The sequence below is a fragment of the Haemaphysalis longicornis genome, unplaced genomic scaffold, assembly GCF_048455015.1.
Source record: "Haemaphysalis longicornis isolate Haplotype H1 unplaced genomic scaffold, Haemaphysalis longicornis Haplotype H1 scaffold_1, whole genome shotgun sequence".
NCBI lineage: Eukaryota > Metazoa > Arthropoda > Arachnida > Ixodida > Ixodidae > Haemaphysalis > Haemaphysalis longicornis.
Window position 1 is genome coordinate 248,146,171 of NW_027526203.1, and position 288,358 is coordinate 248,434,528.

At 48.2% G+C, this 288,358-nt stretch overlaps 4 protein-coding genes across 4 annotated transcripts; 1 reads left to right on the forward strand and 3 right to left on the reverse strand.

Annotated features, from left to right (window-relative positions):
• Nucleotides 1-6,169: 6,169 nt before the first annotated feature.
• Nucleotides 6,170-17,850, reverse strand: LOC144143663 (uncharacterized). Its single transcript, XM_077675466.1, has 3 exons — nt 16,389-17,850; nt 16,143-16,271; nt 6,170-6,378 (listed from the first exon to the last, which is right to left on the reverse strand). The coding sequence occupies exons 1-2, from the start codon at nt 16,761-16,763 to the stop codon at nt 16,179-16,181; spliced, it is 468 nt and encodes a 155-aa protein (XP_077531592.1). The 5' UTR covers nt 16,764-17,850; the 3' UTR covers nt 6,170-6,378; nt 16,143-16,178.
• Nucleotides 17,851-102,066: 84,216 nt separating this feature from the next.
• On the forward strand, nt 102,067-223,509 carry LOC144143679 (long-chain fatty acid transport protein 4-like). Its single transcript, XM_077675467.1, has 12 exons — nt 102,067-102,353; nt 193,665-193,815; nt 198,210-198,447; nt 201,026-201,187; nt 205,410-205,479; nt 210,508-210,709; nt 212,029-212,221; nt 214,534-214,677; nt 216,868-217,005; nt 217,571-217,735; nt 218,908-219,054; nt 221,768-223,509. The coding sequence occupies exons 1-12, from the start codon at nt 102,193-102,195 to the stop codon at nt 221,923-221,925; spliced, it is 1,929 nt and encodes a 642-aa protein (XP_077531593.1). The 5' UTR covers nt 102,067-102,192; the 3' UTR covers nt 221,926-223,509.
• On the reverse strand, nt 223,503-227,097 carry LOC144143695 (vacuolar-sorting protein SNF8-like). The gene has a single exon (XM_077675468.1). The coding sequence runs from the start codon at nt 226,881-226,883 to the stop codon at nt 226,152-226,154; it is 732 nt and encodes a 243-aa protein (XP_077531594.1). The 5' UTR covers nt 226,884-227,097; the 3' UTR covers nt 223,503-226,151.
• Nucleotides 227,098-243,386: 16,289 nt separating this feature from the next.
• LOC144143711 (methionine aminopeptidase 1-like) lies at nt 243,387-279,897 on the reverse strand. The gene is made up of 14 exons (XM_077675469.1): nt 279,741-279,897; nt 279,224-279,275; nt 279,060-279,142; nt 275,709-275,769; nt 274,873-274,964; nt 269,020-269,103; nt 259,690-259,757; nt 259,538-259,608; nt 258,592-258,723; nt 255,924-256,029; nt 255,634-255,671; nt 255,242-255,307; nt 252,651-252,839; nt 243,387-243,689 (listed from the first exon to the last, which is right to left on the reverse strand). The coding sequence occupies exons 1-13, from the start codon at nt 279,879-279,881 to the stop codon at nt 252,676-252,678; spliced, it is 1,158 nt and encodes a 385-aa protein (XP_077531595.1). The 5' UTR covers nt 279,882-279,897; the 3' UTR covers nt 243,387-243,689; nt 252,651-252,675.
• Between the last annotated feature and the right edge of the window lie 8,461 nt (nt 279,898-288,358).

Here is a 288,358-nt window from a genome sequence, read left to right on the forward strand (position 1 = left end):
TGGGTGATACAGAACGCCCAGGCTGACATATCTTAAGTCACTTAATTGGAAGTAATGTGCTGGTTCCGGCAATTTTACGTGCAATTCAATGGAAGAAATTGCTTGATAATTTGAAGCTAAAACCCATTATATTAGTTAATTGGAAGTTATATTGAATAGAAACATCAAGGTGACTGTCATTTCTCGATATAAAACCATTTTCAAGTGTCGAAACAGCGCCCTAATTGTTCTCTACTGATGTCGGTGCCATCACAACTAAGGTAGTGCACTGCTGATAAAGCAGCAGGCTAGTTCAGACTCGCGCCAATGTTCACATCTCTTGTGAGGCCCTCAACCTTCTTTGTTTCTCACAGCACTGTGTGAGCAGTTAGGTGAACATTTGAGGCTTTGATTTTAGCGATAAGTCTGCACTATCACGACAACCCATGACATATAAGCTCGACTTCACAACAAAAGTCAAGATTCTGAACGAAATGAAAAAGAGAACGAGTTGCGGACTAATGACAATGCTGTTCAGGTGCATTTTGTTCGATTGAATTGTGGTCCCTGTGGACTTCGTATTATTGGGAGTCAACTGTGCCTTCAAGCGTGAAAGCAGTACTGAAGCTGGATGTTTGCTTCTAGGTGTGCTCAGACAATAAAACATACAACATGTGCGTTGTAAAACACCTATATACGCTCTTTGACTAGAGCTTCTTGAGTTCAATTATCAAATCAAAACTTTATTTTATAGGAGTGAAAGTGAGGGAACAGGAATTACGAGAAGGCACATTGACTTCTAATTTTTGTTCATGTCACAAGTATGTGATGCTTTCTTCCTCAAGTTATTGAACATGCATTTTACGTGCATTTCTTTTCTTTCTGAATCTTGAACTGTGAGGAGACTTTGTCCATGACTGCTGTCTACGAGAAGGGTCACGCACCCCTTAAGCCATCAATGAATGGCTTTCTTGCTTGGCTCCCTTTCACCGTATAGGGATGAACAAGTACAGAAATGAAAGGAAATCCAGTTTTGGCCACGTAGACATGAATCTTCCCATCTGTTTTTCACATCCTTTCAAGTCAATACAGCTGATTCTGGAACTTCCCCCGTGAAATCGTTTGCCGGTTAAAAAAACAACGCCTTCTCACACAGCTATCGACAGCTGAAACAGTCGAAGAGGCTGAAACGCCTAGTCTCAATGCAGCATGCACAACTTTAGGCTGTTTTTTTCTTTTCTCTTGTGATGCTGAAGCATTTCTGGGTATCGTACTTATCAAAAGGTTAAATTTATGCCTCTGCATCCGCATGTATCTCTTGGTACCAAATCAGAAGGGGCATCATCCCATTCTTTACATGAGTATTGCACTCCACACCGAATATTTCTGTGCCTCATAAGAGAAGGGTCATGATCTCTCTGCTCATTCTGTTCTTCACGCTACCGATGAGCAATATCAAGAGAATTCCACTCTTCACATAAGTGAGGAACAAGACGAAGCACCATTGTTTACCACAAAAAGCAAGATCCTGCTCCTCAATTCCTTCCTTGATCATACTAGCAAGGAGTTGGGTAAAATGCAAAGTCCATCATGAGGAGCAGTTCAACTCTTCAATGGTCAGCCTCGAATAACAAACAAAAGGCAAGGAAATGAAGGGATGATATGCACCATGCAACACCGTGCACGGCTCTGTTTTTTCTCCTTTTGTCTGAGTCTTCAGGCTGACTGTCGTAGAATTCAACATGTAACAATTAACTGGCTCAGATTCTTCCTATTTGATGCTGAGAAGGGAATCCCACTCATCACACGATAAATCATTGTTAAACACCACTGTTCACCAAATGAGCGTAGCATCATGATCCTGCTCTTCAATTATGATCCCCAAGTTAATGAGTAGTAGTATACCTCACACCAACTAAAGATGTTTCTTAACTTCCTGCCTTTTTTTATCCTTTGTATATTACAATTTCTTAGCTTTACTACCTAGTTCATCATACAATTGTTATGGCCCTAGACATGGTCCTTCACAAGTGGTTGCAGCTGTGGGACCGCATCATTCACAATAAAAAAAAAAAAAACTCTGACGAAAGTGGAGCAAGTTTAACAGTACAATCAAGGTGCGCAAATGCTGTTTAATTGCCTATTGTGTAAGCGCTGCAACGGTGCCTTCTGTTTGAACTCAAACTGGCTGGAACGTAATATCAAATAGTGTTTGGAATTACTTCTAATGAATATGGGAAATAAAAAATCCAAATATGCTAACAATGCTGGTAAAAAAGTTAGGCTGCTTTGTCTGAGCATGACAATTCCTAAAGCTAATATTTGTAAAATTAAGGGGCCAGGTGTTATCCCCCAGCAAAACCTATCTGCTGGGACCATTTAAAACAAAACTAGTTCCAATTTGGACCTACGTCGTTCAGATGCTTGTTTGACCTGGTGCCTGGACTCCCAGACGGAGCCATTTTTAGATGAAAGGAGAGCCAGTGACTCCTAAATAGTTTGGACATCGAATGAACCGAGAACAGGGACAGTTGGTAGCATACAACAACCACCGCTCCCACCGATTTCCAGAAAGTCGGCTTCGCTTCGTGCACGAATGCATCGATCGGAAGCTATCGCTCGCTCATCGCTCGCGACGCTTATAATGTAATAATGACACTGTAACTCACCAACCTAGCCTCCCCCCGTCCTCCCTCGTCTTAGCGGTGTGCAATGCAAGCTTTTTACAAATTCAAAAAGCGTCTGGACAGGATGATCGAGTTTGCTTTGTTCAGTTTAAACTTCCTTGACTCATTTTGAAGCTGATGACCTTCAGTGGTCGCCGTGCATCGTAATTTCGAGAGGTATAAACAGTGTACAGAATACCGCCTTCATTCCTAGCTATTAGGTGAAAAAATAAACTATCGCCTCTGGTACTGGGGGCGCTGAGTAAACACACGTGTTTTAAGCCTAACGCAAAAAAAATGAATAATAACATTTCCGTTTCTGCATACATCCCACCCCAAAGGAGCGTCAAGCGTGCTCTGCACATCGCTTTCCAAGTTTTGGGGTTCCTATGAGCTGACACGACACTTTTCATCAGCATTTCCGACTTTTCGTCAACAAGCACGGAGCGCGCACGTGTTTGCTTTGTATTTTATTCGATTGCCTCAGCAAAATAAGCCCCAGTTCTGCATAATTCTTCTATTTTTGGGGCGAAAGATGAGCCGTACTACCGACCGCTATTAAAACGTGATAAAAGGGCCAGATGGCAAAACGTCAGCATTTCAAAACATACCTCAGTTACCAACGTACATGCATGGTTGCGTATATATTCCTTAAAATCATGATACGAGAGTTTGTCCCATGATGCACATCGTGGGGCTCAAGTGCACCAAATACAAAAGAAAGCTCCAAAATCTTCTACTCAGATAAAAATAGTGTAAATGCTAAACGGTAAGAGCTAGCTTAGCTCTTGCATAGCTTGCATAGCCTGCATTCGGCGTTATGTTTGAACATGAGTGGATTAATTAGGAAGTTTCAACTTAAAAAGTGTGCTATATATGCTTCTCGCTAGCTATTTTATAAGCTAATTCAGTTTAAGGCACAATCTGTGTGCTTTGTGGATGTGTAATTGATTGTTACCTCATCCTGTTTATCCCACTGATGTCAGCAAAATGCGATTTTCTATACATACCAAAAACTATGCAAACAATTTATAGCAAGGAGGACTATATTATAATCCTTGTAAGATAAGTTTGATTAAAAGCACCACGATTCAATTGGCTAATTTACAGACAAGGGCAGCTATGTGCAAATGCTGCTGCTCTATGGAGGAAACCACCTGGGTCTCTCACCACAGCAAATCGATCACTGTCACCTATGGATGTGAGTAAAAAAAGTGTGGAGGGGGGAGGCAAACCGAGGCACCAAACCCCCTGTGTTACCAAAAATAAGACATGTAATAACATAAATTGCTTCCCTCTTCACAGGGAACTGATACAGGTGCTCTGTGCCACGAAAGCTACCAGATTACATTTAAACAATGCTACAGTTATTGCAATATTTTGCTTTTATTTAGAGGTTTACTTATTTAGACACCATTTATTTGAGGTACGTAATACATGAATACATGTTCACGTATGATGACATGCACTATCAGGTAACGCGTATGAAAATGTGACCGCAGTCTTGGGATCAAACTAAGGGAGTTTTATGCGATGAAGCCAGGTACAGGCTATGAGGCATGCCACAGTAAAGTGCTAGAGATATCGCAGTATTGGATGACAACTGTACTGTTGACCATATGAACTGCAGTCATAAAATATGCCTTATATTTTATTTGCATACAGTTCCCAGTATGGCTACTCACAGCATCTGTACATATTCTGAGTAAGCATTTGCTTGATATAGAAGGCATAATTTATAATTTGCCTTGTAAAGTCCCAAAGAAAATGGTACGCTGCAGAGTTTCCTTTAAAAATTCTTACAATCTCTTAGGATGGCCATAACCACCATCATGGGGGTATTCTCAATGACAGTAAGACGTTTCTGCAGGGAAGTGTTATTTCTGAAGAATGCAGCAGCATAGCGAAACTAGGAAAACACTAGTGTGACTTTAGACGATACGAAGCTCATAATATTTGTGCAAGTTTCCCTGAAAGATGGCCCTCAGTCAGCAGTGATGAGCTTCCAATTTTTCTCGACAACCTAAACTCTTCTGTGACGCTGCAGTAAAACTATAATTGTGTGACAATTCAGCTTCCACTCATTCAGGATATTTCAGACTACCGTATTTATCCGATTCTAACGCGCACTTTTTTTGCCGAAAAAATAGTCCGGAAAATCGCATGCGCGTTAGAATCGGACACAAAACCGAAAGTGCCGAAACAGCGGAAATTTTGCCCCACCCATCGCCATCGCCATCTCAAAATGGCGCCAAAGCTTTTACCATGGAGGAAAACTTTTTTTTTCCTCCATGGCTTTTAGCAACGATTTTTCGGACGCAGCAAGCCTAGGCGCCTAGGCTTTTCTATCGGAGTTCACACAAATCGTCAAATCGTTTCACTTGCGCGCTTGATAACAGCAATGGCAGCAGCGGCTCCCACGTGTTCAAAACGAGCGGTCGGCTGAAGCGTGCACCTCTGGAGAAGCTCTCGGGATGGGCGTGTGAGGCGTGGGCCACGATCCCATAGACCATGGTTGAACGTTCGTTCAGAAGTGTGGCATCGCGAACGCCCTTGAAGGCACCGAGGCCGAGATGTTGTGGTCAGCGGAGAGCGACGAGGAGTGAGATGAGTGAGATTACTTAGGGAAATAAATCGCCCGTTTCTCTCGCATTCGTTTGTCTGGGTCACAAAGTCCCGTGCGGGTTACAATCGGAGGTGCAAGTTTTTTCGGGTTTTTTGCCAGGAAAATCGGGTGCGCGTTAGAATTGGGGGCGCGTTAGAATCGGGTAAATACGGTAAAGCCCCTACTTTGAAGTGAAGCAAATTGCACTTTTCTTCTGGTCAGGCATGAAGAGAACAGTATATATACTCACTCATTTCATATGCAAGTATGAACTGCACTGATCTTCCATTGTGTGCAAAAATGTGATTGCCGTCTTCGGATAAAAAAGCCAAGGTAGTTTTACACGCTGAAACTAGAAATGGCTACAGGGAATGCCATAGTGGATGCTGGGAAATTGTACTCTTCGATGAACTCTACTTCTGACCATGTGTTGACGATCTTTCCTAAAATAGGTTCGTATTTTTGCTGCCGAGGTTACTTTCACTTAATCCATTTGTCAATAATGCTATTCAGTGTTCAAAAGCAAAAAATTCTGTTTGAAGTTTCGCATTTGTGGCACACCATTCTTCAGTTGGATACGTCCAAGGACACCGCAGGTTTTTTGCTAACCAATCAGTTGGTTTGTATTTTTTTTTCCACTCAGGCCAACAGGAAATTGTAAATTGAATAAAAGAATTCTATTTGTTCCCAGGACTTCGCTTAAACACATGTATCACCAGCCATTTATAGCATGGTGCAAACTGAAATGATTAACAGGAGTCAGCACGTTTAGAAGTGGTAGTGCACTGAAAATTGCACTTGATGGGAACGGGATGCGTCTTTTAGTCACAGTCATTTTCAGTGTAGTTTCTTTTTTGCTTGCATGCATGGCTACATATTCAGTGGTTGCAGGTTTGCATGAAAAGTAAACAGACACAGCTGTCAAAAGATGTGGACACACTTTATTATTGAGGGTACATGGGTATTGGGTTCAGACCTTGAAATTTATTTATACTCTAACAAAGAATAACTTTAGGCAGTGCCATCCTCTTGCAGTCTTGCAGGCAATAGTTCATTGTACCCTTGTTTGCACAACGCCAGCAATCGCAGCATAGGCGTCTCTGCACTCCTTCCCGTCATGCTGCAAACCTGTAATGTTGAAAGGAAACAAAATACAGGGTACCCACAAGTGTTCTGTAATGACAAGCTTATCATTCATTGACAAGGAAACAGCATGGGTGCTAAGGCATTTTGCTACAAAAGGCACTGAAACGGCAGGTTTCATGCAGTACTATTGTGGACCCATAGAGCACCTTCTGTAAGAAGAGCTCAATAGTCGTGTATACGATGCACACCAACGGCGGGACCCATTTGTGTACTTCTTTCCAGACGTGCCAGGCACAGGCCGAGAGATAATCGAAGCGTGCAACATTTGAAAACTGGGAGGCGATTGTGTTACATCACCAGTACCACGGAGAAAGAAGTATTTCAGGAGGAGAAACTGCTGCGCTGGGACAGCGCGGGCGGGCGGTGCGTTAATGTCACTGTGCGGCGAGGAGCAAATGCAGCTTGCGGAGCAGCGCAACAGATGGCGCGTCAACCGCGTTGCCATATTTTGCACGCTCTTCTATGGACGCGACGAACAAAAATTGTAGTGTCACAGAATATATTGTAAAGATTGCCAGATTTCTTTCTGTAAAATAAATAATTACAAGTGCTGGACATTTTAGCAGCAGTTATTAACAAATACTGCCCTATTTACATGCCGTACCGCGCTCGAAACGAAGTACTAGAAGGAATCCCGGAGCAGACGACGACTGCCGACACCGCCTCCTCGCCACGAGATGTTCACTCTCGCCGCTCTCGCCTCTGGCGGGCGTCTGCCCATTGCGGCAGCCGCCTATGCGCCGACTGACCTTGAACCGGCGAAGCTCTTCGGAAAGCGCGCTGCGCGAATTTTCCCTTTGGCGCCTCGCGACAGAGGGCGCGTCGGTGCCGTGCCTAGCGCAGTGACTTTATCGCGGCGCCGGAGCAAGCCCTGTTGCGCCTCCTGAATAATTCTTGCTCCGTGGCCAGTACTTTGTGACAGAGTTCGTCTTCTTAACCAGTACATGCCGCCAAACACAAGTGCGGCATTGAACTTGATGTTCCTCCTTTATGAAACTCTGTTATCAGCTCGGCAGTGGTCCATAGCTGAAGGATCATGTGTGTCAAGTAAAAGGCTCTACCAGTGTTTGTCATGTGAGGGGGCGGGGGGAGAAGGGCAAGGAAGTACGTTCGAGTGGAATGTGTTCCATCTCTTTTCTTCTGTTGATGCCAAGGTTTATGTTTAGTGCACATTCCACAAAAAACTAGTTGTGAATCATCACTCGACTTGTCTGCTTCGTTCGTCCCAGTCTTTTTCGTGCTGTTGTTAAGATGACACATACCAACTCGCCCAGCTCACCCCTCTGGATATGTTACGGTTGGCTATGCTACAGCTAGTAAAATATGAGCAACCACACGTAAAGCCATACGATAAAAAAGCTTTCAAGGTGGGATTTACTGCAATAACTTCTTGAGCAAGAAGTTGCTCCGGTAAGCACTCAGAATGATAAAAACCAACTTGATGTGGATAAGCCGAGTCCAATCGTAGTGCTGTTGCAAGGGCAAAAGTTTTTGGCAGCATGCACACGAAATGGAGTACATGTACATCTCAGAGCAGCTCACAGGCTTCCGGCAGCACCAGGCTGCGATGAACTCCATTGCCAACGTAATGACAGAGCTAGAGCACACCCAGACTACCAGGCAGGTGGCAGCCCTCGTGCTACTTGATGCAGTGCCGTAGCCAGGGGGGAGGGGGGGCTGACCGGGCTTCAGCCCCCCCCCCCCCCCCCCCCGAAATTTTTCCGGCCATCGCCATGCTGCCTGTATGCCTGGTACGTCGCCTGTGAACAAAGCGGAATATTTTTGAAAGTTCCACTAATGGCACTTTCCACGAAATGCTATGAAAATGCCACGAAAGTGCATGTCAACCCTTCGCATGGAAGGGAGCCGAGTCCGGCCGTGACAAAACGAAGCGCCTGAGGGGTGCGAACCGCTGAGGGATGATTTTGGAGGGGTGCAGCCCCAAAAGCGATGGTGCCTTCGGGTAAGCTCAGCGCACGGGACGCCAAAGGCATGCATTGTATCCCTTTGTGCGAGACATGCGGCAAGACCGAGAATAATTGGCTGGCTGAGTTGTTCTCAGCAAATTAGATTGACTCGTCCGGGGAAGCATGGAGTGGTCTGCACCACGGTCCACACTAACTCGCGGCGGAAAAAAAGAGGGACCGCCGGCCATTGATGGTTGAAGACTGGTACAATGCAGGCCCGAACGGGAACAGACGATCTTTGTATGTTAAGCAGAACAATGTGCAAGCGGCAGTGGCTGATCACGGCCGCTCCCTCTCCTAGAAAGGGGGAGATCAAGTGGCCATGGGCACACATTCAAGACTCGTGCAAGGTAACTGAAGAATGCGATGGGCTACGTAATGGGTGAAACGTGCAGTTTCACCCATTTCACCAGCTGAATGAATGCCGTGCGTGGGCAGAGGGCCTTTGCGATTGAGACACACCGCAAGGTAGGCCCCTCTTCCTCGCGTCAGCCCTTCATTCTTCCTTTTTCACGTTTCTGTCGAGGCCCGGAGGGTTTTGTTGGAGTGGGCTCAGATTGCGCGCACTGAGTGTTGTCCCCTTCCGATGGCGATGTTGCGACAGTCAATTTCACCCCCGCGATTAGGCAGATTTGTTCGGCGGTATTCTCCCCTAACCTAGGAAACTGCAAAACAGCGGGTCGACAAAAAGGGCGTGCTGCGGCTCCCCGAGCCAGTTCCAGACTTTATCCTAAATGTGAAGGCACGACGGTCACCAGCCCTGCCACAGGCAGACGGCGTCGCGATCAGATGGCCATATTCGGCTGCCCAGAGCAGTGTATATTCAGGGGCCGGAGTCACAACGGCGATATCGAATAGTAAGTCATTTTCTTCCAGTCACTAATCTTTACATGATCACTGATGTCTTTTGTTGATGGAGGTTGCATTGTACGTTAAGTTGTGCGGTGCAGATCAATTATGCATTCTTTGATATTTAAATATTCACTTCGTAATATTTACACGATGCCACAGTACCTTGTGTCTTTGAGCTAAAAAATGTCTATCTTGTTTTATTCCGAATGCAGTATTTGCGTTTGAATTGGTAATTGAATGCACCCACGGTGGAGCGGATAGGTGACTTTTAATGAGGGAAAATGTAAATTCAACTCCTGTAAAGGCCCAAATATTTTATTATGCACGAAGTTGGAGAGGATTACTCAGAGTGTATCGGGACAGCGTAGCATCAGTACATGAAGAATGAAATATATATTTGTTCTGGCTGCAATCCACTGCTACACCCAATTTTAAAACCATAGCAGTGTGCGCAGCGCAAGTGAAGGACTTTCGTACTGGTGGCAAAGAAGAGCTCTAGAGAGAGAGAGAAACAACTTTCGCTGAGCCCATTTCAGGTGACGCTCGCAGGCGTCAGACGGGGTGGAACCCCATTCACGAGTCCCAAATGAGTCCAATAGCTCCTGGCCCCTGGACGCGAGCTCTTGCTGCGTCGCAGGTCGGGGCTGGACATCAAGATCTCCCATCGCTGGGTAGGGGGGGGGGGGTGCCTTTCTGGTAGAATTTTCCTTTAATGCTTCCTGGCCTTCTTTGAAGTTCTGTGGGCGCAGGACTATCGTTCTTTCAAGGCTCAATCGGTCGTGCATGACAACAGAATTTCCTAATTAAATAAACGGCCACATACAACAGGCCCTCTCAAGAGCACCAGCACACCTCCGCCAGCCCCCCCCCCCCCCCCCCCCTCGACGCGCACACACACACACACACATACGGGTGCGCGCCAATGTGTTTCTTCCCAGATCCACAACTGATACATTCTAAAATGTCGCATGAAGCACATTTTGAGCAATCGTCAGCATTTCTTAAGTAACCGAAATAACCAAGGAATTATCACGGTAAACAACTTTGCAATTTTTAGCCAATCTATTCTGTCGTAGCCTGAAACCATGCTTTAGTTTGAACATCACGGTCGCTGTCAACCAAGGAAATAGTTTAACTGCGTCATTACTGTCCGCTTCATGCTAAAGCATGGTAGTCTTTGGTCTTTCTGTATGCGGGGCCATGCCAATACGCATGTTTTCTTGGTGCACTCCGGGAAACAAATCTATCCTGTTGTAGCCTGAAACCATGCTTTAGTTTGAACATCACGGTCGCTGTCAACCAAGGAAATAGTTTAACTGCGTCATTACTGTCCGCTTCATGCTAAAGCATGGTAGTCTTTGGTCTTTCTGCATGCGGGGCCATGCCAATACGCATGTTTTCTTGGTGCACTCCGGGAAACAAATCTATCCTGTTGTAGCCTGAAACCATGCTTTAGTTTGAACATAACGGTCGCTGTCAACCAAGGAAATAGTTTAACTGCGTCATTACTGTCCGCTTCATGCTAAAGCATGGTAGTCTTTGGTCTTTCTGTATGCGGGGCCATGCCAATACGCATGTTTTCTTGGTGCACTCCGGGAAACAAATCTATCCTGTTGTAGCCTGAAACCATGCTTTAGTTTGAACATCACGGTCGCTGTCAACCAAGGAAATAGTTTAACTGCGTCATTACTGTCCGCTTCATGCTAAAGCATGGTAGTCTTTGGTCTTTCTGTATGCGGGGCCATGCCAATACGCATGTTTTCTTGGTGCACTCCGGGAAACAAATCTATCCTGTTGTAGCCTGAAACCATGCTTTAGTTTGAACATAACGGTCGCTGTCAACCAAGGAAATAGTTTAACTGCGTCATTACTGTCCGCTTCATGCTAAAGCATGGTAGTCTTTGGTCTTTCTGTATGCGGGGCCATGCCAATACGCATGTTTTCTTGGTGCACTCCGGGAAACAAAATGCTGACTTGTTTCGGGCATCGCACCATGCCCGAAGGTCATGCTGGCTCTGCACAGCTGCCCAATCCTCCGTTTTCTGGTGGACAAAGAAGATTTCAAACATAATTTCCATTTCCCACGTCTGCAACGAAAACTACAAAACTTCTGTGCGCCCTATACATTCCAGAACCGCCCATGCTCATGAACTGCAAATACTTTTTTTATCGTTTAGCTTTAAAACCGGCAGTGTGTACTCGGCTGAAAAATGGCAGCGCACGCGTCAGCTAAAAAAGTATGTCCTTTCATTGAAGTTTGAAACCAAAATGGTAGGACCGCATTATAACTCTTTCATCAGATCTCACGACAAAATTCAGAACGTAGCAATATTTTGCTCAGCTTGCACAGAACATGCCTGCCCGCAAGAGTATGGTCAGACATCGCCGTATTTGCGTTATTTTTTCTTGCTAAATATAAAGTTCGATACAGCATTGAATGGCGAACTTTGCAGTGACTTGCTCTACCTCATCTGGGAGTGGTAACTAAAGGGGGTGGCTGCTCCAGAAAAGGTATAGCTTGATAGTACACGCCTTCAGGCAGATTATAGGGCATTTATGCACGAAGCATTGAAAACGTGACCGCTAGGAATGCAACTACTTGAGAACACCAAGCTCATTACAGCAGACTCTAATTTGGGTTGTGCAGAAATGTCAACCAGATTCATTATGTTACAAAAGCACAAGCTTCTCCGCCCCGATGAGACTCAAAACAGAAGCGCAAATTTAAACTGGCATGACTTAACAAATGCCAATGGCTGAATTATTCCGCTTTGCGTGTGGACTAATATTGCCAGGTTCATGTAATTTTCGCCCTTAACAGTGCTGTTCTTGCGCGTGATAAGAACAAATGATAAGATCAATGAAGGCCCCTCAAAAATCACGCAATCATGTTCCTTGGCGATGACTTAGGTCGTTGGGCACCAATCATCCAACAAGATCCTGTGCTGTCATAGTGAAATCGCCGCCGGAAAGTGGGCGGGGATTCGCCATTGCTTCAAATGTTTAATTTAATATATCGATAATTCCTTCGAAGTTTGCTGTAAGACTGATATCATTGTTATCAAGACAAGGCAGTCTTTTTAATGAACCAAACATGTATTTTTTCTTCATAGCCTTTAACCCTTTGAGGGTTTTTGCCGTACGTGTACTGCGGTGGTTTTCCGTCCCGCAAGGTCTTTGCCGTACGGGTACGATTTCGAGCATCCGTTTGAAATTTCGCGCCATATTAACGATGCATGCTCCCTGGGAGGTGCTGCCACCTCCTGGGACTTACAAGAAGTGTTTGAAATTTGATTGTGCTACCTTCTTGCGGTGAAAAACAGAACTCTCTGGCTTCAGCGCGTTACGGCGTCTGTACGTGTTAACGCGTTTCGTGGTTTCAGTTTCGCCACGTGATCGCATCGGAGGCGCGCGAAACTTGATCGACGCTCGCTATCAGGGGCGGCGGAAGTTGATTTCGATCTATATTGGCGCTGCTCTTATCTTGTTTATTACCCACACTCACTAGGTATTCTTGCCCTCCTTGCTTGGAACTGAAGTAACCTAATTGGAGACTCCATTGTGGGGGCGGCGGAAGTTGATTTCTATCTATATTGGCGCTGCTATTAGCTGGTTTATCACCGGCGTTTTCTCGCTCTCCTCGTTTACTGGGTTGCCTTCGAGTTCTTCAGATGCACGGCAAAGCAGCGATATGGCCCAACGAACTGCCCGCTCTGATGACACCGACCGCGATGACTCTTCTGACTCTGAGTTTACTCCTTTCACCGAATCTGAATCGGAAGACAGCTCATTTTCGGACATGCGCTGTATGTGTGCAGACTTCGATAAGGCACTGTGCATAGACCCGTGTTTCAAGGAATACCACACTCTGAAATACTATTGAACATTTTTCAGTTCTAAGTGATGCTGACCCCAAAATACTGTTCCTGATAATTTTTTACCATTTAAAGGGGTCCTGAAATGCCTTCCGCCGATGCATGGATGTACATGTAACCAAATAAAGCAATGTATTAGCAATCTCCTCCTGCAAGAATTTTGTTAAAGCGATGAGTATTAGCTGAGAAATCGTAAATCAAAAACCGCGCATTATCGTCGCGCCGTATTTCCTCCTCCTTTCAACTGTTTCTTCGCTGTTGGCCTCCCCTCCCATGATGCTCCGCTCCTCAGCGGTGACGAACTTCCGCTATTGCGCTCCCCCAGACTGCCGTCTGCTACGGGCCAGCTCTTTCGGCTTTTTCATCTTTGTTGACCCCATGGACACTCCTCTAAAGGCTGGAAAAGTGAACGAAGGACCTGGCCGCATGTGTGCGGCCTGGCCTTGCCCTTTCGCGGTGTACGTAGCTGCCGTTGGTATCGGCGGCGAATTCGCAACCGCGCGGGGAGAATCGTGCGCTCGTTCCCTTTGGTGCACCGCGCACTGTTTATCCAAAAAGCGCGGTCTCAGATGTGATCCCGCTGGTGCCGGGTGTTATTTTGCGGCGGTTGTAATTCCTACTACCGGCGGCATGTGAAAAAGGACATTTTAAACCGACACAGAACCCGTGCACAAAACGCGCCGGATTGGATCGCTTTATCAGCGGCGATGAACGGGAAGGCGCAGAGCAAACCAACGCCGCACTCGATCACCGAGAACCCGTGTTCTGACAAGCTGCACCCATGTGTTGCATTCAACACTGACGGGAAAGCGTATGTTTGCACTTGTTTGGATAGTCGTAAAATGTCCAAACACTCCGGCACTCCGATAGCAGATGAGCCGGCGAGACATTTCGGAAAACATTTGACAGATGGCGCCGTATGCATTAGTGTGTCGCTACGCAAAACTGATTAGACGCTGTACCGCTCTACTAAAACTCCCCTCGCAGTGTTTACGTAGCGGGATGCAAAAATTTAGCGTTTAGCGTATGCAAAGGCCACAAACGCTGTACTAAAACTCAATTAGCAGCAAAATAGCGTGCGTATGTGAGGCCGCTTGCGTTTACAAAGCTGCACGCCGAGCGCGTACGTTTCAAACCTAGTGACATCGTTTAAATACACTGGCAAGCACAGTGTAACGTAGTCAGATATAAACCGTATGCTCAGGCGATAAGCAAGAGCTTGTTTTATGTGATTGCGCATAAAGGCCCGTTCGCACTTGCGACGAAAGCGAGTGAAAGCGGCAGGAATTCCGTCGCTTTGTCGCGCGACGATCGTTTTTGTCGAATGGTCGGGACAAATTTTCGTCGCGCGACAGAATTTCCGTCGCATTCGCTCGCTTTCGTCGCAAGCGGGATTGGAAAGTTCTGCCGCTGCCGTCTGCGCCGCAGCTCGGAGGTAACCGCGCGATCTGCTCGGGCCGAACGAACGCGCACACTCCCGCACGGCAGCGCCCCAAGCTGCAGCCGGCCGCGTACATCGCTCCCGGCGCTGCCTGGAGCCCGCCCTCGGCACACTAGCCAGACATATATTTCAGGCACTATAATGGAGGACATATTTTTTGCTTCCGATTAACTAGTTCTTTGCCCCTGTGTTTTTAAATACGTGAAGTGGTTAGCACGTCGTCCTCACGCAGCTCTGTATCGTCGTAGCATCGCTGATTGTCCGAACGAAGCTTGCAGCTAAGCCAATGCAGTGACCGAAGCTGTGTGTGTGTGTGCATCGCCTCCTGTGTGTTGTGGACGCGTTCGTTTCGCGATGAAATGCAACATTGTTCCATGATTGTACTTCTGCGGGTGGATAGTGCTTCCCATGGTCTGGATTATCTTTCTCAAACGACGTACGACTCAACCTCGCATGGGGTATGTGTAGTGTGCCTGGCTAAAAGCCTTCTCTCTTGCGCGCCAGAGTTGTGACTTGCTGTTTGTCCACGCAAACCGGGTGTGAGGTGAGTGCCGAATTTACGACGGGCAGGAGGAGGCAACCCATCGTCTGTCAATCGCGGTTCAGACTTGCAACGCATGTTGTGACGTTGCGTTCGTTCGAAACGCATCTCTGGATTGTTTTGAAGTTGAATAAAATGTACGCGTCAAACCCTGGCATTCGGCTCAGGGCGTTCTCTGCGATTGCACCAAATAAGTGTCACGGGGCTTTCTTTAAGGGAAGTACTCATGTAACATAAAATCCATGTCGTGCTATGGCCGTGTTGCATTCAATACAAACGGTTAAGCGTTTGTTTACACTTGTTTCGTTTCTCTTAAAATGTTCAACACTCCGGCACTCCGCTGGCAGATGAGCGGGCGAGCCGATGCTGAGCAGACGACTCATCTCTTTGCCGGAAGTGCGTGAAAAAGCCGCCCAATAGCAGGATGTCTAGCTCATGACGAACATATGGGAATTGATGATGTAGACATGTGAAGATGGCGGCGTCCAAAAACACGAAGGGAAGGGTGAGAAAAAAGCGACAAACTTTGCAACAAAAGTGTGAGCTTTCCGCTGCGCGTAAAAGAGTAATACTTGGCACAGATGATGTTGACGACCCTATCTAACGATTGCGCTAGTTCATTTAGTGTGCTCAAAATGCCTTTCAGGGCCCCTTTAATCATGACTTTAGACATTTTGTACATTCCAAATCCGCAATAAACTAATTTGACCACCAGGGAAAGTTCTTTTTTAAAAAATTCGACCCTCAAAGGGTTAAGGGCGCTTGCAAACTTCCGCGCTTTTTTTTTCTATCAGGGGGGGGGGGGAATAAAGGGTGCCTTCAACAACCTCCAGCACCCTGTCATCTCCCTGGCCATAAAGGAGGCCGGCATTGCGGACAAGCTGCGGGGCTCCGTCGAGGTGTTCGTGACGGGCCTCATGGCACAAAGGCAGGTAGGCAACGCCCTGTCGGTGCTTCAACCAGTGGATGTGGGCACCCTGTAGGGCACAGTCGTCAGCCCCTTACTCTTCAACATGGTCACAGTGGCACTATCAGACGGCCTGCACAGTAGAAGGGCGCACAGGGTGTACCTGTCTGTGTACGCCGCGGCCGCGGCCCTGTAGGCACTAGGCCCCATGGCGGGCTGCCGAGGCGTCGTTCTGCAGCTGCAGGCACCCCCGGATGCAGTGCGGGCCAAGCTCGCCAATGTCAGCCTGCAGCTGTCGGGGACCGAGATGGAGGCGATGCTTGTTCACTGGGACACCCAGGCCTGCTGCAGGGTCACGTGCCTGCAAATCGACAGCGAGCAGCTCGGGTGGAAGACCAGGGTGCGCTACCTGGTGCTCATGCTGGACCACCGAGATGGCTTCTGCCAGGCCGCCAAGCAGCTCCGTGCCAGGACCGGATGGCCACCTCGGCTGTGAGTAAGGTGGCCGCCCAAGACTGTGGCTGCTCCCAACAGACAGCCTTTGGCTGTAGGGCTGCTGATGTGTGCGCTGCCGCTGGTCACCTTGCCGAAACCAAATTGGTGGCAGTTGGAGGGTGACTGCCGCAAAGGCGCCCGTGCCTGCTTTGGAGCTCACAGTGCCACAAGACGCTGGCCAAGGCGGGGGTGTGGACAATCGGGATGGCGGTAGAGCAGCAGGCCCTGGGCCACATCGACTGGCTGCAGCGCGCCAAAGGGGGAGGCCTCCTCTGCAGTAGCTGCGCATCCACCTGCACTCGTTCAGTGCTCCACCACACCACCTCAATTAAGGACTGATGCCACAACCAACGTGCTCCATCGCAAGGAATGAAGGAAACTGGCCACGAGGTACTTTCCATTGGTTGCCACATTTGATGAGCTCATGGCAAAAATGTCCGCATACCGCGCTGCAAACCACGTGCAGCTTTGGAAGAGAGACACTAGAACTATCACAGGAGTGAAAAAGCGTGATGTAAAGATTGATAGCAAGATGCCCAAGACCCTGAAGTATTACCAGATACGTTAGTGCTGCATCCATGGGGGCATGAAGTTCGTGAGCAGCAATAATGGCGGCGTGCACATAAATTATTGCAAGTCCCTCCTTGAAAACGTTTTTGTTACATTTACCCGCGGTTGCTCATTTCTTGCTAGCCATAACATAGCTAATCTCCAGGCTCAAGCCTTACTAGTTTCACTATGCACTTTGTTGTTCGGCTTGCCTGAGAGAGAGAGATCAAACAGCCCATGTCCGGGCTGCCTGAGCACATTATCACAAAATGCGATGTATGCCTGGCTCCATTGAAACATATAGTTTTATCGCTTGTGCATAAAGCAGCGCAGATCTATCTGTCTTGCTGGTGGAAAAAACATCTCTGTAGACAGCAAACGGGAGCCGACTGAAATTTTAAAAAGGAATTTTCACGGATGCCGGAAGAGTGGGTTCAAAAGAAATTTACTGGCAGGTTGTCATGCGGACCCCAGTCGGCTAACGAGAAACAACTGCCGCGAAAAATTTATACAAGGGATTATCACGGATGCAATGAGAATTGCCGCAGCCATATCAGATTTTGTGCTATGCCAGGTAATTAGGCAATTCTTGCGAGTTGCTCTTGCCTTATTTTGTAGGAGCCTCGCACTTACCACCTGGCGGATGTACTGTCAGGCAGGCTCTGTGAGTAAAACAACAACAAAAAACATTCCGGCGAAGCCACAAGTAATCGTCTACTGCAACAGGGTTTTCCGAAGGCGCACAAAAATAGAAGCGTGTCATACATTCGCTGTAAGCCCCCGCCGATTAGGTTCAGCTTTTGGATACAGCTTATTTTATTGGGCATCAAACACAGAGTATTTTATGGGAAATACAGGACAATTACATGACCTACATATGTTTCTTTCCAGTCGCAAGTGGTTCACACTTGCGACTGGAGCGGTAGAAGCGACGAGATTTCTGCCGCTTTCCTTGTTCGTTTGGTCTCGACCAATTTTTGTCGCCGCGGACAGCAATCGCGTCGCTTCTATCGCTCCAGTCGCAAGTGCGAACGGGCCTTCACACTTGCGCTGCGTAGCCACACCACATCGCAATCTAAACCCATTTTTCGTGATTCACGCCGCCGTTAAAGCATGCACTGCCCATGTCAACACAACATTTCAATCTGCTATCAGGAATTTCACGATAGGCAAGCGCTTAAGCTTATTATTTGTGGAATGCTGGAAGCGGTCTCGAAATGTTATTAGAAAGTACGCCTTGCTGCTAAGGTTGAGGCTCTGAACAGGGTGGACAAAGGGGGTAATCGTCATTTCCACAGGGACGGTCGTCATTTCAGTGCACAGGCGCAACAATACCTGCACACGCCACGCAGGAAAAATATGGAATACAATGCGATCGCTCCACGAACAAATCTGTCGTCAAAACTTGTTTTATCTCCCTTTTTTTTCCCCTGAACACACTGAGTTCATGGAATGACGCACGTGGAGCGTGCACCTTCTGCAAAAGAAAAACAACCGGACCCAAAAGTTCACGTAAAAGGAATGTTTAAAGTAAACAAGAAGGCCAAAATAAAAATAACCGAGCACTAATAACAGAGCACATGGATGCCTCACCTTTGTTACTGCGGGCAGTGGCATCTACAGTGTGCTGAAACTCAACACACCACACCATGATGAATAACCAGATTCTTCTTGCGTGAAAGCGACGATTGCATCGGTCGAATTTTAAGGTATATGCATGTCTTTAACACATTTTCCCTTCAGTAGCTAACTTCTGCAATCTCAACACAAAGAAGCCCGCTTGAAAAGCAAGAGCTTTCCGCCATTTTGGCCAAGCGCGGGGACTAGGCAGACTAGGGAGGCATTCTAGCGCTTTACCAAAGACTAGGGAAAAATTTCTGGGGAGAAACAACAACTAAACAAACAAATCTAGCGCCAAAAAAATAATGACGTCATGCATATTTTAATGACGTCACACACATTGACCAATCAGCGTTTCCAGCCATTTCTCCCCCTATACGGATGTGTCCTCGCCCGCCCGCCCGTAGCGTTTGCATACCGGATGTAAAGAAACGTTTCGTTTCCGGCTACGTGAGCCTACTCCGCGGCCATGATTGGCTTACTGGTTTGGCGGGGCCGTCGCGCGACGAGGGAATTCGGACCGAGAGCGATCGGCTCCGCCGTCGCAAAACGCCGAAAAGCGACGGCCGGCTCGTCGCTTTGCGACATCGCTTTTCGTCGCGCGACGAGGCGCATCGCCAGTGGGAATGTGCCTTAATGCTTCGTTAACTCGAACTCACACATCTCGAAAAATCGGCTAAGTCAAAATTTTCAGCGGGGCCGAAGCATTTCCTATACGTCCCATGTATTTGTTGCCCTTTATTTCGAAGTATTTTTGGGACAAACTGGATATCTCGAAATCTTGACTGAGAGTGGAACGAGAATTTTTCCGCCGCGGACCGCGCAAGATACGCGCGATGCTGCCGCGCCTAAGTCCCTCGATCTTTTTCTCGTTTAGCCATGCCTACCACAAAGCCGATTTTTTCCCCGAACGTGAAGTCTGAGCGTAGCGGCATATCAACTTCGTCAAGCAACCCTGTGACGCGTTATGTGACGGTATATAGAGACATGCGCAGAGGTACAGCAGGATGTGCCCGTTACAGGAGAACTTACGGAACCCGAAATCGTTGATATGGCCACAAAGGAGGGGGGGGGGGCGAAGACGGGGGCGACGATTACGAATCCGCTATAGAGATGCCGACATCTGCCGAAACGATTTGCTGCGCTTGCTGCCAAATAAGGTTGAGTGCAGCGGCAGGGGGGCCTGATAAGGTGTCGGCACCCACACGCCAGAAAGTTTCGGGCCTATTTCCCTCCCTCTACCCCCCCCCTCCCCCTTAAAAAAAAACCTCATCGCATTGCATCGCAGCGGCAGGGAAGATCGGCTTGTGCAATGCGTCAAGCAGCTAGAGGACTCTTTAGTCCCGAGTGCGACCGCGGAGCAGACCAGCATTACACAGTTCTTTTCTGCTAAATAAAATTGCAGTGCCACAAAGCCCAACCGGTGAACGTCTCTAGCAGTGGCGCACACCCGGGGGGTGTTTTGGAGGTTGTGACCCCCCCCAGATGTCCGTCGACCCAAACCCCCTCCGCACGCCTCTCCCACCGAACCGAAACCGAAGTTCACCGAGCGCAGTGTGTAGTCGCGGAAGCTTTATTATTGGACATTCGCAGTTAAATCTCGAAGAATATTGGACTCCCTTCGAAAAGAACGGGGTGAAAAAATTCCCGGCGGGCATTTTTTCACCCCTTTTTTTTTTCGACTAAAAAAATTCTTCATGTCTTTCTATGACCCACCACAACCTCCCCTTTGCTTTCCGAGGTTTTCTTGACTGCCAACCCTTATTTTCTGTCGTATTTCACGGAGCCCCTCATTTCCCATTTTCTGATTCGCTATATATATATATATATATATATATATATATATATATATATATATATATATATATATATATATATATATATATATATATACACGGTCGAACAAAAGAAGTTTCCAATGGTCCAGAAAAAATATCAAAAAGTAGAGTCCGACGCAAGTCTCAAAAAACAAAAACAAACATGTTTACTAACGTTTCGACTGGTGGTCCAGTCTTCATCGGAGTAACATCGGGTTACTTCGATGAAGACTGGACCACCAGTGAAGATGATATATGAAGATGAAGACGATGAAGATGATATATATATATATATATATATATATATATATATATATATATATATATATATATATATATATATATATATATATATATATATATATATATATAACTGGAACCGCCAGAACGAACCATTATTTTTTAGCACGCTGAACCCGAACCGGAATTGAACAAAAAAAATGGCAGTTGCCAGCCGGTTCACGACATAACAGTTCGAGCATCAGTTGTTGATATAGCGCGGTCAGTGTCATTCAGGAATTTTTCGGCTTCATGTACCATCAGCGTAATGACCATACACACTATTACCACTGAAATCAATTACAGATTATCAACGCCCTCCCTATTCGGGGTCGCAAGTCCAGGAAATAAATTCGCACCAACATTGAAATTGTATGTTTCTGTTGACCGCGCGCGCGCAGAATACACCATTATTGGCTGCGTGGACGCGATATAAAACATATGTTTGGCGCTTCCAGGTACAGGTCTCACCGCAAATATAGAATCATTGTACACCAACACAAAATCAACGATAAAATAAAAAAAGAACACATTTCTGGTAATTATATTTTGCGGAATATTTAATTTTAAGAGCGGAGCTGTTCGAGCTCTTGGTTGCGCCGTCTATGAGCAGAAACAGGAATGGAAAAGTACCAAGAAAATACCGAGCGAACGTGAGCGTGCGTCTCGTCACGGAGCGCCCGGCGCCGTCCAGGCTTGGGCGCGTGGGCTTGCGCCACGTGAGGGGCTCGCAAAAAGAAAAGAAAAAAAAATACCGAGCGCATGTTGTGGGGTAGCTGGTTTCGCTACGCCTTGTATGCACACGGTAAAGTCCTGACTATAATGTAATTATATACATATGTCTTCTGTTTTATGTCCCATTATTAGTCATTCGGTAAATTGTAGTAGCAGACCATCTACTAAATACACAATATAAAATGTCATGTATTTAACATACCACTAAGTTTGAAAAGAGATGTATAGGACAGTAACACAAATACTGTTTTCTCAGGTAGATTTTACGGCCGGCCAGGCATTGCTTACCTAACTTCCACCGCAATAAGTTAAAAATTCTGTAAGGAACTGTTTAAAAACGGCGCGAATTCCGGTGACAATCATGGGAAAGACGACACAAGAGCTTGCATTACGCCTTCTGGCGTATTGTCCTCGCTGACCATGCTGCGTCTACCGATTGCGGAGTATATCAATCACCCCGAGCATCTGTTGTGATGGGTTCGAGCCAGTGCGCTCATTAACATGTATCAAGTATTGTTCGTTACCCGCCGCGGTGGCTCAGTGGTTAAGCACTGCTGAGCACGAGGTCGCGGGTTCGATTCCCGGTTGCGGCGGTCGCTTTTCTGATGGAGGCGAAAAGCAAAAACGCCCGTGTGTACGAGATTTCGGAGCACGTTAATGATCCCCAGGTGGTCAAAATTAACCCGGAGCCCTACGGCGCGCCTGCGTCGCGTCGGCGCGTTAAACCCTACAATCAATCAACCAGTATTGTTCATTCCACAAGCTGCGTGCAGCGAATTGGATGTGCACCGCCCAATGAACGCGTCTATCTCACTGTGGCGGAGGCTGCAGGTTGAAGGATATTTGAACACCCAACCTCCCCTCCACTGGGCAGGTGGAACCGCAAGGCCCACCGCAAGTAACATCCCAGATAAGAACTCATAATTCGTGAGTTCTACTAAATATTTGTGTGCCTCGCATAGTGCGATTTCTTATCCGTCGTTTAGTTAAAGGACGGTGATGCGTAATGAAAAGCGGTATACACATAATGATTTGCGCACCGGATGACGCAGGCCATGACGTTTATAGTAATTTAAAATAAATTTACTGATACACCTAGCTAAACCTTCTGCACTGGCCTAATACACACCTCTGCCATGTATTGACGATGTTAATCTCTTTTGTGTTGAAAAGATCGTTCCCCTGTTAAAATTTACACTCTAAACTTTTTTTCCACCCATATACTCCCTAGAGGTTCTTTTTCGCCTGTCCTCTAGTGATCCTCCTTGTAGGAGTTTTTTTAGTACATGGAACAGGGAGGTTTTGTTTACCTCCTCAAAACAGGGTGTTTTTAGGTGATAGAAAGGAGGTAGTTAGGGAGTGTTAAGAAATGTTAGGGAGAATTTAAGGAGATCAAAATGGAGTATTCTTTACTTCCTCAAGGCGTTTTTAAGTGATGTTTATGGACTTTTTAGGCGGTTGAATAGGAGCTTATTATGGCTCCCTTGGGAAGTACTTATGTTATTTTAGGGGCGTTTTGAGGAGGTTTAAGGGAAGCATTTACTTCTTTTGCATGGAGTTTTACGTTTTGTAGGCCTCACGAGGGGAGTTTTTAGGAGGTTCAAGGGAAGCATATATTTATTTTGAATGGAGTTTTGCAAAGCTGGGGCGGTTTTGTAGGCCTTCCGAAAGGAGTTTTTTCAAGGCCACAAGGGAGAGTTTCTAGTTCCCTGCGGGAGTACTGATTTCACACGGTTTTGCTCGGTTTTAGGTTTATTTCAAACGAACTTTCGCATACAAGTTTACATGGTACATGCATGGTGTACACAAGGAGGCTCCGAAATAAAAACTTAGGGCGACCTCCTATAAGAAAGCAAAACTGTTAAATTGCTAAAAACACGCCAGTTAGGAATGGAAGACAGCAATAGAATGCTAGTTGAACAAACCGTAGAATTAATATTACTACAAGAACTGGAAATACGCGAAAAACAAAGATAGGCGCAAACACAACCACATGGTAAGTGAAATCATTATATAATAATAGCGGATCAAGAGCGCGTCAGTACTTATCAGAACCTATCAGAACGCATCAGCACTCAGTACACAAAGTGAAAAAAATGGTTGCAGTGGTTTACAACAACAAAAAAATTTCAGTTAGTGGTGAAATGAGCGATCTGTGTGCTAGTTGAACAAACTGTAGAAACAATATTACTACAAGAACTGGAAATACGCGAAAAACATATAGGCACAAACACAACGGCATGGTAAGTGACATCATTATATAATACTAGAGGATTGAGAACGCGTGAGTACTTATCAGTACGCATCAGTACTCAGTACACAAAGTGAAAAAAAATGATTGCAGTGGTTTACAACAACAATTTTTTTTTTCAATTGGTGGTGAAATGTGCGAGAGCTGTGTAACGATTTGATATTGAAAGGTAACGAGCATTTTGTAGATGGTAAAGGCACAAGAGATAAATGATGTAGGAGACAGACAGCAATGAGATGGCTATGGATAAATGAGTAATATAAAGAACGAGAAATATGCTGCGGAAAATACCAGTGCGTTTTGATAAAGACACAAATGCGCCAAGAAAAGTGACCCAGTCTGAGGGGTTAATTGCAAGGATATAGAACAGAATGGGTGGTATCGCGACAGCTTCTTCAGAGTGAGAAGAAAAAGCCATGTAATTCGTGTTTTTCCGATAATTTTGAGTTGACTCATTTGGCACCAGTTGCCAACAATATTTAGATAATTGTTTCTTTCAAGTTATATTAGTTGGTTAATATTATTGCTTCACTAAAAGATAGCTGTATTATCAGCATACAGAAGGGCCCATCAAATATCCCCTGTTCAGTAAAAAAAAAAGAAAACGTCAGAAACATAATACGAAATTCTTTAAACTACTATCCAATGATTACAGGATTGAAAACAAATAAAATATTGGTGACGGATATTGATGCGATAAAAGTAATTAGTTCTAAATCCTTCACACGTGGTTTGGTGCTGGCAAGGTCCAAAAAGGCATGTTCCACAAACGTTAGAGCTCTGTGTGCCTTCTTGGGATATTGAATGTTGAAAACCCAGAACGATGCAAACAGACTACACAGTCCTCCCAGTAAAGATGATGCAGTCAAGACACTCTGGCCATCGATGCGGAGGCTAATTTCCCCGTTCGCGGAATGCAGGCAGGGAGTCAAAGGAACATCTACCTGAAAAAGAAAAAAAGAAAAAAAAATGCCCCACATGTAAAATTCAAAACAGACACTATGGTTAAACGAACTTAATAATTCGGCACAGTAATAAAATAGTTATGCCAGGTTCCCTGCGAATTTCAGTACTTAAATTAGGAATGCAAAGGCTTCATAAAACCAAGTGCCAGTACATTAACCATCGTGGCTTTTGCAGCAATAAAAAAGATATTACTTCCGCACAATATACTCGAGCACAACTTTAAATGACAGTGAAGTTAAAATGCAAGTCTCTCTAGGTTGATAGATTAGCTCACAGGGAACACTATTATACCCCTCTTACACCTGGCATTTTTTTTAAAATAAGGTTGAAACTAGCAAAAACACGTTTTCACCGGAAGGGCTTAAGTGGCCTGACGCGCACAACTTCTTTCTTGGCTGCCGCTGGATGGTGCTACTCGTCCATACTTGGGGTGGCAGTACCGCTTTCCAAGGGAGCATGCGAGCTACGCATGAGAAAATCGTTCGAAGCCAAAACTTGCGAGGCCTCAAAAGGCCAACGTTCTTCTTCAGTGAAGCGTAAATACTGATCACAGGTCCAATGGAGAAACATTTTGCTTAGTGGTCTCGAACGGCAAATGACAGGGGAGTTTGGGGAAGCATGAGCGATTTGACCGGAACTGACCAAACTGCTTGGTACGTGGTAATGTAGTATTCAGTTGCTTGTATACTGTTATTAATCACCGCTGCTTCACTTGCTTCCGGTTTATCCTGATGCAAACAGCGACTGCAGTAGTGTTTGCGTCACGCTTGATGAGCAGTTGAACAGCGATTTCTCAGCACTTAAGGCATCTTGGCACTAAATCAATGCTGAAATGGCTATGCGGAGGTCCGACTTCCGTTTGAAATCAACTTGCTGGTTGTCTTCAATGACCCTTTAACAACAAGTTACCCTTATGCCTCATCACTGCAACCGATTGTTCCTCCGTGTGGTGCAAAGTGTGTTAGGGTGTAACGTGAAACGAACCGTTTCTGTGATTTGTAGGACTGATTCTGCTATTAATTACTGCAGTGACAACAAGCTATGAAAGAAAATCCCGCCATCTCCACGAAGTGAATGATGATGAGGGGGGCGAATCTAAAATGCTTATCAGCAGACAATGTGACGCATTAAGTGCAAGCTGCTTTCATAGTGTGTGCATTGACATTAGGATATGGCCCCCTGGCAGAATGATGCGCTGCGCGAGATTTTGCCGTACCTAAAAGGACAGGCAACTCATTTTTACGGAGTATAGGATCTGTAAAAGGGTTGCGAGTTGGGCGAGTTGGTAATTATGCATTGCGAAATATAAACTGCGCGCAAATTAACGAGGACAAGAACACATGAAGACGGCACAAGCGCACACTCGCAACTAGTTTATTATTGCACAATTCAAAGCTTTATATGCCCAAGCGCCCAATTGCCGCGCCCCCAATGCGTCACAGTTCTCCGCGCACTCAGCCGAAAATACTAAAAAACCGTAACAACAAAACCACAAAACGAACTTTGAGGCGCACGAAAGGCGAAAAATCAGCAAAGATAAGCGCATCATACATGGATTAAGACCCCCCTCCCACCCCCAACACGCATTCCCAGAAGCACCGAAATAGCGCTCAACGTGCGTCTAAATATGCGACTTCTCGATTAAGCAGGGCGATAGAGGGATGACTGACACATTCGGAACCAGCTTTTCTGATGTGGCTGGCTTCTACAATTTCTCGCGTTTGCTGGTTCTTATGTCGCAAAAGGATGGCTGTGCGCTCAAACACAGGGACACAATCAGGTCTGCATGCGCGGCAATGAGAAGATAAGTGGCTCAGGTCACGTTGAAAAATGAAAAAAAATATATATATACGGTACTTTTAGACGTCGTACGCTCGAGTTTGTGACAACGTACCCGTGTGCGGCTCTGTCCTGAAGTTCGGAGAAATGCAGGCGGGTTGTGTTATATTTCTCGTCTTGCATTACGCTTTCTTTTATATATTAGCGCCCTCTTCCCCGACCTCTCTACCTTCCTTACCGTTTCCGTCTGACTGCGCTGATTTTCGCCAGCACGAAGTAACTGTCACGTTGCTTTGAAACGACGCCGCGCGCGACAAACGATTTTACCTCGAATGCCCTGTTACAAACCAGCCTACAAAAGAATGCGAACACATACCCCAAAACCCACAAACAAGTAAAATAATACGAGTGTGCGCTTTTTTCTTTGCCCGTGCGCGTACGAGCGGTGAGCGGCACGGGTACCCGGGTACTTCGCTGTTAACCCTATCCAAACGTTTGACAAACGCATCGACTGATGAAAGACCACTTACCAGCGAGCTGTCCACACCTGTCGCCGTATCCAAATGCTGTTTGCGGCCGTTCCTCGTGTGACAGGGGCACATGAAAATCTTTCCACCAAATGGCACTACTATTCCTTCACAAATAAGAAAAAACGACGGCCCAAGGCGAGGCTTGAAGCTCCGGCAGCGCCGAGCCTCCGGCCGAGCTGCGTTGATAGCACAGAGGCACCACAGAACAGGGAGGATTTTAGAGAAGCAAAGGTCTAGCTTTGCCTGTAGTGCCAGAAAAAGCGTAGTGGCGGCGTCGTGAACTACCCAGTACGCCCGCTTGATGGCGCTGTAAACACGGCTTTGTAAACATGGCGGATGCTTTTTGCACAGGCCGCTTGAGCTCCTTAATAACATGGCTGCCCTCGCACGGCGGCCGCCGGCTCGCTGCTCCACGGCCGGACTCGACTCTCCTCCTCCCGCGCGCGAAAGGGGCGTCGAGTCCGGCCGTGGCTGCTCCTGCTGGCTCCTGGCTGGCACGCTGGTCGCGTGTTTACTTGCGCCGCGCTAGTGAAGTGATGTTACGCCAGGTGACCAGATGGCCTCGACTGGCACAGACCACAGTGAGCAGCAAGTGAGAACAAATCGTTTATTGACATCCGCAAGTTTACAGAGGCCAGGACATCATTTCATTTCGATCGCTGCAATTGTACGTCGCTTTCGTGACAACATTTTTTTTTTTTGCCATAACAACTCGTTCACTTGCGCTAAGATTTCGAACGAAGGGCACAAATGAAGTATTGACGGCGACAACGGTTTCCTTTGCACCGTCTTTCTAGCGGAGTGCATAACACTCACCTTCTGTTGGAAGAATCGAATATTCTGGCCTCGACAGCTGCCTTCCGATGCGGAATTTCCCACATTTGTCATTCCACAAGCACTCAATTCCCGTGTTTTGCCAGTCCTCTCAACAACTGATGGACGCAAAAGCACATAACAGCAATAACAGTCACGAAACCGGTGCTCCGCGCACATTGAAACGGTCGGCCGTTGCAGCGGTTTCAATTTGAATTGGCGGCTTTGTGGTTGCGAATTCAGAAACGAGGTGGTGCACCAGTCGGCTGGTCGTAAAAAGTTGTGTACATTTTTGCTCAACGAATGTTTGATGCGGAACTTGTTAATAGTATTTTTAAATAACACATTGTAAGCGAACTGTGTGGGCTCTTTGAGTCACGGAATGAATGTTTTGTATTCTATACCAAAAGTAACATTTTGCCTGCGCCGTCTGGTGGGCTTGATGGTCGAAAACAGCGCTTTAGGTTGGTCACGTGGGGCGTCGATTTTTACGCCGCCTATAGGGAAGACAGGGAACGTCCAAGCTTGAGGGGCCTGGAGGCACAGAGGTTGTTTACATCCGGGCAGCCAGTCGTGCCGCCAGGGCAAGTTGAGTCGCTGCAGTCGGGTGCGTTGGCGCGCTGGCACGGGAATTTAAATCGTCTATGTATGCGCAAGCAAGCGAAGCAGATGAACGTTGCAATTGTTTGCAACGGCGAGAACTGCCTCTTCGTTAGCAGCAGAGTTTGACAATACCTATCGCCAAAATAAACAGATTGAGACAACACGGCCGGGCTCTCTGCCTGTGATCGCGCTGGTTGAAGCATCTATACGGGTATACGTACGGTATTGGTTTTGTAGCTGCGTGCAGCCGTCGCGTCCTGCTTACTCGTTAGCATTAGGCCACGGTTGAAGTGCTGGTGCACGGAGACAACAGAAGACTAACATGGCGACCGCCCGCTTGAGATGATTACCTCAGATAGGGCGTTTATTGTGGACGTGGTGGTATACAAGGAACCGAACGCCATCTCACAAATGGTGTTAAGTCGTTCTAAATCCTCCCTTTTGCTACCCGGATGGGCAACGGTACTACCGTGGAGGTTCGTCCACTTCTTTAGATCATGCCTAGGGAGTACATTTTTTGCTATAGGTACTTTTCAGGGCACATTACTTGATTAAAACTCCATTTCCGGCTAGTTTGCGTTTACAGTGTACCGATCGTCAACACAATAAGTGTTGTTTCATGGAGCCCTTCCGGTCGCTAATGCAGTTTTCTGTTAACGGGGCTCAAGAAGACTTCACAAAGAACGGAATACTCAATGGAACAAACGCATAAATTTGTAGGCAACAATTTTTACTCCCATCTTCTGAAAGTGCATAGGCGGTAAATGCAACTCGACGAATTTTTCGACTCAAAGCCCACAACGGCAGGCATGAAGACTACTTGGAGTTCTCTGTATAGCGTCCTTCGCAATCTGTAAAAGACCGTAGTGCGCGCGGGGAAAAAAGCAGGCGTGCTCCGCATGCACTGCACTAAAAGCGCAGCAACTTTCCGGCTTGTCACCTCTCTGAAAGCGGTCACCTCCAAGGTAGGCACGTATACACATACAGCCGTTTTTTGCTGAGCATTCGCGATAACGTCGGCTTTGCCGCAAAGCGTTTTCTTTTCTTTTCTTTTTTTTTTTTTTTTTTTGCTCGCGCATTGCAAAAGTGCTCGCAACGTTCGGCCCGCACTGGGGTCATTTCATCCAGTAAGTGAAGTAACGTCAATGAAAGAAATGTTGTCTCGACGCGTTCGGGGTGTGTGCCGTCCTCGCTCCCAAGCCCCGAGCTCCTCTCAGGAGGAAAACGCACATTCTGGGGTTTCCAACATATAAATCCTAGGCCGCTTGAAATTTTACGGGACACGTGCCGAGACGTTCGTTTCCCAACGCCTCCCACTTCAAAGACTACCAGTTCCCTACGCCGATTCACGCATACAACATTTGTGGGAGGTGTACCGCAGCATAGAACGCCGGTGGAGAACCCGCAAACACAGAAAGGCCTCAAAAAACGCCTTGCCCAATTACACAGGGAGATCATAGAACATGCCGCGGAACTAACCCGAGCAGAGTGGCACCAAGTATGCGACGAAATAAGGGGAGGACTGTCCATGAAGCGCACCTGGGCCCTCCTGCGCCAACTCATGGACCTCGCAGCTTCTAAATCACGCACTACGCAGCGCATAACCCAACTACTGCATATGCAGGCCACCACGGGACAACAACTCATGCAGACACTACGAAACATGTACATCCCCTCAGCAGCGAATACCTCCCCACCCGACCCAATATATCGAGGCAATCCAAACCCCACACTAGACACAGAAATCACAACTGCAGAGGTACACAGCGCAATTTTAAAGCTCCGACGCGGAACAGCTCCCGGCTCCGACAAAATCACCAACATACTAAGACACCTAGACGATCAAGCCCTCGACGCAATCACGACACTCTTCAACCACCACTGGACGGCAGGGACCCTTCCAACCACATGGAAACATTCCAACATCTCGCTAATCCCTAAACCTTCAAAACCAATCGAACTAGAAAACCTCCGCCCAATTTCCCTTACGGTTTGCTTAGGAAAACGTCTCCAGCACATAATACATAACAGAATAACGAGACACCTCGAAGAACAAGACCTCCTCCCACCCAGCCTCATAGGGTTTCGCGCAGGGCTATCAACTCAAGACGCACACATTCAAATTTACCACGACGTCATTCAAGCTCCTTCCAAAAAAGACAATGCCGCGAGCCTCGCCTTAGACCTACACAAGGCCTTTGATCACATCTCCCACGCAGCAATACTACAAGCGATCACATCTCTCAACCTAGGGCAACGCACACACAAGTACGTGCTCACTTTTCTCACTGACAGGACTGCCACACTCAGATTAGGCCCCCTCATTTCTCCAACCTTCCCAATGCCAGCGAGAGGCACTCCTCAAGGCGCTGTCCTCTCACCCCTGCTTTTCAATCTGGCAATGATACCCCCTGCACGCAGCCTGGAAAACATACCGGAACTCAGATCTACAATATACACAGACGACATTACACTATGGATACCCCGCGGTAGCGACGCACATATCGAGGAAGTCCTCCAACTGGGAACCACGGCAGTCGCACACACAACACAGCAAGCCGGTCTCACATGCTCGGTGCACAAATCCGAACTCTTAATCCTGCACCCTCCGCGAACAAAATCCCCCGCCAAACACAACATCCATGTATCAATTAATAATCACCCCATTCCGCATGTAACTTACGCATCCTAGGCCTTACGATTCAAGCAAATAGAAGCACAACCCTCACACAACGCGCCCTTCGAAATCACACTCTACAGACCATCGGACTCATAAAACGAATAACAAACAGACACCATGGAATATCCGAAATGGAACTCCTCAGACTTGTGCAAAGCTTCATAATAAGCCGTTTCTGCTACCATCTACCATACGCGAATCTACCGAAAGCCAACAAAAACGTCTTGGACGCACTACTCCGCAAAGCCTACAGAGCCGCGCTGCTACTGCCCCCCCCCCCCCCGCCCAGACTGAAAGACTACTCACCCTGGGTGTCCATAACACCATTGACGAACTTGTCGAGGCCCACAGAACAGCTCAAATAAACAGATTATCTCAATCCCTCCAGGGACGAAGGATCCTCCAGCGGATTAACCTCAAACCACCAGTACTCCTCGACCCACCTCAGGTCATCCCAAACGACCTACGTCAACTTATCAAGATCAGGCCAATTCCTCGAAACATGCACACAACCTTCCATTCGGCCAGACGACAAGCTAGAGCAAGACACCACAACACCCACTACCCACCCTCGGAGCACACGCTGTACGTGGACACAGCACAGTATCACTCCTAGGAAGCCTTCACTGAAGTAGTGCTCACCTCACTCACGGATGCACCAACCAATTGCATAACCACTTTCACTAACTCCCTGGTGACAGCGGAGGAATCGACAGTGGCCCTCGCCCTCACACAAACCCCCACCCCCATGAAAATTCTCACGGATTCCCAATAAGCACTTCGCAACTTTGCCAAAGGCACCATATCTAAAGTAGCACTGCAAATCTTGCGGAAGAAGCCCCCCACCCAACCCGTGTCGCTGCTGGGGACCCCGGCCCACACTGGAATAGGCGGTAATGAGGCGGCCCACCATCAAGCTCGAGCACTGACCACCCGAGCAGGCCTCTCTTTTCCGCCTAACAACGGTGTCCCGGCGGGTTCTCGGTATGCACTTCTAACATATCTTGAAGTCGCCCAGCACTTCTTCAAATTCACAAAATTCGGCTGGAAGAAAAAAATTAAAAGTAGTTGAAGCCAAAAACTTCTAAAAAGAGGGCTCGTGCAGTGCATGTAGATTGAGAAAGTCTAACGTGCATAAGACCTGAGACTCTTCTCTGGACTAAGCACTTCTGAGTCAACACGACGCCACTGAAGCGTCGATGTTGAGCCCGACTATCGCGTCACTAAATTCGGTCCCCGCACGCCGTTAGACGATGATGCACAGCATTGTATAGGTGGACGATGGAATCCTCCGTGAACTATTGAATTCCGGTCGACGACCTTAGGCTTTGCGCGGAGCGTTTCCGCGTCATCGCGGGCGATCGTGTATCGATGACTCGTTCGTCGGTGCGGCCTTTCAGTGAGGCCAATGAGCCTACGGGGCGCGCAACAGGAGCTCGAGGTGAGAAGGATTTGTTTGAAAATTCCTTAACATGCAAGCGGCGTAAACGGGGTCGTCGTTTTTACACTGAGTGCGAGTACAGCCTCTCTCATGCGCCGCGGCCATACCGCGGGGGAAGGGGCATGCAGAGCTCTATAAACGCCGTCCACATGGCCTGCATTTGGCTGCAGTGTAAGAACAGCGGTTGGCCTGAGGCCATATGCGATCCGCGTACATGCGGGCGAGGCGGTCTTGAAAGTTGTCCTTGAGAGTTTCTGAAGCCCACGTCAAGGATAGTGGCTTGCTCCGACAAAAAAAGAAAGAAAAAAAAACAGAGAAAGGTGTGCGAGGTGCCGTATAGTATGCCCCCGCGCCTGCTCCTGCATTCGATCTAACTCTTTCGTTACCGCGGGAAATTGACCAATTTTGAAGGGTCTAACAAAACATTTTTTTGTGCTATACATATTGGTTAGGCACACATTGCAGTGACATACAATGCAGATTATTCCACGCGCTTTCCAACGACACCAGTTTTATTAATGTTTTCCTAAATAATGATTCCGAAAAAAATTATCGAATTCGAAATTTTTGTCCGCGCTTTGAAGAAAAAAGAAAAAAGTAAGTTGTGTATAATAAACCAGGTGTAGTAGAAAAAAATTAGAATATACATTTTGTAGGTAGACATTTCAAAAACCCATCCTAGAAAAAAAAATTGAGTTGCGCAGTACAATTTGTCAGATATAAAAGAAAATGTTAGCCCACGTGGTGCCCATGCCATGTGGTGAAGCCCAACCTCTATTTCAAGTTTTGCTATTTTGGATAGTTCTCTAGAAGAAATCTGGTGGTTTGACATTATTAAAGGGCCAAATTAGCCTCCACGTGATGTAAAAATACCTTGTCAATGATTATGACCGGCGCAATATTGAAGGCAAGTAAGCGATGCGAAAAAATCCGCTTGGAGTTGAGAACCAACCTCTTTGGTGGATGCTTGTTGACGTTCTGATGATCGCTCATCAGTCAGAACTTTCATTTGCGTTTTATTATCATGTTCTGACTCACTATGGTAGCCCTGCTTGCAGGAATAAGGTACGATGCGCTAGAATCGTGCCCAGCAAGCTTTCACCAAGCCGCCGTCGGGCTGTGAAGCAAGTTCAGCACTACGAGCCTACGAGCCGTGCTCCGAGGGGTGCGGCCGCTCGAGGAACTGCTTTGGCCCCCAGGAAATGCCAGGGAGCGGGACAAAGTGCTCGAGGCCCTGGGAGCATACCTGGGGGCCTCGGGGCTCCACAATGCACTAAGCTACAACTCTACGTAACTGCCCGGGTCGCAGTGGAGTGTAGCTGTTAGGGTGGAATTCCTGTGTGTGTGTGTGTGTGTGGGTGTGTGAGTGCGTGTGTGTAAGTGTGCAGGTGTCCTACTCCTTCGTGTCCTGTATTTTGATATTTATTTATTTGTCTAGTGTTTCCTTTTTTTTTTGTCTTTTTTTTTTTTTCTTTCACCCAACGTTGTATATAGGTTATTCCTGCCCATGTTTCATATATTTATGTTAGCCCTCTACCCTATCCCCCTATTCCTATGTACTCTTTCCTCCCTATCCCACCTCCCCCACACCAGCAGGCGTTCCGGTGTCCGCCCCTAGGCGAGACAATTTACTCCTGTTGGTGGACCTTCCTTTCTTGTTTTTTTGTGCAATAAATACATACATACATACTACATTGCAGCGCCACCTAACAATTTCGAAAAGAAACAAATACAAGGCTGTTGGAGACTTTGTCAGAATAAACAGTACTACTAAGAAGCGACACTAGACTTCCGGAAATACCCTCGTATGAAACCGAAACTGGCCGGTGAACAGCTGGCAATATTCAAGGCCAATTGGAAGCGTTCTCCTCGTCTGAACTGATACCCGACGACTTGGTGTTATCGTTTGACTTTCAGCGGAAGCTCTTATCGCAGAAGCAAGGCGTAGATAAAGTGGAAGCGCGAGCGGCATGCTTGTTTTGAGGAGCAGTAGCGGGCAACGGAGGCGCCATGGCAAATGAGCTTGTAGTTGGGTAACTGCGTAGTAGCGCCAAATATGAATTTCGCAATGCGAAAACGAAACCGAAACTGCTGGAAACTGGTTGAAAATGTCAGGCACACTTGCTAGACATGCGGGGGACCATCAGAAATAAGCTTTGGGAGAATAAAGCTGCCCTTTGTCCGAACCAAAGATCATTAGTGAATAGCTGGGGCCATTTTCAAGTAATTATCACCTCTCAACGCTGTCGGATTACAAAGCTGACCCCATTATTTGGTATTTGACTTGCCAGGAGCCTTTTGACAAAAAAAATATTATGGTAATGCAGCCTAACCACGACCTGCATCCTTTTTTCTGAAGTGCTGCAGCCACGCCCACTTCGTCAAAAACACACGCACCTCAGCTCACAAAAAACGCCGCCAAAAATCTCAATGTCGCTTGAGCGGGAAAATTTAAACTGATTCTAAAAGGGCAATGCCTAGACTAATCACTGGCTGCATTAGGTGTACGAGAAACGACTACAACATGTCGAAATAGGCAACATAAATCATCGATCACCGGTGATCGATTTGAATAGGCGTGGTAACGAAAGAGCTAAACCGAAATTAATTGACGCCAGCAAATGGCACCCTAAATCGATATTCTTGATTCACTGGCCAGTCTTGATTCATCATTTTGCTTGACAGTTTGGCAGGGACTCATAACACTGTAATAGACAAATAATGCGTCAGTACTCCTTTCAGCTCTCAGACGTTGTTTTAAACCGCGTCCCGCAGGCCCACTGACCCCTCTAGGCTCTATATCCTTCTCTGCAGCTTGTCTTTTCCGCATCCTCATGGCTTCCATGAGTTACGAACTTATAGAAGCACCATGAGCATCAGAACCGCGCGGGGGGGTGGGTGGGGGGGGGGGGGATATTACCTCTTAATCTCAATTTCAGAAACTTAGCAATGCTACGTTCCGGCGAAAATTACAGATAAATTGTTTTCGGCATTGCGGAACCACAAAAAAAACGGCGCGATGAGTTTTTTGTTTGCTTTTTTTTTTCATTTGCAGTGGGCAGGAAAGGAGTCAACACCAAAGTTGCGCCGATTGCAGCTGTGGACTTAGTCGAGTATACAGACTACAATTACCTCTTTGTGGGACCTCCACTGTAGTGTCTTTTTTTTTTCGCGACATCCGGACTCTCTACGTCAAATGCTGTGAATTTGGACTGTCCTTTCACCATGCGGGAGCTCCTTAATGCCTTAGCATCTGTGAACCGATCGTCAGCACCAGGCTCTGACAAGATTACCTATTCCATGTTAGCCCATCTTGGTGAGAAGGCCCTTCAGCAGTTACTCTCCATCTACAATTCTTCCTGGAGCACAGGGCGCCTCGTTGCCAGCTGGAAGATCGGGTTTCTGAAACCAGTTCTCAAACCGGGCAAGTCACCAGCGGACATGAACTCCTACCGACCAATAACACTTCTGAGCTGCGTTGGCAAGGTTATGGAGAAGATGGTTTTGGAGCGCCTGGTCTGGGACCTTAAAAACAGGGCAGTATATCCACCACAAATGTCGGGTTTCATGCGTGGAAGGAGTAGCTTGGATAATGTTCTTCTGTTATCACGGGACATAACCCAGCAGATGGCGTTAAAGAACATTGTCGTAGCTGTCTTTCTGGACATCAAAGCTGCCTTTGACAGTGTCGCCCATGATGCTATTTGCCGAGAAATGACGGCTGCAGGTATCAGGGGGCAGATGTTTACGTGGCTAAGGGACTACCTTCAAGACAGGACTGTATATATGACCATTACTAGCGCAGATACCACCCGTCACACTATAAGACAAGGTGTTCCGCAAGGCGGTGTCCTTAGCCCCACTCTCTTTAAAATCAGTCTTGTTGGTTTCCCAAAAGTATTACCCTCTGGCGTGAATGTATCATTGTATGCTGACGATATGTGTGTCTGGTGCTCCGGCAGAAACCGCCGAAGCATACGAGCAAAGCTGCAACTGGCGATCCGACGATTGGCGCGATACCTGAAAAACTGTGGACTGGTTCTTTCTCCTTAAAAATGCACTGCGATGGCATTTACAAGACGCGAAATGTCTCGTCATACCCTGATTGTAGCAGGCTGAACCATACCGTATGTTCGATGTCATCGATTCTTAGGCATTGTATTTGACAGGTCAATGTCATGGACTTATCATATTCGATGCCTCAAAGACAAACTACAGTCTTTCGTGCCCATCCTACGGATGCTTGCAGGCACTGCATGGGGTTGCTCGCTTGCTTCGCTGCTACGACTCTACAGGGCACTCTTTATTGGTCTGCTTCGCTAAAGCCTGCCTACCCTCGGTTCACTGTCCAATAGCAACGTCAATCAGCTAGAGGCACTACAGACGCAAGCTCTGCGTATTTGCCTGGGACTCCCTAAGTGCACTTCAACGACGTCCGGGACACTTTGTGAAGCGAGATGCCTCTCAACCAGGGTACTATTAAGACAAGAAAATATCCGTGTCTGCCTCCGCCATGTTAGCGGTTCATTTGCCTATCCTTTGGCAGATAGCTCCAGAAGTCATGTGCAGGAATTCCTGCCGGTTTACTATCAGCGTCCTATTAGACCCAAGTTACCACCTTGGCAATTTTCTACGTGGTCAATAATAACAACAGTGCCTGGAATCGGGAAAAAGTCAGCGATGCCTCCACCAGCCTTGACCTACTATACACTTTAGCATATATCTCGCTGCTATGGCGGGTATACCCGCGTATATGCTGATGGGTCCGTGACTTCTGAATCTTCCGCCATAGGTGTATGGGTGCCATCTTCGGGGGTCTCTGTGAGCCAAAAGCTCAGCCACAAGACATCGGCTACAAAAACCGAGCTGGCAGCAGTAAGAGCTGCGCTGCAGATTGTCAAGGACTGCCCTCCAAAACCTTGGGTAATTTTCCTGGACTCCCGCTCTGCTCTACAAACGCTTCTCAAGCGTGGAAGTAATCAAGGCCAATTGATACGAGAAATCAACGTCATACACACTGAGGTACTCCGCAACGGGCACACTATTTCTTTGCAGTGGCTGCCAGGACACTGCGGCATCACGGGCAATGTGATATCGGATCGGCTCGCACGTGAGGGCCATTCCACGAGCTCACCAGTACATACAACTCCTTTTATCCAAGGAGGACATCAACGGAATAGCCACAACTCTTGGATGGCGCATGCAATTGCAGCACTGGCGGAACCCGGACCTGCAGTACGCCCCCCTTTATGCTATCGACCCGCAATGTACGTTTCGTATACCTCATGGTTTATCGAGGCAGAGTGTGCTATTAATCGCCTGCGCCTCATAGCTGATGGCATCAGCTATGTGTACGCTTTGCGGTGTACGAGAAGACACTGAACACCTGTTCTGCGTTTGTCCACGTTTTAACTCGGCGCGAACGACAGCGCGAAGTTTATTACGGGCGAGAACTGTCAGCATGGAGGACTTTTTCGGCCCCTGGAACAGCGAAGACACGGCGGTGCGGGGTTTTAAAGCTCTTGCGCGTTTCCTCAGAGACTCTGGACTCGACTCCAGCCTGTGACTGCCTGTGACATTTTTTTATGTGTGTTCATGTGTCTGTCTGGTGGAGTTTCTTTCGTTTTTTTCCTTTTTCTTATTTGTATTATTCATGTAAGCATATAACCCTTATCACATGTTCACCAACCATCTGAAGTAGCAAGCCCAGCATTATGCAGGGCTGACCTCTTCGGTCTCATTAAAGAATTTTCTCTGTCTCTCTCTCTTTCTCTCTCTCTTTGTGGGGCCAAAATTAAGGGCCTTTATCGGGATTTATCAGCACCTACGCAACCCATCTACGCCTGTTGTGCGTCGACACTCTTAGCACAGACCGGAGAAAAGAATACCACACTCGCCAGTAAGCTCTCGAACCAGGTCCCGTTGGTATCAAAGCGGGAATCATGCCAACTAATCGGCCACCATTGCTTTTAAAGCGAAGCTTTATTGTTCTCACTTATGCGTCTGTAACGCGAAAACGCCCTGCAGGAAAGCAAACTTTCTCTGGCGATGATGATGAATGATCGTGGGTGAAGTGAAAGAAGAAAAAAAACGCTCGCGCTGATTTGAATCGAACCTGGGTACCTTGTGATGTGAAGCCGGCGTCTATCCGATTGCTCTATTTCTTTTTTTTCTTTATTGTCGGTCTTCGACATTACATAACAGTGGGCTCACAAAAGATATAGAAACAGCCTGACTTATGCTGGCATTGTCGTTTAAAATTCCGTAAGTGCCATCAGAGGGTCTACCCTTGACAGCCATTCAGGAATGTAGTCCTTTGATTTCTGCACTTCCACGAATTGTGAGATACTCTCTATGAAATACTGTCTTGTTGGCATCGCGTCCACGTCACCGTGGAGCCAGGCCATGCGTGAACGCCAAATGCTGTGGAGGCCCAGCAACATGATCGAAACGTATGGAACCCCCTCTTCGTTGTCCACGCTCAAAAACGGATGAAGTGGGGATGTAGCGGAAAGTCCTTGTGGATGGTCCTCTGAAGGACATCCCACAAAAAGACAGCCGCCCAACAATGCAAAAATACGTGCTCTATATTCTCAGGTTGCTTGCAAACAGAGCAATCGACTCCCCAGGGTACAAATAGTCCTCTTTCTTGCATCCAGGTTTTCACTAAGAGTGTTCCCGTATGCAACTTAAAGAAAAATGATTTGACTCCCGGATTAACTTCCATTCGTTTTACGCGTTTCAAAACATTTTGTACTGGGCCTCCACAGTACCGAGCTCTGTACATCGGTATCGGAAGGACAGTATCGCAGACATCTTTATACAGCCTTCTACGTGCGACTGAACTCGAGTATTTCATAGAAAAACGTGCAGTTAGGAACTGAAAAGACATCACAACCTCTTTCAAATAACCGTGAATGCCACCCGACATGCTACCCGTGGACACCACAAATGCAGGTAAAGCACGCGCCAGTCGAACATGAATTACCGTGCGCAGAGAAAGGATCACGAGTATCCCGTAAAAACAGAAAGCGATGGACGAGCTGTCGTACGTACAAGTGTACCAGCCCCAGGCCGCCATCGCGGACCCGCCTGATTTGATTGATTGTGGGGTTTAACGCGCCGACGCAACGCAGGCGATGAGGCGCGCCGTAGTGGAGGGCTCCGGATTAATTTTGACCACCTGGGGATATTTATCGTGCGCCGAAATCTCGTACACACGGGCGTTTTTGCTTTTCGCCTCCATCGGAAAAGTGGCCGCCGCGGACTGGAATCGAACCCGCGACCTCGTGCTCGGCAGCGCAACGCCTTAGCCACTGAGCCACCGCGGCGGGTCGCGGACCCGCCTGAACAAATTGGTGAGGCTGCATCTCTCCCACGTCGATGACCACACAAAAACCGCAAAAACCCTGCGAAATTTCTGCACATTAACCCGTGAGCAATGCAATGCTTGCATAACAAACCAAATTTTCACAACAAAAAATAAATTACAAACAGTTGCCTTCGCGAATACAGACATCGCAGCCCCCTTCCACTTTTCCGCCTTTTCCTTCCTGAGTTCTTTTATCTGCCCGCGCCAATAGGGCTCGCTACCGCGGTAATTTTCGAGGGGCGTACCGAGGTATTTCAAAGGGTTGTTCCCCAATTCACATTTTCAAAAGTGCTTGGTGTCGATGACCAAGCCCCGTGACAAAATCAGACACACTTTCCCCAATTGACCCGACTTCCCGTTACATCCCCGAAGCGCTTGACAGTTTGTATGACCATTGAAATGCTCTCTTTGTCGGTACAAAATACCGCCACATCGTCTGCATATGCCAGGAGCTTTACCTCCGTGGCAAGCAGTTTGTACCCGTTGATAGCTTCATTTCTAATAATGCTCTGACACAAGGCTTCAATATAAATGCCAAACAATAGCGAGCTCAAGGGGCATCCCTGGCGTACTGAGCGCTCCAAACGAATGGGCGCACCCAGGCTTTTATTCACCATTAGTCGTGTAGTGCAGTTTTGGTACGCCAAGGCACCGCCTTGAGTGATGACACGCCCAAAATTACAGTATTCCAACACAAAAAACAGAAGTTCATGAGCCACGCATCAAATGCTTTCTCTAAGTCCAGCTGAAGCATTGCAACTCCACTGTGAGTGGCGTCACAACACTCCAACACACACCTCGTCTTGTGAATGTTTGTGAATATTGTACGGCCCTTTATTCCGCAAGTCTGATATGGTCGTACCAATTCCATCATAACTGTTTGCAACCTTTGCGCGAGAATCTTCATGAATACCTTATAAATATATCGGCCTATAAGATGTCACACTTTTAAGCTTTTCTGAATCTTCGGTTTTCGGGATTAAAACTGTATGGGAGGTAGAACAAGATGGGGGAAGAGTTGTAATATCCAGCGCTTTGTTGAACATAAATGTCAGGACAGGCACAAGAAGATCCTTATTTTCCTTGTAAAAAGCCGCACTTAGCCCATCTGGACCCGGAGATTTTCCTGAATTTAGGTTTTCAATTGCTGTTTTAACTTCATATTCCGAAATAGGCTGCTCTAGGGCTTGTTTCACATCGTCATCTAATCGAGGCAAACCACCGGCAAAGTATTTTTGGAACCCTTCAACATCGGCACTCTGGAAGCTAGGCGAACAGTGTCTGGAAGTGTTCAAAGAAAGCGTTTTCGATTTCGTGCTTCTCAGTTATCGTGCGTCCTTTCCATTTTATCTCGTTGATCTGGTTCCGTCTTGGGTGCGCTTTTTCGATTCCTAGGGCCCGCTTTGTGGGCGTTAATTCCCCAGCAGCCCAATGCTCTGCCCGTGCCCGCACCAGTGCGCCGCGATAACGCTCTTGATCTACGAGCTCAAGTTTCTGTTTAACTTGTCGTATGTCGTCGGTAAACACACCGGGAATTCTTTCTGGCCAATTAGTTTTTTCAGGTTCGCTCTCAACTCATCTTCCTTCATTTTTCCTTCGTATTTTAGAACACAGGACCTTTCAATAGCTTTCATTTTAATGTCTTGTTTCCCATTTCTGCCCAATTAAGTAGTTATCTGCTTCCTCGAATTCTTGAAGCTTTTACGCGTGGTGTAAGATGCAAAAACTTCGTCTTTTAGGAGCTTAGAATTAAGTTTCCAGAGGTCCCAATTGAAGGGTGCTTTGTATTTCTTCCTCCCGATATCGCATTGCACCAAGCAATGGTCCGAAAAGGATACAGGCAGTACCCTATAATTTTCACATTTGTCTATCAGGTCCAGCGAGACGTACACCCGGCGTCAAAATAAGCCGGGGCATGCGAGCGCGTGGCAAAATGCATCGCCGCGACATCTGACGTTGCACATCTGGTGTCGAGACACCGATGTGCGCGTGCGCGTCCAACCATGCTCGCTAGCCTGTCTTTTCATTATCTTCAAACGGCAACGCTTGTCACATTCAGCGCTTGGCGCCAGGGGCCACTTTCTTTGGGCAACCCCTAGCTCTTGCTCGCACACGCTTCAGCGGCCGAGGGCGAGTGTGAAGATGCCTTGCTCGCTCTGCGCTGCTCTGACAAAGGATACGTGGAAGCGGGATTGCTATCTTAGTTTTAAATACTGCATTCTTTTTTACAGGAAAGCTGTGTATGGCTAGGATCCAGCAGATCGTCTCCTGTAATAGAGCAATGTAGACAAGAATGTAGACGAGATGTAGACAAGAACTGCGTCTTATGCCGGGTTCAGAGTGTTGTCGCAATTGTAGTATCTTTAAGTAATGACGCCATTGACGTCTCAGCCAACCTAACGGTGTAAAACGCCGTTTTTTTTTTTTTTTACGTCCATAGCGCGCGATACGACTGTTACGTATGTAGTCTGAACATAGCATTAAGCGAACGCACATCATTGTCGGGTGAACGCTCCCCTCACGTTTTCTCCAAGGGTCGAGCGCCTCGTGCGGGCACAGCATACTGCCCCTTCCCTTCCCCAGCCGCACACTTTCGGAGAGCGCTGGCTCGCGCACCACGGCGAACCTACTCCCCTTCCAATTTCGCGACATTCTCCTCCTTTGCTTTCCTTCACTCGTCGGTCTTCTTATCGTTCGCTCAGTCATGACGACGCCGACGCGGCTGAGCCCAGAGAAGGGCTCCAAAGGGCTGTTTCCTAAAATGTCTTCCCAGCAATTCATTTGTGTTAGGAGGTGAAGCAGACATTAAGGGGATCGTTGTAAGCTTGATCTTCGGAGGGAGTACCACCTCAGAAAGTGGCTCTTACGCTTGTTTCATTGAAACTATACTGAAACAAATTATATGACAATTAGCCGCTAAGACGAATCTAACACAAAGCCGGGTTTTATATTTTTCATAATTGCATGGTTCACAGTGAAATTGTAAATATTGTGTAATTATCGTCCGCTGTCAGTACATATGGGATTCTACGGGAAGGAAACGGACAGCCCCATGTTTGTCCACAGTAAGAAAACTCTAGTTAATCAAACGTTCATTCAGTCATTTAACCAGGAACTATACTGAATCGGAAATTATAAATAAACGTGTTTTGCTTCGTGCCCCCCTTGGACCCAGTCAAACTCACGTTGAGGCTCGGCACCGCAGCTTTGATGGTCATCCTTCTTCACAGAGTGGAAGGGCACTGAATTTTTTGTTAATTTTTTGTCAAACCCGGGACCACGCCGAACTCTTCTCCCGTTTCCCCTTCTTTAATTGTTTCAGAACGTGTGCAAAGTGAAGTCTCATCACACCTTCATAAACTAGATTATTTCTGGCTTCAGTTCGTATTCTGTTTGTGTGCTCATTCTTAGTAAACAACCAATTGCATGTTTTACGAAAAATATATTAAAACTCGTTCCACCGATTGTGATTGAGATCTACTGAAATAGCGGGGAGCCGCAGTTACGACCGTTTTCTCCAATACATGGCAATCTCTCTCCAGAGATTGCGTTATAATGACAACAAACTAATTCTCCAACGTTTACTATTTCACTACCTAATTACGACAAGTAAACGAAACTCGCCACAGCGGTATAATCGACCTATCAGCATAGTTTCATAGAACTTGATTTTGGATACATTTAATAACACATGAGTTAAAGCCGTTTTTTTTTTTAATCATACTCCCTCCGTAGATTTCCATGCTTCGCTGCGCAACAGGCAGTGTAGGAAGGCCAGCTTACAAAGACCAAGCTTCCGCTGATCTTCATAAAGGCGGTTTTACCTGTAAACACAAACGTTTTGCTGGGAACTCCGGAGGGAGCGTAAAACGATACAAGGACAGGCTGTAGTCAAGCCCAGCCCAAGAACAGCGTCGCTGTCAGAAATACCGAAGTGAAAGAGCATATGTGGGACACAATTTTGTCACCGCGAAACGGGCAAGATTAGTTATCTGTCATAGCAGGGCAGGGCGAGCAACGCATTTTCACTCTCACCCTCGGCCGCTGAAGCGTGTACGAGCAAGACTTGTTGAGCAAAAAGGTGACCCCTGGCGCCAAGCTCTGAATGTGATGAGCGCTACCGTTTGAAGCGAAGTAAAAGACAGGCTAGCGAGCGTGGTTGGCCGCGCACGCCCACATCGATGTCTCGACACCAGAAGTGCAACGTCAGATGTCGCGGCAATGCATTTTGCCACGCGCTCGCGAGCCCTGGCTTATTTTGACGCCGGGTGTACAGTGCTCAGCGATTGAAACGCGATACTCGGAGCGCGTGGCTGCCGGCATAGAGTTTCTTAGTAAGTATACTAGAGAGGAAACTGCGCCTCGTAAGCCATGTCGTCGTGGGGGTTCATGGGAGAACATCCTTTTTGGCTTGGGCTTGGCATGACAACTAGATTCTTAAGCGGTTTTTGGGATTTGCTTTCTTCACTATGCCTTCACGCGTTTACGAGCTACAAGGAAGCCGAAATCCTCCCGTTTCTGTGGTAGCCGTGTTCAGTGAAACAGCAGGCAATGCGTGATCGCACCTGACGTTGCTCATGCCGCAGTCGAAGGACGTATGACAAAAGGGAGGATTTTAGAGAAGCAAAGCTCTAGCTTTGCCTGTAGGGCCGGAAAAATCGTAGCGGCGGCGTCGTGAACTACGGAGGGAGCCCGCTTGGTGCCGCTGAAACAAGGCTTTGTAAACATGGCGGATGCTTTTTGCATAGGCCGCTTGAGCTCCTTAATAACATGGCTGCTCTCGCACGGCAGCCGCCGGCTCGCTGCTCCTGCTGGTTGCTGGCTGGCCGCGTGTTTACTTGCGCCGCGCTAGTGAAGTGATGTTACGCCAGGTGACCAGATGGCCTCGACTGGCACAGACCACAGTGAGCAGCAAGTGAGAACAACTCGTTTATTGACATCCGCAAGTTCACAGGGGCCAGGACATCATTTCATTTCGATCGCTGCAATTGTACGTCGCTTTCGTGACATTTTTTTTTTTTGCCATAATAACTCGTTCACTTGCGCTAAGATTTCGAACGAAGGGCACACAACCAGCACTAAGTCGACGATGAAAGGCGGCGGTATAGGCCTCCTTCGCTGCCCAGGGGGCGCTGCGCAAGCGGCTTCCGGGCAGTACTTCCGGGTAGTACAAAGCTGCGCGGGTCCCATAGGATCCCGTGTTGACAGAAGCAAAATGGGCTCGACGCTCCCGATTATTTTGCGACGTGGTCACCAGCTCATTCCCGGCGGGTCCGATATATTTCAGCGATCAACTTGGCATTAGGGGAAAAAGCTTTGCAGCGCTAAACACGTTTACAGTGCCGACGAAAGTGCCGGGATCGTGACGGCGTCTGCTACTCGCAGGTTCACCGATCGATGGCCGTACGAACTGAAATTTTAAGTGAAATTTCTAGTTTAAACTAATACTCTAGGTGACAAAGACTTCTCAGAAACAGCCGATCAAAAAATAAGAGTGACGCAATCGGCGATGATCGCGCTTTAAAAAGCCAGCGAGACCGGCGGACCGCAGGCTCGCCTGCTGCGGTGCGCCGCTCTTTTGCGTACCTGCACACTATGCGTGCACTTTCATTAAACAGTGCTCGTTTGCGTCGCCGTTACGAATACATGGTGCAGCGTTAGCTTGCCGTTTTGTTGCGTGTCTCAGTGACAAAATGCCGCGACCGTCACAAGCGTGAAATCTGTTTTGGGATTCCGAAATTAGTGGCCGTAAAACAAAGTCGTCGGGCGAACTAAGAGGCCGCTCGCTTTCCTTGTTTGCTCTCGCTTTACTTCATTACGCTCTTGCAGCATACATTCCCAGTTCGCACTTAATAGCCTAGAATGAGGGTCAGCAACGGCCGAGTTCCATGCAGCCGACACGGCGGAGGGCTGGACGGCAAATCGGGGGGGGGGGGGGGGGGGGGGGGGGGGGGGGCAGGAGGGGGGCTTTGAAAGCAAAGAGAAATAATTCAGCGAATTTTTTATAATATTTGACAATACTCTGGCGAAGTGTGAAGATGGGGGGGGGGAGGGGGGGGGGCAATTCAACTGGAGGACGCCAATTCTATGTTCTTGTCTCGCTGTCTAACTCCATTTGATGTCAAAACTGGCGTGTCGGCGTTCAGATTCGACGACCCCTGCACTAGAAAACCAACACAGTCGTATGTAAATATTCGGGGCCCCGCGCCGTGTATGCGGCTGTGTTATATGTGATGTTATAGAAGTACACATCTCTGCAGGCAGCGGGCGTGTGATTTGGTGCATGTTTTGCGTCCTTTAATAGCGCTTAATTTGTTTATTTGGCACTATTGCCCCACCTACTCGCTAGTATAAATGTACCCTGCCGTTCGTAAATTGTGTAGCGTAAGACGTTACGCAAGAATCATTTAGTTTGCGAAAATACGAAACAAAATTTCCACTCGTTTCAAAGGCGGTGCCAGGCCAGCAGTGTCAGCTGAGTCGACTGCGGAATTCTTGCGTTCGCTTTGCATGCTCCCGCTGAAGCAACCTTTTGCAGTTACCTCAGGATATAGGATGAGCAGCGTTCCGTGTTTATGCTACTCGTGAACTTTCCTTTGTCGACCGCACGCAAGAAGAAAAAACTAACTGTCGTCAAACAGTTAAACCACCCGACCTGGCGATACTGTCCCACGCCGCGACCACTGAGACCGCTCGCTCAAAAGAAAGCCGACGAATCGGCTTCTTTTAGCGGATATTACTTTGTTTAGCCTCTGAAACTACTTTAAGGGGTATTTCATACAGTATGCAGTCATTTAAACACGCCACAAAGCGCCACAACCAACTTTCTATTTGGCTTGTAATTGAAAACACATGGAGGGCGGCGAGGGTCGTCTGCTTTTGTACTACCCAGAGGCGTCGGCCGCTAGAGGCGCTTCATGTCGCCAAAACTCCAAGACAAGAACAGAGAATTGGCGTCCTCCAGTTGAATTGACCCCATCCCCCGATGTTCACACTTCGCCAGAATATTATAAAATGTTATTAGAAATTCGCTGAATTTTTTCTCTTTGCATTCAAAGCCCCCTTCTCCTCCTCCTCCTCCTCTTCCTCCCCCCCGCCCTCGATTTGCCGTCCAGCTGCATGGAACTCGGCCGTTGCTGACCCTCATTCTAGGCTATTAAGTGCGAACTGGGAATGTATGCTGCAAGAGCATAATTAAGTAAAGTGAGAGCAAACAAGGAAAGCGAGCGGCCTCTTAGTTCGCCCGACCACTTTGTTTTAAGGCCACTAATTTAGGAATCGCAAAACAGATTTCACGCTTCTGACGGTCGCGGCAATTTGTCACTGAGACACGCAACAAAACGGCAAGCTAACGCTGCACCATGGCGGCAATTTGTCACTGAGACACGCAACAAAACGGCAAGCTAACGCTGCACCATGTATTCGTAACGGCGACGCAAACGAGCACTGTGTAATGAAAGTGCATGCATAGTGTGCAGGTACGCAAAAGAGCGGCGCACCGCAGCAGGTGAGCCTGCGGTCCGCCGGACTCGCTGGCTTTTAAAGCAAAGCTTTTTACCTCTACCCCCCAAGGGTTCTTTCGCGACCGTTGGTGTCACCAGAAAACTCCAGCGAACAAATAAAAGAATTTACTGGCACCGCCGGGACTCGAACCTGGAACCAATAGACTAACAAAGCAAATAAAAGAATTTACTGGCACCGCCGGGACTCGAACCTGGAACCAATAGACTAACAAAGCGAGAGCCCGTTGTCTTACCGATTTAGCTACTAGCCCACGCGAAGACCGGGAAGACATGTGGTGTACTCACCAAGCACATCTACGGGTTTACCCCCTGTATTCTCGCTGAATGCCACGTGAAAGCGTCACGCGACCACTCACACCCGTCTAGCGGCCCTGTGCGCACCTTGCTCATGTGCTAAGAGTTACAAAAATTAAAGGAAGCTCACACCAATGCATGGCATCTCACTTCTAGTACGCCAATGTGCTAAAGCCTGTGGCCTCCAGTGTTCACGTAAACAATGACAGCTCCTTGTCGTCCGCCCTCACGCCAAACCAAGGAATACGTTCAAATACTCCTTGATGCCCAGTCCATCACTCCAAGCCCCAGCATCAAGATCCTGGGCCTACATCTCGAGGATAACACCAAGACTGACGTCTCCTTGCAGCGCCTCAAAAACAGAATTAATAAAATCATGCACATGATCAGGCGAGTTGCCACCAAGAAGCGAGGCCTCAGAGAATCCGGTACCTTTCGATTATTTGAAGTTTTTGTCCTCTCGAGAGTCACTTACGTCAACCCCCCATCTTCTTCTCGGCAAGGAAGACATACAGATGCTTTATATAATGATTAGAAAGGCGGTCGAGCAGGCCATTGGTCTTCTCATGAGTGCGTCTACACAGAGGCTGCTTAGAATTGGGCTCCACAACACCGTGGAAGAGCTGATAAAAGGCCATCTTTCTAACCAGAAGGTCCGACTCGCGATGGGTAACCACATGCTTCACCAGATTGGCTGGGCAGCCCAGAATGTCACTCCGCTTCATGTACTCCCAGACTCCTCGCGACTAAAACTAAAGATGCTCCCTTTGTTTAGAAATATGAACCCCTCACATGACGAGGGTCACCGAAAAGCACGGGCTCAAGCGCTAAACACCACCCTCGGTAGGGATCATGCAGTTATCTACAGAGACGCCTACAAACATCGAGGGCAGCAATACGCCATCATCGTCGCTATCTCCAGAACCAACCTCCTTGCGTGTACCTCGCTTAGGACCCAAGAAATGACGGCAGCAGAAGAGGCAGCTATCCCTTTCGCTCTCGCTCAACCAGGGGTTTGGAGGGTAGTCACCGATCAAGCCTACTGGAATTACCAGAAGGGTTGGGTGTCCTGACCTGCACTGCGTGTGTTATAAAACCACTCCCCAAACGGTTCTATTCAGCTTATCTGGACACCCCCTCACGCTTCAATGGAGGGCAACAAGTACACCCACCTAACAAGCCTGCGCTTTTACCTCCCGTGCTATGGAGCTGCACGAGGACAGTCACCCGCTTGTCACGTTCAGGGAGATAACCCAGCATTGTCGCCTTCTGAGACAGACCGTACCTTCGACTTACCCTGACCTTTTCAGAGAACAACAAACTACCCTACGGCTCATACAATCCGGGCTCCTTCCCACAGCCTACGCGTCTTCACTTAATGTATCCGAATCGCTACGACGCTGAATGTAAATTTTGCTCAGAAGTAGGAACACTCCGCCCCGTAATCGGGGCGTGCGACTTTAGCCCTGAGCACCCTCCTCTCTTTCCGTCAACTACCCAAAAAGAGCAATGGGAGATGCTGCTGTCCAGGCCCTCTCTACCTACGCAACTTCAGCGGGTGGACAGAACACAGGTGGACAGAACACAGGACTGCATATGGGCCCCACAGAAGAAGGAATCACTCCCCAGGGCTGCACTCTGGGCCGTTCAGAAATCTCAACAGAAGTATTTCTTCTTCCTCCTCCTCCTCTGCCGCAAATCTCGTCGCCTCCGTCCGCGGCGCAGAGACGGAGAAGGCAGATCGTCTGACACCGGGTTGGAGCTTACTTTAATTTTATAAAAAAAAGTTTCCACTCTTGTGCTACGCCAATACAACTCAACCAAACACCGTTCATGCTTTATGCATTGATTTAACCTTAACAAGAATATCTCTTTGAAGTAATAAATGGTGTGGTGAAGTGTATTTCACTTCTCTCGGGTTTTACAATTTGTAGAGCGGTGTGAGTGAATTTAGGTGACGTCGCATGGGTAATCGTTATGGGTGCCGTTTACAGCTTTGCTTTCCAACCACATTCACGGGGTGGATTGGCGCGATTTTTTTTAAAGCGCGATCATCGCCGATTGCGTCACTCTTCTTTTTTGATCGGCTGTTTTTGAGAAGTCTTTGTCACCTAGAGTATTAGTTTACACTAGAAATTTCACTTAAAATTTCACTTCGTACGACCATCGATCGGTGAACCTGCGAGTAGCAGACGCCGTCACGGTCCCGGCACTTTCGTCGGCGCTGTAAACGTGTTTAGCGCTGCAAAGCTTTTTCCCCTAATGCCACGTTGATCGCTGAAATAGATCGGACGCGTCGGGGATGAGCTGGTGACCACGTCGCAAAATAATCGGGAGCGTCGAGCCCATTTTGCTTCTGTCAACACGGGATCCTATGGGACCCGCGCAGCTTTGTACTACCCGGAAGTACTGCCCGGAAGCCGCTTGCGCAGCGCCCCCTGGGCAGCGCAGGAGGCCTATAGGGAAACCAAGGAACGTCCAAGCTTGAGAGGCCTGGGATTTGACTGAGCGGGTAATATGCCACCGCGAAATTTGTAGCCGACGAAAAGAAGAAACAAAACGTACTTCGCCGAAGTCAAGATACGGCAGATACGGGCGCTTGTATGCGTCCTATCTTGTCGTCATCCACGACTGTTTAACGCCACTTCCTCATTTTTTTTGTTATACTAGCTGGTGGTAGCGGTGCACCGGTTCACCACGAAGGCAACGTTTTCATAGGCACGCTCAAAAGCTTTCCAAACTCTTCAAACAACTTATTATTTGAAATAATGGTAAAATTAATAAAAGCACATTCTCTAATGAGTTACCTCCCAAATAATAACATTGTTCGAAACTACAACCTTGGCCTGCGGAATAGCAGGTACAACAGTTCCGGCAAACATATCCTTTTCTTTTTTTCTTAGTTTTAAAACAACCTGTTTTTATTTTCCACTTACATAATTGAACACTATTCTTCGCGTTTTTGTGGCACTTTGTTTAAATTTGCGGTCACTAAAACGTTGCAATCCAAGCCAATGATGAAACTAAGGCGAGCGCGATGTGTAATGGCGGTCCATGACGACCATGGAGGAAAGAAAAGGTTAGGAGAGGCCCTGACGTCACATTTGTGAAGCCGAGTCCCGCCATGACTTGAACCCACGGAGCCCTGCACTCTATCCCATCATCCTTTGCTGTCTCCGGTTTGATTTGACTAACATGGCGTCGCCCTGCCCTCCCACTTCGCAGCGAAAACAGCTTCGTCGCTAATTGCTCGGTGCGATGTCATGTTCTAAGCTGTTGATTTCGCCTTAAATTTGCATATTCTAACCATCACCCAAAGTTTCAATCGAAAAAACTCCCACCTCCCCTCGCGGGAACCCCTGTGTAGATGCGACGCATAGGCGGAGCGGCGAAGCCTGGGAAAGCGTTTTATAGCGCTCATAACGTTGAGGGGACTGCGTAAGCTGGTCCCAGTCGATGACGACGTTGGCGTACTTGTAAAGCGGCGTGGACTCTAGGTGTTTGAGCCAAGCGTGGATGTTGCTTCGCCGGAGAACGGCACACCGGTTATATGCGCAGCGCGCCCGAAGGAGAGGAAACCGCGGAAGAGAGAGTACTGCACATGCGCCGGCCCCAGCCAACGCCATTCGAGGAGGCTTTGCCCCAGCGCGTCTGCCGCGGATATGACGCAACGTGCCGCGGCTATGACGCAACGCAATCCACTTTAATCCAATCCAATCCAAATCCAATCCAACCAAATCTAAGCCAAGCCAAGCCAATCAAATCCAATCCAATCCAATGCCCCTCGCGAGAGAGTGTTCGTTATCGGAGAGGAGAGGGGGTGAGCGGCGGAGAGCGGCGGAGAGCGCAGCTCGCGCGGCGAGGAGAATGGCAGAGGGGTGGACAACGCCGACGACAACAACGACGACGACGACGCCGGAGGGACAAGGCGAGTGAATCAGATGCTCTGCATCTAAAAACGGCCTTCGTTTTTGAGATAGAAGGACGATTTTTTAGCTCTTTAAGCCTGGCAAAGTAGTGCTTGTCGTCGTCATAGCAACAGGCTCGCGGGATGGCAAACGCAGACGACGGGAGCATTGTTTGGGGTCGTACAGCACTGCGGTCTTTGCGCTCTACGTCTCAGCAGCGATAAATTTCACTTCACTTCACAACGAAGAAACACAAAGTGAGCAAAGAACGAACTGTGGCTCTCGCCAACGCTTAGCGAAGGGGATTTTCCCGGCAGGTCACCGGCGCGACGTAAGCGCCGCTGCGGCCGGGGTACGAGTTAAGGCCGCCTCCGACGGCGGAGTTTTCAAACTGACCTAATTCAAAAACGTTTGCCGTAGCGACTGTGCTGGTTTGCAAGCGTAGCGAGGCAGCCACATACCAAGCGCCTTAAAAATTTGTCCGTTCTTTTTGCCAAAATTTGGCCGCCGCAGTTGTAAACAAGTAAGCAACATTGTCCATGGGCTCAAGAAAAATGACGCCACTTCCTCCACACTTTTCGCAATGCATTGGGATGCTAGGGGCCTCTCCTGAGTTTCTTTCCTCCATGATGACGACACAGACGACCTTGATGTGAGCCGCATAGACGCTAGCGCCCATGGAGCTAGCGCCAGATTCCTCTCTAGTGTATACTGTAAGAAACTCTATGGCTGCCGGTGCTTGTTGCGCCACCGGTGAGCGCTTGTGAAAGCGAGCTGACGCATTGTGGTATACGGTGAGGGTGAGAGCGTTCGTGACGCAGGCTGACTGCATCCGGGAGACAGCCTTTCAGTGTGTGGTTCTTGGCGGCGCCATAGGGGTGCAACATGCCATGGCTTCAAAACGCTGCGCCTGCGTGCCGTGCGCGCCACGACAACCCATGGCGATAAATGTGCATTCAACTTCTTCATAACGCGCGCGGTGCCAGCTCGCCCAGCTTCGCGGGGCGCGGCGCGGCACGCAGGCGCAGCGTTTTGAAGCCATGGCATGTAGCACCCTATGGCTCCGCCAAGAACCGCACACTGAAGGGCTGGCTCCCGGATGCAGTCAGCCTGCGTCACGAACGCTCTCACCCTCACCGTATACCACAATGCGTCAGCACGCTTTCACAAGCGCTCACCGGTGGCGCAACAAGCACCGGCAGCCACGCGCTCCGAGTATCGCGTTTCAATCGCTGAGCACTGTACAAAATCCTCCCTGTTCTGTGGTACAACCTATCCAGCCGCGCGTGACTGGACCCCTGAAAGTGAGTGTACTGGACATCTTGGGCTCCCTCCAGGCACTCTGCTACATCTACTATGCTAGATTCTTCAACCATTTCAATAAGGAGGGCGGTACTGGCATCTCTATAAGGGCTGCTGCTTGATTTGTCCCGCGAAGCTAGTACGCAATTAAAATCCCCCATCAGTATGAGTAACCTTTCAGTTGTCATTTGATGTCTCAGGTTGGCAAAAAATTCTGTCCTCTCATCCGCCCTATTCGGAGCATATACGCATATTATTCGGAAACTTACTACAGAATACAAGATACCACATACAATAAGCCTGCCTGAGTCGTACGACGTCACGGTTTCCACAACAAGGCCAGGCAACTTTTTTGCAAATAGTACACACCCTGCAGACGACCCAACGGCATGACTTATGCAGGCATAGTAACGTAACGTGAAACGGTCCGCCATGCTCGCGGTCTCCTCCTCCCCGTCAATTTCTGTTTCCTGAATAGCTAAGACGTCTAGGCCCCGTTCCGTTAACAGGCGATGCACCTGGGCTTGCTTTCTTTTAGTGGCCAGACCTCTAACATTCAGGGTGCCTACATTTAAGGCGCCTTCCATACAGGTTTTAACCTAAAAGGGGAGACCGAGAGCGTGGGGCGTACCTGCTAGCATCATGGCGTCGTCACGCGCCCCCCAGGATCCAGCTCGCTCGAGGCTGCGGTTCTGCTGGTTGTCTGGTCTCGTCGGCTCGGGTGGCACTCGTCGACTCTGGCTCGACTTAGCAGGCGGCTCCTCGCTGTTTACATGCGTGGTCGGGGGGTGTCCGCCTTCTGCATCGTCGTGGCTGCGCTTCATGCTCGCCGCGACGGTGGCCGCTTGACTCACGTCCATTTTCTCCTGAACACTTGCATCGTCGCGCTGTTTCGTCGACGGCGCGCTCTCGGAGTTGCTTTGCTGCGGTGTTTGCGCAGCTCCGGTTTGCACCTCCTGACGGTTGGGCGGGTTGCCATAGAAAGTGGCGTGCTTGAAGTCCCGTCCGCGGCCGCCAAGTCTCCCGTGCCGCGTGCGGCTTCCTCAGCCTCCATAGCGTCCATTACGAGTTCGCTTAAATCGTCACCACCTGCCGGCCCAGTCACACTGGCGTAGGTACGAACGCATTGTGCGTCCGTGTGGCCGAAACGCCGACACCGTGAGCGGCGGGGGACTTCGCACTCCCTTCGAACATATCCCGTCGCGTGGCAGCGCAAGCACTGCATGGGCCGTCCCGGAGCAACCACAAGCGCCAACTCGCCCGCCACACGAATCTGATGAGGCAGGTCGTCCAGTTTTACTCTCGCATTGAGCTTCAGCATGACAGCCCTGGTCGTCGACCCTTTGTCGTGAACGCCTTGGACGCGCCAGCGCTCTTTGGTGACTCCCGTAACTCGCCCAAACGCCGCGAGTGCAGTTCGGACATCCTCGTCGTCGACCCCTCGCAGCAGCCAGTGAAGCTTCAACCTCACCTGCTGATTCTGTGGTTCGAACATTAGGCAGCGACGCCCCTTAACTTCCTGTTCGCCGGAATCCAGCATCTTCTTCGTAGCCTCTGCGGTGTTGAAGGTGACGGCCCAGACGTGATTAATCTGGTACGCCCCCAGCGCAATCACATCCGAGAGCATTCCAGTCCTGGCGAGCATATCCCGAAAATCTTCGACTCGATACGGTCTTGCCTTCACGTCGCCGTGAAGAAAAACGGTGTTTGCAACAATTCGCCCGCTTGGCAGTTGAGGCAGAAAGATCTGATAATCGTCTTCAGCTTGCGCCCTGTTTCCGCGGCCGGCCTGGGCCACTATCTCGGCTCCTACGGAGCACATGATTACACGACCGCACGCTTCGGTGACAGGAAGTGGAATGATTGCTCTATTTTGATACCTTTTTCCTTTAATAAAAATTCAGTCGCATTCACTATCACACATAACAACATGGTCAAAGCGGTTTGGAAAACGCAGTCTAAAGAATTCGTCACGATAAAGCTTCGCGTTCAACCATCGTCATCGTTAGACGGAGGGGTGCATAATTTTTTATTATCATTGCAGGGAATCCAAGTTCAAAGAAAAATCAACCAAGATGGTCGCAACTGAATATTAAGTCCCCACAACTAGCACGTTATCAACAAATAAAAAATCAAGACGTACAGGCTGCGAAGGAAAAATATAAACCAATCAGGAGTGTCGCTGTACTGTACACAATATAGGCGCGCTTGAGAAATGTGTTCCTTTTAACAAGCATTTAGTTGAGCGGGCGGAATCGGCGTGACGGTCGATCCGACAGTACGGGCTCTTCACGGACTGTAAACCAATTACAACAGAGAGATCGTAGATAGCACAGTTGCATCACATCTAATCTAATCTAATCTAATACCGACAGGGTTAAGGCAAACTCTTTCGAAGTTTACGTTGCAACACATGTCACAAAAACACCGCGCCCCCAAAATCGAGAAAACATTGCTGGGTCTTATCGGGTTTCTTACATATCCTCTAATTGGAGCACCACGTTACCAAAAGGCTCTTTGTCCCCGGCCATGTCTCTTTATTAAAGTCTTTCTTGGCTAGGTAAACGCGAAAATTTTGGTTCGTCCGTCCGTCCGTCCGTCCGTCCGTTCATCTGTCAACCGGACCAGCCATGTGACTGGTGTATCTGCTCGCTTGAGGGCCACTCTCCCACCAGGGGTGAACAACCAGTGGCACGCCCGTGTGTCCCCCATGGGGAGGAAAGAAAGAGTGGGAGAGGGGGGAAGCTGAGGGAGCCACTCTTTGGTACGAAAATGGCATGGCCTTGATTGTGAGTACGCAAGGGGCAAGCCATTCATTTGGGAGTCTAAAAGGGCTGGACAAGGCAGATCCTGGAACCGTTGACAGAACTCCGCCTTCAAGCTATATGCGGTCCAGGCGTTGCGTCTCTTTGCAATTTGAACATCAGTCAGAGTTATGACAGTTTCCAGCGATTGTTTCGTTTCATGGAAGTTTACACGTTGATACGCAATAGCGAGCTTTTAGCGGTGAGCGCACAGCCGAACGGTAAAGCTGGGCGGACAGCAAAGGATTATATACTTATCACGCTGCTTCCAAAGCTGATGACTGCACACAGGGTTTTTTTTTTTTTTTTTTCGCACGTGTTACAGTAACATGCGCGCCCGCGTAGCCTCAGCCCCACGTATACGGGGTCTTTCTCAGGTATCCGCCGTCGCGAGAGCTCCAATTATATGGAGCCTTGAACAGTTAATGCGTACGCCTCGCAAGCGCGCTCTACTTCCGGTAGGGTTTTTTTTTACAAATGAACTCTTGATTTGATTGGCCACTTCGTTTATCACGGCCGGGCTAGAGCGGAAGCACGGCGCCGCGCGCCTGCAGCGCCGACGACGGTGGATTGTACGGGAAACGCGAGGGAAAAAACATTCCTTTCGCCCTTCTTTATATTTTCCTTGCCGCCAACATTGAGTGGTCGAAATAAATTGAAAAAAAGCATTATTTTAGACATGACAGCATTACCACTTAGACACTGTGGCGTCGACCATGCAACAGGCAAAATGGGGCAGCTACCACTGGAATGGTGTAATTAGAGCGCCGCATAATGAGGAAAACTGAAAATAGCGCGTTCAGTTTTCGTGCATCTTTCACCGGGGTTTCCGGCCGTCCCGTTCCCCGTGCACATGTAATATTTGGCTCCCTGTGCGTGCAATCTAAAATTCACGCAGGTTTATTTGCAGTGCCTCAAAGAGTGTTGCAAGATCTTTTTAGTTTGGGGGCGCGACCACGTACTGTTTTATTCTAATTCAGCTTCTGTGACTTCCGTAAAAAGAGTGTCCCGACGTTCGTTCATCAAGAAAACTGACGCGAAGGATTTTCGATTGATTTGTGGATTTAACGCACCGACGCAACGGAGGAGATGAGGCACGCCGTAGTGGAGGGCTCCGTATTAATTTTGACCACCTGGGGATCTTTAACGTGCGCCAGAACCTCGTACACACAGGCGTTCTTTTTTTTTTTTTTTTTTTTTCACCTCCATCAGAAAAGCGGCCACCGCGGTCGGGAATCGAGCCCGCTCGATTCCCGACCGCGGTGGCCGCTTTTCTGATGGAGGCGAAAATTTTCTGCCACCTGACCGCGGTGGCAGCACAACGCGTGAAGGATTTTCACTAACGGAACTACTTGCACCCGACCGTATACGTCGTGAAGGCCTCCCTCTGCCGCAATTTCACCACATCACGAGTTCATGCGCTCTCAACAAGTAAACTGAACCTGTGGAGACCTTCTGGGTCACGAGCCATTATGCAACAGGGAGGTGTGAAGTGCATTCTTAACACTTGATTTTCACGCAGAGAACTCAGCGTTTTTGTTTATTGGTACCTGTCTAAACAGGAGGGGGAAAGCTGCGCCAGGCGTCATCGTATCTGAGTTTTGATATACTAGTAAATGAAAGCTGCTAAAAATTTGGAAATACACTGTCCAGTTTCACCACCTCGCGTCGGACTATCCCTGTCTGTTCTCTGAAACCACAGGTTACGTAAAAGGTCTAACAGTCATACAAAGCGGCCATAGACTACGCCATTTCTGCTGTGTGAGCGAGTTTCATACCCAGGTGTTATGGCGTATTGTGATGCCCAGAAAGCGGAAGAACAATTTATCATGGCTTATTAGAAGTTATCTCAACTAGAACCGACATCAGCAAAAGTAAGAGACATTGCTAGCTTTCTCTTGAGGACACAAAAACTGCCATAAATCCTCATTCCGTGGGCGCTCCCATTCTTCATTTAATCGCACTGTTCGGGCACTCAAGCGGTCTTGCTCGAGCAGGTCTTCTCCCCTCTTCCTATTACGACAAGCCTCCTTCTCCTCCCAGAAGACTTACGACCAGTCTTGGGCAGTAACTAATTACTAGTAACGTGAACGTCGGCTCTTTCGCTTCCGTGCGTGCAGTCTTGCTCAGCTGTAAGATTCCTTATTCGGATTTCAAGCAAGAAGCACTTAATGACTTTCTCAGAGAAAAAGTTAATTGCGTCTTTTTTATTTTTCTTTCTTTACCGAGCACTGATATTCACCGACTCTCAAGCGGCATGTCGGAACTTCCAAAAAGGACACGTGTCCGCGGCGGCACTTAAAATCTTAAAGACGCGCCCCAACTTCGTGACACCTACGTCACCTGGATCCCGGGGCATGAAGGGATGGCGGGAAACGAAGCAGCGCACGCTGCAGCCCGAGAGCACACCAGCCGGGCCTTCCTGCCACCGAACATCCGTGCTGCAACGGGCGCAGCAGATGTACCCATCACCTACAGGGCCATACTTCAGCACTGCCGACTTTAGCGGAGAAGATATCCCCCACCACACCCTGACCTCACCAAGGAAGAAAGCGTAATCTTTCGTCGGCTCCAAACAAACACGTACTTACACGGAATAATCATGAACCACACCTACCCAACGCAATTTTCATATCTCTGCCCTTACTGCGACATACCCGACACCTTGCCACACATAATCCTGGAGTGCCCTTGCGAAAACCGCGGTCTAGACCCACCTGTGGATAGCCAACCATCCTCAGCAACACTGACTTCTGCACCACAAGACAATGCAAGCGCTCATACAACGGGTGACCACGACATCACGGAAAAGTGGGAGGCACTGCTCGTCTACGAGGATCCGGAGAACCAGAAGAATCTGGTGAACCGGGCGAAGACGGCAGCCACCGCCAGGGGTTTCCTGGCCTAACCTACCACCTCGGGCCGGCAAGGACCAAGTCCTAGCTAGTCTTTTCAGCCAATAAACGTTTATTTCTCTCTCTATCTCTTCTCTTTCCCGGAGCAGTTGCAATAACGTCAATTCATGCTGTGGTCGTTTCAGTGCTGGATTGGAAACACTTGCTGGGAGAAGAGGCGTCAAATGCCCCATTTCCTCAATTGACAGCAGACATGTTTATTTCCTTTCACTCTTCCCTCTTCCCAGGTGCACCCTTCCAAACTCTGAAAAAAAAAAAAAGATAAAATTCTGCGAAAGGATATGTACATACACCTGAAGGGCATTGACAATATTGTCCCAAAGATGGTCGCCTGCGAAAAAAAGACGCCGTTTTTGACTAAAATATGAAGCCCAAGAGTCACGAAATGAAGCTTGCACACATTCGCGAAGGCCGAAGTTCTATTTTCCGATTCGCGGACCATACAAACGGATGCAGAGAAGATCGCAAATATTAATAATCATCATTGTCGTCATAATCGGCGTCGTAATGATCGTAATCATCATCACCATAATTGTCAGGCAGTCGCGTTGCCTGATAGCAGGCCCTGTCGTGGCCGGGCTATTCAAGGGAAGAGTCCATTCCTTTGGCCCCAATGCGGCTGCCAGGTGAGCTCAACATCTCACTTTTCCAGTGAAACTTCTGCAACGGCCTGAAAAAGTGTTTGTCGTTAGAGCCAGAGCACAATTTAGGGGTGAAACCTTGCGACTGTATAGGCGGAATTGCCGGAAATTTCGGTTTGGCGAACAAAAAACCACGTCTCTTTCAAGTTTTTAAAAGAATACATGGGGCAACAAGAGATGAAATATCTTTCTAATGCTTATAGTGACATATGTTTGTAATGGATCTAGTCTGGATGCATCATAAACGATAAACGCCGGTGAATATTACTCATCTGACCATAAATGCACTGCTGATTACAAGGTGAAGGCGCTGATTACGGATTCATTTCGACCAACCTATGTACGACCAAGAAGATGAATCAGCGTACCCAAACGTATGCGTTTGTTTTCGTAATTACTGTATCTGCTTTAGCTTAGATCATTTCTGTTCGTCGCATACTCAGGGAAGCGTAACAAAAAAAAAAACGCAATTATAAATCTCGTCGCTACATGGTTATTGTCTGCGCTGTGTGCAAAAGCTGTGAAAATTGGGTCAGTTGCATCTGCAAACTGTTGCGTTTACAAATGTACAAAGGGTTCTTGGAAAGTGGCATAATTATACTTCTTAATGGGAATCACCGCCATGTAGCTGGTAGTGTATGGCAAAGCTCTAGAATAAACAGTCTTGAATGTGCATGGTGTTCTATATATCACTTGCAGCGATTCCAAAACAGCCCCGAAACTCTCTCCAGAAGCTCAACACACTCTCCACCGATACGAGAGTTCCCACTTACATGATGTCCAACTTGTATTGGTACCGGCCCATTCGTCTCTGCCGGGAAACGAGCACGCTCATGAGGCGGCCGAGGGTTCAGCTGCCGGGACCATCTTGACTTCTCCGTGCGCTCAACACGGAGGACAGGGACAGGGTAGTCACATATACGGAAATAACCAATTCCTGCCGTTTCATCATCATCATCACCACCACCAGCCTATATACGCCCACTGCTGGGCAAAGGCCTCTCCCATTAATCTCCAATTATCCCGGTCCTGTGCTAACTGCGACCAATTTATCCCCGCAAACTTCTTGATATCATCTGACCATCTAACTTTCTGCCGCCCCCTGTCACGCTTGCCTTCTCTAGCAGGCGCGTAGCCAAGATTTTTGTTCGGGGGGGGGGGGGGGGGGGTGCTAAGGTTATTCTCCGCTCCCCCCCCCCCTCCCCCCACCCCCCGAAAGAAAAGAAAGCGCGGTAGTTTGCAAGCGCCCTTAAAGGCTACGAAGATAAAATACATGTTTGGTTAATTAAAAAGACTGCCTTGTCCCGATAACAATGATACCAGTTTTACAGAAAACTTCAAAGGAATTATCAATATATTAAATTAAACATTTGAAGCAATGGCGAATCCCCGCCCACTTTCCGGCGGCGATTTCACTATGACAGCACAGGATCGTGTAGGACGATTGGCGCCCAACAACCTAAGTCAGCGCCAAGAAATGATTGCGCGATTGTAGAGGGGCCTCCATATCTCATTATTTGAATTCCAACGTGCAGTTAACACACTCACAACTACGTTTTAGTGCTAACCTATATATATACAACTCCTGCCGATGTTACTTCACTGCAGTGCTAAATTTGAAAATTTATGATATTTGTTGCATTGTTTCGGTTGAAAAAACGTCTGTGATTGGAATGGAGCTGTGCGAGTTACCATAGGTTAGTGCTATTAAATTGAACAAGGTTGTGTTTTGTCTTCAAATAGGCCCTTTAAGGTTCTCTCATGATATTGGTGTTGATTATGATTGTATTTGTGCCAGGTGAAGTTGTGAACTGCGCGAAAATCCGCAGACCGCGTGGTACAAATTATGCCCGTGATACAGGACGTACATTGCACGCACGGGAACCTTGTGCAGGCATTGCAATAAACGGTTATAGTTTCATGCAATTACTTGCTTTATTTCAACGTGTGGAGATGATGAGTGTGACATCCACAATAAAATGACGTAGGCCGTAAGAATTAATTTTTTTTTATTTAGTTGTTCTTGCCCAAAATGCAAAGTAAAATGTTTTTGCATTCAACGTCCGTACATTAGCTGCCAGTGTAAGGCCAATGGAGCTCATTATATGCAGTATACATCAAAACTTTGTACTTGCGTTATGTGTATCGCAGGACTTATCTCCAAAAAACAAGACGCTATGAATTACGCATGCAAGAAGCGTTATATCACTAGCAATAATTTCAACAAATATCAACCCTAAACACACAAACTTCACGCGCAAGAACAGCGCTATTAAGGGCGAAAATTACACGAACATGGCAGTATTAGTCCACACGCAAAGCGGAATAATTCAGCCATCGGCATTTATTAAGTCATGCCAGTTTAAATTTGCGCTTCTGTTTTGAGTCCCAACGCAGTCCATTTCGTATACTATATCTTCTATCAGGACTCGGGGCGGACATGAGAAGCTTGTGCTTTGTAACATAATGAATCTCGTTGACAATGCGGCACAGCCCAAATGTAGTCTGCTTGGTGTTCTCAAATAGTTGCATTACTACCGATCAAGTTTTCAATGCTTCGTGCATAAATGCCCTATAATCTGCCTGAAGGCGTGTACTATCAAGTTATACCTTTTCTGGAGCAGCCACCCCCTTTAGTTACCACTCCCAGATGAGGTAGAGCAAGTCACTGCAAAGTTCACCATTCAATGCTGTATCGAACTTTATATTTAGCAAGAAAAAATAATAACGCAAATACGGCGATGTCTGACCATACTCTTGCGGTTAGGCATCTGAGCAAAATATTGCTGGGTTTTGGATTTTGTCGTGAGATGTGAGGAAAGAGTTATAATGCGGTCCTACTATTTTGGTTTCAAACTTTAATGAAAGGACGTACTTTTTTAGCTGACGCGTGCGCTGCCATTTTCCAGCCCAGTACACACTACCGGTTTTAAAGCTAAACGATTAAAAAGTACTTGCAGTTCCTGAGCATGGGCGGCTCTGAAATGTATACAGGTCGCACAGAAGTTTTGTAGTTTTCGTTGCAGACGCGGGAAATGAAAATTGTGTTTGGAATCTCCTTGGTCCACCAGAAAACGGAGGATTGCGCAGCTGTGCAGAGCCAGCATGACCTAGCTTCGAGCATGGTGCGATGCCGGAAACAAGTCAGCATTTTGTTTCCCGGAGTGCACCAAGAAAACATGCCTGTTGGCATGGCCCTGCATACAGAAATACCAAAGACTACCATGCTTTAGCATGAAGCGGACAGTAATGACACAGTTAAACTATTTCCTTGGTTGACAGCGACCGTGATGTTCAAACTAAAGCATGGTTTCAGGCTACGACAGGATAGATTAGCTAAAAATTGCTGTTGTGTACCGTGATAATTCCTCGGTTATTTCGGTTACTTAAGAAATGCTGACGATTGCTCAAAATGTCCTTCATGCAACATTTTAGAATGTATACGTAGCAGATGTGGATACATTAAGAATCACATCAGCGCGCACCCGTATGTGTGTGTGCAAGGGGGGGGGGGGGGAGAAGAGGGGAGGAGGCGGGCGGAGGTGTGCTGGTGCTCTTGAGAGGGCCTGTGGTATGTAGCCCGTTTATTTAATTTGAAAATTCTGTTGTCATGCACGACCGCTTGAGCCTTGAAAGAACGATACTCCTGCGCCCACAGAACTTCAAAGAAGGCCAAGAAGTGTTAAAGGAAAATTCTACCAGAAAGGCACGTTCGTTTCTTCGCCACCAGTACGAAGGTCCTTCACTTGCGCTGCGCACGCTGCTATGGTTTTACAATTGGGTGTAGCAGTGGATGCACGCGTCGATATGAAACGCGGTAACAAAAGTCCCGATAACGGCACACCATGCGACAGCGGCTACCTCCCATGGTGCTTCGTCCCAGTAAAAGCAAACTATTAAAACTGCAGCCAGAACAAATATATTTTTCACTCTTCATGTACTCATACTAACGCTGCCCTGATATACTCTGAGTAATCTTCACCAAGTTCGTGCATAATAAAACATTTGGGCGTTTGAATTTACGTTTTCCCTCATGAAAAGTTAAGTCACCCATCCTCTCCACCATGGGCGCTTTCAACGACCAGTTCAAACGCAAATACTGCATTCGAAATAAAACGAGATAGACATTTTTTAGCTCGCAGACACAAGGTACTGTGGTATCGTGTAAATATTAGGAAGTGATTATTTAAATATCAAAGAATGCATAATTGACCTGCACCGCACAACTTAATGTACAATGCAACCTCCATCGTCAAAAGACATCAATGATCATGCAAGGATTAATCACTGGAAGAAAATGACTTACAATTCGATATCGCCTTTGTGACTCCAGCCACTGAATATACATTGCTCTGGGCAGCCGCCGTCCAGGGAAAAAGCGGTCGTGGACGCAACGGAGGGGCTTTAGTTGTGATAGAGGTCGAATATCGCCATCTGATCGTTGTTACTGTCGCGACGCCGTCTGCCTGTGGCAGGGCTGGTGACCGTCGTGCCTTCACATTTAAGATAAAGTCTGGGTCTGGCTCGGGGAGCCGCAGCGTGCCCTTTTTGTCGACCCGCTGTTCTCCAGTTTCCTGGAAGAATACCGCCGAACAAATCTGCCTAATCGCGGGGGTGAAATTGACTGTCGCAACATCGCCGTCGGAAGGGGACAACACTCAGTGCGCGCAATCTGAGCCCACTCCAACAAAACCCTCCCGGGCTCGAGAGAAACGTGAAAAAGGAAGAATTAAGGGCTGACGCGAGGAAGAGGGGCGTACCTTGCTGTGTGTCTCATTCGCAAAGGCCCTCTGCCCGCGCACGACATTATTCATCCAGCTAAACTGCACGTTTCACCCACTACGGAACCCCATCGCATTCTTCAGTTCCCTTGCAAGAGTATTGAATGTGTGCCCACGGCCGCTTGATCTCCCCTTTCTAGGAGATGGAGCGGCCGTGGTCAGCCACCGCCGCTTGCACGTTGTTCTGCTTAACATACAAAGATCGTCTGTTCCCTTTCGGGCCTGCATTGTACCAGCCTTCAACCATCATTGGCCGGCGGTCCCTATTTTTTTCCGCCACGAGTTAGTGCGGACCACTCCTTGCTTCCGCGGCCGAGTCAATCTCCTCTGCTGAGAACGACTCAGTCGGCCAATTATTCTCTGTCTTGCCGCATGTCTCGCACAAAGGGATACAACGCATGCCTTTAGCGCCCCGTGCGCTGACCTTACCCGAAGGCGCCATCGCTTTTGGGCTGCACCCCTCCGCAGTCATCCCTCAGCGGTTCGCACTGCTCAGGTGAGGGATCGCCACCAGGTGGCACGACTATAGTTCATACCACAAGCTAGGTGCAGCACTGTGGAGGCTACATTGTTGTCAACAATGCGCCCCCTCAGGGCGCCTAACTGACCGCGAAGGAAGCGACAAAAGGCGCCGGGGCCTTGCTGTTCCACTTGCCGAGAGGGGAGAATGGAATGTCCTTTCAGGACCCCCTTCACGGCGAGTTAAGCCCGTACTACATGGAGCGATTTCGCCTGCGAATTCGCTGATGCGGCGCCGCTCGTGCGGCAAAACCACCTTTTTTCGTTGCTGCGGCAAAGTGCCAAACATTTGAAGCGGTCGAGCAAACGCCGCTCGTGCGGCGTGTGCGGCGTAGAGGGGCCGGACCTGCGGCCAATAGGAGCACAGCTCGACACCACTTGCACGCTTGGAAACCAGATGGCGTTGCTTGTACGAGCGCGACAAAAGCGCGGGTAGGTAGCGCGGGCACACCAAAACGTTTGTCTTTTCTGCTGTGTGTGCGTATATTGATAAAGAATTGGCGATTCTTATATAAAACCGCAAATAAACTTATATTTACCGCAAACCAGGCAGAAACAACTTGCCACGAAAGTAAAATAAAACCAACCTTGTTAAAATAACAACCTTTGCTGGTGGCAAACTTAATTTAGTCTGCAAACAAGGCGCATCTGAAATGCGAAAATCGCGGCGTTCGCAGGCCCCATGTAGACGACAATTCCAGGCACTGCGAACTTCGCAAGTGCGAATGTTCGTTCCAGCGGATTCGCAGGCGAAATTCGCTCCATGTAGAACGGGCTTTAGGCGCCTTCAATGGGCGCTCTGTTGACAACAATGTAGCCTCCACAGTACTGCACCTAGCTTGTGGTATGAACTATAGAGTTCCTGTATATAGCTCCCTTAGGGGTGCAGAGTTAGAGTGGCAGAGTTGCGCGTCCATCCGCCATCTTGAGTTCCAGGTCATGCGGGAAAGCCACCCTTCTCGCGTGAAAAAGCTGCCGCCGGGCCGCCGCGCCAGTGGCAGCGGTGAGGAGGAGTGGCGAGGAGCGGCGGGGCAAAAACTGGCGCACGATATTGGACCGCTTATAAGATGAGCGGCCGCCGCTGCCGCCGCTTCAGCCTTTCACAACCGCCGATGCCCAGTTGAGTAGAACCAGAGTCCTTCAATGCTTGAAGGACTCTGGTAGAACTGACTGTGCGCTGCACTGAAAGCGGGCTTTCTGTCGAACTGGAACCCGTGGCATGTGGCAATCAGACGCGCAACTCTTGCGCTACGCGATATACAGGAACTCTAATCGCACCTAAGGTCCCTAATCGCACCTCGCTACGGCTGCGTCGATTACGGCGTTTTTCACCGGTCCTGTGGGCCCGGGGCCTACAACTCCGGTCTCTACTGCACCATCGAACACCATGGACCAACTCGGAGCTTCATCCAATGACCCAGGCTCGGAGGATATGGATTTACAGCCTTCCGTACACTCCGCCAGCTCGGTCGCTTCACTAGGCCTATGGCACTCGTCGCAGGGCCGAACTCGGCGCCGATGCGGACGCTACTGCTACCTCACAACAATCCCTTCGCGCCCCTCGCGGACCTTGAACAACCAGAAGGCGAAGGCAAGTGCAACTCCTTTGCTACATCTGCCGTGCGCACTGATACCGACTGCCAAGCAAGGGCAGAAGCGAGCGCGGGGTGCCGCAAAAACCAAGCACAGCGTCGCCGTACTCGGGGCTAGGCCTAACTACACCGGCGTTCGCACCGAGGCTCACGCCAGTGGGGTCACGGATGCCGAATACAACTCATAGGAGTCAGATCAAGAGATTGTGGCTCAAGAAGCAGTTTCTGACCAAACTGAATTGCAGGAAGCACGAAACAGACGCAAGAAGCGAACGGGAGCCGCTACGGAGGAGTTGAGTTCGGGCCGACCGGAATACGTTCACACCGTTGTGCTGCAACCATGTCAGCCTTGTAGGATCATGGACGATAACTTCATTGACATAGAGGAGGCAATATCGCGCCATATCACAAGCTGCAAACCAGCTGATGCGAAGCGGTCCCGACCGAATATCGTCATACGATACCTTCGCAGGAGCAACCAGATAGCCGTGGACGCAGCAGACGACGAAACGCGGGACGCTCTCCTGACGCTCAAGAAGCTCCCGATCAACGAGAAACCTGCCGCGTTTAAAGCTTACGAAGCTATTCACAAGGGACAAATCCGCGGCATCATCCGAAACACGGGAGGAATGACATCTGAACAGCTGATGGAGAATCTTCACTGCAGGAAATGCGAGGTACTCAGCGCGCGCCCACTTGGAAACAAGGGGACAGCTGTTGTGACATTTCAAAGCAACAGCCTACCGTATCAAATTGGTCTCATGTCCTTCACCGTTCGGGTACAACCGTACAAGGCTCGTGTATGTACGTGCGAGACATGTCATAAACTCGGCCACCGAAAGGAACAGTGCCCGAACCACGACAAACCAAGGTGCTCGACATGCGGGGGGGGACAACGCGAAGAAGGTAGCAGCTGCCCTAAACAAGCTCTCAAGTGCAGAAATTGTGGAGGCGCACACTTAGCTACGGCGAAAAACTGTCCGAAGAGAGTAGATATTAACAAGCAAATCAAGAAGAACATGAAGCAAAGAAACTCTTCCTCAGCTCCAAGAAAGTCTGAAAATTCGACCGCTGGATCACAGGACGCCGGGCAGCATAAAAGCGTTAGGTCATCACGGCCGCGCGGCGGGACTTCTGCACAGGTATCAGTGCATCTCCACGTGCTCGTGACAACGCAACGCAGCATGGCCGGTCTACCAATGCGAACGTTGTTGAGGCCGTGAATGCACATGCTTCACATCGGACCGCCCCAGTGCGCGAAACCGCAGCCTCGAAATTCTCCACCGACTCCAGTGGGCCTGCAGCTGGGGGGGGGGGGGGGGGGGGGGAGAGAATCCCGGGGTAAAGTTAAGAACCCAACAAGGACAAAGCACAGCCCTCGGACTCTCCTCAGCAACCGAACTTCAAAGCCATACTGGAAGCCCGCATGGCTCAGCTGGAGGCGAAGATCATTACACAGGTTCATTGGGGCACCGCCAGCTTTGGCGACGGCGCTCACTGGCGCAATTCATGTGGCGTCACCAAACGCGAGCTCACCGCAGCAAACCCATGGCTCTGCATCCTTCGTGTAACAGGGGCTCCGGGCACGGTTGGGGTGATGAGGCGAAAGCCGCAACCGTGATTCAATGGAACTGTCGTTCGCTGCGGCGGAAGAAAGCAAATCTGATATTGTGTCTTGGGCTGAATCAACAAAACTCACCTGCGGTTATAGCTCTTCAGGAGGTAAATGGTCCTATCGCTAAATTGCCAGGATACGAAGGCTACGGTCCGGCAAACGATCCTAAAGAACGGGCATTAACAGCTGTATATGTTCGAAGAACAATTGTTCACACCCAACAGGATACGGACTCGTGGTGCTCACCCAACATCAATGTGACGGGATGCCGCGTTCAACTTTCCCCGCAAAAGAACGTCCTCGTCTTCTCAGTCTACATTAAACCAGAGAATTCCCGTACGAAACTCAAGAACCCCCTACCGGACACAAGTTTCGTGGCACATTTTCAAAAGCTGTACCCTCAGGACCTTGTCCTCGTGTGTGGAGATTTCAACTCGAAACACACGGCGTGGAACTATGCGACATGCAGCCGGAGGGGCAGGAAGGTGATGGAAGACGCCGACCACCTTGGTCTTTCCCTGCTGAATCTGCCACACGTGTACACCCGTATCGGACAAACAAGCAGGCAAGCAGATACCACGCCAGATCTCACCTGGACGTCCAGACCTCAGCTCTGCACATGGAAGGTGCTGGAGGATCCGATGGGCAGTGATCACCTTCCTATTGTTGTCACCATTAAGACCGGAAGCAACAAATGAGGAAGAGGGGCACAAGTAAAGAGAGACTGCTGCGTCACGCACTGGGATCGCTATAGAGACATTCTCAATACGCTGCCAATGACAGCGAATGTATCGGAGCTCACACAAGCGATGACGCAGGCGAAGCGCAAGGCTACCAAAACATTAAGCGTGCCAGAAGACCACCCGGATCTGGACAGACATCTGTTGTCTTTGTGGAACCGTAAGCTGAGACTTCTGGGCGTTTACCGAAAACGCGGACGCCCAAAAAACCTCCGCATGAAGCTCCGCCGCATTCAGGAGGAAATCGAGAGCTACACAAACCAACTCGCATCTGAACGGTGGATGGACACATGTGAGCAAATGAATGGTCGGACAAATTCAGCTCGTTCATAGGCCATCCTTCGCGCACTCTTGGGGCAGCGTAAGCCCAACAATGCGGCCGCAAGAGTGGCTTTGAGGGAATTCGGCGTCAGCGCGCAAGACATGGCCGACAAAGCAGCGAACATCTTCTTCCCGCAGACGTCCGCCCCGAATTCCGAAACATGCGACATGGACACTGGACTTCCCGATGCTGAGGATGAATAGTCCATTCACGATGAACGAACTGGAGCGTGCGATTAAGCGGGCGAACGTGCGCAGTGCCGCAGGGTCCGACGGCGTCAGTGTAGCGCACGTTAAAAATCTTCCCACCCCGTGCAAAGCAGCGCTGCTCCAAGAGTTTAACCGACTGTGGATGTCCGGAAAGCTGCCAGACGAATGGCTACATTCGATCATGAAGCCCATTCCGAAGCCGGGAAAGCCTCCTAACAGTCTTGCAAACCTTAGGCCGGTGTCTCTCACGTCATGCCTGTGCAAGATCATGGAAAGCATGGTGAATGCCCGCCTGATTTGGTGGCCAGAAGACAACCAAAAATTGGCCCCCACCCAGTATGGCTTCCGACCTGGTTTAACCACACAGGACATCATCGGCTTCGCTTAAAAAGCGACGTTCTCGACGCAAGGTCTCCATTCCCACGCATTGTTGCAGGAGTCGATGTGAGGAAAGCTTTTGATGCCACACCTCACACCTCCATCATGCAAGCGGTGAAAGAATTGGGACTCAGAGGGTGCATGCATAACTTCATTGCTTCCTTCCTAAAAGATCGGACCTTTCAAGTTCAAATCGGAACAGAGCTTAGCACAACCAAATACAACCGGGTGGGAGTTCTCCAAGGCTCCGTCATATCCCCCACTCTCTTTAATATTGTGATGGCAGGCCTCCCACAACAACTAGCTTGCATACCCAGTATTGAACATGCAATCTACGCGGACGACGTCACAGTATGGATAAAAACGGGATCTCTCGGAGAACAACAAACAGCCCTCCAAGCCGCCCTAGACGCCATTGACGTCGGCCTGTCAACAGCCCCCGAAAGGCAGAATTTTTCGTTATACATGGAGGCAGGCGTTCGCAATCGAAGACTGCGGTGAAAGAGGCGATCCAGCTACAACTTCGACAGAGTTCAGTACAGCGGAAAGCCGTAATCCGCATTCTCGGAATGTTTTTGGACGAGGCATGCACATCCAACACGTGGCATGCACGCATAATGAGAACAATAAAGCAGGTCACGCACATCTTCCGCCAGATCACAAATCGAGCGCGGGGAGTAAGAGAACGAGAACTGCGCCACTTCATCCAAGCGTTCATCCACTCCCGAATACTGTACGGGGCACCGTATCATTCCCTAACGAAAACGCAACTACTGACCCTAGAGCGCCTCAACAACGAAGCTCGCAGGATTGTAACCGGCCTTCCGAGATACACTCCCATAGATGCTCTCAACAGCTACAGCATGATAAATACTGTTTCGGATCTCATCGAGGTACAAATGCACACGAAAGTCGCATGGTTGCAGTCGACATCAGCGGGGAGGGACACACTGGCGAGACTTGGACACAACGTCAGTGTACTTCCCCCATTACCTCAACAGTCACCGCCATGGGAATGCATTTCCCTGACAGATGCCGAGCCGTTACCGCGGAACATGGGAAATGATCAAGCAGCCAGAAGACGGGCATACGCAAAACGTCACGGGAAGTGGCTTCGTTGTCTGAAAGACCACTCCCCCGGAGGCGAAAAAAGTCACGTCTTCTATACCGATGCGGCATGTATCATGCACCTTCCCAACTTCGCCACAGTGTGGGTTAATGACGACGGCACATCACAAGCACGCAAACTTCACATCACAAAAGAACCGAGTAAATGTCAGGTTCGATGTTGTTCCTTGATGATGATGGTCTGCGTTGGTGCCTGATGGTGGCGGTACTGATGACACGACGACGATGGTTGATGGAGGGTTTTTCAAACTGTATATTTACACGGGAGATATATACAGAATATTGACAAACTGAAGATAGAGTTAACAAAGTAAGAAATAAAATGGGGTTCTAGGTCAGCTAAAACTTTGTGCACGCGGCACCCCCGTCAGCGACGGACCCTGACCTTAAAACTACCCAAGTGGTGAGATCCTCCCTAGCCTGACCTGGCTAGCCCGGCAATACGCCGGCCGTGCATAGCACATTAAAACCTTGAGGATTCGACCCCGAGACCTCGTGTCTCGTGGTTTTAATGGGTTACTTAAGCCCCACCCCCGATACACAGGCCAATCGGTATCTCCTGGGCACCTGATTGGATGTATCACCAAATCCGGGCCTAAACCGCGGTGGGCAACGCCCCCCGCAACCCTCAAACGCTGGTCACTCTCTTCCACCAGAAAAACAAAGAAGAGATCAAAATTAAACCAAACAAATACAACAAACACTCAAACATCCGAGGAAACACGTGCAAGCGCCCGGGGCAAGCTTCTACGCACGCCGCCTGCGTCGCCCGTTCCCACGCTTCTCGTCCGAGACCGGAGAGCCACTCAAGCCAGCTGAATGAAGCCCATAACGCCCATCTTAAAGGGGCACTGACACAAAAATTTAGCATCTTGTTTTTTTCGTTGCGATAAGTAGCTAGTGACCTACTTATAACCTGTAGAAACCTCATTTGCTTCAGCGTGCGACGGTTGTTTAATTAGAGGGATTTTAAATGCGGCCAGTCGCAGTTTCGGTTTCAGCGAGTGCCGCGAAACGATGGATTTTGTGGATTTTGTGTGAACAAAGCTGACCACGTGACCGTCGGAGGGATATCACATCCTCCCTGTTCTGTGATATCACAGAGCAGAGCCGCCGTAGCACTGTCGAATCCGCATCGACGGCAGTTTCTGCGAATGCCCCCACGTACTGATCTCGTGAGGCGCTTAATTAAAAAGCGACCGTGGATGTGACGCAGGCGCTGCGAGTGCAAATGCTACCGCGGCTAAAGAACGACGTGCGACGCTCGAGACGGTGGGTGGCAAGACGCGCGCTGGGAGCAGCCGGCCGGTCTGCCTACAGGTCCGCCTACAGATGTGTTCGGCTCAGCACTGCGGCGGATATTCGAGTGCCGCTCTCGTAAGCGGTGCAGATGACAATTTCTAATGCAACCCGCCATCGCATCATTAACTCCTTTCTCATTTAAGCCACTATGGTCGGGACTTGGGGACAATTTCGTGCAGCGGTAACAAGCTATCACTCGAGCTACCTGCGCCGGCCTGGGCCACTTCGCGGCCGTGGCCGCCGCCTGCACAGCGACCGTGCGGCTAGCTCAGTGGGCTTTTCGTGCCTCCGGCGCGTTTTCGCATCCAATGGTAATAAACAGTAATAGAAACAGAGTGCCTGGAATCGCTGTAGAACTTTGGTCGCGGCCAGCTGCCCGATTAGCTGACGAAATCACGGCGCCTCCGCCGCCAACGATCGGGTCGTTCGTTCTCGAGAGCAGAAGCTCCGCCCTCCGGCCCTCCGATTGGAGCGGCGAGCAGGGCGAGCCCGCGTAAAACGCCGGTAGTGCGGAAGCGGCAAACACAAACTCGTGACGTGTTTGGATGTTGTTTATTTACAATTGGGCGTGGTCCTCTGCTGGCTGCTCGGTTGCGTTTCGCACACTTCAAAATTGATTTTAAATATGTTCTAGGCTGTATTCGCCGCTGATATTTTGCAGATGATGTATATGTGTTCCCACCAATCTATCTCCGACGTTATCTCGCCTTCAAAATTTTGTGTCAGTGCCCCTTTAACAAAAGGCGGCGAGCATCCAAGATTGCCCGCTTTTGGCAGACGATGCCCCGTTAATTGGACCGCGCGGCCAGAACCAACGCGTAAGGCGCAACCACATGCGACGTTTTGGTCGCGTTTGGAGACCGTCCGCGGCGACGCGCGTTCAGCGCGCGCCACCAAATACACAGCAGCGCGCTCGGAGCACCGGTGTCTGCGCATCCCAGATTTTCGGTCCGTTTTCGGCGTCTGCGCCGGATGTTGCTGTCCTCAATTTCCGGTCCCCCTCCGCACGCAACATGGCGGCTCTTTATTTGGCGGCTCTTTAGCACTTTATTTAATAGAACATCAATTTAACGTGTTTTGTTTGTTGAAGTTTTGATTATTCTTCAGTTTATTAAAAATGACTTAAACAGAACGATGCTGCCTTTACCAAAGTAAGTCTGGCAACTTGGATCGGAGAAGCGCTCTTCGCGCGTCTCATGTGGTTGCTCGCCCTCTCCAACGCCCGTTCCGCGTCGGCGCCAGGCGCCGCAGACGGTTGCAAGACGCGGCCAAAACGTTGCATGTGGTTGCGGCCGCAGGCGTCGCGATTCCCCCGCATCCTCCTTGGGCCGCCGCACGAACCTCCTCGCACGCTCTCACTCCGCGCGCGCACGGGCAACAAGGGGAAAGCTATCGCCATAAATCGCCACTGTCTAACCACAGTTGGCAGCTCCAAGCTCCCCGTCTCCGGTGGCGCGACGGACCATGGTTTTACGACCCGCTAAACGAAAAACGCAGCGGACCCCAGAGCTAGCTGCCGCCAGCCCCCGGAATGCCATTTGAGCCGCCAGGCTTCCAATGTTCCCCCGCAGCTGCACCCTGCGCGCCGACCAAAACAGACCGACGACGTGGCTGCGGCCCGTGACAATGAGTCCTCACGCGAGCGGCTTGACCCAGAGGCCGCCTGCCCTTAACAGGCTGGCTACCATAAAGTCATTAATTCCCACTTCCCGGGCCTGCCGCTCCCTCCGCGTTCGACAGATTCCGCGTCGCTGGCACCTGGATCCCTTACAAACCGGGACACAGCACCGGGGCAGAACTTCACGCCATATTGGATTTCATCAAGCACCTGAGCTTTCAGCGCAGTTAAGAAGACCGTAGTCTGAAGCACATCTATCATGTCTTTACGGACTCACAGGAAGCGTACAGGGCCTGTGACGACGCTCGGCACACGTCCACTGTAGTCAGCCACCTTCGTCAGTGCATTAGCGGGCTCCGCACCTTGGGCCACGACTTGTCAGTTCACTGGATACCTGGCCACTCGGGCATACCGGGTAACGAAAAAGCAAACAGACTAGCGCGCGATCTACTCGAATCCGCGCAATCGGGACGCCCTAGTTCGGAGGACGACATCGAGCACGAAACAGAGACGCCACCAACAAGTTACGACCCAAGAGAAGCCATCGTTCAAGCTAAGAAGTATCGCCGGGAATACTTAACGAGCACCCACAACCCTTCGGGCATCCCTCCTCTTCTTGGCCATGTCTTCAGTCGTCGGCAGCACGTCACTATCCGCCAATTCCAGTCTGGCACACTCTTAACCCCATTCCTACTGCAGCGTTTCCGTAGTCCCCAAAACGCTGGTTCATCCCGTCACAGCTCGGGCTCGTGTGATACGTGCCTAGTTGGAGCGGACCTGGAGCATCTCTGCTTTAGTCCTGTCCGCTCTACTCGCTGCCCCGGACCCGAGCCCTGGCCACTCTGCGGCACGAGGTACGCCCGACCTCCCTGCGAGCTTGGGCCTGCCCGGACTCATCTACCCCAATGGCGACCGCTGTCGAGCTCTGGCGGGCATTGGACGAGTTCCTTCTGGATCCAGCTGCTCCGCCCACTGGCGCCAGGCTCCTCGCCCTCGGGCATACCGCCTGAGGGACACACCGGAAGACTTCCGCAATGGACAATGGCGCCGTGGGCCCCCGATCCGCAACTGCCCAGGACCTCGTTTCTTCATTTTTGATCCCCTTAAGGGTTTTTCTTTTTTTTTTTCATTTCACAGCACTCCCCCAGGGGCAATTTAAGTGAAATAAAGACGTGAAACAACAACAACAACAACCCCTCAGGCGCTTCGTTTTGTCACGGCCGGACTCGACTCTCTTTCCGCAGCGCGGAAAAAGATGAAGCAACGTGGAAAACTGGGCCTGTTGGTTCATGATTTAGGGATTAAAAACCAGCCAAGAAGACGAAGACACAAGGAAAGAAACAGACAGGACGATGCTGGACTAACTAACAACTGAATTTTAAGAATAAAAACAAGAACCTCCCCCAACCACAAGCTGCGCATGGGCAGAAAAATCGAGTCCGGCCGTGGTTTTGTGTAAACAGTCATGCGTAGGGCAGACATGCACTTTCGTGGCATTTTCGTAGCACTTCGTGGAAAGTACCATTAGTGGCACTTTAGAAGAATATGCAGCTTTGTTCACAGGCGACGTACCAGGCATACAGGCAGCACGGCGATGGCCGGACAAATTTCGGGGGGGGGGGGGGGGGGGGGGGGTGCTAAAGCCCGGTCGCGCTATTCCAACGGGGGCGTGGCCTTCGGGGCCGCTGACGCCTCTGACGTCGACGGCGCGCCGCCGTCACATCCGCTGCACGCTTTGCAGTGGCAGTAGCAGCAACGGAGCTGCCCCAAATAAATTTGACGATTTACCTGTAGAACTTCTAAACTGTAAACGGGAACACACGCGCTTTTGAGAGGATTACGTTAAGCGCCGAAAAATTTTCGAATCCACGCCCGCATCCATTGCGAAGTCACGCTCTAGTCTAGCCGATCCGCTGAGCGAAGAAAAATGTCGCGCACTGTGTGCGATTAACAAGCTGTGCTACGCTGTAGCTGCTGCGCCGTAAAGTTTCGCTGAGCTGTGCTACCACATAACCCCTCGCTGGGTTAGGTGGGTGGTGGTGACTATGATGAAAGTGCGCCGTGTGCTTCATAAGCCGTTGTATTGTGAGGTGCTGAGAAACCGTGCGAGATTCCCAGCCAACTTTCCGAACATGCGATCGTCCATTTCATCGTCAAAGGATTTAATGCGTGACTTGATGTGTTCGCTTCTTTTTTGCTTTTTATTTACGCATCACGGTGTGCTCGACGCCTGAGCGAGCATGTTTCGTATGCCCAAACGCATCGCCGCTTACCGTATGGTTTTCCTACCGACCAAGGCGGAGTGGCACTGTGTTCGTGTATCCGCTCTGCAAGCATGTGCTTTTGTTTCCTTTTTAAATTGCGTGAAGTTTCTAATAATAATGTATTAGTAGCTTTTTGCGAAACTGCGGCTTGCGTTAACATGCGTGCTACGAGGCTTTCGGCTGCGGTCAGCTGCGGTGGCATGCCTGCGGTGGGAACCGCTGTGTCGTTCCAGTTTCTGGTGCTTCAGGCGTGTAATTTGACTGCTGGTAAGCTGCCTGCTTTCTGTCCGGGAACTGGAATGTAGTGTGCCAGCTCTGTCAAGCAACTGTTGGTGGGTGAGCCTCTTACCGGCAGTTGTGGAAAGCCAAATATCGTGCTGTGCTTCGTAACTCCTGAAAAAGTGGTGCGCAGCATTGTTATCTTTTGTGAACGCTTCTTTTTTTTGTGGGATAGAGGCATTCAGTGGGCAGGTGCCGTGCGTGACGTTGACTGTTCTAGATGACGAACAGCTGTATTGCTTTCATTGCCGATGTGCTTCAAGCTGTACCCAAAAGGTCGACATGTCAACAGTGGACCTGTATTGTCTAATATTAATCGGCGCTTCCTGTATGTAGGCCAACCCACTAAGTTTCTCTGTATTTGTCTCATGCGTTAGCAAACAAATACCAATTGAGCTATTTAAATCCAGCCCTGTAAAACCGGCTTCACTAAGCACAAACGCATTGCTAGAAAGACATCTAATAAGGGGAAATATAAGCGGTGTGACAACGAAATGTGGGGTTCCAAAGCCTTTTTTAAATGCCCAATTAGTGCATTACGTCACGCTTTTTATCCCTATCTGGTCTGAAGGTACGAGTCTATCATAATTACGCATGTTAATTTGCCTGATTATGTGTTTACATAGCATGTATTACGTACTGCCCTTTTTTTCACTAAGGGCCGACTTGCCAAAGAATGCTGACACATTAACACTGTTACACTTCTCGTCATTGAATTTTTTAGTGAAAAGAACTGCTGAAATGACCCCTTAAATGCTGCTCATCCGATACCGTTTTCACGTGCCCCTAGCATACAGCCAAAGACTTGTTGAGGCATGCACAAAAAATTTTGATGCATATCAAATAATTGGGTACCACTGCATAGTTACAGGTGCCGTCAGAAGTAATTGGAGCACGGGAGCTGTGGCCGAACCGCATCGGAGCGCCGTGTAGCTGCACCGGCGGTAAACGAAAGGAGCAGAACACGCATGCGCGCCTGCCGACGGTGAGAGCCCATCTATACTTCTCAACCCATTTCTTTTAACGCGGCTTCGAGTGAATTATTCGCAGCATACTGGTCTCGGCGATGGCGCTGATAGCAGAGGTGATATCTGGCAGCGTCGCTCACACACTTTCAGCGCCCGCAAGTTGCTGGAGAAGCGTCGTAATCGCTAGGGTCTGAAATGACAATTTTTCTTTTCTAATATGTTTAGGTGGGTATGCTATCAGCGCCATCGCTGAGACCAGTATGCTGCGAATAATTTGCTCGAAGCCGCGTTAAAAGAAGTGGGTTGAGAAGTATAGATGGGCTATCACCGTCGGCAGGCGCGCATGCGTGTTCTGCTCCTTTCGTTTACCGCCGGTGCACCTACACGGCACTCCGATGCGGTTCGGCCACAGCTCCCGTGCTCCAATTACTTTTGACTGCACCTGTACATGTTCTCTGAGCATGCCTAGACTGGAGCTCTCCATTGCAAAGTACTGGTTTGGTGCATAAGGGTGTGAATTTTGTGAAGCAACCAGTCTCACAAAAACAACTTTATTTTATGTTAGCTGAAAGTGATTAGCTTTGTGCCTGATAGCCCTTGGACTGCAGTTCTCTGAATACTTAAAATCTATCCAATTGTACACCCACCCAATTTTTTACCAATAGCACCGGAGCGTCGACCGTTCGGTCGATCAGCGCCTCGTGATGGAGTGATACGGCAAACTCGGCGAGGGTAGCCGCATGCGCACTAAGCAAAGGCCGCTGCTGCCGTTGTCTGCTAGGCTGCTCCGAGAAGAGACGGCCGCCCCCGATTTTTGTTATTAGCTAATCACACTGCCTGCCATACTCGAAATTTTTCTTCAAGACCGGGCACGTGGCGCCAACTGAAAACAGAGTAGTCAGCGTTGCTGAACGAACCTTGCGCTGAACGAACTTTGCGTTTGGCAACGCTGATTACTCTGGTTTCTGTTGGCGCCACGTGCCCGGTCTTTAAAATTTCGAGTATGGCAGGCAGTGTGATAAGCGAATAACAAAAAATGGGGCGGCCGTCTGCTCTTGGAACAGTCTGCTTTTGGAAAACTAGACAAACCGAAACGCGCTATTCTGTTTCGTCTACTTTCCAACGGGGGCGTGGCCTTTGGGGCCTCTGATGTCTCTGAAGTCGAGGCCACACAGCCGTCACATCCGCTGCACGCTGTGCAGTGGCAGTAGCAGCAGCGGAGCTGTCCCAAATACATTTTGAAATTCGCCTGTAGAGCTTCTAAACTGTTCATCGGGAATATATGTGCTTTTGCGATGATTTTGTTAAGCACCGAAAAATTTTTGAATCCACGCTAGCATCCATTGCGCAATCATGCTATAGCCGATTCAAAATGCTGTGTGCCAGCTGGTGACAGCTGCCATGGTGTGTGCCAGCTGTGCAACAAATCCTCCCGGTTCTGTGCGTGCAACCCCAGAACCGCCCGCTGGGTTGGGTGGGTGGTGGTGACTTCAAAAAATTGCGCATTGTGCTTCAGAATACTTACCATTGTCCGATGCTGAAGGATGGTGTGAGATCCCCAGCCAAACTTTTTCAAGCCTGCGATTGCCCGTATCACTGCCAGGGAATTTTCTACGTGAGGTGATCTGACTTTTTTTTTTATTATTATTATTTACGCATTAAGATGAGTGAACATGTTTCGTATGTCCAAACGCATTGCCGTTTATCTTGGGTTTTGTAGTGATCAAGGCGGAGGGGAACTACATGTTCTTGTATGCGCGCTGAAAGAATGAAACCAGGATTTTCATCTCGGGCTAAGCAAGCGTACTAGATTTACACTGGTTGAACAACTCATGTCAAGATTAACAAACAGTCTGCAGTTTCGCCGTTATGTTAGTGTGAATTTGTTTATGCCTGCTGTACTCACTCAGCTTGCGCAATGCCAGCGATTATGGCGAGACAATTGCACGGGCTCGACGGGTTGAATGGGTAACCGAAGTTCGGTAGCGCGAGTAATAAAAAAAATGCATTCAAGTGCTGCCCTCTGAAATCTTTCAAGTAGTAATAGAAAGGCGAGTACACCTTTGGACAAATTGGTACTGTTGCTTAGTTTCTCGAAAGTTTCTCTGTTCAGAAGAGAAGTTCTGTCATTTTTTTTATGTTGCATGTAAAATTTTTAAACTCCACTGGTTTTACTAACCAGCACTGTTACATTGTTCTGTTTATATCCAAAGAATGTGCTTGAATACAAGCAATTTTTTGCGCATAATTCCCTTCATTTCTTTTCAATTTCGTAGCCATTAGAGCGTGGACAAGAGTGACTAGTAAACAATAATTGTGTGGCACTGCATTTCAGGCAGCAATACAATACTCCAGCTGTAGAGCTCTCCACAAAATTCATGGCTGCACTGGCTCCTGCTAGCACAAAAACTTGTGTCCTCCAAACCTCCTCTCTGATGGGTTCCATACAGTTCTTTCTCGTAGCTTGTAGTTGTGCAACGCTTAGTGATCACGGAGCTGGTGCAGTGAGGTTATTTGGATGACCAAACATTTTTTTAGTGCATCTGTATATTTATGCAGTGAAAGTGCAGTGCTTTTCTTTTTTGATGCTCGGTGAAATGTAATGCCAATGGAGTTTGCAAACGTAAATGCATTTACAAACATAAATGCTGTGAACATCCTTCTCTCTGCAAATACAATTAAGGTGCTTTGAAGTACACAGTTTACATGAATTTTTTAATGTACCATAAATATGAAGCAGCGATATTCGAAACCAGTTGCAACAAAGTGTAACTTATTGCTCTCAATTTCATGTCCCATTTTCTGCTAAATGATGACAATCACCAGAGCCATTGTGTACAGCATTTCTTACCTGCTGTATACAGATGGTTTGCCTTTGCTCTATTTTCTCTGTTGAAGAACTTGCAGGGTGTGAAATGCTTGCGGTATATTCCGTGCCAAATATTACCACAATAAAAGACTAGTAATGCTTATAGCCATGCATCGGTGGAATAACTGATTGGAACGTACCATTTTTGTGGAAGTGAAAGCCGACACATGCACTCACAATGGCTGTGTACAAGTGCCTTGACTTTATGGGTGCCCTAAATCATAACGACCAAGTATAGTACATGAAACATCTTTCGCTCAACTGTAGTGTACTACAACCAGCAAATAGGCAACTAAGTTAGGCATCAGCTTTGCCTTTAACTGTGATCGTTCACACAGTTTCTGTAAAAGGGGCCAAACCTGCTTAAGTTTTACCAAGAACTACATGGCAGTTCATACACATTCTGCTGCATTATGCAAGATGGGAGGGAAATGAAGCAAGTGCTGCACGATTTTTTTAATTCCCTGCAAACAAAGCGTCATCGGTTGCAAAGCAGAATTAAAACTTCAGTTCCAACAGTTCAAGTAAAATATTTAGCTTTTAATGTCCCTCTAAAGAAAGTTGACAGGCAAAATTCAGCCTTGTGGTAAATTTTTTATCGGTGACGTTGCTTTGTTTACAAAAATGAAAATGAAAAGCTCTAAGCAAGATCAAGCATTTGACACTTGCCAAGCCAACTTTTCAGAACTAAAACGAAAATTTAGGTGCAACAATAGGCACTAAAAACTGAAAGCCAGCCTTTAATAGGCACAACCAAGCCAATTTTACATGTAGTCTGTCGTGTCAAATTGAGCATCTGTCTAAAAGTAATGCCATTGAAAGAGTGCAGTGTAGGTTCATTTTCACTGTTCAAATGCATTGGTTGCAATTTTTTGCAGCATCAAATCTACCTTTTGCTTTGCGACGGGAAGGTTGCACACGACTCGATATTTTTACGTCATGTTTGGCTCTGAATTTGAGACTGTCGCCAGTTCTTGACGCTGCTTTTCTAGTACATCCCATCTGGAAAAACACGCAAGTGCACATATACTCAACATCAATCACCAATAGCCAATTTAGGTCCACTGCAGGGGGAAGGCCTCTCCCGTTAACCTCCAACAGCTCCTGTCCTGAGCCACCCCAGTCCGTTCTTTGCACCCAGATTTTTTTACTTCTCCTCTCCATCGAGTTACCTTGGTAATACTGGTTGTCATTTCATCTTATTACACGGCCAGCCCAAGTCGACTTTTTCTTAGGTAACTTTAACTATACATACTATCCTACACGCGAATTTGTTTCCCCATCCAAAGCCGCTCTTTTCCTGACCCTAAGCATTACTCCCAACGTTCTTCATTTCATGGCATATTGAGGCAACATTAGTTTTCTTTCTGGTTCTTAAAGCAAGCCGCCGTTTCTGCCCCATATCTTGTCACCGGCAGGACGCATTAGTGGTACTATGCACACTGCTTATGTAAATATTCTTCCACATGGCCCACCGACACAAGTGAGCGCATACATTTTGATGTTCCTGCATGACATCTTTCAGTTTTTGTACATTCTTCCCATTATGCATTGAAGCGTGATAGCATGTCTTTGGAAGTGAGAGTCCTTTTCTTTTTTGTTATCTCCTTGACTTCCTTTCTTTATTAAAAAAAATTGGATAAACCACTTCTTTCAAATGCTTTAAGCCAAACTCATGTACAAGAAGTGGTGCTGTCCTGCAGGCCTTGAGGATGTTGACAGACACTGAAATTAACTATTAAACCATAGAAAAGTAGAAGTAAAAAAAAGCTGTCTTCAGCCTAGCTAAGAACTGAGTGTCACACAATTAGAATGCTAGCCTTGGTTTTTGATCATCGGCAATGCATCCTGTCAAGGCAAACCAGAATATTGCTGAATGACAGCTATATATTTTCCATGTATTTACCAACTCGATTAAATATGTAGACCCATGCCATATTGAGAAACAGTGTGTTATGGCTAAAGTTACTTATAAATATACATGCGCTTTAGTTTGTCGGGCTTTTTTGTATGGCTTGTTTGTTTCAGAAGAAGCTGACTTTAAAACACATGCCATGCAAAAAATTTAGCCGGATGTATTTGATGTAACCCAATATGAAAAGTTAAAATTATGTCCGATGTAACCTTATTCATATGCTTCAAGTTACGTCTGATGTAACCTGACATTTACAGTAAAGAATTACTCCCATCTGACAGAACCAGAAATTGAATCCATTCGTTCAGTCGTATGCACCACAAATTGATAAAAATTTTGTTTCTTGTACAATGGTGCATTGAAATTCTTTCTCCCAAAATGTTCACAAGATGCAAATCCTCTGAAAACTTTGAAGGACAGCTAGATTTGTTTTTTATGAGGACGTACGTGTATTGTTCACCTTTTACCCCTGCTGAAACCTGCAAGGGCCAGCAGTGTTGTAAACAAATGTATAAATAAGTAAATGTAAATGGAAGTTACGTTCAATTAAAGGTCAAGTAAGAAAATTTACGTCTGACGGAACCAAACTACAGTGACGCTTTATGTAATCTATGCAACTTTATTCGAAAACAACACTGTTGCCGCATACGACAAACCCACGCGACCTGATTATGGGGTTTAACGAGCCAACGCTACACAGGCGATGAGGCACACCGCAGTGGAAGGCTCTGGATTAATTTTGACCACCTGGGGATCTTTAACGCACACTAAAATCTCGAACACAGGCATTTTTGCATTTTGCCTCCATTAGAAAAGCGGCTGCCGCGGCCAGGAATCAAACCCACGTCCTTGGGCTCAGCTGCACAACGCCTTAGCCACCCACTGCGATGTAGTGTTTGCTTAAAATCTCAGAAGCACGCTTGTCATCATCGTAAAGTACGTGTGAAGAAACCTTCAGGGCTGCCAGACCACGCACGTGACACTGCACGTGGTCCAGCATACGCTGGAGCCCGCCAACATTATTCGATGACACCACTGAAGGGAGCGATCGAAGCTGTACCAGATGTTCCTGTACAATCCGGCGTGTCACCAAAGTGTCGCAATAGAATTTCCACGGCGTCTGGGTAACATCGGTTGCAGTCTGGCAATGGATGCAGCAGCGACCAAAGGTAAGGAAACTTCTGTCTACTGTTCAGGCTGGGATTTTTGTGGATGGCTGCCTTAAAGGAGCCATGAAGAGAAAACACAAGTTTGGTTCATTCAAACGATTGCCTCGTTAGAATCATACTGACACCACTTTACATAAACTTCGCTCAAAAAGCTATGTAATTAGGAAAAAAGAGAATGGCCATGCGACTCACTAGCTCATTTTCCACAACAGAACCTTTGATGTCATACCAGCCAGCTCTGGGATTGGTGGAGGCCGGCAAAAGCAAACGCAAATTAGGCAGAGCTTATAAGCTTGGTGAACTAGCTATTTGCGCTTAATTTTAGTTCACATTCTTTTTAAAGTAGTAATAATGGGCGGACAAACAGTGGAAGTTATGAAAGCACACAGAAGTACCGATGCGTACTGCTGTTGGTACTTTGAGCACTATGCTTGGTGTAGCTGCACAGGACTGCGAGGCTTGACGACACTGGCCGATTGACGCAAGCAACGGTGTCTAATGCGACCATATCTGTCAAGCGAGCACTATGTTTCACAAAACGATTCTTTTCTCCCTGAACAAAAACAAGCCCGGTTTAAATGCGGTCAAAAACAAACCAAAGGCAGAAAATGGCTTGCAACTGTATGAGGGTGCCATCTAGGTTCAATAACCGGTAAACAAGGCTTCCCAATCGGCTGCAGAGAGGTCAGCTCCTGTGATGTCATTGCAGACCATGAAAACGCACAATTTAGTGGGAAAATCAAAATTTTTACTTAATTTCTCAATGAATAAAGCATCGTTCACATCCGGACAAGCGCTGGGGCACGATAAAACACGAAATCTTTTGAATCAAATAAACTTGTATTTGTCTTCATCACCAGCCTGTCTATGCCCACTGCAGGGCAAAGGCCTCTCTCATTATTCTCCAATTCCCCTGGTCCTGTGCCAACTGTGACCAATTTATCTCTGCAAACTTCTTGATCTCATCTGCCCATCTAACTTTGTCTTCGTATTTGTCTTCATGGCTCCTTTAAACTGCGTCCAAAAGCTGAGCCACTGGCACAACTCCCCACTAAATGTTTGGAGCTGCAGCATTGGGAGCTTCATGGAGCTTCCATGGAGATGACACTCGTCACTCTGAGAATACACTACAGAAGGTGCTGGGGCTGTCCATCCCGGCAGCCGTTGACCATTCCATAGCGATCTCTTATTGTTGTAATATGTATTTATTAATCATTAATCCTAATTACACTCCGTTCTCTTCTTAGCCTTTAGCTAGCCCAGCATGCCTTCGGTGGCGTCATTGTACCTCATAATTACAGCAGACTCTCGATAGACGGAACCGAAAAAATTAGTTCCGTTTAACAGGAGTTCCGTTTACTGAGATAGATGTGTAAAAGTGCACATTTGTGTGCGTATACGCACTCTTCATACCACTTCATGGAACTCTAAGCACTAGGAGGTGAATGTAGCTGATAGTTTTTTAGAAAGCAAGAAAACTAAAAAAAGGTTTAGGCACAGCATTTACAAAGTTGATTTGGCAACAATTAGTCGCTGTGCACTACAAAATGCATCAATTATCTTTGAGTCCTTGAAACTGCGTCTTCACGGAGGTTAGAGGCCTCAACTTCGTGAGTATTACGAGCCACCGAATGTAGAATACGGCAACGCGGTAATGAAGCGCGAATAGCACCACGATGGCACAAACAAGGCAGAAGGAGCTAAGCCCTGTAACCTGACCGCCTTGAATCGAGACCAAACGACTGGAACAAGAACTGCGATGTTCTTTATTTCATTTATTTCACCCTTATGTTGCATTCGTTGCGCTAATACGGCTGACCACTAATGAGATGAGGCTTACGAGACCAATGAGGTCAAAAAAACATGGAAGAAAAACAAACAAAAACAAAACAGCCGGAAGCGTAGAAAGCTGATTCTCATCCCGATGGGTTTCATAAGAAGTTCCATTTCTAGTTCCGTTTACACGGTGGCGCGGAAATTTTAGTTCTGATTACCGATAGTTTTTTTGCGTTATCTGAATACAAAACCAACCAACTTACAGGCGACTGTTCCGTTTAAGCGGCAATTCCGTTTAAGCGATTTCCGTTTATCGAGATTCTACTGTATGTCGAACTCGTCGTCAGGTAAACATTTTTTACCTCGGCATTCAGCTTGCTCAACTCATTGTTGTTGGACTGCAGCCACTCTATGAGTGAGCCTGAACTTTCCACATCAGGAGTATCCAACACCGTCTTTGCTTCATTTAAAAGCTTTGTGTTTTGTTGCTGACGAGCTGTTCTTTACTTTCAGCTAAAGCATTCTTCTTTCCGGATTATAACAATGCCTTCTCCACATTGTGGTCACCAACGTTGGTCTTACCGACTGGACACGATAGGCCGGTTCAGTATCCCCCGACTTCTTCCTTCTCGGCTTTCCAGGCACCATCCTCGACTTCCTTGTTCAGACTAAGGCTGCCCCCTTGGTCCGTCCTTCTCTTCATCTGGGTTATCTCTGTGTATCCGACAACTTAAAATGCAACAAGCGGCATGCCTGAAAGAATCCTCAGTACCACATAGATTCATAACTTGGTCTGAGCTGACACCCCGGTATAACTAACGTTTTTGCAGTAGGTTTGAAGGCAATAGCTTGGAATCATAGGTTCATAAGCTAAGAACAAGCTATGTGCAATATGGTGAGAATAATGTGCCCAGGAAATCTGTGTTTAATAGCCACATTTGCCGCCTTACACATCACAGGCAGTGCAAACAAACATTAAAAATGGAAACTGAACGTCCTAAAATATTAGAAATATTTGGTGGCAGGACAAGTCCAGCTAAACAAAATCAATAAGTGACACAAAACAAACAGGTGCCTAAGATGTACTATCGGAGAGTAACACAAGACAAACAGCTGCCAACAATGTACACCCGTCCAATTTTTTACCAATATCACCGGAGCATCGACCGTTCGGTCGATCAGCGCCTCGTGATGGAGTGATACGGCAAACTCGGCGAAAGTGGCCGCATGCGCACTAAGCAAAGGCCGCTGCTGCCGTCATTTTTGCTAGGCTGTTCGCAGAGCAGACAGCTGCCCCATTTTTTGTTATTCGCTTATCACACTGCCTGCCATACTCGAAATTTTTCTTCAAGACCGGGCACGTGGCGCCAACAGAAACCAGAGTAATCAGCGATCAGAGTAATCAGAAACCAGACTTTCAGCTAACATAAAATAAAGTTGTTTTTGCGAGACTGGTTGCTTCACAAAATTCACACCCTTATGCACCAAACCAGTACTTTGCAATGGAGAGCTCCAGTCTAGGCATGCTCAGAGAACATGTAACTATGCAGTGGTACCCAATTATTTGATATGCATCAAAATTTTTTGTGCATGTCTCAACAAGTCTTTGGCTGTATGCTAGGGGCACATGGTGGACACTGTAAGAACTGATGTGAAAATTGTGAAAACGGTATCGGATGAGCAGCATTTAAGGGGTCATTTCAGCAGTTCTTTTCACTAAAAAATTCAATGACGAGAAGTGTAACAGTGTTAATGTGTCAGCATTCTTTGGCAAGTCGGCCCTTAATGAAAAAAAAAGGCAGTACGTAATACATGCTATGTAAACACATAATCAGGCAAATTAACATGCGTAATTATGAGAGACTCGTACCTTCAGACCCGATAGGAATAAAAAGCGTGACGTAATGCACTAATTGGGCATTTAAAAAAGGCTTTGGAACCCCACATTTTGTTGTCACTGCTTATATTTCCCCTTATTAGATGTCTTTCTAGCAATGCGTTTGTGCTTAGTGAAGCCGGTTTTACAGGGCTGGATTTAAATAGCTCAATTCGTATTTGTTTGCTAACGCATGAGACAAATACAGAGAAACTTAGTGGGTTGGCCTACATACAGGAAGCGCCGATTAATATTAGACAATACAGGTCCACTGTTGACATGTCGACCTTTTGGGTACAGCTTGAAGCACATCGGCAATGAAAGCAATACAGCTGTTCGTCATCTAGAACAGTCAACGTCACGCACGGCACCTGCCCACTGAATGCCTCTATCCCACAAAAAAAAGAAGCGTTCACAAAAGATAACAATGCTGCGCACCACTTTTTCAGGAGTTACGAAGCACAGCACGATATTTGGCTTTCCACAACTGCCGGTAAGAGGCTCACCCACCAACAGTTGCTTGACAGAGCTGGCACACTACATTCCAATTCCCGGACAGAAAGCAGGCAGCTTACCAGCAGTCAAATTACATGCCTGAAGCACCAGAAACTGGAACGACACAGCGGTTCCCACCGCAGGCATGCCACCGCAGCTGACCGCAGCCGAAAGCCTCGTAGCACGCATGTTAACGCAAGCCGCAGTTTCGCAAAAAGCTACTAATACATTGTTATTAGAAACTTCACGCAATTTAAAAGGGAAACAAAAGCATATTCAAAACTGGACAATTGTGCAATATATTTGAATTAAACAAGTGTGCTTGCTACAATACGACAAAGAGCGGCGCCGGCGTCGGCATTATCTTTTAATTTAGGAAGTACTACACGCTATTTTTCGTCTTAAAGGCATTGTTAAAGGCATTATTCAACGTATTCAACTAGTGGGAACCTTGTACGCTTGATTAGCCTGAGATGAAAAGCTTTGTTTGATGCCTGCAGAGAGGATACACGAACACAGTGCCACTCCGCCTTGGTCGGTAAGAAAACCATAAGGTATGCGGCGATGCGTTTGGGCATACGAAACATGCTCGCTCAGGCGTCGAGCACACCGTGATGCGTAAATAAAAAGCAAAAAAGAAGCGAACACATCAAGTCACGCAGTAAATCCTTTGACGATGAAATGGACGATCGCATGTTCGGAAAGTTGGCTGGGAATCTCGCACGGTTTCTCAGCATCTCACAATACAACGGCTTATGAAGCACACGGCACACTTTTATCACAGTCCACCACCAACCCAACCCAGCGAGGGGTTATGTGGTAGCACAGCTGGCACAGCTCAGCGAAACTTTACGGCGCAGCAGCTACAGCATACACAGTGCACAACATTTTTCTTCACTCAGCGGATCGGCTAGACTAGAGCGTGACTTCGCAATGGATGCGGGCGTGGATTCGAAAATTTTTCGGTGCCTAACGTAATCATCTCAAAAGCGCATATGTTCTCGTTTACAGTTTAGGAGTTCTACAGGTAAATCGTCAAATTTATTTGGGGCAGATGCTGCCACTGCAAAGCGTGCAGCGGATGTGACGGCGCCGCACCGTCGACGTCAGAGATGTCAGCGGCCCCGAGGGCCACGCCCCCGTTGGAAAGTAGACGAAACGTAATAGCGCAGCCCGCGCAGCCCCCCCCCCCCCCTCCCCTCCCCTGGCTACGCCACTGTTCTCTAGGGATCCACTCTGTTACCAATGACCAACGGTTCCTTCGGATTACATGCCCCGCCCACATCCATTTCTTCTTAATTTCCACTAATGTCATTAACACGCGTTTGTTCCCTGACCCACTCCGCTCTCTTCTTGTCCCTTAATGTTACACCTATCATCTTCCGCTCCATTGCCCGCTGAGTCGTTCTCAATTTAATACATCTGTCACACGGGCACTTTCAATCGCGATTGAGTCGATCCAGCTCGAGCTCAATCCGGATCGGGCGCATGCTACACAGAATTTTCAATCGCGATCGAGCTCGATCCCGCTCGAACTCAATCCTTGTTTCTCAAGCGCGATCGAACGAAAGCGGCGATAATTAATGACACAGAAGGTGAAAACTTCAACTAATGCCACAAATTGTGTCAAATAACTTGACCAAAATAAGCGTGAGGTAACATTTACATAGTTACGTATACCTACGACCGCGAGAAGTTACCAGGCGCCGGCTGATGATGATGATGATGATGATGATGATTAGTGGCTTTCCCTTTGAATCGGGGCGTCGGTTGTGAGCAACCGACTTGCCTGTTTTATTACGTTTACTTGCCCTACTCCCAGCTAACCTATAGATTTGCTTCCTCCCTCCCATCTCTCCCTCTTTTCTGTTTTAAACTCATCGCCCCCACCCCCCTTATTTTCTCCCTTCGCTGTTCTAAATTCTCGTCCGCATGATTACTCCGCCTGCGTACCCATCCCTTCCCTACTTTTCCTCCACCACCACTCCAGTCGCCTCTTCGTCACCTCTATGGCCTTAAAGTTGAGGTTCCCCCTCGCCTCAAATCCCAAAGCCTCCGCCAGCGTCGTTTCCCCCTCACCCCGCGGTGGCCGTATCTCGGTGCAGCTCCTGACAATATGGTCTATAGTTTCCCGATCACTGCCGCAGCATGCACACGTTTCATCCTGCTGCCTGTAGCTACCCGTGTATACCCGGGTTCTTAGGCACCCTGCCCGTGCCTCGAAGAGCAACGCACTGCCTCTCGTATTGCCATAGAATCCCTCCTTCTTAATTTCCCGTTTCTCTGCCCTATAAGTCTCCAGGGTTTTTTTCCCTTCCATTCTCTGTGCCCACTTCGTCGTCTCTGCTGCCTTTACCTGCTTTTTAACTGTTGTGTGAACCCCGCTTTCCCCTACCGACTTTCCGTACCGCTTGGTCGGCTGTCTGGTCCTCCGTCTCCACCGCCTGTCCACGCTCCTCAAATACAGGTACTTAAACACCCTCGCGGCCCATTTTTCGTCCTCCATGTCACGAAGTCGCTCCTCAAACTTTATCTTGCTCTGCGCCTCCCTCGCCTCGAAAGACGACCAGCCCATATCCCCTTGTACCGCTTCATTTGTAGTTTTACTGTGGGCCCCTAGGGCCAATCTGCCTACCGCCCTCTGATTTACTTCCTGGCCCGCTTGGGTCTCTGGCTTCATGCAAAGAACCGAATTACCGAAAGTTAATCCTGGTACCATGACCCCTTTCCAGACTCCCCTTACCACCTCGTATTTGCTGTATCCGCAGAGGGCTCTATGCTTCATTATAGCCGCGTTCCGTCTTCCTTTCGTCTTAAGGTGAGCCTCATGCGCCTGCGTGTAATCTTCGCTGTTGTTCAGTCATACTCCTAAATATTTATACTCTTTTACCAATGGTATTTCTACTTGCTGCACTGACACTGTTTTGTGCTCCTCGCCGTCATTAAAGACCATGATCCCCGATTTTTCTCTGCTAAAGGATAGCCCTAGGTGCGTCGCTTCTTCACCGCATATATCCATCAAGCCCTGCATACTTATCCGGTTGTCCGCCATCAACAATATGTCGTCTGCATACATTAGTCCCGGAACCCGTTGTTCCACTACCTGCCCGTTTTTCATGTAGGATAAGTCGAACCCCATCGTGCTGACTTCTAGCTTCCTTTCTAACCCCGTCATGTAGATCATGAACAGCAGCGGAGAGAGAGGACATCCTTGTTTCAAACCCTTGTAGGTGTATACAGGCCTATTGTATGTTACCCCCTCCCACACTATTTGCACTTGGTTCTCCCGGTATAGCTCCCTGAGTAAGCTAATGAATTCTGCCCCAACTCCCTCGTCCTCCAGGATACTCCAAAGCCGCTCCCTGTCTACATTATCATACGCCGCTTTAATGTCCAGAAAGGCTAACCACAAAGGTCGGTTTTGTGGGACACCTACAGAGAAAAGAAGTATGTGGCAGCCTGCACCGTACAGAACAGCATCCGACAAGTAAACAAGAAATTCATTGAGGAGCTGAAAAGGAGTGGGCGGGAGGCACCCCGAAAGTTCTGGCAACATGTCCAACGCTCGCACACGCATGCAGAGTCCAAACAGCAGCTGCGACACCCAGAGACTCAACAGCTTCTGTCAGAGAGGGAAAGCAGGGAGCTCATGGTGTCTGTCGTTGCGGCTCTCTTCAGGAAAGAACAGCCGAGTGGCGCCTCAGAAGCGATTGAGCATAGAGGCACTACGCAGGACTGCGCAGAGACCAGCACAGGTGGGAAAGGACAGGATGGAGGGCCTGCGGCAGACCTAGAAGAGTGGCTTGGGTCGGTAGGGGAAACAGAGTTGAAGCGGGCTATAACTCACATCCCGACCCGAACAACGACAGGTCTGGACGGCTTCCCAGCGACTCTGCTGAAGTGTCTGGGCCCAAGGCAGTGTGAGGCATTTCGGGAAATGTTCGGCATGATCCTGGTGACGGGGCAGGTGCCCAAAGAGTGGAACTGCAGCCGGATGATGTTTATTCCGAAGGGGACTGGAGATCGCAGCAGCTGGAAGGCCTACAGGCCAATCACTGTCACAGCGGTATTGTACCGGGTCTTCACCCAGATCCTTCGGAGACGGCTGCAGGCATGGGCAGAACGAGAGGGAGCCCTGGGAGAGCTCCAGAACGGCTTTCGCAGGGGCAGACGGCTGGATGACAACCTCTACGTCCTGACCCAGTGCATAGAGGTTGCCCGCCTGCAAGGGCGGGAACTGTGGGCTGCCTTCCTGGACTTGGAGAAGGCATACGATAGAGTTGACCACTCCTTACTGTGGAAGAAACTACAGGACAAGGGCCTGCCAGTGGAGGTAGTGGGATTGCTGCAGAGCCTGTATGCGGACACAGAAGTGGTAGTGGAATGGCAGGGTGTGTGCTCCCAGCCGGTGCCTGTCGAACGGGGCCTCCGCCAGGGCTGCCCTTTGTCCCCTCTGCTATTCATGCTGTTCCTGGGCGATCTGGAGGCAGAGCTGGAGGGAAGTGCAATAGGCTTTGACTGGACCTATATGGAGAAGGGGAGGACGATCCATCAGCGCCTACCGGGCCTCATGTACGCTGATGATATTGTCCTTACAGCGGACTCTCGTTCAGACCTGCAGCGACTCCTGGACATTTGCACCAAACAGGCAGAACTGTTGGGGCTGAGGTTCAGTGCGCCGAAGTGTGCCATACTTCGCTGGGGGGACACGAGCACACTACCAGATGGAGAAACGCTCACAGTGCAGGGGAAGCCTGTCCCTTTTGCAGCGACGTACCGGTACCTGGGTGTGGACTTGACCACCGATCCGGACTACTTGGCTGCACATGAGCGGGTGCTTCGTGGAAAGGCACTGCGCAGCCAGAACATCCTGAGGGCCCGAATCCTCTGGTCCTTCAACAGGGCGGAGGTTGTCAGGAGCCTCTGGAAGATGGTGCACGTCCCGGTGCTCACGTTTGCAAACGCAGTGCTTTGCCTGTCATCAGCCACCAGGGAGTACTTGGAGAGACGACAAAGGGAGGTGGGACGACTGGCCCTGGGTGCCCACCGGTCGACACCAAATGAGGCAGTCCAAGGGGATGTAGGCTGGTCCTCCTTTGAGGCACGAGAGGCCGTGGCCAAGCTCGGTTTCGAGATCCGAGCATGCGTGCTGAGCAACATGCTCTGGGTACACCGGGTTCACCGGTGTATGCTGTTAGCAGGTGACGCCACAAGGTGGAAGAGACGGGTGCGCGCACTGGCCCAGAAGAACGAGGTGCCGCTACCGGTCCTAAATAACATCAAGGAGACCAGCCTGAGCGGGAAACAGCTGCGGGAGCGAGTAGTAGCTGCGGAAACGAAAAGATGGGCGGACAGGGCCGTGGCGAAGCCGTCTCTCCGTCTGTACGCGTCACACAAACACAGCATTTCCCAAGAGCACTTTTACGACAACTTGCCAGGAAGTGCGATGCTGTTCGAAGCGCGGGCCGGGGTGCTAAGGACGCGGATGTGGAGGCGGAAATGGGACGATGCGGAGGAGGTGATGTGTGCGGTGTGTGGTGAGGAAGAGGAGACTGCAGAACACATTGTGTTGCGGTGCGAACAATTGACTCCCCACCACCCTAGTGATACCACCATGGCGGAGGCGCTTGGCTTCGTTGCGCATCCCCCGCCAGGGGACACACTGGGCACGGGCGACACCACGGATGCGAGTGCAGCGCCACCGGGACTCGTGACTGGTGACGTGGTGCCGAATCCGGTTGGCACTACGAGGCGCCGACTGGAGGAATGGCGAAGACGCACCCGTTTCGTTTAGCATGAGGAAAGGAGGCGACGTACAAAACTCTTGAGGCTAGGGCGCCGGGGGATTATATGCCCTCAGGAGTGTCCCCCCGATACAAAGGGGCAGCCACCAAGCCATCATCATCATCATGCATCTTCGCCACCTCTATGCATTGGCTTACCACGAATAAGTTGTCGTCTAGTCTTCTGTCCTTTCGAAACCCATTTTGAAGCTCCCCTAATATCCTATTTTCTTCCACCCACTGCTCTAGTTCGAACTTCACTGCCTGCATTGCTAACCTGTACAGCACTGACGTGACGGTTACTGGCCTATACGAGCTTGGGTTTGTCCTGACTCCTTTGCCCTTGTACACTAAGTTCATCCTGCTCATTTGCCACGAGGCCGGTATTGCCTTTTCTTCTATCCTTGTTCTGATGGCTTGCAGTAGTTTTCCCTTGCTCTTTGGTCCTAACTGGTTAATCAACTCCATCGGTATCTCATCCGTGCCTGCCGCGGTATTCTTGGGGACCTTTTCCTCTGCTCTTTTCCATTTCAGCTTGTCCCCATCTATCTCCAGACATTTCGGCCTACCCGCCGCAACATCTCTCTGTCGCTGCGGGGCCTCTTCATCCACCTTACCGAACTTCTCCGTGATGATTTTGTGCAAGTATGCTAATGCTTCCTCTCCCTTGAGCATCTGCCCCTGCTCGTTTTCTACAGTACCGCCTTCTGTGGGACTCGTACGTTTCCCTAATGCCTGCACATGGTTCCAAAACCTTTTCGGCGCGTCTCTACCCCTTCCTCGTATTTGCGCTACCCATCGCTCGCTGTCCCCCTTTATTTTCGCCTGCACTAATTGCTGCACTTCCTGTTTCATTTGCTTATACTGCTCCCATTTTAGGTCCACCTCCTCCTGATGTCTCCCCATCCTCTTGGCCTGCCTGTGCTCTCTAGACGCCTGTTTACGCCTCTCTATCGCCGCCCTTATTTCTTTGTTCCACCAGCTTTTGGGTGTTTTTTTTTTCCTCTCCATCGATTGGCCCCCTCTGCCTTGACTATTTTTTCCTGCATAGTCTTGATGAGCCTGACATATTCCCACTCTTCTCCAGGATTTCTTTCTATGTCAGCCTCTATGCTTTTGGCTATATCCGCAATTTGTTTGCTGTTTAACTTTGTGCGCTGCCCCGGTCGACCCGTTTTTTCGCCCCCCAGTTTCCCAAAACTCAGGTTTATGCGCTTGTGGTCACTGCCCAGACTGTGGCCCCCTTCCTCATCTATGGTCATTCCATCCAACCATTCATAAAGTTCCTCTGAAGTAAGGCAGTCAATACTCGACTGTCTCCTACCACACTCCCACGTTATTTGTCCCTCGCATTTTTGTTCCCTATTTACTATGATCAGCTTCTGGTACTCACACATATCTAGCATTAGATTTCCGTTGAAGTCGGTGTACCCGTCTAGATCTTCAATGTGGGCGTTCATGTCCCCTACCAATAGTACCTCCCCGGAACGTTTCAAATCTTCGATGTCCTTTTTTAGACACGCCACCAGTTTTTCGTTTTGTTCTTTGCTATCCTTACCCGTCCACAGGTAAGACACCCCTAAAGCCATCTCCCTACCCTCCACTATCCCTTTCATCCACACATGTTCTTTACAGTCTTCTTTCACTCTCTTCCAATTAGTCCCCTGCCGTACCAGCATACCTACTCCTCCGCCTTTTCTCAATCCAGCCGTCCTGTTACAACCTTCCCATACATACTCTCCGATTACCGGAGGTTCCTCCAAGTCCCGTAGGTGCGTCTCGGTCACAGCGTATACCTGGATATCTTCCTCTTCTAGCTGCTTAGTAATCTCCATCCACTTCTCTCTTTTCCTGTCACCCTGAATGTTTATGTACGCGATATTCAGTTTTCCCCCTCTCTTCTTTACACGCCGTCGTCGTCCCTTTCGTTTGCCTGCCCCGATCTGCACCGACCCCGCTATCTCCTTTTGTTCCTTGCATTTGTCTACGCCATCTTCGCAAAGGCCTGTGGGCCCCCTAAAAAAGCCACAGTTCGCGCCGCGTGTCGTCTTCCGATGGCTGCTCCCACCTGCCCGTTGAAATGCACTCCGTCACGCTGGAACGCCCTTTACAATGTTAGCGCCATCTGGAAGTACAATGTTAGCGCCATCTAGCGTACAGGAGTGCAACCGGTGCAACTTTTCGATCGCGATTGAAACGGGCCGTGTAGCAGCGGCAGTGCGTCGAGCGCGCTCGAAAACTCGATCGCGATTCACTTCAATTGCGATTGAAAGTGGTCGTGTGACAGGGGTATAAGTTTAGGCCGCATCAAATACCCGGCGCCACATCACTCCTCGCACCAGGTGGCGATCAATGACATGCATGCACGGAGGCTTTTACAGTCTAGAACATCCCCCAACCCCGCCCCTGAAAACCGCCTGTAGTGGTTCGCCGCGGAAGCTAACCTCCATCATATCATTTGGACCTGCCCACAGCACCCCATTCGCGCAACACCCATAACACCGACATTTATCAGAGATAATTTGAAGCAGTGGGAGGCAATGCGGCTCAGCTCCGACGCGGCGTCCCAACTACGACTGGCTGTGGATGCCGCTAGGGCTTACGGGCTCCTCGTCGCCATTTGCTGGGAAAGGACCCGCGGATCAGTAGTATTAACTCTATGGCATCTGCCCCTTTTCTCCCCCGGTTCGCGCACAATAAAGTTTATTCCCACGTACACTCACAGGTTTGTAAGGTGGGATGACACGTGGGTCTGTTCAAAACACGTCTTTCAGGGGGTGTCCTTTTTGTTGTTATTATAATTACTATTGAATACGACAGACTAAAGGTGCAATGTAAAATGGGAGCTGCTACGTACTTTCTCTAAAAGTCTCTCCTTGTACTCGCAGTTGAAGTTGAATGCGAAAATAAAACATGGTTTAATATCCCCCATCAGATGCGAACGTTATAAAACACGAGATTTAACCCCTAAAACTCCTCACATTATTTCCCGCTCGACGGTACGCGAATAGATAGGTCATACATAGTGCAAAAATAACAAAACTTTGACCAAGTACGTGTACCGTATCTGACGCCCTTCTACAGGGTGTCCCAGCTATCATGCACCAAGATTTAAAAAAAAAGTAAAGCCGTAACTCGAAAGAAACCAGGTGCATAATGTTTGCAGTACTGTGAAGAAGCGCACAGTATTTTTTTTCTTTAATGAGACCTAATTAACTAATTGTAATTAATTATCTAACTCGAGAAATACTGTCCTAATCACTAAAGTGTCAATGAGGCACTTGTAGGTAACCACGAGGGGCATCTAACTGCGGTATTTTCAGCGATGAACTAATTGCGTACACATTTATTTTGACTGATAAAGGAAACCCGCGAAATATGAAAAATACCACGTGACGGTGCCTCCGCGCGCACCGTGAAGCAACGCCCTCAAAGAGGCGGCCTCTGAATTAGCGAGAATAAAATAGACAAAAGAAAGAAAGAAGAAATCGCGACCGAGTTTATTCCTTATCTGCACACGCGTCCCGCGAATCTTGCTGCTGCTGCTCCTTCCATGCATGCTTTTATCAAGGTGATGCGCTGTCTCTTCGGGCGGGTAACACGCGAAGCAGTTGCTTTCAATCAGCTTTGTTTGGGGACGCTGCTTTACAATGCGCGCATAAGCGTAGTCACGTGGTATTTTTCATATTTCGCGGGTTTCCTTTATCAGTCAGAATAAATGAGTACGCAATTAGTTTGTCGCTGAAAATAGCGCAGTTAGATGCCCCTCGTGGTTACCTACAAATGCCTCATTGACACTTTAGTGATTAGGACAGTATTTCTCGAGTTAGATAATTAATTACAATTAATTAATTAAGTCTCATTAGCGAAAAAATTACTCTCCGCTTCTTCACAGTACTGCAAACATTATGCACTGGGTTTTCTTCGAGTTCCGCAATTTCTCTTTTTTTAAATCTTGGTGCATGGTAGCTGGGACACCCTGTATATCGTTAAGATAATTAAGACGCTGTTTCTCTAGCTACAAGCAGCGACTGTTCGCACAGTCTAGACAAGTTGTAGGACAAAATCATAAAAGGCGGAAAATGAAAGGTAAACTTCCAATAAAATTCTAACAAAAACACCAATGTTTGAAGTGCAGGCGGTAAAAAAGAAACTGCATTTGAGTACACATTTTACAAGAAACATTTATATGAGGGGTGCCGGATTCATTTATTCGATGTCCAATATTTTTTTTTTGTCTTACCATCTGTACAATTTCCGGATTTATGAAATACAAAGACGACCGTATGAATTAAGGGCATCATTTAAATTCATTCCGAAAATCAACTGGCGCTTGTTTTCATGGGCATGACTATAAATTAAGCACTATAATTGGGGGGGTAACTTAGGAACGACAACGGAAGTTGCCCCTGCGCCTCATCACCGCAGCCAGCTGTTACTCCGCGGCGGCGCAAAAGTTGCCTTACTGCGAGTATTTTGAACATGACACGAGTCGCTACCGTGATTTCTCGCACTTAATCTGCTTTTAAATCCTTGCAGCGACTGCAAAAAGAGTATGTGTAAAAAAGTAGACGATTCAGCGCAATCTTTCAAAACGCGCGCGCGCATTGACGTCCGGGCCCGTCGCTTGGTCCGTGTGACACACAGGGAGAGTCTGTTTGCAGGTCGTTCCGTCGCATCAGCACCTTAAAAGGCCGTTCTAACGTAATCCAAAACTAAATTAACTTAACCTTACCAAACCTAAACCCCAGCTAAAACTAACCTAAACATAATCTAAATGTAACCTAACGCAATCTTAATTAATATAGCTATTCTTCAATTTAATTTCGCTCTATAGAGCACAATGCGGCGGAACGTCCTGCAAAGAAACGCTCCCGATACAGTATACATGAGCTATTGCCGTTCTTAACTTGTACCCGAATCCGAGTATATAAGGAAGTTGGCTCAACGGTAATTTGATCGATGAAACCGCGCTATGCGTCCTGTCTGCCTGTTGATACTATAAGTAAATGGCTTTCGTGAACGAGCCAAATCTTGCGATGCACTAAAAACAGGACATTAAGACCATACTGTTACGTAGTATTTTGGTTACATACTGCCGCTACTGTAGCATGAAGATTGCAGTGAAGAAGTCGAAACGTTGAAGAGGTTTTAAAGGTTAGCTTATTTAATTTAATGAGGACATTGGTGACATTTAGCACATACAAAGTTGAAACAATTACACTTACTACATAGATGAGAAAGACAGTCAAAAGATTAAGAGTACGTAGTGGGACATAGCTGGCGGGCGAAGGGCTCCCGGCGGGAGGGCACGACGACAGGCGGCAGAGTATCTGAAGTCAGCTGGTGCAGGCCGCCCTCTCTCCCTCTGCCCTCAATAGCCGGAGACGCCGCGTTATATTTGCTTTGGGGGGGACGCATTGGGGGAAAAAGCGCATCCTAGCGTGTGCGGACTGCGTGGAAAAAGGCTAAGGCACACCCGCAGCCAATCAGGAAGACGCTTCTTAGCTCCAATCAGACATGTCCCCGCCAAAGTGAAAAGGACCAAAAACACAGACACAAGGTTTCGACTCGAAAACGCGCACTCGGAGAACCACGCGTGTAAAGAAAGTAGTTTAGAAAAAACTCACTAAAGTAAACAGGGGAAAAGGGAAGGTCGTCGGAAGAACACAGCGGCCCGCGTAGGCGCGCAACGGGGGGGTCGGAGACGCCAGTGCGTGCGGTAACAGAAGCCGAGGCGAGGGTTCGCTTCCCCCAACAGCCGTCGTCTCCCGGTCGGCCGACGGGCAGACACAGGCGCCGGAGCCGTTTCTCAGAAAAAAGGGCCAGGGCCCAGCCGCGTCCGAAGCGCTTTTACACATAACACTTTCACTTTGGAGGAAGAGCCCTGGCTGCGGGCACAGAACGCAAAAAAACGAACGAACAACATCAAGAGACATCGGCTTCGCGACAATACCACTAACGTCGCCCCACTCCCCCCCCCCCCCCCCCCCCCCCCCCCGCCCCTGGCAACGCTCGTGGTTTTACAAATAAATGAAAATAAAACCAAAAAGTCTATATACAAAGAATGACAAGTTTGGGCGCTATAGAATTTTCGCACCTAGCTCATTGCGGAAATATACGTTAGTTGGGAACCAATGTGTCATGCACATGAACATATTTTGGCATGTATACATGAACTTGTAAAGTGGAGAAGTAGTAACAATAGTGTAACTGGTTATTCAGTTTCACTGTTTCACTCAGCAGTCGCTCCGGGCTTTTTAATAGACCCATATGAGCAGGGAATCCACAGGAGCATCAATTCTATAGCTTTTCTTCGTGCTTTGGACTAATTTTACTAAAAAAACAGCTCTTAATTTCAACCTAAAATATAATTAAATAGAGCTGTCAAGCATACATACAACTTTAATTACACAGAATTTATAGTAAGCGGAAATGACATATGCCCTATAGAGCTTGAAATATTTGGTCACAGAAATGAGCTACGAAGAAAAAAAGAACATGGTTTTCCATCACGCCTTTCGGCAGCATTCAGTTGAACGTTAACTGGTAGCGCGCGCATTGATAAATTTGGACCCTGAAAATTTTGTATTTTCTTGCCGCTCCAGTCGGGGACAAACGAAAACATATCTGCACGAGGTCCCTATAAGTAAATTTTTGAAAAACGATAAACAATGTTTTCTCCTATCTATGGCGTTTTGCACGAGAACAATTCTTACATTCAGAGCCGATGGCGCTAATATAAGCCGAGTAATATATAATAATGAGCTCCATTACGAAGTCTACGTTTAAACAAAAGGGAAGGGTCAATTTTGATCCCAAATAGTTCGACATTCCGCGATATAACAGGCTGCCGAAAAGACAGTTCAGTGACTATGGGGAAGACGCCAGAGCTGACGTGATACCTGTCCGAGGTTGGTCAGCCGAAGTATGTGCGAGCCGGAGTTTGGAGGCACCGCCCTAGACATACTCGGCTTTCGTTACACTCCGGGCGTTTTCGTTGACGGAAGAGGACATTTCCGCATCATCCCCCTATCTCCCGGTCCCTTCCTGATAGGCTGGAATCTTCTATCATTATCGCCAACTCCGGCTTCGATACTGTCCTCCTCACCCATTCCTCATCACACAGGCAGCTCGCCTTTGGCGCCGTCTACAGACTAATGCATATTGCAACACCTCGATACTCCACTACATCTCCCCCTCCAGATAACTGCCTCTCTTGCTCCGTTCTGAACACCACCTTCGTAGTTCGGGAATGCTCCTACACGCCCAACCCTTTCCCTTCCTCTTCCCATGAGCAGTGCAAGTGCGAGCTGGCCGGCTCATGGTGCGAGGACCAGGAACGCCTCATCGCTCGCACCATCGCCGACTACCATGCCCGAGAAATGTCAATCCGGGCCGAGCACGAGCCGGAAGAGGTACCGCACCCGGTTACCAGAGGAGAGGTGCCGACTGCCGAAACCGCGCCCCAAACTGATTAGGCAACAACAGACGACCCTGCGTCGAGCGCAGGCGGGATCGCTTGCGCATCCCGTAGTGATGAACCGCATGTACCCTGCGGAACACGATACGCTCTGTCCGTTTTGCAAAAGAGAGAGGGGCACCCTGCCGCACATCTTGGCAGAGTGTACAGAACTCAAGACCCCCCCCCCCCCCCCTCCTTCCCTTCCCCACAACACCCCCAATCCCCAACCCCTTGAGCGATGGGAGACCTTGTTGACCAGCCCCGCCCTGCCGACTCAGCTCACACTGACAGACAGGGGCCAGGAGCTGCTGGGAACATATGGGTCCCGTAACTATAGGGAACCACCCCGTCTGGTGCCAGCGTGCACCACCGATTCCGTTTTGGGCTCAGTAAAAGTTGATTCCTCCTCCTCGCGCCCAGTATAGTGTACTATACGCCCAGGCTGCCGCGCTGTCTCGCGGCTTTCTGGACTAAGAAAAAGCTAAAGCCCCTCCATAATGCACTCGTCCACCGCCATGGCCGTAATGGTGGGGCTTTAAAGAAAGCCACCCACTTTTATGCTCAACAAACGTTTTCCAATCCACTCCAAAATTTCCAGTCATCGTTGCGCTCGTAATTGATTATCCACGCATTAGTCCCAGTCACGTGACAAGATTTCTGAATCAGCACCCTTCCTTAAAACTGGGAACAATACAACAACAAGACGCTCCTGCAATGAAGCAAGCTGTCGTAGAGCCGTCATGACGCAATTTCCACATACCTCTCTTTCGACTGTCACGCTAGCCCCTGACAAGGAACCCAGGGCAGTGCCACCGCCTTTTCTCAAACCACTATAGGGTTATGCCTTCTTTGTCTAGTTCACAGGAGATTTGCTCGCAGGCGCCTCGCGTTCGAGGTCCTGACAGCCTCTCACCACGGCCTCCCGAGTTCTCTCTCCGTCACTTCCTCGGGTTCCCACTTCGAAGTCCTAACGTCTCTCCTCTTTTTTTTTTCTTTGTCCTCTTTTTGATCGATTGATCGACTGCTTGAACAATTTATTTATTGACTTATTTATTCATTGTCTTAATTATCTGTACAAAAGATTATCAGTCAGACTCCAAGGGAGACAACAATAACAACAACAAAAATGCAAGACGGCCGAGATACATAACACGGATCGCCATCCCGAATTAACACATTGTAAGAGCCGTTCGTTCACTTACACAACAAATCCATAAAGAGCCAAATGGCCACTGGCCACAATTACAAAAAAGCTTGTTGAACTGAAGCACCCGTGTCTTGGTGCAACAAAGCTTTGCCTGCTGGGAATTTAAGAATTAACAGTTCATTTATTTGTATGAAACGATTGGTTTTGGCCTCGCCAACTCCTATGAATTCATGGTATTATTACACGAATAGAATCAAGGGTAGCAAAGGGCTCCTGTTATAGTCAGTCTCCTGACATAGTAAAATAATTGTCTTGTAGTCCAAACCAATTTACTACGCAAGCGTTCGTGCATTAGTGTCCATACCGCTTTATTGTTTTGGCGATTCAAATAACGCGCTCAATAAACCCTGCATTGTAGCGCCATCTCCCCGGTCTCTCGTAAACAAATCTGCCCCGTTTTCAATAGTGGCGCCATCCCTGGGAGAGTTCCCCCTATTCTGTATGTCGCAGGGGTCGGCGGGGGCGTTGCGATCGGCCACCACGCCACGTGATGTGGTGAGGCCGTGTTTCTCCCCTGCAATGAAGGAGGAAAAACAGTTCCCATGTGTCCCAGGAAAGTGTGACGGCCGGGTTACATTTAGTGGCAAGCCTGCCCTCTCGCACGCCAGAGACGGACAGGTCGTAGTATGCTCAAGCTGGCCGGGCTCTGCGGATCATTTAGCGTGCTCACTCTCGGCTCACTGTGCTCCGTCTGGATGGCTGGATTCATCACTTTCTTCCTCTACGTTATCACAGGGGGATGGAGATTCCTCCGGATAGTCTTCTACACGGCACGCCGCGACTTGACGTGAGTACCTGCGCCCACTTGGCCCCCTTTATTTCTTCGCGAACTGGCTCTCTTTTTTTTTTCGTTCATGCTGGAGCATTCCGAGCACAGCTTACGCTACGGTGGACGGCTGTTCGGGCCATCCACCGAGCTGAGCGCGCCTCGAATGATTTCGGCCTGTGTTTTGCCTGCTATACCACCTGCTGCGCTGTTTTTAAATAGTTTTTATAGACTGACTGGCGGCCACGATGCGACCACATATCTATATATTTATATATATGTCGCGATTGGTCAATGTGCGCTTGGCATGTGTATACAAACTACCTGGCATGACATTCCTAATGCAATGTGTCTATATGGCCGCTGCCCAACCAGAATGTTGTGCGTACACAGCCCACCTTGTACTATGTGTGATCATAAGGTATCGCACGACACTGTGAGCGACTGTTCGTTTCATGCTGCATACGTTTACCGCGTCTGCTAATTTGTCGCGCTCTCAAAATCACACCTGCCATAGCGCGCTTACATAACTGATATTCACATCAACGCTCACCACTAAAAGAAAAAAAAAAGTCAGTCATTTATTAAGCTCGGCCGACGCTATGACATTAAAAAGATGTCAACGCCAACTGCTGTCATCATTAACTTGATTGCCGCTCGCGATGTTTCCCTAGCCGTCGCGAGTAGAAAGCGCTGTCGTCTGAACGCTGTGATTTAGTTCGTCATTCGCGAGTGTTTTCCTCGCGAAACAAAAACAGTGTGCGCGGCCGACCTACTTTTTAGATACACCGTCGTTGCATTTCACTTAGATTCTTACCCTGAGATTGCTATTTCGAGGTGCCATCGCGGAACACTGGCCTGCTTGCGCCTAGGTATAGGTCCCTGGCCAGCGGCGTTCGCGCCGATAATTCCAACGGCTATTGCAGTGCCGGAAATTGTCAGCTGTCGATAGATGCTACCTAATATTTTGAAAGAGCGCAGTGTAGACGTTTCTCAGAACAGAGAAGCGAACGTTGTAGAAGAAGTTTCGTAGAATTTCTCACTCTGTCTTATCCACTGGAACGGCACTTCGTCGGTTTCATGTGCGCGTACATAGTAATAAAAAAAATGCGGCGGCAAGAAAACGGGGCGAATCCGGGTTGAAAGGCAATGCTGATATTGGTGGTACCGGAATGACGAAATCAATTTATACTTTCAATGAATCTAAAAGTGAAATCAGAACCCTGCAAAATTTGTTGATTACCTATTGTTAGTGGTCAAATAATCAAAATCGTCTCGCACGCAAGTTAGTCATCCACGCACGTTCGTCATGCAATCACGCATATGCGTCTGGTAATGCAACTGCCGTCTTGGCAGCATTCTTTTCGATTTGTTTTTTCTGACTCGTCATTGCGAGGCGGACGTGGGACATCTGTATAGTCGCATATGCAAGAGCTAACCTATGCGCCGGCGCAAATATAGCAAGCCTGTTGCGCCGAGGTTTCGTGCTTATCTCCCCCGTTCGGTAGCATGCTGTGTTGCGTTCCCTGCGCTTTCTGAAACCTGCTCTGTGTCCAACCTCAAATATTTATATCCCTAGCCAATTGTGCGAAGTTACCTGCTGGAAATGAGACCTTTCAACAAGCTTAACAAGCAGTCTAACCTCTGCTGTCCTCATAAACCTCCTCTCACTTTTGGATAGTGTTCGCATAATTTTGGCATTTCTTAAGGTCAAAAAGAATAGGGTGCTAAGCGGACGTGCACCAGAGAAAAACAAATGGCACATACAGACGTATACAGGTCTCTGCATATGTCGTTTGTGCCTCTCTCCGTCTGCGCCTAGCGAGCTCAGCAATCATTAGCTCAGCAAAAAGTTTTGTTTGCTATTTTGTTTCTGTGTCGCAATTGTTTGATCAATATCTCCGGTGGTCACCAGTTGACCACACTTTGGGCATTGTCCGTTTACTGACACCCCGTCCCACGGCGCACGATCAAGCTTTAGGCCTCTTTGATTCGTCCTGAACATTTTGAGCAACGGTTTGAGACAGGGGGATCCGTTATGCCGATCACCAGGTTTTTTTTAAAAGAGGGCCGTCACATTCACGCAAACGCTGCTTTAGCAATACTCCTCTGGTGTTCTACCTCATATTTAGCAACAGTAGGGGTGCCGTGTGGTGCGAAACGCCTTCTTTCGACATATTTTACACTTAGCTTGCCGACTTGTATTTCGCTCAGATTTAACCCCGGCGTGCCGCAGCGATGTGCAATTTCTACGCCTCGCTATCTATCGCACCCGCGGTTTTGATTCCGCCTCGGTACCGGCTACGAGCCTTCTATGCGCCTAGAGCTCTCACCGGCTTCCTTCCTCGGGATGTGTGTAGCTTATCGCGAGATAAGACATGTCTAGGCAGACTGTTGCGACAGCGTATTTTACCGCTATCGTTCGTTCAAATCCACTGCATCGTTGCGCATGCACCGAATCGCTTTCTAGAACCGCGCTTTTTCTGCAGGAGCTGCCAGACGAGGAAGTGTCCGCGACGGGGAGGTGTGCGCTCCTCCTCAAACAGTTGCAATACGAATTTCTAGTGCTCGTATCTGGAAGAGACGACCGTTTGGGTGCTAACACGACCCAAGTTTCATTTCACAAATTCAGTCAGAAGCGTTGTAAATTGCAATTTGCGAACGACGCCAATTTAAAATGTCGCATCGCTTGGTCACGGCCACACCTACGGCGCACCAGGGTTTATCAAGCCCTCATTGTAACTGAACATGATACAGCTATGGCCATAATCTTTTTGCAAGTGTGGAGATTTGTCCCACTCGCTGGGTCACGATCATGCTTGTATACCGCGCCCTTTCTGCAGCTTCCCTGTTTTCCCCTTTGAAATGGTCAGAAGTTCCCGCCAAATTGCATTCTCGATTCGCCCGTGTAGGTATAATTACGGCTTGGGAGGGTGGTGTCGCAGACTGCCGTACGTTTCGCTCAGGTTTCCGCAACCATTTCTGTTGCTTTCGCAGCTGCTTCTTGGCGAAAGTCTGAGATCAGTCTCTCCACTTCCTTTATCTGTCTCGTCCGGAGGAAGTGGGGCAGGAACCGCGCTTGTCGTTGTCTCCATTCGCGCGCGCACATTTTGCCCGATAACTCGTCGGAGAAATGCCATGGAGAAACCGCGCGATAGGAAATGCGATAGCTAGAGATTGTGGGTAGTGCTTGCCTTTCAGAATCCTTTCCCTTTCAGCATGATGCGATGCACCCCAGAAGAAGAAAAAGAAAATAGCAAAGGCGGTGGTGACTCGCCGGTGCCGGGTACAGTGATTCACGCTATATCTATTGGGGCAACATGTCGTGCCCGTTTTCGTCTCATGTTCTAGTTACCCCGTTCAGCACACTACGAAGGGATATTTGGTCTCTTTCATTAAAGCGAAGCTTTTGATGCCTCAGTGATGACGTCCCGTGCACGGCAAAACGTACTACAGGAGAGCCAACTTTACACGGGCGCTTCAAGGAAAAAGAAAGGAAAAACGCTTCCCCCGATCGGAATCGAACCTGGGTCCCTCGCGTTAGAGAGCCGACGTCTATCCGATTGCGCCATTCCGACGTGGTTGAGGCAGTTTATATTTTAAGGCGAATTTTTTTGCCTCAGTGATGGCGACCCCGCAGGAAAGCCAACGTTCTCTGACGATGGTGGTGATCGCGAGAGAAGTGGAAGATGGTTGAAATTCGAAGCTTTCTCTGGTCGAAAGCTGTCTTCAAACTCCATAGTCAGAGTCCAAAATCGAAATCGTTACGCCCAAACGCACTGCAGGAAAGCCAACTATCACAATGGGTTTCCACAAAGGCACGTCAAGCGCAGGTGCGCAGCCAACACTTTATCCCTGGTCAATCCCCCCAAGTGGGTATGTGCCAAACACTTCAAGGGCATCGTCATCATCAGTCCAAACTCGGACGACTTTGATTCGACTCTGTTTGCGGCGCAAGAAAGCTTCGCGTTCCGACCATTTTTGTCCTCGCAATGAGAATTATTTCAGGAGAAAAAAAAAATATAGAGGTGCTCTCTGGCTCCCCTGGCAAGTCCAAAGCGAATTTACTGGACCACGTGGGTTTAGGTGCATAGGCAGATCTAGGTATCAAGGCACCATTCCGCTTACTTTTGAAAAACGCATGACAGGCGCGACCAAGCCGCAGGATTGTTTGGTTCCCTGAACAGCGCCGGTGCCTCCATGTGCGCCCTCGCAATTCTAGCTCCACGTCAACGTCAAATTTGATACACCAACATGCCTAAGCACTCTTGGGGGAAAGTGACATAACGAAGCAGGCACGAGTCGGTATTACCAGATTGATTGATTGATCATGGGGTTTGAAGCGCCGAAGCTACACCTGCAGTCTATGAGGCGTGCCGTAGTGGAGGGCTCCGGATTAATTTTGGCCACCTGGGGATCTTTAACGTGCGCCAAAATCTCGACACACGGCCGTTTTTGCTTTTCGCCTCCATCTGAAAAGCGGACACCGAACCCGCGTCCTTGGGCTCAGCATCGGTAGAACGAGACGCCTGCGTGGACAACCTATGCGGAATAGCCCCAGACCAAACTGCCCGGACGTATGAAGTATGAAGTGTAAATGGTCCTTAAATGCGCACGCTCCCCGCGTGCCTGCGGGAGCTGTTACATTACTGCGAATATCGGGCCCCCGTTAACCTTACATAGATTCATTTCGTGCGTAAAGTTGTTTACTTTAAGCATAATATTGCTCTGTGGCTGGTGGACAGTGTTCGTTGATCTTGCGCAGGATCACTCTTCGAAGCAGTGACAAAGAGCACAGGAAGTAATTCTTGTATAGTCCGCTATTATTTTTGTGTGGCTTTGCGGATGGTTTGCTTGTGCCCAACTTAATTAAGATGTGGAGAGGCAGGACGGAGACGAGGGACATCCGTTTTCCGTTTCTCTTAATTCCTTCCCCTCCGCGTGCAGTCTTTTTTTTTTTTTTTTTCCTCTGTGTGCGACGCACTTTCCTTTCTACACCTCTCGCGATTTCCTCGTAGCCGCCCATCCTAACAAAAAAAAAAAAAAAAAAAGAGGAAAAATATAGGCACACACACTTAACATGTGCAGGACACCCACGCTTCTTGTCACTTGGGTGTAGGAATGCAAAAGTTTCACGGGGGAACTGTTTTCGAATAGTCTTTCTGCGCAGGTTTGTGACTGGGGTGTCCTCGGTATTTCCCGTGCTTTAGCGCAGGCACTGTGTAAGTTACACATCTCGTGCTGTGGCGCTAAAACCCGTTATATTTTTGAAGCTAACGTACCGGATCACACCGGCTATCGAAAGGTGTGGTCGAGAGGAGCAGCAGCCGAGCAGCGGCTTTTCTCGCCCAGCGACAGAACTCTCCGGTCTTGCACGTGGCTCTTGGCATGCCCAGGCGTTGTTTAGCAACGGAGGCGCGGGCCTTTACTTTGTTTTATTTCTGAGGCGCGCGGTGCGGGCTTGATGACGTACTATTTGGACCGTATTTCGGTTACAACGCCTCCGCCTTTCTCCGCTATAAAACCTATCCCCTTCGCTCCAAATTGGTCCTTTTCATGGTTTATCCCCACCCGCAAGAATACGGATCACGAGGCATACGCTATAATCATACACCTAAGAGGGTTAAGAAAGTTGCGTTCCCACTTGCGACTGCGGCACGTCGCGCGACGTCCGGCGACGCGTGTCGCGTGATGAGGCGGCGTTCACACTTCAGCCAGCGATGATGCGGCTGCATGTCTCAGGATTCTTCCCCGTATACCTTACTACTCCCTCATGCTTCCAATAAATATTTGCGCTCAAAGGTAAAAAATATGTTACCGCGACAACAAGCAGAAATAAGCTTAAAGCACATGCTACTGATTTGAAACGGTGCCGTGAGCATTGCGGGAAGGGTAGCCAAAAATAGGGTGTCGAACCGAAAAAAATACCTGTTCGGTTACAGTTCGGGTGAAATAATTTCGTTCCGGTTCAGTTCCGGTTCGAAAAATCACGTACCGAACCGGTTCGCGAACCGGTTCGATTAGTTGAATTATCACTGAAATCAGAAACAACGTTTAGTAGTTTAAAACGACAGTCAGATCAAAACACAAACAAAAATTCAAAATGCTGTTGTTCCGCAAGGGCAGTGGCGCAGTTGCAAAGCAAACTTACAATTATGAGATATTAGAAAAACACATGAAGTGGCGATGATTTACCACCTACTTTCTCGCCCAGACTTTATGTTGTCCTAGCGACTATTCATAAAGCCACCGCCAAGCGATATGATGGTGGGATATATTTTCTGCCCTTTCCTTTTTGTTGAAATCGCAATCGCCACTATGGAATCGCCCATCACGCTAACCTTGAAGCCTTAAATTTTGGCCTGCGTACTGGCGCGTTCGAATACCAGTGCTTAATACCAATGGCGCACATTTTTTTATACTTCTAACAAAACAGAAAAATCCTACAACAGGCACATAAATACTAGCAATGAATTAGATTATTTGGTCACTCTGAAGAATTTGTTAGCTGTCACCTTACCGAATGTGTTAGCCACACTTTTGTTAAAGGTAAGCTTTAGTTAACGCTCAGTCACTGTATTATTGCTCTGACCACTGCAATTCCTTTTGCGATAGCTGTACCGGATGTGTGCATTACAATCAGTATGTCATCGTACCGCCTGACCCCAGGCCATCGTTCCGTGTGCTACATTGCGGAATCTTATTACATATTATGCTGTTACAAAATGAAATTGAAATTTGACGCGCGGAACATGAGATGGGACTTTTTTGGGTAGACGCTCTTTAATTCGTCCACAGCAGTACTCCCCTCCGGAACGAGTAGCAGTAGAACTGATGTAGCGAGTTTGGCAGTCAGCAAAGTGCACCTTCGAAAAAAAAAAAAAACAGATCTGAAAGAGACAAAACTGCAGAACAAGCAGAAAAAATGATCGCTGGGCGAATGGGACAGTGTGAGGTACCGGCCTGCTTTTCTGCACGTGTTGTCTGCTTTATTACTGTTTCTGTTTCCAAGACAAGGCCGAGGGCTGCAGTTTCTTGCCAAGGGATTAAGTGCGTACCTTAACAGTTCTCCCTGGCATATCTGTTCTTATTTGTATATGTAAAAAACGGAACTTGTCCACTGTACTGTCCTCAAAAACTGACCACGGAACTCGCTTCCTTCGCACTGATGACAAGTTTGGTTGTGAAAGGCAGGGCAAAGAAAAGTATAGAGCAATATCCACGTTTCGGTGTTTTTTTTACTTATTCGGTTTTACTTACTTTTTGCTTAATATTTTAAAATAATGTTATTCGCATTTTCTTTTTTGTTGTTTTCCGTGTAAGCACATTTAAAAAAATGGCGCATTTGATGCCCCTCTCTGCTCCGATATCTCTGCCCCGAGGCGCAGCTTATGTTGCAGGCCGGCAGACTTATTTCAAACAGCTTGTGATATTAAACGTGGATCAAAATCTCGATACACGGACGTTCTCGATTTCCATCTACTTCAGAAAAACGGTCGTGGTGAAGGGAGATCGAGACCACTTGTGGTCAGCAGCAAACGGCTTAGCCACTGAGCAGCTCCTGCGGTCACACTTGTCAAGTATTAACCATTTGCAGGTGTCGGACCTTTTAAACAAATTGTGAAATGCAAAAAGTTTGCACACTCGGGTGTGGGCTTTCGCTGTTGCGCAGTGGAGCACTACTCCTGCAGCCTGATTGCTCCAATAAAGTCGCAGCTAGGGAAGGGCTAAGTCGTTTTATATCCCCTGCAAGCTGCCGAGAAAGACGTTTCGCTTGGTCAGCTAGCACTACGCTCGCGCTTCCAGCAGCAACAGACCATTGCTACATTGGTACTCATTCATTTCCCTGTTGTTACATAGAGCGTGATAGTGTTCAATTGTCTGGAGGGGAAAGTGCGCGATCGGGTACGAAGTTGATGGTCCGTGAAAGAAAAAAAAAAACCTGAATTGCATTGACTGTGCTATATCAACAACGGAGGGCCGAACCGTTTCGGCATGAACCGGTAGCCGCTATTTCTTTTTTCGGTTCAGTTCCGGTTCGGGTTCAGCGTGCTCAAAAAATAACTGTTCTGGTTCGGGTTCAGTTCAGGCAGAAATACCGTTTCAGTTCCGGTTTTCGGTTCGGTTCTGTTCCGGTTCGACACCCTGCCAAAAATAATGACATCAAGCGAGCCCTTTTCAGCATATTGCAGGTAAACATGCACGCGTCCAATTCCACGTCGCAACACTCGCATCACGACCCGCAAAGGTTGCTTCTTTTATTGACGACGCAGAAGTTTCTTGCGCCTTGAAACCAACGGCGTGTACTTGTCGATTGTACGCTAATTGAAGGAATGAAAGACCATGGAGCCAGTCTACGTACACTGATCCGCTGACCAAAGAACCGATGGGCATGACAGGCCGTCTTGCCCGTCTAAGTCCGACCGCCATTGCAATGCCGGAAGTAAACAAACTTGTTATTTCTGGTTACTGATCTACGTTGCGCTACGCCAATCGACTCTGCCGCCATGATTGGCTAACTGGTTTGCTACAGCCATCGCGCAATGAGGAACTCGGTCAGCGAGCTACGGGCTGCGCTGTCGGAAAGCGACGAAAAGAAACGCCGTGCGCGTCGCTTTGCGACACCTGCGATTGACAAGGGTGAACGTACCCCAGCGCAAGATTTTGTCGCAAATTATCGAAGCAAGTGCTCGCTACTGACCGCAGATCTCTAATGGGGAAAAAAATTAAGTTCGGACATAAGTTCTGTTCCGTTCGGTTTTTGCTAGCCATAACTCCTTGCCTGGCGCATTGTTTTTCCTGAGGCGTTTGACGTCGACCAGTGCGTACATTTGTCCGCTCTCTGCCCCCCTCCCCTGCCCAGGTGCGCGCACCGACGTCGGTAAGCAAAGACGTTATATTTAGCCTCACAGCATCCAGGCTTGGTAGCTCCGTCGTTAAGAGACGCCTTATTTCCTGCGAAACGCCCCTGGCCCACGGCGGGGACGAGGCAAAAAAATAATTCAGCTGATTCTTTCTTGCGGCGACGGGGCGTGCGTGAACTGCCAGAGGCTCGCTCTTCTCCCGGTCTTCTGTCACGCTGTTCTGCGCATCTCAAATGGGCCGCGTGGTTGTTTGACCAGGCTCGGTGGTTTGTTCCCCGTCCCGCGAGCTCCTCTTCATAAGCGAATTGGCCGGGCGGCTGATGCTAGCACTAGTGGCTCTACAGCTAGCACCTAAGGTCCTTGCTAGCACCTACTACCAGCGCCGTACGTGTGTTGCTTGCTGCGAGCGAGGCCTTTTTAGCGAATCTCTTTTCGTACGAAAGCACTACTAGTCTCTCCTTGAGAGAGAGAGAGAGAGAGAGAGAGAGAGAGAGAGAGAGAGAGAGAGAGAGAGAGAGAGAGAGAGAGAGAGAGAGAGAGAGAGAGAGAGAGAGAGAGGGGGGGGGGGGGAGCGTTGCCGGGGCCGGCATGAAACGTTGGTCCTCTCGGTTGCGAAGCGCCACGATGACTGGTTGGTCTCAGTGCGCAAACAGTGCACAAACAGTGCGCGGTGGTACAGTAGCGGTCGCCTCGCCTTCTGCGCAGCACTGTTTGTGTATACACAAAATAAATAGTGACGGGATTTGGGATCCTCGTTTGAAATGTCTAGAGAACAAATTCGTTCCCCCAGACCCATGAACACGCACACGACACACATTCACACGGGTGATTCACCGAAACGGGCACACCTGATACCTGTAAGGACATCCGACCCATATCCACACATGTGCAATGGCGCATGCTTACACTCAAACGATATCGCGACTGCACAACATTTAATAAGCGACCGATCAGACAAAGGCCTGGCAATCCCTAACTTGGGGCAAGAAAATACCTGATTTGGTCCAGAAAATTTAGCTTCGTACGATGTTCAGTGGATGGCGCAGTCAAACCATGTCATTTTTTTTGTTGTTGTTGTTTTCTGTGTGCTAGAGTTTGAGACTTGGGCTGTTTGTCTGCGTCCCCTGTACGTACCAAGGGACGTAAAAGATGCGCTTGAAGTTGGCAAAAGCTTGACAGACAATGCTGTTTTCGCAACCTATCACACGACCTATGCTTTCGTAATACTGACTTGAGGGGATACGGCCCGTTCGTCACATGGCGCTTCGTCATAGGCCGGTTCGTAATAGGCCGTTTGGTTACATAGGATCATTCGTCTTAGGCCGGTTCGTAATAGGCCGTTTGGTCACATAGGATCATTCTACATAGGCCAGTTTGTCACGGAGGAAAGTCATGAAAGACAGAAAAGTGAGACAGGAACGTAGCCCAACAAAGTTCTTGGAAGACGGGCCAGGCGTCTGGTTCTAAGTGGTCCCGTAATAGGGAAAGTGGTAGCACCAACCTTCTCGTTATTGGAAATTTCACATGGGCCATTTCGTGTAACTTATTAGTGGTATAATACAAGTGGTGCAACTAATTATTTGATGGACCTTTCTCCAGTAGCCATCTGCGCATGCGCGGGGCGCCGGTCCGCCATTCTTGACAGTAGCGCTCGGGCAAAATAAACAAAAGGGCGCCCCCTCAGCTGCTGCTTGGGGAGCGGATATGCCTCCTATAGGGCTGCACGTTTTTATATCCTCATTTCGGACAGTTCGAGTGAGTTTTTATGTGCACACACACAAAAAAAAAGGCTTTCCAAGGAAAGGGGCAAAAATGACCACGCTGTGAGCACTTGTCTACTATACTCGGTGACAACTTAATAACGGCACCGGAAGTTGCCGCTGTGCCTTATCACCGTAGCCGGATGTTTCTCCGCGTGGCGCAACTAGGGCGTTACTGGGAATATTTTGAACATTGCGTGAGCCATTCCCGTGATTTTTTGGACTTAATATGCTTATAAACGACTCCAGTGACGACAAACAAACTGCGCGAGACAAAGCAGACGATATCACGCATTCATAGCAAACCCCTTTCAAAACGCGCGCGCACTGACTTCACGGGTCCGGCGCTTTGGCGGAGTGATACACTACATGAGGTGGTGCCGTTCTTGAGTTGTAACCGAGTATAGTGAGGGAGCAATGAAAATGAAAAAAAAAAGGTGAAGAAAAAGGAGTGCTACGGCCACTGCAAATTAGTCACGCGAGCGTGCGCCTGCCACCGTGACATTCATGGGAAAGGCAAAGGGGACGGTGGTATGGACTGCAGGACCGCGATAATTCGTGCACGGGTTCCCCGAAAGCCAAAAATGTTTTGTGGCGTGCCTTACTGCCAGTTTAGGATCGCCGTGGCGGCCGCTAAGAGGACCGGTACTGCGAAAAGGTGTCCAAAGTAGTTATAGTCATGCCTCATCACCACTTACGTTTAAAAAAAAGCCATGAATTTTGTTTTTGCGTTCCTGTGACGAAATTTCTAAAGTGACAAACTTGCCTATGACGAATGATCCTATGTGACCAAATGGCCTATTACGAACCGGCCTATGACGAAACGTCATGTGACGAACGGGCCTACACCCCTGACTTATGAGGCACGCGTTCTTTACAAGCACACCGCAGCTGAGCTGTTCATTTCGTCCATGCGGAGGTGGGCCACGCGAGTGACACGCCATGGGTATACCGACTGAGCTGCAGGGAAGAGTCGAGGAAGGCCGATGGACCAAAGAAGGGATTAATACCCCTGTCACACGCGCCAACCTAATGTCATTTTAGACGAATGAGATTCGTTTCAAATGACATTCGTTTTCTGCATAGGTGCTACACGAACAAACCAAATGTCATTCACGTGTGATGTCAATGGCAATCGGTAGTATACTTGGCGCACTCTAAATTGCATAGAATGATGATGTAATCCAGATAAGCGTTTATACTTTGAGAAAAAGTATCTAAAATGCTTTAGCATGCGTTATGCGCACTCTTTTTAGGCCGTAATTTGTTGCAATAAGTCATACTAGAGTGAACTCTAGAGTGAAGTCATACTAGAGTGAATTCTAGTTCACTCTAGTCATACGAAGCCAAGACAAATAACAAGGAGATCCGCCATGATCCATACCGCAATTTGTCCACAAACATGGCGGCGCGCGGGGACGACGCCGCGATGAGCGACGTGAGAAAGGCTGTCGCCGAGCGAACGTCTCGCTCTCGGACCATTGCGTGCGTTCGTTTGGGTTTCCCGCGGCATTGCGGGCGCGCGCATTTTCCGTCCCCATGCCGACGGCAGCCATGTTGAAATGGTTGAAAGTTGGAAAAGCCGGGAACCCATGCGGTCACACTGAAAGCGGAAGTAATTCATTCAAAGTGCTCAATAAAGCAAGCGAAAGCTTTTAAAACAGGCAAGATCAAATTTAAAGATATTTTTTTTTTCTGGTCTTCTGCTGTTGAGAGTACGCAGTTGGTCCGAATTCACAGTCGAATGAGTTCTCTGGACTCATTTGGTACCGAATGTCATTCGCAGCGAATGTCATTAGACTGAGCCCGTGTGACAGCAGACGAATGTCATTTGAAACGAATCTCATTCGTCTAAAATGACATTAGGTTGGCGCGTGTGACAGGGGTATAAGTCGGCGGGATCGATCTTCCGTCGACCGGATGGTGCTGGGGATGGCCCTAATTGGCATTTTTTTGCAGGCCACTGCCGATACCTGGCGTCGTATTCCCCCACGGAGTTCGTTCCCTGTGCTAATGGTTGGTCGCGAGTCTTGCCCTCACTCCAGAGGAGCTGGCGGAGGACCGAGGACAGCCGAGTAGTTGCGTTATTAATTAGTTTGCATTGCACTGCATTAGTTATGCATTTGCATTGCCAGGTGGTTGCGTATTTTCCATGTGTGGGCTAGAGTGCCTTTCCTCTGTGCGGGGCGAGCGCGGTTTCGTGCGGGGCCCCTGTGGCGCCGTCAGTACGGCCGGCGCTCAGTTAGCAGCCGCGATACTTGGCCACGAAGCATCCTTATTAAGCACGCGCGCGCGATTTCCTCCTCTGGGTGCGTGTGTTGCGTGATCGCTCGTGTGTTCAGGGGGAGGGACATTTTGTGAAGGTCGGTTGGCTGCGCAGCGATGGGCTCTCGGCGGTTGCTGCCACTTGGGGAAAAGAGCGATCGAACTCAGATTTGCTGGCACACGCCGTCCACGGGTTTCCTTGACACCCGCCACATAAGGCTCCCGCGGTGGTCATTTTTTCCCTGAAGTTGTTGCCACTTCGGCTGCGGCTGCCGCCGCCTGCGAAATCCATGCCGCAATTTGTCATTGCCAATATATCCCCCGCCCGCTGGGCTTCTCTCGTGTTTTTTTTTTTCTTTTTCTTTTTTACCTCGCAGACGCAGCAATCATCGGCTCTGGGGTGTGTTCTGTAAAAGCCTTTAAAGGGCGGGGCTGCTTTGGCAACAAAAATACCGGGAGCGAAACTGCGGGCATCATTATCTGTTTTGTTTTTTTGTTCACACCTGTATTAATTGAAAGTCCCGAAATTTAAAATATTGGTGCGGCAACTCGTAGACCAAAAGGCTAAGCACATCGCCATGATGCCTGTTTGTTTCAGGCGAACAGTTCACGTGAAAAGACAAAACTATTTTAAATTTTCAATCTTATTACTTGCATAACTAGGGTCGTCGTTTGAGCAATATTTTGGCAGTGTTAGCGGGGGTGTCGCTGTCTGCAGCCTAAACGTCGCTGTAAGATCACTTCCTTGAAGGTAGACCTTTACGCCTTGCTTAATTAAACTCACGACCAGCTTTTAACTTAGCCCTCGTCAGCTATATAACTTGTGTTTGGTGCTTGGGAAGGTAGCCTTCGGGTATATTGCGCTTTACGGGCAATCACGGACGAGTTCTTGTACTAAAATGCTGTTATATAACTTTCCTTTTGTTCATTCAGTCAGCCTCATCAGGTTTTCCTTCTTCCAGTTGCTTTCCTTCATTATGTCCCTGCTTGCACTTGCAGTGCAGCATTCGTTACATGTAGTTCTTCGATCGGACCGGACAAAGCTAACCATATACAACCGTCTCTCTAAAAAAAAAAAGGGGGGGGGGAGTAATTAAAAGGCCACTGAATATCTGATTGGTTTGATTTTTTTGCGGGGTTTAACGCGCAGAGGCTACAACGGCGATGAGGCGCGCCGTAGTGGAGGGCTCCGGATTAATTTTGACCACCTGGGAATCTTTAACGTGCGCAGAAATCTCGTACACACGGACGTTTTCGCTTTTCGCCTCCATCAGAAAAGCGGCCGCCGCGGCCGGGAATCGAACCCATGTGCTCGGGCTCAGCAGCACAACGCCATAGCCACTGAGCCACCGCAGCGGGTTTCTAAGGCATTAGAAAATACGACAAGGTGTAAATTAACGTCAACATTTGGCGTTTAATTAATGCGTAAGCATTCTCTGCCGAATACCTCAACGCGAACCGTCTACTGCCTTGCCAAGACATTTAATCATTATAAAAGTGTAAGAGTAAATCACTGCAAGAGGAGGAGTGCAAGAGGGTATTTGGAAAAAAACAAACACATAACCAGGTGAAACAAAAGTCACCCCATTCGGGCACTGATGCCAAATCTGGAAACCGCCAGTCGTTGCAGAACGCTAGAAATCACATAAAATAAAAAAAAGCATATACTGAAAATGAAGCAACCCAACCACAGTTCTACCTAATCGTGCCCTTTCATGCGTCTCTATAAACAAAAAGAAAAAAAAGAACGGTGAACGAACAGACAAATTCAACTATTTCCACATGCCCTGACATGAATAACTAAAAAAAAGAAGCTGCCTGGGTTGAGGCATTTCATGCCTCCGAGAAAACACACTGTAGATGAAACGAACAGACACACAGCGTCAGAATTTTTACATATTAATAGACAATTCTCAAAATTTCTGCACCTTTTTGTATGGTGGGGGCTTCCCTTAGGCCTACAACTACAGGTAACGGTTTCAGTGCAGCATAAGCGATACAGTTTCTGTTCATTTAAGCGTAGTTGGTAGAAACATCTGGTTAAACATTACCGCAGCATTAGGATATGAAACTAAAGGCAGCTCTAAAGGACCGGACAAAGCTAACCATATACAACCGTCTCTCTAAAAAAAAAAAGGGGGGGGGGGAGTAATTAAAAGGCCACTGAATATCTGATTGGTTTGATTTTTTTGCGGGGTTTAACGCGCAGAGGCTACAACGGCGATGAGGCGCGCCGTAGTGGAGGGCTCCGGATTAATTTTGACCACCTGGGAATCTTTAACGTGCGCAGAAATCTCGTACACACGGACGTTTTCGCTTTTCGCCTCCATCAGAAAAGCGGCCGCCGCGGCCGGGAATCGAACCCATGTCCTCGGGCTCAGCAGCACAACGCCATAGCCACTGAGCCACCGCGGCGGTTCCACTGAATATCTACTCTGGGCCATTTTGTACATGTGCGCATTTTAATGAAGTCGCGCTGACACTATCCGATTAGCTGTGCAGTTTCGATCGTTGCTCGAGTTTCGGGAAATTTGAGCTTATTTCTGGTACCATTTGGGATTTAACGAGTAAGCTTTCACTTGTTTTCCCAAGTACTTCGCATATTTTCCTCATATTTCCTTCCTTTCCTTCTTTTTACCCTTTGGTGACGGCGCGTTCAGCCGAAGCAAGAAACGTGTGTACGGTCAGAACGAGGCAAGGGAAAAAAAAAACGAAAAAAGAAAAGAAAACGTCTCGGAATGAGCGCAACCTGACAGACAGTACCTGTTCCGAAAACTACATGACGGGCCGATTACCAGCTGCCCTCTCCTCCAGGCAGGTTACGAAAAAGAAGTTATCTGCATGCCTTCGGAGCGTTTCTCCGAAGCGTGCTTGGCACCAGCACTACGTATGAAGAGTCGAAAACGCCGCCTTTTGTTAAAAGCGCACTCGAGTCCAGCACAGCTCGAATTTCGTGCAAGAACTTCCTGGTAGCTCGGCGCGCATTCTGTGTAGTAAAGCGGCCGTTCCCGGGTCAGGGCCGAAGTGCGCGGTTCCCCTCTCTGGTCACGCATGGGGAACTCCGTGGCGCGAACTGTCCCGCGACGGAATTGCCTCTTTCGGCGCCCGCGTTACGTCCCCGTGAGCAAGACGCTTGTTGGCGAGCTGACGTGTTCTCATCGAGTGGCGCTTTGCATACAGTGCCGCGAAACTCGAGGGAATGGGATGGATGGGCACGGGCGTCGGACAATGGAACTCCCCCGACTGCGCCGTGCGTGACGCCTGCGTCGTCGAAAAGGAAAGATGGAGAGCTCCGCGCCTTTTCCCGCTGCAGACAAAGCGCAGGAAAGCAGCATTCTGTGAACTGGCGCCCATGTCGTGATTGTACTTAATCATCCTTGTAACCGCGCGGTCTGGCCAGTTGTTTTAGGACCATTTATTCGCACGGGCGTCCCCAGGGGAGGGGGGGTGAGGTAGGTCAGTTGCCCCACGGATCCCGGGTCGAGGCTGCAAGGAACAGTGCTTTGACAGTTAAGATCGTTTAGAGGGGATTTTTTGGAATTGTTTGCGGAAATAATGGGTACTGATACATTTTTTTGGAGCCAATACATTTTTTGGAGCGGACGCTCATGTTTATTCATCGCAATTTTTTTACAAGCTGGCAAAGTTATCTTAGAAACCAAAAGTGGCACGGCTTTGGTTAGTAGTTTATTCAGAATCGGTCACACTGGTGCATGTAGCAGTAATAGTTGCATCCTTCGCCTGTTCTGTGCGCAACAGCCCAACACGGTCGCTACGGCATTTATCGAAACCCCGAGGGAACCGTTCCTTTACATGAAGTGCCTACGGTGTGGTATAAACTCTACACCCATTCTTCGCGATAGCTCATTGCGCTGCTGACTCAGAGAGAGAGAGAGAGAGAGAGTACACTTTATTTGGAACTCTGGTTTTCGGGTGAGTGGCGGTGGCTTCAGGCCGTGGCGACCGTTTTTCTGACGGAGGCGAAAAACTGCAATAACCGCGTGTCGAGACTTGGGAGCACGTTAAATATCCAGTTGCGTTCAGAGTTAATCGTGCGTGGGCCACGAGGCTTTGGGGGACTGCCTCCAAACAGCAGCACCGCCAAGCAAACGCAGCCCCGACGCCGCCTGAGAGCTTCGCCGTGCGCCGATCGAAGTTGTGCGGCCACGCGCTCCAGAAGTTTCGCTATGCAGGCGATATTCGTGAAGACGGTCGTTCGGAAATGGTGTCGCGTGCACCAACGCGCCGACGGTGTGATATCGACGGAAAGCTGCGCCGGAATGCGTCTCGGGCCGTGCCTCCGATTTCATTGCGGGTGCAGCGCGCGGTGCTGGCGCGCCGGGTTCCGGCGCGTGAGAAAGCGCGGTGCGCGTCAAGGTTGTGTCCCGTGTCGTCCCTCAGCGCCGCGGATTGTGTTTCGCGTCTGGATGCGCGTCTGCGCGCCCATGCTCCGCGCCGACGTGTCGAGTGGCGCTCAAGAATGCATCGCTCGCGCCGCGAGTAGACTCCCATAGCGACCGACTCACTTCTTTCTTTTCACTTGTTCGCTCGGAAATTATAATTTGGCGTCTCGGACTTGCGTGCCAGGTCCTGTGTCATCCCGAAGGTAATCGCTCGATGGTGCGCGCACCGCGTTGTCTCCCGCGCGCAACTGGAACTTCGTGAAAGTCGTTTGGGGTTGCGCCGCGGTGAGCTGGAACGAACACTTGCCGCACTGAATACCCGGCTTTCCGATATGCGGGAAAACGGTGTCGGTATTTGAGGCTGGATTGACGGAATGGTTCTGGAATTCTTTCGGTGAACCGTACAGGTGATTGTTAGAAATCTTTGAGCAGGACAACACTTTGATTTGTTTTAACGATAGTGCGGCGCCAATCGCGGTGGCCGTTTTTCTTTTGGAGGCGAACAGCATGACCGCCTGTCTGTCGAGACTTCGGGGGGTCGAAATTAATCCCCAGTCCTCCACTACGACGTGCCTCGTAGCCGAGGTGTATGCTTCGGCGCGCTAAACCCCAGTTCAAACTTCGTTTGTCACCTAATGGTCGTGCGAGGGGCTTATCCTTTCACGCTGCACGATGTTTTAATTTCGAAATTTCCACGTGCTTCCAGGAACCAGGTAAGTGGTGGTATCGGTCACCCGTGGTCGCGTTCAGAAAAACACTTTCTGACGAATCCCTCTTAACACCGGAGATAAAGATATTGGAGTTATTTTTTCACAATATTTCCTTGTTACCGTGAAGTTGGTTTTTTTTTTTTTTTTTTTTTTTACCTTTTAGGCCCCGTTTGTTACTTGTACGACCCGCGGATGTGCTGCTGCGTGCGTCAGCTGCGGTGCTCGCTTGGGAAGTTGCGTAAAACGATTTCACGACATCGTTAAAGTGGTGGGGCGGGGGGGTACTCTTGGGGGACGCGAGTGAACGTTTGTTTGAGGTCATGGCTGTGTGCATGGCAGCGCCCTTCTAGAGGTCAGAATAAAAAACGGCAGTGTGTTCTGCTAAGGTTAACTTTTAAACACCGTGAAAACATCAAGAACAAGGCAGAAGAGAAATGAAATCGCCACGAAAGGGACGAAGGATTAATGCGGCACTCGCGAGTTCTCTCTCTTTTTTTTTAAGTAGCTGTTTATTGACGAAGTAAGGCTTCAATTCCAACAGCCCTCGCGGGCACTAGGATGCGAAAACGTTACCCCCCCCCCCGCTGCATCGCACGTACGTCGCGCTGTTTGCACACTGCTTCTCGGCACGACGTCGTGAGCGCTCCGCGGTCCGGCAGGCAATGAAGACGAAGAAAGCAAAGCGAAGAGACGCACACTTGACGCAGCGCGGCAGTTTTTTTGAGCACGGCGCGCTCGTTGTGCGCTCGCGCGACTGGCATGCGTTCAGCCGGCGTCATCAACAAAACGTGCAGCAAATACGAGCGGTCTTGAAATCAGTTCATAGTTATCCCAACTATATCATACAAATCCCAACTATATCATACAACGACTGAATCAGATTTTCAGTGGCCTTAATCCATCGTGTGGACAGTGAGGTGCAGGCAGATGGAGCGCACGCCCACACTAGACGCACCTAACATTCGCTGCAACCGGTTCTCCGTGCGTGATTAGTTGAGTGGTTAGGTGCGCGCCTCAGAATTGAAGTGTCCGTGGCTCGAGCTTCCGAGGAACTTATATATCGAGGTGAAAGTTTGATAACCCTTTTTTTTCTGCCTCACAGGAAATTCCTTTCTTTTTTGTTCCACCAGTTACGTTAGGTTGAATACTCAGTAGCAAGGCAGCGCTAAAGTTGGCTTCTCGACGGTTTCAATTCACGGAGCAGTCGGTGGATAACTTTGCGAGAGGTCTTGTTACGAGATAAAAAGTCCGTTCTTGTTAACCACGCTGCGTGATTTTGTTCGGATTTCGCGGTTGCGACTTGAAGTACATTTCGCGGCCCGCTAACAAGCAGGAGTGATTAAAGAAGTCCATGGTTTGATGGCGAAGCTAGGGCCTTTATGACTTGCAGTTAAAAAAAATATCTGCTCCGTTCGTTGCAAATGTCGATGAAAGACGATAATCTTTCGTCTACATTTGCCAAATAAATGCCTCCATTCGCTTTCCCACTCACCTCTCAGGCTGTTCCTCTCCCGTCGCGCTCCTTCTAAGGTTAGCACGCTAGAGGTTTTTGCTCTAGTCGGTTTAAATTTACCGCGATCCACTGCACCAGGCCGGTGCCTCGATGCCAGAGCTGCCGTTTCGCGGAGACGCGCGTCAATCCAGGCGCCCTACTTCAACGCTTCTAGAACCACGTTGCCCTACTCCACGTGCGTTCCAAGCGGAACGTGGAACCAATCTAGTGGAACCTTTCGTAGGTGTTGCTGTTTGATAGTGGCTATAGTGGCGCGGGCGACAGCAGGCGAAGGAGTGAATTTTTTTTCGCAGTGGATGTAGTATTTTATTTGCTATTGGAAAATCAAGCATCCACGAATTTTTACTAAAGAACACCGCAAATATCACGTATGTATTGATTTTCTGAATCATATTTTCGTAATGTTTTGTTCTTGTTCAACAATGTTGACAAGTATGAACATTGCCTCCGGACTTGGACGTTTAGATTTGGCTGTGGGTATATAAACCTATTGGGCAGCTTACGTTTCACTTTTGTCGGCTGAGTGAATCGGGGGACAGACAGACAGACAGACCAAAATTTTCCCGTTCAAGTAGCCCAAGAAAGACTATTGTCTTTAATAAATAAACAAAAATATAACCTCAAGAGTATGGCCAGAGTCTCTGGTATGGCGTAGTGTTCCGGCAAACAAGTGTAGCAACACATCCACGCTGCGGCTGACCCGTGACGAATTCACCGGTCTCGTGTGAATTCGACTCGCCCTCTTCTGCGTGTCGGCGCGGTGCCGCCAAACAACGCGCCGAACGCGTTTACGCCGCCGTATGGTTGCGCCTCGCGTTGTAACTTGTGGCTTGGCTGGTTTTCAGATAGCTAGCGCGATCGCGGCGTGGTAGTGCGACGGCATTCCTCGGCGTCGCGTCTCCATCATCGCTTATCGATTACTCGTTTCCACTGACTTCTCGCTCAGTGGCTAGTGTCCTCGGTTAACAGTGCGCGCCGTAGCAAGAATTTTCGCCTTCGTTGTTGTTTTTTTTTTTTTGTGCGCGTGCGCGTGTGTGTGTACGTGCGCGCACGCCCATATTCTGATCAGTCCTGACTCCTGATAGGAACTGTTTGCATAATGAAGTCCCTATTCTCACAGTGGTTGTACCCAAGTGCTCACGTAACAGTACAATAGTCAAAATTTTTCGCCCCCCCCCTCTCTCTCTCTCTCTCTCTCTCTCTCATATATATATATATATATATATATATATATATATATATATATATATATATATATATATATATATATATATATATATATATATGTGTGTGTGTGTGTGTGTGTGTGTGTGTGTGTGTGTGTGTGTGTGTGTGGGCAATTTTTACGCACGAGAAGACGCCGAGGGATCAAGTTGTGCAATCAGAGGGCAGTGGAACAATATACAGGGCACACCACCCGTCACGCGCCGAGCTGTTGAAGGGAGATTATGGACGTTTTCGTTGTGATTAGTGTGGCCGTGGCCTGTCGTGTATGCGGTGGCAGTGACCGATGCTGTACCGGGTTAAATTGTGAGCATTGATTCGCGCTAAGCGGCCGACGTGGAATATTTTACCACTACATCACATATATCAGGGTGTTCTTAGCTTAGCGGAATCGCATTATAGTGACCACAGTGCGTGGTCAGTTCGTACCTAAGTCGGTGGCGATAAGAAGCAGCCGACATTGCTCGCAGCGGTAAACTCGAAGGAACGCTCAGGTACGTCCGATTGGACAATGATACTTTCGCATCCACGACTCTTAACGAGTGCTTATATTAGTGTCCTTAGTGGCGTACGCGTGGCACTTTGGGCTTACGAACGATTCAGGCGGGGGCATGCATGGCCGCGTATGCGTAGTACCAGGAATGCAATACGTCGAATAATTCTGAGCTAGTGTGTGAAAACGTTCTCGTAAGAAACTGACAAGACCGTGAACCCGGTATAAATGATTTTCATTAACGGTGGTGATGTCTGCTATAGAACGTCCACACAATCAATTATTACTGAGTAGTAGCAAAATTTAGTCATTCTTCGAATTGGGTTTATTTTTCTGGTCGTTCAATTTTTTGAGGGGATCAGCTTTTATTTAGCTTTTTAAAAATTAATTCGGATGCCATAATAAAACGGTAAAACAGGTCATCACGGAGCGGCGCACGCCTGAAGCCGTTACGCCTGTATTGGAGGCATATGTTTTTGGCAGTTATAGTTTAGGTAAGGCACAACTTTCCGTATCAGCGTTTTAAAAATTCGGTAACATTTATTTCGCTACACGTCGCCCCCTAGCTTTGATATTCTAAGCTAGCATTTCGAGCCGAGTCATTGGGGGAGGGGGGGGGGGATGTTCCTAGACGCATAGCAAGCGCGTGTTTCTCGTCTCCTTTCTCTCTCTGTCTGTTTTTAGCGCTCCGCGAACTAAAATAAGTCGGGAGATTTGTGGAGGCCATGCCTCTCTATGCAAGATTGCGGCGAAAGACGTTGGCCTGTCCTGGTCATTCAACTGACGAGGTGAAGTTGCCGGATGTTATGGGGTAACAGCAGGTTAAGCGAACGGCCAAGAGCCGCCTTTCGCGGAAGCTGATATACCCCGCCGCCCTCGCACGCGATATGCGAGCGCTTTGCAAGGCGTCTAAAGGTCGACACTTGGCGCTTCCGGCTCTTAAAGTGCGAGAGAAAGTGATTGGGGGGGGGGGGGGAGTTGACGCCAAAGGGTAAACGATACGCGTCTCCCGCTACGCCTGCCCGCGTTCAAGTCTTTGCCCGATACGGGAACCCAGAGGTCACCGCATTGCTGACACTGTCTTCAGGGTCACGTCTTGGGCATCGGCTTTCGGCGACCCGGTATCTGTTAAGAGAGCGCTGGCCGTGGAGGCACAGCTGGTCGGGCCATTGGAAGAGCTTAAATCGCCTTGTTTGGCGGTGATAGTGTAACGGTACACGCCGGCTGCTCAAGCGAAATAGTAATCGAGCTTCACGGACCCAAGGCACTTCGTTTTGTGGAGGACGCTGCAATCTCCGCCCGGACATTTGACGCCCGCGAGACGCTTCGGTAGTTTGGCTGAACCGTACACTTTCTGCCCTCGAGCGGTGTCCCCGGAGCGCGGCGTTTTCGTTTCGTAAACGCAACAACAAGAAAGCAAATGACACAGCAGTAAAACTGCACGGTGTGGGAGGAATGGTGCGAGGGGCAAATATTTTTGGATGAACAGTGAATCACACCAGCGAAGTCGGGGATGCAGCGAACGGCTCGGATGGATGTGAACATTTATTAACTGATATAGGTATTACAGAGAGGAGCCTCCTGCGAGTCGCCGCGCTTGCATACAGCTTTCAATCGGATCAGTAACGCCTGGTGGCGGGCTAGTTGGTTATACATCGTTGGTTGGTTTGCTCTGGTTAGAACTCAAGACGGACTGAAAAGGACACTACACTTTCGTACAGCGCAGTCTATGTTGACGTGTATGTGTCCTTTTTAGTCCGAACCCGCCGCGGTGGCTCAGTGGCTAAGGCGTTGCGCTCCTGAGCACGAGGTCGCGGGTTCGATTCCCGGCAGCGGCGGCCGCTTTTCTGATGGCGGCGAAAAGCAAAAACGCCCGTGTGTACGAGATTTCGGCGCACATTAAAGATCCCCAGGTGGTCAAAATTAATCCGGAGCCTTCCACTACGGCGCGCCTCATCGCCTTCATTGCGTCGGCGCGTTAAACCCTACAATCAATCGAAACCTTTCGTAACTGTTGCCGCTTGATTTCTTAAAATGCCGCCAGAAACTTTAGCGGCGCGGGCGACAGCAGGCGAAGGAGTAATTTTTTTTTTCTGCAGTGGATGTAGTATTTCATTTCGCAAAAATCAAGCATCCATGAATTTTTTTTATAAAAGAACACTGTAGATATCACTTATGTATTGATTTGCTGCCTTATATTTGCGTAATGTCTTGTTCTTGTTCAAAAATGTTTACAAGTATGAGCATTAAACCGGAGTTAGACGTTTAGATTTTCTGTGGCTATATAAGACTATTGCGCAGGACTTGTTTTACTTTGGCCGGGTGGCTGAATCGAGTCACAGACAGACAGACAGACAGACCAAAATTTCTGCGTTTAAGTAGCCCAAGAAAGACTATCGTCTTTAAAAAAAAAAACGCATTTCCGGCCGGCCCGTGGGGCTTTTCATTGACACACGACGCGCTACGACGCTTTGGGCCAAGTATACAGTGCTTGTAATCGTAGGAAGTGCGCAAGCCTACTGATTAACGTAATGTCGCTGGTCTCTATTTTCGCGCGCTTATTGAGACCGAGAATCGCCGATTCCTTCTTGGAAGGCTTCCGCATTCCCTGGCGTGATGGACGCTCTCTCGTGTTGAGCGCACTTTCTATTTTCGATCAGAAAGGTGCCGATGAACGGCGCGTTTTACGAATGCCGCCGTCTCGCTCCGTCAAATGCAGCTGCTATCCGGCCCGTGTTATCCCCTCCAACACTGCGGCGCGTGGGGTTTGACCTTTGAGCGGCGCGATAACGCGGCGCGCCCAAGGCAGATAGCTCCGTATATAGGAAACTTCTGAACACAGTAGGCGGACTCAGTAGTCGCTGGTTGCTAGTAGGTTCTAATACGCGGTACAGAACTCCCGATGTAGTTAACTTCCTGGTTTTGACGTTCTTTTTGTTTCTTTACTGGGGTGGAGTTTGTAGTATGTGTGCGTTCGTAGCCGAGTGCTGGTCGCAGCTGGTCTATTCATACTGCTGTGCCCCTTTAGCAGTCGTGGACGCGATGGAGGGGCCGCATCGGCGCGGCTTCATTTAGCGGTACGATATGAGGTTTGCGGAACAACCAAGACTGCATTGGTTTCAGCATGCGCAAGCGAAGCGATGAGTAGCTTTCGGAAACATCGCTGTGAAAGCAGTGGTTGGTCGCGTTCAGGGCTGCACGTGGGGCTGCATTTACCGTGGCAAGGGATTTTCCAGCGATGCTGGTGTCCCGACCGGAAGCCGCTGCTTCCAATTCATGCTCGCGTGCGTGACGTATGCGACCGAATATACCGAGTGGTCCGCAGCGTCTTGCCGTTTCTCCCTCCTCATTTGATTTTTTTATTCTTGCGGGACGTAGCAACCTCTGGAGGAGTCCTATGTCTGGGCGAGGCGACCGAGCTGCGGTGCGCAAGAGATCAGTGACCCGCCCCGCATGCAGACTGGATGCTAGGCGAAGCGCGACTAATACCCGTCCATTGGTGTGCCGTTGTTCTATAGAGGCGTTCTGTGCCGGCGATGGTATACCAGATTTGTGAATACCGCAGCCGTCGAGCCGTGTCTGAACACACCTTTATGTAGAAGATAAATAGCCCCCCCCCCCCCCCTCCCCCAACCTCTTTTTTTTTTCTTCTTTTGGTCGTTTGCCGTTCGGAGCGGCGGTCAGCAAAATTTCTGTGGTGGTGTTTTGATGGCTGTCAACTGCAGACCGAGAGTATTTCGCCAGGAATCCGCCATTGTGGTAACCGCATACGCGCAGCAGCTTGCCTCGGCAGTGACGTCATAGGGTACACCCCCCCCCCCTAAAAAAAAATAGGGCACTCCCCCCTCAAAAAAATAAATAAATAAAAGGGTTTAATCAATGCGTACCACTATACAACCGCACAATCATGTTTTTGGAGATGCCTTTTGTAGGCGGCCGACCGAGTAGATGTGATGTCTTATGGGCAGGGCGAGTAAGTGGCCGGAGAGTTTTCGAAGCCTTCGTGATTAAAATTGGAGTGATTGCTATTGGGACAGCGATATCTACAATGAACCAAACCTGTGGTTTGGCTTCATGGTCCATTTAGCTATACAGCTCGTCCTCCGCAACAGCACGCCTAGTGAGTGCGCTTAACTGTTACAGCGAGGGTGGCGACAAGTATTTGACGTTAAAATCGCGTGGGTTCAGCATCATGGCACCTAACATTTCCGATCGAGAACAGACGCAGTTTGCCCAGTCAGTGGCCCACACCTGATAAATTTCTTTGCAGAATCGAGGTGCAGCAAAGTCGGAGGACGTTATTCTGGTGGAGGAAGCTTGGGAGTAGTGGTAGAAATGAGCAAACATCGCTCAAGCTACGCAACACTGAACCTGAACGGGGTCGTATTTTTGTCGGTTGTGTGCCCGTTTCTTGTTCCAACCGACAGTGCGCCCATCACCACAGGTACGCGTGGGTCGGTGCTGTCTGCTAAACTCGGTCTAGCCCTAATGTGTCGGGTCAGGCGTTGCTCGGTACTGCGAATCGTGTCGAAGCCGATAAAAATGGCTGATGGTCGCGCGCGCAGCGATCCGCAATTGATTAACGAGATGCTTCGTATGCAAATAACGCGTTAGCGGAAGTCGGGCGAACAAAAGGGAAGTGGCAACCAAGAGGGGGAAGTTGTGAAGCGAAGTAAAAATTTCCCTGTCTGTGCCGTCTTTTCTGCCCCTCGGTGGTAGGGGCCGTCGTAGCGCGTGGGCGGCTGTTCACTTAGTTCAGGCTAGTCCAGTGGCGCGAGATCCTCCGACGAATTACGCGCTGGCTCATTTGATTTCTGTACCGCGCGTCGTTTGTTCTAACTGTCCTGCTGCTCTGGCATCGTAGCATTGTTCCGCTCCGCATGCGTACGCCGCCGGCCGTGGCAGTGTTCACCTCTCGCGTCGGCCTGGTTAGTTCCAGCCCATTGTTGCGGCCGCCCCTCTCGTTGTCACCGACACGCGGAATCTGGCCCCCGCGGCCTGAATTGGGCCCGCAGCGTGTTTTGGATTGGCAGTGAGGCGAAACAATCGAGTGGCGCATAAAATGCAGGAGCCGCATAGTGGGAGGCCGCGGTGTCGTTGCAGCAGCAGCCGCCGGTGCGACGACGCCCTCTTGCGCAAGCGTAGCCTAGATCCTGGGTTGAAAGGGGCCGCTTTGTTGGTGCGAGCCACGGTGTGGGTTTTTGGAGTACGGTGCCGCCGTGGGGCGGCGGAAGGGTAATGGCCGGGGTGGCCTCCTTGGCGGAATCCTTTCCCTTCCACGGCGACCGGGCGCGCTCAGCCGCCGCGACGGCACGCAGGCCGAGATCGGGTCAACGGACCGAGCCGCATCTTCGGCGGACGCGCTGACCGCCGACCGCTCTGCCGGACTTGGGGGCCGCGGATTCCAGGAAGGGGGGACACCTTCCAGGGGGCAAGGACTTAGTCGACGCATTCCGGGGACTGCCGGAGTGTTTGGGGTTGAAGTGACGTTTCCCGGGTCTACTTCCTATTCCTTTGTAACGGGCAGACTAAAAACGCACGCGAATGAGAAAACTTGTGTTGTTTCTGCTGCTTGTGAACACCAGCGTCAGCCGCACTAGCAGCTGCTGGTAGAATTTGCACATGATTCAGCATTGCGACGTTCTGAGCCACTGTCGTCGGTGTTCGCCGTTCGGCCCCAAAGGTTGCTGGTCCCGGCAAAAGACTCAGCACCCGAGCACATAGCACCAGCGCAGCCAGAGAGGGGCCGTGCCGTGGCACAAACTGCGAGCAAGGCACGAAAGCTCGGGAGTCGCGTGTCAACGTCTGTCAAGTCAGGAACCATTGCCGAAGAGCAAAAACATCCACAAAGCACGCGCAACTTTTGAAAAGGAGGTGGTGATAAGTGAGTAGTTCTCCTTCAAAAGGCACGTGCACTCCTCTCTGGCTTGGGGAAAGGGGGGGTCGGTCGAGTGTGACGCTTGGAAACGGGGCTTTGGTGCCGCGCCGCTGCTGCCCACTCGAGCTTCCTCGGCTGAGAAGGCCACGTGCGGCTGCCGCCTCCGGCTCGCGCAGTCGGCGGGAGGGCGGCTGCTTCCGTCATTTCTTTCACGGGGATGACGAAGCGAGCCAGCAGAGCCACGGACAACGGTGACGCCCTCGACGAGGACCTTGCGTTGCGCATGCGCGGCAGTAAACTTCCACGCTCACCTCGGCTCGCTGTGCGGGCATGGTCGAAATCCCAGGTTAATTACTGTCCGTGCAACACATTATTCCGCTCCCATTGGGATGGGGGCTTCCGCTGGGCCTCCTCCTCCTTCGTGAAGGTGATCCCGGTCCCCCACTGTCTCTTATCGCGCTTCTCCTTCATCTTGAAAACGGCGCGGAAATACGTTGACTAAGAGAAATACACAGGACGACGCGCGTCGTCCTGTGTATTTCTCTTAGTCAACGTACTTCTCCTTCAGCGACTACCATCGGCTTATGAGTAATGAGACGCGTCTCGTTTGCACTTTTACATGATAACGGGTGGTAAATACAGTCAACACCTCTATCCCTAAACGGGACACCTATTGGTGTGGTCTTTTCTCTTTCTCTTCTTCTTCTTCTTTTTTTTTTTTTTTTTTTTTTTTTTGTTCCGTGGTGACTTCTGGGCCTGAAAGGTTTTCTCATTTGTGTAATTCGCATTTTTCCGTTTACCTGCACTTGGCTGCCTGGGAGTTGGGGGGGTACTTCCCATCGCACGTTAGTTATTCGCCCGATTTCTTTATTCTGTTTTGGATACGCACGCACCGTGCATTCAAATGTAATCAAATTCATCTATCTCCTCCTGTATTTATTGCCCGAAAGGCCGTTCCGTGTTTGTTGTCGTTTGACGCACCTGCTCATGCAGAGTACTGCGGCAAGGTTTTCCCTGCTGCCTTGTCGAATGGCTCTCCCGCGAAAGTGTCCTCACTGGCCACCCGTCGGGCGTCATGCTGATTTGGGAAACAAGCAAAGAACACTTAATCCTGTTGCCTTTGGAATCTCTAGCGACGCACATTTTTCAGCTGACCGAGAATATCTTGCGCGATTTAAATGGGAGCGAACTCCGCAGAGTTGCGGCGCGCAGGCTGCCTGGACGCTCGTGTGCGCTTACCAAGTTTCCGTTCCGTGTGGTCGATTTTTTTTAAAGCGAAGCTTTTTATGCCTCCATGATGGCGTCGCTCGTCTGAGTAAAACGCACTGCAGGAAAGCCAACTTACACAATGGGTTGGTACAAAACATTAAGCGCCTCCAAAAAAGAAAAAGAAACGCTTCTATAGTTCATATCACAAGCTAGCTGCAGCACTGTGGAGGCTACATTGTTGTCCCCCTCAGGGCGCCCAACTCACCGCGAAGGAAGCGACAAAAGGCGCCCGGGCCGTGCGGTGCCACTTGCCGAGAGGGGAGAAGGGAGTGTCCTTTCAGGAACCCCTTCACGGCGGATTAGGCACCCTCAGTGGGCGCACTATTGATAACAATGTAGCCTCTACAGTGCTGCAGCTAGCTTGTGATATGAACTATAGTAGTCAGAATCGAACTTGGGCCCCTCGCGTTGAGAAGCCGACGTCTATCCGACTGCGCCATTCTGACACGGTGGAAGCAGTTTGGATTTTGGACTTTGACTCGGGTTGCATGGAAGAAAGCTTTGCGTTTCAACCATATTTTCTTAAGAAAAGATTGATTTGATTGATTGTAGGGTTTAACGCGCCGACGCAACGCAGGCGATGAGGCGCGCCGTAGTGGAGGGCTCCGGATTAATTTTGACCAACCGGAGATCTCTAACGTGCGCCGAAATCTCGTACACACGGACGTTTTTGCTTTTCGCCTCTACCAGAAAAGCGGCCGCCGTGGCAGGGAATCGAACCCGCGTCCTCGTGCTCAGCAGCGCAACGCCTTAGCCAGGGGTGTTGATTTTCTTTTTTCTTTGATTTAAAAGGGCGAGCGGAGAACTTGCGCTTACAAACCCGCAGCTTGCCGCCTAGTATCCTATCGGCACCTTACTGCGCCTCTTTAGTGCGTGCGGGCTTTACAGACATATGACTTCCGATTAAGTATATAATACGAGAAGAAATGTCACTCGTCGTGTGCAACCTTCGTTCCATGCATTGTCTCCTGCCGGCGCACTCTTAGGGACAGCTGGGCTCAAAATCTGTCGCAAATCTTGTTCACCGCCTTGTCGAGCTGTGGCTGAAATAGAGAACAAGAAAGAAAATACTGGGAGAGGGCAAGAGACAAGGTTCCCGTCTGAGTGCCAAGGCAGATGCTCAAAGGCCGCGGCGGAGGGGAAATACAGGTTGCGCGCGTCGTTCGCGAAACCTCCCCCTTGTTTCTCGTCTGACGTTTTTCTCCTGCTTCTTCGTTTTCCGATTCTGCGAAGCTCTGCCTTCCTCTTCGGCTGGCGCGGGCTGAGCGAGCAGCTTCTTAAGGGGCGCGGGGAACCTAAGAAAAGAACTAAACTAAACAGGGGGCACAGTTTTGCTGATTGTGGATCCTGCCCCTCCGAGTGGTGACCGTTCGCGGAGGAGCTGCCACAACTGGCGGGGGAGGAGGCGGGGTTTTCTTGTCACTTTCGTGTTCGGAAATGACAATGGCCCGTCGGCCTTGGTGCGTTCAAAGCTGGACCCCACCTCTTTCGTACCTTTTTACTTGCTGGCTGCGTGTAGGGGAATTATTTTGGGTGCGCAACAACTTTGAAAGCGCCGCGGCAGTCAAATGCGCATACTCTGAAAGTCTTCGTTGGTGTCGCGTTCTTCGTCCGCCTTCCCGATCCCTGACACCACTTCTTCCGAGTTGGTGCAAAAGTGGACCTGTTTACTATTTCCTCCCAGTGACTCTGGTTAGAATTACCGGAACCTGCTGTTTGCCCCTTTTCTCGCTCCTGACCTGTAGTTACCCAACAAATATGTTTGCACAATGTCGGCCTATGTCTCGTATACCTGCTGGTTTCGCTCGACAGGGTTACCGCTTAGGAACCTAGTAAAACTATTAAAAGCGATATTTGATTCGCGCAGACCAAGACCTTGAATACGAACACTGCGATAATTTACTGAACGCTGAGTAACCTTTGTTGTCATTCGTCGTCAATAGTTCCTGCCCATAGAGTTACGGCTAATCGCTTTCATCTATCTTGAACGTGGTAGAAAAATCTGCTCATCTTCAAACTGCTCTCAAAGCAAGGCGCGCGAAATTTGTGCAAACCTGAAAAACTCCAGAGCAACCAATCGTACAAAGAAGAGAGTTTGTATACAGTTAGAGCAAACATAGTTATCTGTAGAGTTATAGCGTGAGGTCGACGTTCGTCGTCTGAGGCTATATCAATAATTACATTTGCTCCTTTTGACTGGACTTGTGCAGTACGTCTGTAACGGTGACTCGGGATAATTCAGATCGCACGGCTGGAAAAAGAGAGCAGGTGTTGTCGTTACGGAAACTCTCTTCCGTCAGTAAGTGGACAGCTGCTCTGCTTGTTGCATGTACACCGCGCCAGCAGCCTGTTTGTCATTGCAGTGCTCGGGGAGTGACAGCAGCGGAAACAAAAGCCCACACGTAAGTGGGTTATACTACGGGCAATGACCTATGCTGGCGAAGGAATTGAGATAAAACCTGGTAACTACGGAAGCCTCTAACTGACTTGGTTGCGGTATGGTGAGCTTCCTATCAGGGATTCGAGAGATATTACTACGCCCTGTTCGCAGTCAAGTCTAAAGGCAAGGCCTCCTAACTTGGCACATGGCGCAGGCCTCCTAACTAGGCAACTTTTAAATGGCAAGTAGGTGCGGTTGTACAAATGGGCGCTACTTGCGCCTGCAAAAGCCGCAGTCCTGCAGAGAGCTGTAGGTGTCCTCCGTTTATCTTCTTTGCTGGCATGGGTCGTCGTCAGTTCTACATGTCTCGCAATCACCATGGAGCCGATCTTTGTGGAGCGCCGTCGCGACACTTGGCCCTGCACTAACTGCGTCCCTATTATCGATCCCTCTTATCGATATCCAGCAAGGAAAGCCCCCGTATCTTCGTCCCCGTCGCTCTCGAGACGTAAGCCTTGTCTCGCGGTCAAGTTCGCTTTGCTATTGTCGTAAAGCGCGAGGAGCACCCACGAGCACTTCTCTCTTCGGTTCTCTTCTTTCCTCCTGCTTACATTTTTCTCGTCCTTACACACATCTCTTATCATTGTAAACGCTTATCGATGGACAAACGCTTATCATTTGTCCATGCGTGTCTCCTCGACTGCTTTGAGGATTCATGGCCCTAGTTGTTTCGCGTTTGCTTCTCTCACATTTTTTTCCCCGTCGTCGTAGCGCTGGAAGCACAGTTCCGCGGTGTTCTCAGTGGCTTCTTGTCGCCGTCCTTTGGAGGGTTGCACTGCTGCTGCCCTCCCAGGTGGCGCGGCCGCCGTCGTGGCTCGCGCGCCATTCGTGCGGTCGTCCCCATGCACCCAGACGGGCTAAGTTTGCACCGCGTCGGCCGCAGTGGCCTTCGACGCTATCCGCAACGACCATACGAAAAACAAACATACATACATAAAAGCTTGGGGCAGACACTAAGTTCGTTTGCGTACCGAAGTCAATAAGAAACCAATGCAAGACGGAGCAAATCACGTCGCGAAGGTCGGAGTGGCTGCGCCGGGTGAACCGGCTTCGGCGAACGACTACTGGGTAGCAGTAAACATTTTATTGACCAAAACCCATTTCCTTGACCAAAAGGCACGGCTCCAGCGCCTTGTCACGGAACGCCTGGGAATGGTGTACCTAAAAAAAAAAAAAGCATGGGTCCTCGGAAGTTTCATTCGGCGCTTGCATTACGTACGCGTCACTAGGTGACACGTTCATTTCGTTGCGGCGGTATAGAGATGCGGTTCTGTCAGATTCGCATTACTTTGATTTCTAGCACCTGCAAACAGTTATTCATAAATCACGTGTAGCAGCTTTTCAAAGCTGCTCCACAAAAGCATCTGCGGGTGCGGTTAGTCGCCGTAGAGCAACATTTGTTGCCGCTGTTGCGGGTCACCAGGCGTCATGGTGAATCCAGTTTCCGCTTTCGTCTAGTAGCGCTGGAGGTAACACCCATGGGGTCAACGATTTCCCTACCAAGGCTGCACGAAAAGAGCGTAGATAACTTACCTTGCCGACAGCGATGACCGTTATCTAGCCTCTTGACGCATGGCTCTTGCATCGATCCACTTGTCAAGTAATTGTGCGCCCCCGTGCTTTTGTACGCTTACAGGTCTTTCCGCATAACAAAGGTATTAGGCAGTTTTAGCATATCGTTACCGTGTTTACGTTACCGTTTACCGTGTTTGCGGGAGTAGACTGCGCAGCGCGAGAGTTACCGCGAACGGTAACTTACCAACACAGGCTTCACCGTCGCCAGCGCTTCCGGTAACACGGTAAACGGTAACGCAAACACGGTAACGATATGCTAAAACTGCCTATTGTATCATGCATGAAGTAGTCCTCGGTAAACTCGACCTGCAGCAACAACTTCGCGTCGCACGCCGCACCTCGTCGTCGGAGTGACTGCCTCAATTTTTTTCCAAGTACCGGCGGCGCTTTCCCGCTTCACGCATGCCGCGGGCTTAGGCACTGAGACGCGTCATGTCTGTAGGGCTGCATAAAAGGGCACTACATCCAAACACGACGAACTGCTGCTTCGTAACCGCTGGAATTCCTCACGCCAGCTGCCTGGGAGAAGAAATCGTTCTTCGCGAACGACCGCTACCCGCGCCGGTGTACGCCTCCGCCGAACGACCTCGAGTCTCGTCCTGCACTATACGCGTCCACTTTTCCGATATAGCGGTTGAGTGGCGGAATTTCACTGCGAGGTATGGAGAGGGGTGCTACACTGTCTCCTGTTCACCCCGCTCCCGTTCTGACGAAGTGACAAGGCCTCTGTTGGGATGTGCGAGATACTATTTGTAACGTTATGTGCAGGTATGCTTGGCATTATGGGATTAATTGTGCAGAATCTGGAGTTCCTATGGTCTGCTTCGACGACTGTGGCTGCGATTACACGAATTTATTTGTGTCACAGAATTAAGCGAAGTAATAATTTAGTGGCCGAGGCCTCGGACGGGAGGAGCGACAAACAACTCCCCCCTGTATACGAATATAGGATGTGGTTCGGACCTGCTAACCGGCGATAGATCCACGCCTGATTGGCCGCTGGCGTGAGGCACGAGACGGGGCACAGGAAAACAGTTTCAAAACAACGGACTTTTACTTCACATTCACAGGAAATTCAAAACAGACAGACAGAAGGTTTGACGAGTTAATAAAACAATGCAGTTGACACCCCGTTGGGGTCAGAGCTGCCAAGACACCGACACGAAGTACATTAATCACAATTGAAGAAAAGGTACACGCCGTTACGAGCCCGAGGAGAAGACGACAGTAAATGAAGGGGACAGTAGAGTATACAATAGGCGGGGTTGGAGACTTCCCTTAACTACTAACAATAGGCCCGCTAGAAACACATACCGCGTGGTGCACTGAAGGAGGCGGATAAGGAGCCCGTGCAGTCCGCATAGGGAAATACAACCCAGAAGATGAATAGGAAGAGTCCGAGGAAAGGTGGAGAAGGGGAGAACATCTTAGCTGCGGTCCGGCTGATGGTCTCGCCGGGGTGACGGAGGCTGTCGGTCGTCTGTGGTGGGGCGCCGCTGATCAGCGACGCAATTTGGGTGAACTCCGGCCGCGCACTGTCGCCTCCTTGAGGAATCTTCGGGGGCCCGAAGTTCACCGCCGTCGTCGCTCGGCCTCCCCAGCACAGCCCTCAAGGCCGACGCCGCGTCCCGGCCGTACGTCCGGCCACCACCAGTTCTCAGCCCATTCTCCTCGGAAACCCCGCGCTGCACCACGCACACCGTCCACCGGGCCGCGCGTCTTCCGAGAATTCCCGGGGCGCAGCCTTCAGTAGGCCGCGGCACTCTCGCCCACTTCTCTCCCCGAAACACATGGCCAGCCGACCCGGGTGCGACAATGGCGGCGAGAACATTCCTTCGCTTCGCGGTACGGCTCCTCTCGGCGAACGGCAAGAAAACCCGTCAAGGAGGGACATGAATTTCGCGACAATTTGCCACAGAAATCAATTCAAAAGGGCTGTTTCCCTTCCTTGACCCTCCTTGCCCGAATCGGTTAATTTCCTGTGACGCGTTAAAAGTTTCCGAGATCGTCCTGACTGCGTGGCTCGCCGATCAAAACCATAGACAAAACCATGCGATGCAGTTTTGGAAAAACCATGCCATAGGGAAAAAGCCGTGCATTCTGCACTCGTATTTGTGTTTATATAAATATAGCCCAGGGGTAGTTTGAGTGGGAGTACTAGTCCAGGGGAAACCCGCGTTGCTCCTAGCAGACATAAATACGCCTCACGTGCGTCAACTTCGGACCACGGCTGCAGCTCTCACAACCCGTTAAACTTTGGTTGTTGTTTTTAAAGAGCGATATTCAGCTTTGGCCTTCATTATTAACAGTGTGGTTGAACTAGGTACAGGAATACTCGGGGTATGCAGTCGGCAGCGTCCTGGAAACTGCGTGGGGTCGAAAGACTTGCCTTACTTTCCCATTTTTGCGTACCATTTGAGCGTTGAAGTATCCAGGCATTGCGCAGAGCTTGGCACCGTTTGCTGCTGCACGAATCGTATGCCGCGCATTTTGGGACACTGCACTACCTTCACGCTTAATTACTCTGAGGTTCTTGGGATATCCAAGCCACGCACTCGTGCCGAGCAGCACAACGCCTTAGCCACTGAGCCACCGCGCCGGGTACGTGAACGCACACACACGCGATATCGCGGTCGCAGCTGTTCCTTCGGTTTTTAAATGCAGAGCATTTCAGTAACTTACGATGTCACCCGCGTTGGCGTCCGTAGTCCGCGTCCGCATCGCTCCCGCTACACTATATAAAGAAGAAATTAATAATGCTTGCCGGCGCCAGGTTTCGATCCTACGACTCTGCGGGCGGAACGCAAGGTGCACGGTACTCCACCAGCTGAGCCACAAAGCCGACACAGAACGGAAGGTTACGAACGTGCCTTATATCCTTGACTCATTCAACCGTCGGCCAGAGGTGCGCCCTCTCCCCCGCGTCCTCCTCGCCTTCTCTCCGCTCGCAACGCCCTCTCTCGCCGCGTTCGGTTCGAGCGCACAACAGGTGGGGACGTGCGCAACACCCTCTCTCGCCGCGTTAGGTTCGCGCGCAAGAACAGGTGGGGCGCTCGCATCGCGCTCTCTCGCCGCGGTCGGTTCGCGCTTAAACCACATATGTCGTTCGCGCGCGCTGCGGTCGGTAACATCTGTGGCGTGATCGTGACGTCAGCATCACGCGTTCGCGTGGTGGCGATTTCGGCGCTATAACACTCTCTCGCGAGGGGCATTGGATTGGATTGGCTTGGATTTGGATTGGATTGGATTAAAGTGGATTGTGTTGGATTGTGTTGCGTCATAGCCGCGGCAGGGGGTTCACGGCACGTTTCACCATCGACTTCATCGACAATGTCTACGCTGGAAGACAACAATTACAACAACAACAACCAATACGTAATCCATACGACCTGCAGGCGCCCCCCCCCCCCCCCCCCCCGCAGAAATGCTCTCTGCATTTGATCGTGCCCCTCGCGAGGGGGATGTTTTTCCCTTTTTTACACAATACATCTGTACTGCCCCAGTTGTGTGCGTGTGCGTGTGTGCACCTTTCACTACACTTAGCTTGCACAAGCAGACGGGCCACACTCCGTACGTTGACCTGAAAAGCCAATTGTGCGCATTCTGCACGGCGTTAATCTGTCGAAACGAAGGGGACATGTACAGACGCTTGGATGCCGGCTGCGTTCAATTTTGGCGACATCATCGCAGCTTATCCTGTGGGTCCTCACCTGTCTGGCTGGAACAGCCCAGTATATATACACGGCAAAGCCGTGTAGAGTTCACCAACAAGTGCTCTCGTTCCGGCCACCTTCGGCCCGACCGGTCGACGCGTGCGGTGCCCAGTAGCTGCGGCGCCCAGTTGCTGGAAAGTTTTGAAAACGGGTTTCGCGCGTTCTTTGGCACGCGCATACGGTACCGAAACTGGATACTCGATGTGCTTACAACTGCGGTGAACGTTTTACATGCGAAGCACGTATCTTGAAGAACACCAGCGGGGTTTTCATTTGTTCAATAAAGCTGTCTTACTGATGGCGCACGTCGCGTCGAAAACGCACTGCAGGAAAGCCATCTTTCTGTGACTGTGATGATGGTTGTGGGTGAAGTAAAGGGGGAATTAAAACGCTTCCCGTGGTCGCAATCTAACCTGGATCCCTCGCGTTATGAAGCCGACGTCTATCCGATTGCACCGCTCCGGCACGCCCGAAGCAGTTTGGATTTGGAGAGGGGTGTATTGACGTGCAAAATTAGACAGAAAAAGCGTGTACCCCTCAGTCTAGCGACGACGATGGTTGAGCGCGAAGTTCGTGCGAAATCGAATGGTGAAAGTTCAAAGTCAAAGCCGCTGCGATCAAAACTCGAAACTGCGTGTGAGTCAAAGTCAAATCTTAACGGGTCAAATTCCAAAGTCAGACCTCAACCAAGGAATCCCTCCCGAGAAAGCTTCGCGGTCAATCATCGTCGTCGTTAGACGCACCGATCAGCGCTTTTGTTTGCCTTCGGCCATTGCCGTGTTTGGATGTTTCCTATTTACCCGTGTGTCCTCATTCTCTTGGTCCAAGGATGCCTCGGCGTAGGGTGAAGCTCGTGGAAATTGACGCGCACTACGCGAGTGAATAAATATATGCTTGATATACTTGGCATGCGACAACTCTCGCTCGGAGGGATCTCGCCTATTTTTAAAATTTTTGTATGCCCTTTAAAGAAGTGTGTCCCTGGTGTCCATTTGTGTCTTTCCGCGGAATGTAGGTGTGACTGAGTTTCCTAGTATGAACAGGTGGTCGTTCTATTGAACTCCGAAAGAACGGAAACGAAAAGTACGATACATCAATTGGATGTCGATTCTACGCGCACAAGCTCAAAGAATGAGGCAACGAGCAGGCAAAAATCAACAGTTGGCGGAGACATCACGGACGCATGCGTTACCATGTAGCTGCTTTATTAACTTGCGAGATCAGTGTGGGGATGGAGAACGTAATGTGCTTCTGGCTCGTTAAGATCGTCAAAGGACCCGAGAAACAAGCGCTAGGGCGCATTTTCTCAAATTTTCGGCGTACCTCTATCAACTTCCTTTTCCGCTAACTCCGAACCTTAAACGGAACCAAGTCGAGTGACTCGGCGAAATAGCAGCTTTCGTGAGCTTGCAGCAATGCAGCGTACGCTCTGCTGCCGAGGCAGCTGCTTTTCCCCGTCCCTTGTCGTTTTCGGTCTTTTCTCGTCTGTCAGCGAAGACGTCTCCCTCCGTATCATCGACTCTTGAAGCAGATCAGTCGTTGGCCGCCATGGGTGATGACTAGGCAGGGTTGCAACCTGCCGCGTCTAGTAGCATCCCGTGAGCGGTGGATATAATGCGGTGTTCAGTTTCCGCCGTACGCTGGCGCGCATGCGTACTACTAGCAGTCTTGCGGCGCCCAGTGTTTCGTACGCCGAGTGAGTATTTCGTGGGACAGAGCCCGAGCTTCTTGGAAATTTCCAGTGCTGAAATAATTGTTCCATTCGTGGCGAGGAATCGCACGACGGGGGTTCGAGACGCGTCCCACTTTGCGGCATCTGTCTCCGTTGAGGCCGGAGTCACGGCAATCTTTCCTTCGTCGTCGGGACGTGGCTGCGTGCCATGCGTTCGCGCAGACCAATTGTGGGCCGAGGGGACGAGCGCACACACGCGCAGAGGGCCCGGACGCCATGCGTGGTGTTTGCCCGGCGCTTCGCAAGCCTTCTTCCTCGCTCGGCGTCCTTGGCTGGAGGGGGGACTTGTCGGCAAGAGAGCGCGAAGGCTATAAGCGCGAGGCGAGAAGCTCTTCGGCGCGTCCGTCGCTTGTCGTACGGGCTTTGCTCGATTGTTTTGCCGCGCCTTTTCAGGTCGCCTTTTTCTGCCAGAGCCACGCGGCTGCCTTTTCCTGTGTGGCGCCTTCGGCCTTCGCGCGTAGGTATACTTTTTGCTCGTCGCTGGTGGAGTGATTGTGATCAAGGAAGTGCTCCTGGCCGCTGCTTGTGCACTTCGCTCATAAGACGCGAGCAAGGCCGCCACTGCTGCTGCACGCACCCGGCGCTGTCCGCGCTAGTTTATCTCGCACACGCATACGCGCGTCATATGGGCACCCTTTCTGGCTGCAACGGCCCAGCTCGGAAGCTAGTTGTCCCTTAGCGCACGCTACCAGATGGAACAGCTACGCAACCGAAAGGAAGGAATAAGGCGGAGCATTCGGAAGGCTCTTCAAAATAATAACCTAGCTCTGTCGCTGATACTTCCAGTGCTCAACTTAGGAAGCGGAAACTGGACGCCTTCACCTTGAAAAGAAAGCTTGTGTCAGTGCGAAAAGTCCAGAGAGGAGATATGTTAGTTCTCATGCATAAGGACAGAACGCGCATCATGGATTTATTTGAGGAGAATGAGAAATGGAGGAACCGTCAGGACATGTAACGCGAAGGGCAGACAAGAGGTGGGTGGTACCGGTAACAACTGCCGTTACCTGTATTGGCTGGGAGGGAGACAGGAGGAGGGATATGTAGTTAGGGGTACAGGAAGAACGGACTCTCCCAATCAAGGCGCATTAGCCTCAAGGCGTATTTACCACAACCGTCCACCGCTGCATACCGGGTATGCAGCGCCTTGATGTACAAAACAAACCCGTTCAATAGTCTCGGCGAATCAGTCTTAAGGCCCAATCACACTTGCGACTAAAGCGAGCGAAAGCGACGGGAATTCCGTCGCTTTGTCGCCCGACGATTGTTTTTGTCCAATGGGCGGACCAATTTTTGTCGCCGCGTGACAAAGCGACAGAATTCCCGTCGCTTTCGCTCGCTTTAGTCGCAAGTGTGAATGGGCCTTTAAGCACCCGCCGCGGTGGCTCAGTGGCTAAGGCGTTGCGCTGCTGAGCACGAGGTCGCGGGTTCGATTCCCTGCCGCGGCGGCCGCTTTTCTGATGGAGGCGAAAAGCAAGAACGCCCGTGTGTACGAGATTCCGGCGCACATTAAAGATCCCCAGGTGGTCGAAATCAATCCGGAGCCCTCCACTACGGCGCGCCTAATCGCCTGTGTAGCGTCGGCGCGTTAAACCCTACAATCAATCGAATGGGCCTTTAAGGTTGAGTGCACTCAGTTTCTCGCGGTTGCTGCGAACACAATAGACCGTTGGCAGTAAAGTGAGTGATTGCTTTAGATATTTACTAAATAATCGGTGACGTGGAAGTCTCGTAAGAATGCTAATATAAGTATTTCGTGAATTTCACTCCGCTACGCACTTAATTCCTTGTCAATTCCGATCATAATTTGTACGCGTAGTGTTAGCTCAACGTGAGCTAAGCTTACTGACCCGAGTTTCTTACGAACACGTGTGTGGGACCTTCTCTCAGTTCCTTCCTAAAACGTCTGAGAGCTTCGTTCGCTTGTCAAGCACAGTGCGTCAGCCTTAAAATTAACTTCTGAATTTCAGGCAGAGCATTTGTTAAGCTGCAGTGAGCATGCAAATCAGGCACTTTTCGCCGCCGAGGCTGCTGCTTTTACATTTCAGCAGCTACGGCACGAAATGCCTTTAACGAAATCCATCGCACTTGTAAATTTTCGTGCTTACCACGCGTTTTCAGCCGAGCTGTTAAAAACAAAAGTTGGCGGTGCCGCAATTTGAGGAATTCGCCGCGGTGGCTCAGTGGCTGAGACGTTGTGCAGCCGAGCCCAAGGACGCTCGGTTTGCAGGTGTAGCTTCGAATTCAGGCGTATAGCTTTGAATTTGAATTTTGGATTCGAAAGCGTGCCTCACAGTTTTCAAAGCTTTAACTTTAAATTCGAGTGCCGACTTGGTGGTACGACTGCGCGTCGTTGTGTGCAAGTTTGGACGGTTGTGCAATAGTTCAGGAGCCGTTTTAATTGCCGACGTAGAAACAGCGTTCTTGATTTATCAGCAGGGAAAGTACTGAATGCCGCGTAAACAAGCCGTTGGATTGGCGATGTTGACGCGGACATGGGCCGAAGGGAGCCGCCACGTGCCTTGCGTTAACATTGCGTGAGCAGAAAACTGGTCTCCAAGTATTCTCTTGATACTGGCTGGCTGCTTATGCCTGTCAGCTGTGGCGCCATAAAGACACCTTTTGGAGGGCGTGCTCGCTCGGTGGTCACGTCGGACGCATGTTTCCTCGTGTCCTGTCACTGTTGGACTCTCCCTGTCTGGCTGCTTGCTCTGTCGATGCGTTCATTTGCGCATTTCATGCACATGTCGACTTTCAAGGATAGCCGATTCTATTTTGGATGTAATGTTCAAGTGGGTATGGAACTCATTAAGGGCTATAACCAAATGACCATAAGCTCCGGAGTACGCCAGCGGTGTTTCTTACGGGACAGACCCTTTCCAGAATGCTTACCGACTGCGCCACGAAGTCGGGGAAATGTCAGCAAGAGTAGGTTGTGTGCACGTGTTACCCGGGAAATCGTCACACTTTCCAGAACAGGTGGGAAATTGACTTGAGTTGTGCGCTTACCACGAATAAAGGACGAGTCCTAAAGTTCTGCAACAAAGCAAGCTATCACCGGGAACGGGTTTTCGGAGCTTTTTTTGTGCGGATTTGTTGCTGTGCCGTTTTTCGTAAACGTTGTTTGAAAAAGTGGTAAGCAGTAACACCAGCTGTGGTTTTTTTGATGGGGGGAGAGGCACAGCGTCGCCAGATGCTTTAACACTTCGATGGCAGCGATCTGCAGATCGCCGTAATCTGGCGTGCCTCTGCAATCTCCGTTGTCGTTTGACCTCTGTGCTTTGAGGGCACCTCGGTATCTTGACAAAATCCGAAGGAAACCCTTATGAGGAATTCTCCGGTGGTGCGCAAGCATGCTGGCTGCATCCGTCGCACTTACTCGCAAAGTGTTCCTACGCTCATCTACTGTCGTGATGCTTCACTCCAACACACGAAAGCAATGTGGGAAAGCTAACGTTACGAACACCTAGGTGGCGTAAAGTGGGCGTTCCGGAAAATAAACTTCGCGTTGTCTCGTTAGTCGGTTCTCGTTGTGTCGCGTATTTTGCGCGCTTATCATTAGATTAGGCGCAGAGCTAAGATATTCTGTCCGAGCGGCCCTTGTACTGGAAGATAGGCTAGGGAAGTCCGAATACTGGTCCCCGGGTCCAGCGGGGGCTGGGCGACTTCGCTGTTTCCAGTGACGCATTTAGGTCAGACAACGCCGACCGAGTTTCTGGATAGTGGTACCCAATGGTTGGTGCACGCCAGCTTATATTGCTCCTTGAGCGAGATGCCACTGGAACCACTTTCACTCAGTCACTTTCTGTTTTAAATCAACCTGAGTGTGCCAGATTTCCTGTAGACATACTTGTCATTTTTGCTGAATTCTTGCTGGTGAAAGCAACTAATGAGGCGTCCTTTAGTCCATATTTCTTGCGAAATGGCCGGTCATGCGTCGGTGGCATGGAAGGGGGGGGCTTCCGCTGAATCGATTACCAAGTTCGGCCTTGGGACGGGAAAGAACGCATCAGCTGCGTACAACTTCGCGTGATTCGGTTCATATTTATAAACTGGGTTGGCGGAAGAATACCAAAGAGGCATGGGTGTTTTGTTAACCGCCTTGGTCGAAAGCGTCCGATAGTGGGAAAGCAAAAAAGGAAAGAAAAGCAAGAATACGCTTGTTTGCGCTCCTCGACTATTATTTTATTTTTGCAGATGTTGTTTTCTTGTTATTTATTACCTGTATATGAGACTGCGGGGTTTTTTTGCGAATGTTTATTCACGTTTAAGTTGCACGGTTTTTTCCCCGTAATTATTATGAGTATACACCGGTGTATTAATTCACTGAGCGCGCTGTTTGGTAGAGTTCGGGTTTTTAATTTGCCATCGTGTTCAGATAGAAGTGTTTAAAAATCACCACATATATATATATATATATATATATATATATATATATATATATATATATATATATATATATATATATATATATATATATATATATATATATATATATATACCGTTGAGTACACCGCTCTGGAGGACGAGCCGTAGCGTTTGAAAAATTTGACAGCGTATATTGCGACAAATCGCTTGTTTATTTCGCCCCCCGCACACGAGACGCTAAAAATGGGTTATCAAGCACCCGTAACCATAGGCGTTCGTACAGGGTGAGGATGCTGAGATGGGGGGTGGGGGTGTGGTATAGTCTGCCCTATACCTTTCTTTACTCATTCGGACATGTCCCGTCATTGTTTAAAGTACATTTAAAGTTGTGCCCGTTTCAAAAATGTCCATTTCGTGTCCGTTTCAGTTGTGACATAAAGTTGCTTTTGCGAGTCCTCTGACCAGTCACATGTCATGTCACGTGGCCCTGTCGGACACCGACGTGGCGGTCGCGGGACTGGGTGGAAGCGCCGCTCGCTCACTTGGGAGGCGTTCGGTCGGGGAAGTTTTGTCGTTTTGGAACACGCGCTGCAAAATTATAACGGGAGGCTTTCCGTAGCTCCGAGCCGAGGCTGGGAAAGAGCTGCGCGGCATTTTCCCAAAATAACTCCCACAATTGTTCATGGAAGTTTCGAGGTGGGGGAAATCGGAATATCCGAAACCAGTATCGTATGATAGAAATAATGCGACGAGCCGTAATTTGTTTTTCTTTGAAATGGGATTCTTTCATATCGTCAGCTATAATAGTTTCTTCTTTTTCACTAAAAATCCTTCCATTTTTTTTTCTTAAGTCATGAGCTGGTTAATTCGCATTCGGGACTGAAGAATTCAGCATACATCGAGTTGTATATTTAACTGCTCTCACTTGCACATCAAGGTTATTTTTTAACTAAGGTGTCTAACAACAACAAACATATGGGTTCGATTCGACTTCGTGTCCGGCCAGGTTCATTTCGTTCGGGTTCTGTTCCTGTTCGACTAAACCAAGCAGCGTGACGGTTCACGAACCGGTTCGGTATGGGTAAGTTGGTAACCCAGTGCAAACAAAACAATTGGGTTTGAAGTCCCGAGCGGAGCGTGCGGTTTAATGCCGCAGAGAAACAGCGCCGACCGCGGGCTCTGATGCTTTTTGCATCGGTATGGCGTTTGCGCCGACCACGATAAAACGCTGCCTGTCTTCCGCTAGCAATCAAACGCAAAACGTAAAATCAAACGTAAAAAAAGTTGCAGAGGATCCCAAGAATATTCTTACGGAATGAGGACGGGAAACGTCGGACAATGAATAGCGCCGGCCGTGGTGTTACTTCTATCGTGCAATCCCTTTGCACACCCCAGGTTCGAACTGAGGGCCTCAGGCCGGCTTAGTATACGTATTTTTAGTAGTTTTAGTACATCGAACGCCGTTTTCCGCGTGTGGCTGTCACCGCGCTTATTTGTGTTCGGTTCCCGTTCCTGCCGCTATTTTTTTGTTCTTGTTAGATGACTAAATTTGCGCGACCATTTGCGAATGCCGGTTGCGGGCACCAGCTGTGTGCGTGCTTCCGCGTCAGAAGACCGCACACACTCAACAGGCCGTTCACTGCGCCAGCGAAGAGCAGATTTTCCAGTGAGCCGAGTACGGATAGGAGCGATCGAGGAACGATTCTCATTACATTGTGGTGTAGAAGCGCACGCTGTAGGCTGCGTCATGTGGCCGTCAAGTTGTTGGCGATACCACGGTAACGCCAGAAGTGCACGACTACGCGTACGCGACATGCGCCGCGTGTATAGGGGCTCTGATATGACGTGCGCTTTAAGTCGATTAACCAAGGCATAGGGAGGGAGAGAACTTGGGTTATGATTTGTTGCGGTTTATTGTGCTTTTAGGAGAGGGTTTAGAGAACCCGCGTAGATAGACTGCAGCTCTAAGAAAGACGTGGACGAAGGGAACGGACAGGACGAGCGCTGACTCGCAACTTGTTTATTCACAGGATGCGTGCGGAATATAAATGTTTGCAACAGAGAGAGAGAGAGAGAGAGAGAGAGAGAGAGAGAGAGAGAGAGAGAGAGAGAGAGAGAGAGAGAGAGAGAGAGAGAGAGAGAGAGAGAGAGAGAGAGAGAGAGAGAGAGAGAGAGAGAAAGCATTCAAATCGAACACACCCCCTCGCGCCCTCTCCCCCCCGCATAGTCAGCACTCCTAAAGCCTTAACGTGAAACTCAGGAAGAATAAACAAAGGGCCACTCCCGGGCTGATAACTGGGTTACAAAACGTAGGGACATCAAGCTAGTCGGCACGTGCTAGCTAAGTACGCATTTCGCGTAAGCCAAGCGTCGATAGCGCCTTGTGACAAAGTGCGCATATTCGTTGTCACAAGGCGCTATCGACGCTTGGCTTACGCAATTGTCGCCCGGTTTCCTGATGTGAAACACTTCAATAATTTCCCGGCCTGTCTGCCTGGCGTGTCTGGAAAGAACGGTTGTCTCATTTAGCACAGGGTAAGAGCCGCATGCGCGGCAGTGGTCTGCTAGCCGGGAGTAGGTGGTCGGTTTTAGAGACCGTCTATGCTCACGTAGGCGGGTATTGACGCATCGACCACTCTGACCCGCATAGCTCCTGCCACAAGACCGACTACGCCGATAAACTATAGCCGTCTTACGCCGGACAAACCAATTGGTTTGTGTTGCACACCACAACTACTTTCTGTGCGCTTGCCCTCTGCGCGGCTGTGCACTTGAGCAGGCATCTTGGCGAGCTTTTGTGCCGCAGAAAAAACCACGCCGACACCATAAGCCCATGGGACAGCCTATGTGCGTATGGTACAACGTACAGCAAACCGTTCAGGCTTCACTGCAGGGCTCAGAGCGTCGGCCGAGGCCGATGCCGGGAGGCGCTGAAGCAGATTTTCGCATTCGCGTGAGCGTACATGACGTGGTAAACCAACGCCTTGTAGTCTGTGAACTTGCTGATGAAAGCTCTCTGGAAAGCTGGGTGGGCATGACTTTAGTGAAGCAGCTTTTAGTGATGAGAAGGCTATACCTTGCTTGATGACTTTTGAGTGACTACAGGCGTAAGGGAGCAGGGGTTTCTTAGCACGTGGCTGATAGCACCAGCAAGCATGTGACGGCAGAAAGGTCAGGCTCAAATCAAGAAACTGAAGCACCCCATCTTGCGGAAACCCAACCGTAAATTCAAGCCCAAGGCCACACTCTTGAAAAATGCCGAGAAAAGAGCGCTCTGAATTGGCGTAACTGCTGTTTTAAACAGTACCAGAAAATTGTTTCCAAGTTTCTGGAAGCAATTATTTGAAGCAATTGGCTCTTCGCTTCTAATTTCCTTCGAACCAGTAAGCGCACAAGCCGTGGCGCTATTGTTTCCCCTTCCGTATCGTTTTCTGTTTACATCACTGTCCTGTCGACAAAATCGCGCATTACGCCGGGCATGTAACTCTAGCGCGTTACTCCGTACATTAGAAGGCGGCGTGTTTAAATGCCAGGGGTAGATATCTTAAAATCAATTGTGGCGTAAAAAGAAAAGAACATTTATGGTAATTACTCGAATGATTGCCATAAATTCGATTCTTCACTTAGGATAATTTGTTGGAGTTCACCTGTAGCATTGTGTGAGGTGCAATATTTTTTTTTTCCGAAATAAGCTTTACCCAACACTCAACCACTGCATTTTGCGATAGCCATCGCTGGGTGATGATTCACTCGAAGATGTAAGTAGCGCTGTAAGCAGGAGACGGAGGTCTCTTTTGCGAGGGGGGCCCTTAGTGTTTCGATAATAACGTACGCCACTCCGGAACGAGAGTAGTAGCTTAAATATCAAGTTGGGCTGGTCGGTAAATCGGGCAACAGAGCAGCACTTAAGGGGGACTCACCCGATGACATTCCAATATCTGACTGGCTAATTCATGACCCAAGAGCTTAGAAAGCATCGTGTACCGATACGAAAGGTTTTACAAATTCATGGAAACCTTCCTAACGGCCTTGTTTGCTTCTTTCGGAAATATATCACTTTACTGACATAAAAAATAAACAAAAACCACATTTCGGTTTTAGCCAGTTTCACAAGATAGCGCTTGCCTTCTACCAAGAAAGAGTTTTATTTTGTTATTTCAGTATAGAAGTGACATATCCCTAAAATAAGCAAACTAGGCCGTTTTTAACCATGATATGTACTTGCAAAGTTTTTCGTATTGATGCACGATGGTTTTTTAAGTAAGCGCGTCATGAAATAGCAAGTTCCATAGGAATGTTAGCAGGTGAAACGAGACAGCAAAAAGCAGACGGGACGGGCGCTGGACAAACGGGAAACCGCCCGTCCCTCCCGCCTTTCTGGGCTTTGGTCTACCTTAGTTCTGCCCATTTTATTCGAAGACAAAACACTTGTACGGTGCCTGCAAGGTCAGGGGTCTTGAAGATATATTTAGAAAAGTAAAAAGCTGCGCCACATAAGTTAACAGTTGTCGTCGCATATCCAATAGCGTTATTTCGATTCCCTAAAGAAAAGACGCCAACTTGTCTGCCGTATATGCGTCCTGGAGGTACAGTGTACTACTAGAAGGTAAGGTGTGTCGTGCGGGGGGGAAGACCGATGGAGAGCGCGGGTGCCTTTAGCGATGTAAAAAATGTATGCAGCGCAAGCGTTCTTTAGAGAACTCCTGTTGCAGCCAGCGCCACCTATGAGTTTTTAAATCAAAATAAACAGTTATTTGATGGGTTTTCTAAAACTTTACATAATGAAATAAAAAATAAGACTATTTAGGGCAATAAGTAAGAAATAATTGAACAAACAAATATTCTGAAACCAACTGGAAAGCAGCGGCCGCCAGGGGCGCTGTTTACAACAGGAGTTCCTCGGCAGAAATTTTCATCGCAAAAGGGGCCCCCCTAATCGGCCCCGAAGGACACGCATCTTTCTTCTAGTACACTGTACTGGAGGGGCGCGCTACGTTCGCAATGATGACACGTTTGGCTACGCTACGGGTAAGACAAGGAAATGTCTGGAGGCAAGTAGGCGTTTTGGTTTTGTCCTTGTTCCATGGTGAAAGGCAGCGCAGCAGTATTTCGTGTTCTGTCGCTGCGCGTAGTGTTTTAAAACAATGCGGACGACATTTTCCTTTCTTTCCATCTGACGGAAACACACGTCTCCAGCATTTGCACTTTGCAGATGTGTGAATTATTAAATGCATCACGTAGGCACTTTTAGTGTGTATAGGCCTCGCCCATGCGCAGTGCAGTGAGCGTGTGCGTGTAGCTCCTGGATGAGTCGGAGACCTGCGCCTGCCAAGCGCAAAGCCAGTGTTTCATACTGCTTGCAGGCGGCGCAGCGCATATTTTCCTTGCGCTGCCTTGCAGCGCGACCACAGTGGCGCCCCTTTCCCCGCGTCTAGACCGAGGACGGAGCGTTTATGTTCCCGTGATTGATCAGAGGGAGGGGGGATTGTGTGGGCGATTGCGAGGTTGATGGTGCGTTAAGAGGAAGGCAGCAGACTGCATTGGCTGCGCTTTTCCTGCTACGCTTGGCCGTACCATTCGTTTCTTTTTGGTGATCGGCTCCCATTGGGGTTCGGCATGCTAAAGAAATAATGGTTCGGATTTGGGTTTATAAACCCAAAACCCCAATCCATATCCGAACCGGCATTTTAGACAAAAATACCTGTTCGGTAGCGGTTTGCGTCTCGGTTTCGGTTCTGCACATCCTGGTTTGCTGCATGCCTGTTCACGCTCGTGCCGCAGGGAGTGACAGGGTGCTGTGCACATTGACTCCTCTCATGGCTTCAGGTTCTAGCTTTGTTGAGCGCAGTAAAGAAAACACGGGACGAGGGATACAAGGACAAGCGCTCGTCCTTGTATCCCTCGTCCTGTGTTTTCTTTACTGCGCTCAACAAAGTTGTAATGGATTACCAACTCACTCGTACCCACGCGTTGTTTCACGTTCTAGGTTCATCCCGCATGGCGGCGGTTGCAGTAGTGGCAGAATATTGGCCGCAGAAGAATTCGCTGCCTATTGTCTCTGTGCTTCTTTCGTCGCCTGCCGGCCAGGAGAGCGGCCTCCAGAGAACGTGGATGGAACAAGAAAGTGAACGCTCTCGTCGTCGTGACGTCAGTGCGACGCCGGTGTTTACCCTGTAGGCCTTGGCTAACGTTAGCGAGAGGGAAAAAAATCCCATGACGTCTGTAAACAAGCCGATTCGCTGTGTGGACCCTACGGCTACGTTGCTTGTTCTGACGTATGGAAAAGTGGTCGCCCCGTCGACGACTGGATAGAGAACGAGTTTCGTGTTTCGAAGCGTGGAGAGAGAGAGAGAGAGAGAGAGAGAGAGAGAGAGAGAGAGAGAGAGAGAGAGAGAGAGAGAGAGAGAGAGAGAGAGAGAGAGAGAGAGAAGGGGCGGGGCGGGGCGGTGGAGGGGTATGTGGTCAGCGTAGGGCAGTTGAACGCATTCAAAGTATCTTCTTCGGTTCCAAGGGCATAGCCGTTTCATTTCACTGAATTATTCGTCTCCCCAGATCACGCAGCGTAACAGTGTTTGAGAAGACGTGTTTTGTGTGCGTCCACGCGCTCTACGAGTGCACTGTTCTTTTTTTTTTTTTTTATGGCGGTATTCCAACCGATTGCTAGTGACCCCAGGGATTTTCTCCTGCTTTTTCCCCGTGCCAGCTCTGGATGTGGCAGTGTCCTTGGTAGTGCCGGGGACAATCACTACGGTAAATGGCACTGCATCTTCGAGGGGCACAGAGCAATTCTCGCTCTATCCCCCCCACCTCCCCTCCCCTTCAGCCCCAGTGAGGAGGTAACTGCGTGCAGGGAACGACCACCGTGCCATAGTCGTTCCGCCCCGTCGGCGCCATCAATGGGTTTCTCGTCGCGCCAGACTTGGCCAGCGATTAGGTCTAGGTGATGGGAAAACTATAATTCCGCGTACGATGACTCCCAACATTCGATTCAAATCTACTCATAAACGGGATCAGCACTGCGGCATTGTGCATCTCAATCGTATGCTGGACTTGATCGTTAGCGGAATTTGCCCCATTCGCCGCGGGTTTTGGTCGTTTTGGCGCCTTGTGGCTAAGCAGGTCGAGCGGAGCGTCTTGGAGTGTGCGTTGCATTGTGTTGCGTTATGACGGGCGCGCGGGTCGGCCGCAGCGCCCCCTATATTATATATTATTATAACAATAACACGGACGCGAATCTAAGCCGAGTTCTGTTTTAAAAAAAAAAGTCTTACGTGCGCGCGTTTGCGCATGTAATGATAATCCACTATGCGCGGGGACATTTTAAAAGAACGGCAACGAAAGATGCCCCTGCGCCTCATCACCGCAGCCGGCTGTAACTCCACGCTGCGCAAAAGGTGCCTTAGCGCGAGTATTTTGAACGTGGCACGAGGCGTTTTCGTGACTTCTCGCACTTCATCTGCTTTTAAATGCCCACAGCGGCTGCAAAAAGACTAGGAGTGAAAAAGAAGACGATGTTACGCGTAAAGTGCAATCTCGTTTCAAAGCGCGCGCGCGTTAACATGCGGATCCGTCGCCTCGGCGGAGGGATACACTACATGAGCTTTTGCCGTTCTTAACTTGTACCCGAGTATAGTACCTTTTGAACTCCACCTTACCTCACCGCAACCCCACCCATAATTTTACTTCACTCAACCAAGAGAGGTGTCAAAATGGGATGGAGGCAAGGAAGTTCACCGTGAAGGAGGTCTGCACTGCGGGGGCCTCGAGGACATACCTTGACGCTACCTGTGTGTATGAAATATAAAAAAAAATGCTTGATTGGGAGCCGCCTATATGCACGCAGGGGAGGGGGGGGGGGGGGGGGGGGGGGACATGTGGAAGATTTAAAGAATTCCTTATGCAATAAAACCCCTCTAATTCGGATTTCATGAGACCGGAGAGAACGTCCGAGCGCTTGTGCATGCCCTTTAAACTTAAGCAGCTAATTCGGATTTCATGGGACCGGAGAGAACTTCCTAGCGCTTGTGTACGCCCTTTAAACTTAGGCAGTGAAATCCTAGAAGAGATGCGTGACTATTCGCCCCGAAATTTATTTATTTATTTATTTTCGATACTGCCAGTCTCGTACGAGACCAAAGCAGAGGGGCATCAGTTCTTGTATACAGAATACGCCGTTTACAGTTTCACATTTTTACAGTGGCATATTTTTCAGACAATGTCTAAGAGGACACAGAGGCTGGAGGCAGAAATGCCTTAAGGGCATTTCTGCCCTTCAGTAGGTATGCCCTTCAATTTCTGCCCTTCAACAAAATTCAATAGGTACATTTTGGAGAATGGCGTTAATTACAAACACTGAACAGTGGGTACATACATACAGACGGCATATAAGACAGTTCTACTTATCAAGCAGACAATACAACGCTAGTTGCACGCAAACACAAGAGCACCGGCAATAATGCACCACAAAAAACACACACTCCGGTAACGTAGAACCAGTTATTGCAACCGGAAAAACAAATTCGTTTACGCACAAGTGTACGGGAACATAATAACCGCCTGGAAAACGGTAATACGGCTCATCAAAAGAGAAAAAGATAAGAAACTGGAAAATTATTTACAGAACATGTCCTCGATTTTTGAGGTGAACTCTGACAATGATTGTATACTGGTAATCGAGGAATCTAATCTATTCCATTCTCTTATTGACAGGGGAAAAATGAATGCTTGAAGCAATCGTTGTTAAAAGTGTACTCGGTAATGGTGTGCGCGTGTTTGTGTCTTAGTTCTCTGAATTCTGCTAGGGAGACGTATTTTGATGCATCGATGCGGCTGCGGTTATGAAGGAGGTTGTGTATAAATTTTAATCGTGCCAGGTTTGCTCATGTCGCTAGCGTAGGAAGACCACACAATTCTAAAAGGTTAGTGGGTGAGTCCGTGCGTTTGTACTTGTTGTGGATAAACCTTACGGCCTTCCTTTGCACCCGTTCTAACCTTGCGATATGAGTGGCAGATTGAGGAAACTAAACCGTGTTGGCGTACTCTAAAATTGGACGGACGAATGTTGTGTAGGTTAAGAGCCTAGTTTGTGTCGGTGCAAGTGGTAGACGCCATCTTAAGAAAAACAGCTTACGGAAAGCCGCTGCTGTAACGTTTATGTGCGCTTCCCATCGCAGATCGGACGTTAATGTGACACCGAGGTATTTTTTCCGCGTAACTCTTTGTAAAGGTGTGTTGTTTATGGTGTAAGTAAACACAGAGGGTACCTTTTTTTCGGGTCACCGTCATGCGGACTGTTCTTGTTAAGTTTATCGACATTTGCCATTCTTCACACCAGTGAGCAATCTTTTCCAATGAAATATTTAGTGCCTGGTGGTCATCGCTGTCTCTAATCTCCCTGTAAATTATGCAGTCGTCCGCGAAAAGCTTAATTTTGCAGTCTATGTTGGCTGTAATGTCATTGATATAGATAAGAATTGAGAAATAATAATGGTCCAAGGACGGAGCCTTGGGGCACACCTGACTTAACAGATGCTGTCCCTGATAATGCGCCTTCGAAAACCACAAACTGTTGGCGGTCGCTGACGAAGTCTTTCGCCCAATTCGTAATCTCTCCACCCCCAATTATGTTTTCCAATTCCGAAATCAGTTTGTTATGACAGACACGATCGAACGCTTTCGATAAATCGAGCAGTATTACATCTGTCTGGGAACAGTTATTTACACACAGGGCAAGGTTGTGAACAACCTCAGTAAGCTAGGTTACAGTTGATAACCCTTTCCGAAGGCCGTGTTGGTGGGGAGACAGAAGGTTGTTGTTTTCTAGAAAGAGAGTTAAATGCTTTAGGATTATATGCTCGAGTATCTTGCATGACGTACTGGTGAGCGATATCGCTCTGAAATTAGAGGGAACAGCTGTGTTCCCTCTATTTGTTTGGTTTTGTGTATTGGTATCACCTTCGCTACTTTCCATTCGGATAGCAGTTTAGCAGTTTGAACAGATTTGGGATATATAATGCCGAGGTATTTACTGCACCACTCTGCACATCGTAACAGAAAATTTTTGGCGACATCATCAGGGCCGCATGCTTTTTTGGGGTCTAAGTTCAGAAGAAGGTTAAAAATACCCGCGTCACTTAAAACTAATTGTTCAATTGGCTTTGCGACAACCTGAATGACTGTGGGAGTGATACGGTTGTCATCAGTGAAAACAGACTGAAAATAATTGTTGAACATATTGGCTTGTTTTGGTTCAAGCTCCCGAACTGGTTTGCGAACCGGTTCGGTACGTGATTTTGTCGAACCGGAACTGAACCGGAACGAAATGATTTCGCCTGAACCATAACTGTAACCAAACCGGTATTTTTTTCGGTTCGACACACTGATATAAACACTCGTTTACCTATCGGCTCGCTCTGTGTCCTTGCCGATTGATTCCGTCTAAGGAGGATTAGCGTAACGACTTTCGGCGAGAGCTGCTATCGTCATTAGAGCGAGACGACTGCTGGTCAACATTGGGTCATTACTTGCGATGGAGGATGGCGCTTGAATGAAGAGCATGAGGTATAAGGAAGTTTTCGCCATTTTGTGTTGCCTTGAAATTTTTCCTCCGTGGGCGCCAGAAATCACGACTTGACGCGTCGCTTTTCTTTACTATGTTTCTTTGGCACGTTCAGCAGGTGATTTCGTAAATGTGCGGATCCGTGTAGTGCGAAGAGGTAGCCGACTAATTAGGCCTCGCAATTCGTTTCGCGGGCGAAAGTACAGGCAAGCGCGCTCCTCCTTCCCCGCACCGGGCGTGGAATAATGCGCGCTTCGTTCGGACGGCACTTTCCCCCTGCGTTTCCTTCGTGCCACTTGTGCCAGGAAGGAAGTCTGGCAATGCGCGCCTGTGTGCTCGGCGCGAGGCCGTGGCGCGAAGCGTTCTCTAGGCCGCGCCGACTTCCCCATCGTGTGACCCGAATAGCGCGAGCATACACAGACGTCCGACTCAGCAGTCTTTTTTGGCCGCTTTCAGTTCGTCCGCGCGCTGAGATTCTTTTGAAAAATGGTACGTTTTCTCGTAGAACCTATACCGGAAAATTCAGGTCCGTCCGTCCGCGCGTATTCGTGTGTGTCCCTAAAATCGTCCCAAAAATGTCTGTCTGTCTGTCTGTCTGTCTGTCTGTCTGTCTGTCTGTCTGTCTGTCTGTCTGTCTGTCTGTCTGTCTGTCTGTCTGTCTGTCTGTCTGTCTGTCTGTCTGTCCGTCCGTCCGTCCATGAAAAGAAAATGTGCGTCAGCCCGAAACAAGCTAAATCGTCTATTTGTCCGTCTGAGAGCCCTGCGATGTCTTTCAAAAGGTCGGGACCATGCATCTGTCTGTGCGGGAGCACGCGCCGCGCATGCGCGTTTGCAGGCTAGTTTCAGCGAAACAAGGTGCGACGCTGGCATTTTTTTTTTTCATTAAAAACTGCACTCGCTCCCTTGTTTGCATAAAAATGGTTGTCTCAAGCATAAGCTCAGAATCGTTTGTAACACTGTCGCGGAAGTTTATAGGCCGGTAGGAAATCAGCCCGAACTAGACCCGAGAAAATGGTTTGGCGCGGACGGCTGTTTCAAGCTTGTGTAATCAAAACGCGCCGAATTAAAAAAAAACTGGTAGGTTCTTTCGCTTCGTGTGATGCTTGCTCGTGTGGCGTTCGTAATAGTCATTGTCGTATTGCGTCACACTTTGCGCTGTCATATATATCTGCGCGCGCGCTTTATGGAGAAACTGTGGCATCTCCACCGCTTCACGCAATTTCTTTCTAACACCGCGCCTGTACGCGAGGCATTCGCGGAAAATTCGGCGTAGTAGTTTTTTTTTTGAACGCTTTGCTTCTCGGTATTTGAAAGAGAAGAAAATATACGCCATTTCCACCGAACAAACAGCGGAGATACAGCCGTTTACTAATTAGAAACAAAAAAAAAACAACTCCGGTCTTGAGCAATTTCTTTCTACTAATTGCTCAGTAATTACAAGTCTTACGAAGTCAATGACCGAAGTAAGAAGGATTAAAAAGGCATTTAGGCGAGCAGATTTTTTCTAATTAGCGTCAGAGCGTATCTATTCCCGAGAGTTCCTGCAGGGACAACCGAATTTATGTGAGAAACTTCTCAAAATTCAATTTTATATTGTCACAGAAACGATTAGGTACACCGCCTCAATTAAAAAAGCCCACGCGTCTCGTGCGAGGCCACGGTCAAGAATTCCGGAACCGAATAATCCTTGGGGAAGATAACCGCAAACCATGCAGTTTCGTTCTACTGAAGCGTAGCGCCACCTGGCCGTGATTTTAGGAGTGCCGTAAGGCTTGTTCCGCAGCTGCGTTAACAGCAGCTCTAACCGCCAGTGGAGATAAGAAAGCGCCTTGGAAGAGGCTGGGCCGCATCCCTCCGCCCACGGGCTCCGGAACGTTTTTGGGAGTGGAAGGGCAGGTAGTGTCGTCTTTGTGTCTTGGGTTTGTTATTTATATCTTTTCGCAATATTTGTCAATTCTTATGTACTTACATAACATTTTAATATGTTGTTAATTGGTGTAATTTTAATCGCAGCATCACTAATTGTTTTATTTTTGTTTGAAACAGCCGACGTAATGCTGTCCAGTGTTTGGGGTGCTTGAAGCTCTGCCAAACTGTCGATTTCTGACGATTTCTTTAATCTTTCAGTACCGCCGTCGAACGTTACCAGAAAGCTCAGCCCAGTCGAGCGCACGTGAGCGTGCGCCTCGTGAGGAGCGCCCAGCGTTCGTGGCGGTATCTCTCGCGTGCTCTGCTACTTGCCAGTTCAAGTGCGTTTGCGTCTGAAGTGGGGATCACAGACGCCGAGTTTGCGAAGCCGGTTGGGGGAGGGGGGGGTTCTAGCGCGTGCTAACGCGGTCCGCTTTGGGAAAGATGTGAAAGGCTGCGTACAAAACGATTCGGGCCTGCCGGTCATGGAGAACTTTCAGCGGCAAGTTCGGAAATCCATGTGAGGTGCTACAGCCGGGACTCCGACGAAGGGAGAGGGGCCGCCAGCTCTGCTTCTCCTCTTGCCTTGCACCACTAGTGCGAGCTGCGTCAATTCTTTTTTTGTGCATCTGTTTGTGTAGTTGTGATTCAAGAGTTTCGTTACTGGTTTGTTGAGTGTCATGCCTTAATTCGTGCCTTCTTAATTGGCCGTCGTGCCGCCGGTGTATACGTCCAACCGATCATCGGCCTTTTGGAAAGCATTGAACCACACAACCACCAATCTGAAAACTTAACTATAGCTTTGTCAAACATTTCATTTGAGGGTAAACGGTCGGAAAGTGGGGGTGTGCCCCCACCCCCCGGTTCCGGAGTCCCTGTCCGCGCAGTTGTGATCGGTGGTACCACCTGAGTACCTCGCAGTCGAGTTTTTTTTTTTTTTTCTTTTCCCGCTTCACACCTATAACTTGATCGCTGGAAGGAAAGTCTCGTCTAATTGCTCCGTTCTAGAAACGTCTATTAGATAATGAAGTAATGGGGCTGGGCCGTCAGTTCGCCGCGGCCGGAAGTCGTCACGGTGAGACCACAATGCGGTGAGTTTGGACTTCCGCGTTGTCATTTCCTTACATTCTTGTCTTTAGAATGATGCCTTTATCCTGGAGGAAACAGCCACTCTTTTTCTTTGATGCCTTTTTTATCCCCCGAAAGTGCAGGAAACCGAAAGATTGCGTATGTTAACGGAGCTTGGGTATCATTAGGCAGTTTTAGCATATCGTTACCGTGTTTGCGTTACCGTTTACCGTGTTACCGGAAGCCGCTGGTGACGGTGATGCCTGTGCCGGTAAGTTACCGTTCGCGGTAACTCTCGTGCTGCGCAGTCGACTCCCGCAAACACTGTAAACGGTAACGTAAACAAGGTAACGCTATGCTAAAACTCAATTATCACACCCGTTGTCAGCGTTTCTCGCCAATGTTACGAATCGAGCGATGGTTATAATGAGCGTCAACCTATCGCTCAGCGGATGCTTGGCCTTGCCCACGGGTGGGCGCATTTAAAATTTCCCGCTCGCTCGAGGTTATGTGGCTGCGGCGATCTTGGCCTGCCTCGCGTCCTCGGTTGATATGACGTGCACTGTGCTTTGGCTGCATCGAAGCGCTCCATCGCGTTTATATCAGGTCCGCTAGCGTACGCTAGCGGACCTGATATAAACGCGATGGAGCCCATGCGATCGGCCCATGCGATCGCGCTTCAAGGTGTGCCGCTTAACTGGACGACCGACCTATCGATCTGGCTGCGCGCACTCGTTCACCTCAGCGCAATGCCATTTTTATTTGTGTTTCTCTACTTGCGGGGTCGTAAGTTAGCGTCGTAAGACAGGAAGGCCGCGGCTGTAATAATGGACAAATGAAACGCGAACTCGAAAATATGAACCAGAACACACAAATAGCGCAATTTTTTTTCATGCAAGTCGAAATGACGCGTGGCTTAATTACAGTATCAAAGTTGGTTAATGTATACGCTTTCCAAATATACCAATGGCGCATTATTATTGAACCTCTCAGTTTCGCGTGTACTGGTTCGTATTTCCGTGTTCGCATTTTAATTTTTCCATGACTGCACGTTCTTTTCTTCTTGGTGATGGTCCGTTTCTTGTAACAACAACCCCGTCTCGCTTGCGTGTACGCCATGCATGCGCCGCGCAGCTTGCGCTGCTGTTTTCCGCATCGCATCTTTTTTCAAAGCGAGTACAGTCCAGAGACTGAACCACCTGGATGGCGCCGTCGATTCTCTTCGTGTCTCGTCACGTTGGCGTCGCCAACTCTGCTGCATCACTGTGATTATTCGTACCTGTCGCTTCTCAGACTTGCGCAGGTCCTAACATATTACTATCGCTTATATTTTTGGCTAATCGAGGTGCCTAGCTGTCTGCTTGTTGCAGCGTCTGCACTTTTGGCCAGCCTTGTAAGTCCCGTTTTTGTCTCCGCAGAAAAAAAGGCGCTGCATGGAGAAACAATTCGTAACGCCGGTCGAATACCGTTCGGAGATTGTTTGTCCTTCCCGCCTTTGACCGTTTGCGCAATGGAGCGAGCCATTGCGGGGTCCGGCCGGTGCGCGCAGCTCTTCCTTCCTGCGGCGCCGAGAGAGGCCCCGCGCAAACGCAATTAATTTCTGCTAAGGATCGCACTTCCTTATCGGCCCGCGGCACTCTGCCCATCGACGCCTTCTGTATCATTGACGCGCCTCCCGCCATCTTGCTGATCGAGCACCCCAAGGACCGAGATCGGCGGCCTCGATCGCGGCGAGATGCGATCTGATTTGCTATGCAGTCTGTCCGTCGTGCGCAATATATTATGTGTCCGCGTGCAGCAGCTGTCCTAATTGCACGCAATACCCGGCGTTATCGTCACTCCCAACGTTGACGCCAAAAGCGGCCTTTGGTGGCGCTGAGTTTCTGGCAGGAAAACAAATCTTGGAAAATATCGCTTCGGCTGATCTTTGTGACGGATGGAAACTTTTTTTTTTCGACCCTGAAATGGTGCAACTTCTGTTATCTGCGACACAGTGAGACATTTGTCGAGGCCACCACTTCGACGCGGCACATTATCCCGGCCATGGAAATTGATTTGATTGATTTTGGGGTTTAACGCGCCGACGCAACGGCGGCGATGAGGTGCGCCGTAGTGGAGGGCTCCGGATTAATTGTGAGCACCTGGGGATCGTTAACGTGCGCCGTAATCTAGTACTCACGGGCGTTTTTGCTTTTCGCCTCCATCAGAAAAGCGGCCGCCGCGGCCGGGAATCGAACCCGCGACCTCGTGCTCAGCAGCGCAACGCCTTAGCCACTGAGCCACCGCGGCGGGTCCGGCCATAGAAGTTACTCGTCAAGCATGCGCCGCGCCTAATAAAACACAGACACCCAAACGGAGAGCTCGCCTCCGTCGCTAGGCGACGCCTGAGCAGCCACAGAGCCACGTGAAGGAGCTCGCGGCAGTGCCGGCAGAACACTTTTCGGCTGCTGCTCCCCCCGGTAACACCTCTCGTCACCGTGGGCTAGACAGTTTGACCGAGATGGCCGACGTTCGTCCTCGCAAATGTGCCGCAAAACAATACTACACAGAACAACGACTACGAGGAGCGCTTTATTCCGCACCTAAGCGTTTTATTAGTGCAACAGAAATATAACGTGCGCGTAAGGATTACGTGCGCAGAGCAAGTAAACATAAACAAAACCAAATGGTTTTGGTTTTGGTACGCTTTGGTAAATGATTTAATCGGGCTACCTGCTCGACATCGGTGTCGCTGAGCCGATTTAGGCAGAAATATCCTCATCCTGCGAATGTATCTACGTAGGCCAAGTAGTGACCCCAGATCAAAACCATGAGACAAAGATAATTAGAAGGATAAGAATGGGGTGTAGTGCATTCGGCAGGCATTCTCAGATAATGAATGGCAGCCTACCATTGTCCCTTAAAGGCCAACTGCACTCAAATTTCACCTCAGCCAAATTTGTTTTTAATGCGTAGTAAGTACCCCCAAATAAGCTGAGACACAAGTGGTAGCCCCGTGAAACGCCTCGTTAATCAGTCAGAAGCGTTTAAAAATGCTCCGCCGCAGACCACTCTGCACCTGCCGGCGGATCGCGTAAACAGCCATGACGCGCCTGTGACGTTCCAGCCTACGGTGGCTTTTTCCTCTGGCCAGCCACGCAGCGGGAGAACCGGTCGAGCTCTGCTGCCCCGTGCGCGCGTAGAGCTTGCGCGCAGACATTCTCCCGAACTGGTGACCGTCCGGCCGCTCGCTGGACGGCTGCAACGTCACTGCAATGGCCGCGCTCTCCTCGGTTTCGGTTTCAAAATCGCCGATTTTTGCTGGCCGCTTGCGGCGTCCACGTGCGTATTTCAGCTGTTGTATTTTGCATGTTGCTTTCTTTTTAAGCAGACTATATGGAAATAGGGTTTTCAAGAAGTCGAAATTTTGAGTGCAGTTGGCCTTTAAGAAGAATGTGTATGACAGCTGCATCGTACCGGTACTCACCTACGGGGCAGAAGCTTGGAGGCTCACTAAGAGGGTTCAACTTAAATTGAGGACGATTCAGCGAGCAATGGAACGGAAGATGATAGGTGCAACATTAAGGGACAAGAAGAGAGCGGAGTGGGTGAGGGAACAAACGCGTGTTAACGACATATTAGTAGAAATTAAGAAGAAGAATGGGCGTGGGCAGGGCGTGTAATGCGAAGACACGATAACCGTTGGTCATTAAGGGTAACAGAGTGGATCTCTAGAGAAGGCACGCGTGGCAGGGGGCGGCAGAAAGTTAGGTGGGCAGATGAGATGAAGAAGTTTGTGGGAACAAATTGGTCAAAGTTAGCACAGGACCGGCATAATTGGAGATCTATGGAAGAGGCCTTTGCCCTGCAGTGGGCGTAGACAGGCTGATGATGATGATTATTATCCTCATCCTGTGGGAAACCATCCGGCCATTTTACGTCGCTCAATGTTGACTTCTTTTTTTGCCTCTCTTTCTCTGTACCCCCTTCAGGGAATTTATTCCCGTTTCTCCACACCCGCATTGTAGCAGTGTAAAAGGGACAACATGCCGACAGATCATGCCGACAGGCTTGATCTGTCTTGATGCCGACAGGCTTGATGCCGACAGGACAACATGCCGACAGGCTTCCTCTCTCTCTCACACACTAAAGCAGCACTAGCGAAACATGCGAAATGCTTACCAAGGATAAGCATGAAAACTCCAGTCTTGTGCCCCCTGCTGTCTGCACGTGCTTTTTAAATTCCGCACTTCTTTATCGCTCAAAGCCACGGAGGTGTAACTAATGCACGCGTGCCTTTCTTTTCTGATGTGGAAAGCCTCAATCATTCCTTCATTTCTCTGGCTAGCTGGTCCTGGTGCAGAGATAAAATATTGGTGTCCTGAAAAACTGGGCTACATCCGCACTGGCGACGATGAGCCGGCAAATGCGCTAACGGGTTGCCAGACGTCGACATTAATTGCTTTCCGGGGGAGCGTCGATGCAGCGTCCACGTTGCCGATTTATGCCTTACCACGCGTAGGGGGCAGCTGTGGGTTAAACCGCACCGCCATCATTCTGCTCGTTATTCTGCTCCTGTGCTGTGTTGTTCTGCGCCATAGAGTTTCTTAGTAAGTATACTAGAGAGGAAACTGCGCCTCGTAAGCCATGTCGCCGTGGGGGTTCATGGGAAGACCCCCTTTTTGGCTTGGGCTTGGCATGACAACTGGATTCTTAAGCGGTTTTTTTGGGATTTGCTTTCTTCATTATGCATTAACACGTTTACGAGCTACAAGGAAGCCGAAATCCTCCCGTTTTTGGGGTAGCCGTGTTCAGTGAAACAGCAGGCAATGCGTGATCGCACCTGACGTTGCCCATGCCGCAGTCGAAGGACGTATGACTGAGCAGGTAATATGCCGCCGCGAAAAAGAAGAAACAAAACGTACTTCGACGAAGACAAGACACGGCAGATACGGGCGCTTGTATACGCATCCTATCTTGTCATCGTGCACGACTGTTTAACGCCAAGTTTTCTTTTTTTTGTTAAACTAGCTGGCGGTCACGGTGCACCGGCTCACCACAAAGGCAACGTTTTCATAGGCACGCTCAAAAAACTTTCGAAGCTCTTCAAACAACTTGTTATTTGAAATAATGGTAAAATTAATAAAATCACAGTCTCTAATGAGTTGATTGATTGATTGAAAAATTTAACGCGCCGACGCAACGCAGGCGATGAGGCGCGCCGTAGTGGAGGTTTCCGGATTAATTTTGACCACCTGGGGATCTTTAACGTGCGCCGAAATCTCGTACACACGGGAGTTTTTCCTTTTTGCCTCCATCAGAAAAGCGACCGCCGCGGCCGGGAATCGAACCCATGACCTCGTGCTCAGCAGCGCAACGCCTTAGCCACTGTGCCACCGCGCCACCGCGGCGGGTGTCTCTAATGAGTTACCCCCCAAATATTAACATTGTTCGTAACTGCAACCTTGGCTTGCGGAATAGCAGGCACAACCGTTCCGGCAAAAATGCGCTGTACTTCTTTTTTCCTTAGTTTTAAAACAGCCTGTTTTTATTTTCCACTTACATAATTGCACACTATTCTTCGCGTTTTTTGTGGCACTTTGTTTAAATTTGCGCCACTAAAACGTTTCAATCCAAGCCAATGATGAAACTAAGGCGAGTGCGATGTATAATGGCGGTCCATGACGACACAGACGACCTTGATGTGAGCCGCATAGACGCTATACTCGGGAACAAGTTAAGAACGGCACCAGCTCATGTACGGTATCACTCCGCCTAAGCGACAGACCCGGATGTCAACGGGCGCGCGCGTTTTGAAAGGAGACTGCCACGAATGCGTGATATCGTCTGCCTTTCCTCACGTAGTTTGTTTGCCGTCGCTGCAGTAGTTTATAAGCATATTAGGTCCAACAAGATACAAAAACGGCTCGTGCCATGTTCAAAATATTCCCAGTAACGCGCTACTTGTGTTGCGCGGAGTGACATCCGGCTGCGGTGATGAGGCACAGCAGCAACTTCGGTGCCGTTCTTAAGTTGTAACCGAGTATAGCACCAGATTCCTCTCTAATGTATACTGCCAAACTATGTTTTGCGCCTCAGGCTGAACCGGTTTGACGCGGTTAGGTTGGCTTCGGGAATAAAACGTCGGCAGCGCCATAATAAATGTGCCACTAGCACTAAAACACGGGCAAGGACCCGCGACACTGCAGTGGCACATGCGGAGGCATTACTCGAAAGCATTTCACCCGCAGGACTATAACGCCTTCGAATTCCAACATGTAAGCAGTTTAATTTTCGCTGGTGTTTCAAGGGCGGGTTGTAATAACGTGTGTATAGACTTAAAAGTGGAATTTAGTTGCCAGGGCAAGCGCGCATCCTGTGCGCTTCTATTTGGTGGGTTTGGTTTTATAGTTAAGCGTAAATCTTCCGTTTATTGAGTCCTGCAGATCCATACGGCAGTTGACGCGAGATGTGTAAAAAAAAAAAAACAGCAGTGCGACAGACGAGAAGTTAGTGGTTTAGTGCCTTACAACTACTTAATGACTTACGACTAAGTAAGGATTCGGGGGAAGGGGGGGGGGGGGTATATTACAGCCGTATGTCAGCCTCGTTAAATATAGAAAAAAAACGGCGGAAAAGGACAGCCTCGGTAATAAGCAACCAACATGCGCTATGCATTGTCAGTGAAATCATACACCTCAATAATTTTTTTTCTGTGGCGAGTTTAAAACAAAATCAAGAGTGCATTAGAACGAAAACGAAAAAAAAAAAAAAAAAGAAGAGGCGAGACAAGCGCTTTTTAATAGACTGCATACATGGCTGGCGCGGTCAAGCTGTGCTGGGTATGTTTCAAAACGCTCCTCTTTACAGTTCCGCCCGTGCTGCGGTGCTTTTCTCCACTGGGTGTTGCCTTGTCTCAGCTACATGGCTTTTCGCTCTGACAAGTTATACTCATTCAACTTCGAAACGTACTTTGATAAAGCGCGGCACAGGGGGGCCGCTCTGGAATAAGCCAGTTGCATTGTGCGCGCTTAGTCGTGAGAAGAAAAAACTGTGGTTGATTGCTCTGTCATAGGAGTCAGTCAAACACGAAAGTGAAATGTGCAGCGAAATCTGCAGCCGAGCATGATTTGCGGGTCGGCGGCTGCCTTGTGGGTGCGCTTGGCAAGCGACGTCCTGCTGGCGGTTCGCTTCGGCAAAAGGGGTACTGGCGTCATTTCCGTGACGGATATGACGTCAGTGAAATCGTGGGGTATCGCGGCATAAAACACTTTCGTGTTAAAATACAAAACCCGAAAACGAACAATCCTAAGCATAACGTACTCTTTATAATAGTACTAAAGGTTGCTTCCCCGCAGGAAGGCCCTATGTGCAGGGGTGCACCCTTTACAGGCCGCTTGCGTTGTTGTACAGGCGTCACTTCTGTGACGGATATGACGTCAGCGAAATCTTCGTGTATCCGGGAATAAAACAGTTTCGTGTTTAAAAAAATCGAAGCCAAGCTTCCACCCTGTGAAGAGGGAAGTGCAGCGAAGCTGGCGCTCTGGTGGGATTTGCTATGTTGGGGTTTGGCTATATTGGGGATTTGTTGTGTTTAATTATAAGGAAAGGGGCGCTATCCCTACGTAACAGACTAAGGACACACACGATTGGGGTGTAGAGACAATGGCGCGTCTAGTGCGACGCGCAGGAGGCCGCCGAAGAGCGCGCGGCATTGTGCAATGTCAGGGGGAGAGAGACGCCGCGCGTGGAGAGTATTCACGACTCGGGGAAAGAGGCGGCGGTGGAAAGGAGTATAAAGTGGGGCTGTAACCCGTAGATGGCTATGCTTCACTGTGCGACACACGATGTGGGAAAGCCTGCTTACCAAGACCAAGTTTACAGCGATCCCTCTACAGGCGGCTTCACCGCTAAACATAAACGCATTGCTGGGAAGACATGTATCCTAGGGCAATATAAGCCGTCTTATATGAAAATATGAACGCCCTGTGGGGCTTCTTTTAATTTTCTTTCGTGACGTTGTTCCATACGCTGAAAATTGTCGGTCTACGCTCGGCGTGCCACCGGAGACTGTCTGCCGGATCCTAGTCACAGACATCTTCTCGTTAAAAACGGTCATAGGTTGTCTGTAATGTCGCACGTGAAATGCACGTGCCCACACCCTTGCCACCACCGTGAAGAATGGCGGGTCAGAATAGAAAATGGGACGCCGACGGAGGTACGAGAGCTATAAGCAGCTGGGAACGATTAAGCCAGCGGCCTAGACCTGGATTCGGAGCTCTAATTTAATAAACGGCAGCTACTCGGACACTCCCATTAGTGAGCACATTTCATACGGGCATAAGCGCCCTAGGCTTGCGTTGGCGACATTCGTGAGCCATCGCCGTTTCATTAATTCGTGCCCGATCGGCTTCGACTGGATTCAATGTGTACATTGTGCGCTAGGTTTTTCCGAGTAAAGCGGTGGCCGTGGGCTATACTATAACCAGAGGAAGGCTCCGCTACCTAAGGTCCTTTCTTGCACGTGGAGTGTACGGTACGTTGATTCGAGCCTCGGGGAAATCCGGCGTTTCGATTCGCTCGATTGCGGCCGCTCAACTCAACGAGGAAGTTTCTCCGCTGGTTACTACAGGTGGAGGGGATAAAAAAAACATCCCCCTCGCGAGGGGCACGATCAAATGCAGAGCATTTCCGCGGGGGGGGGGGGGGGGTGGCGCGCCTGCAAGTCGTATGGATTACGTATTGGTTGTTGTTGTAATTGTTGTCTTCCAGCGTAGACATTGTCGATGAAGTCGCTGGTGAAACGTGCCGTGAACCCCCTGCCGCGGCTATGACGCAACGTGGAGCGGCTATGACGCAACACAATCCAACACAATCCACTTTAATCCAATCAAATCCAAACCAATCCAATCCAAGCCAATCCAATCGAATCCAATCCAATGCCCCTCGCGATAGAGTGTTATAGCGCCAAAATCGCGCGCCACCACACGAACGCGTGATGTTGACGTGACGATCACGCCACAGATGTTAGCGACCGGAGCACGCGCGAACGACATATGTGGTTTAAGCGCGAACCGACCGCGGCGAGAGAGCGCGATGCGAGCGCCCCCACCTGTTCTTGCGCGCGAACCGACTGTTGATCAGCGCGAACCCAACGCGGTGAGAGAGGGTGTTACGCACGTCCCCACCTGTTGTGCGCCCGAACCGAACGCGGCGAGAGAGGGCGTTGCGAGCGGAGAGAAGGCGAGGAGAACGCGGGGGAGAGGGCGCACCTGTGGCCGATGGTTGAACGAGTCAAGGATATGAGGCGTGTTCGTAACCTTCCATTCTGTGTCGGCTTTGTGGTGCAGTGGGTAGAGTACCATGTACCTTGCGATCTGCCCGCAGAGTCGTTGGTTCGTAACCTGGCAACGGTAAGTATTATTTTTTTATATAGTGTAGGGGGAGCGATGCGGACTACGGACGCCAACGCGGGTGACATCGTGAGTTACTGAAATGCTCTGCATTTAAAAAGCACAGCCCTGACCCGCCGTTCTTCGGTAGCTGGGATGAAAGCGCAACACCTTCAGGGCCGCGAGGAAAGCAGATCATGGTCTTGTGGGTCGACCGACTTTTACCTACTGTACGCTTCGCCACTGGCATGAAATGGAGGCATGCTCATAACACCAGGGAGAAGGTAGAGGAGCATACACTTGTAGCATTTGTTAAAGGACTAGTGACACGGCATTTCAAAGCTGAGATAACTATGTAAAATGCTTCCTTTTTATCAGGAGATATCTCCCAGCAAGTTTCAGCAGTAGTCGTTCAGTATAACATACTTTGAATCCATTTTAATCTCTGCCCGCACGAGAAAGCCCAGAGCGGGCCAGCATGACATCATCTGATACTTGCCCCAAACTGCCGACGTTGGGGCTCCCGTGTCGTAGCCGACGCGCTGGCTGCGGTTGGCGCGCGCTGCTACACCGTGTGTACACGTCATGGTTTTGGGACTGACGTCATGCTGCCCGGACGCGCGGGGATGTTGAAGACCTCGCCGACCTCGCCGGATCTCGGCGAGTGCGTGCGCTCGCTCGCGCGCGCATCCATACCGGCAGCAGTGCCACAAGAATGGTGACGTCACGTGCTACCTCCTGTCATGGCGGCCGCTCTTCGTTCGTTTTGTCGAAACCGAAACTGACACGAATAACGACGCTGTAAACGATTGTTTACGCTGCGATCTATCGTCTAATGTGCCATTCCATGATTAGTTGTCTAATAATTAGGCACCCATAGCAGCGAAAGAAACGTAACACGTACACGAAAATTTCGTGTCTGTACTCCTTTAATGGCGCGAGGGCACTGATGGCCAAAGAGCGCCAAGAACACGCGCTGGAATCTTTTAAAAGCGTGCACTTTTACATACACCCAAAACTCGACCAAAGGAAGTTTACGGCAGTCTCAAATTGTTTCTTTAAATGTGCAATTTTGTTGTGTACAAAAATGGCTTGAAGTTTGTGTATAAAATGGTTTGAAGTTTGTGGTTTACTGCTTAAGAACACGTAGTTGTGCGTAAGGTGGAGAAATTGACGTCGCTGCTGTTCCAGTGTTAACAGCGATGCGCGGATCTTTTTGTTTGCCAACGCAAAAAGAAAACAAAAAATAAAGCCACAATATATCAAAGTGGTGCACGTCTATTTGATGACATAAGCCCCTGGAAGGGGGCGATGGGCTACAAGTGAAACTAGCGGTGGATGAAAAGATGCGAGTACGATGAACGAGGAAGCCACAGAACGGCCGCTGGAGTTTATTTGACAAGTTCGTATAACGACATTTGGTCGGCGTTGATAGGCATTTCTGATGTGGGTGGAGCTGCGCATTTTATCCCCGGGGCAGAGCTACGGCAGCGGTGGAACGGCTCCGCTCCTCGCAGTCTTCCGCCCGGAGGCGCGCTGAGACGAAAACAAACGCAGGCCAAGTGCTCGCGAGCTAAATGTCCTTGCTCCGAATCGTGCAAAGCGAAATGTCCTCTCTACGGGGTCGAATGTAATGGCGCTTCGCCTGCTTTGGTTAGGCACTCCCCGCTGGGTTATCCCCTTGTAAACCCGTCCTGGCGGGACTGCAAAGTGCAGGAAAAAGCCTCCTGGCGGGTTCTGATTCCACTCGGGAGATGTGGCTGCGTGCCCCTTGTCCTTCAGAATGTATGCCCTCGGAAGTCCATAATTCGTGCTTCCTGCCTTGTAAGCAGTCTGGCCTTTGGCCGTGGTGTCACATGGCCTCTGCTGTTTGCTTTGGTCCCCTCTTTTCCGCCAAGCAGCTTCTTGGGCGCGCGCTTTTGTTTGTCCTTGGTCTCCACGCTTCGTCGCGAGAAAGCCTCAGATATTCCTCCCCCTGTGTAGAAGAATGGACGCGCGAACGTCGCCGGTGCGTGCCTTCTTCCTCGGTGCCCCCTTTCAGAGAGCCCTCTTTCGGACGGCCGGTTGCGCAGTGCGTTCTTTTCCTCCCTAAAAGGGCACCTTTGGGCCGTTTGGAATGCGACGACGCGCTCCGTCGCCCGCCGCCGATCGAACAGCCTCGTGCGGGCCACTGTTTTCCTGCAGCCGGGCGCCGTTTAGACGAAGAATGCGTGTTTCACTCCTGCCCTTTATTGCTATTTAATTCCTTTTCAGAAGTTCGCCATTTCACCTCAGGTCGCGGATGGGGTGGAAGCGTGTGCTGTCTTCTTGCGAAAGAATCGTGTTGGTAGACTACAGCGCGACGGACTTTACGAAGTATAAATGGCGCTTCTTTGGTTTCCGTGTTTTGTATTCCGCGAGTTGTAACGAAGCGCGACAGGCCCATTGTCCGAGCACGTCCTGCCTGCTTTGGCTGTGTTTTGGATTGCGGCTTGCTGCTACGTAATTTGTGAGGCACTCACACCATGGAACTAGTTGGAGAGAAATCCTTCTACGTCATCGCACGAAATGTCTGCTCCACCGCGAATGGTTTTTGCTAGCTGCCGCTCCTTCCGCCTCCCTTCTCTATTCTTCCTTTCCGCCTTTTCACGAAGGCACTTTCCTCGTGTGCTGCGCAGATAGATTTGGGTCTATTTCGCACCTTGGCATAGAAGGCGGGGGCATCGTACAGAGGAAGCTGGAGAGCGCACACGCTGACGTTGTTTTAGAAATTCCCCGCCCCGCAGTTTTTTGGCAACAAATGGCAGGCTTGCTCCGCACGTCTGCTCTTTATCTAAACGTGCTGCTCGATTTCGTGCGGCGCAACCCCTGTTTCTAGGGGCTAGCTCCCTTTCTTATGCGTAGTGAAATTTGTAAACGGCGAATCGTCCAATAAATGTTTTACTTAAAAAATATATTTGCGCAGCCATAGCAACGCTTCGAGTCCAGGCTATCCGTATCCACCACTACCCGACACCCGCCGCGCTGACTCAGTGGCTAAGGCGTTGTGCTGCTGAGCCCAAGCACGCGGGTTCGATTCCCGGCCGCGGCGGCCGCTTACCTGATGGTGGCGAAAAGCGAAAACGCCCGTGTGTACGAGATATCGGCGCACGTTAAAGGTCCCCAGGTGGTCAAAATTAATCCGGAGCCTTCCACCAGGGCGCGCCTCGTAGCCGAGGCGTAGCGTCGGCGCGTTAAACCCCACAATCAACCAACCGACTCTGGTAGTTCGAATCAAACTCAATTGTTTTCGCGCCGGAGGTTTACACTTGAACCATGCGGTGCTTGGCGGTGTTGCCTGATGGAGAGTCGAAGAACGGCCCAAAGGACCACTGGGCTGCATGACGCTGACATTCGTATCAGCTGGAATTTTCGTTACTCTCACTATGGTGGAGTCAAATGGGCGTCATACATTTTTGGAGCAGGAAGTCCAGTGCTAATTAAGCAAGTCTCCGCTGCTGCCGAACTACTGGGCGTCAGGAGGCCTAGCTGTCTTGGGCCCTCTGGGAACGAGACCGACGTTTCTCGGTGGTGGCGAAGTGCAGACGACGTCACGCTTTTCGCGTAGCTCCGCAGATTTTGTCAGTCGCGTTGCACCCGGGCGTGCAGCTTAACACAGCAGTGTCATTATCCGCTTTTGATGTCACCTGATCGGCGTCGCAGCAAGCTCAAGGGATTGTTATTGTCCACCGGTCATATGCGGTGGCGGATGTTCTTGTGTTTCGCCGCCACAGCGAAGTACAGCCCCTCCCCTGCCAGCCCTTCGCGACTGAGAACAGACCCCGCGCATTAGCATGCTGCTGTCCTGGTGCACCATAATATCGTATATCAGTCCCGCTATCCATCTGAACCGCATAATCTTCTACCCTGAGATCGCAGCGATCAGGTTCGTCGAAAGTCGAGTAAGGACACAATCGCTGCGATGTTATTCGCCCGACAAAAGCCTCGACGCGAGGACACTTCGCGCTTCGTTCCCGAAGCCCATGAATATGGACGTCTATCGCTCATCAACATTTGGCGTGGCCGCCGTTGTGCAACGAGTCGGCAATGTGCGCATGCGTGCGGAGCAGTGGAGGGGTTGAGGCGGATCTCGCCGGCCTTATCGGCGCGCTGCGGGTTCTGCAATTGCCTCCGTCAGTTACGCAAAGATATGCGCGCAACCTTGGTGAACTTTGTCGAGCGCCGATCGCCAGCGTTGGCATCGCTTGCAGTGGCGTTATCGATCGACGCTATGCACCCAGCGCAGAGATGAAGTCGTTTCGCCTAGAAATGCAGACGTTATTTGCGGCTGTTCGCTGTTTTGATCGCTGTCTGATCGCTTTGCTGCTCAGATTACGCATTTTAGTCGCCTGCGGCCTGCGAGCTACGTCGGAGGCAGGTAGCCTCGGCTCGTCAAGCCGCGGCACGAAGGCTGCGCGCGTCAAGCCGCGGGACGAAGGCTGCGCGCGTATCTGTTATTCCAACTTAAGTTGGCAAAAAGAAGGCCTTCGCGCAGTGGGCGCGCGGTTAGAAACATCGAAATCTGCAGTAAAATCTTTGCCTATCTGTCGTGGGTGGGTATTTTACGGAAATCCAGATATGTTGTGCGGTTCTCTTGTAATGGAGATCACGTCTTATCGCTCTCCTCGGCCCGGGCCACGTACGAGGCCAGAAAATAAACATCCGCAAGCGTCATGTGTCAAAGTTGGCCGGGTTAACCTGTTGCTGTTTACTTTATGTATTTAAAAAGTACTGCCGACCTCTAGTACAAGGTCCTCGGCAGCAGAGGGTAGCGAGATAGAAAAAAATTTACTGGCGTGACTGAGGCAGTGAAAAAGTAGTGATATCAACCTACGTACAAAAGATATGAGATAACAAGCGCACTTGCACCATTCAAGAAAAAGATGAGACAAAGTACACACAGCGACCTACAACGTTGTACGATGCACCATGTTAAAAATTGTAGTACGAGTTGTTGAGCAACGATATCGTTATTCTTTTCTTCTTACAATAATATTTCAAAACGAAGCTATCAATGAAACACAGCTCGACATAATGACCGTCAAGCGATGACGCAAATCAAGCTAATAGTACAAGCTAAGCGACGGAAAGGCTGAGTTGAATGTTTCGAAAATGCTAGTTTGAGAGCAGTCATAAACATTGCCCGGTCCCGCATTAATCATTGTCGACTTGGAGCCGATTCCATTCTATGTGCGCTCTCCGTGGAAAGAATGGCTTCCTAGAGCTGGCGGTTAAAAAAATAGAACATCCTATTAGTTTCTGTCGATGTTCCAAGGGCGTGGAGCCTCTTGTAACCGGTGTAATATGACAATCCGTACATATTTATGCTTGCCGTGATGAAGTAAACATTTCCTCCTATTGTAATAAATTCTTAATTCGAAACTATTTATTTGTGCTTTTGTAAGAGATATATGCATGCTTCATATATGTCAACTGCAGCCATTATGGCTGCTTCGAATAGCTTGGCGGTCGTTGTCCAATTTATACGTAACTGATCACAAGGATCCTAAACTATAGACGCATACTGAACTACTGGTATAACAGATTTTACAAGTGAGGAATCTTTATTGCGAAAGCTTTAAGTGCCAAAAAATGTTGTTTTCGCCCGGTACAGAAAATGACCGCGAAAACACACGCGCGCACACTCACTCTATTCCTGGTATTCTGAATCCTTCCTCCAGTGAAGGAGATCCATTTTTCGCGTTAAAAGCATTGCGGTATCGTTTACTCAGCTGAGTCGAGGAAACTCATGGAGTTGAGGACAGACTCAGAATAGGGCCATATATCTAGGCGAGCTTTGTCCAAAAAACAAGGAAATGAAAGCGAATAAAGGGGCGCAAACACGTGTCGACGGTAAATTGCATGTCCGTTTCGTTTATTGGAGTAAATGATGACATCTTTGGAGTAAATGATAAGGGAATTGATCCCCAAGCTCGCATCAAGTTGTACAGATATAGGGTGAAACGATGACAGTGAGGATGCAAGAACGAGACTGCTAGAACGAGTGAGGATGCAAGAACGAGACGAGTCCTTCCGCCCCCCCCCCCCTTTTTTTTTCTTTTACTTAAACCGTATTCAGGCGAAAAGCGAAAGCGCCCGTGTGTCGTGATTTCGGCGCATGTTAAGGCGGTCCTAACTAATCCGGAGCCCTCCACTACGGCGCGCCTCGTAGCCCGAGTTTAGCTTCGGCGTGTTAAACCCCACACACAATCAATTTTAACCATTTAGTTTCCCATGGGGAGCGTACCCGAGGTCATGGCAATCTGTGGCTGGTGGCCGAAAGATTCCTGCCATTGGACGGTTGTAGATCCGGCAGCCTGCACTGCGTCCGTGTCGGGGATGAGGCGGTTCGCTTTTCTTGATTCGTGGCCGCTGTTGTAGGAATGTTGGTACAACTCCAACATCCGTGCGTTCATGTGTCGTTCTGAGCTCGTTTGTTATCGGCAACGCGCTCTCCTTTCCTCCCTCTAGTACTCTACCCGCGAGTAAACTGTCGGACGGTGGTCCTTTCTCACATTTCAATGTCACTTTTCCAGCCAGCTTGGCGTAACTTTTTCATGTCACGTGAGGGAAATTTACGCAAAAAAAAAAAAAAAAAAAAAACGTAAACTCAACCTTGGGGCAGTCGCATCTCGTGTTGAAGGCACTACTGGTCTACGCCGTCGTGTAAATTATCAGCGCCGGCGAAGTAGAAAGTGCCGTCTTCCTCGCTTCGCCAACGCAGAAGTATCCGTTCTCTTCCGTCTTGCACCTTGCCGTGGCGCGGCGTGTCTTCCGGTCGCGAGCGAGCGAGCCAGGAAGGAAGTGAGCTTTGTTTCGCGCGACGCTCCTTGGCGCGGCCAGTGGCGGAAATGACGCGAGGCCCGAGCTGGTGACCAGGAAGGAGGCCAGTCGCGGAGGGGAGCAGCGGCGAAAGCAAGGACGCCCCCGGCCGCGTTCTTGGTAATAACCTCGAGCAGGCGGCTCTGACGTCATTCGCGGCCCCTGACGCCACCGTGCCTGGAAAACGGATTTGGAGGAAATCTCTCCTCACCCGCGCGGTCGGCACTGGTGGATTAGAAGAGGCCGCGTGTGCCGAGCTCGACTGGCTGCTCTGGAAAGGACCATGTGGAGGAAAAGGCGAGCCACGGCATAGCGTGGCGCCATTTTTTGTTCACCGATCCCTCCGCAACAAGCACCGGAGAAAGTACAACGTTGTAAATAAGTCGGCTGCTCTGAAGCTCGGGCGGCACTGCAGCATGTGCTGGCGAAAGGAAGCCAAGACTTTGAGTACACATCTGCATGAAAGTCTCGCCGTTGCGACGTCTTCCTGGTCACTCCCGCCTCCGTGAGCACACACTCGGGCTCGGTCACGTGATCGTACCCTCGCATGACCGGCTCGAATTTTTCACGTCGGCGTATGGCTGACTGACAGATTTATGATGGAGCCGTGCTTCGTTGGCTCCGGAGAATTGCGGTCGTCGATTCGGTTGGCGTGCCGTCGTCTGGGGATGTTTGTTCTGCTCAATCGCACTCGACTTGCGTGTGTGGGACGAGAGCGGGGGGGGATTTCTCGCAGCCAGGCGGAGACGCACATTTGTTCCGCTTGGCTAGTCAGTCCTCTTCGTGGCTTGCGTCCATCGTCGGCGCGAGAGATATTCCACGGGCAGTTTCGCAGAAGGGAAGCGATGGCCCATGTCGCGCATTTTTATGCACTATCATTCGAAAGGACAGCTTGAACGGTGGCAGCCGAGAGGTTATTTTCATGAGCGTGCCCACTTAGCAGTAATCGTTCCCTAGGATTCGACACACGGAGCACTGTAAGGCAGTGCAGTGGTCTCCGCAAGGACACTTCAGGGCTATACCTGCACGCACTGAGTTTTCATAAACTAGAGCGTAGTAATTTTGAAGGGATACCTATATTTCACCATGACGTCGGCCTTTTTGTTGTTACATTGGGGGGACGCTTTGTACTAATGTCAGTGCGAAATTTCCTGTAGGCCGGCCGCGTCCCCGTCCGCTTGCTGACGACAGCGACGTGGGGGGTGTTGAGGTGGTAATTCTCTTCGCACGTACCCTGGAAAAACTCGCTTTTCGTCTGCCACCAGTCACGGAGAATTTTCCCACCTTCATACGATTCTGCAGTGACACTTCTGGCCTAGCTTTATATAGATCTGTGTTTTTGTGCTTATTCGGCACGCCTTTTTTCTTTGTCAGAAGAATACGTTTCAGGCATGTAGATCTACTTTTTTTTTTTTTGTCTTAGTGCCTATTTTTTTTTCACCCTAAGTGTTTCTTTTTGACTGCAAATTTACAGGGAAATTGGGCATGCCCCGATCTATATAAACGTCATTTGGTCGTCATAAATACGGAGCAATTAACGCCAGGTTTCAACCGCAGACGAGGGATCCTAAATAGTTTTAGCAGCGACCCGTCATCCCAGCTGCTTCCGCAGTTGCGAGGCTTGTTTGTCACTGGAACGGACGCCGCAGAACGGCTGGGTGACGACGGGCCACCGAGAGTTACCGAACGAACGTCAGGAGGCCGGCCATAAACGTAACACTGGCTCCTGTGACGCAACCGCGCTGACGCGTGCTTGGGGAGTCCCAGCCCATGTGGGCCGATCGACCGCTGGCCGCCAAGGTCCGCCGCGACGTGCAAGGTCAAGCGCAGCGGGAGGTTTGATTAATACTCTGGGTTACGGGTACGCGAATCGTGAGCTGCGATGCAAATACTGGCGGTTCGTTTCCGGTGCGAGACACGCTCTGAGATACGCCGCTTGGTCGTCGACCTGGGTCCTCTGTTTTGACTCTAGCCGTCACGAGCAACCGAGAATGGAGTAAGGGTACGCATATCTTCTGCTTAGTTTCGTTGTCTCACAGCTCTTAGCTCCGCGCGCATGTCGTCTAATTGTGCCGCAGAATAGATTTCGAATAGACGTATTATAGTTCGCTTCCTTAGCTTCCTTAGTTCACTATATGTGGGTGCTGCACAACTGTCGACCAATCTGCCCAAGGAGTGCGCCCTATACTCTCCGCGACATTGTAAAAAAAGGGGGGGGGGGGGGGGGGGGTTGGACACAATCGACGTTGAGGCATTTGATGGACGTTTCCGTCTCCACCGCTGTGCAGGAGGAACTAAAGTCAGTGGAACCAATGGAGTCACCCGAAGTTCCAGTGACACATTTAGGTGGAACCGCCCGGTTAGGCTTCGTATACCTTCGGCAGAATTGTGAGATCCACACACGTGTGCGGCGAGGAACGATGCAGCTGCCAAATTTCAGTCGACGCGAGAGTCTAATTTCCACCCGCTTCTGTTACAGCAGAGCGGACTGTAAAGTCGTTCTGGCTTTCGTTACAGAAAAGAGTTACACAACACCACGCACCCCCTGTAGCCGCCGTACCAACTGCAGGGGACGCACTGACTGGCGATGTGTGCTGTCTCAGCCTGCCATAGTTTGTTCGCGCTCAGGTTGTATGTGTCTCCTCTTTTTATAGCTCCCGTACAGTTCGTAAAGATGCGCGTCTGTTAGCCTGCTTTCGTATGCGGTGCACCCATTTGCATATATCGGAGCTAGCGCTCGAGCCACTAAATGAGCTACGATTATCTAGTAGCGTACACTCTTAATAAAAAAGGTCGTAAAAAGGTAGTAACGGCCGTATTTACTAACTCCTTACGACCCTTACTACCCCGCGGTTTTGTACGTAGGCTCTGGCACTAACAACGGCATGGTTAGTAAATTAACTGAGTGTAGGAAGTGGTAGCACTAGATTAAGGTCGTGCTTATGACTAGGTTGTGCATGACCAGTTAGTAAACGCATGTAGCTCAGAAAAGTGCTATCGCTGGGACTTTACTAGTGGGGGTAGTGGCGCTTACTGCCTGCTTCGGTTAGTAATTTTGACGAGTGCTACATTTACTACCTCCTGTTACTAAGTACCTAGTGTATACTGGCACAAGTAACTTGTTAGTATTCCATTAGTGAATGCTCCGACCTTTTTTTTAAGAGTGTACCTTATCAAGTGGCTATCGCTTTGATCGAGCTGGTTTTCCGTTTCATATTCCACGAACTGCGCGCGGGGTAATGAGATTCGAACTTGATTCAAGCTCAGGCCTCTGGTTGTTGCTACACCCACTTTTGAATTACTGCCAACTCTATGTCAAGCTACCGTTGTGAGTTTCCTTATTTCGAAATAAAAGAAAAGCTGGGAGAGGGAGTGGGGAGGCAAGGAAACGCTGGTCCGAATACTTTCACCATGCGAAGGACAGGGGTGGATCAGTGGGACAACGGAAAACAGGCTGTTTGTATTCCACTGTCGTGTCTTGAGTTCCTCCCGACCTTGGCGCTGTGCAATCATTTCCATAGTGTGTCACCAACCTGCCCAAGCTTCGTACAGAAAGTTGGCGCTTAAAATGAAATTGCGAAGGGTTTTGTTGTGCATCAAATAAATAAGAAATGCCGGGTGGTGTTTCATTCTTAAAAAAAAAAAAGCACAGCGTGAATGCAAATGAGTGACGCATGCAGGCAGGCCAACGGGGTCATGCATGCCGTTTCTGATCAGAGAGGAAAAAGTTTGTTTTGGTCTCCCTACACATACAGTATACAGGACACCGGTGCAGCCGCTGCGCACGGCGGGAAAACCTTGGTGCGAGGCTATGCTCTATTGCGTGCAAGCGAATGGAAATTTCCTCTCGGAGAGCTGCTGGGTGTTTGCCGGCGGTATCATGGTAGCGTACACATGCATTGACGAATGAAACGCCAGCGCTAACTATTAGTCGGAACACTCAATATAAAATATGATGGCTTGCGGTCAAATATTGGCGCGCTTCGATTGTGCGTTCTGGTTCGTATTTTTTGTATCATGCGTTTATTAAGTATTGACTGCGACGCACATGCTTCAATGTGCGCGCATCCCGTTCATTGACTAAGGAATGAAGGGGGCGGGGAGGCTAGAACCGAAACGGCATGGGTGCGGGCATGGCGTTATCCTAACTGATGCGAACGCGTATTTGTCAAGTTTAGTGGCGCTTCACATCGGCGCGGGTGCAATACACGGACCCGCGCCGCTTTGTTCTCACCATGACACTCGCAGTTATTGTCCGTGGTGCCGTATAAAACGGTTAGGGATTTCCGTCGATGTTGAGCTCCAGTTGGTTTTCGGCTGCACATCATCATCATCATCATCATCATCATCACCATCATCGTCGTCGTATTGATCAGCCTGCCTGTGTCCACTGCAAGACAAAGGTATTTCCCATGTTCCTCCAGCCGTTCGTGTCTTGCGATGCCTAGCCCTCTTCTTCGCCTACGAGTTTTCCGATTTAATCGCTCCATCGAATTAAGGTAGTGTTATTTGACGACGCGGTGCTCAGCTGAGTTTCGGACGAGCCCACAAGTTGACGCTCTTTTTAACTCGTAACTACCCCGCTAAGTCTTCAAAACTCAAGCGCAGAAGCTCGGTGCATGGCCCAGTCTAACGCGCGCTCTGTATACACCAGGCTTGATTTGTGCGCTGTGTGCATCGCGGAAGAAGCTCTGCCCTGCGAGTAGTGCGTCAACTCCAATCGAGGCTTGCAGCGTGACGAACATGGTGTGACCGCAACTGCGGGGCGCCTCTTCGCTCCACCCCGAGCGAGCGCCCCGTGGCCCTGCCCGCCGCTCTAGGCAGCGGCATCCGTCGCGCGTCGTCCTCGAGCCGGTTCCGAGGCCGGTGCCGTTATGACCCACTTCTGTCAGTCACGGTCGCCGGCCCTCTGTACTGCGTCCCGCTGGGTGGCGGTGGCGCTGGGACGCCCCTGCAGCGCGCCAGGAGCGACCGACCCGGTGCCGTCGCTCGGCATCTGCAGGGTCCGCCTGCGTTGAGCGCGATGGCGGCGTGCACTTTCCCACGCCTTCCACGTGAAGTGATTTTCCATCTCAGACTCCGGCGTCTTCGGAAGTTGTTTATTTTCGATCTCAGACTCCGGCGTCTTCGGAAGTTGTTTGACCAAAGTGCGCTCACACCGAGCAGTTGGGACTCCTGGCCCTCGCAGACCCGGAAGCGGAGCGAGATCAAAACACGTGACACCGCAGCGCACGAGCCGGTCGAAGTTCTCCGACCCAGACGGAACGGCCGAGCCGCTACCAATCGCCTGCCACTCGCCGTTTAGTGCGGCCTTTCGTGGACCGTGATAGCAGCTACTTTTGGCTCCGTAGCGATTCTGTGCCGCAACTTACCGATCTTAAAACACTCGTGTAGCCTTGCTATCGCTGCACCTTCGTGAACAGGTTGCTGCTACGTTGTAGCTCTAGAAGCTATAAGTACTGCGTTTAAATTTACACATTCTAGTTGGCCACTGTCGGGTTAAATGTGCTTTAAGTAAAAAAAAAAAAAAAAAACACCCACCCCTTTCCCTCTTGCTCAGTAAGTGTATCAAATCAGGCATCGTTTATTTAACATTCTTGAGCCAAGACGACCCGGTCTGACGACGTGTGCGAGTTTGTCATTCCGATTCCCGGAGAGAGAAACAACTTTATTGAACCGATTTTACGACGTCTTCTCCCGGCGTCGTCGATGGGAGTGGTTCCCTATTCTTGAGACCCATATGCCTCTCTGGCCTCTTGTCCCCTGGCAACCAGCTTGATTTGGTCTTCCAGAGAGGGGCTGATCAGCAAGGTCTCCCATCGCTCGGTGAGGGAGGCGGTAGTGGGGGAATGGTTGAGGGGTGGAGGGGTGTTTTTGGTAAAATCACATTCTCCGATTATGTGGCGGAGCGTGCCGAGTTCTTTTTGACAAAAGGGGCAATTTCGGGTGTAGCGTTCAGGAAACACCTTATTTTGAAGGAGAGGGGGTGGAAAGGACTTAGCCTGTATCTGTCTGTATATTGATTGTTGGTCTCGGTTCAGTGACTTGTGTGGGTCAGGGAACCGCTTTCTTTGTTCTTTATAGTAGTGCGTTATGTCGCTATAGCTGGTGATGGCGCGTGGTTCTGACTCCTCTGTCCGGTATTCCATTTCTCGGGCGAGTTGGTGGGTTAGTTCATTGCCCTCCAACCCGGAGTGTGCCGGCGTCCATATAAGCTCCACCTTTCCATTGGTGGGAGTGCGGCATTTCTTCAGTACCTTAAGTGCTTCGAGAGACACCCAACCTGCTCTGTAGCTGGCGTATGCCTTTTGGGCCGATTCCCGGACGTTGACAAGGTCGAACGAAAACCGCGCTAGTCCACTTTCTCCAAGCAATAAAAATGCTTGTAAACTTTACACACGTAAATGTGAAATCTCTCCACACTCGTAACGTATTGCGGTGTGCCGAATTTGCAGGGTTTTTATTGTAATAGTTTTTTTGCTCGTTGTCACCTCATATAATCGTGCGCACATCCTGGCTAGGATTATTATTATTATTATTATTATTATTATTATTATTATTATTATTATTATTATTATTATTATTATTATTATTATTATTATTATTATTATTCACTGCACTTGGTTCTAATCTGCATCCTTAACGTCGACAAAATGCGGAGCAGGACATTTGGCGTCGTCGAAACCCATTCAAGTTCTTCGACTCCCTTCGGTGAACTTTTACCCGGCTTCAAAAGCATTTCAGCCGTGCGTTGCAAAGATTATGTAGCGCAATAACGCTTCCAGACGGCGGGGAACGATTTGTTAGCGGCGCGCGCACTGTCTGCGTGCACTTCCCCCGCCGTCGGGACTTCCCCTTGCCTCGCCAGTACACGGGCGGGCGTTGCTGCTGCTGTAGCGCCGCCCTGAGAACAAGGACCGCCAGCCGAAGAGGCAGAATCTGCTGCTGTTTTGTCTTTCCTCGCTGCACTGTGCAGTGGCACTTGTAAATTGCGCAGGTGGCATTAAGGGGAAAGCAGTGGTCCCCCCCATCGCCCTTGCCTACCTTGTGCAACCGACGTATGCTCCTCGCACACGTGTGAGCTGTATTAAACGAGCCTTCGAGGAAAGAATAGGCGCTCCAGCCTTCACGTAGCCGTCAGGATATAGAATTGCGGGGAAGCTATCTGCCGCTCTAAGCCTGCCTCTTGTTTTCCTCCAAGCACCTGACCAGAGAGAGCAGGAAACGAGTTAAGTGTGGGTATCGCAACACCGAGGGTGTCCTTTTCTCGCATTTTCTTTATCTGGATTTCGCCCCTCCCCCCTCCCTTTTTCTTTCTTCCACCCGCGTTGGTTCCTCTTGTCTGCTTACCGCTCTTGATTTTCCCCCTAGACCACCCAGCCGTTCCGGCGCATAAGCTGTTATATATATGGATATCTCGCGTAAAGCGTTGGACATTTTTTTACCCGTTTCGGGCCCGTAACGCATCTTCGGGTGCGGCGTCGATAAGACCGACTCTTCCGTCAAGGCTTCGCATAGCGGTTACGACATACTTGACACGCGTCTTCAGTCAGCCCTCCACGAACAAGGACGACGAAAGGTTGCACGACACTCGTGCCTTTCTCTGCCAGCGAGGACGGTTCTTCACAAATAGCTGTGACGGCCTGTATTGGTTGACAACGTGTCGTCGAGTTTCGGTTTTTGCTTGGTGTGTTGATTTCTGTTGTCACTACCCAGAGTATATGAGCGTGACGTTCGTGAATTTCAGATTAGTCCGAAGTTAGCGTTTGTTCGCATGCCCCTTTCCACGTTTATTATTCGCTGCTTTATTGGAACGGCCAAACGGGTAACCGACTGTCTCGAAGGGGCACCTTTGCTGCGATCTTCGTGAGCGCATTGATTACTCGCGGTTGCGATGGAGCGTCCCCCGTAAAGTAGCCCCCGATCGGCTTGCGAAAGAATCGGACCACCTGAATTTCAACCGCTGCGAGCGCGTGCATGCAGGCGCCGCTGTAATGAGTCTGGTCTCCGGCGCCTCGGCATATTCCTCATTGGCGAGACGCGCTATCATGCGTGTTACGTGCGTGCGGCGGCTGCACGGGTATTCCAAGGACTGGGCCTTGAACGTGGCTGCCGTGTGTTGTGTGCCACGACCCTCCGCGCCGCTGTCGCTGCTGGCGGTGTGTTTATGCCCTCTGCAGTGCATTGTTCGCCTCTCATTGAGTATGCCGCGTTTTGCGCGCGTCTGAGACGCGGCGTGTGCGCTCGCAGAATGGTTGCGTCGATAGCACGTGCGCAACGCAACGCACACGTACGGCAGCCTTCGCTCCCTGCCTGTGTATTCCTTCGTTCGCAACGGAACAGCGCGCGTTCCACGGGTGTGTGTGTGTGTGTGGTGTATATACATATATAATATTTCTTTGCGTGATAGGCCGCTTACACTGTTTCACATGGCAGGCCGAAATGTTTTGTGCGTGGAAAGTTCTGTTTCCATTCACCGCAAACAGGGCTCCTGAAAATCGGACCTGCAAGCAGGGATTTACACCCCCCTCCAAAAAAAAAAAAAAAAAAAAAGATTCCACCACCATGGCACTCCGTCCAGGGATCTGCCCCCCCCCCCCCCCCCCCCCCCCCCACAGTCTTCAACACCCCCCACCACACGCACACACACAAAATTGTCATTCTGGATAAACCCCTGCCAGCAAGATATTGGGCGTACTCGATTTACCAGTCCTGGACGGTCCGCGGGCAACTGCGTTCGGACCGGAAGTCCCACAGGAATACACGGGAAAATCGAGATCGCGTCTCGGGCAGTCCGCGGACCATCCGGGCCTGATAGTCGAGGAGGCCCATTGTGCTCAGTAGCGGAGAGTGAGCAACTTGGCGGCATTTCGCCCACACTCCGAAACCCCATTCGTGTATCGTCGAGAGCTTCACAGACAAATCAAGTTACATTTGATACCTCCTCTATGAAGCATGTTTTACGTCTCCGGGCGCGCTATGGTACGACCGTACGAGCAAAAAACTGCGACTGTAAGCGGATCTGTGGGACGACTCGGTGGTCCAGCGGCTCCGCGGTGGGACGAACCGCGCAGTCTCTTGTCACCGGGGCGTGGCGGGAGCGGCAGTAGGTCGCGAAGCCTGTCACTCACCGCGCCGACGTCCGGGTGCCGAGCCTGGCACCTGGCCAGCGGAGCGCGGCAAGGCGTGTGCACGTCCCGGCACTTTCTTTTGTCGGCTTCGTCTCTCTCCCTTCCACTACCCTCCCCCACACTCCGTTTTATGTTTTACAGCGAACAACTGTCAAGCCGAGGAATGAAGCGGGGTTTGTTTGTGTAGCGGCTTGCGTGTTCACTAGGCGTGTTATCCGCTAACCGCCCAAGGAGTAGCGTCGCGTAGCGACCACCGGCGGCCGTGGTTCGGGTTGGTTGCAACCTGTTGCGCGAAAGATACGTCATGTGTGCGTCCAAAGATGCAATGACGTTTTTGGGCGCGCAGTGGCTGACGGGGGCCTTAGCAGTACCCGGTACTGAATTAGAAACTATGCGACATATTGCAGTGGAGTGCAAATTCAAGGTGTTCGACCAGTCGTGAGGGAGGCAGGCGTCCAGCTTCAGGAAACTGTGAGCTTTAAGCTTAATAGAAAAGTAAATACTAACACTGTGGAGGTTAGTAAAAGAAGGTTAGAATGTTGGCGGCGGAAAAAAAGAAAAGAAATCAGGGAGGAATCTGAACAAAATCGGTCAGATAGCCTAAGAGTACAGTAGAATGTGAAAACCTTTTTTTCTTCAACTACAAAGGCGAGGTGAATGTGCAGCGGCGTGACTGCTAAAGTCACTGTGCAACATCACCCTACTTCAAAAAGGAAGCCACTATACATCATCGTCATCACTCATAAAAACGTGTTGCTGATTACTTTTCGGCCGGCGAAAATTCGACTGTGATGAGGGCACTTGCGTGCATCTTATACGGCGTGTGTAATGGTTTAGGGACTATCGAATTCAATTTCACGAGGCAAATGCGCCAGAAATAAGGATGTTCGTGGCATTTCGTCAGTTATAAGGGTTGCATTCCTGCCTGGCCATGACTGTTGCCGCTGTAGCGCTGGGCGACCGCGTGATCAGTGCCGTCGCTATGGTAAAGAGGGGAGAGCGCGCTGCAACGTGAAATAAGCGCCGTTGCCATGGTTACGCGGAGCGACTCAACCTGGAAGTCTCCGCATGTGCGCGCGCAGCGAGGGAAGCGTCGTTGGTATGCCAGCGTGTAAAATCGGTAGCGACAGGTCGTCGAAAGAGAATCCCGGACGAGGTCTTTTTTCCTTCTCCGGAGACAATATAAGTGAATAAAGACATTAAACAACGACAGACGAGGCGATGCATGACCGAAGAGGTTTCTGCGGAAGTGAGAGCAGGAATAAGGACGAAATAAGACGTCGTTCGCACAACTCCCGAAGTATTGCGCAGACAAGCTGATGCCGCATGCAGGAAAAGCGGGCGCTGAAATTAGACTGCTCGAATAAGGTGCTTCCGAGCCTATCCGAATAACGGAATATCACTGCAACTGAACAACGTTAACGTCATCGTCGAAACGTCGCCGTGCGGTGCCTACGTCGTGCTCGTCGCAATGTTGCGGGATGCATGGCGGAGCTGCGTTGAATTTTCGCGATATCGAATCGAGTGGTCCGCAATTTCATTCATTGTGGGCAACATTTTCGGAGCATCGCAGCAAAGTTCCGGCAGCATACTTGCTGTCGATGCATGCTGCATTTATTTTCGTTACTCAGGTTCAATTACATTCGGATGAAATATATATAAATCTGAATCTAATATCTGCCAACTGTGTAGCGAGCTGGGCAAGCGGCTCTACCCTGCATTACCACTCAACCTCCATGCGCCGGCGCGGCGCTCTCTCCCGCACGCGCGCACAACGTGATGGATCGTGCGCGGCTGCAGAGAATTTCGCAGGTGTTTCGCTTGGCTGCGCTGCGAGAGACTTCAAAGACGAGCTCGACGTGCTGCCGTAGTCTCCCTGGTTTTTTTTTTTTTTTTTTTTTTTTTTTTTTTTTTTTTGGTGCGCGCAATCGCGAAAGCTTTCCTGTCACGGTCGCCTGCATAAGTAGCTCCTTGGTGGAGAATTTAGCATCCAGGAAGAACTAGCCTTGCCACCCGCGTGCTCGGGTGTTGTCTTTAAAGTGAAACTCGCGCTAATAAGTGTGCAATTGGCTAATTAAAAAAAGGTGTTGCAGATGACGCACGTACACGTCCGCACGCGCAACTTGGCTAGCTGGTAAACTTGGACCCAGTGTTATGACGAAAGCGATCGGAAAGCGGGCGCATTTTTCCGCAAGTGTGAGCTTGTTTGGACAGGTCCGACAGACGTGAGCGAGTCCGATCGACAGGCAGGCAACGAATACTGCCGGAAGTAAAATGAAATACGAACGCGCAAACATGAGCGATGGTGGTTTCATTAATCTGAAGTTGTGTTGGAAGTTACTGGCAGCGTGATATAGGCGCACTTAGCGTAATCGACTGTTACCGTTATTTTAATTTAGCAATTACGAAAAAAATGTGACAAATTGCGAATCAATCGCGTTGCGTGCGTGACACGTTAGCATTTCGCAACGATGATATTTTCGCGCCAAAATGAAGACAATTCACACGAGTTGAAAGTTCTGTAGTCAGATTCGTGAACATAGTGGACCGATTTTCCCGCGTTTCGGCGTGTCTGCCGTTGTTAAAGGAGTACTGACACGAAATTTCAAAGCTGAGATAACTATGTAAAACGCTTCCTTTTTATCAGGAGATATCTCCCAGCAAGTTTCAACAGCAACCGTTCAGCGAAACATATTTAAAATCCATTTTAATCTTCGCCCGCACGAGAAAGCCCAGAGCGGGCCGACGTGACATCATCTGCTACGTGCCCCAAACTGCCGACGTCGGGGCTCCCGTGACGAAGCCGACGCGCTGGCTGTGGTTGGCGCGCGCTGCTCGGGCGTGTGTACACGTCATGGTTTTGGGACTGACGTCATGCTGCCCGGGCCTGTGGGGACGGCGAAAACCTCGGCCGGTCTGGGCGCGCGCGAGCGCTCGCTCGCGCGCGCTTCCAGAGAGGCAGCGATACGGCAAGAATGGTGACGTCATGTTATACATGCTGTCATGGCGGCCGCTCGGCGTTTTTCAGTCGAAACCGAAACTGGCACGAATAAACGACGCCGTAAATGAATGTTTACGCTGCGCTCGACCGTCTAATCTGTCATTCTATGATTAGTGGGCTGGTAGGCACGCATAGCAGCGAAAAAAACGTCACATAAAAATTTCGTGTCAGTACTCCTTTAAGATAGCCGCCGATCATTCAGCGTTGCACACACACACACACACACGCACGCACACACACATCCCACCCGGCGGGAATTTTTTCTCCACTTTCTGTCTTTCCAAATTCTTTATCTGTTTCAATGACCTACCACATTCTCCCCTTTGCTTTCCGATGTTTTCTTGACTGCCAACCCTTATTTCTGTCTTATTTCAACGAGCCCCTCATTTCCTATTGTGATTCGCCACATGCATAGCGAGGGCCTCTGTTCTGGCAGTCTTGGTGCCATAGGGAGCTTTAGAGGGTTCAACGCTGGTCCGGAGTGGCGCTGGCCTCCACCCCCAAGCGCAGGAAACAAAAATAGAAAGTTTTAGCATAGCGGCTTGCGGAGGCTCACGCTACGGCGGCGTGTTAGCGGCACCCGACTGCGCAGGCACGCGCGGATAGGGCGAGGAAATTACCCCTCAGCAGAGCGAATGCGTGGGCACTACGAAGGCCGGCCCGCGTAGCTAATCCACCCCACCGGAACGAATTTGCACCTTCCCAGTCGGGTCCCGCTACCCGCTAACCTTAGCGTAGCGGACGGTACCCACTATGCTAAAACTCTCTAATACCTTAACATAAATACCCCATAAAGTGGAGGAGAAAATAGCCCCGCCGGTAGCGTAGGGGTAATCACACCAGACCGGTATTCTGAAGGTCGTTGGTTCGGATCCCACCCGGCGGGCATTTTCTCTCCACTTTCTTTCTTTCTGTCTTTCCAAATTCTTTATCTGTTTCACTGACCTACCATATCCTCCCCTTTGCTTTCCGAGGTTTTCTTGTAGTGCTTCACTGCACGCACCGTGTTAGCCCCGCGTGCAGTGACTGCAGTCGCCCGCTTCGCGCCTGAAAATACGTACGTTCGCATAGGGACCGGGCGGCCGTTGTGTGGCACCACCGTCGCTTCAGCGAACAGCGCCGCCCGTGGCGAACCGCTCGTCAGTGGAATGCCGGTGGCGGTCAGCGTAGCGTAACTGTGCATGGCTTTCTGTCGTTTTTCTGCGGTGTGGCTTGCAAAGCGTACATAACCCCACGTGCATTTTTCAGATCGGTAAATCTTGAGCGTGGATATGACGTTTATGAGGCATTCCATGTGTGTGATTTACGCCCATACTCAGTATTTACAAATAGCAGACGACGCTCAATGCGCCAAGCTGGAAGTCAAGCTGGAAGTGAAAGTTCGCTGCTTAATGCAGTTTTTTGATGCCTGCATGTAGTTTCGCGTATCGAGGAGTACACTGCAGCTAAATGCTCCCACAATGCCGGTGTGTGCAACCAATCTAGGAATGCTGCGGCGCTGGCCTTGGGCAGATGACGAGACGGCGTCGACGTCGTGCACAAGCGAAAGACAAAGTTGGGTGGTGTCTTCTAAGATTTACCTCAAAACAGAAATTGTGATGGACGACGCTTCCGTAACTTCATTACCTACGGCTGAAACGTGTTTAATTTCACAGAAATGCTCTTACTACAGTCATAGGGAATCGTTGATAGAATAAATACCGCATGATAGTAGAACGTTATTGCTTGTCGTGGAGAAGCATTGCTTTACAATAATTGCAATGGTTGCTGGCTAGTTGGTAAATGGTTTTTCAAAAACCAATTCCTGCGTGGCTGAAGGACGCAATACAGGAGGGTGCCCGAAACCTGGGGCGGTATTCTCGTAACTGTCCCTTTTGAGTCCCTTTCATCGTGACGTACTTCCGGTTAAGCAATGGGCGTTGACAGTAGGTTTGCCGCGCTTGCGTTACGTCACTTCCGGTAGTTTGCTTTTAGGCAATCAGGGCTCGCCAAAAGGGACACTTTTGAAAGGGACGCAAAAGGGACAAAACTCGAGAATACCGCCCCTGTACTCAGCTTCACAACTGAATGCTGCGGTCAGTTTACAAGCTGCCACCTACGCTTGAAAAATCATGCGCACCTTCGTCTAACGACGATGAGGGTTTATCGCAAAGCTCTATCGTATGTGTTTCCTTGGTTGCCTTGTGGATTTAAACTTTGACTAGTTGAGCGTCGAATTTGACCAGCACGCAGTTTGGTCTTTTGATCGCAGCGTCTTTGACTTTGACCATTTCCCATTCGATTTCGCAGGAAGAAAGCTTTACGTTCAACCATCATAATCATAATCAAAGAAAGCGTTGAAGCCCCGTGACTTTTCTTTCGTGCAATCGCAGAGAACGCCCTGAGCCGAATGCCCGGGTTTCACGCATACATTTTATTCAACTTCAAAACAATCCAGAGATGCGTTTCTAACGAACACAACGTCACAACATGCGTTGAACGGCTGAACCACGATTGACAGAGGATGGGTTGCCTCCTGCCTGTCGTAAATTCGGTACTCACCTCGCGCGCGCTTTGCGGGGACGAACAGCAAGTCACTTAACTCTGGCGCACAAGCCGATGGCTTTTAGCCACGCACACTGCACATACCCCATGCGAGGTTGAGTCGTACGTCGCTCGAGAAAGATAATCCAGACTATGGGAAGCACTATCCACCCGCAGAAGCACAACGTCGCATTTCATCGCGAAACAAAGGCGTCCACAACACACACACCATCGCCTCCTGTAATGCCAAACGCATCTCGCACTATTCAATGGGAGTGAGTAGTACGCCTGCAGTGCCCACATGTTGCGAAGTGGAACCCCAAGCTGAACCGTGATCACGCAACCGTAACTGACTTCTGGAGCGGTTTGTGCGTTGTTGCCAAGGCAACCGATGTTTGAGATTGTCAAAGAAATGGCGCTCGCTCCAGCGCTAGAAAGCTCAGAGTCGCGGCGGAGCTTGTTTTGCCAACGTTGCCGCTCTCCACCACGCGTCGCCCCAAGCTGAACTGGTCACATGATTGAAGCGTTTTGTGCACGGGTTCTGTATCGGTTTAATATGACTTTTTTCACATGCCGCCGGCAGGAATTACCACCGCCGCAAAATAAGACCCGGCACCAGCGGGGCCACATCTGATACGGCGCTTTTTGGATAAACAGTGCGCGGTGCATCAAGGGAACGAGCGCACGACCCTCCCCGTGCGGCTGCAAGTTCGCCGCCGATAAAAAGTCATGTGCCGCCAGCAACGTACATACACCGCGAAAGGGCAAGGCCAGGCCGCCGCATACATGCGGCCAGATTTTTAAATGCAGAGCATTTCTTAGCCTCGCCTGTTCCTGCGTCGGACGGCGTCAACAGCTCCGCGTCCGCAGCAGGTGCGCCTCTCCTCCTTCCCTCCTCTCTCTCAACCGCAGCTGGCGCGCGCATGCGTCGTAGTCAGCCCGGCCGTTCGCTCCGTCGCGGTCTCGGCGTAACAGGTGCGTGATAGCAGCGCGGTGGGGCGTGGAAGGGCGCGCGCTGCTTGCGCATGCGCGCTCTCCCCCCCGTACTGCTCACCCTCTACTGCGCGCGCTGCAAATATAAAGCGGCTAGCGGTAGCTCGTGCTTCAGTCACTGCGTTGCTCCTTCCTTCCTTGGTTGACGCTCGCTCCACCCTAACGCGACTTTACTCTCCTCTCTCTACCCCAAACCAACACCAACGCAACTACGACCCAACTACCCACCCTAACGCAACTTTACACGGCGTTAACGACCCCCAATGCTCTGCATTTACTCGTGTTCCCCTCGCGGGAAGGCGCGGGAATTTTTTCGTTCGCTTTTCCAGCCTTGAGCGGAGTGCGAGATTCATGGTGTCAACAAAGCGTGCCCGTAGCAGACGACAGTCTGAGCAGCGCAATAGCGGAAGTACGTCACCGCTGCGGAGCGCAGCACCATGGGAGGGAAGGCTCGCCGCCGTCAACAGCGGAGAGCAAGTTGAAAGGAGGAGGAAACGCGGCGCGACGATAATACGCGGTATTTGATTTACGTTTTCTCAGCTAATACTCATCGCTTTAACAAAATTCTTGCGGGAGGAGATTGCTAATACATTGCTTTATTTGGTTGCATGTACATCCATGCATCGGCGGAAGGTATTTCAGGACCCCTTTAAGCGAGAATAGCTCGTTCTGCAAGCTTATAAGCCCTGCCTAACTTGCGTATGCTTTTGCCGGCCTCACCAATCGCACAGCTGCCCGTTCTAGTGCGGGAAATGAGCTAGTGGGTCGCATGGCCATTCTCTTTTTTTTTTCTTCCTAATTATGTAGCTTATGTGAGTGAAGTTTGCGTTAAAAGCGGTGTCAGTGTTGTTCTAAGCGGCAATATTTCAAATGAACCAAACTTGCATTTTTTCTTTATGGCCCTTTAATATATACCGTCGACTTCATTGCGGATCCCGTGGCGTGCGTCGTCGTGGTTGTGTGGGGAGCTGCCAGTGACGCGCGAGCGGTGGCTCAGTGGCTAAGGCGTTGCGCTGCTGAGCACGAGGTCGCGGGTTCGTTTCCCGGCCGCGGCGGCCGCTTTTCTGATGGAGGCGAAAAGCAAAAACGCCCGTGTGTTCGAGATTTCGGCGCACGATAAAGATCCCCAGGTGGTCAAAATTAATCCGGAGCCCTCCACTACGGAGCGCCTCATCGCCTCCGTTGCGTTGGCGCGTTAAACCCTAAAATCAATCAATGCCCAGTGACGCGGGTCTCATCCAGTCGCCTTGCTTGCTCGGGGAGCCGAGGTCATTCGGCGCTCGTCTCCGCGTTGGCTCGGGTCAACCTTCCGAAGCCGCCTTCCGGAATGCTCAGACGGCGTCTGAGGCATCGGTGAACGGGGCAGTCATGGAAGGAAGGGGTGCAGGGCATCTGTGGCCTATCTTAAATGTTCCAGCAGATAGCGTGGAGCAGTGAAACGCGCTAAATTTGAACTGTTGACTCGAGTAAACCTCTGGCGTGCTTATCGCGGGAGGAGCGATTCCGTAGAGGAAGAGCATGAAAGTTGAGCCGAAAAGAGAAGGGAGATATTTACTTGGCAGGGGCGGCACACGAGTATCGTCTTTCTACGAAACTTGCAACGAAGTGAGCAGACACGCGGCCAATTTTTTTTTTTTAGCGTGTTTCTACCAGACGAGTAGTTGCAGCCCTGTGGTCGAGCTCTGTGCGCGACCACCTGCGTGTTCCTTTTCCCCACAAAGAGAGCTCCCGTGCCTCAAACCTGCGTGGGTTGGACACCTTGGGGGTACACCTGAGTGAGATTTTAATATTTCATGGTCGCTGCGACGTCATTGAAGTAAATGCCTGCCAAGCGCAAACCCTTCTCTGTCTGTGCTCGCTATCCCTTCACCAACCAATGTCACGGCGAGTATAAATGACCTCGAAAGTCGGTTCCCCGACGCCTACCGCAAAATTTTAATTACAAGTTGAATTGGGCGAAAGTGCTTGAATTGCGAAGTTTGAGGCGGCGACTTGTAACGTTGACGCACGTTACAAAAAAAAAAAAAAAAAAAAGAAAAAGAAAGATCTATGCAGCCTGTGGCAAGATTCGTGTAGCCCTAGTTCGCCGTCAATACAGGAGCGCGCATTTAGCTCACATGCGCACCTGACAAGAAAATGCGTGTTACTATGAGCTGAAGCGCCCATATACGGCGGCAGCATCACTATTCGAACAGCCGAAGGGGCCATGGTGACACGCTGGTTTATTCCCGCGCGAATCCGATCGCGCACCTTACAGAAGTAGCTGACTTCGTGGTGTATGGTGAAATGCTTTAGTTTATTAACTCGGAAGCCGCTCAGGCACCTTGCAGACATAGCTTACTTTGCTGTGTTCAGCGAAGTGTTTCTACACCCCGCGTAGTTTTTCTCCCTGGATCGCCGTTGACTTGGGTCGAGATTCCTGCGCGCCTCTCTCTCTCTCTCTCTCTCTCTCTCTCTCTCTCTCTCTCTCTCTCTCTCTCTCTCTCTCTCTCCCGCCTTCGCGTGATCCGGCAGCCGGTCTACGCACAGCGTTCTCCTTCGCCTCAGCAGCTCGGTGGGAGAGCGGGAGCTGTAAAACAAAGAGTGCAAGCGCTTTTCTCGCGCGGTAAACTGGTTTTTCTTTAGCCAGGAGGAAGAAAGCCGACGCACCTCACCCTCTGGTGGTTCCCCACACGTCTGACTGTCTGACGCGCTGTTTTTTCACCGGCTTTGATGGGAGTTCGCGCGGTTGCGCTAGTTGCGCGTCTCGCCGTCGCGCCTGGTCGAGGAAGCGTCAAAGCCAAATCGCGCGTGCCTTTCCTCTGCTGCGTGTTCCGCTACCCTGTGTGAAGAGTGGGCAACGCTGTAGTCACGTGGTGTGCGATACGCTGCAGTCAGTACGTTCAGAGTTACGAAGAGCCTTCGTGTGAATTTTATGGCGTCACGAATGTATGCTTGGCTCCGGCGTTCTAACCAGTTCCACGGCCGCTGGCCAGTGCCTTCGAAGGAGAAATTAACTGTGAATTTTTATTATTTCTTATTGTGACCACCTGGTGATCAAGCAAACAACTTTGCTCCAATAAACGTTTATTCCTGCTCGTAACGTTGAGCGTCTCTGATAAGTCCACGTACAGCTCTTGCGTCGTTCTGCTTCTTTTTGTGCCACAAGCAGCCCAGGACTAGTCTAACACCAGCGCCTGAACTATATACAGATATTGTTCTACATACTTCTGCTGCTGCCCAGATTACTTCTGGCTAGTTTGTCTTGCATCCCTGTAGTGCACTGGCGACAGGGTCTGTGGAAGGGGGGGGGGGGGGGGGGGGGATGGGATGTAGGGAGGTACTGAAGCAGTACGTAGTTTTCTGACGAGGGAGACTGTGCCTGAAGGGAATGTCTGGCACGTCCAGACTGTGTGGAATGCAAGGAATTTTATATTTTGCTCACACGAGTAGCTCTCCACATAGCCACAGGTCACACACCAAGTGTGGTTTTGTTGCTAAAATAAAATTCGCTAATGCTTTCAGAGTACACTTGGCTTGCACATGAAATGGCAGCACGTCTGTATCCGATGGAAGCGGGATTCGTGCAAAGATGCCACATGATAAAGGGCTGGAAGCAGAAATGGTTCTCATGGATTGTCTTGCAGCGCATCTTGTGTGGCGCATGCTCAGTGGGGATGATCCACGTTTTAATTACCTCCTTGAATGATGAGCCATTGCGTGGCGCTGCTAAGTTTGCCACCCTTTGTCCTGCAGGGGCCTGATCCGGATCACCAAGACGAGCCTATACTTCAAATCATGCCTCAAAGCAAATCGCACGGTGCCCATGGTTTTCCAGAGCGTGGCCAGCCGCAACTTGGACAAGGTGTGCTTCATCATGGAACACAATCGGTGGACGTTCAAGCAGGTGAGTGGCCGCGGCATTGCGTGCCGTCCTTTTGCCTTGCCCCCTTTTGGGGTTGCTCGTAATTTATTCTGGACGGGCTTTATTAAAAGAACAGCCTGCTTTTTCACTTGCAGCTTGATCCGCACACGTGTAAGCTGCCAACAAAACACTCGCGGCTGCTTGTTGTTTCATTCATTCCTTGGTGAACAGTAACAGAGTTCAGAAACGTATTTCAAAATTGTCCCCATGTGCGGAAAACAGCGCTTTCTCCTTCCTGGATGCCTACATGGCACTAGAGTGCATAAGAGCAGCAAACAGACTGGTCAAGTGACAGGACAAACTGCACTTCGAAGTGGAGAAACTTGCAAAAGGTACAAGCCTCTGAAGCCAAGAAGAATAATATTCTGAGCACAATGAATCGCGTGCAGCATGCTTGCCCTACAGCACTAAATGTATTCCAGGGAATTCTTTTAGGTGACAGAAGAAAAGCAACCACCTAAATAATGCAGCCTAATGCAGGGCCAGCCTTACTTCATTCGGCACCCTGTGCGAATGAACTGCTTCCAAGGCGCCCTCTCTCTCTCTCCCCCCCCCCTTCCCCCCCCGCCTGTCAAGCTGAAACTGTCTGTAACTATATAAAAAAGGGATAAAACTATCCCATCTGCTGCCCATACAATGGCTTCTATAGGAGGGAAACGGACAGCCCATGTTTTTCCGCCGGAATAAAACTCTAGTCCGTATAAGTTTCATTCTGGTAATCAACTAGGAAGTATGCTAAACCGCAAATTGCAAACAAACGTGTTTTGTTATGTGCACTCCTTGGACTGTGCCCCGGTAAAACCATATTGTCGCTCATGTTGAGGCTCGGCATCACAGCTTCGCAGGCCATCCTTCTTCCCAGGGAGAAAGGACACTGAATTTATTTTAAACCGAAAACTTTCTGGGTGGGAACGATGGCGTCCTGTCAAAAAACTAATGCATTTCCCTATAGACTTGTTGGCCGACCGAAAAGCTCTCATAAAAATATAAAAAAAGATCCTAGGGCCTTCATATTCTGATACAAAACGGAGATTGCTCCTGAAAAATGTCTTCCAAGCAATTCATGTGGGTTCAGAGGTGAAGCCAACTTTCAGGGTATCGATGTACGCTTGGTCTTTGTAAGCTAGCTTCCCCACATTGCTTGTTCTGCAGTGCAGCATGGCCATCTATTGAGGGAGTATCATTACAGAAGATGGCTCTAACTCTTGCGCTATCAAAAGTATCCCGAAACAAATCACATGACAAATACGCGCTACGACGACTCTGCATGCGTGAAACTGGGCTTCTGTTGTCTTAAAAAGTTCAGTTGAGAATTGCGAAAAAGGGAAGGTTCTGGATAAGCCAATACATTCATCGATTATGAAGAAGGAGTACAATAGTATGTATCTCGTAAATCACGTATCAGTGTACATTTAGATCATTCGTAGATGCGTGTAATTAGCGTGCGAAAAATCGTAGTTTTCGCGCTTCGCTCAACTTTCTGTATGAAGGGATGGTAGATTTTTTTATAATTACCATTTTGCAATTGATTCTTCTCGTTTTTTGGGAGGATAACCAATCGTAAGACAAAATTGTGTTTGACAGTTCATTCACGCGAGCTATGTATTTCGTTTGCTGAAGCCTGCAATGAGGACAGCGAATCAACGCGCCAGCCAGAATTAGGTTCTCATGCATGACTGCAACTAGGGTCTGATAAGGTCACAGACAATATACATTTCAAGCAGATAATGCTGCTTAAAATGCACAGACAAAAAGAGGCTTGCCAGTAAAAAAAAAAAAAAAAAAGAGGTTCCTTGTATTAACCAAAGTGCCAGGCAAGTGCAGCCATTCATCAAGAAGCTAGCATGCACTAGTGAAGCCCAATATTGTCTGATTGACTGATTTTGGCTGTCTGATTTTAAACTTTCTGTTTACTGTCTGATTTTAAGCCTTTGCAAGCACCCAACCAGAGTTGGAGGCACAAATATGATGGGCATTAAAACGAAACAAGTAGTGGAGATATTGGCGTCGGTGAGACATATTATGGCCCGCATTAGTGCGGACAGTCCCCAATATATCCACTGCCCTTCTATACGACGCTATCTTTTTTATTTTCTCCTTTCCCTTACTACTCTTCTTTTTACTTATTTATCTTTCCCCCATTACCCTTCCTGCAGAGTAGCATGTCGACGTACGCATCTTGGTAAACCTCTGTGCGTTTCCTTTTTCAGTTAAGAGATTCTCCCTGTCTCTCTCTCTCTCTCTCGAAACAAGTGGTGCTGTAGCTACTGTCAAATTTCGGGAGCAATAAGATCTCCGTACTGAAGGGACCGATAAGCATCCGTTCATTTTTCTTTCATAGAATATGCCAATAAAATTATGGATTTTTCTACAGTACCATGTACGCGCGCCGCCTCATTGGTTAACCGTGCTGCGCAGAGAATCAAACAGACAAGGAAACAGCAGTGAAATGCAGAAGGGGGGGTCCTAGTACTAAAGAACTACAGCAGCTGGTGCGCCGGCTCCAGGTAGACACGTCAGGTAACATATTGACAGAAGGACAAAGTTTCAGCATTAAACTTTAAGACAGTGGAGTGGAGGCATCTCTTGGCTTTTACGTAGAAAATGCACATATATTATTTTTGTAATCATGAATTTATTCAGTGCTGTATAAATGTGTCTCGGCTGTGGTCTGAGGTTGGTGCACCACTTTTCCTCACACACACGGGCAAGAGTCGGGGACAAAGGATTGGTGTCAATATGAAGAAAACCTCCTCAAGTAATGTTGCAGACCATGTGAGGTTTGTCAGGATAGATAAGGTTAGTTAGCCTAACATGAAAATGAGGCATTCTCTTGTACTTTAAGGAGAATTCTTCAATTTCTTCTGTTGCTCTTTAAAACGTTGAACACATGTCAGCAATTTAAGCGCATCTGTCTTTCTTTTCTTTAACAAACAGCCCTGCTTAGAAATGTGCATAAGAAGAGGCAACTGTATACTCACGGGTGGCCGTAATAAAATTTTTCTTCTGTTTGTTTGCAATATGGTAGGGAGGAGATTTCAATGGAAGCCAAAGAATCCCAGGGATGCCTTCCACAGGGCGAAGCCCATAACATCAGCCTCTGCTTGATATATGAAGATTTACTTCTCTTTGCCTCTCTTAAAATAAAACCAACCAGGGCTTTAAAATAATGTTAGACTCATGTACAAAGTAACAATAGTAGCAAAAAAATCATTCTTTACTCAAAAATAACATCAATTCAATTTTCTGCCTTAAATATAGCTTACTTTTCAGGCTGATAACTTTGCAACAAGGTGCCCTTTCAGCATATGTTCTGTTCTTGGTTCAGCATTTTGTTCCAGCGTAAGTGTCGGAAAGCAAAAGTAACCCTCAAGTTAGTTTTGTGAATACGATCTCCCGAAGCCTCCTCAGGCGGTTTCTCGGAAGGCTAATTCCACCTTCGTGCCTTCATTTTGGTGTGAAATTGTGGGTCTATGTTTCTCTGCATAAGATTGATAATTTGGGATTATTTGGACACGGGCGTTTTCTCCCTCACTTCAAAGTGCACCACCGTAGTCTCTTCTTTTGATGGATAAAATACAGAGCCAGGTGGACAGTAGAGGGAGGGAGATAGGGGGGGGGGGGGGGGTGCATTCAGTGCAGGTCGGAGCCCACTTTTCTCCGGTGCCCTGTGCGCCGCCCTGGTCGCCCTCCCCTAAGGCCGGCACTGGCCTAATGGCTACAAAAAGAAAGCTCTGACTTCCTTAAAAACTTTATAGTAGCTTTACTGTATTCAGAGATGTCCGCTAAAGTGCTCGTCCAGCCTCTGTGTCTGGTCAATGTACCAATAAATTTTCTCTCATGTTACTGATGGCTAGTCTTTTGGTGAGCTGCATCGGTAACTGCCCTGGACTGGAAGGGATTGCAGGTTGTGGATAAGGAATTTATCTTTTTTTTTTACTGCCAAGTTTTAAGAAAGCTGTTTAGCTTTCCTTTGCTTCCATATTACTTCACTTGGGTGGTTGTAAATATACTTCCACAAAAACTTTGTGGAAGTATATTTCACAATGCTAGGTAACTTTCAAAGATGTCTTTTCGACTGTTAATGAATGAGATAACATCTTTACATACTCAGCATTGCGTGCGTGCTGTGCTTTCACGTATTGCCTGCTTGAACGACTCCAGTACCCTGCTTTATCTTTGCATTGTCGTAATTTATTGTCCTGCATGCAGTTTTAGCTACTCATTTAGGCATTTGTTTTGTTATCTTTGGCCCAAGTGGGATTTGGGCATTGAAAGAGAAAGAAACGGTGCCACCACAGGGAGGCACAGGTACGATTTCCCCTACAAGTGTGGTGCGGCAACAGCTGAGCCTGTCCTCCTCCCCCTTTGTGCAGGTGGACGACTTCACGAACCGGGTGGCCAACTGCTTCCTGCAGCAGGGACTGCGGCCCGGTGATGAGGTGGCTGTGTTTATGGACTCGCGGCCTGAGTTTGTGATGCTCTGGCTGGGCCTGTCCAAAGTGGGCATTGTGGCCGCCCTGGTCAACACCAACCTCAAGTCCGACCCGCTGCTCCACTCGCTCACCTGCATCAACGCCAAGGCCATCGTCTTTGGCAAGGAGCAGGCCAATGGTGAGGCCTTTGGATGCCTCGGAAAGGCACCTCGTATGACCTGTTCCTGGCATCTGTTTGCTACAATGCCGTCTCTATGACTCTGTCAAGCTGTGATGTGGTTGAAACCTTTCGGGGTTGTATTTTTCAGGGACTCGGTAATGGGCACACTAAGGTCAGTGTGACATTTTGAGGGTACCGTGTGCGCGAGCAGTGTTGCAAAAGCTAGCAATGGCTGTGGCAATGCCACAGATCTTGAAATTAATAAGCTAAAAGGCACAATAAGCCAAAAGGCATGGCGACCTTATTTCCACGTGGCAGTATACATCTTTAGGAAGAACGGGGGTGTCGGTCGCGGGTTCGATTCCCGGCCGCGGCGGCCGCTTTTCTGATGGAGGCGAAAAGCAAAAACGCCCGTGTGTACGAGATTTCGGCGCACGATAAAGATCCCCAGGTGGTCAAAATTAATACGGAGCCCTCCACTATGGCGCGCCTTATCGCCTGCGTTGCGTCGGCGCGTTAAACCCCACAATCAATCAATCAAGAATGGGGGTGTCACATTTCTTATGCAGCCGCATCTGTGGCAAGCAAATAGAGTGGAAAGAGTTTTTTTTTTTTGCCAGTATTTTGCTTCATTCTGTTTCTGACTTGCATTGGTTGTACAGTAGTTGTATCCTGATTTTTCAAAACCCGTTTTTGTGGATTTTCCAAATTGATGAACAGATTCCAATTCCCCCACAGTTGCTCATAGTAGGCTCAATTATTCCTAGATTTTGCAAAGTTCCTTATTTAACTTGAGCATCCCAATGACATTGCTAAATCGAGGTTCAACTCTAGTGCCTTGTGTAGTACTTTTCCCCTAGAAAAACAAATTTATACATGCACATACACGGGCACGGTATTTCAAAATGGGCATTGCATTTCACGATGGGCAAATGTAACGTATCCACAGTGACCATGGCGTAGCTGTTACATACTTCTGGAAAAATGGCCACAAGCTGATTTGTAGGATTTTGCAGCCTCAACAATCACTCATGACTATTTAGGCATTCTGGCGTGAGTGCTAGGGAAGTGCTTGTTTACTCTTGCATGGCTACTTGCTCCCAGAGTGCATTGCGAACATTACGCTAAGCTTTAAGGGTGTAATGCCGACACAAGGCATTAGGGGCCAGAATTCAGTGCCAGATACTTGGTCTAGAATAGTATCAGGATGCAGCATGTAGCAAACAGTTTTTGCTATTGCTGTTTCTGTGCTGCTGAGCACAAGGACACGGGTTTGATTCCCAGCCGCGGCGGCCGCTTCTCTGATAGAGGTGTAAAGTGAAAAGGCCTGTGTGTTTGAGATTTTGGCGCGCGTTAAAGATCCCCAGGTGGCCAAAATTAATCCGGAGCCCTCGACTACAGCGCACCTCATTAGCTGTGTAGCGTCGGTGCTTCAAACCCTACAATCAATCGGTTGCTATTGCTGTTTCAATTAGGGGCAGTGCCAGGCTTTATGTCATCATGGCAACCTCATTTCCAAACTTCCAGTTTTCGTAGCTCCGTCTTGCCAGAGAAGTTGTCTCTATTACATTTGGTTCAGCTCTTGTTGTGGCATACTGGCAGAGTCCTGTACACTGTGGCTGCCGATATTGCATGAAGCAGTGGCATAGGCAGACAGGGACGTTCACAGTGCCTATGACACTGACCCAAAGGCCTGCTGCGTTGTTTGGGGTCCTACAGCTAGGTACACAAACGGCTTGTCATTCTCAAATTTACATCATTACCATCGCGTTGAACTGTTGAGGTTTTATGAAAGAATTTCCCTTATCTCTTTATCTACTATTTGACATACGGCTTAGTTACTCCATCTTCCATTAAAAGTTAGAGCTTTTCCTGCCTTGTTAAACCCAAGATACATAGGATTGGCCTCGAGGTAGCAAGTATATTGGCTTCAAACTTGTGGCACTATATTCGCTAGTGTCCAAAGCTGGCATGTTGTCCCTAACAGGGCTCTTTATGTTCTCCTAAAGGCTCTTGTCACGTTGACCCAAATAATTTCCACCGGGCAAAAATTATCAGTTGTGTACTGGGCAAGGCAAGTTATACTCTTCTTTACTTACTCATCTGGTGTGTAAATAAAGTTTTTAACTAAATTGTTCGAGTGAACTGTCACAGCAGTTGTTCAATTTTTCTTGGGGTGGGGGTGGGGGGGGGGGGGGGCTGCTTGTATATCACTGACTGCGTGTGGCGTTAGCTAATCCAGTTCTCTTGAAACCACACACGAGATGTCTTTGCTAAGACGTACCTGCCACAGTGGCCCAATATACTAACTACTGAGCATGCCATTGCATGTTCATTCCTAGCCAAAACAGCTGGTTTTTCTTTTTGGGACACGTTAAAGACCACCAGGTGGCCTATTCTTTAACTTCAGTCCTCCGCCACGGCTAACCTAGGTGTAGCTTCGGTGCGTAGAACCAAAATTTGAACTTTGATGAGACATGCACGCAGCTCGATTTGGCTGCCATCTGGAAAAGCTTGGAGTGTGTTCCCCAGCAGTGTCTAGGATGAACCGCCTCTCCTTGAGGATGCCCCACTGATGGTGTTCCAATGTGTGCAGCCATGAAGGATGTGGCCCCTTCTCTCATGGAAAAGGGCGACTACCACTACTACGTCTATGGAGCCTGCGACACCCAGCCCTTGCCAGCTGTTGACCTGGAGGAGCTAATCAAGAACAGCTCGGCAGTTCCAGCGGACATTGACTTCAAGGGCAGCATCCACGGTGAGCAACATGCGTTTTGCTTGGCAATGGAATATTGATAAAAGGGGAGTCTTTCAGGGCAAAAAGTCATCGCAAGTCTGTTTCCTGCACTATTTTTATTTATCGGTAGCTATTGCTACGCTGGGAACACAAATACGTCATTTTTAGCAGCAGCAGTTACTTATTAAAACTGGCTGTTCGGCAAGTTGGTGCACCAGAGCGCTTGTTCCGTCGTTCTTCCGTGTGTCGTTGTCTATGTCGCGCTCTAATTTTTAAGCAATTGGTTATTAACTCAGAAAGTGCCAAAACTATGAACGCAGATATCACTACCTCACATTTTTCCTAACAACAATTTCTGACGTCACAAGTTGGGAACAGGAAATGTGATGGGAGGAGCTTAAATTTAACCGTTTTTTTTAAAACAACAACAAATTAAGGACATAAAAATATAAAATAAATGTATTTTTAAACTCTTGGTGAGCATGTAATAAAGACACTAACTTCAGTTTTTAAACATAACTGAATAGGCTGCATCACTGCCACAGTCGGTAATTAGGTTTGTTTGAGTTTTGATTTTGGTCAAATCATTTGCATTGGTGCAGAAGTACAAGGAACAGTTTTATGTGGGTGGATGTCAAAGCTATTGCCCATTCCTGATGCCAGTCTGCATGCCGTATAAACTCGTGCAAGGGCCGTACCCCCGAAGTTTGGAACGTGATGTTTCAGAAACGAAACAACAACGTACTAAAAAAAAAACATTTCGAAACTATTTTTAAAGACCGCGCACCGACTTTCAACACGCGCCGGCCGCTGTCAAGACGTGTTTTGAAATATTTCTTGACCCTTTCCGTACCGTGAAAAACAAAACAAATGTACCAAATTTACTGAAAAATATTTTTCGTTCAATTTGTAGAGCTTTTTCTTTCTGAATGAAACGGCCCTATTATTTCGATGAAATAACGTGCCTTTATTCCTCTAATTGTGTAAAAAAAAGATTACTCTAAGATGGCTTCACACGGCACCATTATTTCGATGAAATAACGTTCCTTTAGTTCTTTTATTGTGCAAAAAAGATTGGCCGAAGATGGCTTCACCGCATGGCCGCAGTGTCTTGCAACAAAGCACCGTCAGAACTTTTTTGCAAGATCAGTTTATAATGGATAAAACCGGCGCAAAACAAGTCTCAGGCTAAAAATAAACTAACATGATAAACAACACAATAAACATGACTAACATAATGAATACGAACGTGTTAGTGGCCATCAAACTTTGTTTACCCGTGCGTGCACGGCACATAACCCCTCTCTTCCAGTCTTCCAATAACACAATAATCCAATAACCCCTCCAATCTTCCAATAACCCGCATAACCCCTCTCTTCCATTTCCAATATACTGAGTTGATTGCTTGTAGATATATAGTTCCCTGTATGGGAGCCCCCTGTTATCTGATCCGCCTGCACGCTCTCACTTCCGCACCACGGCGGCTACTGACCTTGGAAAACGATCGGAGCGCGCTCGCGGTAGAGATAGGATATCGCCGTGTCCCGTTCTTGGCAGCGAAACTTCGCTTTTAACTGTACGCCGGCTGGAATAAAACGGTGTAGAGTTTGCAACGAGCGCTGTAACGGTGCACTACGGCGCGGTGCGCATTGCGGTGAAGCTGCGCTCTGGGGTGCGCAGTTTGCGTGTTACCCGCACGCTTTCCAACTTCTATGCTGAAATTATTGGTGTGGGTTAGCGCTTCAAAATACGGTGTGTGCGTTCATCGCAACGTCACATGGTAGCGGCGGGAAAGTACTTAGGCATTTACGCGGTATCATTCAAGTTAAAGGTCGTTCGCAACTTTGCTCTGGAACATTGTTTGCGCGCTTCGCGTGCCTGAACTTCAATGTTAGCGCGCGAAAAATGTGTCAGGCATGGGTATAGCGTTAGTACAGGTGCCTCGCGCAGCTCAGAGCAGGGTCTTCTCAATAAAAACTTTGTTCTCCTTCATATCCTCACTGCCAGCTGCCCGCGCGCCGATGTGTTCAAGCCTGTCATATGCGCGCGGTGGCGTAGAGAGAGGAGGCGCGCGCAGCGCAAAACGAGCAAGGTTTGTTTTTCAGTATGACATAACCTGATATAGCGCACTTTTTTTTTGTGCGAAAAAGCGGCATATTGTAAAACAGACTGGAAAATTATGCGTGCGCCAATTACGGTAGTAAATCGCACGTTTTTCGCCATCTTGAAAAATAAATAAAAAACTTAGTTGATCCGCGCAGGTAGAGTGAACTAGCGCAGGGGCCACATCGCGAAAATCCACCCCGTGATATTAAAAAAAAGGGGGGGGGGGTGTGGCCCTTGCAATAGTTTATACGGCATATAAAATAGGTAGCGGGAAGAGCCACCAGATTGCATACCGTTATGGAGGGGAGGGGGGGGGGGGGTTTCTTTTTTATTTTTTTGCACGCAATAGATTGCTAGTTGAAACCATGCAGCTGACAGAATTACTCCAACTACTCTGGTCAACTGCGCGTCTTATTTCCAACACCTTCTGTTAAATGTTAAATGGCAGCAGCTAAGAGGTTCAGTAGGGTTGTTCACCTAGGCTCAGTGTGCGTTTGTTCAGCACTGGGGGGTGTGCTCAATTGTATCGCCTAAAATTAGAGGGAAACGAGGGAGAGAGAGAAATGTGAATTGTATTTTTTTTATTGCTAAATGAACGAGGCATCATTTGTAGTTGTGATCTTTCCGTTGAAATAAAAAGTTACTGAGCCCTTAGTGTTGCTTCAAGAGTTAGCATGGATGCTATTAAAGAGACACTGAGATGAATTCATCAGTCTTATTGTTAGTTGCAGTGTGCGTTTCGCTCATTTTATTTAACCTATGCAATTCATTACTTGACTATTCACTGGAAGTCTAGGAGTTTAGTTTATCTTAATTGGCTGCAGAAGAGAAAGCTATGTGCAATTTAGTTTCTGCGCCAAGTGTTGCAATGGCGTCCCACTGATCTGCAAAGTGGTTTCGTATTATTTTATCTTTTCAAAATGCTAATTTTTACGAACTTATGATTAATAGTGGCTTCTGGTTTGTTGTTCACACGCCGGTTGTGCAGGATGAACATTTCAGAAATTTGCTGACTTGCCAATGGGTTGTGGCAGCTTACATCTAAAAGCGTGAGGGTTTCCGCTAGTTGGTAATCCATGAGCAACACAGCGCGAAAAAAGACCAGGGACAAGACAAAGACTACAAACAAACTTTGTAGTCTTCGTCTTGTCCCTGGTCTTTTTTCGCGCTGTGTTGCTCATAGCTTACATCAGCAAAATTTCAGGGAAAATGGTTTAAAGGTGCTTTCAAAGCCACTTACTTTTCTTGTTGAAAAAAGGTGCATAAATTGGCCAAAAAAACGTAGAGCATGGCTTACGCACTTTGCACTTTAATCCGGTAAGGTAATTAAACAATTTTTACGGCTCATCTAGCAACCCTTTATTTAAGCTGTCGCGTGTACTTATTTCAAAAGAACGAAAAAAGATCACATCCGGTTTGAACAACGGTGCAAGCCTGATGTCACAGCAGAGCTGTGCTTGTCTCACTAAGCTAAACTCGACGAGCGCCATATAAGTAGCTCACAACCATTTACCCTTGTCCGCTGCTGCAAAGTCTTCGTCGAGCTCTCCCTCGCTGTTGAAGACCTGCACTATTTCTTGTTGTTGTTCTTCTGGACAATTGCATTCTCGTCTGGCAGTGCGGCGCGCTTCCTTGTAAGCCACCTCTTCTTTGGGCATCTGGATCTTCTTTAGTTGCCCCATCCCTCATGTGTGTGGCACAGAGTCTGAGAAAGTTCTGCCACTGCCGCGGTGATTTCGAGTTTTATGAGTGCAGGTGGTTGCCCCTAGCAACGCGGAACGAGTGATGTCAGAAGCAAACGACAGTTGTTTTGTCGGCGACACTGTTTGCTCAAATGCTGACTGGGACGTGCGCTCGGTATTTCTTCTGTTCTTTTTGCAAGCCCCTAATGTGGCGCAGGCCCACGTGCAAGCCTGAACGATGCCGGGCACTCCTAATGAAACGCGTGCTCACGTGCACTCAGCATTTTTTTAGTATTTTTTCTGTTTATGGACGGCACAACCAAGAGCTTAAGCAGCGCTGCTGTTAATAAGGAGTATTTAGAGATTCGTAAAAAAAGATGTAGCCAGACCAAACCAGACCAAACCACTAACCCCGTGTCATTGTGTTGACTGTGTTGGCATCTCTACCTTTGCAGACAAACTGGTGTACATTTACACATCTGGAACAACTGGTCTCCCCAAAGCAGCTATCATCAAGCACAGCAGGTGGGTTCCTAGCATCTTTTACTCTGTTTGCTATGAACCCAAATGCAGTGTGTCCGGGTAACAACAGTGGTAGAATACTGTGTTTACCTGAAAAAAAAAGCACCCCTTTTTTTCACAATTGTGATGCCCGAAATGAGATTCGAAAAACCTAAATTACACCCCCGCCACTTTTTTTTTTATGGCCGTATCTCTATGAGACGGGCACAAGGAATCATTTTTAAAGACGATAGTCTTTCTTGGGCTACTTAAACCCAGAAATTTTGGTCTGTCTGTCTGTCTGTCTGTCCGTCTGTCTGTCTGTCTGTCTGTCTGTGACTCGATTCAGCCACCCGGCCAAAGCAAATCAATGCCTGCGCAATAGTCTTATATAGTCACAGCTAAATCTACCCGTCTATGTCCAGTGTAATGTTCATAGTTGTCAACATTGTTGAATAAGAACAAGACATTACGCAAATATGAGACAACAAATCAATACAGAAGTGATATTTGCAGTGTTCCTTTATAAAAAAATCAAACATGCTTGACTTTTGCGAAATTAAATACTTCATCAACTGCAGAAAAAGAATTCACTCCGCCGTCACCTGCTGTCACCCGCGCCACTGTAGCTTTTGGCGCCATTTTAAGAAATCAACCGGCAACAGTTATGCAAGGTTCCACTAGATAGGTTCCACGTTCTGCTTGCAACGCACGTGGAGTAGGGAAATGCGGTTCTATAAACGTTGAAGTAGGGCGTCTCGATTAACGCGCGTCTTCGCCGTACGGCAGCGTTCGCATCGAGACACCCGGTTTGGAGCAGTGGAACGCGGGATATTTAAAATGATTTAAGCAAACCTTTGGCATCTTTACCTTGGGAGGAGCGCGACGCAAGAGGAACAACATGAGAGGTGAGCGGGAAAGCAAAGGGAGGCATTTACTTCGCAAAAGCCGATAAAGACTATCGTCTTCTGACGGCATTTGCAACGAAAGGAGCAGATACGCGGCCAATTTTTTTTTATTTGGCAAACATTCAAGAGAAAAATAGTTACTGACAGTGAACCCACCACTTACGCATGATACTTGGTCACCCTGACTACCATTGAAGTCCGTTGTGCCGCTTGGGCCCCCGCTCTCAGTATCTCCCAGCAGGCTGTCTTCTGTTCCATTGAAGTAGTTTCCACTTGAAAACATTATAAATGTCTTGGCCGCAATGTCAACGTGGGCCCTCTTTAAGCATCTAAAATCCACGTTGGGATGGTTTCTTAGAGACGGGGTGCGTAGACTCTCCTGCAAACTCTTTATTCAATTGTTTTTCCCAAAAGTAGGGGAAGGTGCTTAGAATCGAGGGTTGCTTAGAATCCCAAAAATACGGTAAGGGATCATCTCGTCAAAAATGCTTCTACCGGGAATCGGACTAATGTTTTCAGACTTGCTTTCCTTGTGGCTTTGTCATGAAAGTTTGGTCCCCTTATGACTTTCATAGTGAGGATTATGGTTGGTTGGCGCACTCCTGCTTGGGATGCTGTTTGGGCAACTTTTTAGAGCCTAATAACACTTGCCAGGCTCTGAATCTACATGGTATGCATCAAGGGAGCTGACTGTGGAGACATAGGTCTGAAATTCGCCCAATGTGCCCAAAAGATTGCTCTTTCTGTAGCTTCCTCATTGTTTATGTGACGGCTAGGGACACTTGGATGATGGTGATTAAAACTACTATTGTGCAGAGCGAAAGGTGTTATGCCTGCTTGCTGGTGGGAGAGCTCCTTAGTCCAAGAATCCTTGCACTCTAGCTGCCAGACACCGGTGACCAGGCTCGTCTGGTCTTCAAGGCTTGGGCTGGTTAGCAGGCTTTCCCGCTGTTCTGGGGGTAGGGAGTGAGTGGGAGGGGGGGGGGGGATGGCTGGTGTGCTGCTGCATTCCTAGACCATATGATATAAGGTGCAGGGGGTTGGACAGAAATGGCAGTCTTGTGGGTGTTGGGTGGTGGTAGTGTAGCAGTATGTCTGCGTTGCATTGGGTGCTGGGAGCCGTGCCGTCGTCTGGAGGGGGATCGGGGTGCACTGAGGAGGCCCGAAGTGAGGGGCACGGGCGGTGGCGTGAGCTGCTTGGTTCCCCAGGAGGGACTCGTGACCTGATGTCCATACAAGTTGGGTCTTACAATCCTGTGAACATAGCCGTAAGAGGCGAGTCGCCACAGAAGATACTTCACCTAGTTGGTAGTGGCGGCATACTGACTGTGAGTTGTATACTATGGTAGTGTAGCTCTGAACGCGGGAGCAGGCTAAGGAGATTGTGGTTTCTTCTGCAGCTTCTGTGGAGATATTCTTGAGGGTCATGGCATTGATCGTGTGCCCTCCTGAGTTGACGACTACTACTGTGTGCCGGAAGGATGCTTCGTGCATCTATGTAGAGGGTGTCAGTCTCGTTTCGGAACCGGTGTTGTAGCACTTCCGCGTGGGGCAGTGCTTGTTGAATTCTGGGTTCATTGGTCGAGGAATAGAAGTGACACAGATGTTTCGCTTTGATTGTGGTTTGTATGCGACTTGGAGCCTGATGAAGAGAAAGAATGGGATATCCAATCCTTTGGAGGAGAGATTGTCCAGTAGCTGTAATCAGAAGCCATTCTCTTTGGCTGACTTGTTGGCCCTGTAGTAGTTCTTCAATGGTGTTATATATACCTAGCTTGAGCAGTTTTTCAGCAGAAACATAGACAAAAACACTGAGCACTGTTTTATAAGCTTTGAGGTTAATACGGCACTCGGCGTTCGTGTCTATGCTTCTTGGGGTGCTTCACTTAAAATTTGTGACAAGGAACAGATTTACCCCTCCTATGCACCAGTCATTATATACAGTGTTGAGATTAGGCTGCGATATATGAGCAGATCAGGGGGTGTCCAGTCAACAGGTCCCTAGTGCTGCTTTCACGGCCTCACTTTTCCACCTGTCAGTAAATTCCGTTTGTTACTTTGCTTTGGCATTATAATTAATTACATACCAGCGCTCAAACAATGGTAAAGTAAGACTAGGGCACTGTGAACGATAGGCTTTAACTACTTCTTCGCTTGAATTAAGAAAATACACTCCCCCCTTGTGTACACATGCACGGATGCCACATGCGGTTATGCCTTAATTTTATCAGTGTTTGCAGTCTGTGCATGTTGTCCCTTGTTTTAGTGCTACTAGTGCTAAAGTTTGAAGTTTAGTTGAAGTTTAGTGTGCACCAACCGGCACACCCTTCACCCTTAAAAAAATGACTGTGCATTCTTCAGGGCAGGCAAATTTTGTGTACAGTTATAGTAATGCCTCAGCCAGGTGAGGTTTATTATAAGCCAGCGTTTTGTATTTTTGCTTTATCAAGTGATGCCTATTGAAGCAGGGCAGCTTATATTTGCATGAATCTTATGTGCATCATGTTTTTTTTTTCTATTGCTGTATTGCTGCAGCTTTTTTTCATAGTGCATTGGTGTGGGATAGGATGCTGCTTGCTCACTTGCAAAGCCAGAATTTTTTATATTTAGTGTCTGTATGATGATAAGGAATGGTAGCCCATTTCTGTTAAGGAACACGTGATGCCATGTGATATGCCAAGTAATGTTAAAATCTCAAACAAGTCTCAATTTTTACAGAAGAGCATTGGAAAACTTAAAATGTGCTTTCTATAGTCTTTTTTGCCACCAAGCTGTTTTTTCTTCAAAAGTTCACTCCAACAACACAGAACCAACCTATAAACGAGTGTCTTAACCCTTTCACTGCTGTAACTCTTGAGATAACTCTGGCAACCACACACGCTCACCCCCTGCCACGCCCGAGTATACAGTAGCCGACCATTTTTTCGGACTTTTATTCGCACTCTTTCTCGTTCCCCTACAGGTCTGAAAAATTGGTCGGCTACTGTACTCATGTTGCCTTTTTACCTACTTAACTCCCGGCCACTCTCGAGTCGATTCGTGCGAACAAAATTATTGTGAGCACGTTGTGCCATCTAGTGAGAAGTCTCTTATTAAATGCAGAGATTGTGGTAGATAAATTTTAGACAACAGGTGGAGCGCATGTTCGAACAAAATGAATATGAATTTGCACAGAACAAACATGAAAAAAAAAAAAAAAAATCCCCGGCAGGGAGTGAGGACCAGACATGAAAAAAACTTCAGTGGAAGGGTTATACCTTCTGCAGTAGATATTGCGTGCTTTATACATAGGATGATTTCGTGTTCACACATGTGAAAAGTTGCAGGAAATTGTATCAGTATATAGCAACCCCTTTAAAGTTGGTGCAGATTTATAAGACCCGTGTATTAAAATTAAAGACTTGATTTAGTGTTTTCACGCCACCCTTTTAACAATGTGTCAAGGCTTTTGAGTAACCTGGAAGTGAACATACTTATCTTCGTGTCAGATAGAAATTTAAATTTACACAATAAGAAATGGAAAAAAAATTAGTCGAGTCACTGACATAAGGTCGCAAATGCTGGTCCCATTTCTAGTATTTTTTCAACTTGTGTTCTTAATAAGGCTATGGGCCATGTAACGCTGCAAGTTCTCTTTATATAATATGCCTGGGAAGAGCCAAAAGATCCATACCAAGTTTGTTTGCGGATTCCCGTGCATTTAAGCCACTTGTTCGGATTCTTTTTTTTTTTTTATGTGTGTGTATGCGTGATTGGCGGTTACTCTGAAGACACTGAAAGTGCATTTCGCATTGGTGCTCCTGTGCTTGACAAGCCCACAACTGAGGTGAAAGGATTCAGTTAATTTATGTGACTTTGTGTAAGGCTTGTGCATGATGATTTGGTGGGGTTACCTGGCTGGTACTGTTTCCTAATAGCTGACGAACTAGCGGGGGTTTATAGCTTCAGTCGCACTACTGTGTAAGCACAACTGAGCGAGTGGAACCTGAACACCTGTCACACCCAGGATAGCATCACAGTTATAGTTTGAATTGCGCCCCTTTTTTTGCCATGCCTATTTCTGCAAACGGTAGCAGCGGTGGTAGAAAGGCCCAGTGTGGCCTTCCGATTCCTCATGACCCCCACTGCTACATGGCCGCCGCAGGTACCTGTCCATGGTGTCCGCCTCCAAGTACATGATGCCCATCAACTCCAACGACATCCTGTACACGGCCCTGCCCCTGTACCACACGGCCGGCGGCATCCTGGCCGTGGGACAGGCCCTGCTCTTCGGCAACACGGTCGCCATCCGCTCCAAGTTCTCCGCCTCCCGCTTCTGGGACGACTGCATCAAATACGACTGCACCGTAAGGGCTTCACCGTTTGGCTTCGCCAGAGTACTGTTGGGGAGTCGGTGCTTACCCACAAATGGCAGCACCCTTCCCTGGTGCGTGAGTAACAGCAGTACAGTACAGCACAGAATCCTCTCCCTCTCTTTTTCTTTTCTTCAGCTTTGGTAGCTGATTAGGCCAGTGGCACTGCCAGCTTCAGTGGAAAGTGGGCTTGATTAGAATGAATTATTCACTTAAGTGGAGAGCTGGGAATGCTTTTGAGCCAGGAATTCCTCTTTAGTGAGTGGTCGATTGGCTCTGAGCTCAAATGATTGTATTCACTTTGGCCTGCCACGGTTAGCGCAGGGGTAAAGGCATTCTGCTGTTGGTAAGCACGACGTCAGAGATGCAATTCCCGGTCACCGATGTTCCTGTTCAAGTGCTCCCACAGGCCTACACCATGGCGAACTTTATAGGAGCCTTTGCAAAATTAATGTTCAATTGTTCTGCTATCCAGCTTTAACTGCAAAGGGAAGGGTTGGAGCATTACATGCCCACGCAAAGGAAGCAACAAAGCATGCAAGATTTCAATTTTACCAGCTGCAAGCACGCCATAAATAGATAAAGCATTCATAATGCTTTTCATGCACTGCTTTAGCAGATGTCTAGAATAAATGAATTAACAAAAAGATCCGGCTTCAGCCAAGCCACCTCAAGGGGAAATCCCGGTCTTTGAGCCATTGTCGTTACTTTGGAACCTACCCACTTGTGCATTTGACAGAGAGTGTCTTTGGGCATACTGAGAACAAATATGCAACTAATTCTTGTCTATGCAGCGTACGTAAGTTGTAGGCTGGTAATGTCATGCCACACCATTCCGTACAAAATTTTGATTACCTATGTGCTAAATAGCAGGTTACCTTATAGTATGTAAAAGTTTGTGTTCTGTGGGGACAGAAGAATGTAGTTATAATGTAATTTTAGCTTTATGGGTCTAATAATCATGGCAGTATGAAATTTCACGGTGTAAAGTACGAATATTTCGGTAATAATTGTTCCTGCAAATGTTTCATTTTTGTAGTGTTATTGCAGTGTCGTCTGCCGAAGGTAGCAATGATGCAGATCTGAGACACTGCGGGCAACAGTTGGCTTCATGGCAAAAAGACAATTTATTTTCGGAAAACAAGTACAGAGACGAGTTCAGAAATGTCGGCAAGAAAGGCCTTGGGAGTGTTTTCTTCACTGCTTGTAAGGATGTCAATAAAATTAGGACACCAAATTTGGTGATCTTTTTTTAATCTGAGGACCAGGGTTTTAAGGACTGCCTCCCTGGCGATGGCCTTCTCTGCTCCCAGGTGACCCAGTACATCGGGGAGATCTGCCGGTACCTGCTGGCGCAGCCCGTGCGGCCGCAGGAGCGGCAGCACAAGATCCGCATGATGTTCGGAAACGGCCTGCGGCCGCAGATCTGGAGCCAGTTCCAGGAGCGCTTCAACATCAAGGACATCCGCGAGCTCTACGGCTCCACCGAGGGCAATGCACACGTCCGTGAGTGGCTCGCTCCCGCATGTGCGACTATCGGCTGTGAATCTCTGGGAGGATCATTCAGGCGGGGTCTCTGCGTATTGTAAACCACTTAGTGCCACGTTTCTACCTCTTTTATTCAAATAAAATCAAATTAAATCAAATCAAATCAAAGTTTATTTCACTCACAGTTACAGTTACATTGAAGTGAAAAAAAGGTACATCGAAGGGGCAAGGAAAAAAGCTGCAAGAAGCAGCTGCTTGACAGGGCCCTTGCCCCCGTCCAGCAATGAACGGCGTGTGCGCTGAGAGGGTATATGTATAAAACACTCTGAAAAATACAATTTTTTTCATATGTCAGAGCAATATAAAACAATAAAATGAAATGATAAATAAAAATAATATGTAAAATGTGCTGCCATACATTGAAGGAGAAACTAACCAGTGGTCCACTTATTTGGTTCCCGGAGGAAATAGTAGGGGTTTGTGATGATGGATAGGGAAGAATCATTGTCATAGTGAAGTGAAAGAAAGCAAAAATCTAAATATGTGAAGAAACAAAGCTGTTAAATAGGTATACAGTCAAACTCCGCTACAACGAAATTCACGGGGATCGCGAAAAATTTCGTTGTAGCGAGAATTTCGTTGTCGCGGAAAAATCAGTAAATAAAGAAAACAGGGCAGGCGTCTAACTGGCGTCGTGAAATCTCCCACCTACCTTTTCGCCCCAATGTTGCCAACTTGCTTGGAGCTCGCTCCGCCAAAAATAGCACCCTTTTTATAGCACGGAGTTTATATCGTAATTTGCGGTCACAACGCGTCTCGCGGTGCTTAGACCAGCGTTGTAATATGCGCGTCGTACTCGTGGAGATCCGCGCAAAAGCAGGCGTCGTGAAATCACAGCGCGGAGTTTATATTTTAATTTGCGGTCACGGATATGCACAGGATATGCACGACACTCTGGGAGCATTTTATTTCCAAAACTTGAAAAAATCGCTGATTTTTGACTGCTTGCGCTTTCCCACGAGCAACGGGAGAATGCGCTGCTCACAGTCTGCGAGGAGCTGCATGGCGACATCATCGTCATGGGCGCCAAGGAAACTACGTAAAACGTCCAAGGAGTCCATGACCTGCGACGCGGTCACTGACGTCGGGACCGTCGGAACACCATGCCCGACTTCTTCGTCGTCGGATTAATCGGCGGCGGCGGCGGAGGCGGCGCGAGCACTCTTGAGGATCTCGGCATCACTCAGCTCCTCGTAGACGATCACGTCTGCGTCGGCATTTACGTAGTCGCTCAATGCTACGTTCTCAGGAACAATGCCGGCTTCCTCGAGAGCTGCCCATGCTTCGGCCATTGTCGCGTCTTGCCCCGGTCCAATGTCGTCGGCAGCTTGTGCATCGTCACTTGAACGGCACATCTCTTCGGGTCGAATCGAGTGACTTGTGTCCCGGGAAAATTTCGTTGAATCGGGAGAACAATAAAAAAAGTGGTTCGTTGTGGAGGGAGTTTTAATACATTGGGGCCTATGGGATGCGGGCGGGGAATCGAAAAACCTTCGTTGAAGCGGGAATTTCGTTGTAGCGGAGTTCGTTGTAGCGGAGTTTGACTGTATATGTATAGCATATGTAATTATTTCTTTTGCTGGATTCTTTATGTAGTGATGAATTGCTTTATTGTGGCAAGGTATCTATGTAGCATTGTTGCGCCTTTGCCAAGGTGGGCATCTGGTATAGCAAACCATTTTTTCTCGTTTGGTTTCGCCAGCAAAAAAAAAAAAAAAAAAAATGGAAAGAAATTCACTAATTCTTCACAAACTAGCTTCCCGAAAATTTCCTTCCAACGGATTAGTTGAGTAGTTGCAATCAACCTCGGGACACTGGCAGTAAAACAATAAGATCAGGAATTGCTACACCCTGTCACTGTGGTGAAATAAATGGGAACCACTTTGTAAACTTGTGAACCATGTGCTTGTGGCTATGACTCTTTATTTTTCTGCGGCGCACTGCTCGCTTAATTAATGGGAGTAATTATTAGCACTGACTAGTTCCAAAACCGTAACGAGCATTGCACACTGCACACCACTTTTTTTGGCACAAAGATGCAGGCCAAGTTTCTGTGGCTGTTTTGACACACTTTGACATTTTAAAAAAGGGGAAAAAAAGAAAAGGAAGAAGGGGAGGGAAAGCATGTCACGTAGTGTGTTATTAACAGGGAGGTGATTGTGCAAGGCTAGGTCGCAGCAGCAGTAAGCCGTAAAGGAGCTTTTATTTCTACCACTGTGTATACGTTTAGAAGATAGCTTTCTTATTAATCTGGGAATGTTCTCGTGCAGTCAACATTGACAACAAGGTCGGATCTGTGGGCTTCGTGTCGCGCATTGCTGGCAATGTGCATCCTGTCAAGCTGATCCGAGTGGACGAAGCTACTGGCGAGCCGATTCGGGACAAGAATGGGCTCTGTGTGCCCTGCGAGCCTGGTGAGAATGGACATCATTGCCTGGTCAATCACCCTAGTACACTGAACACCGTCTGTACAGTTAAGAATTTGGTGGTAGGAGAAAAATTGGCTGCAGCGCTTGTTAAGGTTTAATATTGTTTACCACAGTGCAAACAGACAGCCTTGGCAATGCCTGTCAACTGGTCATTTTAACATTATTTTTGGCTCTCTCGTGTAACATTTTATTGTGTTAAACCAGAAAAATGGCATAAGGGAGAGCCACAAAAGCACTTGAAAATTATATTTGCCAACCACACTTTGGATTGCGCTGCATAGGAAAGACTGATTGTAAAGAGTGAGCAGCTGTACGTTTGCAAACAATCATTTACTATGAGCTTTGTGGCAATGTTAAGGTAGCCCTCAAACAGGGAACTTTGATGACATATTGTAAAGGGTGCCATGTTTGTGCAACATTGGATGGGATATGCTGTATGGATGAAGTGTTATGTATTGCTTTTTGTGCGTGTGTGTGAATTGTCTTTAAGATGCTTTTAGAAGCAGTCTGCTAGGTGTCATGCCTCCATGTCCTGGCCAAAGGATAATCTTTTTAACATGAACAGCTTTATGTCCAGGCCAAAGGATAATCTCTTTAACATGAACAGTTTTACACGTACTCTTTTGTCCAGACAAACTTTCTGAGTGAGCGCCTCCGCTGATGATTTGTTGGAGTGAATATGGCTCTTGGTTGGGCATCCACACGACCAGACAGAACATTAAAAAAAAAAGTAATGAAAGAATCACTTTGCAGCAAAGATGGCTTATTTTGGTGGGGTGTATTCTTGGCATATACAGTTGTCTTGAAAAGGTTCTCAAAGTGCCTTCGGAGGATACTTCTGACGAGGACAAAGATGCTAGCATGGAGCCTGCACTGATGACATGTGACGAAGTAAATGCTGACCTAAATACAGTCCACCCTCGATAATTCAAAGTTGCTTGTTGCTTAACTGGAATTTTCAGTTAACTGGAAGTAATGTTCCTGTCCCAGCAATTGTACATGCAATTCAACAGAAGAAATCACTCGATAATTTGAAGTTAAAACCCAATATATCGGCTTACTGAAAGTTATTTCGAATAAAAAAGATCAAGGTGACCGTCGTCTTGATAAAATTCAAAATTTTTAAGCGCCATAACACCACCGTGCTCTGCACTATGTCGGCACTATCGCAACTAAGGCAGCACACAATAGATAAAGCGGCAGGTCAGCTGAGCCTCGTGCCAGCATACGCCTCTCTCTTTTCATGTCCTTGTTGCGCACAGCTCCGTGTGAGCAGTTTGTGTGGTGGGCACTTCAGGATTCGAATTTAGCGATAAGTCTGAACTATCAGGCCAAACCGTGTCGTACGCTTGAACTGCCCACGAAAGTCGAGATTCTGAACAAAATCAAGGAGGGAGACGTGTTGCGGGCTAGTGGCAATGCTGTTATTGTGCTTTCTGTTTGATTGGAAGTTCGGTTAATTCCAAGTTTTTTTGCGGTCCCTGTGGACTTCATATTAACGGAAGTCTTCATTGAACTTTCTTCAGCACGAATGTGTCAGATGATTTTAAGCTGGTTATGTGAGATGGTGTCATTCATGACAGCAGATGGATTTGAACAGCAGTGGCAAGCATCCATCATGATCTGGTTGAAATCAAGCAAGAGGGCTTGAAGACATATTTTAAGCCAAATAGCAAAGAGGTGGAGCCCGAAAAATTATTGAGGAATTGAGCCAAATGCTTTCGCTTTGTCATTTTTACTGATTTGCATCTACTTAATTTTTTATTCACCATTTTCAGGAAAGAGAAAAAGTAAGATATTTGAATGCACCTGGGCATGTTGCCGGTTGTTTTTTTGTGGGGCACTTAAGATAAGCCAAACTTCTGATAAGGCAAACAAGTTTTCACAGTCTGTTCTAGTTTATCTCAATGGGGACTTAGTGTATATCCAAACCAAATGCTGTATTTCATTTCTAAGTGACAGTGCCTATGGAATGAAGTGCATGATTTCTGGAAGATCCAACGTTTCGGGCACGACACGTATGCAGGAGAATTGATTGCTCTTTGTATATTGCTCACGCTTCAACTTTTGATTTGATCTGCAATGTCACTATTTGCATCCAACCACTTTTATCCTTCGTTCACTTGGAGCGGTTCTCCTGCGCCACTTTTGTCATTGCTTTCCCCACATGTGCAGATGAGGTGGGTGAACTGGTGGGACGCATTGTGCGCGACGACCACATCCACTCCTTTGACGGCTACGCCAACAAGGCAGCCACCAGCAAGAAGGTCTACAAGGACGTCTTCAAGAAGGGAGACATGGCCTTTGCCTCAGGTGGGCTGCCACGTGTCGCCTTTGCTGCTTTTGACCAGGTGCAAGCAAACCTGGACATGTCTGGCGGGTGCTGTTTTTAAAAAAAAGCGTGCATGTGATGAATTTACAAAAGAGTTTCTTCTACATTGTTATACTAGTGCTAAGGAGTTCTTACAAGGAAACAACAAGGAAGTGCAACACCAGGGGTTGTCTTGGATCCCGTGCATGTTCCTCCTTCACATGTTCCTCTTTCAACTTTCTTGTGAAACATTCATTTGCTGTCGTCTGGGTTCAGACTTTGACTCGGAGGCAGTTTGCACTTTGTTCGCTGACCCTTTGGCTTTGATTGCAGCACTTTTTGATTTTTGCACGCAAGAAAACTTCTCATTTCAACCATCGTCGTTGTTAGACGGAGAGTATTTGATTTTTGTATTTGTTGCCCTAATTTTATTTTGCAAGGATGAAATCGGTCTGGTAGAGAAAATGTTAGCACCAAAATCCAGCTGGGGCGTGCAAGTGCCTGAGCTGTAAGCCTGCCAAGCAGCTTGTTGAGCTGCGGTGGTCGTCCGACTTCTGGTCGTTGCAGGAGACCTGCTGCTCATGGACGAGTTCGGGTACCTGTTCTTCAAGGACAGGACTGGCGACACCTTCCGCTGGAAGGGAGAGAACGTGTCTACGTCCGAGGTGGAGGGAGTCATCGCGAGGATAGCAGGCCTTACGGACTGTGCAGTCTATGGAGTGGAGATTCCCGGTGCGTCCTTGTGCTGCGTCTTTACGTGAATTTTCTTTGCAGTTATTTGAAACAAGGTTAAGACAGCATTTTTTTTTAGGCATGAAATGTTTTTAGGGGAACCCCCATAAAATTTTTGCGGCTGCAGGGATGCGTGCGGTGCAAAGTGTGCCATCTTCACTTTTTGGGGCATTATAAGAACCTTTCAGGGAAAGTGTTGTGGAAAACCTTGGTCCAGTACTGAAAATAAGCATGACCGATTTCGAGTGTGTACCACATGTGCTCACCACTGGTTTGTGCCCCTGGCTTGCACTAGCAAAAAAGCTGTCTCAAATATTAAGCTCGGTTTCACTGCCCCGCCGCGGTGGCTCAGTGGCTAAGGCGTTGCGCTGCTGAGCACGAGGTCGCGGGTTCGATTCCCGGCCGCGGCGGCCGCTTTTCTGATGGAGGCGAAAAGCAAAAACGCCCGTGTGTACGATATTTCGGCGCATGATGAAGATCCCCAGGTGGTCAAAATTAATCCGGAGCCCTCCACTACGGCGCGCCTCATCGCCTGCATTGCGTCGGCGCGTTAAACCCCACAATCAATCAATAAATCAATCGGTTTCACTGCTGTTCTTCTGGAGAAAAAAAATTATTTGGCTTGCAGTAAATCAGCCCAAATGCTTGTTCTGGACACCGTTTATTCATGTGAGACTTTTTTAAACACGTTAACGGTGTACGGTAAAGCAACCTTAGTGGTGCGTGTTGTGCAAAGAAGCCAGATTGATTTGCATGTCTTGCACAGAAGCCAGCTTTTTGAGTTGTCAGCTGTACTCCATGGGTTGACCAGGTTTCATGCCAACATGGCAGAGAACGCCCAGGGCATGCTTCACTGTGCACACACACGTAATGCGGCAAAACTCGCCCACGAAGCTCTTGAAAGCTGCATTTCGGATAGGTGCGAAATACAATAGTTGGTGGGCGATCATGGTGATGTATAGTGAATAGACAGCATCAGCTGTGGGATAATTCATTGATATTGCGTCAGGATTTTACTGACTCGATTGTGGGTATTGCATTGGTATTTCAACTCAATTGATTCCCTGCAGGAGTTAATGTGAGGAAGTTTGAAAGTGACATTATTATGAATTTTGCGTGAATGCTTTGTCTACACACAGGAGAGTTCGTGACTTGCTCTCTTCTTTTATCAGGATCTGAAGGCAAGGCCGGCATGGCTGCCATCTGTGATCCTGAGAACAAACTCAACTTGGCAACTTTCCTGCGTGATGTGCGGAATGCCCTCCCCGCTTATGCGATACCCCTCTTCATTCGTGTTGTAAAGGATCTAGAGGCAACAGGTGAGATATTTTGTTGTAGACAGCTGGCCATATTTGGTGGAAGAGTATGGGCTTTTTGAAACTGCCACTGCTGCAACTGACAGCTGAGAAGAATAACTACTCAATGTAATCGTCCTCCTTCAACATGCTGCTGCCTACATTTTCCTTCATTTTGTGCACCTGCACCTGTGACTTTCCTTTACTCGGAGTGGAAGCAGCCTAGCCTGAATTGCCTTACTTACCATACTGCACTGAACTACTAAACTGAAAGGAGCTCTTCCGTGCCCTGAATTGAGCTGTAGTGCAGCGATACCACACTTTATGCCTGTGAAAGCAGATAATTTTGGCTCATTATTGGCTCTGGCAATAGGCTATTTAAAAGGTTATTAAAACATAGCATTGGCATAAAACGGTGGAGATCACGAGAAAGTTAGTCATCGGCAACTTGGAAATAGATGCTTGTTAGTTTGACAAGTGATGCACTAAGAGCTCAGTCTGATTATTAAATTGAAGGTGGTGCTGTCTCAAATACCGTAAAAGCCTGCGTATAATGTGAGGATTTTTTACAGTTATTAGCATCCCAAATTTCTGCCTAGTACTAGATATTCACATCTAAACAAAAATTTCAGCCGAAAATCTGACTTCGCGTTCTGGTTTTGTTACTGCAGCATACACATTGTAGCTTACAGGAGGCACCATGTAGTGACAGTGTGGGTTTGTGCTTCTTAGCAGCACGTAAGCTAAGCACGTGAGCAGCATGTATATACACCAAGTGCATGCTTTCGGGAATTTTTTTTTTTTCTCCATCACAGTGAAACAGCAAATATTTGGGATTGCAAAAGGAAAGAGTACTCATCTACCATCAAGAGGGAGGCTGGTTTTAGCCACAGAGAACATTGGCAACTACACCGCCAGGAGGCAGTTCAGCATGATGCAGCGCAGTGATCGCGGTTGGTGACAGTAAAACGAGGCTCTTTTTGCGTGCAGTGGTATGCACAGAAGATTTCAAAGGCCAAAGAATGGTGCAGTCCCGGAAATCGAATTCCCCTTGACGCAGTTCGTACAGCTACAGTGAGCTGCACACCATGCCGTGAGCCCAGAGCTCTTGCAGACCAAAGTTGCGGAACATGCAAGAGAGAAAGGCATCCCGTTCTCCAACTTCAAAGCCGGCAAGCACTAAGTTGCTTGCTACATGTGCCGTGCTGCATTTTCATTATGCCGGCAAACATGGAATTTTACAAAAGCTGCCCAAATCATTTGAAGCTCTGCTCACGGCTTTTCCTCTCCACGTTATTCCGTTGCACAAGACGAAGATCTTTTACGCCTATGGCACACAGAAACTTTCAATTTACAATTGAACGCTGGCCCACAAGTGTGGCCTATGTATTTTTAATGGGGCACTCGACAGACAACTGGTTCAACGGCCTTCGGAAGGCCTTTAAAACGGCCATGTAGCTCAAATATTATTCGGGGTAATTGGCAATGCCGACCAGACGGCAGTGTACAAAATGTGACCTCGTCTCTTTCTGTGCCCGAAAAGGGCTCCAGGCAAATTTGTGTTTGGGCCAGGGAGAACGAGAAGATGCAGTTTTCCGTGATGTCGTCTTGCATGGTGGATGGTTGCCGTCTTTCGCCCTGTGCTGCCTTCAAGCGCAGCAATACTGGAACACGAGGAGCTACTGACAAATGTTGTCATGGGGAGCCAGGCGAAAGGTGGGCTGAATGGAGGAGGGACCTAGTGCATCACTCAATAAAGTCTGGGTGGTGCAGGCAGCTTGGGGAATCGCTGTCGCCCCCATTCATCCTTGTTCTGGTGCTACTTGGCCATTATCCCTCTTGGGATGTCGTCTCAGCTGCTACGGCCATTTGGTGATAATTCACTACTAGCGCTTTACGCACGAATGGGTGTTTCCTGCATGGCTTCTTGCGCGCGCCTCTTCGCCAGCTCCAAATGCCTTCGGGTTGTCTGGAAGCACTTCGCCACCAAGCTCGCCATAATACCACTGCCTCTCTATGTCGCTGTCTGTGGTGTGCTTTTTGCAAAAATAGAGACATGAGCTGTCGATCTTTCCTTGGAATTGCGCCAGCCCGCACCTCCAACCGTACAGGGCACTCGGAACTTTAATGGTATAACGTTGTCCTTGCAGGATGTGTAGCCACTGCTGCAGTTCGGCACATCACATTTCCGTCCCATCCTTAAAAAAGCACGGATGGAAAGCACTCGCCTCTATTGCAATGTGGAAAGTGCGCGCCAAGTATGAGAAGCCAGTGCTGCTGGCGCAATGAGGAAACTTACAAGAGAGAACTATGGCGTGGCAGTGTCGGCAGACGTCTGCTCTGGGATTCGTACCAGTAGCTCGTTTCTAGGTGCAGTATGGCATGTAATTGGGACAGTATTCAGTAATAGCTGCTGCTAAAATGTTTGGCACTTCTATTTGGCACTTGTATTTTATGCAGATGAAACTCCTTGTCTTTTCACTTTCTGCAGTTCTCACCTCTTACTATTTGCGTTTGAATAATATATGTGGGTTGTAAGGGTAGCTGTTACTTTTTTTGAGCGCTTCCACATTTGAATTGGCAGTATTGCATACACATGGACTTATTCTTTCTACCTAGAAACTAAGAAGTTGTTTCATTCCTTTGAAATAGACAGCAAACATTTGCAATTAAAAAAAAAATTCTGGTTTCCTATCTTGACCTGTTTTGTCTCTTTTCATTCCAAAAAAAACCCCAGGCACCTACAAGATCAAAAAGGTGGATCTGCAGAAGCAGCAGTACGACATCGACACAATCAATGACCCCATGTACTTCCTTGACCTGAACGCGAATGAGTACGTGCCACTCACCAAGGCAGTCTTCGACAAGATACAGCGGGGAGAGGCCAGAGTTTAGAGGCGTTTGTGCAAGCGTCCTCCACCTCCTCCCAAGGACCTTCGAGGACCAATGAAATTCTCAGCTTCATACACACACAACGTACATGCAGAGCCTGAAGACTGTACCACTAAATCCTGTTGCTGCTGTTGTGGTCTGGGCCTTTCAGAATGCGAGTGCGTTTTTTCTGCCATTGGAGTTTACAAGAGCTTAAATGGAAAAAATTCAATCAAAAAAAGAAAAGAACAAAGCAGTACAAATAAACATGCAACGAATGGCAAGAAAGCTTCAAGATAATCATACCCTATTGTCAGTTGTGTTCCCGTCATTGTTTTGTCAGTAGATGATTTTACCCAGGCAACACGCATAAATCTCGTGCAGGGACAGTTTTTGCTACCCTGTGTGCCGTTTATCTGCAGAGCATGTCTGGTGCCCATTTGGTGGCATACCTTGTGATACTACGTAAGCATGCTGAAATCAATTTTTGGCGGGGCCTGTGCATTTATGCTTTGCGTTGGAACGACCTGCTATCAGTGTTAAACAGAAAAGGCAGAGATCAGGCGCTCTCTGCTCTGTGAAGTACGTCTTGTATTTACTTAGGGTGGCCCCCACATTCCTTTACCAGTGATGCTTTCATGACATTTTGAAGGTGGCCGTCTATCTGTTTGAGATTAAGGATGTGCTGCAAGTGCTTGTGTTGGCCATCAAGCGAAGGGGATGATGCTGTTTTCGTGTTGTCTGGGAGCACACCTGACGTCTTGTTATGGGGACCTCTATCCGACATAGCGTTATAATATCAGCCAGCAACTGTGAAATTGCCAGCTTTTTTTTTTTTTTTTTCGTACGGTGGTGTTTCTTTAGCCCGCATCCATTTCCAGTGCTGCGTGTTTCAAACAATGCTTGGCAATTCATTCCATCGTGGCCGCCCTCGGTAATGTTTATTGGTAAGAGTAGTGGCCACCCTCAGTAATGTTTATTGGCAAGAGTTGCCACACCGCGTCTTTGGTATTCAGTTTTTATCGTGTTACTGTCTGGAGCAATACCGTACGTTTAACCAGAGTTACACTGCAGATGAGAGCGAGTTGCGGTGTCTGCTTTAATGTACACAACTTTGTCACTACCACTGTATTATCATTCTTAATTGTGACACGAGTCCGTATTCGGCTAGCGGCTGCACACAGGTGCGGACGTACCAATGGGCCCAGTGCAGCGGCAGTTGTTGCAGTTGGAGCAGTCGTTCTCGAGGCATTTTAGACCTGCTGTTGGTTCATTGCAGAGTTTTATTTTGTTAAATACAGAGGAACTGTTGGTAGTACGTGTTTGGGGAAGATGCATTTGCCTTTATGAGAATAGCTCTCTTTATCGTTGTTGCCCAAAGCGTTGTCATGGGAGAAGCAATTTCCTTCAAGAAGAATGAGCGCCTGAGCGTGGGTTCTTGCCAAGAGGAAGGGTTTTTATGTTGATATTGTATATACAGTGTCGAAGGAGAGAGCAAGATGTCTCTTTTTCTTTGCTAGGCTGCTGTGATAAAACCACCAGACCAGCCGAAGCCATCCTGTTGTAAACGAACCTACGTACTTACAAAAAATAAATCTCAAACACCAATACTTTGTCCTGTTCTTTATGAGAAAACATTAATGTTTTAAAATAAAACTTTAGGAGTTTGGTGAGTATGTGTCCACTTTTCCAAGTTGTGCTGCTCAATGCATGTCGACAATGTAGCTTTGTAGTGCTTGGAAGCAAAGGTTTGCTGGACATGCATGCGGTAGCATTTCGTCTTGACACAAAATGTGCACATTCTTTGAACTTCTGGCACCAACAGTACTCCGCCAACTAGGAATTTTATTGCCACATACGATAAACATGGCTTGAGAGCGAGATGGTAAAGTGCAAACAGGAAGCTTTGCTACTATGTGCATGCTGACAATGCAGCTACTTGCATCCATAAAAGTAACTTCATTAGTGCAACAAATGGCCCAAGAGCCACACTGTGATGTGCAAGCAGTGAGCTGTATTTGTTTTACACTGTTGAGCTAGGCTTTAATTAAAGCCACTGGCAATGTATCTGCAATGCACAACTTGCATGCCTAAATCAAAAATAATTCAATTCAGTCTTGCAAGCATCATTCAAAGCCACAGATTAGCATTACGGTTGGGCTTAACATTAACTGTGCATGGACTGAGCTGCATAGTGCTTGCAGGCAAAGTCCTCATTGGAGTCCCCAAAACACCCCCCCAAAATGCCAGACGTTTCCGAGCAACGCTCTCAACGACGCTTTTCAGAGCTCCTGCTGTGTGGACAGGACATAGCAAGGCGCAACCTTGGCTAACCATGCAGTGCCATAGATGCTACAGCCCTCCTAGGAGTATTCTGCCCGTGCGCTGATGCAGCCATGTCGGTGCTTTGCCAATGTAATGCAACGAGCACGCACTTTGCGTTGTGTCCACATTACTTAGTGCAGCTATTCAATCTGTGTAGTGGGGAAAATCAAAAAGCAGTCGCTATTTTGCCCCCTCCTTTGGGAGGCAAACACGAGCGACTGAATCAGCCTATCTGTCGACAGAAGTTGAAATATGTAATAATCGGCTGTTTGCAGCTGCTGCTGTGAGACCATAACATAACTATGAAACCACAAGGAAACATTTCAAGCAAAATGACGTTTTCTGTGTTTTCCTAATTTTTGGGTCCCATAAGCCCACAAACAAAAAACAGAGCTTAAAGAACAAATATTAAGATTTATTAATGAGGCAATTAGGGCATCTGGCAATTAAAAATGTTGAGCAGAGACATCACTTTTGCATATTTTACAAAACCTTATTACTACATGATCCTACAAACAAAAAATGAGCTCCGTAATGCACGTATTTACAGATTTACAAGCTTGGGAATAAAACTCGGATCGCCATTTTTTTTCAGCCTCAATATCGTAATTTCTTCTTAACCAGAGCTGATTCTTTGTAGCATCCAGCTCCACTAAAATGAAACAACAGTGATATCTATTGCAACAGGCATCATCGAAGAACAATTCCCCAGAAAACTAGCAGTTTTGGTTTCATTCTCTATGCACTAGAGGAACTTTTAGGTGATGGCGTCAATTGACACCACCAGGGCCGAAAGGGTTGTTTCCAGATGTGAAAAGCAGTTATTGAAAAAGTTCTATTGCTAAGTGTAAACGTTCAGTAAAGTTCAGTTTTTTACCCCCAAGACGCTACGTCAATAGGCTGGCTCTTTGTTTACTAAGAAGGGGGTATGCTCCAGGCCCTGAATTGTAAAGCGGAGTTTCGCAACTGGTTACTTGTTACTTAAAGAATGCTGGGAACTTTGCTGGCATGCATGTTTTGATCCTAGGTCATCCTATGCAGCAGCAGCAAAGAGGTCTCTAAAAAATTTTTTTTTTACCTCACATGTGTGGGCAGTATTCAGATGAAATGCTTCTGTATTGAGATTTTGGTGCACATTAAAGATCCCTAGGTAGCCAAATTAATTTGTAGCCTTCCCCTACAGCGTGCCTCATACCTCAGGTGTAGCTTTGGCATATAGCCCACCCCATCCCAAGTATAGTAGGAGAGATGGCATCACTAGCGCACCAGTAATCGCCTTGACCCCTATGGCCGCAGGTGATAACACTAGCAGGAGGACAATGGCGGGGTAGTGGAAGAGGTCGTGTAGCGATAGAACACTGCCAATGGTCATGGGTGACCAGGCACAGCCCGTGAGTGGGAAAGCATGTCTTCTCATTTATGAAGGTGATCAAAATTTTGAGATGCTTGTGAGGGCCTTTAATGCTGGGAGCAAAAAACAAGCTGAAGGGTGCAGCAGTACTTCACATCCTGAGACGCTTTTGAGTAACTGAAGCCGAGCAGTGATGGCAAGCTACAGGGCCTTCCTGAACTGTACCCACCGTAGGAGGGTGTTTTGGTGATGCCAACCAGGGCTATGCTATTTTTGCATATCTGCACCATTTGAACATTGCATGTGCATGGCTAAACAACAGGGTTGCAAGGCGACAGCTCCGACAGTAGGAGTAACGCACCAAAGCATATATAGCAGGCAATATGGCAACATATAGCTTGTTTTCTGCGATTTAACAGCGCTAGTGGCAATATACGACACAGCTGACTTAGCAGAAAAACGTGTTGCACCACAAATTCCCACGTTTGATACTGGTCCAGAAAGAAAGGAAAACGCCCACGCTAACGTACAAGGCAAAATGGCTTAGGCAACGAAGCGCACACGCTCTCCAGAACTACCTAACGAGTCCGGGAAACCAGTAGAGGTACTCGTTCGGTGCCTGGGTATCTAGCCAGACGAGGCCTTCCTTGAGCAGGTCTTCAAGAGCCTTCTGTGCCCGGTCGCTGTCCCAGCCCAAGTCCCCAGTTAAGGAAGACACCGAAGCGTAACCCGTAGAACCAGCCTGCTTGATGATGGTGGTGTGATCCAGGCTCAGTTCGGTCGGCACAGACTGGACCAAGTACCGAGCGCCGACAGAGATGAGTCGAAAACCTTTTCCCAGCGCCTTGAGCTTCTCGATGGCTCGCAGGAGGTCATCCTGCGTTATCTCCTCTTGCTTGTGGGCGCTCTTGCGAGATTTGGTCACCCTCTCCCGGAGCTCTTCGAGGCTCATAAGGCCGCCGTTGCGGTGCGACGTCGCCAGGCACACCTCGATGATCTGGACGCCGAGCTCGTAGTAGAAGTCGCCCACTCCGAGCATGTCAGCCCAGAAGCCCTTGCTGGATGCGAGCGGATCCACGCCAGCAGTGGCGCACATCTCCTGGAACTGCCGACGGAACTGTGGGTTTCTGCGGATGTCGTTCTTGTGGTTGGCGGCGAATCCTTGGAGCTTGGTCCGAAACGCTTCCATCTGCCGGCTCATCTGCTGCAGCTGCTCCTCGGCGAGCTCCGAGCCGCGATCTTTGAAGCGGGCCTGTTCGAGCTGCTGCTTCTGAATGGCGCCAACACCACCCACGCGACGCCGCATGATTGCGATGGCTCAGGTACCCGTTACCACGCTTTTCCAGTGTCTGTCAAGGCAGTAAACACTCACGCTCAATCGACTCGGCGACAGCTATCACGGCACGGACGAGATTCAGCAAACGCCATGGCAAACGCCCTCTGACTTGGCTTGACTTGGCCTGGCCCTGGCTTCTCAAAAATTTCAACCGTTCTTTCTTTTTTTTTTTTTGTACAGGGTTAGCGATTGACTGTCATAAATGTCTCACTTTAGTAAATTGCAGTCATTTGGTCCGTTTATAAAAGACAAAGAATGGTATTCAATGATAAAGGACAAAAATTGCTCCACCTCCGTTGATACTTGTTTCTTTTCCGTTTTTGTACAGCAGCAGTTTCACTGGTTTCACCTGGTTTCACTGGTTTCACCCACTCTGGTTTCACTGGTATCACCCACTCTGGTTTCACCTGTGGTTTCACCGGTTTCACCGGTTTCACATCGGGTCGGCCGTCAGCAAGCAGCCTTTTCTCCGCCGCTCACGGCCTTCTGAAGCATCGCCTCCTGTATTTTTACGGTTAAGTCTCCTGCCACGCGCGTGGCACGAGCTGCGCCCCCCTGGCAACAGCTGCTGCCACGCAGAAGTGACGTCAAGCTAAAGTAATCACGTGACTTCCTGTGACGTCACAAAACAAACGTCATATTTACGTCATTTGATCATGCCACTTTTTTGTGTTGACGACGGCAGCCGGGTGTTCGCGTCTTGTCCCGATGTTCTCCGCCCGTGGTTCGAATGGCAGGCCTGACGCATCGTTACGTCCTTATCTCCCTGTACAGCAGCTGCCTCGCGGCGCTTTTTTCTTGTTGGGAGGTGTGCTTGTAATTATTTAGATTGGGTATTTTTTGTGAACTTGCTGTTGCACGTCTTGGTAAGCCTAACGCATTTTTTCTGCACGCTGCTTCGCCCCGCTTTTTACATGCTCCTAGAACTGTACTGTTGTCGTTTAATATTTTGTAAGCTTCACGTTGTTTTGCAGTTCGCGTGCTATTTGCTTTACGCGCCTGCATTTGTTGTCTACTTGTGCCTCGCTTCTTCCATGCCAAGCCTTGTGTTCTGATTCTGGAGTGGTGGCTCAATTATAAAAGTAGGGATCAGTATTTTCCATCGCGTCGCGCCGTAGCGAGCGACGTAGTGTCAGCGTGTGCACGAATCGAGTGTCGTCAGGTAGCGCACGGCATCATCGAACGCAATCCGATCTCGCATGTAGCTTCTGCAATTTTTCCCCCGGGGCAGTAGTACTGTCGCCGAGAAATGTATCCTGACTATTCCACAGAAACGATCTGTGCACGTAGCGCTGCAGAATCCGTGCAGGGAGCGCAGTTGCACTTCCGTGGGTGGAGCCCAACTGCCCGTCCAAAGATATATCTATTCAAGATACCACTGAAACCATTCGCTGACTGGCTGGCTTCTTGTGCAAGGAGGCTCAAGCTCCAACTGTGCAAGCATGGGAGAAGTGCAGCCGATAAGATCGCCGTGTGAGCCAAGTTTGGAACTTCTGCTAATAGTCCTTTAAAAGTCTGGTGTGCATAAGGTTAACAAGTGACAATTCAGTTATTGTTCATCTATGCTCAGATTTGTTGCTTAGTACCATTGTGCTTTCAACTTAGGAAGTCTTAATGAAATGATAGGCAAGGCTTAAAATTACTGCTTGGCTCTTATTTCCCTTTCCTTCGCTCCAGTACCGTTCGCCTCCTCTAACCTGGTTAGGCAACAGAACTTCCTCCTGCGTCTGCTTTGAGTATGTATTTTGATAGGCTCGTTCCTTCTTTACTCTTGTGTTTGGCTTGGTTGGAATTGAACATAACCAGGTACAATATTTTCATTCACTTTCAGCAGGATGGGCTAATGATGATGAGAGCTTATCTCGGAGGCTTGCAGTCTTTGCACAAATTCCAAGTGGCTGTGACATCTATATGCCCATCCCAAGCACTCTGCGGAGTTCAACTTGACACTAATGCTTGTATTCGCAGCTGGTGAAGCGTGCTTAAGCGTCTACTGTCAAAGCCTTTGGGGTAGTGAACAGGAAGAGTTTCCAATTGTGAGGGGACGTTTCACATTCTATTGCTTTTTAACTCCGCACTGTGTAAACTGTTTTGGAAAATTGCTCAAGTGAATTTACTTAGTGGTAAGGGGCTTTATAAAATGTCCCAACAATGATGCAAGTCTCGTCAGAAGCCAGCTGCTAGAAAACACATTCACGGGTTGTGTGTTGTGTGCCCATTAGCTGTTTCTTTTTCTTCCACAAAACGGGCACTTAAACAATCCTTTAAGCCAACAGGCGTAAAAAATAGTTCATCAAGTACAACTTCGGGGTAATGGTTGGTGTCGAGCGTGACATTGCCCACTCCCAAGAGTACTTCTTAATTCCTTGTGCAAGAACTGGAGCCAAGGCCACGTGCGTAGATGAGAATGTCTGTCGGTGTTTGTGAAAGTTGCAGTACAGCTGGAAGGTGTATGGATCATGGGTGGCTTTAACAATAAAATGACTGCTGAACGTACTTTTGCTCTGGTATCAATGAGCAGCATGTGAGCATTGATAAGTGCTTCACTGTTGACATTTTTGTTACACAAAAGCAGGCCATGTTAAGGCCCCCTGGCAAATATTCATGAAAAACACGACCAAAAAGCTGCCAACACATGGAAACCATGTTGATCACGGCACCTTTCCTAGTACTTCAGTACCGTTTATCAGTGCTGTGTTTTTTCCCCCCAGCTAGTAAACTATCCCAGCATTGCACCTTAAGCCAGAAATCAAACACTTGCTTGTCAATGACAAGTGATCTGCCAAACTTCCGTGTCTATGCAAAAAGTGAGTAGCTCTACTTTCTCTGCACTGTTTGTGCTGTGAAGTTCCATTTCTAAACAAAATGCCAGGGTTCTTCTGGAAGATGCACAGCATTAAAACCCCAACAAAAAAGGAATAAGCACGCGATACTTTCTTGCACTACACTAGAGCCCTGCGGGAAAGCCAAACCAGCAAGTGATCTTTTTCTACAAAGCGCTGCAGAGGAGCCAAGAAATGAATGAATGAATGACATTTATTAAGATGGGGGAGGCCACATGGCCGTAGTTGGGGAAGGGGAAGAAGGGAGGAGGGGGAGGTGATCACTCAAGCGTTAGAGATTACTTGTCGGAGATAGATGATCAGTGATTTCTTTGGGAGGGGGATTGTAAACCCCATCTCACACTACCCTTGCCAGGCCACTCTTAATAGAAAACACACCTAGAGCATGAAAAAGATTCCTTTTTGCGGACACCAAAGCTACGCTGGAAAGCCAAAATGTGTGGTGTCTGTTAATGCAGATTAGCTGCAAGACGGGCATGTTCACGCAAAGATTTATGAACCAGGCTGGCGGGGTAACAAAATCATTGAATGAGGTTACAACAAAATGTGTTATGAAAAATGATATAATACTGTTTGCTATAAATAGCAATTAAATGTATAAAATGGTTCTGACACCAATTAAATGGCCTGTTGGAAATCATTGGCAAAACCTAGAGAGCAACATTTCATACAGCTGCAATTGAGAAATAGTAAAGCGTGGTTGGGGCCTGAATTCAGCAGGCATGCTCCAGCTGAGAATGTATAATTGCAGAGCAAAACAATTATAAAGGCCTAGGGAAAAGGTGAGCTTAGTTGAGTTTACCACCAAGGTATTTGGTAGAGAGAATAGTTACAAAAATAAAGAAGCAACATGGGAAGCTTTATTTTCCCTGATTTAAGTTTATCAGCACTGAGCTTCATGTTCTGCATGTCCCATTGAAGAATGTTACACCTGCATGCACTCGGCACATCACATTTTACGGTATAACACAGTTTACTTCGAACATAGGTAAATAAGAGAATATTGCATAAGCAGTTCATTTATACGTGAAATAGAAACAGCAGGGTTTTTAAAACGAAGCCCGGAAGTGTGCTGAATGAAAGGGACCAATGATGAGTTTATGTTGTCACTAATAACAAATTTCAACGACCATGTCAGAAACAAACCCCTTCCATGGAGGGACTGTGTGTAATCAAGATTTTTTTGATAAAAGGTTGTAAATGCCCTGTAAATGTATGTCAAAAGGTATTTTAACGCCCTAGTCGTGGCCTGTGAGTCATCGGCGCTTTTTTCTGGTTTAGATGATCAAGGGCTGTTGTACGGGATCCACCTTCTCTTCTCACTTTGGTCACCATCTTTCTTAGTCACTGCATTCATGTGCTTGGTCAGGGAGCTAGCAAGCGAGGACGACAGTCGGCACCAACTATCAGCTGAGTTCCTTCAGGCTGGGACAATTGCTGGAGAGGCTAAACAATGTTTTTAAAATCCCTGAGAGCTTTCACTTTTTGTTTTGTTAAAGAACATTTAGACAACCCTTAAACTGTCCGAAATAAGAAAAATGACTATTGTGCCCGTTAAATAGTTAATCTACGCACAGTGAACGATGGCACAAAATCTATCAATGTGAACCTACCCTTTGAACCTGCTTAATATTTAGCAGAGACTCACTCCATTCATTAGCTGTTTTATGGCGCTGTGGGTGGGCTACTGGTTTCCACCTATGGAGCCTGTGGGCCGCACTAGTTTCCAGTCGTCCTGGCAAATGTTTTTGGAGACTAGCACTACCCTGCAGTGTACAAGCCATGGATTCCTTGGGTTGGCCATGTGAAATTCTAGTGAATCGTTACAAGCCACCAAAGAAAGTGAGCATGTTTATCGACCACTGTTTTGTGGCCATGAAAAGTTTCGTTCATTAATTAAAAAGACTAACAAATGAGATCAATTTTATTGCAAACTTCAAACAAATAACTGGTATTACAGAAAATGTGTAAAGCAGCTGGAGCTCCATAGCCACTTTCCAGCTATTTCTCCATGCCATCAGAGAATCTTGTTTGTGCGACTAACAGATACCGACCTATTCCACTGCAAAGAAACATAACTTGGCGATTGCAGTGGGGCCTCTAGTTCCGTTTGATCATATCACTTGAGTGTTTACGTACAGTTAACATACTGATGACTGTGTTTATAGTGCATGCACATATAACATCAATGTAGTTTGAAATTGGGATCTTTTGCACCATTTCTTTTTGTTAAATTCGTCCCATGATAGCCTTGACGTTTGCCTATCAATTACATTTGCAGCATGCTCGCTGCTTATACCTGTTTACACAAACAATCCGTAGATGCTTTCACATTCCAGGCACATCTTAAGATTCTCTTTGACGTTGCTTATTGAGCCTGTGCAAAACCCATAGGTTTTCATATGCTGGAGTGCATGTAGGTGTATTAAACATGATGGCCGGCCAAGCGTATACCCTTCCTATTGCCGTCTCTACAGCCTCTTCTCTGACCCTATCGTCTGGGTGTGTGTCCTGAATTAACTTCCTTTGCATGAGGGACTCAGTCAAGTCTGGCCAACATAGCGTACACCACGGTACAGTGAGACGTGAAAGTTATACCAGTGCAGTGGCTATGAGATGAAGCGTCTAGCTAGTCTACCTTTTGAAGGTCGCAGGTCCTAAACTGTTGTAGAATCATGTATCCTACTACGAAATATTTGGTTTCTACTAGGAAATCTTTTTAAGCGCTGAATATCACGCAATTATGATCCTTGTGGCGCATGCTCACAAGACTTTTCTGCTCATAAAACGTATCGTGGGTGTAAAACAAATTTTAAGCTACAATTTCGCCCACTAGAAAATAAGAACTTCCCGATTTTCGAGTTTTCCTTGCTAATATTTCAGAAGAGGAGATCTACTGTAGTGGTACGTACGTGGTACATGTGTGGGGACACCAAAGATTACCTTTCCTATTCTCGGCGCAATTGTCTGTAATTGTAATGCGCACATGTGCCTAGTAAAAAACGGTTGCCGCCACTACCCTTCGTCCTCGGCACTGTAAATTCTAATTATCTTTTGGCGCTGCTAAGTTGTCTTCATTTCGAGAACACACACCGCGATTTCAGGTCGCCCATTTAAGCATTCTGGACTTGCCGTGGTGCAAACTGTTGATAGCAGATGCCGCCGCGCCGACATGCGTCGGAAGGTTCACAGAATTACGCTCGGACGGTGTCTTTTCTTGTGTGGAACGTAGCTTGTTCGAACGAGGCCAGTCGGCTGTGCGATGTCGTCTCACGTACGCTGAAACTGTACGCAGGTACCATCGGCGTACACCAAGCATAACCAAGCGGTCACAGGTCAACATTACTCGAGAGCGGCTATTTTGCTGCGGTCTGGAAAGGCTGGCTGGGTCCCCACGCAATACATAATCACAAGCAACTTTCTCACGTTTTCAGATAGTGCTTCTAACAATATGAACTCCGGTTTATCTACGTTGTCGGCCCGAGAAAATCGGAGCTTCGTCACGCTTTCGGATACGCGACTCCATCATGTGCGCGATACGGCAGCTGGCAGCAGCAGCAGCAGCATCGCCGGCTGCTCCCGCAAGAACAAAAATTGTTTGTTTAGAAAAGTTTTAGCAGTTCAATGGTGCGTTATTTTGTACTGCAAATAAAAAAAATGTGTATTTCGGACTACACTACACAAAATAATGACAATTATTAATGTTATGACGTCATTATGACGTCACGCGTGGCAGCAGCCGTTGCCAGGGGGGCGTGGCTGCTGCCACGCGCGTGGCAGGAGACGCTGCCTATTTTTACAGGAGGCGATGTCTGAAGTTATCATGTGCTGCCGTTCAGGGTGCAAGCAAATTTTGCTCCCAAACCTCTCCTTCTGCACGTTACATTTTACGGCGAGAGACTAGAGAGAGACAGTTCTGTTCGCTGGTGGCCCGCGGAGGAAAGCGTTTTTAAGAGACTTCACTCCATGCGTACCGCTGTGCCTCCTGCATCGGGATCGGCGCTATCACGGCGCATGCACAGCTCTGCAAAATAAAGAGGGAAAAAAAAAAAAAAAAAGACATGAATAGTGGTTGCGCGGTGTTGCGCAACCAGGGCCGCGGCCACCTCTTGCGTCGGTGTTCGCACACCTACGCCGCATGCTCTGCGCTTATATTGATTAATTGAAAGAACAAAATAGTGGTGAAAAAACACCAGCGCAACCATGGAGTAAAGAATCTCGTGAGTGCAGTGTTTAGCGTCTGTCACATGTTCTTTCCAAGCAAGACTGCGAAAGAAGCCACATTTATGGGGCAGACTAGCGTCACTAGGGCAGACCATAAGGTGCCATAAGGCCATAAGCGCCATAAGTGGCAGCGCAACAGCTGTTGCTAGCTTGAATGAATTACTTCAAGGGTTTACCTGCAACAATTTTTAATGCGAAAGCATTTGTGGACCGAATGAAGCGAAAAAGCCAGCGTCTGGCGTTTGCAGCTGAAAAAGGCTTCCAAATCTCCCATTGGCTGCGACATGTTGCACACACCTAGTGTATTGGCCAACTCTTGACCCCACAATCTTTAGTTTAATGAGAGTCACAGTAGGGACCGGGCAGCTGGACGGCTAACGCCACCACTTGCACTCCGCTCGTTACTGGAATGGGCCACTGCACTTTCAGTTGGTTACAGCCTTCCGTCAGTTAATTTTGCCTTGTTTGCTTCAGTGCTTTTAACATTTAGGTGTTCTTCCGAGTGGAAATGCCCAGTAAAGCTAAGTCTAGGCAGATGTGTTGCGTTTCAATGCAGCTAACAGCTACATAAACTCATCGGATGCTTCTAAGGTGCACATGGGGTATGCAAACCTCATTGGTATGTGGAGTTCTGCTTTTTGTGGCTTTCTACGCCTGGCGCCACTGGCCGTTTTGATTATGAATGAAGGTATTAGTATTCATTTCTAACCGGTTTAAAGTATTTCAACCAGTTTCGGCCGCAGAGGTTTTGGTCACAGGCACGTACACGTATGACTTTGACTACCGTGTGGTCGTGGAATTGTTGTGGCAGTTTACAATTTGTTTCTGTAACCGCTAGCTTTGTGCCTTCTATTTCCGAAGAGAGACAGGTCTGGAGTTTGGGAGTGTTGTAGTGGTCATTTCATCAAGAGTCGATGTGATCCAACCATCCAACAGCTCCAGCTACAAGACCTTTTCCCCCACCTCTCATTTCCCCACCTGTGAAATAAAGGCTAGCCCCAAAAGACTGCCAAGGCATTATCGGTTGATTGTGGGGTTTAACGCGCCGATGCAATGCAGGCGATGAGGCGCGCCATAGTGGAGGGCTCCGGATTAAGTTTGACCACCTGGGGATCTTTAACGTGCGCCGAAATCTCGTACACACGGGCGTTTTTGCTTTTTGCTTCTATCGGAAAAGCGGCTGCCGTGGCCGGGAATCGAACCCGCGACCTCGTGCTCAGCAGCACAACGCCATAGCCACTGAGCCACCGCGGCGGGTTTCTAAGGCATTAGAAAATACGACAAGGTGTAAATTATCGTCAACATTTGGCGTTTAATTAATGCGTAAGCATTCTCTGCCGAATACCTCAACGCGAACCGTTTACTGCCTTGCCAAGACATTTAATCATTATAAAAGTGTAAGAGTAAATCACTGCAAGAGGAGGAGTGCAAGAGGGTATTTGGAAAAAAACAAACACATAACCAGGTGAAACAAAAGTCACCCCATTCGGGCACTGATGCCAAATCTGGAAACCGCCAGTCGTTGCAGAAAGCTAGAAATCACATAAAATAAAAAAAAGCATATACTGAAAATGAAGCAACCCAACCACAGTTCTACCTAATCGTGCCCTTTCATGCGTCTCTATAAACAAAAAAAAAAAAAAGAACGGTGAACGAACAGACAAATTCAACTATTTCCACATGCCCTGACATGAATAACTAAAAAAAAGAAGCTGCCTGGGTTGAGGCATTTCATGCCTCCGAGAAAACACACTGTAGATGAAACGAACAGACACACAGCGTCAGAATTTTTACATATTAATAGACAATTCTCAAAATTTCTGGACCTTTTTGTATGGTGGGGGCTTCCCTTAGGCCTACAACTACAGGTAACGGTTTCAGTGCAGCATAAGCGATACAGTTTCTGTTCATTTAAGCGTAGTTGGTAGAAACATCTGGTTAAACATTACCGCAGCATTAGGATATGAAACTAAAGGCAGCTCTTTGGCACCGTCTTGTCTCTGTTTTCATTTTGCCACGCGGTAATTGTTTTTTCAATAAGCACAAACCATGTAGCCAGCAACCCAGTATTATAGACGCATAAAGCATTGCTTTTCCACATGATGCAATGACTTTCTACTGTCATGCGGTATTTATTTTGCGAACACATCACAGTGGCTGTTGTAAACGTACTGCTGTGAAATTAACATCGTTTCTACCGTAAATAATGACAGCACGTAGCGTAGTTCCTTGAGCACAACCTTTTTTTTTTCGGGGCAAATCTGAAAAGATGCCCCCAACTTAGTTTTTCGCTCGTGCACAACGCCAATTCTTCATCAACTGTGAGTTTCAGCGCTGCAGCATGCTTGGATCAGCTGCCTACGCCTGCTTTGCAAGGATCATTTAGCTGCAAGACATTCCTGAATACGTCAAACAGCGTGCAGGCAACAATACAGCATGAAAAATGTGTTTTGTGCATTACAATTAATGGTTACACGAATGAATGAACATCCACTTCCAGCTTGACATTGTAGCTTGGCTCGTTGAGCGTCGTATTCGGTTTGCATTTACTGAAAATGTGCATAAATCATACACATGGCATGCCTCGTAAACGTTGCTCCCACTTTCAACGTTCACCGATCTCAAAAAAGTTCTTCTAGGTATTTAAGCTTGGCTAGCCGCACCAGCAGAACGACGGAAAGACATGCATACGAACACCGCGCTCGCCACCACCACCATTCCACTGACGAGCAATTTGCCACGGGCGGTGCTGTTCACTAAAACGATGGTGGTGCCATACATTGGCCACCTGGTCCCTATACTCAGAGGAGCACATACCTGGGAAGTGTACTGGTTAACACTTACCACCAATTTATATAGGCCATTTTGCCTCAGCAGGCACAGTGCCACCAATATTCAGTGCCTTGCTGCAGTGGCACATCAAGAAGCACATGCCACACTAGCCTCACCCAACGGTGCAACAGTCACCAACGAGCCAAGTTGCTCTAGGCAGCGTATGTACTGCACTGCTATGGAGTCGAAGCATCTATATGTTGGTCTCGGTGGCTGCAACCTTGGCAGTAGCAAGAAATAGCCTTTTATGCCATTGCATTGCAGGTACCCAGCAGCAAAACTGGAAAACATTACTCGCCATGCAAAACTCAAAGGAGCACTCAATGGCCTTCAATTCGGCATCAATGCTTTTGCATTTACAACACATAAGTGCTCATGTGTCCTCAGAGTTTTTTAATTTTTTTTTAGACAAGACACCAACAAAGTGCAGTGTGCACACAGTTTGTGCCACCACTGGCAAAGCACAGCACAGTGTGCAACAGTTCATCCATCTTTTGCAGCGTCAACTGTTCATGCTAAACCCAGGCGAAATTACCCTGCCGGCACCAAAAACGCGGCAGCAACAGACCGAGCATTGGCACCCAGCTAGCTGTGCATCGCTGTGGTATATGTGAGCGGTCACTTATTTCTTACTATCGACTAAGCAAGCATGGCATTCCTTAGCAGTACACCATGCGGCGTGCACTTGCCATATTGCGTTTGTTAACAATGCGCAGTGAAAAATTCTGAGGGGGATCGAGCAATAATAGATAAGCTAGTAACCACTATGATGTATTAACCAGATAATACATCTGTGCCTTTACAACAGCAGAAGCATTCTAGGGAAGGAGCATGAAACCGTGATCCTGCTATTGTACAGATAGAGAGATAGAATTGAAAAAGCTGTGTCTTCAAGATCTGGCAGTGCATGCCCACGAGAGTGCGGTATCATGGACAGAAATTAAGAAGAGCACCAATGCACTGACTGTTTCAATGGGCACTGTTTGGTGCTGTGTGCAATATATGACAGATCGCTGTGAACAGTTCACTAAGTACTTATCAGCCGTGCCATGGAACGCAATGCCTGTGCGAGAAGAGGTGTATATCATAGTAAAATAATTTCTAGTATCATGCCCATAGATGCAATATAGGCACATTATAGCATAATGAAAAGGAGTGTGCAGAGCAATACCTCATGGCTGCATAATCCCTATGATTAACTTGGTTGGTGTGCTTGAACATATTCTGACCACATGAATAACCCTGGAATTTTGTACAAGCATGTTGCTGTAACTGAAGCATCACAAAAGTGAACTGCAAACTCACAATACACAAGGAATAGGGACTTTCTGTGGCCAAATATGTCGTGACAAAAATTCGCACTTCACATTACCTTATTTTGTGGTGGCAACATGCAGCTTTCATGAATAATATTTGCCCACATGCAAGGGTATTTCCAGTGTCCTCCTGCAAAGACAGCTGCTGTCACTGCGAGCAGAATGCCCCACAGCAGTGTGAAGGGAACTTTGGAGGGAACTTTGAAGGGGTAGGCGTGCACCCATTATACAACAGGGTTCAATCACAGTGGATGTTAACAGCTGAACCCCTTGCTACGGCCATGTTGCTGTGGCTGCCTCTGCTGGATGCAGCTGTAGTTCACTGTCAGGTGCAGTGTGTTTTGTTTAATATTCAGAGAGATGTGACTAATACCGACAAGCTGTTAAGGGCTGAATTGTGTTAAGAACCTGCCCTATATGTCACGTGCTGCATGTGCTTGTTTCTTTCGGTGCAAGGCGGAACGAAGAGACCAGACAAATGTGCAAGATGCTGCTTGATTATTTGTGAGTGCCATGTTGGCTGTGAAATTGGGGTCATGTGCATCAGAACAGCAGCAGTGCCAGTCGGCGAAGGGAGCTCTTGGTTTACCAGAAGTTCTCGTGCCAAGGTGCGTGCGAAGAGTTGCACCGTGTGTACATTGGTTCCCCATTGCACGTAGCAGCAGAGACACATGTGTGCACAGGCAAATGGCACAACTCTGGGCCATCTCAAAATGTGTTAGTCTTCTGAAAAGCTATAGGAACAGCTCTGTCCCCATCTTTGAATTGAGGCCACTGTACTTTTGCTCATGTAACCCCCCCATGTAATAACCTCTCACGAGGGCCTTTAGGGGTATTATGAATAAATAAATAAATAAATAATGATTTGATGGCAGCTAACTAGCTAGCTAAGAAATATAAAAGGCATCTTTAAACTGCTTGGCGTTTATGAGCGCATTTTAGTACACACAGAAGCGGTAAACTGTGCTGTAATAAATCAATTTTGATTAGCAAAGTGTGTACATGTGTGGCAGGAGTCGCGACATTGGTGGTTTTTATACTTTCCGGGGATGGCATGGGCAGATAGCTCTCTGCAAGCAGCCATGGTAGCCACTCCGAGCATTACAAGTCCTGGATATTGATGCGCTCAAACAATGGTTGCTTTGAATACATGCTAAAACCTAGTATTTTCAACACACTTTGTGAGGGTGGTTGTGAGGAGGAAACTGCTGAAAGTCATCTATTGAAAATGCTTCAACCAGAATCTACCCAAACACAACTTCAAAGGACGAATATATATAACGACTGGAACAGTACTCAGTACAGTATAGCCCACTTATAGCGAACCCAGTTTTAACGAAATCCTACCTATAACGAACAAATCTTCGTTTCCCGTTACCACTTGCATACTACACAGATTTTACGTCCAGATACAGCGAAAAACGAATATAACAAACTGATTTCCGTTTCCTGATGTGTTCGTTGTAAGCGGGCTGGACAGTATATCATTCAAATGACAAATACGGAGGTCAAGTTGGCGAGAAGTGGCAGTAGCCTTCTTCTTTAGGGGAGCTACAGGAATTCATGTAAGGTGCTTTTTGCTGATGGATGTCTTGTGGTGATCACTGAAAGCCTACAGCGGTGTTTGTTCACTCAAGCTTGCCCTAGATGCTAGTCCGTGGCCATGTTGTTGTACAAGTCTAAAAGGTTCATCAGCCCACTTTGTTTGCACAAATGTCAGGGTATCCCAGAACTTGTGCCAATCGTACGTGAAAAAAAAATTAAAGGATGGTGCAGACCCATTATGGGTGCGTAAGCCCAGGTCTGTTTTTGGAGTTCTGTTGAGGGGCCTTCTATTTGCTTATGAGCTTCTTTGTGCTCTGCAAAGACACCTTCGTTCGCCTTCAATGCAAAAGAATTAGTTAACTATGCTGGTCAAAAATCTGGCATCCATGTGGCCGGAGGGCAGCACACAAAATGGCTGACTGCTTGAAGGAAAACAAAAAAAAGGTCAGTAAATGCTTTTTTAAAATGACAACAAATTTTTTAGGGAAGCTTACTAAAAAAGGAACTGATCTAGCAGAAAAGAGGATAAATTTTGCACTTGGTGGGATTTGAACCAGGGTCCTCTAAAATGAGACAAGCACGGAACCCCTGGACCACCACGGACCAGATTCCAGCTGGCTAAGGGTGAACCTAATGAATGGGTTGTGGCCTTCGACTTGGAAGCGTGTGCTGGAGACATGTACTGAGCCCTACAGGAGAAATTTGAGCATGACAATTGCAAAGGTAGCAATTAAGGTGGGTAGGGAAACAGGCTCCCACTAATAGCGTATATGCAGAGCCAAACACGGCAGTTGGCCAAGCCTCCAGTAACCGAAAGAGGAAGAAAATGCTGCAAAGGAAAGCAGATGACAATGATAACGGGGGGCAGATGAACACCACCCGACACGTGTCACTGCAGGCACCACACTATAGCCACGCGCACAATGAACGCACTGCCTTACTTTCATCAGTACAGTGTGCAGTACGTGGCAATGGACACTGGATAATCTACATCAACAGCAGCTGTGAAACACAGCACCGCACATAATACTGGCATATTTATTCCACAGTTCAACACTTATGCTTTTGCATTCAATACATAAGCTTAGGTGCCCTAGAATTTTAAGTGCGGAGCACTTGAGGCCTGGTTTGTCGTCGTAGCTCGTCTGGAGTCCCGGTATCTAGCCACCGCAGTCACGTGGCATCACGCACCCTAACAGAGGTTTCAAAAAGATAACCACTTCCTCTGGTCGGGATCGAACGTGGGCCCCTCACTTTACGAAGTCGATGTCAATCCCATTGCGCCACACAGGCACGTTACTCATATGCGAAGCGTTGGGGGTGATGTTTGCACTGCGCCGTTGCCACGGAGGCTACCGTTGCTAGACTGCAAATAAGTGCACAATAATATAAAATAAGGAAAACAATGAATTAACACGTTTATTAACAGGTGACCCTAGCCTTGCGTGGCATGCCGGCAACTGCTCCCCCGATCACACCGTTTTGCTGCTACGCACTCCCGGGAAATAACCAGGAGTCACCGAGGCTTGTGCTCCTTAAAAGCTGAAGGATCAGGCACAAAATGTCTCTCCTTGTGATCCAACGGCCTTTAGCCAAAATGGCATCATCCAAAGAGGCATGCGGAGCGGCTCTCCTTACCCGAAATTAGTGATAACGGGGCGGTGGCACCCTCTCTTGACTACTTTCAGCACAAATGCCAGGCTGATACTGAAACTAGTCAAGAGAGGGTGCCCCAGCTCTTTTGGTGAATCACTGCCCAGCACTTCACAGCTTTCGCGTCGAGTGGAACTGCTTTAAATTTTTACTACGTACCTTCGCCCAACGTGTCAACACAGACGAGCTTGCCACACCACTGCAAAAGGCTACAGAACAGCTCATTGCAGCTATTTTTTTGTGCTCACAAGGCTACATCCAAGTGATAGTTATGGTGATGCTACGGGTCATCCCTTTAATGGAAGTGTACTGCATGAACCTTCGCAAAAAGTGACTACTTACAGGAGAGCATCACAGCAGAATGTGCAATGCTGCACCATTTTGAATGTTAATGGAAGTATCCAGCTACTAGTTTTGGTGCTACAAGCATGCCAGAATGGTTGGTACTGCAGTAAATGCCGGTTTTGTTTACCGTACTTACCCGATTCTAACGCGCACCCGATTTGCCTGGCAAAAAAAAAAACGAAAAAACTTGCACCTCCGATTGTAACGCGCACGGAACTTTGTGACCCAGAGAAACGAATGCGAGAGAAATGGGCGATTTATTTCCCCAAGTAATCTCACTCATCTCACTCCTCGTCGCTTTCCGCTGACCACAACATCTCGTCCTCGGTGCCGTCAAGAGCGTTCGCGATGCCACACTTCTGAACGAACGAACTCCCGAACGATCGTGGCCCACGCCTCGCACGCCCATCCTGCGAGCTTCTCCAGAGGTGCACGCTTCAGCCGACCGCTCGCTTTGAACGCGTGAGAGCCGCTGCTGCCATTGCTGTTATCAAGTGCGCAAGTGGAACGATTTGACGATTTGTGTGAACGCCGATAGAAAAGCGCCTATACTTCCTGCGTTCGAAAATTTGTTGCTAAAGGCTTTGGCGCCATCTTGAGATGGTGATGGCGATGGGTGGGACGAAATTTCCGCTCCTTCGGCAGTTTCGGTTTCGTATCCGATTCTAACGCTCATGCGATTTTTCGGCCTATTTTTTCGGAAAAAAGGTGCGCGTTAGAATCGGGTTATTACGGTACTTGCCTTCTCCCATCAACATCAAATGTCGAACCCCAACAATATCTGACACCTTGATGCAAGCTGCATCACATATGCACATAAAGGAAGTGCCGAGTTGTCTGGTAGTGCTGAAACTCACCTTGTACAGGTCAGTACAGACGTGTCCTGGCAAAGTGTTTCCAAACGCTTCGCAGCACAGAGCACCTACACGACATGCGTGATGTCACTGCGAGCACTATATTCTCCCGAGCGCCTGCTAAAACGAACCCACCGTTCTGGTGCCGACGGCTTGGGTTCGAGCCCCAGCAGGCCTATCTTAGTTTTTTTTTTTTTTCATTTCCCTTTTTTTTTCTAAATTCAAATCTACACGTCATTTTTGTTAATAATGGCGACTTGGTATGTTTTAAATCGCTTTAGGTTTGGGGCGCAGACAATGACCATGTTGAATTACCGTTCTCCATCGCGCGAACAGACATGTCACGTGGGTGCTCTATGCAGCAAAGTGTTTGGAAATACGCTGGCAGTCACTTAGCCCTATTTTCAATACAAGCCACAGACGGTCACCGTTCTAGGCAGAAAATTTTAACATCAGCAGAGTGGCTGCATTTTGTTTCATTGCAAAAAAAAAAAAAAAAAATACTTTTAAACCACCACGGCACACTTGCTAGAGCAGCGTTTCCCACACCAAACTTTGCGCAGATGCGTAATATGCCAGATACTAAAATCACCAAGTATCCTCACAGTAGCTTTTTAGAATAGAGCTGGCTCCCTGGCAAGGAGTGTCAGGTAGGAAAACCCTCACCCGACTGTCCCCGATGAATGAGACATGCACTACATACTAAAGCAAAGGCCCCTCTGAATAAGAAGCACCTAGTACACAGTAGGATGTCTTATCCCAGGGCTCGGTCTTATCCCAGGGCTCGGACTTGTCTCTCCCAGCAGAGTTTTCTGGCATGAGCACCGGTCATTATTGGCTGCTTTAAACAGTGGGCACACATAGGAATCAACTGTTTTATTTCACACAGGCAGACTTAAATAGCAATGTAGTAGTTCATTTCATGTCAACAGCCCCGGTGCTAAATTTTGTGGGTGCAAAGTTTTCATGTGCCTGGTCCGTCAGGCTTTGCTTCCTTTGTTTCAGAGCTGCAGCTGTTTCATCGACAACGTTCCACGAGGGCAGTTGTTTAGCTTTAAGCAAGAAAAATAGTCAGTCTTCAGCACTGTCCTTGATCACAAGCTTTGAATTTAAATCACAGGCGAAATCCATTTTTTCTTTTTACAGACTGTTGGCATTCCTTATCTGCAAAACAGAAAAGAGAGGGGTATGAGAAACAAGGAAGCAAAAGAAAACATTGGCTAAATTCTGACACAGTCACACTAAAAAAAAAAAAAAAATTAATGGAGGATCCATTGGTGGATGGATCCTTGTTGGATCTTTAAGAATGCATGAGCAAACCAACCCTCTCGCTCACAAACTTGAGGCTTGGCTGGCCTAATGTGCACGCCTTGCTCCGGCTTTAGAATTCTGCAACACGGTGTTCCTTGCATGGTTTGCTCACTTTAGCAGCAGCACTATGGCTATCGGCATTTCAGTCACTGGTGCCATTTCCATTGTTTCCTCTTCTGCCACCCTGCAGTGGCATGCTCCTTTCAAACGCTTACAAGCAGCAACTGGAGTCATGGGACCCGTCGAGACAGCATGCGACGGGTGCATCGGCCGAAGCAGTTGGCAAGCTGTGCTCCCCCTTGATGTCTTCATGGCGACCGCAGCAGCGGAGCAAAGGAAGCGCAGGAAGCGCCAGTGCAGCCACGTGCTTTTTCATTGTGCTCTGTCACTCGGAGGACTTATCAACAGCGAAAATTTTTGCTGGCATCACCCCCATATTGCCCACAGAATAAAATAAAAACAGAAAAACAGCAGAAATCACTGTACTTATACAGATAAACCTCGATGTAACGAACTTCAATGTAACGAAACTCTCGATGTAACAAACCACGGAATTTTTTGTAACTTCATGTGTATGCACACCATGTATTTTCACCCTCTGTGTAACAAAGTCCCGTTTGCCCAAATTTCAATGTAACGAAGCTTCATGGAGATTCAGGCACAAAATTTTAGTTGTAGAAGCAGATTTTGGGAGACGCAAGCGCCGAAACGGGGTCTTAATAAAACGCGAACGGCGACACGGGCCGCCCAATGCCGCGGATGCAGGAGTCCATGAGCAAGCTCCTTGCCCACAAACTGCGTGGGGCGCATACACGGCCAGCGCACAGTTTCTGTTTCTGTCGGAGCTTGATCGTCTACTCGGGAGTCAGCGTGAACCGCATGGAGCGTTTTCTCCCTGCAAAAACGCGCCCCGCAAGCCACAAGCGCGCTGACGCAGCCGCGGAGACCACCCGCATGGTGCGGGTAGCTCCACGACCGCTTCTAACCGTTCGCTGAAACGCAACTCGAGGGGCAAACGAGAGGGTTATGCAAGAAAAAAAAAAGCGGATAAAGCAGGCGAAAATTTTAAACGTCATACGAGCCGCTTACGAAAGCGTTCATCAAATATCATCCGCAGTGGTAAGCCTAATCGTCTCTATACTCGGCTACAACTAAAGAACGGCATCACCTCATGTAGTGTATCACTCCGCCAAAGCACCGGACCCGTGACGTCAGTGCGCGCGCGTTTTGAAAGGGGTTTGCTATGAATGCGTGATATCGTCTGCCTTGTCTCACGCAGTTTGTTTGTCGTCACTGTAGTCGTTTATAAGCATATTAAGTCCAAATAATCACGGGAACGGCTCACGCCATGTTCAAAATATTCCCAGTAACGCCGCGCGGAGAAACATCCGGCTACGGTGATAAGGCACAGCGGCAACATTCGGTGACGTTCTTAAGTTGTCACCGAGTATACTGGTAGTGGAGCCGCCGTTACCGCATGCCACCGCTTTGCCCTTCATTAGAGTTCGCTCATGCTTATGGGTTCCATCGTTCCAGCAAGCATTTGTGAATCTTTGATCCTTGCGCACACATTTTTTTCACGCCCGCGTCCACGATTGCGCGCCGGCGGCGGCTTCTGCCTTCGCTAGAAAGCGACTCGTGCTGCGCGCAGCAGTGGGAGGAGCCTGACCAGTTTCGCCAATAGGGAGGTGTGCACCCTATGGCGAGAGCTTTGAGGCACTCGGGGATGCCGGCTGGCCCCACCAGAGACGATTAGGCTTACCACTGCGGAAGATATTTGATGTGCGCTTTCGTAAGCGCTGCGTATGACGTTTTACAGTGAAAATTTCGCCTGTGTTATCCGCTTTTTTTCTTGCATGCCCCTCTCGTTTGCCCCTCAAATTGCGTTTCGGCGAGCGGTTAGAAGCGGTCGCTGGAGCTATCTGCATCGTGCGGGTGGTCTCCGCGGCTGCGTCAGCGCGCCTGTGGCTTGCGGGGGGCGTTTTTGCGGGGAGAAAATGCTCCATGGAGCATTTTCATGGAACAGAGGGGGAGATAGCTTTCAATGGGATTTCAATGCAAAGTAGGTTAGGTGGTTGGCTGTATCGCACTGGACAACTTCCCTTTGCAGTGTTGTCCCGATGGCAACAAGTGAAGCATTTTTTTACTTAAATTTGAAAATTTCTGGCTTCTTTTATGTTTTTTTACTTTGCCTGGCGCAGCAACTTAGTACTCATACGTGCAGATGTTCATTGCCAAAGTTTGCATACGACAAGGATGCAAATGAGCTACTTTGAAGCTTGATTATATTGTGCATAACTCCAACTTAGATGAAAGGGGTCTTTTTTTCACTACTTTTGACGTTCAAGGCATCCAATATTTCTCGCAGCACAGTCGAGTATGCCCTAAGCCATAGATTATATGCATTGGTATCAATTATTTGCCTAAAAAAAATCACTGTTAAATGCTGCGACAGTAAGGTAAATTTTTAACGCAGAGAACCTATTTTTATTCCTATATTCCTAACTCAAACCTGTTTGCATGATTATTAGAAGTGCACAGGAAACGTTGCGCAAGAAAGGCGATATGGCTCGCGCGCATCGCAGCGCACGCTTACCGCGACATATCGTACTTTGATTATCCCTGATATGGCTTGTCAGGTCGCTTTTAAGATTATATCTAACGTCGCAGGCATTAATTACAACAACTGGCGTTCAATAATAACCGGTTGCGCAGACATGTGATGCTCCAATGCGCGTCGGCTATGCCGTGCACGCCGCAGCGTTTGACGCGTCGACCGCTTCTTTCCCAAGGCTAGCGAGCCCACAATCAAAACACAGCAATAACTAAGAGTGTAAACATTGCAAATCCGACCAAAAGTTCACTTCACGAACCGCTATCGCAAGCGCGCACACCGCGTCACCCTCCGGGGTCTGGCGACGGTAGAGTCACGCGCACCACGAAGCATTCGATGATCTCCGCCTTTCGAGCCACACAACTTCCCGCAATCTGGCTCGTGATCTCAGGCCTTCCCATCGCGATAACGTCCGTGTTGAATACCACAGACTGAACAGAAACTCGGCCGAGCGAAGCAGCGAAAATGAAGTCAAACCGCCCACACTACGCAGCTCAGGCGGCCGCCATCTTGCATTGCGCCGCGACACCCAATCAGGAGGGTCGTCTTTCCGCGCCCCGACCGGAGGACGAATAGCGCTTCAGCATCTATTTCTAGCTTCGTTTGTGCGTCGTTTCTTTTCTGCCGTTCGTGCTTTTGTGAATGAACGAAGATAAAAGAGACGAGCGGAACCGAAAAGACGAACGCTCGGCCGATCTAACGATATCAAAATGGCCGCGCCCGGTGGCACCGTTGCGGAGATACAGCGCTCCGAAAATACAGCCGTTTTTTCGCCCTTTTGCGCTGATAGTTTGTCACCGCGCCTGGCAAAACTATTTTTATATGCCACTTTGCGACGCTTTTCAGCGGAAAAACTTTGCAGACGCACAGAATAGGAAACATAGAAGCCGAATATGTGACTTTCAAAAAAACGATGTTTTGGTCATTTTTCTGAAGTTGAAAGCCGCGTTCCCCCTTAAGTGACTGAATATGAATATAATTGCACCCTGACATATGGCATACAAACATGGCCGTGAGCCCTCGTGTGTAACACGACAATGCCCTAATTGCTTTCCAGCCTTACCCAATCTGCCACTGTTGGGTAACTAGGCGAAGGACAGGGATTTCAATAAGTACGTGTGCACGCATCAAAATATTTTAAATGCGAATGCATTTATTAGTCGGGGGTTGTCTTGCGTCCATCGAGCGGCGTGCGCCTGCATTCCTCCAGCGCGAGCGCACGTGAGTGCGCGCCTCGTAGTTCTGCCTTCGTCGTCGTCGTAAATGCGAATGCATTTCTTAGTCGGGGGTTGTCGTGCTCCTTCGGCGTGCGCCCGCAGGTGTTACCTCTCCGCGCTGAATGCCGAACGCATGTGCTTGAAGCGAGCTGTACTAGTTTGCTCGAAGCGGCAAGGACGGCGAGTTCTGCGGTGTTAGTCTCGTGTCTAACGTGTATGGGAACTTGATATCGCACGCCGTTGCCACGTCTCCCGTTCGAGACACGTCTCCGTACAAGGACTTGTACACCCTTGCCTACACCGGAGACGGAGTCTTTGTGGTGACCGTGTACCTCGCGCCCAACCTCGCTCGAGACGCCGTTGCCGTGCAGCTGGACGCGGCTATGGAAAGAGTGCGCGTGCGCTCCAAACCCTCTGACCCCATAGTCTTGGTTGGCGACTTCAACGTTGACGTGCGCAAGAAGAGTGGCGAGTGGCTGGTCGAGTACATGCAGACCAGGCACTCTATGCATTGTCTCTCTGCCGGCTTCGACACGTGCCCCACTACTATTCACGGGAGTTGCATTGATCTGGTCTTTACGCGAAACTGTGACGCGCGTATGCTTCTCAAAGACCCTTTGACCGTGCACTTTAGCGATCACAAGGCAGTGATTGTGGCCGTCAGGTACAACGATAACACAAACAGGTGCTGATGAATAAATGATTACGTTCACACTCTCGTCATTAATTACGCCATTACTCGCAACACACTCATCGGTGCACCCAATGCATTCGCATTTCTGCACGATTCCCTTCGGGGAGGTGCGGGGGAATTTTTTTGACATGCAACGGTACGAGTCAGACAACACAGAAGATGCTCACGCATGTCAGACCCAAGGGGAATTCCCCCTTGCAAAGACGGCGCCCAAGTTGCACTTTCCATTGCCAGCCAGAACTTCACCATGCTTGGTCAAGTACCAGCTTTTACACGAAATGGTCACAGCGCTACACACAAGCTCATCACCTTGCCTTACCCCCCCCCGTAATGCATTTTTTGCTGGACTAGATTAACCCCTTGTAACCACACCCAGCAACATGCCCGTGCTCACTTTTCCCTCCCCATGAAAATGCAAGCAATTAACGCTCTCGCCAAAGTCCTTCGCTGGTTACAGTGGATCCAGCAACAACGGACTTCCACTCGCAACAGACCATTTCTGTTGGTTTGTTTGGTCCCCATGCATCTCAAGTGAAATCCAGTCTACTCATAGCGGACCCCGCTATAGCAGACTATCGGATACAACAGACAATTTTGGGCAAAAACTGTTTTGACTGAATGTTAATGCCGGACTTTCGCGGTGCCGGCACTCGATATGCTTTTTTAAAAATATTTTGGCAAGCAAACTACCATGTCTGGCAACATTGTCAATGTAGAATCGGGTCGTTGGTGCAGCCATGGCAAGCCAGTGCTGGGTAACTGATTCCACCGTCGGATAAACTAAGCATAATTAACGCTGTCGAAGCCGGCACAAAAACAGGCTGTCGCCAGAAGTACGGGCCTGCCTAAGCAGACGGTCCACTTGACCATCAAGAACAAGGATGCTGCTGAAGAACGTGACCCCGGTGAGACTGAAGAACAGCACTTTCGAATACGCAAAGTGGCGCACCGCGAAGTCGAGTCTGCCTGCGGCACAGTTTTTTTATGTAATACAGTTAAACCTGGATGCAACGAAGTCAACAAATGTTTGCAATCTTTCGTTACATCCAGGTATTCGTTACATGCAGGTTTCGAGTTGTTCGCTGGAATGAAGCAGAAACGAAGTCAATATGCTAGGCATCAGTGAGGATGAACTCAACCTTCATGGATTTATTTCACAGCCAGAAACTGCGCGAGTTGCGCCTGCTGCTTTCGCACGAGCTTAGGCACTACACGGCGCTCCAAAGAAGCAAGGTCACCTACTCTTGTATTAACATAACTTAAGTATCACTTTTGCCTTTTGACACTTTCCGGTGCCTTAACTCGTTACAAGAACGAAACTTATGCTTAAAGGGTGCCTTTTTGCGAACTTGATGCTCTTTACCGCACTCAAAATTGTTGAGAGGGTGCCAGCTGCAACCAGGCGGCAACATGGTTTTCTAAGAGCAGCACTCATCACCAACGAACCGATACCACAGATAGAATGGAAACGTGCGACTATACGCCGGCAGGACGGCCTAGCACCTCAAATCAGGTCTCGAACCAAAACCGCACTCTTACGTGGAAACGAAAGGTACTTTGCGATGCGCAAAAGAAACGTGAAGGGTAGTTACTCTTGCTAGCTGGTGTGGTGTCACGCTACACAAGCAAAACTAGAAGTCACTGCTAGATTAGCCACGGAATCATGCTGATGTTCATCATCAGCATCATCATGATGAATGTTGTGTTTAGGCGATTCCAGATGTTTTTATTGCTGCTGGCTCCTTAGGGTAGTGCTAAGATTCGTTAAATTAGTTAATTTCTCCGGTCGATATTTGAGTCAAAGTACAAAAAACAATGACTGATCAGCTCGCCGACTTGCGTTACATCAAGGTTAACCACGGCGACTTTTCGTTACATAGAGGTCACAAACAGATGGGCTTCAATAGGGAATTCAAAATCTTCATAAAATCCAGGAATTCGTTACGCAGAAATTCGTTACATCCAGGTTTAACTGTAAAGAACTCAGGTTCAGTGAAGTTCGGCATTTATTATTCCCACGCATGCACCGTTCTCGTTCCGTTCGATGAAAAAAGCATTAAATGCCTCAAGCAGGAGGATGGTTCCCATCCACTGTGTGCAATCTGCTGCTGGCCGTGCAGAGTTCAACTGGTCTAACTTTCGATTTCACACCTGCCCTTCATCAGACTATATCGTATCAGCTGTTTTACTGACCCGACTAAGACCATTAAAAATGTGGAATGTGCCTTGCGAGAACGTCAGGCAGCGATCCGAATTGCTTCACGAACAGTTTCGGGTAAACTTGCCTCACCACGAAGGGTTTGAAAAGAGCCTGGCTAATTCTGCTGGCCATGACTGATTTTTATTGCTGGTTAGTAATTGCTCCTAGTTACATTGCTTTATTTGCTCGGCCTAGCGTGCGTCTCTATGCACTCAAACAGGCCTTTTCCAAGTGCCTGTGCTAAGCTTCAAAAACAGCGTTAGGCGATTATTTCCCCCCACATGATTGCTGTGCAGAGATGCTGCAGATGTGTAAATTGTCTGTAGCATGTATATATGTATATGCAATGCTGGTCAAAGTTCCCACTTTATGCTAATAACCCCCCCCCCCCCCCCCCCCCCCCCCTACCCCCTCTCTATTTGGATACTGCATATACTTCAGATACAGCGGAAATTTTTTTCCGGATTTAGAGGAGGGTCTGTTGTAAAGGGCGTAGAGTGTACTACACCTGTGGATTGCAAGAGAGAAGCCGCCAAATTCTGCTGCTGTTTGCTACCCCAGTGGCTTGCAATTCCCGTACAGCAGAACACACTAGGAAGATCTGGGCCCTTCTTTGCAAGTACAATTCCCCACGCGCAGGCATTCCGTTAACGCGAAGAAATCACACATTGAACGAAAAAGCTCGCATTCTGTGTAGCAACTGAAACAGCAACCAAATTCTATAGCATGTGCTTCAGGAAATAGAGCATGAGCAGAGCCATGCGGAGAAGTGGAGATGCCACAGCTGCTTTTTGCCTGCCGCTCTCCTTGATAACCCCTCCAAATAGCAGTTTAATTTCAGCCGGTTTCGACCTCAGTTTGACTCTGGCCGTTTCTGTTCCCCTTGCTCAACGGCAGAACAGTCACCAGCAATCCAGGGTGCTCTGTACACTGCGGCACTCAATTGGTCATCGATGCTTTCGCATTCACAACTCTTAATAAGAAGCGCTCAAGTGTCCTCAAATTTTTGTACCGCACAGCAAAGTTTATTTCAACAAGATGGTGCGGTGCCACAATTAACTTGTTAAATGCATAGCTGCGCAAAATACTACCGCAGTGCTGTTATCGTCCAAGCCCATTAGCGCATGTCTCATGGCGGTTTCCCTGTTGCAATCCCCCTTTGGGTATACGCCACGGCGCCTATACGAGTGAGACTTGAAAGAAGACAAGGAAAAGGTGCGAGATGCGTTCTGCCTGCTTGCGAGTGCTACTGCATCGCGGCTTAGTCTGTTCCCTCCTGGCACAGATATGCCATTAAACCCTCCTTACTGTTTCATTTTTCCCGGGACAATATGACGGCCAGATGAGCAGCAACTGCAGCAGCCTTTCTACATAAAACAACGCAGTTTCAGTTGAATAACGTGCAGTCAGTAGGCCAGAGATCAAGGATCAGTGAAACAGTACAAACTTGATGTGCACCTCATGCGTTTGGCTACAGAACGTTGCGGTCTGCACTCTTATGCATTCATGGCTCACTGCACTTGCATAATGGTACGAATTCGTGCAAGCTCTTACACGCGTGTGCATTTTCATTATCTTGCGAGCAGGTCGCATAACCATGCTCCCTCAGGTAGATTTTTTGATGCTCACATTTTTACAGCGTTGCTCACCTCTACCTTCCTTTAAAAGCCAAAGATTAATTTCCCCAACTGCCGATCATGGGGGCTACAAAGCAAAGGCATCGTGTTGCTGTGGAGGATGCCTTGATTTATATCTTCAGGCGAGGTCCTTTTTTTTTTATGGAGATGACATGCAGAAACATCCGTGGTACACTGCATTTCTTGCATGCTAAAGAGTAACAGGTGATAAAAATTGTCTCAAAGGCCCCTGCCGCAGCCTGTCTCATTGACCAGGTTCTTTTCCGGCCCATTAAACCCATAATTCCACATTGTTCTGTTTTCTTTTCAAAACTTCTCACTTGAACCAATCAATGTGCTTACTTTCCAATGCCAGCCTCAAAGGCTACGACTTATTCTTCCTGCTTTGTTATCCAGCCGGCTGCGTGGGGTAAATTAAAACAACCCTAGAATTAAAATGCCTGACAACCTACCTAGGGCACACTTCTCCCCAAGGGGTCACTTGTCCATAAACCACGGCTGACCATCATGGGTGCGCCGACGGGTCAGAATCTCGCAGCCAGTGTCCGTCACAAGCAGGGTCTGCTCAAACTGGGCCGACCGTTTGCCGTCAGCCGTCACAGCAGTCCAGTTGTCAGGCCACACCTCGTCATGCCAGGTGCCTGCAAGTAGGCCCAGGGGCAGCAAAGGAGGCATTAAAACAGCCACAGAGCAGATGCATGCACGATTAGCACGCCTGTTACACTGCGAGGGAGGATGTGCAAAGCACATGAGAAGAATGAAGGAAACCTCGATATACTGCACGGCCTGAAAACTTGGCGAGCTTGTTCCCGCCGAGTTGAAATGAATGGACATTGCTCTCAGCAGTTATTTGAGATTGTTGAAGTAACCACAGGAAAAACTGTCTTAGCACAACACCAAAACAAAATAGGAAGTGTACTTCATTCACAAGATGTAAGCACTGCATAAACAAGTCATCACTTGCAGGGGTCGTTCTCATCCCCTTCACTAGCTCGCCAGAAGGCCAGACTCTGCTGAGAATGTCAAAGGCAATAACAGGTACAATGAGGCCTTAACTGGAGGCACCACATTTTATGTTTCTAGAGCTGGAGTATCACTCATAGGGCTCAGTCTTATCTCTTGACAGCTGGCTAGATTCCGAAGTGAGTTTCAAAGGTGATTACAGGCATGGTAGATGAGGCTTTGTACCGGAGGCACTACATTTTATCTTTTTTACAGCTGGAGTTTAGCTCTCGGGGCTTGGTCTTACCACCATCGTCAGATCACCGGAAGGCCAGACTCAACTGAGTGTCGAATGCAATGACAGGCACGGCAAAACCAACTGGAAGCACTACGCTTTGTTCTATAGATGGAGTATCATGCGTGGGGCTTGGTATTAACAATTACTAGAATCTAAGCTGATGCTTAAAAAAAAAAAAAGCAGGATATGAAAGTCAAGGGTTGGCTTAGATTCGAGGATTGGTATTAAAATACACCAAGTACTCATCGAAACCCAACAAGTAACATGCAGTTAGCCTTCCTGGAGAAAGAGCATTGCAGCCACTAGTACCTGCTGCCATAGCAACACAAAACGGAAATGGCAGGGCGTCATTTTATTATGTTCACTCAGTGTTCCAAATCAGCTTGGCAGTAAAAGTTTGCCTACTTGGTGCTGCTTCATTGGTAGCGGTATTACTACAGCACAGCCTTTATATGGAAGGCTGTGCTGGTGGACAGGAACTCGTCAAACCTCCAGGCAAGGTGCAACTCGGCATTGATAAAAGGTACATTTGCATTGGCAGAGGTCTCAACACAAGCTTGGGATGACATCCCAGAAAGCTTCCCTGTAGGCTCGATTAAAAGGTGCAGCACTGCGAATGCTCGTGACAGCTCCGAATATAGCGCAGGCTCTATGAGGGTGACAGCTACAAAAGCACAGCAACAACAAGGCCTGCGACGACAACAGAAAGTGAACTCGAGTAGTTTTGCCGCTAAAAAATATCAGTTTTGTGCCTGTTGTCATCCCCGCCTATTTTTACTGGCTTACATTTGAGGAAAATTAAAAAAAATTTGTGGCCTTCCAAATTTAAAAGGTAGGCTTAGATTCGGGTTGGCCTAGATTCAAGTGAATACGGCACCTCTGTTGCCAGCTGGCCAGACTCCGCTGTGAATGCCAAAGGTGATAACAAGCACGGCAGGTGAGGCCTTCTATAGGAGGCATTACTTTCTTATCTTTTCATATATCTGGAGTTTAACTCGCACGCTCAGTATTACCACCTTTGCCAGCTCACCCTTAGGCCAGACTCCACTTTGAATGTCAAAGGTGATAACAGGCACAGCAGGCAAGGTCTTCATTAGGAGGCACTACTTTCTTATCTTTTCATATAGCTGGAGTTTAACTCGCAGGCTCAGTATTATCACCTTTGCCAGGTCTGTTAGGCCAGACTCCGCTGTGAGTGTTAAAGACGATAACAAGCAATACCTTGTTTTATCCTTTTCTATAGCTGGTGAAATCTAAGGTTCGACGAAATCTCGCCTGGTCGGGTAAAAGATTCATAGTTGAAGAAACTGGTGATCGCCAACCAAAGGTTTATTTGAAAAGGTAAAAAGACGTGTCGGGCTTTGGGCTTTTCCGCTCAGTGAACAAGGTTTCCGTATGGAAGCCGAAACGTCCTTTTACCTTTTTAAATAAACCTTTGGTTGGCAATCACCAGTTTCTTCAACTATGAATTCTATAGCTTGTGTTTAACTCGCGGGGCTCAGTCTTTTCTCACAAAGCTTGCCGAAAGGCCACGTGACTGTGGGTGCTGAAGGTAGCAACAGTCAGTGGGCGGTGCAGGCGAATCTGTGTGGTGGGTGTACCACATACGACACGCTTGTTAGCTGCATTTTTCTGGCGAGCAAGGGTGTTACGTTCCCCCAGTTGAGGTTGTATAAGAGCGAATACCACGGGATATCTGCCAAGCGGATCAACGAGTGTCCACATTGCTACCTATAAGCACTTCAGGATGATTAACCATTTTTGCAGGCAGCAGCTTGTAGCCAAATACAAAAATGTGCTTACCTTCCGAGATCATGGGTTCAATTGTGAAGCAGTGGCCTGCTTTCATTACCCCAATGGCTTTGTTTTCTAAAAAGAAAAAAAGAGAGAGATACAGAGAGTGAGAGAGAAGTCACAGAAAAGCTGAAGTGAATGGTGCACACATACCACTTCAAAATAAATATGGTGATGACACCTAAAAACCCTGTACTCAGACACCCATGAAACTTCGTAACATACGTCCATGAAACTTCGTAACATACGTACAAAACCTTTTTGCAATTCTTCTTTTTATTCCCCTGCGCTCACTATGCACTCTGTTCAACTCATTATTGGCCCCCTTTTAGACTATCTTAAATCCCTTTTAGGGCCTTTAAAATCAATAATGTTGAAGGCAAAGTATAGGCACTACTTACTTGCATAGTGTGGAACACTAGGGGCTGTATGGAACAACCTAAAATGAAGCAAATCAGCATGATTTACCAAAGCACCACACAAGCACACAAAGGAAGAAAAAGCATTCGTAGAATTCTTCACAGAGAATGAAACAGTTCACGAGACATAGTCTACCGCTGCACGATAATGCATCACTCATCACTGAATCAACAGAAAAAATAAGGAAGAGCAAGCTGCATACTATTTTAAAATTAGAACTGTAAAATGAACTGGAGTATTAGAGCATTAGAGGGGGCATGCATGACCTTACCTGTGGATGCCATGGCCACAGTAACTGCGCACAACAGAGAAGCCATGGGACTGTGCGTGCTTCTGGATGATGTTGCCAATGTCCCGGTAACGCATGCCTGGGGTCACTGCATGGTAAATACGCGCATCACTGACAAGCTTTCAAGTCAGAACCCGCACAGATCCTCCTACTGCATGACCTTGTGTGTTACCACGCATGACTTCACTTTAGCCACACAGAGGAAAGTTGCACAGCCAGAAGCCGCGTGTCTTCAATCGACCTGACATCTTTGCCCAACATACAGGTGCACTACTGCACAGAGTGTGTCAAGGTAATTTAGACATTGCAGTTTTGAAGAAATTGTTAGAGCAGTATGAACGCCCATTTTGCCACTGCTTTACGTGGCCAGGTGGGTACTATGCAAGAAAGAATGTAACTACCCGAATATTAGTACTGAGACCTTATTAACTATTCAATAACCGGTTTCAAGACGCATGTTTGCATTATAAAGCTGGAGGTACAAAGGGGTCCCCCTGTCAAAGGAAACGAGCGAGTATGTGGCTGTCGTGCTCCCGGAAGCACCAGCGGTGAGAGAAGGTGAGAACAAGACTTAGCGGAGCATGCACTGTAACTGGTAGAGACAGGAGCGGCTGCGCATCATCGGCAACGGCAAGCCACTGCTGTTCAGCTTCGAAGCTCTCGAAAATTTCGCTCTCAAATGCCGAGTTGACAAAAAAAGTTTGTTTTAGCTGGAGAAGTCCACATATTAGTGTCCTTTATTTCTTGAGGCATTATAACTTAGCCTTTATTTTGTTCACAACAAGGCGAACACCTTACTTTTTTTTCTTGCCACTTTTGTCACACTATCCTGGGCTCAACCATGATGGCAAAGGCTGCCTGAAATACTGAATTTCTCGACCACTTTTTTTTTATTATTTCCACGATGCCTATAATGCTGGCAATAAACCTGGAAAGAAATGATCACTTTGTCACTGTTTGGAAAAACCACAAATATCGTAGAAGAATCGACACCTAGCGCTAGTTGGTAGTGGTTCTTGAACATCTTCAAATTAACCCTTTCGTTACGGCGGAAAAACGGCCGATTTTGAGTGCCTCCACAAAACTATTTCTTTTTCTTGAGCTAGTGGACACATTTAGCATTGGTATGCATGGAATTGTAGCTTATAGATTGCTCTTATAAACATGTAACAGCAGTTTTGTGAAAGGTACAATTACTTAGTTTATTAGTGAAATAATCAGAAAAAAATGCACAAAAAAGTATACACGCAACGTATATAGGCGACTGTAATGACCTTAAAAATTATTTTAGGAATTCTAAGATATACAAATTGTTCCTACATTTCTTGGCTATGATTCAATATATATATGTCAACGCTGTACCCCAAGTTTTGTATTTTTGTGGGCCCTTCAACCTATGTGCCCCTCCTCAAAGCCACTCGAGTGTAAGTCGGTTTTTGTGTTCTGACACCAAATCCTTTTCACATTAGTAAAAAAAAAAAAAAAAAAAAAAAAAAAAAAAAAAAACGGTACTCTGACACGAGTGCCAGGCTATTATGAAAGTGATAACGCGCTATGACGCGGCGCATTTCGCAAAATATCCCCACCGTACGTTGTCCAGACCCTACACATCAATGTGTAAAGCTGCAGTCGTCAGATAGGAAGCCCGTTTTGTTTATAAAAATAGAGCCCAAATACAGCAGACGCCGTTTTCACACATGTCGCCACTATCGCGGGTTCAAATTTCACTCTTGGCATGGTCTCTGCACGCGAAATATCAACAAAACATACTAAAATCGAAAAATGAGTTGTCAATAAATACGCCAGATGGCGTTAGTTGTCTGCCAGGTGCCGTTTTTAGCTTTCGCGGGACATTTGAAATCATCGGAACTCCGTGTCCGATGGCCTATGGCGCTGTAAGGAAAGAGTTAAGAGTGCATGGATCATGAACTTCAAGATGTGATGCGAGTTACACCAAACATACTGGGAAAATCTGGAATTTGAGTGACTTTCTCCAATTATGTTTTTCCCCCTTTTAAGTCGGCCTTTGAGCGTAAGACTTGAAAGCTCTCCACGCTGGGCGGCAGCGGTGCATCGTAGCAGACAATACGTAGCTGCTCCCGCTTCCAGCAGTCAGCGTGCATGTGACAGCTGTTACTGATTTGCACCATTTTTCGGTTTGGCGCTTTCGCAAACTGTGGTGGTCACATGCTTGCTTGTTCCCTTCACCATTGAACAGCTCAGTACATAATATGCAAAGCTCATAATTCAAACTCTGAAGGTTTTACACACCAAAGTTACACCTGAGCATTGAGGTGCGCCACAGCCGAGGGTTCCGGATTAATTTAGGCCAGCTGGAGATCTTAATCGCGCACCGAAACCTCGATACGTGCGCGTTTTTCATTTACCGCCTCTATCCGGAAAACGACCACCGCAGCCAGGGTCAAACCCGCATCTTTGAGCTCAGTAGCACCAACACCTTAGCCCCTGAGCCACCGTGGCAAATACAATGCAAAGCTACCTCCCGTTCAAAAAATCCCTGAATCTGAAGTGTAGTCAGAGATCCCCAACCCCCAAGTCTGCCTCCAAGTGCACGACCATTCCAGTTCTTATCACACACCCGGGGGCCACCTTTGGCCCACCCTGATAGTGTGTGTGCTGCGAAGCATACCTGCTTCTATGGCCTTGCTGAGGCACTCGTAGGTGACCTGGACCAGCTTGCGGCCACCCTCGTCCACATTTCCAATGAACACCGTCTCATTCAGGTCCCCATGGAAGCCACGGTGGTACACCGTGATGTCCACTGCACCAGGGAAAACAACAACCACCTCGGTCTGCGACGAGTGCGCCAAAGCAGCATTTCTCAGCTGGAAGAAGACAAAGCCAACCATTTCCCCCAAGGCAAAGAAATGTCCACAAGTCGTGCGATTTGCGCTAATTTCCTTTCTTGCCTAGACCCCTCCTCTCATGCCCCAAACTTACAGCTGCACTGTAGGTTTTTTTTCCTTGGTATTCACCTGGAAAAAGTTTTCATTCCGTTTTCTCCTGGTGAACACTTTTTATGGAAAGCTTTTTGCTTTAATTGCATGTGTGCTCTGTTCATAACAATATACCATGATCTTCACTATTTTTTCTGGCTTTCAACTGTGAATTGGGCATCTAATTCATGACCACTACGAACTCCATATGTGAGCCACAGCAAGGAAATATGCTTAATTAAACACACAAAAACATATGACAGTCTAACAACTGCATGGCTGTGTTGAAATTTTATCTCTTAACAAACACAGACAATGGGAGGGAAGTCGGCGCAATACATTGTCAAATAACCAGATCGTTCAGTTGAACTAAAGGTCGTTTGTACGCTAATTATACCGAAGTCTTTTGCCCATCTAGCTTTCTTGCTGCGACTGTGTTCAAACGTCAATGTATTATTGTTTGTTGTGCGATGAAGCCAGAAGAATTTTTAGGTTTTGCAGCAAAGCCAACTTTTTGTATTGACACAGGATTAAGTTCAGCGATATTGTAAAAAAAGAACTCAGGCTTGCCCATGAAAGCCTGTACGCTGGACAAACGTAAGCACCACAGCGTGCATAGGGACACAGCACAGGACTTACCGTTGAGCAAGTCCCCATCTTGTAAAGGCCGCATGTCGGGGATCCCATGACAGATGACCTCATTCACAGACCTGAAAAAGCAGGGCAGGGTCAACTTAGCCGGTCAATCTTGAAGCGAGCCCACTACTCCTCAAAGAGGCAATGGCACTTACGTGCAACAAGACTTCGGAAACTTGTAGTAGTTGAGCGGAGATGGGTAGCAGTCACGTTCAATGCTCGCCTGTAACCAAGCAAACCAGAGCAACAAACATGAAACAAGAACCATGATGTCTCAGATGGAGCTAAACTTAGCAACCACTAAAACCCTTTGCCTATTACTCATGAGAACTGGCTTGTATTAGCATTTGTAGCAACTGAAGCCATGAATTTATGTCATGAATTTAAAAGCTGTCAAAGGGCTTGCCTAGGGCTAAGCACTGCTCCCATGCATGGTTGATGGAAATTCAAAATGATAAATCTACACAAACCAATCGGGTAGGGCCTTTCACGTTTTGCTGATTTTGAGAAAGATTCCCAAACCATGCTTTAAAGGAGCCATGAAGACAAAACACAAGTGTGGTTCATTCGAAAGGTTGCCTCGTTACAATGATACTGACACCACTTTTAACGTACTCTTCGTTCAAATACGCTATATAATTAGGGAAAAAGGAAATGGCCATGCGACCCACTAGCTCATTTCCCGCAACAGAACCTATGATGTCATATGAGCCCAGCTGTGCGATTGGCCGAAGCCGACAAAAGCAAACGCAATTTAGGCAGTGCCAAACGAGCCATTTGTGCCTAAATGCAATGCGTAGCCATTTTAAAGCAGTAAGAATGGTGCGGTAAACAACAAAAGTTATGAAAATACACGTAAATATAGAAGTACCGATGCGCACTGCTGTTGGTACTGGGCGCACTATGTTTGTTTTAGCTGGACAGCAGTCCAACGCTTTAGAGTTGTTTAAGCGACGCTGGCCGATTGGCGTAAGGGACGTTGCCTTACGTGACCCTGCTTGTCAAGCGTACCCATGTTTCACGAAGCGATTACTTTTTACCGTAACAAACACAAAAAAGAGCCAGCCTGGGAGGTTTGACGACAGCAAGACTGCAGTGCCGAATGGCGCAGTGGAAGTTTGTGTACACGCCGTTATGACTTCACTGTAGACGTCACCAAAACACACGATTTGGCGGGAGAATCAAAAAACCTAAATGAATTAATTTCTCAGTGAATACGGCATCGTTTGCTGCCGCGCAACCGCTGAGGACGCGTATACACGAAATCTTTCGAATAAAACAAGCTTGTATTTTGTCTTCATGGCTCCTTTAAGCAATTGGTGTCCAGAATGTGCTCTTATAATTCATGCGGGTATTATTTTCACCACACAAGTGTTTTAAAAAGCTTCTTGAGCTCTGTAAAAGGAAGAAACTTCAGAAAAGGAAGAAACTTGACTTGATAAATGTAGAACAAACTCATTTGTCCTGTGGAGGAGAAAAATAAGGCTCGGCCGTAAATATCACAAAGAAACAACCATGCCCTCAAATTAAAATCCGAGAATGTCATACCCTGCAGAACTCTTCAAGGACTGAAATAAAACATACAAGGTCGAAATCCGCCCAGCAGTTGCCGTGCTATCCTTTCCACGAGCAACGAAGAACTTTTAAAACGCACTTTTGAGAAAACGGCTCTTAAGGTTTACAAAGACTACATGATTTTCAAACTGCACCAGCAGCATAGTCCTTGCTGTACTTGCTTTGGGGACAACCTCATAGACCTTTGCCCTTTGATTTGGTGCATCTGGGATGCTTTCCTGGCTCATTGGAGGTTTTTACGTGCAGGCCTTTAGATGGCAGAAACACCAGTTTTATGCCTAGTCCCTATACTAGGGTACCTATACTTTACTTGACAATTAAAAAGTGGCACTGGCCATGAATGATTACAAAAACTTTTTTTGTTTTTGTAATCATTCATGGTCAGTGCCACTTTTTAATTGTTATGCGTTTTCCCAACCAGACTTCATATTCATATACTTTACTTGATGTATGCCTAACACATAGCTGCCCCCAAAGTAAAGAGTAAGGTATAGTCTTTCTTTGATATTAATGTGCCAAAAGACCTTGCTGAAGGCACAGCTTAGCACATGGGGCTGTTCAGTGTCAAAAGGTTATGTGAGCGCATCACAAGTATAAAATGAGCTATCTGAAAACAGAATACAGTAATCCCTCGCTATAACGAAATCGCTTTACTCGAAACATCGCTTTATTCGAAATTTATTCTGGTCCCAACCCAAACGCATGCATTTTAGGCCGCATTACTCGAAGCGCACGAAGAGCTTGACCCGCTTAGAGCGAAGTAGCGAGCGGAGGAGTCGCCGAGCAACGGCGACTCAGTGGCGAGCCAGGCTGTCAGCATGGCGGGTCAACGCAAGCTGGTGTTTCCCCAGCGATTTCCTCAAGTCTCTCATGCTAGATTCACCCCATCCGATTTTAGACAAACGACCCAAATTCGTGGTAGGGCCATTGAATTTTGTTCCTAGACATTGGGCAATGGGCGTGGACGAGATGGTGCGCAAACACTGAACCTCGTTCTATAGAATCAGCAGTGTTGTCGACAACAGGGCACCAAAACACTCTTGTGTCGCAAATTTAACGGCACAGCTTGGGAAAAAATTGCCCAGTGATCACGCAAAGCGCCTAGTGCAAAACCGGTTGGATTTAATGATTGCGCTGTGTACCCACCATAATGAGCGGTTAGTCGCTTTTTTACCTCAACAAACAACCCCTAAACTCGAGCCACTGCGTTTGCGGTGCTTTCCAGCGCGAAACTCTCGTAACGTTCCGCGACGCCCGCTTGCCCGCTATAAAAGTGGCCACTGCCACTGCCACTTTTATTTGAGGCGACCGCAGCGTCATCCAATGCTTCGCCAAATTGGAGCAGGGGTGGCTCGGGCCGAGCAAGAACTTGAAACAGCCAAAGCTACCAGCCTTTTTTGCACCTAATAAAGTTTTGCTTCACTGAATACATTGCGCTTTGATTCGCCACAGCTGTACCGTGCAATTAAAGCTCAAATGCTTTAGCTTTTCTCGACTTGTCGCTTATGTCGAAACACTGCTTATAACGAAATTCTTGGCCGTCCCGCTGACTTCGTTACGAGGGATTACTGCATCTACTTTTTTACACGATTACAATTATTAATATTAGCATACTATGACCTTCTCCTTCAGGCAAAACAATAATTTCTATTGCCAAAATAGACAACGTAATGGGCCATTAAAAATATGATGTAATACGCTGCAACCGTAAGGTGTCTTGTTGAAAATAATATTTTGTAATCCCAGACTGCGTTACACGGCAAAAGTTGCACCCCCCCCCCCTACCACCCCTGACGCGTACATTCACCACGATCGTAACTGAAGGGCGATTCCACGAGAGAACGAACATGCGTGTACACGACCATTTTTTGTTCATTCTTGTTTTTTTATTATATATGCGCGCAAAATGGAAACCCCCGAAAATCAAGTTTGTTTTCTCCTGAGGTGCGTAGTTCGGGAGAAAAAAATGTTTGAATGTGCCCGGAGCGCAGCGGTGGTTTCGGCAACTGCAGATTTTTCCAAGTTTGCGTCTCTGTGTACGTCAAGGAGTACAAGGGGCGTGTATAAAATGTTTAGGGCCATAAACTAGACCAGAATGCTAATCCGTGTAACGCAAAATCGGCGTCCTGCAGCGAACAAAAAATTAAAAAAAAAAATCGTGAAATCGGCCCAGACGATAGTTTGTTAGTGTTTTTGACGCCCCCTATCTACATTTCTTCTTTTCTGAAAAACTTGTAAGTCGGCCATTTTATTGGCCATACGTATCTGAACGCATCAACAAAAGATGGTGTTTGTAGAAAATTTAGAAGTACTAAAAAAAATTTAATAACTTCGGCTCTTTTTCAGAAATTGCGCAAATTCAAAAAACTAAATATAAAAAAAAAACCCATACTCGATTTTATTCAAAATTGCGAAAATAAGACTCCTTTACTTGCACAGCAAAACTGTGGAAAAACATGTTGCATCATTTTGTTGAGAACAAAGTTATAAGGGGCCAAACTTGGGGCTCGCGCGACGCGTCTTGGCGCGCCGCGGTAAGTTCCGGCCGCTGTTGCCGGACGTTGCGCGGGTGTACACGGGCGGTAATTCATATTCCACTGCCACATGCCGGCACGGTCAATCTCTCTCCAGTATTCCCAAACGAAAAAAACTATTCTGGAGATTCTTCTGTTTTTTTTGTTTTTTTTCCGCCTGTTTCCCTAATGTGTTCTTTACGAGCTAACTTTCTGGCCGATATCAGCTCGAAAGCGCTCCTTTGCGACGCCAGTGTTTTGCGGGATGCAAAACAAAAAAAACAAAGGTTCCTCCGATGCGCAGGCAACCGAAACAAATGGCGCACGGGCAGTTACAAGGGAGGGAATGGATTGACCTTCAGACCCTAATCAGTTCCCCACCACGACGGGCGCATTTCCGCTGGTAATGCATGGTGCGCTGGCGTCAGTACAGGGTATCCCACCGCCTTTTTTGAGGCAAACATGAGAGAACGACCTTAAAAATAACTAACCAGGAAACAAACACCTGCACCACGGCTTACGAGGCCGTAGGAGGCTTTTCGGAGACGCCACGTGCACGCGAACCTATTTTACTGGAATGAGAATCAGGTGCGGTCGGGTACCTGGCTTCTTGACGTATTACTAAATTCCGGTCTGTTGTCATATTATTGCCGTATATTTATTGTTTAGTCACATATCACAAAGGCGAAGCGTACATTACAGTATTACTAGCGATTTTGATACGCTTGCGTACGAAAATTGCAGTAAGGGGAGGCTACTGCCCTGTCCTTTTCTGTCCTTCAACTCACTGGTTGATGGGCTCCCAACGGTAGCTTCCCTTTGCTTTACTCTTGCCATATTTTTGTTTGCTTTTGACTCCTCCCCTTAAAAGTTTTTTTTTCATGGGTGGATGCTTTCGTGTGTGCCTAAGTGTTTGCACGTGCATTTGTGCGCGTGTTTGCTTGCTCGACTACCCGCACACTCTTATCCTGATAGATGTGGCAGGGGAAGCCTAGCGGGTGTTGTTCTGAAAAAAAAAAGTGTGACCCGTTCACCCACCCACAGTTCATTCCCGTCCAAGTCTTGCACTCACCCCAGCATGAAGTGTGCGTCTGCGTTTATTGTGCAAATGCCGACCTGTCTGCTTTGGCCCTGCAAAATGTTACAGGGGTTGACCGAAGAATGAGCAACTTAAAGGAGCTTTGTCTTTGCACCTCACCATCGACGCAGTGTTTCTTGGGCGCGTGCCGGCAATTCCCAATGGCCGACAACCTTACCATGTCCGTTTTGGGCGTTTCGGACGAAGAAGACGTCACATACGCTGTATGGGAAATTGGTTCTCTGATAAAAGAGTCTACCGCCAGCTGCATTCGTGAAGGAGCTAGGAAAATGGGTCACCAAGTGGATTTCCCATGACTCTATTAGGCGGACCCAGGCCATTGCCATAAACGAAGCGAAAAGATGCGAACGGCGATCAAGCATTGTACTGCACTTCGACTTCTCTGAAAATTGGACAGTTATTCTGCCAAATGAAGTCCAGTCGTACCACTGGCACAAAACACAGGTTTCGCTGTTTACGTGCGTTGCAACTACAAGAAAATCAGTTCAGAGCTTCGCAGTAGTTAGCCATCACATGCAACACGATACCGCACATGCATGCTATGCGCTCGCTCCACAAGGTGCACGAATGCCTGGAAGAAAGTGCCCCTGTGTACAGCTACGTTGTTTACGTTAGTGACGGTGCAGCCAGCCATTTCAAGAAGAAATATCAGCTGTACGAACGTTCCAGAGCAAACTATACACGTCTGCGAAGTGGCTGTGCTTGACTGTATGAGCGCCCGAGGAAGCAGTGGTGCAGATATTATAAATATTTTACTTGAGTTGTATTCCCAAACGTATGCCTTTTGCTGTGTTCCTGACTGTAAATAATTAATCACGATAGTCTGACAGCCAATTTCCAAACTTGTGTCTTTTTGCTTGAATAAATATTCTTGTGAAAAATCTGAAATCCCTTCAGTAATTTACTCGTGCTGTGACCGAAGCGCCATAATAATAGAAAATTTCGACCACTCCTACCACTTCTACCCGATATAACCACGGGAAAAACTTTTCCCGTTGTATCGAATCCTTCTTTCCTTTCCCTATAAGAAGAGTGGCGTTCGCAAAGGAGCGCTTTCGAGCTGGTATCGGCCAGAAAGTTAGCTCATTAAAGAACAAATTAGGGAAACAGAGGCGGGCAAAAAAAAACAGAAGAATCTCCAGAATAGTTTTTTTCGTTTGGCAATATTGGAAAGAGATTTACCGTGCCGGCATGTGGCAGTGGAATGTGAATTACCGCCCGTGTACACTCGTGCAACGTCCGGCAACCGCGGCCGGAACTTACCGCGGCGCGCCAAGACGCGTCGCGCGAGCCCCAAGTTTGGCCCCTTATAACTTTGTTCTCAACAAAATGATGCAACATGTTTTTCCACAGTTTTGCTGTCCAAGTAAAGGAGTCTTATTTTCGCAATTTTGAAGAAAATCGAGTATGGGTTTTTTTTTATATTGAGTTTTGAATTTGCGCAATTTCTGAAAAAGAGCCAAAGTTATTCAATTTTTTTAGTACTTCTAAATTTTCTACAAACACCATCTTTTGTTGATGCGTTCAGATACGTATGGCCAATAAAATGGCCGACTTACACGTTTTTCAGAAAAGAAGAAATGTAGATAGGGGGCGTCAAAAACACTAACAAACTATCGTCTGGGCCGATTTCACGATTTTTTTTTTTTAATTTTCTGTTCGCTGCAGGCCGCTGATTTTGCGTTACACGGATTAGCATTCTGGTCTAGTTTATGGCCCAAAACATTTTATACACACCCCTTGTACTCAAAAATCTGCAGTTGCCGAAACCACTGCTGCGCTCCGGGCACATTCAAACATTTTTTTCTCCCGAACTACGCACCTCAGGAGAAAACAAACTTGATTTTCGGGGGTTTCCATATTGCGCGCATATATAATAAAAAAACAAGAATGAACAAAAAATGGTCGTGTACACACATGTTCGTTCTCTCGTAAAATCGCCCTGAAGTAACATTGCTTTGTTTCGCCACTTTGACTTCATCATTAAATTTCATTTCACATACATAATTATTATTACTCGCGTGCAATATCAAACAATCCCGCTACCAGCCGTGGCCCAAACACCCGCTGCAATGCAGCACGGGCAACAACTTCTGGCGAGTCGATTAGTCCATTGACCCGCCGCGGTGGCTCAGTGGCTAAGGCGTTGCGCTGCTGAGCATGAGGTCGCGGGCTCGATTCCCGGCCGCGGCGGCCGCTTTTCTGATGGAGGCGAAAAGCAAAAACGCCCGTGTGTACGAGATTTCGGCGCACGTTAAAGATCCCCAGGTGGTCAAAATTAATCCGGAGCCCTGCACTACGGCGCGCCTCATCGCCTGCGTTGCGTCGGCGCGTAAAACCCTAATCAATCAATTGATTAGTCCATTCCTGAAGCTCAGGAGCTCGCTGTGAAGCACAGCAATAACTCAGCACTTTGTAACATTGCAATGAGTCCAAAAGTTCACTTCATGAACCCCCAAATGTGGACACACACACCGCATTTCCCACCCAAGAACTAAGCATGGAGAAGTCGCGAGCACGATCTCAAGTATTACCACCGCGATAATGATAACGTCACTGTTCAGTACTGCAACAGATAAAACGACTAAACGGGAGCTGAGCCGAGCCGAGCGTGAAACCAAGAAAAACACCGGCGAATTTCACTGTGTGTCTGAAGTGCACATCATGTTTTTGTTGTAATGGCGACGCCCAATCTGGAGAGAAGTTTCAGCGAATGCGGCCAGATAGCCAACCGTGTGTTAGAATCCATCGGTTGCTTTGTATCACAGTCTTCCTTTTTTTGCGTTTGTGCATTTGTGAACAAGCGACGATAAAAGAAGCAACTGGAAAGCAGAAGTTAAAGGCCCAGCCGACGTGACGGTACCAAAATGGTGGCGCCTGGTGGCGTTGTTCCGGAGACACAGCACTCCGAAAATTGCTGCGTTTTCCTCATTTTGGGGCTATATTTTCTTACCTCAGCTGACACAAATATTTTTCTTTGGCACTTCGCGATGGTTTTCGACGGAGAAACCTTCGAAGTGCATAGAATATAAAATGTGCTAACCGAAAAGGTGACTTCCGGAAAAACGATTTTTTTGGTCACTTTCGCCATCTGATCCCCGCGTCTCCACCGTTAAAATAATCAGAAAGACAACATACGTCCTCTGTATAGTTGAAAAAACTAGCCTATGATAAATGGCTACACTCTGTTCCAGTCCTGAGAGAAGTTTTCAAAAAAGCAAAAACACCACCAATATTGACCAACTTTCAAACTTGCCGTTACAAAACCCCGGCGGTGACATCATTGGGTGTTTTCCATAAAACAAGAGCAATCAAACACGTTAACCCCAAGCTAGCAATCAAGCAGCATGATCCAACCAAATCAGGGGCGCTAGCTTAGCTGCGCAATCTTGTTTATTGGTGGTAGCTTTTGCTAGTGGCTACCAATCACCCAAACTAGTCCCCATGATGTCATAGGGACTGTGTAAGAAAGTGACCGGTGAGTCAGCACTTTTTCATGTGTTCTCCATATTACCTGGCTTGACTTCCCATTGAAACCTGCCTTTAGAATGAACCGAACTTATGTATTGTCGTGACGGACCTTTCATCTGTTCTCCGTATCAACTGGCTTAACTTTGCATTAAAATTTGCCTGGTTATTTTCCTGACATAGGAATCTTTAGAATGTATCGAATTTGTATTTTGTTGCGACAGATCTTTTAACTGTTGTTGCAAGCGTCAAAATTAGGAGACACATATGTCTGTATTCAGTAGCTCGCCTATTTTGGCACATATTTGTACATCGCATGTTGAACACACCAAAAAGTTTTGGGTGCACCCAGGGCCAGTTAAAATGCAGCTCAATTGAACTATGTGCATGCTTGTGTGCATGTACGTATGTTTGCATGTATGTACATCCAAACAACACATTCATGCATACAAACACAAATATACAGACATGACTGCCAAAATTTGCTTTAAAGAGTGGCTTTGTTGGGGCTGCTGTAACGCAAGTTCCAATTTGCACATTGGTGGCATTAGCATAAATCACTAATTGGACAAGCCTTGAATTGGTATTAAAAGTGTTAAAGCTGCACACTTAGAGCTAGATATCTCCTTGCAGTCAGAATATTTCTTAAAACTTCTGATGCCACCTTGAGGTCAGTAAATGCATCGATTAAGTTGCTGGTGTTGAAACTACAACTCTTATTGTAATCCAGGGCATGAGGCGCACCCTTTGGGTACAATGGGAGCTGTAATGTTAGCATGAATGCCCCTCTCAAAAAGGTCAGCGCGCACAACAATGTTGCTCCAACCTACCTCATGCACGAGCCGGTCCAGTTCATCCGTGGTGACTCCGATCTCGGCGGCTCCAAGGGCCACATCCAACACTTCTCGGGCAAGCTGGGAAAAAAAAAGAGCACACACAGCTCCTGACCGACATCATCACAGATCTGCATGCACCATCAAAGGTACCTCCTGGCTAGGGCACCCTGGTGAATGAGCACTTCCTCCATTTTGTAACTGTAATCTACATTGTAATGGGCTGGAAATGCTATTACTGAATACGCATGGCAATGATGCGTAGGAGCCTGGGGTTAAGAACTGTGTCATGTCAACTTCTGGTTGCACGAATTACTCGTAATTCTCGGTTGTACTGGCACAAAAACCCTTGGGGAAGTACAGACGGTGGATGGAAACATCAAGGTAAGGCAGAATTTAGATCAATCATCACTACTTGTGCAGCATCTGAAAATTTGCATTCCAAACTCTTAGTGCACAATGCGCTCTGATGAATGTTCTGGCGCTGAAAAAGTCAACTGCTGCACCATTCACTGTTAAATATCAGGCACCTTTCTACAGGCACCTTTCTAATTTATAGGTCGACCACCTTACCTCGCAGCCGAGAAATGGGGAAAAAATTAGATACACAAAATTTAGTGGGGCTATAAGAACTCGTTTTGTCTAAGGTTACTCATTATAACTGTCTGAAATCTTGTTAGACGACTGCTTCTGCCTGGCTGTCTTCCACACAGCAGGCCGTCTTTGGTGCAGTCCAGGGAATTGCTTATGGAGCACTTAAACACTCACAAAACCTTGTAATCAGGAAGCGAGCACCAAGCACGGAACACCCATGTGCAGCCCTTCACGAGAGACGGTCTTCGCAGGCGAACAGCAGTCGTCTTGGGGTTGTCGTAGGCCATATATTTATAGAGATGTCGCACGATTCTCGCGAATAAAAGACCCCGCCTTGTCTTTCAGTTCAAAGTGCAGAGCGCAGCGCCCACAAAACGAGGTCTTCCTAGCGTTGCATACCGAGGGCTGCACTTTCAGCTTGCGCCAGTGGCGTCCACTCTTCTCGGTGGCACTGAACTGGCGCTAGTGGGGCACGTTGCTGTCGGCTTGGGCATACAATATGATGCGTCATTTAAGGGCTGTGTTAAACTGGTGCCAAGTGCCTGAACTTATCTTGAGTAAGAAGAAAATATCACGCACACGTTCACTGATAGCAAGAGAAGCAAGAAAAAACATGGCGGCACGTCCGATTGATGTAGATGGCTTCGGTGCCTCTGCAGTTTGGACGGGCCATATGGGCTGCCTGGGTGCCGGATGACAACTAACATTGTGCCAATGACCGATATATAGGACGAGGGGTGACTCTTCGTCAATTTTTTTCGTAAAAAATCTCAACCTATAGGGACCGGTCACTACTCAGAGGGCGCGGCGAATAGGTACACCCAGCGCCGCCCCTCGGAAGCTTGAGCAAACTTTGGGTCGGTGGGAGCCAGACGGCAGGCGTGCGTTCATATGTTCTCCACCTCTTGGTTGTTTGGCGATTCTGCGACTGTTTTTGAAAGGTGTCTCATGCTCGAAAACTGTTCTGGGGAATAGTTTCCCCACGCCACAAGTGCTTCTGTGCGGTTTCCGCACAATTACGGGGCTGGACTACTAGTTTCGACCTTGCGTGCGCGAGAAGAGACAGAGATTGTACGTTGCCGGGTGCGTGTACGCCGCGAAAGAAACTGACGGGAAAGACATCGTTGTGAAGTGACATCCTCAGCAAGGGAAGCGTATCTACAGAGCTTCTTTCCAGGTGTTCGTGTAACACGGCCTAATAAAGTGACTCCAACGTATACAAAGGCGCTCCACGACAGGGGCGTGTTTGTGTTGTTGTTCTCTTTGTTCGCGCGACCACACTACAGTTACTTTTTCTGTGGCCCTTCTTCAGCTCGGTTGGTGTTGTCAGTGATTAACAACGCATTCTAAACGTTATTAGCTGATGACAAAGTAGACCCACTTCCACCCGGTGTGCAACCTGCTGATACAGCAGAGCTGCGTGTTGTCTTACGAAGAATCCGTTTAGTTTCGGCTTCTTTCTTGTGAGTAATGTTAGAGTCGTCTTGGGTAATTGTGATTCAATTTGTCCAGGCCATTTCCTAGGAATTCTCCATAAAAGTATTTCCTCCTCCTCTCCCTCCTCTGCTTAAAAAATAATCTGAACTTTCAGAGTACCCAAAACGCATTAAAGGAGTCAAATAATGTGTTTGATATCTTGCCACGCTCTCGCTTGGAATGCGTGGCCGAACTCTGTACACTTCGGGGAACCAAGCAAGGCAGTACGCAGGAAGCTTGTTGACATTGATTTTGCACCACCCGGGAATCGCTGTGAGTATATTCCTGTGCCGCCTTTGGGCATCCATTCGGTGCCGTGAATGTCGCTAAAAAAAGGGTTACTGCTGATAAAACAATAATGGCGGAAGCCGTAATACCTTGTGTTATGCAAATACTACGGCATGCGATTCACAAATATCGCAGTCTGCGATATGTATGAACCACTGAAAGCAAATGTTTTAGTTTTTCGTACTCCAGAAATCCATTTCTTGCGACGTTCATTCTCCTACGGCTGCCCGGGAAACCTGTACAGAACGATGCCAGGCTGCCCTTCGCGGTTTTGGCAGTCCTTCATGCAGCATTTTGATCCTTTCGGACACTGCAGCTTGCTATTATCACTATGTTTCTTAAAAAACTTCCGCCACAGAGCGTCGAACCGAACGCAGCGCGACATCCACCGACCCCAAGTTGCTAAGCGGCGGCGAGAGGCGGCGCTGCAATCGCGGGCAAACTTCAGTGTCCGGAGCCTATATTCCGATTTATACGGTAGTTGTATAGAATGAAATTTTTAAAGATGGCAGCATTTTAACAGGATAATGCAGAAAATAAATACAGGGTGGGCATGTTTCCAAGGTTGTATTTAAAAAAGCCGGCAAATCAAACAGCAACAATGAATAATGGGCCTCAAACATATGGTTTTTCTCTCCAGTCATTATCTGGCATTGCTCTCCCGTTTTTATCGTCCTAGCCTAGATAAGCTTGTTTTTGCCCTCGTTAGAAAGGAAGTGTGGGCCCTTGGTGCAAAGTCTACTGAGGTGTCCCTAGTCGCTGCTACTTCTGAGTAGTGGGCAAAATATCAGCACATTCTCTAAGGCACTTCTACACAATTAAAGGGTGGGATGTTGCATGTTGTAAGCATTAGCTATAAACTGTGCGTCAAGAGCACAAAAGTGCGGGGGGAGAAAAAAAAAAGCACCCCGAGAACACCTGAGCACTTCTTGCAAAGTGTTAATGCCCAACTGAATACCACAAATGCATCAAATATGTGCACCCCTCCACATAGGCAAAGGTGAAAAGTTATGCTACCAGGGTTCATGCTGGTATCAAAGAAAAAAATTCAAGGGTTTTCAAGGACTTTCAAGGCCCAGCCAGTATATTTTCATGGACCATGTTGAGTCTTTACTTCCCCAAAACACAAGTTTCGATGCGTCAAGATGTATTGTTTATTGCACAAGGCAACATATTAAGAGGTTTCTCACCTTACACACTAAAAGTACGTTAGCATCAGCTTTTCAATGTCTAACATATTGAACAAGACAAATATACAGAAAAGAAGCACTCATTTAACGCTCACGGTTGCTCATGTTGCTTTTTGTGGACTTCGAGGCCGATGTTCAAGATTTCCTGTGCGTTGCTTTTGGCAGACTTTCTTAGGCTGTTGGATTTGATAACCCAGGTGAAGTCTCTCGTAATCTCTGCCTTTTCTGCATAACTGTCCGCTGAAGCTGTTAATTCAGCAACAGCTACCTCCAGTTTCTTTTTCTTCTTTTTCAACCATTCAACCTCCTCATCAATGCAGCGCTTCTTCACTTGCATCAAATCTTCAATTTCGCCCGATGTGGATTCGCCGGGTCCGGTGCAAGCCAGTGCCTATAACTGTTGATGTTCAGCCACGAGCACTGTTGCTCATGTTGCTTTTGCCACGGTTGCTCATGTTGCTTTTTGTGGACTTCGAGGCCGATGTTCAAGATTTCCTGTGCGTTGCTTTTGGCAGACTTTCTTAGGCTGTTGGATTTGATAACCCAGGTGAAGTCTCTCGTAATCTCTGCCTTTTCTGCATAACTGTCCGCTGAAGCTGTTAATTCAGCAACAGCTACCTCCAGTTTCTTTTTCTTCTTTTTCAACCATTCAACCTCCTCATCAATGCAGCGCTTCTTCACTTGCATCAAATCTTCAATTTCGCCCGATGTGGATTCGCCGGGTCCGGTGCAAGCCAGTGCCTATAACTGTTGATGTTCAGCCACGAGCACTGAAACTCGGATTTACCAGGCATTATCCTAACTCACAGTCACTGCGTGCAGTAATTTCGACTGCACACTTTACACACCACACAAACCACACCGAACGTTCGAACTACGAGAGAGAACAACGCAACTCTCAAAACAAACACAAAGGAATGGATTGGATATGGATCCGGCTAAACCCTTTGAAACCGAAACTGATACAGTACAATTTCTCAGCGCAGCCCGGCCCTTCAAAACCGAAATTGATTTCAGCGCAGCCAGGCATTTAAAATTATCTGCTAAGTGTATTCTGTTTGAAACGCAATGGTTTCCTCGTAAAAACATGGCGGAAATTTATGGAGTAGGAATACAGTTCTTCGTACGCAGAGTGGTCGTCTTCTTAATTTCACTCCAAAATCAAGGGTTTTCAAGGACCTGTAAAAATTCAAGGACTTTCAAGGCCCTTGAAAATGCTACTTCTGAATTCAAGGGTTTTCAAGGATTTCAAGGACCCGCACGAACCCTGTGCTACAGAGATTGCCCCTATAGAGAGGAAAAGCCGGCCTCATGGATGCCACTAGCTTCACCCCATGGTCCAAGCAGCTGTCTAGGGGCATCACACATAAGAAAATAGAGCAGTTGTCTATGAGCTCTAAAAAGTGAAAGTAAGCAGAGCTCATTCAACAATCCTCCCACAGTTTGCCTCTAAAAACACTGAAGCAACGATCTCAAGTACACAAACATCAATTGCCTGCTCTTGACAGATTGGGAGCATTATGGCGCTGACAGGCATGGTTCACCATGTAGCATGTAGGCTTCGACATATATATTGATTTCGGTATGGAATTTGGTTTGTTAGACGCCATAACTGTTTAGTGATGTGGGTAATGCCACACAACTACCTTAAAAATGTCGGCACCCTTGTAACAGTTGCTACCTGAGCAACATAAAGGGTGTCGTGCCCAAGAAGGGAATTTGACATTGTCTTCTGAATGGCACACCAGTTAGTAGTTCAATTCCCACAGTAAACTTTGCTATGAATTGAGATGCATTCTGCATATTTTGGAACTTGTTTTTGTTTAATGATATTACAAGTTTTACTGAAAAGTTCACACAAATTTTGTAATTAAACCTAAAACTTTCCTTTACTGAAATTTTATTATATAAATAACGTTTGTTACACTTTCTTAAACATGACAGCTTTTGCAGAAGAAAAAAAAAGACCAAATGGGCATTTCTGTTCCACTGTCTGTATATAAAGAAATCAGAGCTTGTGGGTGTCACCTTTTCATGAGGTTTAAAGATTTTTTTTTTTAAACTTTGAAGCACATTAGACCTCCAATGCAGCATTTGGGAGTTTTTCTCATTGCAAACATAAAATACATCGAAGACACTTAACAACCTGCAAGTTTCAATTTTAATGGGGCACTGTGGTATTCTTATCCCCTCTTTTGCTTCGTTGCACAAATCACCTTGCTCCCTTCTCCTTTCTACATGCAACATGTTTCTGTTGGGGCACCAACCCTGCAACACACATGCCAAAATGTGTTGAGCTTGCCTTGGAAGCCACACGGACACCTTCAATTTCTTCATCATCCAAGACCTTGATGACTGAAGAGTGCTTAGCAGCCTGCTCACTCAGCGGAATACCTTCACAAAGGAAAAGAAACAAACCTCCAGTCAGCAACTCCGTGGTTTTTAAAATCCCTCACGCCACTGTTTTTCATACTGCCAGGTAAAGACAAGCCACTTTGTTGAGCACTCACTTTCACGCTTTTGCCTCTGCGTGCTGTGCCTGAGCCCTCAAATTCAGCCCTTGTTGCAACAGTTCTAAGGCAGCGGGGAAAACATTAAATGGTAAAAGTCCACCAGAAACGAATTCTTCTGAATAAAACAACCTATTTCCAGCCTAGCAAATGCCACTTCAAAACTGCCCAGTTTAAAAAAAAGCTGCAAGCAGCAGATTCCCTCACAAATCCTTGTGGTTCAATGGCAAGGGTTTCAAGTTATGCAGTTTTCGCATTCATTGCTAGTTCAATAAAATCGGCTCACTAATAGCACACAGACTTCGTAACCACTATGTAACCATGTAGATACATGCAAAAGTACCTATCTCTAGAGTGGTTCCTCCCTCAATACAAGCAGGGTGTCGCACCATGTTTAATGGACAAGATGGGGGCAACGAACCTTTTACGGGGTTCCGTTACATTTCCTAATGTTTTATTTTTCCGTTTGGCACCCTTTCATTTATAGCTAAGGTACTTCGATCTTTGTGTTTTGCATAACGTTGCCATAGGGTACGACGTAAGACACTCGTGAGATAGAATGCAACATAGTGCTCCACAACAACATCAACCTCTTGACAAGGTGTTCACACAGCAAATTCCAACATACCATCCGGATGTTCTGCATAGTCTGGGCGCATGATGTGTTCAGGAACCTCCCGCTTTGAAGACTACGCAAAAGAAAATTCATTCAAGTTGCTTTACTCGTTCACAAAATGGAAGTTTCTTTATCAAGAGCCTTATTTAGTTCTGCACTGATGCAGAACTAAAAGCAATCAAGTTTCATTCACACTACCCCGAAACCCTCATAATTAAGCTGGGGCGTTGCCAGAAATTTTGTATGGGGAAGGGGGGGGGCTGAAATGGCACCTCGACCTCCTTTGTATGATTTTTTAGGGGATTAAAAATATGAATAATAAATACATAACTATTAACTGAAAATACAGAACTATTAACTGTCAAGAAAAAGGAAATAAAATATTTCACAAAAAAATTATTCGCAAGCTTAGAAATGGTGGCAGAACTTTCTGTTTTGTCTACATAAGAAGGAATAGCACTTCAATAAATATGGAAATGTAGAACAGATGTAAATATATATGCTTAACAAAACTGGAAGAAAGAACTAATTTATCCAAAACAAACAAAGCATGGAGCAGACATTATAAACGTGAAAAGCACGCAACAAACAATTTGTGGGTGGACAAAGTATTTTACTGTCACTTTGTCATCTAATAATTTTCTTTCATGCAACGGTTAAGGACAAATCTTAACTCTGGTACTTATGTTAACATGTTGCGTAGGAGCAGCTTGTACTGTGGATAATTTTACTAAAATTACTCACACAACAAATGCGTCAAAATGTACAGATGGGGTGAAAAAAGTGAGAACATTACGTTTTGATTAGGGCAACAAAGTGTACATTCATACAGAAAGCCCATTCTACATGGTGCAAATTTACCTGCGAATTTGCTGCTGCGATGCCGCCCGTGCGGCGAAACGACTTTCTTGGTCACTGTGGCAACAGATTATTTTTCAACACGAACGGCACTGCAGCAGCAAATTCGAAGTAAATTCGCATATGTAGGGGGGAGGGGTGGACGAATGCTGAAGTCATTAGCGCACTGGTTTACGACGGTGGCCCTAGTTGCATGGGGGTACTGAAGCAGCCAGGCCTGCGGTTTCGCCTGTTAATCTTCCCTAGTTTGTTCTGAGCCACAACTCGTCATCGCGTAGCGGAGTGCGAGCTCAAACACTCCCGTGGATGAAGGCCTTGCATAAGAGTTAGGCATGCCATTAGGGAAACAGCCCACAAAGGTAGAGTAGGTGCGCTTTCCAGACAGGATTCCTGGGGTTCTAGACAAAATCCTAGGAGCCCCATAACCCCCCCCCCCCTCCTTCTCCATATGCCTGTGTAATAAAGACATGCATTTAAAGCCAAGTGAAACAAGATGTAAAGGAATGGATGGGTCAAACATGACAAAACAAGTCCAAGGCTGGGTGCAAAAACTAATCACTGTCCCTCGTGGTTTTTCAACATGCACCAATGACTCGTGCTATACAGCCATTTCAATGCTGGAAACATTACTGGCACAGATTTGCCATCTGCGTGTGCCCGTGTCGCCATCTCACTTGAAATCGCTAACAGCACTGTGATACCTATACAAGCAGTGGGTACCCATTTCTGACGGTACTCCTCACGAACACAAGTAGACAAGGATGCGACAGCACGCCAGAAGATGCAACTTTTTATTAGAACCTTGTCGTACAATGCTTCCAGCCATGTGCAGCAGCCATACAGCACGCAAGACTGCAAAAGACTGACAAATTATTCTAATACATCCCTTCATCATAAAAACTGCTGCCGTACAGACAGCGAGTAGAATGAGATGCAAATGACTACTCGTGCTCCTCGCCTCTTGAACTCAAGAGAAATTTTCTGAATGGCGAGGAAACAAACAAAAAAAAGCAATGTAGCAAGACGAACAATGGGAATGCCGGTCTATGCTCCTTCACAATTCCACAAGAGTTATAGGTAAGATAGCATTTATGAGCTACCTGTGAGGGAGGGATGGAGGAGGAAGATGAGGTCTGTCATACTCCCCCATGCCTCCGATCAGGTTGAAGGGGAAAGTAACGGGAGAAGGAGACAACGGGCACATGGGGGGGAGACAGGAGGAGGGCAACCCCCCCCCCCCCCCACACACACACACAAACGCACTCCGTTTGCATTGCTAAGGTCACCTATACCTTATACTACTAAAGATGTCCAGTTCCTGCATCAAAATTCACGATAAAGAACAATGTGACAAAGCGCCAATGGTGGGAGCCCAGCAACGTCCCCTAATGCTGTGCCCTAACATACGCTAGCTTGCCCCTGGCGGCATCCATCAATGTGCAACTTCACATTTTGGCTACAGACCAAAACTGAAGCACAAGCCTGGCTGCCACTCTGCCTTCCTGCATTGCTTGGCTGCATGAGCACCTCATCGAAAAGCCAAAATGCTAGTATAATAGGCTGGAACACTGCGAGAACACAGAGGAATAGAGTGAAAACAATGCTGATGCTTCAAGTCATAACTGCAGTTTTGTGCACTGAAGCCTCATCTGGCTTATGGGAAGAGTACATGCTCAAAGTCAATGTGCGCACGACTTGAGGGAAATTTATTAAAGAAGGTGCACTTCAAAATCCAAAGGACCAAATAAGTACAGAGTGGAGCTAAAAACGACGTGGTGCAAGATGTATACAAACGAATCAAGGCATTATGAAAATGCCTCAATTTTTTTGTATACTGGAGGGTCACAGTGCACGCTGCATGAAATTACGTTTAGTATGAAAAGTACTAGTATCTTGCATTTCCCCTTTATCGCCCTATCCCGCCTCCACATCTGTGGAAAATATATTACACACACGAAACTGCGAAGGTTGGTTCCATAAACACCGCTGCACCCAGACTCAAATGATTGTTTAGAAAAGATGCGTATAGCTATCTCAAACAAATAAGCTATTTGACAAGGCATCGTCATTTTCCCTCCTTTTCCTGCACTAGATATTGCAACTGTTGTGTTTGCATTCCATGTTCCATTAAATGCACACTTCCTGCCGATTCTTGTCTCCTTTCTCCTATGTCGTGCATCATTTTTGCGTGGCGTTCGCTAGCCTTGTTAACAGTACATTTATGCATGTAACCCGCTTACTCAATGCCCTGTACAGTATTTTAAATAAATAAATAACTAAATAAATAGTGGTAACGCTCATAACCAGGAACGATTGGTATAGCAAAGACAAAAGTGACGGGAAAAGGGGTATCCCCCGTCCCATTTGCCCCGTTTTCAGTTCTTTCAGCCTGGTTTACCGCGATTCACTTCACCTGCTACATGTTGTTCGCGTGAATCGATAACAGCTGAACTCGACAGCGTGCAAATTTTCCGTTCGCCACGATAATGGGAAGCGTGTTCTTACCAGGGGGAAGGGCCGCAGCTTCCCCGTGAACGAAAAGGATGGCCAGGGATTGTACGCAGCACTGGCAGCAGCCTTAGCATTTTCTGAAAAAAAAAAACAGAACGGTTAGATCGGCAAAGCCTCGACATGTAGGCCACGAAGGACGGCCCATAACGGCAACTCACTCACGACACGATGCACTTGCTTGTGGGAATCCCAGTTGCCTTTGAAACAGTCCTTCAAAAAAAAAAAAAAAAGGAAAGAGCAGTACCGATAAGGCGGCTTAACAAGCAGGCAATACACACGCCTAATACGCTCAAATATCGCAACCTGACGCCATCAACTAATTAAAACCTCCGAAAAAAAAACGGATCTTTTTACCCGTATAGCCAACTAACGCCGCACACGAACATTTGTTGTTTCGAAGCACAAGGATGTTTGGTCTTGGCGGAATGGCCGGAAAACGCAGGCATTTTTCCGCGCTGTAAGTGCGAGTCCTAGAGCTGATTAAGCGCCGAGGAGCCGATTGATCGCACATACATCGTAACGAGCACGAACGTATCTAAAAGCGCCGGCATCGTATTTGCAGTCTAAAAACAGGACGCGGCCGCGATCTCCATGAATGGGCAGAAGAACCTTGCGCGAACCACACGTGCCATAGAACGTTAAGTGCAGAATCACATCGCGAGGATATTTGCTTACCTGTGAGCAAAAATACGAGCCCTTGATTCCAAGTTTGATGCATGTTGGGCACTGCAATTTGGCGGAACTATTGCATCCCGCCGTACCGCAAATATTCTGCAACACTTCGCCTTGCGCTGCTTCCATATCAACGGCCGCCATGTCGAGAGTGCCTAGACGTATGGTATATGTGGCGCTAGCAGCGCTCGTGCGTGCACGCCTCACTGTAGAGCGGTAGAGCTGACGTAGTGCCCTTGGTGCCCTCCTGAATCTGATTGGCGCCCCTCGGTTGAAGAACAATTACAATCAAACGAATTAATATGTAAAATTTTACGTCCCTACACCACGCACGGCCAATAAATAATATCGTATTTGATACCACAGCTACACAAGACAGTCTCCCAGCTGACGCATCTCATTCGTCGTATCCGGGGCTCCTCATATGGACTGCGAGAGTCAGACACAAGACGCCTCGTACAAGCCTTGCTCACCAGCCGTATCACTTGCGGGACCCCCTTTGTCACTCTTAAACCCCAAGAGACTAACAAGTTAGACGCCCTCATAAGAAAGACGTACAAATCAGCCCTCAGCCTGCCTACTTACACCGCGATCGAACGTCTCATGAAACTTGGCCTCCACAACACCACGAATGAACTCATCGAAGCCCAGCGCGTGTCTCAGCTGCACCCCACACAGGCCGTCAGGTTCTTCATATATAGGCCGAACCCCGCCCCCTGCTCGTCTTAACCTACAGTGCATCCCCCTTTCCATTCGGCAACAACTCAGAACAGCACCCAGGGCGATTTGGACGCGCGAGCCCGAAAACCGGGTTTCTGATCGTCTGCTAGCTCATTCCTAGGTGCATTTTCCGATCGTCTGCTGCACCATTTGGCTCCTTCCTACCCCCAGGTGGTTCCGTCGTTCCAACATCAACTTGCGCTGGCTCGCACGTCCAAATCAGCCGCCATATCATAGGCGAAAATCATTTTTATTTATTTTCAGGATAAACAGGTAAGTACCGTCGTTGTTCCCGGTATCAAACAAAATAGACCACAAAATGCGACCTTTGTGGCAAGTTTGAGCGCGAACAGAGCGGCGGTTCACTCAGGAATTTTTTTTAAAGTGTTCCAATTATCGTCGCAACACCCTGTATGGCTGGGAACCAAGAATATCACTGTACCTTAGCCTTGCTTGCTGCTGACGTCATCAACTTTCAAAATTGATGAAATTATTAGCTGTACGTTATCTGGCCCATGAGGCGCGCCGCATTGGGAAGCAATTTTATTTAAATTACTTTGAGATCTTCAAGGTGCACCGAAATCTCGTACACGCGTTTTTGTGTTCCGCCTCCATCTCAGTATTCGACTTTTTGCCCCCTTTTCATTCTTAGTGGCCTCGACGGTGTCACCGGTTGTGCAGTTTTGAGCAGATTATCATGTCACCCACATTATGCTGTGCTGCAGCAAGTGGCGTACGCGTTGAGCTGTTCGGGAGCACCGCCACAGGTGTGGAAAACAGTCGTGCTCATTGGGATGCTCGTCAAATTGTATTTTTAGCCATGTCGCGAAATGTACAGAACCTTGCCAAAGATTACGCACGACATTTGTGCGACCCGTACACGTTCTGCCACACGTTCGTGATACCTTCACTGGCTTGGAGAATATTTATTCCGGTTGCTTTGTGTCTTTGGGGTTCAGGAAAATTAATTTGATGCGGCACCAGTGTGCATTTTGTAGGTCACAGCAATACGTTGATGTAGTTCTGTAGCAGTAAAATCACTCCTACGTGTTTTATATAGCTAAGGATGTTCGGCACAGTTTTCGACAGCGAGGGCAATACGGTGATTATCCATCATTTTCTTCAACAACAAAAACAAGGCTTCAAACTAGTGAGCCGTCTACGAAGCTTTTCTGATTGTCGGATGAGTACGCACGCCTAGATAGTCTGACGACAGATGTCTTCAGCGTTTCCGTGCCTGCCGTGTTACAAAAAGCTGCGCGGTCAGGCGTTCTCTGACTTTTTACAGCCTGCGCAGAGATTTGTCTTCTCGCAGATTGAGTATTTTTACAGGCTCATTCAAAAGTTCATCGGTGTCAAAATTTTCTAGTCTATGCTGCCACAGCATCAGCAGTCCCGACTCGGCTCATTTGTCATCGAGATCGTGCGGCCTCAGCCATCAGCTGACGTCTCTTCAGCGCAAAGCTGACAAGCAAACCCCGAAGCTTGAGCAACAAAAGCCCAGCTGACAGAAACCTTCTTCGCGCGTCGCGAACCATGTGTAGATGGCTAGCCCGAACGTTCTTCCGTGACGGATCCTTTTGCAGGTCGTGTCCGCTAATCGCCCTCGTATTTTGTCCTTCACTTCACGAAACATCTGCGACGTGGTAGAAAGCGCCTTCTTTTTTTTTGGCATTTCTGCGCATTTATATGTATGTTGCCTTCTTCGTCAATAACGCCTCAGTTGATGTCTGGTGCTCGTCCCGTGTCACTGCCTCTTCTTCTGCCCCCGACTAGTGCGCTTTTTAATATCTCGAAGTTGTATCACCAACTAGCCCGAATTTCTGCGTTTATTCACGAAACACTAACAGCGTCACAAATCCCGCGCTCGTATTGCAACTTCTTTCCCAACAGCATTAGAAATTTGCAACCTTTTGATCGGTAGTGATCGACTGTCGGCGCTTCGATGTGGCTCGAGACGGTGCAGTAAACACGGCTCCAAACGCACTGAGAGAGGGAGAAAGAGAGCGAGAGAGACAACTTTTACGTATAAACCAACATGGGTTCAAACTACCGATTACAGGCGGTCCTCATCGAGTGCTACGCTCTTTCCTGGTGCATTGCTGGTATGTTTGTTACCCTAGCAGCCTGGAAAGAGGAGGTGAGAGTCATCCAAGTGGATGAGATTCGTCAGGTTCGTTTGGAGTGGTGTAAGGGCATTTCCAGAGGACATGTTGCTGGTAGGATTGCTGGCAGGTTTTCTATCTTTCATTTGGAGGAAGTCTTGCTGGGGTACATGTCTATAACATATTACCTGTTGTTTTATTGGTTATGGTGAAGCCACGTGATGCCCCTCCCTGCAGACTCAGATTTTGCCCTCTATTGTATTTGGTGGTGCTGGGTTCCCTGTTCGTCGCCAAGGGGATGTTTTGTGCAGTCGGGCGAGCGTATACGTGTCTGCCCACATATTGCCAAACATGCATCGTGGCAATCAATGGCTCCAAAGGACGTCATGGAGATGGAATTAAATAACTGTACTGTCTCTTTATTCATCGTGTTGAATGGGATTTTTGGATGGTGACAGTTAGAATGAAACAAATCTACTGTCTATTCATCTCGTTGAGTATGATTTTTGTGCATATATGCCTTATGGTAATCCGTGGAAATGTTTACCGGGAGTTCTGCTGCCCGCAGGCTATTCGGCGTGGAAAGGTCATGATATATAATATCTCTAAGAATGGTGTGGAATATACAATGCTGCTGTGTTGATGTTTACTGGGATGCTATGTTTGCTTCTGCATGAGTTAATGCCTACATAGTATATTGCTAGGACTGCTGGGGATCTCTTCACGAGGTTCTCTAGAACGTTACTCTTTGCCGCCTCCTGTCCTCTTTCCTTTCCGGATCCCTGTAATTGGGTAAAGGGGAAACCTTTAACCGCTCTTAGTTTTTGCTGTTAAGAAATGGGCTATCGATTTCATGTGCCTCATTTCAAAGTTTAGGGTAACGTTCCATAACATTCATCTTAAGCGCATAAAAAACACATGGGCACAGAAGACAAGGACAAACAAGGACACGGACAAGCCCTTGTCTTCTGCGTCCGTGTGTTTTTTATGCGCTTAAAGGCCAACTGCACTCAAATTTCACCCCGACCAAATTTATTTTTAATGTGTAGTAAGTACCCCCAAATTAGCTGGGACGCGAGTGGTAGCCCCATGAAACGCCTCATTAATTAGTCAGAAGCATTTAAAAAAGCTCTGCCGCAGACCACGCTGCACCTGCCGGCGGATAGCGTAAACAGCCATGACGCGACGTTCCAGTCGACGGGGGCTTCTTCCTCTGGCCAGCCACGCAGCTGGAGGACCGGTCGAGCCCTGCTGCGCGAGCGTCACCCATTTGCTGTCCTGTGCTCGAGTAAAGCTTGCGCGCAGACTTCCTCCTGAGCTGGTGACCGTCCGGCCCATTTTCCTTCCTCCATGGTCCGGCCCCTCTCCGGACGGCTGCAACGCCACTTCAATGGCCGCGTTCTCCTCGGTTTCGGTTTCAAAATCGCCGATTTTTACCGATCGCTTGCGGCTTCCACGTGCGTATTTCAGCTGTTGTACTTTGCATGTTGCTTTCTTTTTCAGCCGACTATACGGAAATAGGTTTTTCAAGAAGTCGAAATTTTGAGTGCAGTTGGCCTTTATGATGAACGTTACGGAATAGCAGCTATAGCCCGAACGCAAGCCCTTCTTCATGTATACGGTAAACATTGATACTGGTGAGGATATTTCTGCCTTGCTCTGCTGAGCGGAGTCTTTGAAGTATGTTTGCTAAATGTACTAAAATTACCCCACCAATCGTATTGTCGGTGCCTTCAGTGCACTGAGGAGGGTCTCATTAGTGATTGGTATTCATATCGAATTCGGTTGCCTTTCGGACGAGCGCCTCGAGCTCTTCAATATGGTAATGTGTGGAGTTGCCGCGGATGAAATCCCAGTCAGCAAGTGCAAGCTGCAGGCAGATTATATAGCAATCATCGCTAACACATATACAACACTCGTGTTATTGGGGACACATTGGGACAGCAACACTATACACACTAAACTTTTTTACACCCTTTTTGGCCAGGAATGGTGTAGCAAAAATGTAAAGAGGGTGTTGGGAGCCCATTACAGCCTTTTTCTTGAACCTCAACACCCTTTTCCTAGCCCTACACCCTTTTTGTTTGAAAAAAAGGGTGTTGATCAACTTCAACACCCTTGCTTTTTCTTAGGGTGTTAAAAGGGTGTGGAAAAGGTGTTCAGCTGTTCATTGAATAGGGCCATGCATGCATGCTTAATTGCACTGTCTTCATACCCTCCTCTGCTCCTAAGAGATGTTCAAAAGAAAAAAAAAGTTCGTCTGCAATAATCGCTCGCTTCCATATACGGCCCCATACCCCAAGTTTAGCTTTGGTGCATGAAATATCAATTTGAACCTTTAAAATTAAAAAAAGTCTATCATTTGTGTGGCGAAAAGGGTGTTGACCGACTGCAACACGCTTGGCATTGTGTAGGGGGTTGAAACGGTGTGAAATAGGTGTTCAGTTGCAAAAAAAAAAAAAAAAAAAAAAACTGGGGGTAGACCGATGTTGCTAAGTTTTGCTACGTTTGATAGGCTTTGCGATGTTCTTGCTAAGCTATTGATTGATTGATTGTGGGGTTTAACGCGCCGACGCAACGCAGGCGATGAGGCGCGCCGTAGTGGAGGGCTCCGGATTAATTTTGACCACCTGGGGATCTTTATCGTGCGCCGAAATCTCGTACACACGGGCGTTTTTGCTTTTCGCCTCCATCAGAAAAGCGGCCGCCGCGGCCGGGAATCGAACCCGCGACCTCGTGCTCAGTTCTTGCTAAGCTAGGATAAGCGCTGAGGGGTGAGACCAAGTTTAACCAGATTTTACAAGGCTGTTCCAGTGTGTCCCCCGCACTGACAGCGGATCCAAGGGGAAACAAGCTAGGTCGACCCCCAGCTATGCTGTTTCTCCAGCCGTGCACCACCATAGCAAGCTGCGCCATTTTTTTGCGTTTTAGAATTCCAAAAAGACTAGTACCTTTGAAATTGGACGTAAGAGGTGCGGATACCATTGAGCCTTCTGTGATCACACTCGAACAAGCTCCAAAGCCGGCTTTACTGGTATAATACCATATCTGCGGTGGTGCACCCTTTACAGGTGCCCAGTTCTTTTCTATTTTTTTTGCTAACGCCACTGAACCTAGCTCAAGCTTTAAAAGCTTCACTTGTAATAAATTATACCAATTTATAGTTTGTGAAGCATCGTGAGGTACAAAACATATTCCGCTTGTAGAAAATGTTCTGTCCACCCGTGTAAACGCAACGGGTATAAAATACCTCCAAAGTTGGAGGTTTCTTACACCCTTTTTCTTACACTCTTTTTCTTAGTTTCCAACACCCCAATTCGCAGCTTTACACCTTTTTTAGAAAAAAGGGTGTTGAAATAATGAACACCCTTCTCGGAGGGTGTTGGGATGACGGGGAATATTCGTTTGGTATTCAATAAAATTCTAAGACTTATTGAACACAATAACTACCTCACGATTAAAAAGTTTTTGCAAATCCGCATGCTGATTTGTATATACATTAAAATGCATAATTCCCAAAATATCTTATTTTTCCGACAAGCCCACCGACTCTATTGGAGGACTTTCCTCTGCTGGCTATAAAAGCAAGAGCAGATTGATTACTAAGTATGTCACCCTAAAAGAGTGTAAGGTCGCTCAACACCCCAAAAATAATGGTGAGGGCAGCGTGATGGTGTGGATGGGCCGAGAGCGCAGCATGACATACAGACACGTTCAACACGCCCAAGTCACATTTACCATCAAATGAATTGAGCAAGAAAACCAACGGTATGCATGGGGGCAGCGAGTATACGGACACCCTTTTCATCCTTACACCCTTTCTCAGCCAAAACACCTTTTAAAGGTGTTCTCCATGGGACAATATTTTTACACCCTTTTCGGCCCAAAAGGGTGTAAGAAAGTTTAGTGTGTACAACACAAGAAGAGGCGGCTAGGACAAAATGCTTGGCCGCCAAGTCAAATTTAATCAGACCTTGGGGCAAACTCACATCCCGCAGTGAGCAGAGATACCACTTTTGGGCTTCGTATCTGGAAAGTCGGGAACGCCCACAATACAACTTAACAAAATCCACAACAGGGTATCTACAGCTCCTCCTCCACGCTTAGGGGATTTGAAGCGGCCATGAAGACAAAATACGACTTGTTCAACACGAAACAACTATAGTCCTTGGTACTTTGCTCAGCTGCATTCCAGCGACGAAAGACGCTTTATAATCGGAAAAGCGGAAATATTGAGAAACTTTCATATTCCGTGCTACAGTGAAGTAATATGGGTAGAAGTGACGCAGTAGAGGCCAGCAATACAGACAGAGTATCAGTGCGTTAACTGCACGTTAGCATTCAAGTGATGCAATCAAACGAAACCAGAGGCCCCACTACAATCGCCCAGCCTGTTTATTGGCGGCAGCTTTGGTCGGCGGCCGACAATCGCACACACAGGATTCTGTGACGTCATAGGGACGTCGTCGAAAAGTGGCTGGGGGTCGCCACTGCTTCATCCTTTGTTTGAAGTTTGCGATACAATTGCTTTTGTTGTCATCGGGACAAATCAGTCTTGTTAATGCACCACACATGTTCCGTCCTTGTGGCCCCCAGATCGCATACACGTGATAAAAAGAATCACCAGCCATAATTCGGGCCTGAAGGAGAACGAAGCCTTAAAGCTGAGGTACACCTTGTTAACTTCAATGACTAAATACCCCCTACCATACCCAGACGCACTGAGGAACAAAGAGAAACTATACGACACGGGTGAACGCAGACCGGTTCGCAGCGGGTAAATGACAATGAATAGACTTATTCAAAAAAGACACGCGGCCAATAATAATAATAAAAAACAAAGACACGCGGCAAGACTCGATTCTGTAAGGGACGGTAGGAGGGGGTAAAACCAAGGAAGTGCCGGTAGGTGCTCGAAGGAGTTCGTTCGGCAAATTACTGATTGTATCGGGGGCTCATTGGAGCTGCAGCGGCCCAAGGAGTTCTGCGTCGGATCGCCGGATGTTCACTTTCACAGGGTTAGTGAAGTGCCGCTACTTAGCACTGCCGCCGTGTGTGTGCCCAGCGCCGATATATAGCACCTGGCTCGCCATGCTCGGCCGTTTTACCCGCTTCGTGTTTTAGACACAAAATTCTTTTAGCAGAACCCTACCCTAATGTCGTAGTGTAGCTAAGAAATTTTGTACTGATACCTATACGCAACATTGTAGCGCCACGTTGCGCGCAGTCGCATATACGCGGTATCGCAGTAGAGACAGATGAACTTCGAAGTATAGGGGCACATCTTAACTTATTCATGGTTGAAATCAATTACAACAAACTACACTCGCAGCCTTAAAAATATAATTCGGGGTGAGAAACTATAATTCGAGAAAAGAAGGGACCCATATATCAGAGCGGCCAAGACAATTGACCAGCTCTCTCTCTGTGTCGACTGGCGCGGTCTCTGTTTGCTGCGGCAATCTGCTTTTGTGTATACCTATCCACCCCCACATCTGCCAGGCACCTTGTGCACGCGGTAGGCTGCTGGCTGCAAAGCCGATTCATCCCGGAAGGATTTCACATTAACCGTTTCAAGGTGATCATTTGCAGCTGACACGAACAAGATTTCTGGGTCAGGAGTATTTTTTTGTGTGTGTTTTGCAAAGAAACCTGCTGCAGCAAGGTACCAACGATTTTAAAACACGCATGGCAGAATTTATATCATTACAGAAACTCAAGAATCCAGCTGTCTTTATATGACACCGATTTCGCCGGGATGCCAAACTACGCCGATAGCAAACAGACTTTCGAGGT

Bases quoted from the DNA above. Each gene is read 5' to 3' on its own strand.
- LOC144143695 (XM_077675468.1), bottom strand. From the start codon at position 226,883: ATGCGGCGTCGCGTGGGTGGTGTTGGCGCCATTCAGAAGCAGCAGCTC.
- LOC144143679 (XM_077675467.1), top strand. From the start codon at position 102,193: ATGCTCAAGCTGGCCGGGCTCTGCGGATCATTTAGCGTGCTCACTCTC. The intron at 193,816-198,209 runs GTGAGTGGCCGC...CCCTTTGTGCAG, and splicing joins ATCGGTGGACGTTCAAGCAG to GTGGACGACTTCACGAACCG. The intron at 212,222-214,533 runs GTGAGTGGCTCG...GTTCTCGTGCAG, and splicing joins CGAGGGCAATGCACACGTCC to TCAACATTGACAACAAGGTC.
- LOC144143711 (XM_077675469.1), bottom strand. From the start codon at position 279,881: ATGGCGGCCGTTGATATGGAAGCAGCGCAAGGCGAAGTGTTGCAGAAT. The intron at 279,276-279,740 runs GTAAGCAAATAT...TTTTTTTTGAAG, and splicing joins GCTCGTATTTTTGCTCACAG to GACTGTTTCAAAGGCAACTG. The intron at 274,965-275,708 runs GTATGTTGGAAT...TCCTTTGTGAAG, and splicing joins CTATGCAGAACATCCGGATG to GTATTCCGCTGAGTGAGCAG.
- LOC144143663 (XM_077675466.1), bottom strand. From the start codon at position 16,763: ATGCGCAGCTACTGCAGAGGAGGCCTCCCCCTTTGGCGCGCTGCAGCC. The intron at 16,272-16,388 runs GTAGCGCACCCT...GGTCCCCGACAG, and splicing joins TGGTCCAGCATGAGCACCAG to CTGCAGGCTGACATTGGCGA.